This window comes from Pristis pectinata, chromosome 8 (genome assembly GCF_009764475.1).
Source record: "Pristis pectinata isolate sPriPec2 chromosome 8, sPriPec2.1.pri, whole genome shotgun sequence".
NCBI lineage: Eukaryota > Metazoa > Chordata > Chondrichthyes > Rhinopristiformes > Pristidae > Pristis > Pristis pectinata.
The window spans coordinates 27,590,990-27,879,347 of NC_067412.1; the positions used below are offsets into that span (position 1 = coordinate 27,590,990).

Genomic DNA, 288,358 nt, shown 5'->3' on the forward strand with positions numbered 1-288,358 from the left:
CTTTCATTTCCTAAAGGCTAGGTCTCATCTTTTCCCCTAGTCTTATAGTCACAGGCAGCAAGAATAATTCCTTTTTACCTACCCACTTTCACCTCAATATCCTAAACTTCAAACAATCCACAATGATCAAAATTCCAGAGAATCTATCTCCAGTCTGCTGAGTATTTCCAACATTTTCTCCTTTCGATCCAGATTGTGCAGTTAATTGGTATCAATTTTTTTCTAGCCCCAAGACAGATCCTTGCAGAGCATCACTAGCAGGGCACTACTTTGGAAGAATATAACTAATCCATCCCCAAAATATGTTCTAGTTCCATTCTAGATAATGACAACTAAGTTATATTATTGGCTTTTATTTTCGCACTTCACTGTTGAATTTTTAAGGCTGCCTTCCAGAGCTAATCTCCTAAACCACCTAGAACCTACCCAAGTCATCTGAATTCAATCCCTTCCTTAGTTAAGGTAATGTCAGCATGCGAATAATCTCAATTCTTTAAAACTACATGTTAATGAGCCCTTTTTTACACTTTACTCAGAATATTTGACATTCAGGATCATGTGCGTGGATCCCAAAACACAGCCTATATTACTCTAGCCTGTAATTTTCATGAAACTCTAAATGATTATTTGATCTCCCTTTAGCTAAACCACATTGCCTGTTCATTTTGAAGGAGTTGTCAACTAACCCTAAGTATTTTGAACTATAGCATGTTAATTGGTACCCCTCAAGGTATAAACATACCTGAAGTCTTAACTTACTAAATTAATACTGTACTTGACTGTGTGGAAGGTTATCTGTTGCACCTGGGGCTGATTTTCCTAAATCAGCTCAAAACATGCATCTGTTCTGTGATTTCCACCCCCCCCCCCAAATTCTCCTCATGTCCTGATGCATATTACACAAGAAAATAGGAGCAGGAGTAGGCCACCAGGCCCTTCAAACCCACCCCACCATTCAAAATAATCATGGCTGATCTATACTGGTCTCAACTCTTATGTGCCAGTTCCCCATAACCTTCAACTCCTTGATCTTTCAACTATTTGCATATCTCCAGCTTCTAATGATCTGGCCTCCACAATCATCAGGGGCAGAGGATTCTAGAGATTTGCTACACTCTGAGAGAAGAAATGTTTGTGTGCTCAGTTTTAAATGGCAGACTTACTTTGTAGTTCTATCCCCCTGTTTGTGACTCATCCACTAGTGAAAACATCTCAATGTTTACCCTGTTAAGTCCCCTTGGGATAGTGTATGTTTTAATAAGATCACTCTTCATTCATTTAAACTCTAAGGCATACAGACCCAAACAGTCTAGCCTCTTGGTAGGACAACCCTTTCATCCCAGGAATTAACCTGATGAATCACTTTTAGTTTAGGGGATCAAAACTACATGGTATCCCAGGTGTGGCCTCACCAACACACTGTACAACTAATAAAACCTCAATATTCTTAAACTCCAACCCCTTTGCCATAAAGACCAAAATGCTGTTTGCCTTTTGAACTACGTGTTGGACCTGCCTGCAAACTTCTTGTGATTCATGCACTAGAACACTTGGGTCCCTCTGAACTTCACTCAATTTCAGTCCCCAGTTCGATAATTTGCCTTTTGATTCTTCTTACTGAAGTGCATGACCTCACATTTTTCACATTAAATTCACTTTCCAGGATTTTTGCACAATCTATCACTCAATCTATTGGAGGATCACAATGCCCTCATCACAACATGCCCTTCCACTTATTTTTGTATTATCAGCAAACTTGGAGACTACATTTCATTCTCTCCTCCAAGGCCATTAATGTAAATAATTGAGAGCCAAGAACCAACCCCTGGGATATCCACTAATTACATCCCTCCAGCCTGTAAAGGACTTATTTATTCCAATCTGTGTTTTCAATATGACGGCCAGTTTTCAATCCATGCTAAAACACTTCCTCCAATAATTTATGCACCGGCCTCTTGTATAGCACCTAAATACACTGCATCTACATGGTTCCCTCTATCAACTCTCCCTATCACACCCTCAAAGAATTTGAGCAAATATGCAAAATATGATCTACCTTTCATAAAACCATGTTGACTATGTTTCATTATATTCAGCTTTTGTAAATGATTGGTTATTTCCTCTTTGATTATTTGCGCCAGCATCTTACCAACAATAGATCTTAAACTAACTGGCTTATAGTTTTATGATTTCTATCTTTTTTGAGCAAGGGAGTCACATTGACTGTTTTTGAATCTTCTGGATCCATCTTGAAAAACTTGCTTAATTCTAGAACTGCATTTTGGTTGCAGTCCATCATGTCCCAGCAATTTGTCTGCCTTTAGCCCGATGAGTTTTTCTGATATTTTATCCCAAGTTCATCCCTGTTAATTGAGATTAATCCATCTTCTGTCTGAGTGATATTTGCAGTGTCCTCCATGATGAAGATTAATGCAAATTAAATATATCTGCCACTTCATTGTTTCCTACTATCAATTCACTGGCCTCATTCACTAGAGGTTCCACACCTACCTTAGTTATCTTGCATATTCATAGAAACTCTTTGTTTTGATATTGCATGCAAGTTTTCTCTCAAAATCATATTTTTCCCTTCTTATGAGCTTTTAAGTCTTTCGGTGCTGGATCCTTAAAACCTCCCAGTCCTTAGGTGTACCATCAGCCCTTGCCACTTTGTGTGCCCTTTTTAATTTAACATCCTCCTTTGTTAACCACAGATTGTGCCTTTTTGGCATGGAATCTCTCTTTCTAATTGGAATAAATTCCTGCTGAATATTATGGGCCAGCTGTTAGCTTATTTACCCAGTCCATCTTAAATATCACCACCTTCATGCCATTGTAATTGCCCTTATTTAAATAAGTTGAAAACAGTGGTTTTGGTCCTGTGATATTCACCATCAAACTGCATCTGGAATTCTATCATATTGTGGTCACAGCCTCCTAGGGGATCTTTAACCAGAAGATCTCTTTTTCATCCTTTTTCATTACTCATGACTAAACCTAAAGTAGCCTGTTCCTGGATAAGTTGCATAACATATGGTTCTACGAAGCAACCCCTGATACACTCAACAAATTCTTCTATGAAACTCTTGCCAGTTTGGTTTGTCCAATCAATATGTAGGTTAAAATCTCCCATGACAATTGCAATTCCCTTCAAACATGCCCTAGATATCTCCCCATTTATGCTCCGCATTATCAAGAGGTCATGTTTCAGGGCCCTATAGACTACTCCAACCCATGTTTTCTTTTCCCTGCTATTCATGATTTCATATGAGTGAAAATGATTACAGTGGCTGCAATGCAAAATATTGTGGATCTCTGACCCAGGCCATGTGCTTAGAATAACAAAGAAATACTGGGTTTGATATCTGCTCTTAAATAATGAAATCCCATTAGGCTCCCAGAAATTTGTTGGAACCAGCCCAAATTGTCAAATAAGTGAGCCAGTGGTTCACATATGGCCTTCTCTGTGTTCTTGGATAAATGGAATAGGGATGAAAATTGCAATCAGCTTTAGTTGTCTTAATCCGACCTAAGAAAGTTACAGCAATTCTTCCCATTGAAACAACTATCATCTGGACTAGAGATCAACTTCAGTCATAAAGACTGAGGCAAAGTGTCTATTTTGATCCCACCTCCCTGATTTGATCTCAATGCAATATTTAATCAAGTTCTCTCTTCTGAAGTAACTGGAATTTTTTTGTCATAACTACAATTGTCTTTTCTTATTGTACCTTTCTAAAATGCCAAGTACAAACTTCAGTTATCCTTGGCTATTTTTTTTTTGCTTTTATTGCCTTGTGCCTATAAATATGAGTTTGTTATTTTAACAGTCATTTGTTTCATATTTAAGTCTTCTTAGCTTAATTTTTCCGTAAAGCCTGTTTAGCTATTTACAGTATCTGTAAATTGTAGACATTTGTAAGATTTCCTTGTCACTTCATTGATTTAAACATGCATTTTTTGCACTACTGCAAATACTTCAGCCTAGCAACATCTTGATGCACCTTATCTCCGCTGAAAAATAGCACGTATATTTTAAGATTTGTCTATCCAAGTGAAATGGAAAGATGAATCATTGTTACAAGATATTTCCCCATATGGAGATTGGTTATCTAGTTAAATCTCATTTGATGACCATGCTGCACAGTTCTGCTGTCTTTCTAATTTGATTACTGTAATTGGAAATCAAGTTTCAAGGGAGCTTCTGTTTAGGTAAAGACCTTTACATCCCACAAGGCACACCTTAGCTGTTTACCAGTTGTAGCCTAATACAGATACAAAACTGCAGAGATGTTTTTGCTGGAGCAGATGAATCACTTGTGAATAAAAAGCACACATGGGTAAGTCTAAAAGTGCACATCTTGCTGCACTTAGCACATTTTTTTGTCTTGCTTTAGCAGATTTGAAAACCATTATGCTGTTTTTTTTTCCACAGATCACAACCTGAATTATATAGACAAACTACTTAGGAATGCACAGAGCTAAAGAGGCAATTTAGGGCCCTAACAGGCGTCACAGTTCAAATGCTCAACATTCAGTTCACTCCCCATTTGGTTCACTTAAATTTCTCATTTAATGTACACAACTTATCTTAAGATTCCTAATGCTGTCTGTCTCTTTCACTTTTCTGGACAGTCCATTCCAAATCTTCACCACCTTCTGTGTGAAATGGTTCAATAATTCATCTTCTCTTGCCTGAGTTGCTGTCTATGTCCTATTAATATCATTCTCAGAGCCAGGGTGAGTCATTTCTCAGGGTTCAACTTAAGATCTTGAAATGCTTCAATAAAATCCATTCTTGGTCTTCCATTACATGAACAACCTCAGCATCTCTGGTCTTTTAACTCAATTGATTTATTTCCCTTCTCCTTTGGAATAAAAACCATGAAGTAGAAACTGTTTCCATTGGCAGAACAGTTGGTAACCACAAAACATATGATTGAAGGTGATTTTGCCAAAAAAAAAGCAGATGTGGGATGAGAAAAAAAATTACATAGTTATGATCTAGAATGCATTACCTGAAAGAATAATGGGAACAGATTCAGGAATAACTTTTAAAAGTGAACTGGATAAATACTTGAGATGAGATGAAGAACTTTACAGAGCAATGGGAAAAGGCTGGAAAGTGGGACCACTTGTATAGCCTATTCTTGGATTTGGCACAAGCACAATGGCTTAGGAACTCCTTCTGTTTCACATCATTATATGATTTATTGTTATTTTATTCCCAGAAAAAAAATTCATTTCCTTAATATGATGATTTAAGCTGGAGTTGGAATATCCTATGATTTATCGTATTAATATGATACAAACCAAGGTCTTAATTCCTTTATCTATTGTTTCAGCATAACCTGTAGAGGTGATTTTGATAATATGTCCAGCAATTAACCCATTGTGTCAATGTTTTATCGGGAACACAGTCATAATTAACCAAAATCAGGCAGGCATCCATCAGACATCTCTAGGCATCATTAAGTTTCCTGCACCTTACATCTTTGAGCAGCTCCACTGATGATCTTAATGTCCATTCTCTTCCTAAAGCTCCTCATCTTACTCAACTATGCTTCGGAAAGGTCACCTGCTGCACCTTGTGACTGGGAATTCCTCATCCTTCTGGATTTTATATGATGCTGAGAATTAGTCCTTGAACTCGGAAATCTTTCGAGATGTTCTATCCTTGAGCATCAAATGTAGGCAGAGGGCCCCAGAATAATACTTGTACCTTTTTGTTCCTGTGGCTTCTGCTTCCTTGTAATGTTTAAGGTGAGAATATTAACCACATGATTTATATATACAACTTTTTGTTAAAATAACTTCAGACCTGGCCTTTCTGGATAGTGCCAGCCTGAAATCTCACCATGATCAAACATCTGCCCATAATTGTATTTTTTGCTCACTCTTCCCCTGCAATTGACAGATGTTAGAGATGCTATTTTTATAATTAAAACCAGACTTGCTACTGAAACTTCAGAGTAAATGTCTCATAATTTTTGCAAAACATTTTCTATTATATTTTTGGTCTTGCCTCTGAATCCCACCCCCCCCCCCACATAAAAATTAAAAAAATAACGAGCCCATTTGTTCAAAGTTTGAGGGCTTTTTGTAAGATAAATGAGGAGAAACTATTTTCACTGGTTGCTAATTGTAGCTAATCAGAGGATAAGGGTTTAGGATAATTGACAAAAGAACCAGGGAGGATGAGGGTAATATCTGCAAATCGTTATGATTCAGAATGCATGGCCTGAAAGTAAGATGAAGTAGATTCAGTCGTAACTTACAGTAAGGAAATGGATGAAAACTGAAAAGTAACGATTTGCAAGGATTACTGGTAAAGAGAAAGGGAGTAGGAGTAAAGGAATGGATCATTCAAAGTAATGGGAACAGGCATGATGAACAAATGTTCAGGCTGTTTTTTTTAATCGGTTGGTCGGAAAAAGCAATTCATGAAGTTTTGGCAAATTTCATTGCCATTCCCTTCTGTTCACAATTAGTCCTTAATTGCAAGGTGTTAGGGAGAAATCTCACCATTTATTAGCATTCCAAATTCCATAGGTTATAAATGTGCCTAATAGATGTTTGAACCTCAATGTCCGTTATAACTGAACCTTCCAACTACAAAGTTTTGTCATTTCATTATTTTCTATCTTGGCGCCTCATGTTTTTTTTGTAACCACAATTGATCCTATTATTATTACTATGGTTACCACTCATCTCTTCTGTCTTTTGCAGTCCTGTACCATCTCAGAAAAAGGAGCCTTCAATATTTTTGCCAAGTATGAGTGAATTCCAGCCAATCATATGCCCGCAAGGAAAGTTATGCAGAATGTCACTCACTGTAATGTGAAAAAGCCTTTTTTTTAAATTAAATAAATTTGGTGGCAGGTAAGAGATTTTTGAAAATAAAATCCTTGTAAATTTTTTTTGATCCACATGCCTGCAGGGTTGGCTTCTATGATCTAATGTTATTCATTGGGATATTTTCATAAACCATTGCTTCTAGGTATATGTTCTGAACACATGAGCAGACATGCACATAGCTGTCACAATATCTCTTGATTTGCCTGTTTCCATTTCACTGCCGGTTTGGATCCTTGGGAAGTCGTAGCTGTTATAAAAATGCTTGTAGTGTCTATTTTCTCCAAAATATATAACTGATATTTTTCAAGGCATTGTTTTGATAATTTTGTCACCATTCCAAAATGTTTATGTTAATTATGGGTCCATATTGATGTAATCCTATTTGTACAATAGATTTGTTATATATACAAGACTTTAATTCAGTTGTCATTACCTTCTTGGATTTGTTTTTATTTACACCTTCCTTGTAAGCTCCATGTTAAAATGTTATTATGAAGATAATTTAGTCTTTATGTCAGCTGAACCTCAAGTAGGTAGATTCCTTTCCTGATCTTCAAAGGCTTTGCCACAAGCAGCCAATTCTGCAATGAGTCATATTACAGATGATCACCATTTTATTAATTTAAAAAAGGGAAGACTTTGCCTTAATATGCATGCATTGCTATCTTTAATTTATAGTTACAACACACCTAGGTTGTTGGATATAGGCTCCTAATTCTACTTATTCAGGTGAAGCAGCAATGATAGAATATTATTGAACTTTTCAACTAATGCAACCATTGATCTATCAGTAATAAGAGGTGAAATACACAGGAGACCAGGTGGAATACGTGGGGAAAGGAAACAAATTAACAGGTTTTTTTTATGAGACACCATGCAAAATGCAACAAAATGATGGCTCTTTGGTTTAGAAGTAACATTAGATTGGATAGAGAATTGGCTAAAAGATGGAAAATGGAATATGAATGAATGAGTCATCTTTAAGTTGGCAGACTTCTGCTAATGGAGTGCCATAGGGATCAGTATTGGTTCCTCAGCTGTTCACAATTTATATAAATGACATATATGAAAAGTCTGGGAGTAATGTATTCCAGTTTGCTAATGAAACAAAGCAAACTAGGAAATTGAATAGCGAGGAGGAAGCAAAAAATCTGCTGAGGGACTTGGCAAATTTGGCAAGAGGGTGGCAAATGGAGTATAATGTGGGAAAATGTGAGGTTATTTACTTTGAGTTTTGTTCTTCTCACCAATGCTTTTTAATCATTGAGTAAATGTGGTATACAAAGTGATTTGGGTGTGTTGGTTCTTGAGATGCAGAAAGTAATCTGTAGGTACAGCAAGCAATACGAAGGCAAATGTTTTTTTGATTTTCAATGTAAAGTAAGGAAGTCTTACTGAGATACTATAAGGCTCTGGTGCATGCACGTTTGGAGTAAGTGTATAGGACAGCACAGTGGCACAGCTTGTAGAGCTTCTGCCTCAGTTCCAGTGACACGGGTTCAAACTTAACCTTCAATGCTGTCTGTGTGGAGTTTGCACATTCTCCCTGTGACCATGTGGGCATCCTCTGGGAGCTCATGGTTCCTCCTAGATCCCAAAGATATGCAGATTATTGGCCACTGTAAATTGCCTTTAGTGTGCAGATGAGTGGTATAAGCTGGGGAAAATTGATGGGAACGTGGGGAGAATAAAATGGGACTGCTATAGGTGATTGTTTGATAGTTGGTGCAGACTTGGTTTGTGTTATGAACCAGCAACAAAAGAAACACACTTGAGTCATGATTCAGTGTTAAAAACTACTTTATTAATAACTACTTATGATAATAAGAAAAATAAAAGTAAAAATGTTAGAAGTAAAAATGTTAAACCTTGAACATTAACCCCAAAACTAAACTTGTCATGTGTGTGTGGCATAGTCCCAAACTCCAAATCCAGGAATGGTTCTTAAAGTTCAGTTCAGCAAGCCGTAAGGTGAAACATGAACAAAGGCTTCTTCAACAACCACCGTTGTCTGAAGATAAGACATAGATGTAGAGAACATAGAGTAATTACGAAATCCAAATGTTGCACGATGGACCCCAAACGACACCTCAGTGTTTACTCGGTAGTGACTTCCTCACCCTGAAAAGCATCCGAATCGTGGTCGTCCACACATATACCTGTTTTCCTCTACAGGTCAGCAACAAAGTGAACTCCACCAGATTACTCCCAATTTCCATACGTGGATTGTAGTAACAGACAGTTATTGTTTCTTATCCATCGATAGAGAAAACTAGCAGGCTGGTGTCTCTCTCCCTTTTTTCTCTCTCTCTTCTCTGACTGACTTCTTCAATAACATCCTTTATCTTCTGTTAACGTAAGCACGCCCCACACACACACACACACACACACACACACACACACACACACACACACACACACACACACACACACACACACACACACACACACAAACTCTATCTTAAAGGGACATTCACCGAGTCCGTAACATTTGCCAAAGGGCCTTTTTGCATGCTGTGTGACTCTATATTAAACTTTTGTCTGTTTATTTAAGGGGTGACTTACGTAAGATTAGAAAAATGAGAGGTGGTGAAGAAGGCATATGGCACACTTGCATCCATTTGATGGGTCATTCAGTACAAGGGTGGTGGCATTATGTTACAGCTGTACAAGGCACTGATGAGACTGCACCTGGAATATAGTGTGTAATTCTGATCACCATGCTATAAGAAGGATGTGATTAAGCTAGAGAAGGTGTAGAACAGTTTCACAAGGATGCTGGGACTAGAAGGCTTGAGTTATAATGAGAGACGGGAAAGGATGGGACTGTTTTCCGTGGATCAAAGGAGGCTGAGGGGTGACCTTACAGAGGTTTATAACATCATGGAGGGCATAGCTAAGGTGAATGGTCACAGTCCTTTTTTCCCAGGGTAGGGGGAGTCTAAAACTAGAGGGCATAGTTAAAATTGAGAGGAGATAGATTTAAAGGGAATCTGAGGACCAAGTTTTTCACACAGAGGGTGGTGGGTATATGGAATGAGCTGCCAGAGGAAGTGGTAGAGGTGGGTACAATTACAGTCTCTAAAGGACATTTGGACAGGTTCATGGATAGGAATGGTTTAGAGGGATATGGACCCAAATGCAGGTCAATGGAGCTAGCTCAGGAAGACACTTTGGCTGGCGTGGACAAGTTGGGCCTGTGGGCCTGTTTCTGTGCTGTATTATTCTATGACTCTACCTCCTTCGGCATTCCGAGAGCTCTTTTCCCTACAGAATCTAGAACTAAGAGGCACCATGTCAGAATAAGGGTTTTAGGTTTGAACTTTCTTTACGTAGGGGGTTGTTAATCCTTGGAATTCACTTTCTTAAAGGGTAAATAGATTTTTGGACACCCTGGCAGTTGGAATATAGGGATTGAGCAAGAGATTGGACCTGAGGCAGATGATCAGCCCTGATCTCACTGAATGGTCTACTTTCACTTCTATTTCTTATGTTCTTAATTATTCAGGTCAATGGCCTTTCATCAGTACTGGAAAAACTTGAAGACTGAAGAACTAAAATTGGTAATGAGAGCTGACTGATGTGGAAGCATCTGGACAACTGGAATCACAATGATAGCTACTGTAAACCCAAAAATGATTCAGATTTGACTCAAACTTCCCTATAAACTTTTATAGTGTGTACGTAATATATATGGAGGTCTGGGAATAATTACAAGGCAGTAATCTAATTGAAGGGTTGATGTGATGTTCATGAACTGCATGAGGTTTGCACTTATGCTTAATGACATCAATTTAACCCCTTAATTAGATTATAGTCTTATAATCATTCCCAGGTATCCCTTATTTTGAAATTATTTTGCCAGAGAGTTGGGTTTCTGTTGGAAGTGAGTTTTGGACACTGAAAACAGCTGTACTTTAACAAGACCATATGTAAACTGCAGAGGCAGTGTGCGGCCTATTTGATCCATAAATAGTATTTTTCTTGGTTTCAATCCATTAAGTGTTTGAATGTAGGAATTTCATTGCTATAGGTGTCACATGAACTGGGTTCCCATTTACTCCTCTTTACTGAAGATACTGCCTTACGTGCATGAATACCAGTAGTTGCTTTTCTCAATCTTTATGCATTTACAACCTGTTGGAGGGGAAAGACTCATGGTTGAGTCCTCCCTGTTCCAACTCTATCTAGTGTTAGCTCTGGTTCTGTAGTAACACTGTCACTCTGAGTCTATAAAATTGTGGGTTAAAGTCCACTGACCATGTGGTGGAATGGTGACTGTGTTGCTGGACTATCAGAGCATTGCCAGACTCATGAATTTGACTCTCTCGTGACAGCTGAGAAATTCAAATTTAGTAAATAAATCTTCATTTAAAAACATATCTGGCTCTCTAATCACCTTGAGGGAAGGAAATCTGCCATCCTTACCTAGTCTGGCATAAATATAACTCTATACCCACAGCCAAAAGTTTGACCCTTAACTCCCTTCTGAAAAGTCCTATCAAGCCAAAATACAAGAAATAAATGCTGTAGTAGGAACCAAATCAGATGGAGCACACAGCAGAGGCAATTTTGAAGATACTCGCAACCCAATCTTGCACATATTGGGGATGTGCCATAAACTTGTCAAAAAACTGTCATACATAAGAATAATGCCTTTCAGCTAATACCCCAGGTCACAATTGCTTTGTATATCACGTCTCACCAACAAGACAGATCCATCAGAAATTGTATACAGTCATCAAGAAGAGCCCTGAAAGACTTCAGTCATGATTCTAGATGCCATGCAACCTAATAGCATTGTGAAATGTGGACAGGGAAATTACCTCTAGCCGCCCTCTACCAGCTGGAAAATCAGCACTGCCTCATGCTGAAGACCACATGGAGCAAGCGCTGATGGTAGTTAGTAATGTCGTCTGAATCTATGTGACTGTGATGCTGCTGCAAGCAAGTTTTTCATTGTACCTGTACCTCACCATACTTGTACCGATGATAATAAACTCAACTTGACTTAAGAGCAAGAATATCCTCCAGGTGGTGCACCTCAATGGCCACCACTGACCAAATTGCTTGAGTGCTCTAGGACAATGTTGCCACACTGAGTCTGTGGAAGTTGATGAGGGACTATCTATTTAAACTTAAACTTGATTAAGGATGCTGATATTCAATTGAAAATGTTTTGTGTTGAATGCAAATGGTCATGATTAGGTGGGAGAATTGTGCAATTAGATTGATGCGGTGAAGTAATATTCATCTAATAATCTGAGTGGTATTTTCAGATTTCAAACTGTCATCTGGTGGTTGTCCATCTTGAGAACGGTCAAATAGATAAAACAGTGTTTGAAGTATATATACCAATTGAGACCAGGCCTCTTGGGTGTTTTGTGCTTTTTATTCCCTATGTTGATTGGGGGTTCCTCACCCAGCTGACCAGCTTGGTGGTGTAGCTCCCCTCTATTGGAAAAGAGTGCAGACAGGTAATTCATTATAGCAAGAAATTAAAAACCAAAGTGGCAAACAGAAAAAGATAAATTCCAGCCAGGAGGGCAAGTAGAAAAATAAAATAACAATGGAAACTATAAAAGGATCTCTGCAAAAATAAGAATACAGGAACCTAAAAGCCTTTCATCCCTTCATCAGTCCCGATGAAGGATCTCAACCCGGAATGTTGACATTCTATGTCCCTTCATAGATGCTGCGTGACCCACTGAGTTCCTCCAGCTCCTTTGTGTGTTGCTCCAGATTTCCAGTATCTGCAATCTCTTGTCTCCATCTGACCTCTTCATGCCCGCTCTGCCATGGCTGACCTCAGTACATGTTCTTGCATTAACTTCATATTCCTTGATATGAAAAAAAATCTATCAATCACTGTCTTGAATATTCTCAGCGACTGATCCTCCACAGCTCTGTTGGGTTGAGAATTCTAAAAGTTCATTACCCTCTGGGTGAAGACATTACTTCTTCCTCCCTTCATCTTTCCTTTACTCACCTCCTCCACAACCCTCAGCTCCCTTCATTCATGCCTGACTTCCTCAGCATTTTCTCTTCACTCACCCTCTTCTCAGCTTCCCCCTTCACTTAAACCCTCTTTCTCTCACACGTGTTAGCTCACTCCTTCCAATCACCCCCTCAGTTCCTTTCCACATCACTCACCCTCTCCCTCACTGCCCCTCAGCTGCCACCTCCTTCCATTTCAGCTCCCTTCTCTTTCATAAGCCCCTCCCCTTACATTCACCACCTCTTCCTTAGCTTCTTTTATATTCCCCTCTCCATCCCCCTCCACAATCACTTATACCTCTCCCAACCTAACACTCCTTCACCTCCACCTCAGCCTGTCATCCATTCTCTCTCCTATAGAGTGGAGATGGGGCCATTCCCCATTGACCATTGCTCACCCTCTTAAGGACTGGTTCCATTTCTGAACTCCCTCTCTCCTCCATCCCTTATCCCTTTCTCAGCAGCTGTACCACCTGGAGCTTGCAGCATTACTTGAGTTTACCCAGAAAAGCTCAGGAGAACCTTCAGCCCCTCACCTAGGTGTAGATTGTGGTCCCCATTCAGTCAATATTTCAGACTCCTCCATTGCAGTTCTTGGGTACATCCTGTCACACCGGCAGGTCAGATCAGATATATGCATTCAGCAAGGAAGTCCTCTAGGAGCTGTCGAGTTCACATACTTGTGCCTATTCATAATGATAGGTAGCATACTGTCTTCCTTCCTAATTGCTTGCTGTACCTGCATGTTACGTATCTATATGCTTCACTCACAAAAGTTAAAATATTTTTTCTACTGACAATGTTTTGCTTTTATTTCTTTGCAGTTAAAACAGAAACATCCGTTTTGTGTCACCTTGAATAAATTCTCCTCTATTTCTTTAAAATCCGTAATGTGTAAAACATATGGTTTATACAAGACGTAAAAGGAATAAATATTCATGATTTTTCCTTCCCCATTGCTTCCCAGCCCAGGTCCCATAACTTCTGCATCAGGTTTTAAAAAGACAATAATTGCCTTACACATGTCACACTTCTACAAGGCTCACACCATCAAGTTGGATAAACGGGCAATTTAGGCTGACCAGAACAAGATCAATCAGAAACCTCATAAATCTAAATCTGAGAAAGGCAAACATGCTGTTGGGTGGAGGGAGCGGTCACCAAGTTATGCATAAGTGAATAATGGACATGCTGACAACTCAGAATGCATGTAGTTAGAAATTCTGGTTCCTTCAGTATCCTTTCCAACATTTATCCTTCAACCAACAGAATGACCAGTTATTCAGATCTTTGATGTTTGCTGGGCATTAAATGAAAGCATATTGGCTATATTACTGCAATGACATTGTTTGATTGCTTGTTAATTGTGCAGGATATTCTGAGGACAACAAGAAATTATATAAATGTGAGTTTTGGTTTTGGATAAACTATCTTATCACCCATCCTAGCAAGGTATCCCATATTCTAAAAGTGGGGACTTAACAAATTGATTTTATGAAAATGGATTGGAAGGCATTAGAAGTTCATAAATGAACATTTTTAATGACTAATTTATTCTGGAATTTAGGCATTGTCAGAACATGATACAAAACTCAAGAAGTCAAATCCTCTGCTCGTATATAACATAAGGCACTTAGCAGTATTATTGAAAAAAATCAGACCTTAAGCCACATAAGGAGCTGTTAGGACAGATGATTGGAAGCATAGTCAGTGAGGTAGGTTTTAAAGAATGATGAGGAGAGAGAGAAAAACAGATTTGGGGAAGAATATCCAATGCTTTGATCCTAGGCAGCAGGTCATCCGTGGTGCAGCAATTAAAATCTGGGTTCCATAGGTACTGCTATCTGAAGTATAGATACTTATAGGAAGGAGCAAGGCCATAGAGAAGTTTAACCAGAAGGCTGAGAGTACAAAAACTGAGATGGATGTTAGACCAGAAACCAATATAGGTCATCAAATCCAGTGTGGTTTGTTAACTTTTAATGTGATTGATCTTAATCTACATAATGATCTTGAGCATTGGAATTTGTTAATGCAATTTATGCTCAGACATACCTAGTTTTTTTTTGTATTGCTCCCAGAAATTCCCTTTGGGGGAGTCAAGAAACGAGGGCCATAAATATACAGTGGTGACTAACAGGGAATGAAGAAGAAACATCCTTCCTGAGAGAGTACTTAGAATGTGGAATCTAATCCTGCACAAAGCCTTTCCACCATTTACAGGGCACAAGTCAGGAGTGAGATAGAATACCCTGCACTTGACAGGAGGAGTGCATCTCCAATGACACCAGAAGCTTGACATCATGCGGGCCAAAGCAGTCTTGCATGATCTGAGTAGCATCCCATCCACCACCTAAATATTCATTTCCTCCACCACTGGTGCATCATTGTACCCACTACCCACTACCACATGCACTGCAGTTATTTAGCAGAGCTACTGCAACAATGCCTCCCAAACTTCCAACATCTACCACCAAGAAGCACAAGAGAAATAGGTGCACGACTACACAATCACTGCAATTTTCCCTACAAGTTACAGTCATATAACTCCCTTCCCACAGTATTCTAGGAGTATCTTCACAAGAATGAATACAGCAGCTCAAGAAGGAGGAGGCATTGGTGGATCTGTCTCCGGAGAATAAGGCATGTTAAATTCACCCAAGCTTTGGTCGATAGTGGTGTAAATGTGCTGCTACTTCTTTTGTGCTTCTTGGTGGTAGAAGTTGCAAGTTTGGGACATGCTATTAGTGTAGTTCTGATAAGTAATTGTAATGCATGTCAATTGTTTAGGATGTAGTGATTGTAACATCATAAGGTTTAGTTTAGCTATAGAAAAGGAGAAAGAGCAATCCAAATTAAAATAGTTAATTGGAGGAAGTCCAGTTTCAATGGTTTGAGGGTGGACCTGGCCCAGGTAAATTGAAACCAAAAGTTGAAGGCAAAACTGTAATAGAACAATGGGCATTCTTTAAGGAAGAAATGATTCAGATACAGATGAGGCAAATTCCCATGAGGACAAGGGAAGAACAAACAAATCCAGAGCTCCCTGGATGACAAAAGAGATACAGAGGGAAAAAAGACAACAAAATAGGCTGTGTATGCCAATTATTGGGTGGGGAAAACAGGCTGATAACAAAGAATCAGAGGGAAAATGAAACTTAATATCAAAGAGACAAGGGGAGCATGAGGAAAGATTACCTGCCAGCATAAGTGGGAATCCAGAAGTATTCTTTACACATATAAATAGTAAAAAAAAAGCAGTACATGGAAGAGTGTGGCTCATTAAGGACAAATGTAAGAACTTGAGGGCACAGTTAAGGTACAAAATGAATATTTTGCATGCGTCTTCACACCAGGGAATGGGTGCTTGCAAAGTATAGAGTCATAGAGTTGTACAGTACAGAAACGGGCCCTTCGGTACACTATGTCCATGCCAACCTTTTTGTCCGTGTACACTAATTCCATTTCCCAGCATTAGATTTGTATCCTTCTGTGCCTTGCCTATTCAAGTGCCTGTCTAACTGTCTCTTAAATGGAATGATTATATCTGATTCCACCACTCTCTGTCTAAAAGAACTTTCACTTCAAATTGCCTTTAAACTCCTTCGTCTCACTTTAAAACCATGCCCTCTTGTTTTTGATACCCCTACCATGGATTCTACTGTCTATGCTACCCTGACTGTCTACCCTACCCATGCCTCTTATAATTTTACATTTCTCTTTCAGGTTACCCCTCAGCCTCCTTTGCTCCAGGGAAAACAAGCCCAGCCTGTCCAATGAGCTTAAGAGTTCTTCCAACATTATTACATGGCCTCAGCTGGAGTATTGTGTCCAGTTCTGGTTGCCACATTATATGAAGAATGTGAGACATTAGAGAGAGTCCAGAAAAGATTTACGAGATGGTTCCTGGGATTATGGACTACAGTTACAAGGATAGATTGGAGAATGCTGAGGAGAGATTTGACAGAATTACATAAAATGACGAGGGGTCTGGATAGAGAGGAGTGATGGAGGACTAGACATCAGAGGTATAAAACAAAGGGGAAGAGAATTAAGAGTGACATGAGGAAAAGCTTCTTTGTGCAGCGTGAGCTTGGAATCTGGAATGCATTGCTTGCAGGTGTGCTAGAGGTAGGTTCCACTGCGGCATTTAATAGGGAACTGGATAAGTATATCATGAGGAAATGTTTGCCAGGCTATGGAAAGGGAACTGGTGCGTGGAACTAGACTGTTAGTTTGATAGAGAGTTTGCATGGTTATGATGGGCCATATGGTTTCTTTCTGTGCCATATCCATTCTGTAGTTCCAGGATTCAATGAACATGACTCCAGGGGTTCAATGGAAAGAGAGCAAGTTTGAGCAAAAATACTATTATTTGGTCTCCTTATATCTTGGTGAGAAAAGACCTGATAATATTAAAAATCTTATCTCCTATTGCTGGGGCCCTTCTCACAGTGATATTATAAAATATAAAATCATGGCAAAAATGCAAACAGCATCAATAGTCAGTTCTTTAAAGATGAGAATGTAAGCACTATTTAAAGGAAGGAATACAAAATTGAACAACCAGATGTACTTCGGAGGAATAAGTTTGCGACCTAAGACCAGGATTCTTATAACATCCAATAAGGAATGGTGTTGGGCAGTTTAACATCTAGTGAGAGGAACATCCTCTCTTCAATGATACTGGAGCTCAGCATGTGAATGGCAAGTACAAGCCTGAATCATTTATCACTTCAACCGGTATCTTTTTATCTACTTTATCCATACCATCTCAAGAAGTCGGTCTTGAGCTAATTCACATCACTTCACATGATACTGAAAAAAAGTTCCAAGAGCAGTGGATACAGCAAAGGCTGAGGGACCAGATAAAATTTGGCTGTAGTGTTGAAGACTTGCATTCCAGAATTAGCCACATCTCCACCCAACAATACATAGAACTCTATCAGACTGTGTGGGATACTGCCCAAAATGTCCAGTGTAGAAAAACATAGAGAAGCCCCTTTAGTTTACCCTTAATCAACAGTAAATTGATAGACAGTTCTATCAAACAGCACATAACTGAACATTAACTTGCTCACCAATGATCAGCTTAGGTTTCATCAGAGCCAGTCAGTTGCAGACCTCATTAGTTCATGTATGGGGAAAAAAGGACCAAATTCAAAAGACAAGTTGAGAGTGATTGTCATTGACAATAAGCCAGCATTTATTTGATCATGGCATCAAAGAGCCCCAGTGAAACCAAATTTAATGGAAACATGCTGATTGGAGGTGATTACTCTTAGCCCTGGAATAGTGATGCAGAGTTCCTTAGGGCAGTGTTCCAAGGTCTAGCCATCCTCAGCAGCTTCATCAATAACCCTTCCTGTGTCATATCAGAAATGGAGATGTTCAGTGATGATTGCATGGTTTTCAATCCATTCATTACTCCTCAGAAATTGAAGCAGTCCATGCCTGCATGCAGTGATATCTGGGGTAGGAGTAATACATGACAAGTAAGGTTTGTGCCAGATATATGCTATGCTGTAACCATCTCCATCAACTATTTATTCAATGTCATTACTGTGGCCAAATCCCTCACCACTAACATCTTGGGGTCAGAAACATACCTAAATCAGCTGTGTAAATACTGTGACAATAGGAGCAGGTCAGACATTAGGTACCTTGCAGCGTGACTCATCTCCTGATTCCCCAAGGCCTTTCAACCACCTAGGGTGCACAAGTCAGGAGCATGTTGGAAGACTGCTCACTTATCTGGACTAGTACAATGCCAATAATGCTCAAGAAGCTCAACACCATCCCAGACAAAGCAGCTGACTGACTCCAGTCGGAATACTCTAAACATTGACTCTGTCCATGAAGTGAGCACTGCGACAGTGGGTCTCATCTGTAAAATCTACTGCAATTTGCCAAGGGATCTTTGGTAGAACCTCCCAAATCTCTACCATCTAGAAGGACCAGGGTAGTAGTTGCATAGAAATGTCACCAAGAGCAAAGTTCCCTTCCAAGTCATACATATTCCTGACATGAAAGTACATTGTATTTCTTCAATGCCATTGGGTCTAAATGTTGGAATTCCCTGCCATGGGAGATGAACGGCAGCAGTTTAAGGATGGAGTTCAGCAGCATCTGCTCAAGGGGAACAAGGTGTGGACAATAAATTCTGGCCTTGCCAACAACCTCAGCATCCTGTAAATGTAAAACAAAATTATTGTTGTTATTCCCAATGTAATCCCAGTGTAACAGTGTAAAAGGAGAAGTCCCACACATGACACTTATTTTTATTTTGAGCCAATACCTTGAGTGTTTTATCAGAGATGGTCAGCCTGAAATCTAGAGAAACACCATGACAGGAAATCAAAGGAAAGTGTTTACTCAAACACAGAACAAATAAAACCATTTATGCGTAGTGTTAGACTGACAGCTGAGAGAGAATGTAAAAATCACAAATACTCAGAATCTGAAGTGGAAACTGATGGAATTGTTAGCCAAGGCAAGAAAAACAGTGGGATGACCGTTCCTGGTCACGATTCAGATGGAAGCTCTTTGTCTATTCTGGAGAATTGCTTTCTTCCTACAGTCCCTGTCTTTTGTTTTATTTATTGATAGTAAAACTAATTACATAGGAATGTGAAATAACAGAAATTCTTTTCTTAGTTCAGACTGTTGCAGTATAAGACTGCAATGATATACAATAGCACAGTGATTAAATTACTGAACTATTCATCTGAAAATTGGAGTTTGAAACCTACATTGCAGCAGGGAAATTTCAATTCAATTATCTGAATCGAAAATTAATAAGTTAGTATCAGTAACCATGAAACTACCAAAGTGTCATAAAAATTTAACTGATTGACTATAATGTTCTTCAGAGAAGGAAATCTGCCACATTTACCCAGTTTGGTTTATATGCAAGCCGAGAACACAGTAATGTTCTCTTTCTCTTCTTGAGTGGTCTATTGGGATTAAGCACAACTTGTGTCCTCTCCAGTTCTGGGTTTGAGAGATGACTGATAAGGCCCACATGTGATCTATAGATCACACCTACATGTGATCTATAGATGGAGCAGGAGCTGCTTGGTGGGGTAGGGTGGGTGGCTGATAGGGTAGGTGATGTGGTCCTACTGCCATTTTTGCTGGACTTCTGTGAGCTCCTGACAAAGACACTCAAGGTTCTTAGTGCACCTTCTCCATTGGTCATGAGCCAGAGATTCTTACAACTGGTGAGAATGCCTCATTTTTTCAAGGAGGCTTTGAGAACATGCTTGAGGCATTTCCTGTGTTTTCCTGGTATTCTCTTTGTGTGACTGAGCTCAAACTATCATACAATGCGGTTGACTCTTAGTTCCCCACAGAAATAGCTGAACAAGCAATTAGGACTGGGCAATAATGCTGGGCTAGCCAGTGATGTCCACATCCAATGAATGAGTAAATAAAAGAAAAGTGTAGAACATAGAAAAACTACAGCACAATTCAGGCCCTTCGGCCCACAAAGCTGTGCCGAACATGTCCCTACCCTAAAATTACTAGGCTTACCCATAGCCCTCTATTTTACTCAGCTCCATGTACCTATCTAACAGTCTCTTGAAAGACCCTATCGTATCAGCCTCCACCACTGTTTCCGGCAGCCCATTCCACGCACTCACCACTCTCTGAGTAAAAAACTTACCCTTGACATCTCCTCTATATCTGCTCCCCAGCACCTTAAACCTATGTCCTCTTGTGGCCACCATTTCAGCCCCGGGGAAAAGCCTTTGACTATCTACCCTATCAATACCTCTCATCATCTTATACACCTCTATCAGGTCCCCCCTCATCCTCTGTCTTTCCAAGGAGAAAAGGCCGAGTTCCCTCAACCTGCTTTCATAAGGCATGCTCCGCATTCCAGGTAGCATCCTTGTAAATCTCCTCTGCACCCTTTCTATGACTTCCACATCTTTCCTGTAGTGAGGCGACCAGAACTGAGCACAATAATGGCCTTTGTAGCTATTGAGGGGAATAGATTTTGATTTTCATCATAATAAAGGGTTGTTCCACAATAGCTCTTAAAAGAATAATCAAATATAAAAATACATAATGCACATCAATGTGAGAAACTCTGTCTTTCTTCAACATCCTAATAGTTAATAAATGCATTAAAACTTTATCTTCTTATGAATACAATTTTTTTTCTTTTCAATGTGCAACCTTTTAGATAAATTCAGGAAAGAAGCTACAGTTAGTTTCGCATTTTACAAACTCCCACAAAGGTTTAGTGAAGCAAACTGGTATTTATTATCTGTAGCACTTTCCATTTCTATAGTGCTGTTCACTTAAAAAAAAGTGTGAGAACTGGTTCTTTTTCTGTCATAATGCAATAAATGCAAGTTCTTTCATTATAAAGCCACTTTACTCTATTAAGGCTGTTAATAAAACAGGTTTAACTTTGGAAATGCTTTTTGACAAAATTATGCTTTATTACTATTATTTTTATTATTAGCTTCCCATACTAAACTAAAAATGGTGGAACTATCAGTTCTCCATAGGACCATGAATGGAACAACTTTACAAAGAAGGACATCAATCTGTCTGAGCAGTCTTTAGTTAGTTACATCTGCACACTCACAGTAAACCACAAACGAAAATATACATCCCAGCAAGCAATGCACTGCAAGTTACTAGAGAAAAGTTTCTTTGTATCCTTAATTTGGCAAAACATTAGTGGTAGAAAAGGGATATGAATAGTTCAAAAGGAGAATCTAACCCTCAGTAAAATAAATAAAAGCCCTTGGATGTTAAGTCGAACATAAAATTTTATTGCCAAAATATTATTGCTTCCTTTTTTATTTAAAGCACTTTGCAATTGAATACAAGTTTAATAATATGGGGGAATGGTTGAAACTGCATTATATTCAAAAGAATATGAGAAGGAAGGAGAATCAGCTGTTGATTTTGCAAATTGGTTCAAACCAAGTTTAGATCAATAAGGTTCTTCAAGACTGAAGCTCCAGTCAACTCAGCCAGTTCTCTGGGTATTGTAATTAGATTCAGTGCTGCTAGAAGACAACTATTCTCTGCTGCCTGTGGGTGTGTATGCACACATTGGATGCACACATTTGTTTGTGGGTGCTTGCACGTATGTTTATGTGTATGTGTCCATATACACACCATGCATAGATGTGTGCCTGTATGTTCATATACATGTCTGTGTGCATGTGTGTATGAATTCATGTGTGTCTATGTGAGAATGTGTGTATGTTTCTATATGTTTATGTGTATAGTCATGTGTGTCCACTTTTATCTCATGTGCAGATAGAGTCAGCTTGTTTGGATGGAATGGCCTCATGGTTAAGTGATCCTCTGAGTAAAACATGAAAAATATCTACCTAGGCTGGAGGATGGCCAGTACCTACCAAATCAAACATCAGTATCAATCATAAACTTCAAGGAGAGAGGGCAGGAAATTGGGCTACCAGTCATGCTAATAGTGAATGACTAGCTTTAAGATGATGTTTATTTTCTTCAAGATAACATCACCAAAGGACCATCCTCCTGCAGCCAGCAAATCATGGATCCATTCTTCAACTTTAATCTCACTATAAAGTCAGGACAAGATTCACTCCATTGTGGAATGGAATTCAATTTCAGTCATTTGGAGATTTTTGACATGCAGATAACATTTTAATCTTGCATCTTTGAGGGTTTCTTTTGCCATATTTTCCATAGTTTGCATAGACTCCTTTGTCTACATTTAGAATAAAATTTCCCTAAGTATGATGCATAATTGCTCAATCTGGCCAACAGATTCTAACTGTGCAAAATCGGAACTGAAAGAAAATCTGATTTTTTTCTCAAGACTAGATAACTTAATATTCAAAACGTGGCTTTAAATGTAATTAAAACATGAAAGAACATAAGAAATAGGAGCAGGAATGGGCCATTTGGCCCTTTGAGCCTGCTCGCCTACTCATCAACATCTTGGCTCATTTCCTACCTAAATGCTATTTTCCTGCATTATCCCCAAGTCTGTTGATTCCCTTGATATCCAGAAATCTGTTAATCTCTCTCTTGAACATACCCAACCTACAAGCAACCTACTGCAAATAGATCTCATAACCAAATCTACAGCAACATCCTGTAGTAAAAGCAAAATGTTTTGTCCAGAAAAATATAGTAGTGAGTGAACTATAATTGAATCGTATAAATTACATTCCTAAAATCAATCCCAGCCATTTGCAGCAGTGCACTCTCCAAACAAGATGGACAGAGGATTTATCCATTCTCCTCTGTCTTGACCAGGAATGATAGTGTCTGTATGTACAGCCCTCAGACTGTACTGAATAAAATCTCCTATGATACAACTAACACCTCTTGTGTGTGGCTCTGAGAGCCACATGAATTTGCAAAGCTGTGTTTACAGCAAACACAATCAGATTTATTTTAATTGTTGCTTTCACCAATCTTAAACTTAATGAAATCATAACCTTTTATCTCGAGCGTCACACTTCAGCACAAGGGGAAGCAAACAAACACTCCACTTACGTTGAAAATGTAGTGTTTTCTGGTAATGCATACAACATCTGCACCTCACATCAGTCTGTATTTACTGAACTTTGATTGGTTGCTTCTGGCTCGTGTGATCAAAAGAAAATTAACAGGAAGTACAAACAGCCATAATCAGGTTTCTTTTTAAAAAAAATGCAAGTGACTCTGTTGAAGTAAATTCTTAGCTTCAAAGTGGAGAAGTGGAATTTTTATCACCCACATTCTGCACAATCTCTTTTAACATTTTCCAAAACCACAAGCTCAGCTGAACACAATAAAGTGCATTTGGCTTATTGTGCTGAGCATGCTACTGCTGTGTTGGATTATAAATGGGAAAAAAAGTTGTTTACTGTTACAACAGATCCAATCCAATCACAGAGCATGCACCGATTCACCAGATAGGGTAGGCAGCAGTATTAAAGAGGCCAGAGATGAAAACAACTTGTTGGCAACTCCTAAGTGGGTGCTTTCAAATAAATTGCTTTATGTTATGAGCTTTGTTTATATCACAATTACAGTACAGGGACCGGTAGTTTCTGGGTGAACGCGGATGGTGTATCTGTTGGACCAAAAGTTCATGATCACTATGGCAAAATACGTTCCTTACAGGACTTAGTGCTGGCCACAGGTTGCACTCATTGTTATTTGCACATTGGACTGTCCCAGTGATTACCCAGTTTCTCCCTTCCTCTGTTGGCTCTGAATGCATGTGCACATACCCAGGTAGGCATTGTTCAGGTGGTCATACCCCAGGTAGGCATTGTTTGGTGGGCATTGTTCAAATGGTCATACCCCAGGTAGGCATTGATTGGGTGGTCATACCCCAGGTAGGCATTGTTTGGTGAGCATTGTTCAGATGGTCATACCCCAGGTAGGTATTGTTCAAGTGGTCATACCCCAGGTAGGCATTGTTTGGCGGGCATTGATCAGGTGGTCATACTCCAGGTAGGCATTGTTTGGTGGGCATTGATCAGGTGGTCATACCCCAGGTAGGCATTGTTTGGCGGGCATTGTTCAGATGGTCATACCCCAGGTAGACATTGTTCAGGTGGTCATACCTCAGGTAGGCATTGTTCGGTGGGTATTGTTCAGCTGATCATACCCCAGGTGGGCATTGTTCAGATTGTCATACCCCAGGTAGGCATGTTCAGACGGTCATACCCCAGGTAGGCATTGTTCAGGTGGATATTCCCCAGGTAGGTGTTTCTCAGGTGTAATCTTGGACCCTCTGTGCCCACAGACCATTGACTGCAGGGATAATGTCAAGTCTACTCTGAATTCCACTCACTTCGTCACTTTTACTGTCCTTACCTGACCAGGATACCTTTTAATCTGTCCTTGGCAGCCTCAGCAATAACCAGGGACCGAACCAGAAACCTTTTCAAGTTCGAATAGTCCATGATCCCTCCAAGCCACTGAAGTCATCTGTATACACATTTTATTCTTGCATTTCTCAATCTTATTGCCAATTACATGTATATCTGTTTTATAAAGCTCTTATTGCCTTAATTTTAAAATTCTAACCTTGTTTTGAAATAACTTCATGGCTTTGTCCATCATTGCTTTCTCCAGCTCTTCAACACTCTGAGATCTCCACACTCCTTGGGTTTCTTCAGTCCATCACTGGTGGGCATGATTACAGCTGCCTCAGCCCGAGGCTCTGGAATTCCGGTTTCCTCCCATGTTCCAAAGACGTACAGGTTAGGAAGTTGTGGGCATGCTATGTTGGCGCCAGAAGCATGGCTACACTTGTGGGCTACCCCCAGAACATTCTATGCAAAAGATGCATTTCACTGTGTGTTTCGATGTGCATGTGACAGGTAAATGTAAAGCTAAAACAAATGTACACCTAAACATCTCTAACTCAGTGTCCTTCTTTCAGATGAAAATCAAACACTGGAAATCCCCAGTGGATCAGGCAGCATCTGTGCAAAGAGGAACAATGTCAATGTTTCAGGTTAAAGACCCTTCATCAGAGCTGGGAAAGGGAGAAGGCAAGTTGGTTTTAAGTTGAAGAGAGGGTGGGGTCAGGGATGGATAAATCAAAGGGAATATATTTAATGTGAGCCAGATGTTGTCTTTAAGTGAGGTCATCCAGTCGATGGGTTAATGAGGGTGGTTAGGGAAAGAGAATCTAAACAGAGGAACATAAAAGCTGAGAAATGCAGAACTGTAGGAAATACCCAGCAAGTCAGGTGGTACCGATGGAGGGAGAAACATTGAGCTAAATTCGCAGAAGAATCATCTGCAGCAAAACTGGCAAGTTCTAATACCAGTAGAAAGCAAAGTCATTGAATTCAATACTGAAATGTGATGGCTGCAATGCGTACAGACAGATGAAGTGCTGTTCTTCATCTTGTTATAACAGTGCAGGAGGTCACAGACAGATGGGTAAGACTGGGAATGGGACGGAGAATTAAAGTGGTAGGCAACTAGAAGGTTAGAAGTGCCTCTACAGACTGAATGCAGATGCATCACAAAGCACAGTTCCTCAATCTGTGTTTGGTTTCTTCCATGTAGAGGGGACCACATTGTGAGCACTGAAAGCAGCACACTACATTGGAAGGACAGTTTGGATCCTTAGATGGTGGGAAGAGACGAGATTAAAGGACAGGTATTGCATCTCCTAGGGTTGCATGGGAAAGTGCCATGAGGAATGATTGGTGGAGATGGAAGAACAGATCAGGGAGTCGTGAAGGGTATGATCCCTTTGAAATGCTGAAAGTGGACAAGAGGAAAAGATGTATCTGGTGGTGGAATCTCATCGAAGGTGGCATAAATCCCAGAGGATGATCCATTGATGGTATAACTGGCAAAGAGGATTTCATTAAAATTAAGCACTTTCTGTTTTACACATGGAATACATAACCTTGTATTGGTTCATTAGATCTTCTACATTTCTGAAGCAATAGAACAGACCCAAAGAGCATGCAGGAGGCTCCTTCTCCCAAACTCTGGCCATGAGATCAAGGTTCTAATTTAGCTGGGTATTTGACATCAGATCTCAGCCAACAGTTTGTATCCCTTAAGAAATCAAGATGCTGGAACCGGGCCAATACTTTTTTGTTCTTAAATAAAAGATGCACATAAATAATGGCTGTCGCAAAGTAGGTTAAACAATCCAACGAGTTCTTGCTTGTTGGGATGTATTTAACACAGGAATGCAATTGACTATTCTCCTGTACTTGGCTACACTCCTAATTATGAGAAGGAAGAACACAGACAGCTACAGTAGGGCAAATCTATTCTGCCATCAGACCCGGAGTGTTTTTCTAATGATGACTGGAAACTGAGCAGGCCACTCAGCCGCTTGAGCCTACCTTATCATTACTGATCAGTAACCCACTCCCCTCACCTCTCTGGTTCAGTAAGTTTTAATACCCTATCCTAGCAAAAATCTATTCATACCTGTTTTGACATTTTTTAATAGTTTTCTGGGGAAGAGAGTCGTTGGTTTGCCCTTTAGGGTAGGAACTTATGTCCTTAGACACCTACAGTCCTTACCTAGTCTGGGTCCTATGTAGCTCCAGAGCCACAGCAATGTGGTTGGCTCTTAACCTTGACTGAAATAACCTTAACCTTGTCTGAAATAACCTAAAAAGGTACTCAGTTCAAGGAGAAATGAGGGATGGATATAGTTACTCACTGCCGTACTGTCACTGGTTTCTTTTTACAGGTTTCTACATAGTATGGGCGGTACATTACAATGAATTCATAGTTTAGAGAATGGGAAGAATAGAATGAGAATGAAAGAGGATTTCCCACCATGTGAACAAATCAGGGACTTTCCAGAGCCCTTTATTGTGAAATAATGCTTCCTCACATCAATCCTGAACAGCTCTTGATTTATTACACTCCTTAATCTGGAATTTCCCTCCATCTATTCAATTAAATTATTTAGTTATGTTAAATACTTTGGTTATATTGTTTGTTAATCTTCTGCACAATACCTTCCTTGATCATCCAGAATATGGGGTTGTAAACATGAGAAGTCTGTGCTAGGTATTTCGTACTGCTACCATCAGGCAGGAGGTGCAGAAGCCTGAAGTCCCACACCACTGGGTTCAGGAACAGCTACTTCCCTATGACCACCAGGTTCTCAAACTGACCTGCACAACCCCAACCCTACTTCAGCGAGGGAACACTATGGACCACCTCTTGCACAACTATGGACTTGTTTCTGATTGTGGTTTTTTTTTGCACTAATGTGCACAATCTTTTTTTTCTCTTCACTGTCTGGTTTAATTTATGTAGAATTTATGTTTTGTGTATTGTCTGAACCTACATGCCTGTGATGCTGCTGCAAACAAGTTTTTTTGGTGTACCTATACCTCACTGTACTTGTGCACATGGCAATAAACTCAACTTGACTTTCTCTCTTATCTATCCCATCCCCCACAAGTAAAAGAGAGAGTAGATTTGTTGCCACATGCTTTAAGTTCTTCCTTCAGTGGGGAGAGTGGAGGGATCCAGGCCAAACCCTCTCATGCTTGTCCCCACAGTGTGTGAGCAGGAAGGACTGGTCTGGCTACTTTCCACACCCCTGGATAAATCTCTTTAAAGAGGTATTCCATTCAGCTGAAGCCTGAACATGCAGTCCTTTTGTGGGTGTTTGGATTTGGTTGAGTTTGTAGATTGCTTTTAAAATATCTGTTGATCTCTTACATTCCTTTTGAAGGCCGGTTATTATTAACTTAGCAGGGAGTGGGAGAATGAATGAAAATAATTTTGCCCTGGCGCTGAGCTAAGTGTTCCAGACGCTCCCCTCTGATTCTTCCAAAAACCTTCTTACCTCTGTAAAAGACAGCAAACCTCCTTCTACTCGGCCTTTATTATAATAAGGATGAACAGGCATTTGAATGCGTGCTGCAAATAATTTATGATATTTCAGAATGCAACATAATCCAATAAAATAGAATAGTCCTTTTGTTTTTGTAAAGAACTATGGGCCTGCTCTTGGAGCCTTGCCCATAACTCACTAACACTCCTAGAAGAAGAAAACAGATCAGCAACAGGGAGTTTAATGTAGATTGATTAGAGCACTGATTTATCCTCCCAAACCCAACCATAGGGTCTGCTGGTGTACATGGTTACCTCTCATCCTGCCTCAGTTAATCTCTGAGTACGAAGGACAAATTGTTTCAATTCATTTAATCATCAATACTGCCATCACTCATACCTCCAAATCAGAAGTTTGCAGGTTCAAGTGCCACTCCAGAGACCTGAGCTCAAAAATATAGGCTGACATTTCAGTATAGTACTGAGGGAGTGTTGCACTTTTGAGAGCTGCTGTATTTCAGATAGGAGGCTAAGCCACAGGCCAATCATCTCTCAAAGCTGAATGCAAAAGTATAGCCAGGAATTATTCTGAAGTGCAGGGAAGCTACTTGGCTAATTTTCAAGTCTTGATCAACAACACTGAAACAGATTAACTGATCAAGTCACATTATTTTTGTGAAGCATATTCAGGTTGCTGGCCATCCTACTTTCCACCTTTGTCTTCCCTTTAACAATACTTAATTTGTTTAATTTGGCAGGCACGGTAGTGTAGCGGTTAGCGTACTGCTATTACAGCGCCAGTGACCTGGGTTCAATTTCGGCCACTGTCTGTAAGGAGTATGTACGTTCTCCCCGTGTCTGTGTGGGTTTCCTCCGGGTGCTCCAGTTTCCTCCCACATTCCAAAGACATACAGGTTAGGAGCTGTGGGCATGCTATGTTGGTGCCGGAAGCATAGCGACACTTGTGGGCTGCCCCTAGAACACTCTACGCAAAAGATGCATTTCACTGTGTGTTTCGATATAGATGTGACTGATAAAGATATCTTTCAAAGGCCTTTGTGATGCTCTGAGATTGTGAAGCTGTGATATAAACGCTAGTCTTTTTTTTATCTTTCCGCAAAAATGTAACTGTGCTGAAACCTTACTGTACACCTACACTACTCCTTGGTAGCACTCTCACCGACTGGGGGAGAATGGTTCAGGCCCCACTACAGAGACCTGGACACAGACTCGAGGGAACACTCACTCAGTACAAGCTAAAAATCCCTTATTTGAAAAAAGTGAGTGAGTTGTTCCTGTCATCCTGATGAGTTTTTTTTCCCCTCAACCAACATCAGTAAAGAGATTATTTGATCATTTAAGGCTGCTTGTACAAGCTTGCTGTGTGCTGCTTAGCTGCTGTGCATCCTACAATAGTGAACAGGCTAATTTCCTGTGCCCCAAAGTTATGAAATGTGCTTTAAAAATGTAATTTATTTCCTTGGTTCTGTGCAGTCAGTATGTCCAATAACTGAAAGTATATATTCAGATAAGTGCCCTTGCAAAACGATCAGAATAATAGTCCAGCGAGTTCTACAATAACTATCCAAACCTCCCTGTTGGATTACCACCCAGCCCTCAAAGATAAAAATCTGCTCCCATATCTTGTGTGCAATCAGTTATGAAAAGTTGAAAATATCCTGTAATAGGTCACAGTACAAGTGACCTTTTCTCTTTCATTTGGTAAATTTCTATTGCTTCCTCCCCCTCATGAAGTGGAATGGGTGGGAAGAATAATGAATGTTTACATTGACGGATGATGTGTACGCCACCAGAACTCACTGCACTAGAAGGTTCATAGCAGCAAGAGAGAACAGGAGTACCAGCGTGCAGTTCTGTCCTCCTCCTGACTGATGCAGATGAGGGAAACTCAATTTGTCTAGGGTGATAAGGGTGAATTTTTATGGCGAATTGAATGTTAGCCTTCCAGTTCAGACCCTAACACTATTGTGTTTCAGTCACAAGGCCAGCACGTAAAGGATATGACTGGATTGTCAACTCTCCAGGATTGTCCTGGAGTCTCTAAAAGGTAAATATTAATCTCCAATACATTGTGGCAAGCAAACCAGGAGAAAAATTGTTGATGAATTAAAAAGACATGCTTTTGTCATGTCTTTCAGTCCAGATGAAGAGTCTTGACCTGAAACATTGACTGTCCATTTCCCTCCACTAATGCTGCCTGATCCGCTAAGTTCCTTTAGCAGCTTGTTCTATGCTTTTGTCATTGCTGTTTACCAGCTTCATACGAATGTGATGCTGTAAAAATTGGCTATGAGAATGATATCAGCCAAGCAAAAAGAAAGTCTGTTCCATTTGCAAGTAACAAGAGTTGGTTGTGTTGGGTGAGCAATGGTGGGTATGAAGAGACAGGCTCAGTCTAGGTGGGAGATCTTGTACTGAAACCTCCAGGAATACATTCATCCGGAGCTGGTAACCCAAGATGTAGCATATGCCAAACAGGTGAATGGATCCAGCAAAATAGGCAAGGAATATGACAAGGTTTGTCCTGAACTAATCGACCTCTGCTGGAAGATTCTTGTGCAGAATCCCAGCTAAACACAGCACAGAGACATAGGTTCTTACTGCACAAAACTCTGTGTAAGTACTTGGCCCATTAAAGTCTAGACCAGTAGTATCCCCCACAAAGCCAATTTATCTAACCTTTTTTCCCCACTCACTCTCTTACTCTTTTAATATTTTTCAAGTAGAAATTTAATTTTCCTTTAAACTACTGGATTTTCCACAAATATTAATTTATAATTTAAAAAATGTAAAAGCAAATTTTTGCAAGCCTGTCAATTCATTTTGTTGATGTTCATCTCAAATTTATTCCCTCTTGCTACTGTCTCAGTGACCATTGAAAACATTTTATCTCTATTAATTTTGTGCGGCATTTTGTACTCTTGAAAATTTCCAGTAAGTAACCCTTTAACCCTTGCAGCTGGAGTGAAAAGAGCACTGCATTGCAAGTCTCTCTACATAACTGTATCTATTCACTCATGATAACACTGAATTTTCCATCACTTTCGTACTTTCCAAAAGTGGGCTGTCAAAGCAGTGCTCAGTCTTTCAACTGCAGTCTGTTTTGCACAAGTTTGTATTAAAACCAGTGGCTACCATTAGTTTTAATGGTTTTAAATTTGTTTTCACTGCAATCACTAACATTCTGAGGTTTGAACTCAAAGGTCACTCAGTCCTTCTACTCCATTTAAACTCACAGTTTTCTCTCTTTATTTTTATTTCCAAATTGTACTCTCAGAATGATACAGCAGAGAAGGTCATTCAACCCATCATGTTTAAAAGAGCTAGCCAACTAATCTGACGTTCCCTGCTTTTTCTTCAATTCCCAAATGAAAATTGACCTTTTTAGTCATAACCACTCACTGAGTAAATTCACATGTAACCACCAAAGAATAAACTACTAAAGTAGACACAACGCTGTGATATTTCACATTAACAATTTTGTATGAGGAGCATGTTTCATATAGGTATGGATTTCAGGTGAGAATCAGGTTTGACTGTGGCAGTCAGCATTGTCCACAGAATCCTACCTCAGTGTCATGGTTGCCTCTCCACCTCTTCTCCTGAGGACAATAAGAAGCAAACTGTATGTGTGTGGCTGCAGTTTCTCAAGATTCCCAGTCTTTTTGAGTCAATGGTGGAAGTACAGAGTATGGAAGCCTCCATAGAATAATGTGTTGTAGGTGGGGGATGGGGATAGTTGATAGTGTTGGGAGGAACAAAGTAGTCAATGATTTAGTCAGCCTGGACTATACTTGGTCACTTGCAAAGTAGCACTAATTGAGGGCTCAGGAAGCAAGTGGTCCTCACTCTCTCTCAGTTGTGAGGATGGCATAGAGAGGAAGAAGGAAAGACATATTTTATGAAAAGAGGAAGAAACTGATTGTAAAGATAATGTTAGTACTCACTGATAGCATCCATATTTCTGTTCCCTGCCATCCCTGTAACTGGTTTTTCTCAAGTACCCAGCTTTCTCCCAATTTTATTGTGAATTGCAATTTGACTTCAGGCTGGCTCTAGTGATAGGAATGTTGCTGAAGACCTGTTCAGGCTGAACTCCAGGCTGGATCACTCACAGACTAATGTGATTTATGAATTTCATAGTGAAGAAAAAACAGATTGTAAGATTATCTTTGGACATTACACATCCCAACAGGTCAGTGCAGAGTTTTGTTATTTCATATGTAACATGAATTGCAATGAGATTGACTGCCTTAAAACTGAGTCAAATATTTCACTGTGGAATTGAAGCCTATATAGAATGTCATTCTTTATTTTCACTTCCCCAAATAAATGCAGGATAATAATGAGAGGGGGGTGAGTTACCAGGCTGTAATTGAATCTAACAGTTCAGATGACATCATAAACCTTGAGTCATCATGAACCATCAGCCGACCCTACAGAATGAATTACTCACAGACTTGTTATTTGTTACATTAATCCAACGGTTTTAATCTTTATTAGGTTTAGCTGTCTGCTGAGAACCTTCCTGGGGGAAGGGTGTTAGACTCTGATAAAGATGGAGTATTTTCAATGAATAATGTAAAGATGGCTTCAAAAAACAACTCTTGCTGTTTGGATCACCCAACAGGTGCACAGGATGGCAAGAACAACAGAATGTGAAGTCCTTCGACATGAAGCACAATGGATACCATCTGGGTAAAAGGGACTAGCTCTTGCAAAGTTAATGCCTACTGAATGTGTGTATGACCATGAGTGTATCTTTAAGAATTGAATCTACCATGTGGTAAGACACTTGATACATCGTTGTACCAGCCACTGCTGTTGGCTTAGCATTGATGCCTTCAATAAAGTGTTTTGTTTGAGCCTCTACTTCTCTTATCTGCCTTGATAAGTAGCATTAGCGGAAACCTGGAGATACCATACAAGGAACAAGTTTGGGATGTTGTTGCCCGAAGGAAAAGGAGGACCGTAATCAAGTGTGAACTTAACAGAGAACAGGATCCTGTAGGTGAAACAGTAATGATGGCAGGTAGTGAAAATGATGGATATTTTGGTGAGTTTGAGAATTACAATTGGTTTCAACCATTTGCCTTGTACTTGGAATGAGTGGAAATGTTCCTGAGTGTGAGCAAAATATTGCTGAGGTACTGAGGGAGGACACATACAGAGCAATGTACTCATACCCTAGCAGGGAAGGTGAGGTTGGCAGTGGGGCAGAAACATTTAAAATATTGGTGAGTCTACCAGCACCAAAAACCATGCATAGGGCATGGTAAAATCTCTGAAGGAATATCTTAATCCAGCACTTTCAGAGATTTTCAAGACACATGTAAAATACAGGAACTGAAGAAAATGATTGATGAATACATGGTTGAAGACACAGGGCCCCACAAGTAATGAAATCTGATACATGGAGTGGCATTGCACAGATTTGGGTGCTACAAGATTACTGAGCAGCCCCAAACTTTAACGTTCACTGCCGTGGATGTGGTTGAACAGATTATTGAGGCACAATTACGATAAATGGTCGTCTAGTGAAGATGGTAATTGGCATCTGTCCAGATCATTTGTTAATGGGCCATGATGTGTACATGCAGTTGATAAGAGTGACTTTGCTGGTAAACTGCAGTGCCATCATGTGGCTGTACTCTAGGAGGTCTTGCAAATTCTTAAATTTTATATTTTATTTACAGTGTGGTAACAGGCCCTTCCAGCCCAATGAGTCCACGCTACCTATTTTAAACCCAAATTAACCTACCCGTACATCTTTGGAATGTGGGAGGAAACCGGAGCACCTGGAGGAAACCCACGCAAACACGGGAGAATGTACAAACTCCTTACAGACAGCAACGGGAATCGAACCCCGATCGCTGGCGCTGTAATAGCATTGCGCTGACCGCTATGCTATCATGCAGAGTCTGGTACAAAAATTTAAGAGGAAGCCGGAAATGATTGAGGCCAAATTATGCATGATGGCCAATACTGATGGCTATAGGCACTATATTTTGATGGGACGTCAATGTATAGTGTTGGCAATGTACCTGGAACATTTGGCACAAAATGCAAATACTTTCTCACCAATTTGTCCAAGAGCCAAGCCTAATATTGTTCGCCAGAATTGGTTCCCTGTGGCTGTAAATGCAGATGGAAGAGCAGCTAAACAAGTTGAATGAGACTGGGTTGTGAGTGAAGGTCAAACACTCAAATGGCGGTGGTCCCCAAGGCATGCAAAGCTGTGCAATTATCTGGGGAATGCAAAGTTACCTCAGTAGAACTGTCGATGATGAGCAGTGAATTTCCTACATTGACCAATTTACTTGTGGAGTTGTGGGAACTTGATACTGAAAGGTAGTATTTTATATATAAGGAGAAGACTTATAATGTTGCCAAAAAGACCAGTAAGCCCATGTTTGGAAATTTTCAGAATTTGGCAAAGGAACAAGAAATTGATAAGGAAACGAGAGAAGAATTCAAGAGTAATCAAGTGAGAAACATAAAGAAACAGACTGTAAGAATTTCTATAGGTATGTAAAAAGGAAAACATTACTGAAACTTTGTATACAACTTATCCTCATGGTCACCCTGGTTTTACCTGATCACAGACATCCCTCTTCCCCTACCCTCTACTGCAGTTTATCCAGTTCCTTTTCTCATTTCCAGATCTGACAAAGGACCTTTGACCTAAAACATTAACTCTGTTTTTCTTTCCCATGGATTCATCCTGACCTGCTGAATAATTCCAGAATTTTCTGTTTACGTATTATTAAAGATTAGTAAAAGATCCTGTGGGTCCCTTTCAGACTGAGACAGAAGAAAATATATTGTGGAGTAAGGAAATGGTAGAAACATTAAACTGATACTTAGCGTCTATCTCCATGGAAGAAGACAGAAAAACTTCTGGAATTAGTGGAGAATAGCATGTCCAAAGTGAATGAAGAGCTGATAAATGGATGCTGCATTATCATCTCTGCCAGGTACTAGACATAAAAGGGATTCCAGTTCTCTAGCTGGTGAGTGGCCAGTGGTGAATGCCTGATACCCTGACAGTGACCTTAATGCATTCATACTGTGGCTGCCTGTGCCACCAGCTGTATTTGAACCACATTGGGAAACCAAATGTTGACTGCTGGAAGACAACAGCTATCCACTGGCAATGGGTAGGTGCAGCGGACAACTAGGATGATCTGATGTTTTCTTTTGCAAGAGCATTTGAGGAAAGATGTCTTATTACCATTATATATGGCCTTGGTGAGATCACACCTGGAGTATTGTATCTAATTTTGATCCCATTACCTTTTTCATAAAGAAAAGAATATAGAGGGAGGATAGCGAAGATTCACCAAACTGGTCACCATTCACAATCCTTTGATTTGATTTTTAGGGGAAACACAGCTGCTTTCTCTGTTTCTTCAAGTCTTGGATGACCTATTTCCTTCAAGTTTCTGTTATCAACTTGCACTTTCAGCAACTTGCTTCTCAAAAAAAATTGAAAACTCAAGTGTCCAAGGCAAGTCCACCAACAGCACATCCTATAGCAAATTATGGCCCTTTGTAAAACCATGGCACAGAGAAAGAATTAACGTGCATCCCCATATCACCTTTCACAATGTTAGATGATCTGAACAGCATTTCATGACCAATGAAACATTGTTTTACTATAGGAAATATAACAGTCCATTTATACACAGCAAGGTCCCGTAATCCACAATGGATTGAATGATCAGATCAGCTAATCTGTTGCAGTAATATTGGCTGAAGAACAAATATTAGCCTGAACCTTTTAAATCTTTCTGTAAGGGCAGGTGGGACCTGAACGTAGCATAAGATAGCATTTCTCTTTACAAAGCAGTCCCTTATTTCTGCACTGGGGTGTCAACCTCAAATGCATGGTCACGTTTTTGGAGTACACCTGAGCTTCTGACTCAGACTGTTGCCAACTGTGTCACAGGCAGCAATTGTGGGAACTGAAAGTTATGCCACTAGGTGGTTAATGTAAAATAAAATCCTACTTTCTCAGACCCTACTCATTCCCAGTCCTGCTGGAGATGTAAAAATACATTGTTGTAGCTTGTATTGACACCATTCTGGAGCTTTTGTTTCCAACCTGAAATAGTTTGTAATCATCTAAGATTTGTAAAACACATGGCTCTGGGCTGGGCAAAGATTGTAGTGAATGATATTGGGTACAAATTAGGCATCTTTCTGTCTGTTCCCCATTTTGAAGGCTGATATGTGAGATGCAAATAATTTTTAGTTTTGTCTGCTTTAACATGTATTATGTCAATGTGAGAGTGCCACTTATACATTCTTCACCTCTTGAAGGTTGTCTTTTGCTGTCAGATACATGGCAAATCTCAACTGCATTAAACAAATGAGAAGTGCTGCTCGGATCAGGCTACAAAATGGTGACATGAACAAGCTTCCAATCCTTCCTGCTCATTCTACCTGCCAGCTGCATACTGTCATAATAATTATGGATAAACTGCATTGGAGGTTTCAATTACTGTCCCAGCTCTCCATTAGCACAGCTGACAAGTAGCTTTTAAGAAGCACCATGTCTTCAGATACAACAAACGTTCTTTGGCCTTTTCATCCATATTCAGTAAGGTAATCTATTTTCTGTGGGATTTTTTTTAATGCTGATTCAAATGAGGTTGAATGTAGGACTTTTCTGGATACCCCTTCAGCACGGTTGGCAAGTTTAGACCTGTGCTGAGCTTGGCAGTTTCTGATAGTTACTCTCAGATCGGGGCTGGGGGAAAAGGTGGCCAGGATGCCACCTCTGTCCTCCCTCACCCAAGTCTGAGCTCAGATGGTGATGCACCATCCCGAGCTGAACTTGCTCAATGGCACAAATACTTTCTCTTCTTCTTTCCTCTTTGTTCCTACCCTCTCCCCCTATCCTTTAATTCCATGCTGTTAATCAACTCAATCTGGGGATCTGAGCATTTGATCCAGGCTAACACTCATGCCCAACAGTAAAGGAGGGTTTCAGTGTCTGAGATGCTTTCTTTCTAATGAAATGTCAAACCTTGCTCGTTCTGGTGTTCTGGCCAATGTTCAGCCCTCAACTAACATTTGTAAACAGATGTTTGGTTATTGGAATCCATCCAAAATAAACAAGCCAAGCAAACAATCCCCATTTCCAATAGTTTTCCATTGTCTCCTAAGGGCAGAGTTTCATCTTGAGATTCAACTCTAAATCGATGATATTCGTCAATACAAGATCAAGTGGCAATTCGTTATACGTGAACTGGAGCAAGAGGTTATTGACTATTTGGCTTTGGAGGCATCAGTTGTGGGTGCCATTCCAGTAATCCTTACCATCACGAGACTTTCACTACTAACCTCACTACCATGGGATATCTTTGTTGTGCACTTCAGTGCTTTATTTGAAAATTGTGAAGGTGAATCTGAGTCATCAGTAAAGCTTTCAAAAATGCCTCACAGCTTCCCATTCACCAAACGCCACTGTGGTTGCTGACTTACCTTGGGTCCTGATCAACCAACACCTTAAAGTCTTATCCTTCCATTCAAACTCACCCTTCCCTGTCTCTAGTCCCACATATCTCGTGTTTCCCCCTCCTCCCACCCGCACACTGTGTCCCACCATTTTCAGCTATGCTTTCGGTTGTCAAGGCTTCAGTTCTGAACTTCCTCCCTGCACTGCTTCATTTCTCTCCTACCTTAAAGCACTCATTTAAACCTGCACCTCTGGCCAAGCTTCAGTTCAGCTACAGATCCTGGGTGAAATCTACTGTGCCTGATGCCAGCAATACTGAATAAGGAAGAAAGCAAGGTACATCAAAAAATATGGATGGGTCAATGTAAGCCCAGATTCTAGAGGACCAAAGGAACAAGAGCTCCAAAGTTTATATCTGAAGAGAAGCAGATATAAAATGGCTTGCTGCAAAGTCTGAAATAATTACTCTTGCTTTAAGGATGAAAGTAACTTAACTTTTTTACCGTTTGATCATGATGCTAATGTTGTTCATTTAACCCATTTGTACTGATTTGTACGAAGACTGCTGAAGATTCATTTTAGGTAGGATACTATTAATCTCATTGTCCAGTTTAGTAATATTCCACTCCTCTGCCTCACCAGAAGAGATAGAGATCACTGAACTTGTCGACAATTTCCCTTCTTACCAGTGTCTGTGCTGTTCCATAATAGCCTATTTTCATCTCTGTCTTGTAGGCTTCTGTAAAGCAGTATTCTAAACTGCAGGTGCATTCCAGGCTCTCTGGGTTCATGGGTTGTAAAAGACTTTGTTCAACAGCCTATGAATCCACTTCTCTTTTGCTTCTCTTTTCCATTTTACTTTTTGCACTCCATTTATTTCACTTTAGTATGAGTCAACTCACTCGACCGGTAACAAGTTTTAGAAATGTTGCTTTTACATCAAAAGTAACTGGCTGTACTTTCTTGTGAAGTGTTTTGGCTATTGAGGAACACTGAATAAGACTCCTCTGCTTTTCCTCCTATGATGGAGATTGGAACCCTAAATAAAAATTAATTCCACTTTGTTTTCATTGATACTGTGAAGTAAAGACAGCAGATATCCTTCCTCAAAGGGCATTAATGAACCAATTTAGTAGCTTCATAGTTACCTTTACTGATACTAGACGCTACTTCAACAAATATTTCATTTTAAATTTAAATTCCCCACTTGACGAACTTTAGCCCAGGCCTCTGATGTTAGTTGCTAGGATCCAGAATGTTTAATTTAGTGGGAATGGCAATAGGAGTCAAATTAAATTGACTTTGACTGTCTACTGTTGTTACTTCAAACCCTTGATATTGTTAGGGTTATAAATACAATGTAAACCAAAAACAAACCAATGTTTAATACACTTTTGACCTCCCCATCAATTCTTCCCCCCCCCCCCCCCCCGAGGGCGAGATATGGAGATGTCCATGCATATTTGACTGTGGGTATTCGTTATACCCTCAGTAGTAGTTCTGTTTTCACTTTCTCAAGGAAGTTGTAATCTTCGGAGAATGAGTTTGCACAGTGCACCCAACTCCTCCCTAGTAGAAGGGCCATTAACCTGACCTGCATGGGAGTGAAATGACAGAGGGCGCAAGGGGGGAGTGTGGTTGTTGAATGGGAATGCAGTCATTGGAGAAGTCACGCAGGGATTTTAAGAAGACATGAATCGTTATACACTCTGATGCACCCTGAGGAATCGAAAGACCTGACAGAAATGTAAATTATTTTTTTCTTCTATTTTAAGAGGAATGCAGATCTGAGTTTAAATTAATTGCAGTAAAACTATCATTTTGACAAAGGTGGAAGAAATGCACATAGGGTTGGGTACCTTTGACAAACATGGATGTAGGCAGAAAACACATTAACACGTTATAAATGAAGTCACTCTCCTACCTTCAGCTGTCCCCATTCCTAAGTGGAGAAATCCACCAACTGGTTTGGTAACAAGGACCCAGCCCAGCAAAGATTTTCATTCTCTGATTTGAAGATTGATCTGTGGTCAGCACTGACCTTAGGGGAGAGGGTTTTCGGATTTATAAGTGGCCTTCGCAGGCAGAACTGAGGAGAGGAAAGGCCAAGTATAAATCTGCAGTGAAAGGACCGCATTTGAGAGAGGAGAGGATGTTGTTCAACTACTATTTTTCCAATGTCAGTCAGATCTCTGGGTGTGAAAGTATTGTTGATGGTTTCAGACAGAGCTGGCATTGTGATAAATAGCTTTCAGCATCCTCTCTATAAAGGTGCCTTCAGCATCCCTGGTTTTAAGGAGCATCTTCAAAGGAGAAGGGAGAAGCAAAGAAGTTTGGGAAGGAAGTTCCAGAGTGTACTGCTCAGAGAAGGAGCCATGGACAAGGGGCCAGTGTTGAAGAGTTCTCAGAGGGTTGTAAGCAGGAGAAGGTAGCAGAAGTGAGGCTGTGGAGGGATATGAAAACAAATGTGAGAATTTGGAAATTGAGACAGAGGAGGCACAATGTGAAAGCAGCCCAAATCTTGTGGCTCGAGGTGAGAATATAAGCAAAGTAATTGTTTTCCTGGACATTTGAGAGATAATTCTCTAATTGTTGAGCTTCTTTTGAAGAGATAACCATTCAGAAATTTTCCAGAATATTTCAGGGCTTTCAGAATCAGCAAAAGATGCTTTGCCTGCCTCATGTCACTTATCTTGCATTTCTGGGTGCTGTTGTTAGTCATTGACACATATGCAGGTCACGGAGTGGCTGATAGAATTGGCAGGTAAGTACTGGAGAACAACTTGGTTAATGAAAGGAAGAGCTAAAGGTCCATTCCATTTAGATAAATAATAGCAAGCTTCCAACATTTGCCTGTGGTAGATTTATAACTAAGATATATAAGTGATGCAGAACATGTCTAGACAGTCTAAGGTAAATACAGCAACAAACCTTATCTGAAAACTTCCATAAGAAAGAAAGAACAAACTTGCCTTGAAATCCTCTTCTTATATTCTCAGGCAGTCCCTCAAGGTCAAGGATGACTTGCTTTCACTTCACTTCTGTGGGTTCTGAGGTGGCTGAAAAGCCAATGCGGGTCCCGCAGACTCTGCCACAGGTGGCTGGGTGGGAGGTGGGTGGAGAGCACTGTGGGAGGTAGTGCATTTTTTCTGCTATTTCAGCCGGGCTTTCACCTGACAAAGAGACGCAAGGTTCTCAGAGCTTTCTCAGGTGCTCCTTCGCTATTTTGAGCGGCCGTGGGCCAGGAGTACCCAACAGTAAATGAGAAGGTTATATTTTTTCAAGGAGGTTTTGAGAATGTCCTTGAAGTGTCTGCTCTCTCCTCCTGGTAATCCCTTGCTGTGTCACAGCTCAGAATGAAGTTCCTGTTTTGGAGTCTGGCATGGGCTGTGCAATTGATGTGGTCTGCCTATTAGAGCTGACTGCGGGTAATTAGAGCTGGGGATGTCAGCCTGGGCAAGGCCACTGACTTTGGTTCCCTCTCCTGTCAGTGGATTTAATGGGTTTTACAATAATGTTGTCTCTCCAGTGCACTGGGGTACCTGCTGGAGTTCATGTACGGGAGGATGGGGATCACTGCTGCCTGGTAGACCATGAGCTTGGTGGCAGGATTGTGTCTTGACCTTTGCCACAGGCTGTGCTGCCATCCATCCCAAGGCTACAGGATCAGGTCTTTCCTTGGTCTGCCTGCCATTCTGCTTCTCAACTCCAATTACCTGCCTGCCTTCCTTCCATATCCCCTCAATCTCCTGACCCAATGAAAATGTAACAACTTATTCTTAAATAGCTAACAAACTCAGCTTTGCAACTTTGAATCAACCTCCAAACTCAGCGACTTTGTGGGGAGAAAAAATTTCCTCTATATTTGTTGAGGAGCAATCATTACCTGAGTTCCCCAGCCCAGCCTGGCCTGACCCGAGCCGACCTGACCTGCAGCCTGGATCCAATCATAAGCTCCTGACTCCCCAACACAATGAAAGCTTCTTTCCAACTGCCTTATCAAATCCTTTAATCACCTTTAATCATTCAATTAGATCATCTCTTAATCTTTTATACTCAAGAACACAGGCTGAGACTGTGCAACCCTTCCACATAACTTAACCCATTTAACCTTAGTGGCCTTATAGTGAATCTCGCTGCATCCCATCCAAGGATGTGTACCTAACCAGAATCTGGAGATTCAGAATGAGTCTGATTGGGAACATGTGTATTTCTAACATAATTTTTTGAGTTATTTGGTGTTGCAGCTCATTGACTCTGCTCAGCGCAGAGGTGCAGCTGGAAGAGCCGCTGCCTCACAGCACCAGAGATCCGGGTTCAATCCTGACGTCAGGTTCTGCCTGTGTGGAGTCTGCATGTTCTCCATCTGACCGCATCTGATTTCCTCTGGGTGCTCTAGTTTCCTCCCACATCCCAAAGACATGCAGGCTGGTCGGTTAATTGGCTACTGTAAATTGTCCGCAGTGTGTGGGTGAGTGGCAGAATCTGGGAGGAGATGAGTTGATGAGAATAAAAAAATGAGATTAGTGTAAATGAATGGTTGATGGTCAGGACGTACTTGGTGGGCTGAGGACCTGTTCCCCTGCCATATCTCTCTATGACTCTATGATACAGGGCAACATTCCAATTGGCTTCTTAATTACTATTCAAAGGATTTGTAAATGAAGAGTCACCTCAGGTACAAAAAAATCCTTCCTCCAAGAGAATGAGTAAATCTACAATGAAACAACTCACTTATCTGGGGGCAAAGTGTGAATAGCCTGGGCTAGAATGACCAGGATTGTGACATGCCAGACCAGAGAAGTCTTGTCACAGAGAATGAATTGCCAGCCAAAACGGGAGTGTTGAGAAGTGTCTAGTGTTGAGGCAGCCCTCAGCCAAGTGATTCTGGCATCAGGCTGGGATGGAGGTCACGAGGGAGTCAAAGTTCAGGGATTGGGAGTCACAATGGTCTGGGTTAGGGTTAGAGTTAAGAGTTAGGCAGGCAAAGTTTCTGGAGTCTACAAAGGGGAGGTAGGTTGTTGGTAGCCAGTGATTGGTGGATGGGACCAGGGTTTGAGTGTCCGTGATTGAATTTGGACATAAGAGATCCATCATCCTTGACCTAAGGGTTCAGGGGTGAGACTGTATTGGGTCTGTGGACACCAGGGGTCCGGGTTACATGATTAGAAATCACAGTTGATCCTTGAGACGGGTGGGGTTGACTGTTGGAGGGGATGTTGATGAATGAGACTGAGGGTCATTGTTTAGGGAACTGAAAGAGCCACATGACCCTATTTCTTGGCCAGCACATTTATTTGTAGTATATCAACAGCATATGTTGAGGAATGAGTGATGTACTGAATGTTTTACTGCACTCAAAGTGATGTGTGCTCTGGCACATCTGGTTAATTTTACTTAGCTCCTCACCATATGTTTTAAGTTTCTTTGAATAAATTCACTTCAATAAAATGAAAACTGCTGTGAGTGTGGCTACGACGCTTTATTGTTTACTCAATGCTCAGTGTGTGGTGGTGCTGCAGCACTTAAATTACTGGAGAAAAATCCAGAGGCCTGGACTAACAATCCAAAGACTGGGTTCAAATCCTATTGTAATAGCTGCGGATTTTAAATTCAGCTAGGAATCACGACTGGTCATCGGTAATAATGAGTTCAAAATTTAAAAAAAATCCCATCTGGGTGGGTAATTGTCTTCAGGGGAGGAAATATGCCATCCTTACTCAGATCCACAGTACAGTTGCCTCTTGAATGACCAGCAAACTATTGGTTGTACCATTACTGCTACATTGAAACAGGAGTAAAACTAAAGGGACCAAATGTCATTGACCAAGGCAGAGAGATCAGACACAGCAAAATCACTCACAAACAAAGCTCTGAGGACTGGTCACTGCAGAGTTATCCCAATCAATAAGCCAGACTGGGTCATGTTCACAGAATTATATTTACATCTCAATTCCTGGGTACATCCTGTCTCATTGACAGGGCAGACCCACCAGAGGAGACATACAGCTGGGAGGGATTTAATCCTCAACCAAACTCTAGACCTCATGAGGTCTTGTTGCATCAGGTCAAATTGGCTAAGAGAACCTGGGGAAGAATTTGCAAATCTACGGACAAAGGATCAGTGGGCGGAACTAATGAACTGCTCTGGTAATTCATTGGAGCAGGCATGAGGGGTCAATTGACCTCCTTCTGTTCTGGAACCATACTCCACCATTTACCTTCCTCTCGCAACTGATGAACAACACTTGGAAGAAGCACTGAGAGTGACAAGGGTACAGAACGTAATCTGGATGGTGGACTTCAATCCATCGCCAGACGTGGATTGGAAGGAGCTGTTGGGAGCAGCACCAGGCATATCTAAAAATGCAAAGCTGCAGCACAGGACTACATGCATGTTAAGCAATATAAACAGCATGCACTAGAGCTAAGCAACCTCAGAACCAACAAACTCTGCAATACTACCACATTTAGTTCTGGTGATGGAAAATTAATTAGCTAATGAGAAGAACATCCTCATCCTTAACAAGGGTAGGATCCAGAATGAGAGTGTTAAAGAAGATGCTGAAGCACTTGTAACCATGTTCAGCCAGATGTGAGTGATCCAGCAAAAGTTTACAGCCAATTTGATTCCTTCGTGTGAAATCAAGAGCCTGCTGAGAGCACTGGATGCAGCAATGGCTATTGGACAGGACAACATTCCAACTACAGTACTGAAGACTTGCACTCCAGAACTAGCCGCACGTCTTGCCAAATTGTTCCAGTACAGTTACAACACTGGCATTTACCCAACAATACGGAAAATCACATGGGGCATGTCCTTTTCCCAAAAAGCAGCACAAATCCAATCTGGCTAATTACTCCCAAGCAGTTTACTCTCAATCGTCAGTGATGGAAACTGTCATGGACAGTCCTATCAAGTGGCACATAATCATCCATTATCTGCTCACTGATGCCAAGTTTGGGTTTCACCCAAAAACTTAGCTCCAGCACACATCACAGCCTTGGTCCAAACGTGGAAGAGTTAAATTTCATAAATGTGGTGAGAGTGCCAAAGTCAAAGTTGAGTTTATTGTCACATGCACAAGTACATATATGCATAGGTGCAATGAAAACCTTACTTGCAGCAGCATCACAGGCACATAGCATCATATGAGCAGCATTCACAAGAAGAACATAAATTAAACATTAATATAATATTAATGGTAAGACTCTTGGCAGTGTGGAGGATCAGAGGGATCTTGGGGTCCTAGTCCATGGGACGCTCAAAGCAGCTGCATAGGTTGACTCTGTGGTTAAGAAGGCATATGGTGTATTGTCCTTCATCAATCGTGGAATTGAATTTAGGAGCCGAGAGGTAATGTTGCAGCTATATAGGTCCCTGGTCAGACCCCACTTGGAGTACTGTGCTCATTTCTGGACACCTCACTACAGGAAGGATGTGGAAGCCATACAAAGGGTGCAGAGGAGATTTACCAGGATGCTGCCTGGATTGGGGAGCATGCTTTATGAAAACAGGTTGAGGGAACTTGGCCTTTTCTCCTTGGAGCGACAGAGGATGAGGGGGGGCCTGATAGAGGTAGACAAGATGATGAGAGGCATTGATCGTGTGGATAGTCAGAGGCTTTTTCCCAGGGCTGAAATGGTTGCCACAAGAGGACACAGGTTTAAGGTGCTGGGGAGTAGGTATAGAGGAGATATCAGGGGTAAGTTTTTTACTCAGAAAGTGGTGAATGTGAGGAATAGGCTGCCGGCAACGGTGGTAGAGGTGGATATGATAGGGTCTTTTAAGACACTTTTGGATAGGTACATGGAGCTGAGAAAAATAGAGGGCTATGGGTAAGCCTAGTAATTTCTAAGGTAGGGACATATTCAGCACAGCTTTGTGGGCTGAAGAACCTGAATTGTGCTGTAGGTTTTCTATGTTCCTATGTTCCTAAACATAAATTATACATGATTTTTACAAGGAAGAACACAATTAGAAAATAAAGTCCATTTTAGTGCAAAGTGATCAAAGTGGTCATAATATTGCCAAACAGTAGTGATTAGGGTTTTTCAGGTTGGTTCAAGAAATGAGTGGTTGAAGGGAAGCAGTTGGTCTTGAACCTGGTGGTGTGGTACTTCAGGCTTCAGTACCTCTTGCCCGATGGTAGCTGCGAGGAGATGGCATGGGCTGGACGGTGGGGGTCTTTGATGATAGATAATCAAAGAGTCATAGAGAGACACAGCATGGAGACAGCCCTGTTGGCCCACTGAGTCCACAGCGACCATCATGTACCCTAACTCTAAACCTAACCCTAGCCTAAACCATTTTATTCACCCCACATTCCCATCAACTTCCCCACCTCTCCCCTCCCATGATTCTCCCACTCACCTACACACTAGGGGCAATATATAGTGGCCAATTAACCTGCCAACTTGCACGTCTTTAGATGTGGGAGGAAACTGGAGCACCCAGAGAAAACCCGTTAGGTCACAGGCCAAACGTGTAACACGGGTCAGAGTTGAACCCAGGTCAGTGGAGCTGTGAGGCAGCAGCTCTACCAGCTACACCGCTGTTCCACCCAAGAGTTTCACTCAATGTGGTATCAAGGAGACCTGGTTAAATTGAAGTCAATGAGTATCAAGGGGATAATACTCTAATGCTTGGAGTCGTAATTCACACAAAGAAAAAGAGTTTAGGGTTGTTAGAGGTCAATCATCACAGCCACAGGACATCACTGCAGGAGTTCCTCAGGGCAGTGTTCTAGGCCCAATGACTTCCAGCTCTTTTAGCACTGAACTTCTTTCTATCATAAGGTCATATTTGCAGATGTGGGATATTCAATTCCATTTACTGCTCCTCAGTGAATGAAGCAGTCCATGTCCTCATGCAGAAAGACCGAGACAATATTCAAGCATGGGCTGCTGATGAAAGTACCGGGCAATGACCATCTCCAACGAGAGACACTCTAACCACATTCCCTTGACATTCAATGGTATCACCACCATTGAATTCCCGAGCATCAACACTCTGGGTTCATCGCTAACCAGATACACAGCTGGACCAGCTGCATAAATATTGTGGCTGCAGAAGCACGTGAGGCTGGGGATCCTGGTGAATGACTCACCGCTGATCTCCAAAGCCTATAAGGCACAAATCAGTGGTGTGATGGAATAGTCTCTGTTCTCCTGGATGAATGCAGCTCCAACAACACCGTCCAAAGCTAAACAACCCACTTGATTGTCACTGCATCCACCACCCTAATCATTTGTTGCCTGCATTACCAGTGCACAACGGCTGTAGAGTCTGCAACATGCACTGTAGGTACTCACCAGAGTTCCTCTGACATCTCCCAAACCTACAACTTCTGCCACCAAGGCAGACATGGAAATGCCACCACCTGAATGTTCCCCTCCAAGTTACACACCTTCCTCATTCGGAAATATATCGCCATTCCTGTTTCTAATTCCTCAAACTCCCTCCTAACAGTGCTGTGGGATTACCTTCACCATAAGGGATGTGGCAGTTCAAGAAGGTGGCTCCCCACCACCCTCTCATGGGCAATTAGGGATGGGCAGTAAATGCTGACAACATCCAGATCCAGAAAAAGGAATTAAAAAACTGTTTCCCCTGCCTACTTTACACTTAGATGATGAATTGAAGGCTCTCTTCTTCCAATCCTGTCTTCTTTTCCTTCATCCCTTCCTCTAACATGTGGTGATCAGCGGTGCTTTGTCAAATGACCATAACTCAATTGGGAATTTGGAAATTTGATCTGGATTTCAACTATAGGAGGCACCACCTGACAGTCAAGGGTGTGCAGTTTTAATTTGGTCACTGGGTGGCGATCAAGAACAAATTTCCTGCTTTGCTTTCCTTTCGCTAACCCAAGAGAACTAAGGTTTTATTGTAGATTTCTGGCTGCGATGAACTGAGCAAGTATAGAATGTAGCTTGGCTCAATGACATTTTTAACTCTGACAAAATGGGAGGATCCAAATGTTGTCCTATGACGTTTGTGCCTCTGTGCTTACTGACCTGCTTCTCTCCTGCATCAGCAATGCCTCCATTTTCAAATTCTCAGTGTTATGTCCAAATCCCTCTTTGATCTCACTCTCACTGGAAGAAGTTGCTCTATCTCTATAACCTCCTCCAGCCCTTCTACTCTCCATGATTGCTGGAGTCATCCAATTCCAGATGCTGACACATCCTTAGTAATCATCTCTTCACCAGTGGCAGTCATGCCTTTAGCTGCCGAGACCCAAAGATCTGGAATTCCCTCCCTAAACCTTTGCCTCTCTACCTGCTAAGTCTACCTCCTTGACCAAGATTTTGGACCCTGCCCTAACATCCTGCAGTGAATGGAGGATGTGCAAGGGTGAGCCAGGTGATGGCCTTCCTGCTGTGTTTTCACTGTCCAAAGGTTCCCCACTGAAATTCAAGTCAAAGAACACAGAGTGTGTGCTACACACAAAGAACTCAGAGTGTGTGACATTTGGTCTTAGTTCTCTGCATACTGAAAACTGGCGTTTCAAAGGGCCAGTAAATTGCAAACAATGGTAGGGAGGAAAATTTGACTGTTGAGGTTGTAATAGTACAATAAAAGATATAAACTACAAAAAGCTCGGTATACCTTAAACAGATGAACCTATAAACTTGTAAGAATTGATAAATCTCAAACTTCTGATTATTAAAAAAGTTGTTATAAAGGTCACTTCTAATTGTTAATTCATCAAAGCATTCAAAATTATAAGGCAGCAGCCATAATTATAAGACACGGCTGGATTTGAACACCATGCAGTGTGGTATTGTGAGGAATGGAATATATATGGAGAATGACTAAATGTCCCAGCACTCCGGATCTTTTGATGCCTGTAGCACTACTTAGCTTTAGGAGAGTGGAGCATTTCCTGTGCTGGCTGCTGAGAGACAGCAGCTGTTTCCTACCTCTCTGTGGGGGACACTGTGTTGGCTGCAGACTTTTCCAGGTGGGGAGCTTTTCAGTTCTGCTCCAATAGCTAATTCATACCAAGGAAAAGAAACAAGTAACAACCATCCTTTAACAGTCTATATTATTTCCCTTGTGAATACTCCAGGATTTTAAGTGTCTTTTTGAATTTTCACTTTACAAGAATATTAAGACATATGTCCACCTGTACAATGTATGGTCAATTTAAAAAAATCCATAGCACAGAAATTCTTACGCAGTCTCTAAACTTGTAAGATATCAGTATCTGTGCATCTTGCTCTACTTCTGAAATTCAATTCCATTGAGTTCAGCTGTTATATCCTGTCCCTCTGCACATACAACCAAGGACAATTTTCCACCCTTATTTATTAAAAGGATGATGTTTCCAATACATTCATTCTTATGTTTCATTTTGTTATTCAAAACTCAAAAATAACTCACCACACCTAAAAATCTGCCATATAAATAATAGTCTATAATTTACTTGATTTAAGGGCATGGGAGCATAATCGTTATGTTACAGACTAGTATTCCAAAGGATGGGATTAATTATCTTTTTCTCCTTCACCCATTTTTCAGAGCTTGAGTATGACTGGCATGGCCAGCATTTATTGCCCATCCACAACTGACCTTGAATTGGGTGGGTCACTAGGCCTTTTCAGAGCACTTCACAGTTAACCACAAATATACCATGATAGCTGAAGAATTTAAGTTTGTTTGGTTAACTAAATATAAATCAAAAATAAAAATCAATAATGTGCCCATGAAACTGCCATTTTGTTTTAAAAAACCCATCTGGTTCACTAGAAAAGGAAGCAAGTCATCCTTCCCCATTGGTCTGGCAAACAATGTGGCTCCTGTGCCACTGCGATGTGGTTAGACCCACAGTGATATGGCTGACTGTTAACTGACCTCTGAAATAGCCAAACAATGACTCAGTTGGCAATAAATTCTGATGTTGCCATTGACGGCCACATCCTTTGAATGAATAAAAAATAAACTGTGCCTTCAGTTTGTCAGACTTGCTGTTTCATGCTTAGGCATTTACATATTTTTTCATGTCAAGTTGCCAAAGGTGTGAACTGATAACTTCACAGCAAGGAAAGTCAGGCATCTGGGACTAAGCAAACAGGACAAGAAAATATGCACCACCCTCACCAGTTAGATTGAAGTGTTGAGAAATAAGTAGTGCAGGTGAATTTAAGGTCAAGTCATCTAGAACAAGGGAAATAGTGGGAATGAAAGAAATATATGAGAAAAAATCAGAACATAAGAAATAGAAACAGGAGTAGGTCACTTAGCTCCTTGTGCCTGCTCCAACATCCAATAAGGTTCTGGATGATTATTGACCTCAGTACCACTTTCCTGCATTAACCCCTTTTCTCTTGATTCCCTTAATATACAAAACTCTATCAATCTCTGTCTTGAATATAGTCAGCAACTAAGCATCTTGTGCAGAGAATTCCAAAGATTTACCATCCTCTAGGTGAAGATGTTTATTCTTCTCTCAGTCGTGTCTGGCCAACAACCTATTTTGAGAAGGTGACCCCTGGTTCCAGACAACCCAGAGAGGGGAAATGCCATCCTGCTTCTTGTCTGCCAGGCCACCTAAGAATTTTGTGCACTTTGGTAAGGTCACCTCTCATTCTTCGAAACTCAAGAGGGTATAGGCCCAGTCTGCTTACTTAATCCCTTCTTATAAGAAAACCCACCTATCCCAGAAATCAACCTGGAAAACATTTGTTGGTCTCCATTTATTGTAAGAATATCCTTCCTTAGGTAGGGAGACTGCACCTGTTTGCAATATTCCAGTTACCATCCCACAAGTGTCTTATGTAAATTGCAGTAAGATGTCTTTATCTTAAAGCTAAATTCTGTTGCTATAGCAAACATATGCAAAGAGAGACTACAGCACAGAAACAGGCCTTTCAACCCACCGAGTCCACACCAACCATCAACCACTCATTTCCACTAATCCAACATTAATGCTATTTTTTATTCTCCCATATCCTGATCATTTCGCTTTCTACAACTACTAACTTATTGTTAACTTATAGTGATTTGTGTACAAGGATATCCAAGTCCGTCTGAACACCAAGCCTTTTCAATCTCTCACATTAAAAAAATTCCGCCTTTCTGTTTTTTTCTACTAAAGTGGATGACTTCATATTTTCCCACATTTTATTCTTTCAGCCATATCCTTGTCTATTCATTTGGTTTGTCTATCTTGCCATAAAGCCTCTCTGCATCCTCCTCGCAACTTACACTGATAGCCAACATTCTATCATCAGCAGATTTGGATACATGACACTTGATTCAAATCATTGATATAGATTGTGAAAGGCTGGATCACAAGCTCTAACCTCCCCTACCCTACTATTCACAGCTTTCCAAACCCGAAAATGACCTGCTTATTTGTTTTCTGTTTGTTAACCGATCCTCTGTCTACACCAGTATATTACCCCCAATCTCATGTGCTCTCATTTTGTCCAAGAATCTTTTGTGTAGCACTTTTTCATCTAAAAATCCAAATATACCATATCCACTGTCTACACCGATCGATTCTTACAACCTCTAAAATCTCTAACATGTTTGTCAAACATGATTTCCTTCTCATAAATCAGTGCTGACTATGGCCAATCCTGTAATCATTTTCTAAATGCTGTGTCACCATTTCCCTCATAATGGACTCCAGCATTTTGTCTACCACTATCAGGCTATCTGATCTGTGCTTCCCTGTCTTCTCTCTCCAGATAAGATAGAAACATTAAAATGTTTCATTTTGAACATTTCTTTTCTAGAATGGTTCAACCACAAGACTAGGTCTGGAAAGAAATATTTTTTGCCATTTTGTTTGCTATATTTTTATCGGGATATCTGAATGAGGCGTGCCGCACACTGCTCCTCTCAACCTCTTCCTCAGCCGTGCATGAGAGCTGTGACACATGAAAATGTCTGAACCTTAAAAGTCTACTCATTCTCAATCTGGTGTGAACACTAGAATAGGGCGGCACGGTGGCGCAACCAGTAGAACAGCTGTATCACAGTGCCAGAGACCCAGGTTCAATCCTGACCTCTGGTGCTGACTGTGTGGGCTTTGCATGGGTGTGGGTTTCCTCTGGACATTCTGGTTTCATCCCAAGCACGTGTGGGTTGGTGGGTTAATTGGCCATTCGCGTGTAGAGGAACGGTAGAATCTGGGGGGTGGGGGGGGAAGTTGATGTGAACGTGGGGGGAATAAAAAAATTAGATTAACGAAGGATTAGTATGAATGGATGGTTGATGGTCAGTGCGGAGTCAATGGGCTGAAGGGCCTAGTTCCGTGCTGTAAATCTCTATGATTCTACGACAGGAACAGGAGGAAGTCTTCAGCCATTTCAACCTGCTCCACCTTTTAATTAAGTTCTGGATGATCATTATCATAACTGCATCTACCCACTTGGATCACATAACTCTCTGTACTCTCACCCAGTGAAAATATATTAAACTCAACCTTGAATGTTTTAATTATCTCCAGCCTCAGCAGCTATTTTCAGGAGAGCTGCATATTTCCAGCACACCACCCCGTATGTGTGGAAGTGCTTGCTGACATCACTGTGACCAAGCCTAGTTGTGATTTTAAAATGATACCCCTTTGTTCTGGATTCCTCTCTACCAGAGGAAATTGCTTCTCTTGATTTGTACTGTCAACACCTTTAATCATCACAAACTTCCCTATCAGATCACCCCATAATCTTCTATACATGAGGGAACACAAGTCTAGACTATGCAATCTGTCCTCATAATTCCTCATAATTTAACCCTGTTAGCTCAAGAAGAAAGGTTCTGGTTCAACATGTTTTTTCTGCAGGAGTGGTTTGCTTTCTTGTCAGGGCTGAATAACTCAGGTGGTGGATCTATTCAGACACGCTCCTTAAAACAGCAACAGGCAATATGATTGACTCTTGCCATAACTTGCTCAAACTGCAAATCATTGAAGGAATGAACCTTTGTTCATATTCTTCAGTACATACAGAGTCATGTCAGCTTTAATTAACCCCTTCCCTTCACCAGAAAAACAAAGTTCTATTGATGAGTAGAGTGGCCCAAGGCTTTATGATGCTGTAGCTTATTTAGGTAAATAATATGCATCAGCAAAACAACCCTTATTGAAGGCAGTCAGCTTCCAAGGAACAGCAGTGGCTACTACAACAATGTATGGAAAGTCATAATGTATGGTACTCCCAGTTCTTAAAGGTACACTAATCCTTTTCTATTCTGCAATGAGAATGGCATTTACTCTCAATGGCTCTCACAGTACAGGAGAACCCCCCTTGACAATCGTACCCGTGCCACTTCTTAGTAAGAATTACCCAGTTAGCCAAACTCATCTACTTCTTCCTTGGTGTCCAGCAAATTCTACTTCCTGAGGTATTTGTCCAATTCTATTTTAACAGTTACTGTTAAATCTGTTTCACTCAGTCTTTCAGGTTGTACATTGCAGATCATAACAGCCTGACAAATAAAGAAAACAGAAATTCAGCACGTTCCTTCAGAAATTTGACTGGGCAGTCCTTGGAGTTGCATTTGTGTCCCTGGCGGGATCTACAAACCTGACATGAGATGTTGCAGAGGGAATTAGCCAAAGTGATCCTGGGGTCGCCTCGCTGGGGGGTCCTTGAACAACAGTATTTTCATTGTGCATAGCTGGATTGGAACCACACCAAGGTCTATCCCATTACTGATGAATCTCAGGGGTCTTTTCTCCTTCGTAGGACTGACGACCCTGGCCCTAACAAACCATTCTCCTCTTTAATTGCCTCTGGCAGTGACTTCCGATTGAACCCCTAGTCCCAAACTCTCTGACTTCCCAATTCCACAATCACTATCACCCTTATAACGCCTGGTTCAAGACTCCTCAACCAGCGAAAAAATCCTCCCTGTGTCCAACCCATTGAGAATTTTGTAATCTAAATAAGTTCCCTCCCCAAAATACATGTTTAATTTGTGTGTTTCAGATTATATATGTTGTGTGGACTGTGCCACTTCTGTTACTGTGGTCCTGGGTGCAGTTTTTCACTGGGAGGGGGCAGAGAAGCCCCGCACAGTGCGGTACAGCAAAGGATGTGGCTGGCTGCGCTTCCTTGTCCTCTGGCTTATCAAAGCTGTCAGTGAAGTGGAACGGTGGAACGTTTGCTGTTCAGACTACTTGAAAGGGCTTGTCACTATTAAAACTAAGCAATATTAAAAAGTTAGAATTATTAGAAAAAAACTCAAAACAAATACATTCAAACCTAGTGACAAATGAAATAAAAAGACAAAGCGTCTATGACCTTAAAAGTTAACTGTTTCTCCTTCCACATATGCTGACTGGCTGAGTGTTTCTGGCATTTTCTGTGTTTATTGTATTAAACACAAAGATCTATTTATTCTTCTGGCCTCAACCATTTAGTCCCTTTCATTTCCATGGGACCACTGCAGATGCAGCAGTTCTCACCTGATGTAGACACAGCAGCCAGGTTACCTGAAAATCTGCCCATGTCTGTGTTGTCACAGACTTATCCTTCGTTGGACTCTGAGGTGAGTTTTCCAGGCAGCCCATGGGACCAGGATTCTGGCTCGGCTGAGGAAGGGTATTCTTCTGCTCAGGAAAGCACTTTTAGGCTGGCAGGTTCAAGTCCCACTCTAGACTGACATTTCACTGCAGTGCCAAAAGACTGCTACACAAGAGGTGCCGTTTTTCAGGTGAGATGTAAACTGGGGTCCTATCATTTCAGATAAATGGTCTCCAGGTCCAATTAGAATAGGGCAGGGAAAGAGTCTCTGGTGGAATCCTATACTTATTGCTCAAACAGCATCAATAAAACCAATCATAGTCAGATTGTTGATGATGGAGCTTGCCATATGAAAATTAGTTGTCCTGGATCCTCTGTTAACCTCATGGCTACATATCAAGGAAACTTTATTGGATTCAAAGAACTTGTTCAACTTGTTCAAAGAACTCAAAGAAGCAATGTTCAAGGTTGTGATAGGTGCCATGGAAATGCAACTTATAAATAGTTAATTTTAACCAACATTTGTTAAGCAAACAATTGTTCCACACCAAATCTCATTCAAAATAAATCCTTAAGAATCATATTGCAGGCTTGGACTTTATTTATAAAATATTACAGATATGTGGCATATTTTGCATATATTATTAAGCTATAAAACAATTAAGGTGTCTGCTTGATGTGATAAATCAGTAAAGTGTATCTTGACAGATTTATGAGCACCACCTGGCCCCAATTTGTGACAAGAATTTTCACTGCTTGCAGGTATAGACTATTTTATATAACTCAATGTTTAAAGGGAAAGTAATGGTGACTGTCTCTCCCAGTAGCTCAATTGAACAATGCAAAAGGAAATGCAGGAATACCTGGCTAATGTTTATGAGAAGAGAGAATGGCAGCCGTGGAGATGAAGGAGATCCACTAAGTTAAAAGAAGGATTTCGTTATCATTTTGTGCTTGTTTCCCAAAGGCAGATAAAGAGCGAGGCAGTGAGAAAGAGGGAGACTGGGAGGGACTGGGCATGTGGTTATGGGGAGTGGTGATGTTTGGGGAGCGAGGGAAGAACAGGGCCAAGGTTTAGTGTTTGGGGTTGAGGAGTCAACCAAACGGGAGGCTGGGAGAGATCAGCAATTGGGCTGCCAGTCACTTTAGCAAGGAGTGGCCACAATCAGCAAAAGAATGTCAAGTGCTTCCTCGGGGTATCGGGGGACACTCGGGGTGTTCCAGGCCAATGGGGAGCTCATAACTACACCAGCCTGCCAGTGCAGCTGCCCCTGCCTCCATTTTACTTCTCCAAGATGGTTCACATAACTGTCTCAGGACCCATCCAGAAGCAGTGGTCACACAGTGGACTGGACACATCTGTGCAGTTTGGATCCTCAAATCTGCCCTCGACCCTCTTGCCCTTATTGTGGGGGAGAAGGGGGTGGTGGGTGTGATTATATATACCCCACATGTGACCAAATTCTGCAATACATTCCCAACCTCAATTGTTAGCTCCTTTGGTCCAGGGTTCCTGTAAAAAGTTTGTAATTAGCTTTGGTGTCCTTTCATTCTCTAGCAACCCCTGTTGGAATTACACAGGCATAGAAATGGTGAGAACACAATGGGGTTGGTTGGACAGCATTTTTAATCAGAATCAGAATCAGGTTTATTATCACTGACATATGCCATGAAATTTGTTGTTTTGTGGCAGTAGTACAGTGCAAGACATAAAAATTACTCTGTTACAAAAATAAATAAATAGTGCAAAAGAGGAATAATGAGGTAGTGTTCATGGGTTCATGGACGGTTCAGAAATCTGATGGTGGAGGGAAAGAAGCTGTTCCTGAAATTTTGAGTGTGGGTCTTCAGGCTCCTGTACCTCTTACCTGATGGTAGTAATATTGAAGAGGGCATGTTCCAGATGGTGAGGGTCCTTAGTGTAGATACCATCTTCTTGAGGTGCCGCCTCTTAAAGATGTCCTCAGTGGCAGGAAGGGTTGTGCCTGTGATGGAGCTGGCTGAGTCTACAACCCTCTGCAGCCTCTTGCGATCCTGTGCATTGGAACCTCCATACCAGGTAGTGATGCAACCAGTCAGAATGCTCTACATTGTACATCTGTAGAAATTTGCAAGAATCTTTGGTGACATACCAAATCTCCTCAAACTCCTAATGAAGTAGAGCCCCTAGCATGCCTTCTTCCTGATTGCATCAATGTTTTGGGCCCAGGACAGATCCTCCGAGATATTGAAGCCCAGGGACTTGAAGCTGCTCACCCTTTCCACAGCTGATCTCTCAATTTTTAACCCTGGTCCTCTACTGGACCTGGTGAGGCTTAATGTCAACATGGATGTCTGAGCAAAGCTACTTTACTTGAAATATTCTCTTGACAGCCAACAGTCCTGCAGTGGTGGTGGAACTGAAGGGAGCTAAAGAGATGCAAGAATGTAGTGAGGGTTCTGGTTGTGTCTGTAGTGTCTGCAGTGTGTCTGTAGTGTGCAGTGTGACTGTAGTGTGTCGGTAGTGTGTCTGTAGTGTGTCTGTAGTGTGTCTGCAGTCACGTAAAGGTCAAACTGGCCAGTTTTCCATCCTGAAACATCATTGTTAATCCAGCTGAGTTTTTACAATATAATAGTTTCATAGTCACAGTTGCAGATATGAGTGATTAATTTAATTAACTAATTTACAGTCCCTGGCTGCTCTGATGGGATTTGAGCCTTTGTCTCCAGATCATTAGTGCAGCTGTCTGGATAGTGAGTCCAGTAACACAGCCACTACACAACTGTAGCCTTAATGCTAGGAATGTAGTCAGTTGGAGGTCTGTGCAGAAACTTGTGAACCGTGTGCTACCACACTGACTCAGGGCACAACTGTTGCACAACACAAAGTCACAGTCTAGGCATGGCATTTGGCATGAAGATGGCCTTCAATCTCCACAGACAGTGGGTTCAATCCCAGAGCAGGCTGACACCAGATTCCAACAGCTCCATTGGTGAATTTCATCACCACACATGCTGATAACCTCGATGTGTTGGGACCTTCCACCTTGGACCGCTGCCATCATCGTCTCACCCTGAATCTTTAATCAGTGTAAACCACAGAGCAGCAGTGACAGCCGTCAGGGGAAACATTTGTCCCATTGGGTCTCTCCCTATAGGAGCAGGGTGAATCTGACAAGCTATACAGCAGGCTACCAACTGACCACGGTTCCTTCCAAGAATTAGACCCTACTGTGAGCAAAACAAAGGAATAATCATTGGACCATTAAACACAGTTTTATTTATTCATTCATTTTCCAGGATTTGGGCATTGCTGGCAAGACCAGCATTTATTGCCATCTCTAATTGTCCTTGTGAAGGTGGTAGTGAGCCTTTTCCTTGAACCACTGGATTGCGTAAGGTGTTCCAGGGTTGAACTTGCGTGACAATGAAGGACTTCAAATCATGGTGGTGTACGACTTGATGGGGATCCTGTGGTTGGTGGTGCCCCATTTGCCTGCTGCCCTTCTCCTTCTCTGTGGTAGATACAGGTTTGGGAGGTGCTGTTGGACTAGCCTGGGTAAGTGATGGTAGTGCATTTTGTAGATGACACACACTGCAGCCACTTGCACCGGAGGTGAAAGGAATGAATGTTTAGGGTTGTGGATGAGTCACCAATCAAACTGGCTGCTTTGTTCCATTTTACCAGGGCTCCATAATGCCACACTTGGTCAAATGCTGCCTCGATGTCATTGGCTTCCAGTGGTGGTACAGTGGTAAAGATACCAGAGCGATAATCCAGAGGCTTGGACTAACAGTCCCAAATTCTGAGTTCGATTCACACAAGCTGTGGAATCTGAATTCAGTTAGTATCTGGAATTTGAATGACTCGTCTCAGAAATGATAACCACAAAAAGTACTGAATCGTCAATGAAAACCCATCGAGTTCACTAACGTCCTTCAGGGGAATATGTCTCCTTACTTCTCCTGGCTAATATGTGGCCCCAGCCCCATCCTCCCCGATTAGCTCTTACGTGACTTCCAGTCAGTTGTACCATTACAACTATGTTAAAACTGAGAAAAAATAAAAATACAGATCACCTGACTTTGACACAATAAAGTCACCCACACCCCAGTTGACCTTGCAAAGTCCTCTTCATAGACTGGGATCTGTTGTCTAAATGAGAGAGCTGTCACACAGAATAGTTGAGCAACAGCCGAACATAGTTGCACTCTCACAGAATCATACTGACAGACCAGGTGCCAGATTCATTCATCAAAAGCATTGATATCAGGTCCAACATGGGCAAAGAAACCTCTTCCTGATTATCACCACTGTGATACTTTGCCCACATTAGTTCTGATATCACAAAACTTCATGGACCTGGAGTCAATGTTGAAGACTCCCAGTGTTACTCCGTCTTGTCTCCGTCTGTGTATGACTCAGCTGTGGGCCAGGACATACTCAAGGGAGGGATGACCCCACCTCACACTCCTTGGTTCTGGGCAGAGTCCCAGGTCAGAATGTGCAGAGATTGGACTGTGGAGGGGAATGAAGACAGTGTGGAGTAGACACCTGTGACAGGTCTGTCAACCAGATAAGCTCTGGGTTTGGAAGCTGGCGGCATGGTAAGAGTTCCAGCAGACCGTTTATTCAATTTCTTCCTGATCCACTATGCAGGTTAGGGAACTGATGTCCTCTCCTCACAAGGGCACAGTCACCTCACCATACGCTCCAGAAAACCAACCCAGACTCTTCCATCAATTGGCCCTGAGCAGCAGTCTGAAGCCAGCACATCTAGAAGAGCTTTGCGAAGGTCATGAGGACTTTTTTGCTGACTCAGTGAACAGGGGCTGCCTTCTGGTAACTAGAATGCAGCTACATAGGGGGATCCTGCAAAATAGTACCGCACATCACAACCTACATGTAAGGTAGTGAATCCGTGAAAACTCTAGTGTGCATAATTTTACTGAAAAATAATATGATCTTGATCTTCAATTTTTTTTCTGGTTATAAATGATTTTAAGCACACTGGCACTGTAGGGATTCAGGGTAAATGACATACCTTGATCTGCCAAGATAAGTGGCATTGATGTAGCAGCTGCTGGCATTGCTGTAGTACTCAAATGGAAAGGTTGCTAATTGAGTGCTGCCAGCAGTATCTCTATAAGGCAATGGTTGAATAAATGTATCATTAGCTAACTGCTGAAAATAAGCACTCATTGTTGATTTAAGTACACCCTGTGAACTTCAGAAGGTGTCTCAGCAGCCTGCAGTGAGTTCTGAGGCTGTCTGGCTACATCTCCCACATGCAGTAGTGTCTTCTTATGTAGACATAAATACAACTGTGAATGTTCAAAGAAGGTTGTAGGTTCTATCCAAAAGCTCCAATTTACCTCAGAAAGGGAGGAAATGTGCAGTGTGTGACTTGTAACATCACTAAATGTGTGACTGTTACTGGAGCTATGGAATAGAATAGCACACAAAGTGCTTGGTCCAATTTCCTGATGCATGAGAGTTTGCCTGAAGATGTCCACTAGCACGATCCAGCATTGGTTAAAACCCTCTGACACGTGATGAACACACAAATATAGGCTCCAACGATCCAATTTCTAGACAAGCTGGTCATTAAAACTCTGCATAGTGCATTCACCTGAAATTCTCCAGTGGACACCGATATTAGGGATTTTACCAACCTGTTGCTTTGTTTTTAACGGACCCAGGAAGAGTCCGCATCACAACAGTGGGTGACCAATAGCAGGAGTGAGGGAGGTGGGGGTTGGGTTAGTTGGAGGTCATGTGATGATCCCCCATGAAAAACTAGAGTTGACAACCCTGTATCAGGGGCCAGAGAAAGCAGACGAGGACATATTCTTTCCAGCCATACTGGAACAAATCAGATTTACAGGTGGATCTTCAGGCCATCCTTTCTTTTGGAGATTAAAGGATATTGATAGATTTTTGCTTGGGGATTCAAGGAAAATGAAGCAAGGCAGCTAAGGCACGGTTCAGTCATGCTGTCATTGAGATTCTCAAGTTCTCCTCCTGTCCCTGTCTATTTTACCTTGTTTACTGCCTGTATGCTAACTATAGTAAGCCTGCCGCTGTGGGGTTAAAAGGCCATTGACTGATTAACCACCCAATATGAATGTACATGAACACATGAATCGAAAATAGAGTAGGTTAAAGTCCTCTGGATAGTACATTCACCTGAAATTCTCCAGGCTCCAGTTTCAAGCACGCAGTAACCTGCCTTAAACTAAATGGGGTCAAAGAATGCTTGAAAAAAATCTCACTTCAAGCCCTTCTACTCAAGATGTGCAGTGGAAATAAATCGGCCAAGACATGTAGGGTGATTTTCTCTCAAGCTTTTCTTCACAAATAAAACATTTCAAAGATCAAACATACACACATGCACACGCGTACCAAACGTATTTATTTTTATATTCTGTTTATTGATGAATAAAGTATAAAAATCTGAGTTACTAAAATGCTTCAAAAGGAACACTTTGTAAAACTCTGACGTTTCAATAAAAAGTTCCACATGAGTTTTATACACTATCAGTGTTTCCCCCTTTCACACGCAAGATTAAATGTTTATACAAACAGAATCAAAACATGATGCGCCCACCACTGCCCACCCCCCACAGCTCATTTACAAAATGGTTTGATGCTTTTTTTAATTTCCAAAATAATTTTTTTAAACCCCTTTAACTGTTTGTTTTTAAACTGTTTTACACATAACAGGAACACACTGACTGTTGAAGGAAATTCATAAAGCAAGGACTCAGGGCGGACCAGCCTCCTGCCTGCTCATGTCTGTCTATTTTCATGGTAATCAAAATTACAAAAAATCTTTTATCATCCACTAGCAGCTACTTTAGAGAATCCAGTCAGTCAACAGTATTGCACGTTTAGAACTGAGGAGCTTGTTTTCTTTAATAAGGGGTATGTGTGGAAGAGGATAAGCAGAGTTAGGGAACAGGTAGCGATTTCATTGTTACAATCCTCTTTTTCAAAATAAAAATTAGTGGCTCTTTACAAACATTAATACAATCCTCCATTTTATAGCAGGAGCTGATTACAGGAGGGATTTAAAGTGTCATCATTTTAAACTATTTTCTTGAAGTACACTACCCCAGACATTACTGGTGATCATGAGGCTGAAGTTGCATTAGGATAACTCATTCATCACAAAAATGTGTGCAAGTATCATAGGATCTGAATTCAGCTAAAGGTAGTTTGTCTCCTTAACATCAACCAGGTACATCTCCAGTTGAATGTGCCATTGGCAGATCCAGTGGGAAGACCCCACCCCCTGTTCACCTGAGCACTTCTGACCACATCAGTGGGGCACTTCTATCTCCAGTTCTACAGTGCTCTTCAGCCACCTCAGGATGACCCATTTATAGTCACTTATCTCAGGGAATCTGCCCTATGATGTCAATAAATCACAAACTATAGAGTGACTTAAAGTTTAAGAAAAAGACCAGATGAAATTTAAAAACAGACATTCAATATTTGCTGTAAGACCTTTGCAAAATGGTCTTTGAAACTGTGATGCCAGTGTACGAGCAATGACAACTCAAAACACTGAACTTTGTTTTCCCTTAGTATTTCTAGTCGAAAAATGTGATTATTTTTTATAAGATGATGAACTGAGGAGCTCAAATCTAAACTGAGTATTCATTGACTAATGAAGCAGTTACCAGCAAGTGTTATGTATGCTTTGAAACAATCCTCATGGACCCCTCCAGTGACCAATAAAGACTTTAATTAGATACTGGGGCAGGAATTCAACATGGGTGGCATTGTATCTGCTGTCTGTTATATGCCTGGCTCCACAGACAGTGTTTTTGACTTTTTGATGCTGCCCAAGTCAAATTTCTATCACAATTCTTCTTTTGTTTCTTTGCGACTATGGCCGAACAATATTTTTATTAATTATTTCCCCAATTTAAAAATAAACTTTCTCAAAGTCTTTGTTTGATTTTCTACTTTCTATGTTCATTTCATTTATACAATCCCACTTGAGACGCAAAACATTGATGAACTCAAATAAAAAAGAGGGATATGCCACAAAGGAGCTGCAGTGAAATACCAACCCAACAGTGTTAATTAAAATTGTAATTGCAGCTTCTGGGGAATCTAGAGGTTAATTAAAATGCGGTTAAGCATGATGACAATCACACTACACAAACCGGTCGCTATAGTGACAAGTGCGCACTACATTCAGTGAAAATTGTCTGCCTTAAACAATGTGATTGAAAACCTTTCTTGTTCTAGGACCTTTGACACAGTCTGGTCTTCTTTGACAGGTGGGAAGTGCAGAGGCTCAAGTAAACTTTGCCTGTCTGCTGCCTCTTGCCATTGTCACTTTGAACATTTTTGTACATTAAAAGAGCATCACACTAAACTCTTGCTTCAAGGTAGCATCACAACTGAATGTTCAGTTCAAAAAACAATGCATTTTGGGAAGAATTAATTCAGAGAATTCATTGGTAAAATGAAAAGGAATGGTGAAATAATTTGATTTGTTTTAAACAAAGGGCTAAATTGGCTCCTTAAAATGTTTTATTTGTTAAAACAATCTTTGCTGTGAATTCCATTGAAGATCAACTATTTTTTTAATGCACTTAGGAGCCAGAGAAATAAATGGCAATTGCTTTATAGTCAAACTTGAATGACTTTTAAAATGTAACTTCTCAAATACAGTAATTTGTTCAACAGGCATACTTTTGGTGCATTCTATATTTGCTGATATTATTCGATACAAGCTCCTGCAATATTTTGTTTCAGATGTATCTGTTTTAAAAGTTAATTGGCTATGAGCCAAAGATAAATCTCCAAGTGAGGGATCTGATGAATTTTGATTGGTGCTAGGCTTTAATGTTAGCTGGGTCTACTAAGCATGCTCAGTAGCATGGTGCATGGTGGGAAACACATGCCTTAGGCTCCAATAAAATGAAGAGTGTATACTGTCGTTCCACTGACGTGGATTCAAGTGCAAGTGGTTCGCATTTTCTCTGCATAAGAGGCCTTACATGAATCTCTGCAGTTGATACCAATATGGAGTGAACTACAAGTGGCATTCAAAGGTTAGTTGTAATTGACTGTACAACACATATAAGTATCTATGTACACAAAAACAATGTGAAAATCTCCCTCCTCACTCTCGATTGTCGGCAATCGGCTCTCCATAGAAGGCATTCGGCAGTGAATAAGTGCTCTCCATCAACACTATAGTTTTCTTATTTAGTCGCCACCTAGGCAAAATACTGCTCGAGTTCACTGTGAATTTACATTAGTCCATCTAGAAGAGTTCATTGATCTCACAAGCTATAAATAGAGCTTAACCCCCTCCTATCTCTCCGATAGGTCATATTTCACAGTCATTAGAAAAGACTTCAATTGAATATTTGATACATGACATTAGTAGATCATTTTGAAACTGTACATAAAAGTACTTCCCTTGTCCCAACTGAACAAAGTTAGGTTTAAGAGGAAGCGATCTGTGCTGTAGAAAAATACACTAATATAGTATCTCTTCTAAAACTTTTGTTTCTCTTTTATCGACATGCTCGATGCTTGGATGATCCATCTCCAGCCTGACTTGAAATGGAGTTCATTGGCCTTTCTTATGTAAGCATGGTGTCAATCAATGCAGAGTGGCCATTAACATGGCACCCCAGCCACACTGGCCAAAGATGTCCCAGCCCACACAGAGAAATATCATCATCCTGTTCGTTCATATTAAGTGCATAAAACATGCTTTGCCCATGCCTGTGGGGAGTCTGCCTGGTTGTGATTGCAGGTCAGCTAACTTCCTCTGAACCGGTAGGCACTGCTGAAGGCCTGTTTTAGAGAAACAAAAGCTACGGACCAAAAATGAGAAGGCCATTTTAGCCATATTTTTCCTGGCGTAGTTCAATGCTTTGTTCTCTCTATATTTAGACTCTTGTCTTTGAAAGGCCTTGGATCCTGGTTGGCATTTCACCAATGTTTCTAGTCTAGCAAATGATGGGCACACCATCCGTGTTGAAGATCATGCCTGTTGTTGGCTCATAGGTTCCTGCCAAGTGGTACAAGTCCTCACTGTCTTGGTATTTCTTGGTCTTAACCATCTGCTCATACTGGTCAAGGTTGACCACCTGGCACTTGTGGGAGATCGTCTGCACGTCATTTTCATCAATGTGTGAAGACTGGTATAAGGCGCGCTGAAGGGGGGAATAAAGAAAGAACAAGATCATAAAATCTTAAAGCACAGAAGGAGACCATTTAGAACACTGTACCTATGACAGTTTTGAAGGCACAAATGTTGAAATTTCCTTTTCTCTTTCTCCAATCTACAACTGAACTTATTTTCTTCTTAGCTGGTTAAGAACTAGTAAACCCATTGCTCCAGCTCAGACCTATTCTCAGGGCTGTGGATTGTGGATCTTATCCTTCTCCTTACAATGAATCAACACTTGTATATTACGAGAACACAATGACTGTGTGACATTCTGGACCATGCACTGAACATGGTGAAACCATCTGAAATCCTGTCCTGGTTATGGATTTGTATAAACGTGCAAAGGGCTTGTAAAACCTGACCTATTTGCATCTTTCAAAAGATGTAGCAGAAAAATTTCAGAAACGCTACAGTGGGGAAGGAGGCCATGCAGCCCGTTTATTCCAGTCTAGCTGTCCAGGCAAGAGGAATCCAACTGGTCCCACTCCCTCTCCACCCCACTCATTCAAAGTTTCCTCCAGTTCTTTTCTGAGCATGATTGAATCTGCCTTCACTACCTACCCTGGCAGCGGAAACACTTTCATCATGTCACTTTTGTTTTTTATGCCAATCACTCTCATTCTGTGGTTCTTGATCCTTCTGCTGAGGCAAAAGCTTCTCGCTTTCTAACATCGTTCCTAAATAGTGTTACCCAGAACTGGACAAATATTCCAGCTGTGGCTGAACGATGGCCAGGTTCTTCAGGGCTTCATTGTTCTTGTTGTCTACACCTTTGTACATAAAACCCAGATCCTGTAGCTGTTTTTAACCACTTTCTTAAGCCTGCCTTGCCACTTTAAAATGACTTATACACATGTACGCTCAGATGGCTCTGTTCCTGTAGTCCTTTGAGAATTGTGCCCTTAGTTTATGTTGGCTCTCTTCATTCTTACTATAGGGATGTAGCAGTTTGCAATTTCCATGTTAACTTTCATCTGCTACATGTGTGCCCGACTACCAAGTTGTATATTTTCCCGTGAATTACAATCATAGTTTTTCTGTTAAAATAGATGAAATGGTGTCGTTTTGCTTTTCTGATCAAGGGTCAGAACTTAGTGACGACATTAGATCAAAACTACAGCAAAAGATAAATACCCTATGGTGGGGTCCATATCTCCTGAGATATTGGGACTCGAAGCTCACTGTCTCATAGGAGCAGGCACAACGCCCATCATTGAGGACAGGGTCACAACTGAAGACTGCACAGAGTCACAACTAGTAGAGATGCTGCCTCACAACACCAGAGACCCAGGTTCAGTTCTGACCTCTGCTGCTGTTTGTGTGGAGTTTGCACGTTCTCCTTGTGACCACATGAGTTTCCTCCGGATACTCCAATTTCCTCCCACATCTCAAAGAGTGTGTATTGGTAGATTCTTCAGCCATATAAATTATCCCTGGTACAAAGTTGAGTGGAGAATCTGGTGGAGTCGATGGGAATGCGGGGAGAATAAAATGGAATTAGTGTAGGATCAGTATGAGGCCAGCCTCATGTTCATCTGGGGCAGTAAAGGATGCTCTGTTGGCACTGGCACACTTGAGTTGGGGAGGTGGAAATTTGCCGGTAATTCCTGGCATCCTTGGCATTCTGTGACCTGTGCTGGAGCTACATACGTATGTGAATGTGGAGGGAGATGGAAGATCCACACTCAGTGTCAAAGCTCAACTGATGACTAAAAGTTAGTAGCCAATTACATATGATGCAGATGTAAATGGGAATTAGTGGTTTAGCTGGAACCATGCTCAGGGCAAGTACAGGCTGTCAGGAGGGTAAGGAAGGAAAGATAGAGTAGGAGGAAGGAAAGGAGGAGAAGAACTAAGGTTGATAGATCAGTAGACCAATTATACTCAGATGTTAATTATTTAATACATTTTTAGCATGGTTGTCTGTTAAGGTGTTGCAATTAGGAGTGTGATGGCAGAAGGTACAGGTATAAATCCACATGCTCCTAATCATAACCTTGGAGTCATTATATGAGAAGAGGCTCCTGTAAGTTACCACACATGTTCAAACTCTGGAGTCAATGAGTCAGCCAGAAAACAATAAAGACAGGAAATACCTGGGCTTCACTGAAGGGTGTGAATGGGTGAAGACCCAGTTCTAAGACAAGCCAAGAATTGTTTTCCAAGCTCACCTTCCCATCGTTGAGTTTCTTGCCCAGGTTGGTCTCTTCTGGGTGGTAGAACCATTTCACTCGTACCACCATGTTGTTACCCCAGGACTCCCACATACTTTGAATTCTACCAATATACGGCAAGTTGGGACGTCCAGCAGAGAGAAAGACAGCGCAGTCTCCAAGACGAATTATTTCTTTGCCCCTGACAATAGCCTTGTAGAAGAGCTTCTTAGCTTTTCCCTTCATTCCTCTCCTCTGCACAAAGATGAGATATGTTAGTCATTCCCTGCAAATGACTGAAGTGTCACATTGTGATTCAATTGCAAGTTGATGGTGCACTAATGTAAAATTTAAGGCTGACTTAAGTAGCTTCTTTTCTCGTATTCATTAAGATATGGGAATACCACAGGATTGACATTTTTCAAACCTGGCAGTTAAATATTGCAAATACAGATGTAAACATTGCAAGACTGTTCAATAATCTTTCCTCTCCAGCTCTGATGTTTGATGTAAGGTGGTGTTGTAAATTGTACTGGTGAGAGGATTTCCATTAATAAGTACAGAGCATTCTCCATAGAGCAACTTCATAGAATCATAGGAACGTACAGCACACAAATGGGTCCTCTCAGCCACCTCGTCCATACCGACCATGATGCCTATCTACACCAATCTTATTTGGATGCATTAGGTCTGTATCCTTCTACGTCCTTCCTGTCTAAGTACTTATCCAAATGCCTTTTAAATGTTGTAATTGCATCTGAAACTTCTCAAAAGGATCAGACAGCGTGGAAAATACTTTTCAGCAGCAATCACCCAATTCTTTTGCCAGCTGAAGCAACTCAACAGGACCAGCAACATAAATACCAAGGCTACAAGAGCATGTCAGAGTCTGGGTATCCTCTGGTGAGTGACTCATCTCTGACATACCAAGGCATTTCTGCCATGTACAGGGCACAAGTCAGGATTGTGATGAAATACCCTCCACTGAATAAATGCAGTTCCAACTACTCTCAAGAAGCTCAGCATTACCCAGGACAATGCAGCTCACTTGGTTGCCACCCTCTCAACCACCATTCTGTCCGCCACCAGCACACAGCAGCTGCAGTATGTATAATCTACAGAATTCACTGCAATTACTCAACTAGGCTACTGTGATAGCATCTCCCAAACCCACAGCCTTCACCACCAAGAAGGACAAGAACAGCAGGTCCTCTACACCAACACCTGCAGGTTCCCCTCCAAATCCTATTCCATCCTGACTTGGAAATATATTGAGTCCTTCATTATCACTGTGTCTAAATCCCAGAGCTCCCTCCCCAGCTGTGCTGTGGCAGCACCTTCACTAGGAGGACTGCAGTGGTTCAAGAAGGTGGCCCACCACCTCCTTGTCAAGGGCAGTTAAGGCCGGCCTTGCTGGTGATGCCCAGATGACAAAAATGCATTTTAAAAAAATTAGATATTCAGGTTAGAAACAAAAAGAATATTTAAAAAAATCAATTTGTTCACTAAAGTATTTTTGTTAATAATTTTTCCTCCCATATTTACATTAATTTTCCTAGAACCTTGCCATTAATTGGTAAGTAGCCACTGTTAATACTGAGGCTGCCAACCAATATGAAGAAGATGAGGCTGTTCTGGATCAGCGATCTGTATTATCTGTGACAGGATGAGGCTGGTTCCAAGAGAGAGCATAGCTTTTACATCAGACTTCCAAGCTTGGATTACTTATTTCTTTTTACGAGGATTCATTTGAGTGTTAGGGATTTTTTTTATTGCCTACAACTATTTAGTACGGCTTGTCATTTGTGGATTGAAGTTCTGAGCATCATCACCTGAATAAGGACACACTGGGAATGATAGGCTAAGTAAATTACTGAACTATGATCCTGAGACATGGACTAATGATCCAGAAAGAAGAGTTCAAATCCCACCATGGTAGATGGCAGATCTAAATTCATTTGGAGTTAAAGAGACCGAAATCTCACCCTCTTGTGGTGTGCTAAGTCGTTACTGCATGTAGTGCTAATGCCCAGTCAGACTCTCATATGTCCTGAAATTGGCCAAAGAGTCAAGGAAAGCATGAGGATGGTTCACACCAAAAAACGTGCACTAAAACAAGATTCTTCTAATATTTCTCTGGACAGCAATCAGATGACATCAGTCCTTAAAGGGACACTCCATACAGCAGTAACACACATTATGAATGCCATGGAGGAGAGGATGAGAGCTCTCACATTCACTCCAAGGGACATGGCAAGAGGGAAGTTCAAAGGGGTTGGGAGAATAGTTGAGGCCACCATAGGAGAAACTTGGTAGGAGGTCACTCCAATTGCTTCCTCCAGCTATAAGAATCTCCTCCCATAAAAAAAATAAATTTGAGCTGCAAGCTACTAAAAACAGAGAAATATTGGATCAAGGACTCATTCACTGAGTTGTGATCTGGGCAGGCAGTGCTGCAAAGGTGAATGTGAGGGATTAGTACGTGTCACATGGACCCGCTCAGCTTTTTATTGGTGAATACCATTGGTATTAAGGATTGGATGTGGAGCAGGTCACTGCCTGAATTTGGGACCATGATTTATGAAAAGTGTCTACCTCTCAGGGAGCCCCTTATCACCTGTGCAGTCAGTGCATCTTCCTCTACACTGCGGGGAGATAAAGGATCTGCTGGGCTATCTCCTGGGTAACCTTCCTCATTCTCCCGCATCCTGCTGCTCTTCACTCAATGCCTTGTGCCCCTCAGGCTCTGGGTCTGCACACTGGTCCTTCTCCAGCACAAGCAGATGTCTTTGATGGGCTGTGCAGTGTACAAGACACAATGATGAAGTCTCCACGTCCAGTGCACATGCACTGCAGGCAACCTGGACTGGTGCAGGCACTGGAACCATATTTTTTCAGGATACTTTTTTGTGGCTCTTACTGGCCCAGTTGCGGATTATTGTGAGGGACCAGAGAAGCAGACTGTACCCCTTGTCCCACAAGACCTTAAGTGCCCAAACCAATTTTGTTGGTTACATTTTCACCCACAGATGATGGCTAAGGTGATCTAGTCTGGACTGAATTGATTTAGAAGCAATTTTCTCATAAAAATGGACAATGACCTCTGCACTTTCTGGTTTAGGATCAATAATTGTGGCCACAATGCCACTGGATCATCATAAAAGCCCAAGTAATAAAACAGTCTGGTTCACTTAACAGCTCTCCATAGCTGCATGGCTGAGTCTTAACTGCAGACTGAAGTGGTCCTCAAGCTACCAGCAAGTTTTATCAAACCACTTTCAATAAGATGGCTTACCACCACCTTTAAAAGGCAACTAGGGAAATGCTGACCCAAGTCCAGCCCATCTCTACAACTTGAGATACATTCAGATTTAGTGGAAAAAGATCGTTAAAGTATCTTTATGGAGCTTTCAAGGGTTCACACAACGTACTGAAGAGAGATATTTCATGGCCACCTGAGAGGTCAGACAGAGTCCCAAAGACTGACAGTGCAGCATTCCCTCAGCACTGAATTGGAGTGTCACTGCATTTGTGTTCAATTCCCTAAACCCTCAACTCAGAGGTGAAGAGTGGGCTATGATTGAGACTGACAGGAAGAATGTTTTAACATCACCACTAATTTAGTGTTGTTAGGAAGAGAAGTAAATTTTAAAAATTGTAGTCACAATGAAGGTATTTTTGCTTGATAGGACTTGATTCAATTTTAACAGAGTTTTGGTTGTCCATAGGTCAGACCCAAGAGGGGTCACTGAAGAGCTGTCCAGAGTGGGAGCCTCAGCAATTATTTGTGTTGAGTAACCCAAATAGGTGTGGTGAGCACAGCCAATTTAGCCCAGACCAAACATAGGAAAAGGAGGAGGTTACTTAGCCCCAGTACGTGAGCAAATTCCACATTTTGTTCTCCATATCCATTAATGCTTTTTGGCTAAGAAGAATAAATCAATCCTAGATTTACAATTAACAGTTTACACAGGATCAATGTTTGCAGAAGGACAGTTCCTAAGTTCTTCCACCCTCTGCATATGGAAGTGTTTCCTAACTTTACTCCTGAAAGTTCTAATTTTTAGACACGTCCCCCAGTTCTAGATGTCTGAACAAGCAGCAATAATTTCCTCTCTGTTAATTCTATCAATGCCCCTTAGTTAATACTTTGTAAATTTCAGTCAAATCACCCTTTAACTTTGCAAATTCTACACAAATTAATATTGTATTTGCTAATCCTAACTCACAATTTAATTCTAGGAGTCCAGGTAATATTATGATTATTGAAGAATAACAGTGAGATGCACTTCATAAGGCATGGTGTCCAGAGCTGCTGTCTACATAATAATGGCGAGCATTTCATTAGCCATTGTGATCATTTTTTTGTCCCTGTCCATGACATATACATATGGTACACATATTGAGCCTCCAATTTTTTTAGAAATTTTCTTCATTTGGACAGAATTTTGTTTTATCCTTTTTAAGTCAAAAAATATGCCCTCATATTTAAATACATCAAAACCTATCTGCCATGGTTTTGCTTATGCACTTCATATATGTGTAAGGTATTTTAATGCTTCCATTGACACAGTTTACAAAGGCATCTATCTTTGTGTTATCGCGAAACAGAGCTATGTGACTTTTTATGCAATCATCTGGTTGTTTACAAAAACAGTGAATAGCTTCACACCCAACACGGATTCTTGGGGAACCCCACTATTGACATCTTGCCAAATTGAGTCCTTGGCCATTTTCCCTACCTATCTTTTGCTATTCACCAAGCTTCCAATCTGGCCTCAAACTGGCTTCAATTCCATCAACTTCAACATGAGCCAACAGGGCCTTATGAGGAACTTTAATAATGACTTCTGGAAGTCCAGAGAAAAAACATCCACAAACATTGCCTTGTCCACTGCTGTAATCACCACTTCAGACACATTAATCAGGTGTGTCAGTCATGATCTATGACTCTATGCTGGCTCTCTATGATCAACTGCCACTCTTACTTATAGACTCCAGTAATTTACTGAAAGTCAATCAATTAACAGAACTTATAACTAACCTAAGACTGAACCCAGGACTTTCACACTTAGTTTGGAACTTGGTTCAGCACCTGCTCAGCCAATATGGCAACAACTAGTTTTACAATAAGTTTGGCAAAAGTTATCCTGATCCAGGGGTGTTTAAAGAGGTGATGAAAAACAGCAGGGACAATAATCATTAAGCCCATTAATGGTGCAAGTATTTGCATGTTCATTTATGTTTACTGTACCCCTCCAAAAGTGGCCAGGTTTAAATTCTTGTGGGCGCTTCTGGTATCACCCAGAGAGATCCAATTGAAACGTAACAAAATGGCATCTATTAGGAGCCAGTGAACCTTTTACACTTTGGGCCATGAGGCAATTCTGCTCACAGTGTCATCATCCTGAACAATCTATCCAATTAGTCTCACTGTTCTGTTCTTTTCATTAAACCTTGCAGATTTCCCCCTTCAATTATTTATTCAATTTCCTGTTGAATGTACTTCTATCAGCCTTTCCAGCAGATCCTAACAAGTGATTGTGCAAAGAAAACAATCTTCCTTCATCTGCCCTCAAGTTCTTTTGCCTTACATCTGAGACTTAAATTGCATTTTGATCACATGATTTCTGTGACAAATTCAGTTTGCAGACATAGTTAAACCAGTTACAATTTGGAATCAATCTGAATCTAACACCCTACAGCTGTAACACTGTTCTGGACTGGGCTTATAATTGAGGACAGTGCATCTTGGATGCATTGTATCCTGTGCACCGTGCTTCTGCAGGTAGCAGGCCAATCCGGGCTACATATTTTATGCTCTGTACACCAGCTTGATTTTTCTGGCAGCTCCTGCTTCTGGTGCTCTTATCAGACACACACTTGGGAACATTCTCCTGTTATAAGTCTTGTGTGCATTGGCCAAGCATGTAAATTGAGAAAAGAATCCTGACAGACAAGGATAGGATGCTGTCATGGTCCAAGAAACATTGCGAACAATCAATAAGAAAGAGCACTTAAACAAGAATCTACCTGGAAGCTCTCTGTGTGACATTAAAACATTTACTGCTAGAAACACTCAGCAGGTCAGGCAGCATCTGTGAAAAAAGAAACAGTTAACATTTCAGATTGTAGACGCTTCATCAGGACTGGGAAAAAAATAAAAAGGCTTCAAGTTGCAGAGGTGATGGTTTTAATTTGCAACTTAAAGTCACCTTTTTCTCTCTTTCCCAGTTCTGATGGAGGGTCTCCAACCTGAAATGTTAACTTTGCTTCACTTCCCACGGATACTTCCAAATCTGCCGAGTGTTTCTAGCATTTCTGTTTTTATTTCAGATTTCTAACATTGCAGTTTATTTTAATTTTGCAGCCTGCATAAAGTTGGGTCTCCATTAAGTAATGCTGGGACAGACCTTAATCCTCTAATTATGGTTTCTTGTTGCAACAGGTTGCAAAGCCAATACTGTTCACAAGTCTTATACACAATTTTATTTTGCATCAGTTATATCAAAATGAGCAGTGCGTGTTACTTGATGTCATTCTGTATTCGCAGCAGATTCCATGTATAAGTGCACGGTACACACAGAGAATCTGGAGTGATAGTATGAAAGCATACTTCTGATACATTAAATACACAATAGTGTTTAGTGATCTGGCTGCACAACACAGTTTCTAGCCCAATACCTTGTCATCGGGATGAAAGCATGTTACAACACAACCCATTCAATCCTCATAATTTCAAACTTCCTCAAATCCGTAGCATCCTACTCTGCTCCTTGCTATGGATGCATTGCATTTCCACAGCTGTGTCCTCACTACCTGATCTACCCTAGTACACCCAGATACTCCTACAGCTCACACCCAACACAGAGTCTCAGGGGACCTCACTATTAACATCTTCGTACAGCTCAGGCCCCTTCACTACCACAACTATGCAAACTCCAATACACCAAGTATGCTGAAGAAATATAAACACTTCATTAAAATCTGAACCTTGTTAAAACTTTCCAGTTTTTATAATCTCTGCTTTGCCTTCAGCTGGTGGTCCAGGAACTAAATGGGTTATGATTTAAATTTATGTAGATATGAAAAGTATTTACTTGAGTAGGTTTCCCAAACCATTTCCAGAGTTGTCTGGCTGGCAGGAAGGCAGCGATCTTGGGCCGGTTTTCCACCGATGGCAGCCGCTGGCGTTTGGCGAGCTCCTTTGTTGTCGGCAGGTGGATGCCATCTCGCTTCTTGGCTTTACTCTTGCTGTTGCTCTGTTGCTTCTTCTGCTTCTGAGTTTGCTGCTGGGGCGTGCACTGGGGCTGTGGCTCTGGCAATGAACCGGCCTGTTGGCCCGCAGCGACGCTGGGAGCCGGGGTGGACTGGTAGCTGGACTCCTCGTCTGAGCTGCAGGACGAGTCTTCGTCGGTGGTTGAGGAGGAGGAGGATGAGCTCGATGAGGAGGAGGAAGTGGAGGAGGAACTGGAAGATGAGGACTGAGACGATGAGGACACAGGTGACGATGCTCTGGAGCTTGTTGTGCTGCTGTTTCCCTGAACCTCTCCTGTATTGTTCTGGCGATCATCCTCACCATCAGATTCTGGGCTGCTGCTGCTACTGCTGCTGCTGCTGCTTGCACTACTTTCCCCATCTTCCTTCTCTTTGCTTTTCATTTTGGTTATAACATCAGAACTGCTGCCAAATGTCCCACCAGAGTAAGCAGCTCCAATATTTGGCTCCTTCTTGGCAGCCTTCGTTTTTGAGGCTTTCTGCTTGGCATCGCTGCTTGCCGTTGCTGCCGGATAAGGCAGGTTGAGCATGGCTTTGTTGTCCACCTTGCTTGTTAAGTGTTGGTCTTCCATCATCATTGCTTTGGTCTTCTTCGTTTTCGGTGACATCACCCCTTCGTGGTCGAGCTTAATGAGAATCTCAGCTTCTAGCTGTTTCCTCAGTCCCTTCCCAACAGTCCCAAACTCTTGAGGTTCCTCTTCCGCCTTCTTCCCCTTCTTCGTTTTCACTTTAACTCCGGCAGTCTCGGAAGTGATGAATGAGTCTGATGAAGCAGGCAGGTCACCGTATGTTTCTGTGCCGAGAGCATTCCCGAAAACAGGTGGGGGGAAAGCCGAGGGCTGCTGCGTGCCTTGTTTTGGATTGGCCTTTCCTTTGGTCACTTTCTTCTTCTTCTCCCTCATGCCTTTGCGTGAAACTCCACTGGCATTCCTCTTCTGGAGACACTTCCTTGATGGCTTGCCAGCTTGTTTACTCTGCCCCTCTGCACTGCCCTGACTTTCAGTCAGACCGGTAACCTCGGCCTGATCTGAAGCTGAGTCTGCTCCTGAGGGAATAGTAGAAGAGGGAAAAAAATCTCAATTATTACTTTATGTTTTCTTCCTTTATTCCACCCCCCCCCCATGCTTGCCTTCTCAGCTGGACCTAAAGAACCCTGTAGTTGCATATGAAGATAGTCTTGGGGCCAATATTTACCCCCAGTCAACATCACTAAAATATAAATCATCTGTCAATTGGCTATGTGTGAATTGGCGGCCATGTTTTCTATATTATAGCAGTAAGAATATGGTATAACATACGGCTTCCTGGAAACTTCAATAAATACTAAGTAAGCTAAGTTAGGAACAAAGGAACAGAAGCCATTTAAACCCTGCAGTCTGTTGCTCCTTTCAGCTGGACCTTGGGTATATCTGTATCACATCTCCATTTATTTGCGTTGGTCCCTTCACCAAAGTTCTCTCAATCTCACTTTTGATTCCTGGCCCGACAACCTTCCAGATTCACATTACTCCATGACAGGAAATGCTTCCTTACAGTTCTTCCTTTCCAACAGGCATACATATAATATCTCAGCTAATCCATGCATCAAGGGAGGTCTAATTAGTAACCTTCTTACCAGTTTTGCCTTTGGCAGTGGTTTTCCTTCCACGACCTTTGTTTTTTGCCGTGGTGGTGTTGCAGCTCTGAGTGTTGGCCTCCTTGCTCTCCGTGGAATCTTTGCTGGACTTTCTGCTCTGCCGTTTGGTGTTGGGCACCAGCAGGGCAGGCGATGGCTCAGCACCTGTTAAGAAGAAGCCAGTCTCTGAATCAGACACTGACAAACATAGCACTTTTAACATTTGTGCTACTCATGACAGCAAAAGATGCAACGAAAGAAGGAAAATAAAATATTCTGGGGAGTGAGGAGGATCTTTTACGCCACTGCCCTTTAAACCTGAAGGCGGTCACTGGTTTCACCTCTCATAGGAATTCGTTCCCTGAATTCACTGGACACAGTTGCAAAATAATTCATCAATTATAAGGACCCCCACCCCCTCATTAGTCTGGAGTACAGAATGGTTGTAGTCTGGAGTGGTGGTGGTGAAATCACACACAAGGTTTCTTAGTGGCCCCAAAATACAAACACGAATCCAAGAAACAGGAGGGGAGATTGGAAACAGCTCAGCTAGAACAAAATAAATGTACTAAAAAAACCTTTATTTTGTGGTGACTCTTGCTGGCTTGAGTCAGCAGTTCTGAGCATTCAGCAGTTTATATTTTAGTCAGTCTCAGCTTGGTCTCTACACTCTGTCTCCGGACAAACACTGATTCAAGGGTCAGAGTCCTGGCTTGCAAGGATCCCCTCACATTGTGTTTGGGAACTGCCTCTCTGGTCAGACCTGGTGATGGACCCCATTGAATTCAATGGAAGTTCAAGGCAAGCAGATTAGGAGGTAAAGGGAAAGTGGAGTTTTTAAAATTATTTAATAGATAATAATTTTAATTTAACTTTCTTTTGTTTTTATTATTTTGCACTTACTTAAATATTTTGCAAATATTTTAAGTATTTTTTATTATTTACTTCAATTTTAATAGCTTTTAAATGGCTTTGAAAGCCAGAGACATTTACAAAATTGTTTAAATCAATTATAGACTTTGACAATAGACAAAATCCACTCTCATCTTTGCTTTCAGTCATAGCCTTTCAGAGCGTGTTAGGGACAAGGCCTCTGAATGTTTCGCCTGAGCCCCTAAGACCTCACTATCAACTCAAAGGTATACAAGCTGTGTGAAATCAGCCCTCTGTCTCTGGCCCAGATGGCCTTTGTGCGGGCGTGTGGGGACTACAGTTTGTGACACTGGGTGGCAAACATGATCTAGTCCATTGTATCTACTTTTAAAGTAAATGTGCTCTCTTTCAGTTATAATTCTGATGCTGTCTTTTCACATCCAGCCAACGTACTTTGGCCTTCCTATCATTACTCGTCCATTAGGGTCTTCAAACATGAATGGGTGCAGTTTGAACTGAGGCCATCGGATTTACGTACATTGAATCTTATAATCTGGAGGTAGGAGGCGGATGTGAGAAATGGGAATCCGCCCGGTATCCCCGTCATCAAACTCCACTGTAATCAGATCCTCGTCTTCATCAGGGTCTGGACTCCCTAGGGAAAGCAGAAGGGAAGACAGGGTTAGGAGCAAAGTTCTGGGAAGGAATGGAGATCTGGGTTGTGGCTGGAAGGGAATACATAGGCAATTGGATACAGCAGTGTTTGTTAGTGAGCACTTATTGGTAGAAAACAATCTTGAGAAAGTACTTTAACTTATTGGAAGATGGCATACCCCGCAGATAAAACTAAGGCTCTGAGCTCATCATTTGTAGGAAAAAAGTCCATTAGTGATGTACTCGAGCGATGGAGCCTTGAGCATTTCCAGACTAACATGAGTAGTACTGAAGGAGTGCTGTATGATCATTTATTGAGTAAAGTATTAATCTAATGCCACGTCTAACTTTTCAGGTGGATGTAAAAGTTCTCACCTCACTATAGTGAAGGAAGTCAGTGGAGGTACGAACAACCTTTATTCCTCAAACAACATAAAAACATACAATGATCCGGTCATTATCATTTTCCATTTGTAGGATTTTTCTGTGCAGGTACATTTTTACATTATTAGCAGTGACCAGGCGCAGAAAAATTCAGGTACAAACTACAATCTGTGTATGCTACTATATTTGGGGTTAAATGGGAACAATCCAGGTAAGTTTCCAACCCACTGACTCTTTTTCTTTATTGAGATGAAATTCACGGTATAGAAGGAAGCCCACAGTGCCTCTTTGAAAGAACTTTCCAAACCATCCCATCCCTCTGCTGGTTCTCCATAACACCTTGATGGGACATTCCCCCACTTCAGGTCTGCATCTTGGAAAACCTTAAAGTTAATTTCATTGAAGTCAGGAACACACTTAAGAAAAATATAATCAACAATTAGGGAAAGGAAAACATCATTAAATGGAAGCTAGAAAAAAATGAGAAGAAAATATTCTGAATCCTGCGTTGCACATTGGTGGTAGAAAGTTGGGTAGGCCATCTCTGCATTTACACTGAACTTTTGTTGATCGTTCCTTTATCATTCAATCCTGGACTTTAATGAATCCCTGAAACCAGTTCAAAATAAGAACCACATGGAACCAAGGTCAGGTGACAAAGCCTAATGGAATTCCTCAGTTAACTGAAATATTCTCTTAGTTAAATCAAGGAAGCAGCCAATCAATGATTTGAACACCAAACAAAGTGCAGATGCAACAATTAAGAAAATTCTTTCTTTTGCCAATTTTTAACGCTAGGAATTCTAATTTTCTTCTATTGCTCAGAGACCAAAATATATAATTTTTGATTTTACATTTTGGGTTGGTTACAATCTTCCCAATGTGACATTTCACTGTAATGAAAATGAAAACTGATATTGTATTTAATGTGAAAGCTTTGCCCTTAGGCCGCTTTATGGAATCACTCAATACTTCAGGCCCAACACTTGATTTGCTACCAAGCTACTAACGGTATGGACGTTCCTGCCCTGTGTTGAGATAATTGCTCTTCGGAGGGGCAGGATGGACATAATGGCCACTTTATATACCGGGACTCAGTCTTCCTAACTGGGCGAGGGAACAGGCAGTGTTTGTTCTTAATCCTAACTGCTCAAGATACCTTCAGTTGATCGTAACATAGAATGGGGAGGAGAGGTCATCAGGCTCATCTGGTCAAATAGCTCATTAGCATTCAATGCCCAGGCTTATACTGAAGAATGCCAACTTTGAAGAACGCACTTTAAGCTCTGGAATTCCTTCCCCAACTTTGCCACCACTCTCAAACCTTAAAACCTAACTTCTTGGTCACTGATCACAGTATGTGGGGCTTGGGGTCAACTGTTGTTTGATAATTGCTCCTGTGAAGGGCAATAAATAAATTCTAGTTGTTTTGGATGTGACGTTGCTTGGGGAGTTGGTGCCCAGGAAACCCGTCTCCTACATGAGAGATAAAGACTGGGCCAAGCAAAGACCACATAACATGCTGCAGCACTCGAGCCTCTTGCTTGTTAAGAATATCTTAAATAATGGATCTGCTGTAACAGGAAAATGGGAAGTGATAACAGAACACCTGTTTCTGGGTGATATATCCATTTGTGGTCAGTGTTTTTTGCTGCAACGTCTCACTCTAACCCTGGGGATTCAGCATTGCTGCTGATCTCCGGAACTGACAGGTTCTTGAGTCTCAATGAGGAAAGCTAAGAATTTCATCCTTTCCCTCTTGTTTATTAAAACAGCTGTGGGGATAATTCTTCTTAAAGTCAAAGCTTGATTTTGATTTCTGTTCTTTATGGGGATGATTACAGCTGTGGCTGATGCTTAAATGCTCTGCTGTCTAGGATGCCTCTCACCTCTCTCCTGCTGTGATTAGGCAACATTCTGAGAATCCCCAGGCAAAATGGAGTACAAGGTCCTGTAGGGCTTTGTGTACTTTGTATAGACTTGTAAGCTACTTTCAATACGTTCCTACTCCATTCCAAGAGAGAATTTCTTTATGTAGGAAGTGTGCCAAATAGGCTTTTGGCTGGGATACAGAAAGTGAACATAATCTGGCTGGTTCCATTCCATGTAGCCAACTGCAAGCATTGGTTCTGCCACTATAAAGGGAGCTGAGTACAGCAGATTTATGAGAATAATTAGAGAATAGCAGTTATCACAATGTCAATGTGCTGTGTGATAAATTTCTGCATCACATTCAAGAGGAGAGCGATAAATCTGCCTTGAAAGCAAATGGCTCAACACGTTTGAAAAACTTACAAGCTTCGAAGACCTCCCCGTCAGTTTTAGGGATCACTTAACCATTTTCGTTACTGCTTTAAGTGCTAGTTCCTTAATGCTGATTTATTACAATCAATGGGTTGGATCAAAGGTTATAGAGCAACTGGGAAAAAAGAGAAAGGGAAAACCCCCTCAAAAGAGGACCTTTTCTAATATGGGATTGATTATAATACAAATAAAATGATCTGATAGGTTAAGTAAGTGCTGAACACAGTGAGATTAAAGTGAATGCTAATTTTTGTATTCTACAAGAACCTCAATGAATCGAGCCAGCATAATTCAGTATCTCCCCCCAAATGCTCATTTCAATGATTGCATGGGACTGTTTAAAAAAAAAGCAGAGGAATTCTTCCTGGTGTCCTGACCACTGTTTATCCCTCAATGCCACTAAAAATCTCCGAGTTTTTTGGTAATTTATCTTGTTGGTGTTTTTGGGCACAAGTTGACTGGAACATGTCTCACATTACTAGTGACTGCTCTTCAGTAGTACTTCATTGACTGAATTGTGCTTTCGAATGTCCTGAAATAAAGAAAGGCACAATACAGATGTTTGATTCCCATGTCACTTTTGCCTGATAGTCATAACTCCATTTTTCAGCAGGGTCAATTGGTTGTGACCCAGAGCAAGACTAGTATCACCCTTTTCCCTACACAGTTTAGTGACGATGGGATTCACTGAGGATCCTGTGCGTGCCAAGAGTGTCAAACTGAGCCCTGGAAAGGGATTGAATCAAGGATCTACTCTATTGATCTCATATACACATTGGATAAACTCAACAGTTGACAGAGATAAGTCAATAACGGATTTGCCTAACTGGCCAACATTTCATATTCTCCAAGTCACTAAATGATCGGTACCAGAATCCCACTCCCTTCACTTTTCTCTCTGCTTCCATTTCCCTGCTACTGACAACTTGTCATTTCAAACCCCTTCCTAAATCCCTTTGGGAAAAAAATAACATTCCAGCAATTACAGGCATGGAAAATAACCACAATTGCTTTACTATGCCTAAAAAGAAAAATCAATAATGCAGGAAAACTGGAGGAGATTCTGTGACTAGTATACTTCAAGGCAAACCCATTAGAATCCTTAATAGCTGAATCAGCATTAAGCTTTCATTCCTCACGCTTCCTGCATGGTAGGAAGGGTTTGATGTGATTCTGTAGGATATTTTTCATTAATGACAGCCTGACAAGACAGGCCTTCAATATCTACAAGATTTCCTCTGAGTCACAAATTGACAGTGACAGGTACCTCTGACAACGGTTCCTGGGTAGAGACAGCGGTACTGTTGACTCCAATAGGCAGCGATACGGGTACCTTCAGGCAGTAACCTCACAGAGGAGGGTTTAACATCAATGATCTGCTTCAAAAAGATATTAGAAAGAAAACGAGATGCAAAATTAAAGTCAAGTTCGAATTTCAGATTATTTCAGTTCTGACAAATAAGATGCCCTCTTTGGGAGCCAATGACCTTGAGTTTAGCTTACTCAGAATGTAAAAAATTTGCACTTTTGAAGATTGAACAAAACGTATAAAACACCTACTTCCATTCAACAGCTTCAATGTCGGAACCTGCCCCCCCACACGCCCCCAGGTGCTTCACATGAGTGTTACCAAACAAAAAGAAATTGACTGAACGTCATAAGGACATATGGCAGGTCACCAAAAGTTTGAGCAAAGGTAGGTTTAAAACCATTTTAAAAGATGTAACGTGAGGTGGAGAGGTGGAGACATGCAGGGAGAGAAATTCCAGAACTTGGGATCCAGGGAAATGGTTATAGATGGTAGAGAGATGAAATGTTGGGGCAATCAAGAGGGCAGAATTAAGGCTATCTTAGAGGTTTGTAGGACTGGAGGAGAATAGAGAGCAATAAATGGATTTGAAAACAAATTGTGTTTGTGCTTAACTGGGAATTATCGTATGTTTGCAGGTACAGGGGAGGCAGGTGTCCAGGGTAGTGTGCAGATTCCATGTTAAGTGGTTCCTCAATGTACAGGGCTTCTGTGCTGTGGAACTCATTCCATTTATGTTCTGCGACAAATCTCAGAACTGCCTTAGAGGAACAAGCCATGACGATCTACACTTACATAGTTGGTCTTGCACCCACGTCCCCATCCTTACAACACAGCAATGCTATTTCTATGGTGAGTGAAATGAACCCAGTGGTGTTAGCAATGACAATTTACCTTTCCTCTCTGCAAAGTCTTGAGAAATTTCTCCTGAAACAGGAGCACAGACTGCCGTTACAATGCTCAAAAGTATAGATAGTGTTGGAGGCATATTTTAAGTAAAACCACTGTAAACTTCACAAAATAAAATCCAAACAAACCAATACACAATTAAAATGATTTGTGTCAAAATAAACCAAAACCAGTCATAGGGAATATCCATGAAACAAATAATTTTATTGGGTACATGTTTCCAATAGAAAATCTCACTTTTTCTGGGTAGAAAAAAATAACTATTAGTATACTGGGTTGTATAAAGAGGTTCATGGACATTCTCTGATTTCTGTGCATTTAAAAAGTGTTTGCTAAGTTAAGTGTGATCAGGACATCAGGTGCAGCAAGGATCCTCTGCTGTGGTCTGATCGTTGTCTGACCTTCTTCACTCTGAGGATTTTGACTTTGTCTTATAAAACTCAGTATGGAAGAAAAGCTCACACAAAATCACTGCTAACTCTAACAGAGTGCAGAACATGAACAGCACTTAGCAGAGGGATTTTATTGGCATCTAGGAATGGATGACAAGCCACTCACCGCTTCCTGCAGGAGCTGTTCCAATGAATAGATGTGAGGACGGTTTCCCCTCTCTCCCTCGACAACCACACGGTAACTAGAATAGGAATTGATGTATTCAGATAAGGACCAAAAGCACTTCAGAACTTTTACAAGGTCCAAACTTCTACATCTTATTTCATGGTATACACAACATAGCAGCAGGAAGTTATGCATGAAAAAAGAACTGTTGATTACTTAACAATCATTGATGAGGATTTGAAATAAAAGGGGCCGAACTTAAATCAACCTCAAATTTTGTGACTTTAAGAAAATACATCATGAGAAATAGGAGCAGATGTCAGCCACAAGACCAGTTGAGTCTGTTTGGCTTTTCAATAAGATCTGGTCTATCCTGGCCTCAACTTCACTTTCCTGCCTATTGCCCATACTTGATTTCCCTTATGGTTGAAAAATCTACCTCAGCCTTGAATATATTCAATGGCTCCACCTCCATGGCTCCCTGACTTGTGGCCCAATCTCATTATTTCCACCTTGGAAAGGTGGCCCCCTATTTTGAAATTGTGTCTCCTAGTTCTGGATTCCCCCACAAGGGGAAAGAGCCTCATGATCTCAATAGAAGATCAGCTGTCACTCCCACAGCAAAATCAATACAAATTGCTGGTTCTCTTTGTTCAGTAGAGTTATGTATTTTTTGTACAGATAAAATGAAAGACTTTTGGATGATTACTGCACTGCATTCCAAAAGGGGACCTCAGCTTTAATGCAGTCGACTTATGAGCAGAAAAATCAAGAAGCGTAAGAAAGAAATTGAATTTATGGAGAGCCAATCAAAACCACAGGATATCCCAAAGCACATTACAATCAATGTCATATTTTGTGGTGTTATTTAGTATTGCAATATATGATACATAGCAGCTGATTTGTGCATAGCAAGCTCCCATTAATAACAACATGATCATGATCAAATCATTTGTTTCAGTGATATTGATGGAGAGATCAATATTAGTGAAGTTACTTGGTAGAACTCCCAGATCTTTAATGAAATGGTGCCCTGAGATCTTTAATAAATGAGGGAGCAGACAAGACTTCAGTTTAGTGTCTCATCTGAAAGATGGTGCCTCCAATAGTGCTGCAAGTGCTGCACTCCCTTGGTACTGCACTGTGATGATGGTCCAGATTCTGCCCTCAAGTCCTTAGAGTGGGACTTGAACCCACAACCTTCTGACTCAAGAGGTGAGAGAGTTAAGCTTCCACTAAGCCACAGCTGACACCTTAATCTGGGCATCTGGTGCTCTATTGGCAGAGGCTAGCTCAGATTTAATCAGATTTGTTATCCTCATGCCCGTAAGCACAAAATGTGACCTACGTTAAACCTTCTTTGTTAAAATTATCTCTTGAGGTTAAAAGTTAATCATTTAGATTGAAGAGATGAACTATATTTTTTGGAACTACTACAGAGCATCCTTTGCTTATGCTGAGTTCAGGTCTAGTGCACATCAGGCATGTGATTACCGCATGGCCTCATAGTTACCTCAGAATAATGTTGCTTCTGAAACTGGGGAGACACATCACACAGCAAACAGGTGCTCCCAACCTCACCGTGAACTTGATTGATTTAGTTCTTTGCTTGGCTCAGAATTGGGTGTATGGTACATGAAAACTGAGGTGTTTCTCTCAGCAAAAAAAAACTCTATAGGAAAGGGCTTTCATTAGCTTCATTCACTAAGAATAGATGTGGCTTGTGGACGCATCAGGGGCCCCTCACTCACTGCCCTATGGATTACTGAACACTTATAGCTTTGCTGCATCCTTGGCTCAGTCTGTGGATCACTCATCTCAGAGTCAGAGCCACAGTCACGGACCTGAGCTACAACCTGCTCATGGAGTGCTTCACTGCCACAGGTGCCCTTCCTTCAGGTGAGACTTTCGACAGAAAGACGAGAACAGAGGGACATAAAAGATCCCATTTTTCCCCAAGATCCTGGCCATTGTTTATCCCTCAAAAGTAAACTAACGATAAGCAGCAGATCAGGTCATTATCTCATGGCCAGTTAAGGCAGCTGGCTGTGCATAAACTGGTGGGTGCATTTCCTGCAACCATGGCTGCATTGGCCAAGATTGTAAAATTTGATGAAGAAATGTTTCCTTTTTGTCAACTTTTTTTTTGAGTTTTCTATTCCTGTCTCAGTTGAAATGCTTTACTATGCTTATACAAGTTGTGTTCCAATACTATGCTTACAGTAGATCCTCTGGGTGAATCCAGTAGATAATATGTTAACTATGTAAATGAATGTCAGTTACTCCCTAATTCCTCAGAGTACCACAGCAACATTACTTTGAAGCATTCCAACCTTCTTTGTTCAATGCAGTGAGGCTCCTGCTAATGCTAAGCAGTTTGATCTCGACATGGTGAGAACAGAAGTGCTCAGATTGGGCTGTGTCCTGGGGCAGGGAGAAAATCAGACCGACTGCTTGACTCTTCATCACGACATGGTGATTTGTAATGGAAGGTCAAAGATGAAGACATGACTGGAGGACACAAGGTACAGCTTGGAACAGCCTTTTCTGTCAAATGATATTCATATTGGCAATTACTTTGGGAGCAGTAGAACCGGGTGTAGCCACAATGGATTGTACAATTTAGGATGAAACAATTCATTCCTAGCTGTGAATGATAAACTTAATATATAAAGGGCTCTGTTTTCCATTGATATCAATCCTATTTCCACGTCCTAGTTAGATGTCTGAAACAAGTATTTGGTCCTTTGAAGAATCAGAACTTGTAAGCTTAAGGCTTCTTGAAGGGTCACTTTCAAGTAATGAGACCAGAGTGAACAGCATAGGTAATTCACCACAAAATACTGCAGATGCTGGAAACCAGAACAAAAAACAGAGAATGCTGGAAATACTCAGTCAGAATCCGTGGAGAGGGGAACAGTCAATCTTAACTCTGTTGCTCTCTCCAAAAATGACCTGATGAGTATTTCCAGTGTAGGGATTAGGCCTGCTCCACTCAGCATTCTTAGGTGGCCCCATGGCCACTGAAGTAATTATTGTTATCTATTTCTAAAATATATTAACCAAGATTCCTTTCTGCGGATCAGGAATGATCTCCCTCCCACTACTGGCTCTGCAGTTTTCACAACTGCCTGCCCAGCTCCACCCTAACTTTGATCTCTTGGGATTTCCCCAAAGGTCCCAGCTGCTGAGCCAATCCACCCACAATTGTTTGTTCCTGTTGGGTGAGATGCCTGTGGAGGCATCCTATACATTCAGGAAAGGTCTGAGGCTTAATTTCTAGCAGTCCTCAAGCCTTTGCAATGGACAGATGTTCTCTCTGCCTCATCAAATCTGGCTCAGAGCATGTGGATTTTGGCCCCTTTCTGTGGATTATAACTCAGAGGATAAGAACTTGCTCTGGTTGGGAGCCTGCAGTGTGAAGATGTGTTGAGGAGTAACCAGGCTGCAGATTTGCTTGGTTGTGATTTCAGCTGCAGAATTGACACCATATCAGGAGCAGGAGGCTAGTGGGAAAATCACGGGTGACCTGGAGATGGCTGGGATTTCTCTCACTTCTGCTACCTACCACTTCTCTGATGCTCCTTTGCTAGCTGCTTTTTTGTCAAATAGGAAACAGACTGGGTAAGGCAGGTGAAAATCCCTTTGCACACAATTGAACAACATGTACACCAACCCTTCTCATGGAGTCACAGAGTACAGAAACAAACTCTTCAGCCGACCAAGCCTGTCAACTGTCATATATTTCAATTGCACTTGGTCTGTAGCATTCGATGCCTTGTTGATCCAAGAGCTTGCCAAGGTACTCCTTAAATGCTGTGAGAGTCTCTAAGTTTCCCTCAGCCCTTCAGGCAGTGCATTTCAGATTCCATCCATCCTCAGGGTGAAAAAATTCTTCCTCAGATCCCCTCTAAACCTCATACCCTAACCTTAAACCTATGCCCTCTGGTTTTAGAAACCTCTGCTATGGAGAAAACTTACATATCAGGAGAATGGACAGTTTTCACATAGCCAGCATAAAGCAGCTTGTCGTCCATTGGAATCAGCACCCGAAGGCCATCCTTTAGCTCATCCTTGTCAATCACACATGAGCGAGGGGCTGTGGAAAGTGAAGGAAATCTCCTGTTAACCCCTTGATGATGAACCTCTGTATCCAACCCTGATGGAATACAATCCCGTCAGCAGTAACATGTATTTACACAGTGTCATTAACTAAAGGTCACAAGAAGCTTCATGGGGACTTACCACACACAAAATGTAGCATGAACTACACGTGATGACAAAAAACTGGTGGGTGGAGAGAATTAAGAGAGATAGAGGATGAAAATTATCATAAAATCTGCAGAATCTGTAGAATGAGAGATGCTGTCTTATCTGCTGAGAGGTGGAGGGTTTAAGGAGAGCTGAAGTGTGGGGAGACCTCATTGTGTCAGACTTCAGAAAACCACAGAGATAAGGAAGGACAAAGGCTCTGGCAATTTAAGTATAGTTTGGACACTTGCACAAATCCCAATCAGGCCCATATTTAAGGTGTCTTTATCCGGATTCATTTTCCACAGGACTATAATGTCTCTGGCCAGGCTACAAGCAAAATTTTTGTTTCCCATCGAGTGAACCAGACTTAGCATGCATGCATTTAAGAAAAAGTCAGATAGTTCCAGGAAGAAAAGAATAGAAGGAAATGCAAGTAGTATGAAATGAAATAAGGATGGAAGGGGCTCTTGTGGAGCATAAATGCTGGAATGGACCTTAAAGGCAGAATGGTCTGTTTCTCTGCTACAAAATTCTATGCAATCTAAATAAAGAAAATATTTTCTTTATGTAAAAACAAACAGCTGTGGTGTTTATAGAAAAAGGGAATTTTAAACATATAGTCATTGTACCGAAGGACCATGTATTGTCTAGTGAAGCCATTTGTAAATAAAAAATGAGGCCTTTAATGGATTGGCAATAATTCATCCTGTCAGGTAAAATAAAAAGGAAAAAAAGAGAGGACATTTAATATTTTGAGAATGACTAGCCCATTATGTAGTCAATTTCTCTTGCAAAAGACTTGCTTATATCTGTGACTGTACCACATGTCAAAGTGCAGAGAGAATGAAAGATAGCTTGCCCAAGACAGAATGAAGGGTACATGAGGCACTGATGAGATGCACACAACAGAAGGGAAAGCTTGATCACAGAGCCAGGGCACAGAAGGGAGCAAATCATTTCTGAAGAAAAAGTGATCATGCATAAACTACCTAGCTTCTTAATTAGTATTGGCAGAAAAGATACACAAGAGTTATTCTCACTGTCTTACAGAGTAATATCATAGGTCAATAATTCTGCTTTTGCTTTACCGATGACAAAAAAATCATAAAAATCATTATATAATAGGGAATTAATTGGAAGTATATTATTTATAAAAGATCAGAACTTTATGCTTGAAAAATTTCTACATAGCTGAACACAACGCAACCAGAGCTGGGCTTGGGCAGCTCCAGAGACTTACATTATTAGAACTCTACTGTGCCTGATACAGGACCTCAGCAAATACATAATGAAGAAGTTTACCACCGGGACTCAACAAACCTGGTGTTGTGGGCCTTTCAATGAGCATGCTCAGTGGTAGGTTCTCATCTTCAGAGAAGCTGCTGTCTTGATTCTGTTCAAAGTCCTCATCGGCTGCCATGCTCTCCATGAGCTTACTGACAGCACCGCCCTTGGAGCGAGCCTGTTGGGGAGAGAAGGCAGTAAATCAATGCAGAACTAACCATTAACAGAAATAAGAAAGAGCATCAGCTTCTAGGAAGCAACAATGACTTACTACAAACAAATTCTCAAACCTTCCAAAAGTAATAGGTTAAATGCTGGAAGAATATTTCCTAGATTGCAACAATGACCGCAGTTTAGAAGTACTACACAGGCTGCTACAGGCTGTCTAAGAGTTTGAGAAAAATGCTGCGTAAATGCAAATCCTTTCTTTTTTTGTATAGACTGACATGGACATCCATGAAACAACATCGATCGGGGTAGGAATTTGGGAGACCACTGTGGGAAGAGGATTGAAGGTATTAGATTGGTGTGTTTCTCTGCATAAGTAGAGAAACACAGAGGGAAAGGAAGCCCGTTAAAATAGGCTCCTGAAAGGTCCCATGCTAATAAACAGATCTAGAAGGAACTGCGATAGAATGGGTCAGGTGTGCCCTATAAAATATGTAAATGTACAGCTATTATAATTAGGAAACATAATTATTTGGAGGAAGCCTATTATGGAAAGAAAGCAGAAAAGCTGATGTGAAATTGTTTGTTAGGATCAGGTCTTCACTGATTTTCTCTGCATCGTTCAGCACATTGACAGAGCGTGAGGAGCCAATTTTAGTTGTCAAAATATTCTATATTCCAATTAGAACCACAATTTGGTCTATAATTCCACCACTGAACAATGGGGAATACAGGTGCCCCTTCAGTGTCAGCCATGGCTCATTTGGAAGCATTCTTGCTTTTTAATCAGAAGATTGAAGATTCCACAACACCAGTAGTACTTGTGCTTAAAAATCTAGCCGTATACTCCAGTGCAGCACTGAGGGAACACTTCACTGCTGGAGGTGCCATCTTTTGAATAAGATATTAAATCAAGGCCTCATTTCCATCCTCAAGTGGATTTAAGGAATCTTATTGCATGAATCAAGAAGAGTGGCAGAGTTATCCTAAGTGGCCTGGCCTATATTTACCCAACAATCTACATTTTTGACCAAGTGTGCTTGGTCATTGATCATAGTTTGTGGTAATTTGTCATGTGTAAACTGATGCAGTGTTCCTACAGTGATAGTGCTTCAAAAATACTTAATGGATGTTCCAAGCATGTAAAGTGTTTTGGAACATCCTGAAAGGGAGGTGATAGGTACTATATAAACGCCAATCTTTCTTTTCCTCATATCATGTTCTTCCTTGCTGTGGGGTACATTAGCATTGTGTGTAAGTTATTGGATGAGTATCCAGGTGGCTAGATTATTGATTGGGAAGCATGAGTTTGGAATCCTACCATTCAAATTAAGATAATTAAATAAATCTGGAATAAAAAACTAGTATCAATAATAGTGACCACAAAATAAGTAGAGAGTCATAAAAACCAAAATGGTTCACTGATGTCCTTACTAGTGACATTCACCACTAGTGTCACTAATGCAGGAAAGGAAACATTTTACTCCAGACCCAACAGTGTGGTAACTGTCCTGTGAAATGGCCTAGCAGGCCACTCAGATCAAGGGGTGGACAAGTTCTGGCCTCACCAGACAAGCTCACATTCCATGAATGAAAAAAAACCAAAATAGAATAGCAGCTGCCTGGATACTGAACTCCAAGAGAATCATAGAAGGGGAAACTAGATTATCACGAGGGAGAAAGGAATTTATGGGTGTACAGAGTAAGTGAAATAAAGCGGGATGGGAGGAAGCTCTTATTTAGTACAGAACAGTTCCTTTTCTGTAAATTATAAGTAGTACAGGTGCATTTAGTGTTTGTATGTGAAGTTGGACCGCTGCACTCTTGACACTGCCCAACAGTTAATATTTTTAAGTGAACTATATTTCCTGTTTTTTTTGTGCATGTTAAAAATGCTATTGGAGTTTTAAAAGACACACTTACATAGGCAATGCATAGGAGGATACAGACCTAGTGAGGCTAATGAAATTAGTGTAGATGGGGAAAAGGTTTGGCACGGATATGGCGGGTGGAAGGGCCTGTTTCTGTGCTGTACAACTCTATGACTCTACGACAAAAGACGTACAATAGTGTCGCAGTGACGGTTACCTCTTTTTTCCCATCCTTTCCTTTCACTTTGACTTTGCTCTTTTTGCAGGGACTTGTGCTGCGGAGGAGGCCGACCCTGGGTTCAGGCAGGTTACTGGCCATCTGGGCTGAGGCTAAGTCAGGGGACTGTGGCTCTTTACCTTTCTTTCTCTGAAAGTGGGAAATACAGTATTGAATCAATAAACTCAGCCCCTCACCACCCCCAGGTACACTTTAGTTCATGGCTTGTGTCTACTTCCAAGCTCATTCTCCCAGTGAAGTTCGGCACGATAGAAATTATGTTTGGAATGCCTGATGCTATCTTCCAACAAAGCGAGAGCAACCTCTATTTCATGCAAGTGTCTCCAAGCGGTTCAGGACTGGAAGGAATTTGGCTGTGAGGGGCCAGCATGAAGTGTGCCTGGACAGGAACCCACGCTGAGTGTTGACCTAAGGCTCGCTGGTAGGGTCCTCGCTAGGGAGGGATGGTGTGCTTCACTGAAGATGGTTGGGACTCTTCCACCTTCAGGATACACACGAAGAGTTTAAAAACTGCCATCTTTCTATAACTTACTTTTTGCGGGCAGCCATAGGAAACCACTGAAGTATCCTGAGCAAGGTAGGTCCAATGCTTGCTGCACCCATCACTTTGAAATTTTGAAAGAGTCCTTTAACATACATTAGGCCCCAAAGCTAATTATCCAGGTGGTCTATAGTTTGTTTTAGATGTCTACCAGTAAACCCAAAAGGAAGACCCTGATGACTTTAGCAATGCAACCAACAGCTGTGCAGCCAACCTGAAAACTAAGGAGGCACTCTGTGTGCCTGTTGTATGCACACAAATTTTGCACCAGAACATTCAAAATTAAGCCAACATTATGACTTAATTTTCTTTTGAAAGATCACACACTTTTGCCTGTGGAGGGATTGGAAAGCTAAGGAATGGCAATGATAGTCTAGCTTCTGGGAGGAGATTGCCAGAAAAAAAATTGAGGAACTGTTTGAGGCAGATACAATAACAACTTTTAAAGGATAGTTGGACAGGTACATGGATAGGAAAGGTTCAGAAGGATATGGGCCATACGCAGGCAAACAGGGCTAATTTGGACAGGCATCCTGGTTGGCATGGACCAGTTAGGCTGAAGGGCGTGTTTCCGTTCTGTATAACTTTATAAATGAACCACTTTATAGGAGGAATCACTACCTTGTCCTTTGCTTTGGATGCATCCTTCTTTGGGCTCACCGCTGAGCTCTTAACACACCGACTGGTTTTAATAGTGGGGGCAGTGCTCGGAGGGGCAGTCGGTGACAGAACAGCGCAGGCAGAAGCATCATTGAGGAAAATTCTCTCACTCCGCCGTCGGTTCCACAAGTCGTCATCACTGGCTTCAGGGCCAAAGTCAAAAGTGAACTCCCGGGGGGATTTCTGCTTGGCCTTCTTTTCCTTCTTCCCTTTCTCAACCCCCCGCTGCTTGTCCTGACTTTGCTGTTCGCTCATGCTGCTCCCCTGCTCCTGAAGAGATTTCTTTGCTCGTGGCAAAGCAGCTGACTTCTGTTTAATTTTGATGTCACTTTCAGAGTCTGTGTATTCAAATTCTGTGCCTAGATATACAAAAACAAACATTAAGATTAGCAGCTTAAGGATTTTTTTAATGTATTTAAAGAGACCAATAAAACATAAGAGGTTAAAAAATACATGGGGTGAATAATTCAGAATTCTCAATTATATTGAACTTCACATGGCCATGCACCTTTGATGGTCCTATTCACAGACAGGTCCTCCACAGGTTACAAATGCATGACGTATTGAAGGAGGTTGGATTTGCCAGCTGCTGCAGGCAATTTCTGCCGGGTGGGAACGGGGCATTTCCATGTGCCTTCTCTCCCCAACCCCCACTCCTGAGATGCAACAGTCAGGGGCCGTGTTGAGTGGAGCAGAGCTGGGAGCATTGAGGAGACTCACTTGCTCGTTCACTGAGTCAGTGAGGCCGGCTGGCGGCCGCTCTTCCCGTGCCTGCTTGCTCTCCCGTCACAGCTGTTTTTGTGATCCTCTCCACACTCTGTTTTTGTTCATTTCCGAGGTACGAACAGTTCAGATTATGAACGGTTCTCAGGAACGGAACCCTCTCGTAACCTGGGGACTGCCTGTATGCCCATTAGAACAGTATTTCTAATGGGCATACGTGAAATGGAAAGATCAAAATAAAGACTATTGAATGATTCTGCTGTACAAAGGGGAAATGCAATCTTTCAAAAGCTCTGATTCCAGATGGATGAATATATGTTGATGCAATGTTATTGCACTAAGTAATTTCACATTCACATCCATTACATCTAATTTACTGTCGAGGTAAACCACTGACAAGGTACAATTCTGATACAGCACATGACTATCGCCCATTATTTATTAAATATTTTGAGGTTATTGGTGCATTTTATGGAAAGACTACAGCACATTTAAAGTTTCATCTTTTGTGCCTTGCTTCAATCCAGCTATTTTCGCAACAGTCAGATGGTTGGTGTCATGAAGCTCATTTGCACAATTCTACATTGAGGTAAGTTCACAAGCTTCTTCCCTTGCACCCCACAAACAAACTGGACCAAGCAGAGTTTGTATTAAAACTGTTTAACTGAACTGGTTTCCTAAACATTCAGTACACTGTCACATTGATTCAAATCCACATTGAATTTCCAACAGTAAATTACACACAATCCTGCATTAAAAGTGGTAGTGCACATCAGTAATGATACTTACAAGATCTTTGCATATGTATCTCTGCATGAGATCACCATGAATTACAGTACTATCCCCAGGGTCCATAGACCATATTTTAAACTACTCTGAACTTTATTGTTTTGAAAGAAGTCTGAGATGTAACTTGCTTCTGGTATCCACAGGTTGGCTTGTGGGAATTGGGGATTAGGTGAGGCAGGGGATCAGCCATGATCTCATTAAATAATGGTGGAAAGCTCAAGGCAACTGATGGCCTATTCCCGTTTCTATTTCTTATGTGCCACCTTGTTCCTCATGATAATTGTCAAACTGTAATCTCACTTTAACAACCTGCACTGTTATTTAACGTAATATGAAAATTTATAATTGGAGTTGGTTTATTATTATTGTCACTTATACCGAGGTACAGTGAAAAACTCGTCTTGCATACTGATCGTACAGATCAATTCATTACACAGTGCATTGAGGGAGTACAAGGTAAAACAATCCAGAATGCAGAGTAAAGTGTCACAGCTTCAGAGAAAGTGCAGTGCAGGTAGACAATAAGGTGCAAGGTCATAATGAGGTAGATTGTGAAGTCAAGAGTCCATCTTATGGTACTAGGGAACCATTCAATAGTCTTATAACAGAGGGATACAAGCTGTCCTTGAGCCTGGTAGTACGTGCTTTCAGGTTTTTGTATCTTCTGCCTGATGGGAGAGGGGAGAAGAGAGAATGTCCCGGGTGGGTGATTTACTGAGGCAGCGAGAAGTATAGAAATGGAGAGGAGGCTGGTTTCTATAATGCGCTGAGCTGTGTCCACAACTCTCTGCAGTTATTTGCGGTCATGGGCAGAGCAGTTGCCATACCAAGCCGTGATGCATCCAGATAGGATGCTTTCTATGGTGCATCAATAAAAGTTGGTGAATGTCAAGGGAGATGTGCCAAATTTCTTTAGCCTCCTGAGGAAATAGAGTCGCTGGTGAGCTTTCTTGGCTGTGGCGTCCACGTGGTTAAGCCAGGACAGGCTATTGGCGATGTTCACTCCTTGGAACTTGAAGCTCTCAACCCTGTCGACCTCTGCACCGTTGATGCAGACAGGTATATGTGCACTGCCCCTGAAGTCAATGACCAGCTCTTTTGTTTCGCTGACATTGAGGAAAAGGTTGATGTTATGACACCATGTAACTAAGCTCTTTATCTTTTTCCTGTCCTTTGATTCATTGTTATTTGAGATACGGCCCTCTACCGTGGTATCATCTGCAAACTTGTAGATGGAGTTAGAGCAGAATCTGGCCAAGCAGACATGAGCATTAGGGAGTAGAGTAGGGGGCTGAGGACACAGCCTTGTGGGGCACCAGTGTTGAGAATAATCATGCTGGAGGTGTGGCTGCCTATCCTTACTGATTGCGGTCTGTTGGTCAGGAAGTCAAGGATTCAGTTACAGAGGGAGGTGTTGAGTCCCAGGTCATGGAGTTTGGCGATGAGTTTGCTTGGAATTACAGTATTGAAGGCGGAGCTGTAGTCAATAAAAATATTAGTATTTAAATAAATAGGGATTTGGACGGATAATGGGAGTATGTTCCCTTGAGTGGAGGTGTCAAGGACTAGAGATCGCAGGTATAAAATAATGGGGAAGAGAATTAAGAGTGACATGAAGAAAAACATTGTTTAAGCAGTGTGTGGTTGGAATCTGGGATGCATTGCTTATAGATATGGTGAAGGCAGGTGTCACTATGGCTTTCAAGAGGGAATTGCTTGAATAAGTGAAAAAAATGGCAAGGGCATGGAGAAAGAGCTGGGGGATGTGGGTGAAACTAGTGTGTGGCTCTGATAGAGAGCTGGTATGGACACAATGGGACGAATGGCCTCCTGTGCTGCAGCTGTTCTATGGTTCTATGACCTAGCACTGATCAGGATGACCTTGGATTATTGCCCACTTCAGACCTAGTCTGTGTTATGCTCCATTAAAATAAATGACTTCAGATTCAAGCCTATCTGGATGAGGTTACAATTGAGTCTTTTGTCATGATACATGTGGTTGGATCCACCAGTTTCTTATTCAGCTCATTTACACAAGCATTGTACCAGCCAGAAGAATTTATGGCATTTGTTGATAGATTTTGGAGCCTTTCTTCCTCCACTCAATATATCCTCTGCGTTTCAAGTCACGTGTCATTTTGTACAGGAGCCTTGAAGTGCCGTCAGATGTTTTATTCACATAAATTCTGTTTCATTTTTAGTAGCCCCCAAAACTGGAAAATTCTAACATTCAAAAATTAAACTATTTTAGACGGGTTCCTGAGTCAGATAAGGGACAATGCAGGAAGCACTCCGCTTGGTGACAGGTCTGTCAGCAATGCAGGTTGGGGCATTCTTTGTGCCCTACTGTATCAACATCATTTGAACGTCCCTTTGAATACGAAAACACTGACACTACTTATTCCCAATCTGGAAATATGTTGGTGGGAAATCAGTTTCTGCAGAGGACGTTTTGAGAAAGTCACCTCCGTATGAAGTCTGTCTTACTTCAGTGGAGCGTAAAACAAATGAGATCTGAAACAGGCACCAATCTGAAATTGTCTTGATCAGGGCTGAGTATCACTGCAGTTGTTAAAGTGACATTACAACTGAAGATTGACCTTGAGGAACAAGGTGACTTCTGAATCAATTAAACAGCATAATCCATCTGGTCTCCAACATCTACATAGAGGGGATTTTAGACCAAATATCTCAAAATATAGAACTGAAGAAACATCCCTTCAGTTTATTTTTGTTACTTGACTTGAAGGAACCTTTGTTCTTGGTCATACTTACCTTCATTAAAGTAGCCTCTATGGATATTTGACCTTGCTAGAGTAGAAAGGCCATAAATAACAGCTTCCTACCAGCTCTTTGGGCACTCACAAGTGAAGGTCAAGGTCAATTAATTAATCAAACCCATTGCACAAAAGGCTGGTAGATTTACGTGCTGAACTATTATCCCACAATGAAACTCCATGGATAAACAAACGTTCCATTGGCCTTTTATTTTTTGACATGTTCCGGCATTTCATTAGAATAAAACAACAAGGAATCCTTGGAAGCTAAGATTTTTAAAATATGGCTAGACTCACGGGGATATTAGAACCATGGAACACTACAGCACAGAAAAACAGGCCATTCGGCCCTTCTAGTCTGTGCCGAAACGTTATTCGGCTAGTCCCCTTTACCTGTACCCAGTCCATAGCCCTCCAGACCTCTCCCATCCATGTATCTATCCAATTTATTCTTAAAACTCAAGAGTAAGCCCGCATTTACTACATCAGATGGCAGCCCGTTCCATACTCCCACCACTCTTTGAGTGAAGAAGTTCCCCCCAGTGTTCCCCCTAAACCTTTCCCCTTTCACCCTCTCGTACTTATCTCTCTGAATCTAGGTGGAAAGAGCTTACTCACATTAACTCTGTCTATAACCCTCATAATTTTGTAAACCTCTATCAAATTTCCCCTCATTCTTCTGCAATCCAAGGAATAAAGTCCTAACCTGTTCAATCTTTTCCTGTAACTCAACTCCTGAAGACCCGGCAACATTCTAGTAAATCTCTTCTGCACTCTTTCAATCTTACAAATATCCTTCCTATAGTTAGGTGACCAGAACTGCACACAATACTCCAAATTTGGCCTCACCAATGTCTTATAAAACCTCACCATAACATCCCAACTCCTATACTCAATACTTTGATTTATGGATGCCAAGATGCCAAAAGCCTTCTTTACAACCCTGTCTACCTGCGACGCCACTTTCAGGGAATTATGTATCTGACCTCCCAGATCCTTTTGTTTCTCTGCACTCCTCAGTGCCCTACCATTTACCGTGTATGTCCTACCTTGATGTGTCCTTCCAAAAACATTGTTCTGTATTTAAAACAAGTGCTAAGCTTGCACAGCACAAGGAACCTGCAGCTGTTTCTCCCAGTGCCACTGCTGGCCAATTTGCTGTCGCGCTCCATGTACAATACTGCACATTAAACTCCTGTTAACAGTCCAAGGCTGTGCAGTTAAGCAACTGACTGTGTGTTAATTGACCTCACAGTTCCAGCTCTTAAATGGGACCTGACCACCAAGGCACAGCACTCCCAGAGTCACTGAGAGAATTTGAACTGAGCTGGCAAAAGTGGATCCTCATGAGGCAATGGAGTGAGATTCGAAGGTTCAGTGACACTGATCTCAACATTCAGGTGGAAGAGAGGGACGTACTACACACAAGTGTCAGTGGACCACTGTAGTAAGGCACCATCGGGAAATAGTAGCTGGGGAAATAAGTGGGAATGAATCCCAGCAGATATGGGAGCAGTGTAAAAAGAAATTCATGACTAGATTAGTCTGGTAAAGATTTGTGCTGTAACTTTCAAATTCCACCTATAAAACCCAGCATTGTGATACACTCACTACTACTGCAACATCCACATATCTTGGAGCTGGTGTATGCATTCAAATGTAGATGGAGATGTTCCACCATGGACGTCATCCTGTGACCAGGCGTGGAGAGCCAATTTTCATTCTAACTTTAAGAATAAAATTGTCAGAAATTGTCACCTTTCCCCTCAAACAGGTGGGAGACACTTCCAGGCTCAAAGTCTGACAAGGTTTGATGATTGGCTCCCAGAAATAATGGCCTGTATACCATGGAGGCCATAACCAAGGTAGGTTCTAACAGCTGAAGTTATGCAAGCAGTTGATCTTCCCTTTCTGATGCATCCTCCCCACAATGGACAGTACAGTCTGTCTCTGTCCACATCCATGTCCACTGATCACTCCTCTTACTAGTACCCTGTCCTTACCATCCCCATGTCCATTTGCCTTTGTCAAGAGTTTCCATGTGGTCAACCACATTGCCATCCTCCACTGTCCTGAGGAAGAAGGTAAGCCAGGAAGAGGAGGATGATGATGCTCATCACTGTCTTTCTCCTCAAGAGAGCACCATGTCAGACCCTGGCATTGCATTGAACAGGAGAGAACAGGCACTCCATCTCCAGTCTCTCACAGAACTTTCAGTAGAGCCAGGAACTCATCCAGGCAAGTTGGGAAGTGGGGGGCACTTCCATTGTCAGCAAAGACAGAGGTGAAGACCGTCAGAGCTTGTTGATACGAGCCAGGTGCAGATCTGTTATCATGGATCATGCATGGATTAAGGCAGCCTGACTGCACCCATAGAGGTAATACTCTGCAGAAGTATCACAAGAGGAAACCACAAGGATAGATAGTTCATGTTATCATTTTGGAATCTGTAAGTTTCTGTTGCCTTCAAATGCTATTTGTTTTTCTTCATTACAACTTCTGTCACTATGAATTCCAGGCTATCAGCTTTAATGGACAGCACTGTGAAGGAATGCTAGTGACCTCTGTAGGGTGGAACACAGCATGATCTTTTAAAGCAGAAATACAACAGATACTGAAAATCTGAAAAAAACATAGAAAATGCTGGAAACATTTGACCTACTGTGTACTTGCATGGTAATATTATCACCGTGTACGTCAACTTTTTCTCTATACTTAATGTTTGTGTTTGACCTTGGTTGCAAAGGGATAGTTTGGTTGCTACATGTCTAAATCAGCATAATGATCCAGATGATTCCCCTTGCACACCTGCAGAAGGAAACATCAGCAGAGATGTCTTCTGTTGGCACAAGTAAGCTGGTTACAAAGTGGAAGGAAATAACTTTAATGTGACAACTGCGTCACCAGGAGAACATCCTCTGGCATCTCACGCGAAGACATGACAGATTACTCCTGCATTAAAAATGTTATAGTTGCAGGTTTTTCTAGAGCATGGGGACAGTCAGTGCAGCATGGAGGAAACATTAATGACACATGGGCTGTTTGGCCATATCATTGACGTCATCACCACTCAGCAGAGCTTGAGCATCACTTGGTAAGATAGTCTATAGGCAATCGTTGATCATGTGGCACACTAGACCGCAAAGGCATTTGTTGTTAACCCAAAGGCCCTATTAGCATAGATATGAGGTACAGTAACCCATCACAGGTCCAGATGGCTTCAAAAGTGTGATTTCACGTTGTTGCCAGATACAATCTAATGATCTGATTGTTAGTTTGATGATGATGTGGTGACCATTCAACATGACATTGAGTAAGACGAAGTTACAGGTTTTGGAAAGGATGGAGCATAAAGGACATAATGAGGAAACCAAAAAGCTACTGTTTGGAGTACCTCCCAGTTCACTGGCAACGTTGAGTCCCCATAGTAACAGATGCAGGACAGCAAAGTTACAGAAGACTGAATGGGAGTGACATATGGCTATCACAAGCTGCACTGTACCAGGCAGTTTGGCATCTATTAGAAAACAATGTACTTTATGGGCTCGTACAAGGGCTGATTTACACAATGTGAGGGCAGACAGATAGAGACTACAGCCAATGGAGCTCCAAGTGAAGCCCAAAAAATTGGCAAGGAAATTGTTCCATGTTTAGCTTATTAATCCAGTTTTAGGTCTGCTCAATGGTAACTCCAAGCTAAACAGCCTGCTTTCTGATTTTGAGAGGGTGACTGTTTAGGGTGACAGAGACATAGTGTAAAGGTGGGTGTCAGCATTATGGAGATTGTAAACATCTGAAAAGACTCTCTCCAATGTTTGAGAAACCATATCCACCAGGATTCTGACATTAATTTCCAGTTAGTTCCATACTCTTAAGTCACAACTTGGAGTCTTGAGAGGTGCAGACACGACCATTTCCAAAGTCTCTTGATACAGTTTTTGTTCAGTTTGAAAAGGAGTGGCAATACCACTAATCCCTGGAAGAGGCCCCTGTAGAAATCTACTGAGCTTCCCAGAAGTAGCTTTTGTTTCTGTGACTCCACTCCTGTGACCCCTGCAGCCTCAAGTGAAACACTGACTCCCCAGCAGAGTTAGCAGGGGTTGACGACCCATGAAAAAAGCACAGCTGCTTCCTTTGGCTGGCCCATGCAGGACAATATTAGGGGAGTAGGTTCAGAAGGAGTGTGTTGCGTTGGTGTTATCCACACATGCTTGTGTACTACAGTGCAATACATGCATGGAACTGCCAGCTACAATGTCTTGTGCTCGAGAGCACTGCCTCGAACAATGGAATTTTTAGACTATGTTCTTTGCAAGGGGCCATGCCAATCAAAGATCTCGCTCTGGATTAGATCTGGTTATATTATGCTAATCGAAATACAGATTGGAATTATAACTAGAACCTACTTTGCCTTGCACCATCATCACTTTAGACATTTAATTCTCCTGCCTATCATCTCTAGTCCTTTCTTCCCCTCCTCCATTCTCTGCATTTTAATAACTTATTTAATCTCTAACTGATGAAAAGTCATTGATCTGAAATGTTAACACTTCATCCTCCACAGAAACTGCCTCACTCACAAAATGACAAGGAATGATGCTGTGCTATTGAAAATAGACTTAACCCAAAGCAGAACAACACTGCATCCATTTCTGGGCACCTTAGCATCCTATGAGAATTTCAACCTCTGACATTTCAGTGGGATCTTTGTTAACACTAGAATTCTTTTCCTGATGTATAACTGCCCCCAAATGATGTCAACAATATAATCTAACACCCAAAATTTGTCTCCAATGTTATTTTCAACCCTACTGATTTGATAAATAACTGTTCTTATCTACTGTCGGAACAACCAGGATTTTACTGTGTTCCCTGAAATTGAACTATTTGAAGGGGCACAAACTGCATTCTTTGTCTTCAGTGAGACTGGTGACTTTCTGCAACCTCAAATGCAGACTCACAAACTGCTTTATTCAGAGATGTCAGGGCCACAATCTCTCTCAGCCTCCTTTTAAGGATTATTCCAGGTTGCTGCCAGTGTTCTATGTCACAACTCACAGTTTGTTGCTCACTGTTGCATTCAGGTCATTCAAGCTTTATACTCAGGGATAGCTCATCTACTTCACCTTCAGCCCACAGGCAGAATGGACACAGGGGATTTGATGCATCCCCATCGTGCAGACATTGATTGTACTCAATGGTATTATTCTCTATGGAAGCCTCCCTGGGAGTGCCTGGCTGTAGTCCAAGTGGCCCTCCTCAGCTCCCCTGAATGAAGAGCATGCCTCCTCCTGGCTCTAACCTCAGATCTCCTAGGAGCATTCTTGCACTCCCATCCTCATCACATTATCCAATCCTTAAGTAGAAACACTCCCCAGTAGCTTGAAGAGTGCTGCTTGCATTTGCTGAGGTCACAATTGATAATCTATATGCCAGCATTTGCAAAATTCCATGATAGATCAATAGAACTGTGCATACTAAAAATGACACAGTGCAGTGTTACTCAGGGAAACTTGATAACAAATTTCTGGGAACCTTACAACTGAAGATCATCACCTTTATAGAATCATTACAAACAACATTAGGGTGACATACAATGCTGTTTTAATGCAAGTAAACCGTAATAGAGCAATGTTTATGTCTTATACTCACCCATTGCTTTGCAGTAAAAGAGATTTACTTACCCATTAAACTTTGCCTTTCTTCTTTCTTTTTAGCTTTTTGCTTTGCCTCCAGCTGTACAATGGATAATGGTGGCGTCATTATCGGGCTTGGCATGGCACTAGCTGCGAACCTGGCTAGTAAGCCAAGGCCACTCTCATCCAGGACAGGCGAGGAAAGACCATCACTGCAGTCATTCCTATAATCCTCTTCTTCAGAGGTGTAATCTACATTGAAAAAAGTGGGAAGTTACTAGCAGTAAAACAATGAACAATAGAGAGTGGGTTGAAAGTACTGGAGAATGAATCCTATTTGTGGTTTGAGTCTCTTTGTCATCAGTTATGCATCCTTCTTAAGACTGGAGTAGAAATGTTAAAGTACGGACAATTAGACTAAAATTCTTCAGATTTTTGTTATTAAAGAGTAAAACATCCTAATTCCCCATCCAACCCACTCTATGTATGTGATATTTGTACTTAAACATGAATAGTGTATTGACACTTTAAGGTAAAGGCAAGTATAACTATTAAGGATGCTGAGCGGGTGAAAGATTATCCATTCCTCAGTCATAAGCGATACAAACTGGTGATTAGAATGGACAGTTACCTTTCTACCTCAGGAATTCCCATTCATGGAACCACATTAAAATTCATTTGCCTACATGGACCAACATTCTCCACTCCTCCAACCCACATTTCCGACATACAAATTTCACAGTACATAAATATAAAACAGATAAGAAATTAAATAACTTTGTGTGAAGGAATTCCATAATGCAAATCTTATTTAGTCCTTTGACTGTTGGTAGCTATCAGATGGGCACCTTTTAGTCCAAGGATTAAATTTACAGATGTGTTTTACATTCATCTACCATTTCACAGAGACATCAACATTTTCTTTTCTTTGACTTACATTCTATGCATTTTTAAAAAATATTTGCACCACTCGATGAAATTTTACTGGTTAACAGCAATTTTTGGTGGTTTTGCTTTGAAATGTTACAGAAAGTTTAGACCTACTAAACAGTGCAAGATTGGTTAGGGAAAAGTAAAGTTAAGAAAGCCGACTGTTAGCAGCACCTTTATTATTTCAGGAGATATCGAGCAGCGTAAGTATGTTAAGCAAAGAAAGCTTTCTTCTGAGCATGTAGTTCTCAGAAAAACACATCACAGCTTATTGGTAAAAGCAAGCAAGCCTACTGCGCACAAAGGAGGCTGTGTGTAGGCAGACTTCGAACAGTTTTGGGTCTTTTGTTGTCATGGTAACAATTTATATATTTTATCACAACAATATCTTTAATTGCAACAGCAAGAGGGATATTTGCTTCCCCAAAACATTAAAATTTAAATATGCTTGTATAGGTACAACTTAGTAAACAAAAAAAATGACAAGTCAGAGTTCATAGGTCACATGAAAAAAAGTGGTTTTCCTACCTACATAACAAAGTGCAAGCTTCTGCTGCCATGGAAAGTGACCCCACTGCGTGGTGTCTGCCCTACTCCCAGCCAATCACTTTGCTTCTTAGTGCAGCACGAGAGCAATGCAAGATACCGATAGACATTCAAGCATCATGGATAGGGGGTCAAAGGTGAAGGGGTGTCAAGCAGCTGCAAGGAGAAAGCGAGCAATCTAGAAAAGCCAGTTATTGTTTTAGTACTGACATTAGGGGACAGCCATAAAGAACCCTATTACCCAAATATCCCTTAAGGCAATTAGTAACATATTTTGCCCTTTAATAACAATACCAGGCAACCCTTCTCTGACCTTTTGTAGGCAACATTTCAAAAATTTCAAGAAAGCAACTTCACTATCAATGTACCATTGCCAATTATATGAAAACCCAGTGATCCTACTCCTCTCTTGCTTGTGCTGATGAGTTTACAAACATCTTGCTGCATTCAAGCAGAATATGTTAAACTCTAAATCCGTTATGGCCACATTGCTTGATCTCACAGCCCTGAATAAATCCACATGCACATATGGTGGGCTGTTTTCCTCAGACAGACCAGCAGAAATGATCAATTCATTGCCACAGCAAGGACACTGTCTAGTACAGAGTCTATTGATTTGGCTGGTTGTTGTAAGATGTGTTAATGCAACCAGGCATTAATGGATTTTGGCACAGTGTCAGGAGTAGGAATGAAGGAAGACCACTGGATTATTTACAACTGGCATTGCTTCCTTTGTGAAGGTTCAAGAATAGTTCACATCCCAAATATGTTAAAAAATGAATACCCAAAGATTTAGGCTCAGTGAACCTCAGCCATTCTCACAGAACTGTATCATCCAGGAGTAGACAATTTTGTTCAAATGGATGAGCAAAAGATTTAGATTTGATTTGCTTCTTTAAGGAGTATTCTTGTCTTTATTTAATATTCCATTATTTCCAGTTCATTTTGATCTGAATCTAGTCCTGATTTTAGTTCAGAGTGATATTCTGGGTACTGTTATGACGAACACTTAACTAAAAATAATTTGCCCTTTCCTACTACCTTAAACTAGCATTACAAATCGTAACCTTTTGCTCAGCCAAGTTCAAGTGTCTAGCCAACACTGTTGACCACTGCCATTTAAAAAAAAGACAAAATGGCTTCCGGCAATGGGTTCTAGCCTTCTGAAGATTTCATGTGGTTGCTTGCTGTTATGTCTCCACCTAGTCCTAATGCAAGTCCAGTTCTGTGAATTCGGGTATTTGCAGCAACCATGTTGATACAAAAGATGCACCTTGCTCAACAAAATACCCTCCTGTTCCCATTCAATTGGATTTGCCTCATTACACAGAAGGGACTTGCCTCTGAAAACAAAAAAAATGATTCAACAAACTCAGTGTATAAATGAGTTGGAATATCTGCACTCTGGAACAGAATAGAGGCGCAAAATACTGATACAAAGTGGGCAGTGATTAATTTAGATTCACCATTTTTATAAAAAAAAGGGCATTCGCCCCCCCCAATCTCCCTTGGAATGATACTATTTAAACAACAGAGCTTTAAGATATTAATACAGTTTACACATTTATTTCTTTAAATTATCATGTACAGAATTTTTTTGTTCAAAAAAAACAGTACACATAAACTTTCAACCTCTCCAAGCTTATCAGGGGATAAGGTGAATATCAGGCAACTGCTTTCAAACTGTGACATAATTTTACAACTGGTGTGACAGTTGTCTCAAAGTACATCATCGGCCCAACAAAAGAATCAAACTGTCAAATTAAAAAAAATCTATAAGGTCCCATCTTAAGTTAAAAAGTTACATCTTTTTCAGTTTAACTTAAATTTAACATGATTACAGAACTGCTGTTAAATGGCCTTTTATTGTACTGGAAAACCAGTCTGCTACACCAAAGCTTTGAGAATATCTGGGAAACGAGCTCATGAAAGCCCAGTGTCTCTTGGTACTCAGTTACAAAGGACAATGACAATTTAAAACTGGGAATACAGGGATGTACAGTTACTCTGCATATTTAACATATTCTGGCAACATTATACTACACTCAGGCTGTTCGATCCAATGTATACTGAACATAACCAATGATTAAAATTCCACCATGTCACTATTGACTTGAAACTTTCTAAATCCTTCAAATTGGTTAAATATATTAATTAGATCTTTCATAGGGTTTCAACAAATGACATGCTAATAATTGTTCCTATATATGAGTCCCCACCCAATGCTACATAATATTCTGGTTTCCATTGGGGGCGTTTGCTGAGTGCTTCAGTAAATGCAGATGCAGCCTTATTTAATCAGCCCAAGCAGAAAATGCCAATCAACTCCAGAGGAGAATATTCAAGCTCTGATGCTTCCGCATACATCTTTCATTTTGTGGCTTTGGGAAAAGTTTGAACCGATAAAACAGAAAATGAAGAAACAAAAAAAAAGGAATATTGAAATTATTGGATATTCAAGGATGTATTAGAAACTAGAGGAGGCGATACCAGCAAGCTTCTAAGAAATAAAGACAAAGAAAACCAACATTGCTGCATTTCCTACAAACAGCCTGACATGAAAGGGATATCTGAATAATAGAGTGTTCTATTGCAAGTGGGAATGAAGTGAAATGCCCTTTCATCTATTAGAAGGAGACTATATTTAAAAAAAATTAAAAGCAGATGCAAAGCAAGAGAGACAAAGCACGCTCATTTAGTTAAAAAAGAAATTAACATGTTTAATTAAGCTTCAGCACCAAATTGCAGTACAAACATTGGGAAAACACACACACGCACACAAAGTATTCAATTTACAATTCCAGTGGTTCATTGCAGCCTCTCAAGAGGCCAATGCCAAGGAAAAAAAGGACTTAGGAATTAGCCTATTAGATACAGGCTCCAAAAGAGCCAATATTTAATACATCACAGTTAGAAAAGGGCAGCCTACACTGCCAAATTCCAGATGGTCACTACTTTGCACCATCATTTTCTTTCAACACCTGAGGTTTACTTCTATTAACCTTGATTGAATGAGTCCTCCGAACTGTCAGTGAAGGAGGATCCAGCCTCAGCTTCCTCCAGCAGCAAGGCAAAGTGCTTCAGTTTTTTCTTGTCTGTCGCTCGCTGCGATCGCACAGTCCCGGTGGCAGAAGCAAGTCTTTTGGCCTGCTTTGTGCCCAGTGAAGCCTTGCTTTTCTTTGATATTATGCCATAGAGAGCAGGTGCCTTCTGCTTGGAGCCCGATCGCTCAGACATACTTGAGGTGGACTGCAGTGGCCATTCATTCTTTCCCAACTCCTCCTCATCCTCATCCTCTGTGTCAGTATCTGCAGTGGTAAAGGTAGCACTCAGTGTCACCACTTACAGCCTCAGCATACCACAGTATTGTGAAAGAAACATAAATGGTAAGTGACCAGGTTTCCTTAAGTTGCCAAATGCCTGACAATGGGGTTGCAGTGGATAAGATGCCAATGTTCACTATCTAATGAAAAGTCATTGTCTATAATTTGTTGCCTCAATTTTTAAATTCTCAAGCTTGCATTCAAATCTCTCCCTGGCCTCATCCTTCCCAACCTCTGAAACCTCCTCCATCCCTATTACAATCTGCACTGTTATGCTCAAACATTCCTCCCAAAGCTCTCCACGCCTGCTCCTTGTAGGGTACCTTAAAATCCATCTGTTTCACCAAGCTTTTAATCATAAGTGTTTATATTTCCTTTTGTGGCTTGGAGTTCAATTTTGTTTGTTAATATGTTGGGTAAATTGTTTGGGATATTCTGTTTTGAGAAATTTGCAATATAAATGCAACTTGTTGTAATGATGGGCAAGAGATAAGATTAGTAGAATGAATATATTACGATTATTTTTATATGTGCAGTGTAGCTCTGTAAAACTAATCTTGTTTGCTAATACATGGAAGAAAGAATTATATTCAATGCTATTCAAGCAGGTTTTTTTTCCCAGTTAAACCTTCCAATTAGTTTGGACCAATGAAAACCAATAAAACTAATGGGTAATTCACATTTTTTTCCTGTTTGTTTATGCTCCTCTCCAAGTGCAAGTTCATTTCAGAGTAAGGCTCTGATAGTATCATTCTTCCAATAAATCTATCACAAAAATAGCATTCTTCCTCTGTCAACCTGGAAAGTGAGTCTGGCTAAGACCATCCACCGTGGCATGCATCACAATTGCACCCATTCCTGTCCTCACTGTAATGTCCATACACACATAGTTCCTGTTCAGGTCACTAGGGAGAGGCTAGAAGTGGAAGCAGGGATTGATTTGCCCTTTCCTCCTCAGCACAGGGAGACTGAAGCCAACTGTTAGCCTCTCTCCTGCCCCTACAGGCAAGGGACAGGAGGATATCAAGCCTGCCAGCTTGTCTTGCACACTGACCAACACATTTATTTCACAAAAATCACCAGGTCAGAAAGTTCTGCTAAAAATGACAACGATCAGCAATCTAGTGATGACTATTATCTTATTATGTTGTCGCGTTGAGATCGCTGCAAGTAACAGCACAAGTAGATGGACATAATATTCAAGACATCCAAATGCAGTAGCCAAACATTATTAGGATCATTCACAAGATTTGAGCTAATTGCATTGGCTTTTTAAGTTTTAATATCAGTCATTGGACAGCAAAGATTTAAAAAAAACTCCAGTGATTACTCAGACCCACAGAACAAAGTGATCATAGACACTGGCAATGCATTATCTGCTCAGACACAAAGAATGACACAAGCAGCACCCTATGCTTGGGGTGGATTTTCAACTTGCCGATCAGCTGATAGAGAAGCCAATCAACTTTTCGTTCACAAGGATTTCAGAGGAAATGAAAATCATCTAGTCCTTTAAAAGCTGTCTGGTCTGCAACAGTAACTCAACAGCTGGTGCAGCGAGTCTCAAATTGATCCAAGGTTAAAACAGAGTAGGGTAGTTGAGTTGGAAGCTACTTTCTACATCTGGGCAGAATCATACCAAACCTTGGAATGTTAATACTGGCTGCAAAACGGGAAAGTATTTCATTCCCAGTGCTGGCATCCATTAACTTGAAAATTAAACACACACAGAATCACCAAAACCAAATCAGCAATATAATTATTTTAAGGAACTTCCAAAGGCAGTGTCAGTTTCACAGGATGCATTTTGCACTATAAGGCACTCATGATCTAACCTCAGCTGAGACTCTTAAACACAGACTAGTAGGAAGCGAGACTGAGGTCTTCACCTAAATGTGCAGGGTACTTTTTTATACATCAGGGAGGCTTTGAATTTTTTGACTCTGCATTTCCACATGCAGTAATCAAATCTCTTTTTGGATAATAACAGATTTCATTTTGGATCCTTCTAACGTAGGGATAATGTAGGGCATAGAAATCCAAGAAATATACTTCAAGTAATTGGGAAAAATGGAACTTACTGTAGGAGTAACTGCTGACCTCAGATCTCGCTGGAGAATGGGATGCCTTCAGCCTACCCTTGATCTTTGAACTTGACTCCAACTTCCTGCCTTTGGCTGCCATTTTGTTTTTATTTTCTTTGGAAGAGAGCATGCTTGGTGAGCCACCAATGCTTTTATGCAATGTCTTCCTTCCATCCTTTCCCAAAAAGTCTTCATGAGATGCCAAGTGCCTACAGCTGTCTGTCGTGCTGCATTTCTGTTTCCCTGTCGAGCCATCTGCAAACTTAAAGGGTGACTTTAATTTAGTTAGCGAGAGGGTTTGATGCAGCTTGGTTGCCAGTTGATCCTGTTCACTGACCTTCCTCTTCTTCTTGAACTTAATCTGGCCGTGACTCTGTTGGGTTTAAAGTAACAGGAGATCAAAAGTTAATTGATTTCAACATAACTGGCATCCTCAGTAACAGTAGGAGCAAAAAGGTACACTGGAGGAGAACAGGAGGTTGGATTGTCATTCCTACATAATCACTTTGTGGCTGGTGACAATGGAACACCACTCAATGTTCTTGCAAATGACTGGGTTTTGACCTTCTGTGCATTATCATTACTAGTTCTGAGTTTCAAATCTCAGCTGTTTCCTTAATTAGAAAGCTGGGATTGCTCTTCTTAGAACAGAGAATATTGAGGAGATATTTAACAGTGATGTTCTGCATATTAGGGATTTTGTGGAGAGAAAACTTTGATTTCTTCAATATGTTTCAAAGGAATATACAAAGAGATCCAAAACTTACAATGGCTAATGTTTGATGACAGGGTATGTAAAGTCTGATCAAAATATTCTAGAGTCTTCAATAATTTAGATGTGTGGTTATCGATGGATTTAAATTTCCACAGCATTCTCTTCTTTTAGCACTTGGGATCAAAGAGACACACTCTGCACTTGCTAAAAGCTTTGCTCCTGTTGCAATTAAATACCAACTAAGTTAAGGTCAATGGCTTGGCTCAGTTGTCTACACTTCACTCTCTATCAGTTGTTGAAGATACAAATCCAGCCTCACAAACTATAATATGTAACCTAAACTGACATTCCATTACAGCATTGAAGGGGTGCTGCAATGTCAAATGAGACAGTAAATTGAGGTTCTTTCTGTATTCATAAGGAGGTGGAAAAACGACAGTGTAGTAATAATTAAGGAAAGGTAAGTTAGCTTTCTCAGTGATCTCATGACACAATCCTGGCTGACATATTTTGTTTAAACAACCTCATTAAAATACATATCATGTCATTTATTTCATTGTTTTTGTGGAACCTGAGCACGAAGGCTGCTGAATCTCCTACATCAGAACAGTGACTGCACAAAAGGACATCACTGGCTAAAAAGCCCTTTATAGGATATCCTGAGATCTTCGAAGATGCAATGTACACGCAACTTCTTTCCTCATTCAAGAAGTGGGATGTGAAGGTTGTCATTTTTCCTTTGTCACAATTGTGAGATATTCTTATTGGTATTTGGCATTGGCTGGCATAGTGTGCTAGTGTTCATGAAAGAGAGAGAATGTGCTCTTTTTTCACTTGTATATTTATCATCTTTCATAGGATACCTCTTCTGATAGCCAGCAGTCAGAAATTGCATCACATTTCCTTTGAAAACTGCTGATACTTTTTAAAATTTTTCGGAAGAGCACCGAATAATAAAAACATTGCTGAAACATTCTTTCTGTTTGCTATTGGCTGACAAGTCAGAAATGTCAGCTTCAAACTTGCGCTCAGGATTTTCTTATAGGTAACGAAATGAGAAATGATTTCCAAACTACAAACAGTAAGCAGAGGAACTGTGTCAGAGGGAATTTTCATACCTGGAGGAATCTCCTCTCTGCAAACAACATTAGAAAATGAAAATTTTATCAAATTGATTCTTCTGATATAAGCAACCTGACCAATAGCTGCCTTCCAATATGAGAAATACATGCAGGACAATGATAAGGATATGAAGGTAACCATCATTAAAATCTATAACCTCAAATGAGCTATGATATCTGTGCAATCATTTCATTGCTACACGCTGTTTATTTTAAATATTCATCGGTTAGGAGCAGCTCCAAGACAATTTAGGTGTAATATTAACATGGCATTGTGGTGCAAATGACTTTGAAAGTAGAGAATATCACGCGAGTTGTATAATGGGCAACCAATTAGATGACTATTTTAGACCATTGTATAAAGTAAACACAAGTCTATTTGAATTGTAATTTTCTTGACAAAGTTCACCTCATTCAAGCAATGAATAGGAATAATGAATTATGATAAGACCAGTATGTCAACAGGCACAACTTCATACAACATCTTTTCATGGACCCCCATCCCTGATAAGATATTCTTTTAAAAATGGTATTTCTAAAAATGGACGGTTGCAAAAGTGTCTCTGTTTCTTTCCAGACTGCATTCACACCACACACTTCCGTCAAGTCATAATCAAATTAATTGAAGAGTAACTTCAATGACTTTATCATTTCAGAAGTGCTGTTAGCCAAATTGGCTGAACAAAAGGCTGGGATTACTGAACTATTATTGTAAAAAATGGGACACCAAATGAGGCAATAGCTTAACAATGGACCATCAGGTCATCAAAGGACATTCCTGAAGCAGCCTCGCTTCCCATGACTCACCTCATGTGAAAAGCTTGAAGATGCGTCCTGCTCATCCCACATTCGGTTCCTCCTTTTTACTTTCACACTCACACTTTCTGTCTCATCCTCTTCATCCTGGTTCACAGTCCTTGCTTTCTTTTTGGCCCCATCGCCCATCTCCAACTCATCTGACAGCAAGAAACCCTTGCCATGCCTGGTAATCGAAAGGCAGGGGTCAATGCCAGGCCGAGCGGAGACCATCAGGGGGTGAGAAAGAAAAACCTTCCAGAACGGGCACACCATTTAATAACAGGAAGAAACGAAACACGGCTGTGCAGAGAAGGGCGACCTGGTGCCGGCTGGTCCTGAATTCCCTAAGACTCATATTCCGGTAGAGTGCTGGCTTTTTATTTGCTTCCCTGACTTGCTTCTCTGCCCCCACCCCACCAGCCCTCTACCACACCAGAATGATTAGGATTTTTTTTCCAGGAGGTAGTTAGATAGGTGGAAGTGGTTAGGTGTTGGTTGCTGATGCTTTTAGTGGGGGCCAAGTGGATTATATTGCCAGACTACTCAGGCCATTTGGCACTCATTGACTGTTCAGGCAACAATGGCCAATTCGCAGCTAACCAATAATGAACCATTTCTCTCACGCATTAACTTACTTCCCACTCTTGCTGTCACTTCTCCCTCTATCAACATGCGGTGATGGAGCACTTGAGCCATGCTTTCTCTTTCGCGGCCTTCCAGGTCCTCTCCGCGATAAACTCCTACTTTTCTCATCCCGTTTTTCTCTACGGAGATACAATATGGATTATTTTGAATGTGACTTAGTAACTAAGCTGTTTGTAGAGGCAAACTATTACTAAGCCTAGTATTAATTTAGCGAATGAATTGACCCCTACCCCCACTTTACATCACATTACCGACCGGTCCTGTCTCGAAACTTTTCCCGGTTCAAGTTGTCTAGGCTACTGTTATTTTGATACTATTAATTTAGATGTTAATTATTGTTGCTGGAAAGATGGTTTAAGCTGGGAGTATGCCTTTTATTGTTGCTTGACTGTCAGTGTGGTAGCTGTCTTTATTGTGATAGAATCTCTGCAGGCAATGGGAGATTCTCAGGGTTTCAGATTTCTCAGTTAGTTGTGAGGACTTTAGTGAGGTGACAGTAAGGCCACACCAGCTTGGCTGTGATTTGCAAGCTTCTGAATAGGATGTCTTTGACGCTAAGTCACTTACTCAGAGTCCCTCCTCTTCTGGAGCTTGGCCAGTTCCCTTTGTTTCTCCTTATATCGCCTCTGCAGTTCTGCCAGCTTCATCCTGTAATCCAACTCCATAGCATCCATTCCCTCAATGGCAGATTTAATGGAGAACATCTAAATTTGAAAGCATGTAGTTTTAGAGAAAGTCCTGAAAGGTGCCAGCTGGACATAACTGTTTGAAGTGGAATTCATACTTGCAGAACAAGGAATTGGGTCTCACTCTTATTTGGTGTGCTAAATGTGTTTTGTGCATAGTGATAATGTCAATTTGGGGGTCACTGAAAATCTATCACAAAACTGGGACGTTCTTACTTTAAGAAATCACTGTCTTGATTCTCTGCAATTTGGAAGCAGTGGAATCCGAGCTGCATGTTTGCAGACAGGAGCTGGCTCTGCAGCCCACAGCTGCTGTACCAGCTGCACACAGGCTGCGGAGAAGCAGTTCAGTTCTGATAAAGCTCACCCTCCATGACAGTCACGCACACTGCCACGAAGATGCGTTAAAACAGAGGACAGGAGTAAGGGTGGGCGGGGAGAGGGGAAACGGCTCTGCGAACTTCTCATGGAGACCATCACACTGAGCAAAGGAACTATTCTGTGTCACGAGCAGTCGCAAGCCACAACAAGCAACAAGGTCACTGCGTCACCATTGTCCAGCATGGAGGTACGCAATGCAGAGATGCTGCAATCTGAGACAGGGTTGGCTCTAGATTGCAAATCTTTGATGCAATTCCTGTTGGAAGGTCATAATGAGTGCTATGCTTGTTGAGGGGCACAAATGACGACGTAGAAATGATACCTGTGCTGGGGCGGATCGTGACAGGAAATGTCTGGAGCGATTTCTTCATGGGTGGGACTTCAACAGAAAATGAGTGCAAATACTTCAAAACAGGTGAAAAATGAAATACATGTAAAAACAGACACAATCAGGTCAAGTTTCCACATTAATGTCTCCACAGATTAGAAATAAAAATGCTTCAAAAGGAATTTTGAAACTTTTCTCTACATACAAATATTTTACAGGCAGTTAGGGCAAAGGTTCATACTGACATTTACAGTATATGTTCTGTTGCTTAATAATCCAACAGTTTAAACTGAAATTGGAGACCAAGCCTTTCTCCACCAAATAGTAACTATATTATAGTATGTATTGTAAATACTGTTAATAGAACAGCTTATTTTTTGATAGTATAGAACCATGTTTTGTGCCACACAACTGCACATGTAACTTAGACAAAATCCATCTACATTTACCACCAAAGAGAATAAACAGCAAAATGTGAATGCCCTGCATATATTATAAACTAGTATGAAAACATTTAAATAAAAAAAATATATAAACTGTATTCTTGCCTATGAAAGGAGGTGTTAACTGAGGCTCAGTGGAAGAAATATTGAAAGTTATACAGTTCCGGGTTCAAGCTCCACATCAGAAGTGAGCATAAAATTTAGGGTGATGGTTCTTTGCAGCACTGAGGGATTGCTACACTGACCAACAGGCTGCCTTTCTAACATATTAACTCATCTCTATCAAGTTACAGTCTTTGTAGTGCATGAATTGGTTGTGGTATTTCACGTGTCACGTGTGTCTACTCTTAAGCAAAATACTGCATTGGATGAAAGGAGCAATGGGATCTCTTGAGACTGTGAAAATACCATATAAATGCAAAACTTTATCCTTTCTATAATTTCAGAAAGATAATACTGGTTGTGTGTGTTACTTTTACCAAATGGTGGCTCAATTCAGCTTTAGTTAACTCACAGGTTCATCCTTCTTCTGCATCCAGCTGTATCTTTTGTTTGGATTTAGCTCCCGGGGGAGCCTGATAGTCACTGGCCCATTCTTTGCATCTTCAAGAGCGTCAGTTCCAAGTAAAGGCATGGAATCCATCAACAATGCTTGTGTGCTAGCAACAAGAAGGCTTTCTAAGTCCAAGTGGGTCCCTCCTCCTTCTGGGCCTTCAAGGAAGCCAGAAATGGAGACTTAATTTCTTAAAAGCTTTCTTCTTCCTCAGTATTAGACCCAATACATTTTTTTCAAAAAGAAATAACAATACAGTGTATACCATTTATGTGTCATAGTCATAGTATGTTGCCACAATGGTTATGCTACTGAACCAATAATCCAGAAGCCCGGCGAAATAAACCAAAGAATATGTTCAAATTCTGGCATGGCAGCTTGTGAATTTGGATTCAGTTGAAAAACAAATTAAATGAAAGCATTAAATGACCTCCATGAGGTTCTAGATCATTGTAAAAATCCATCTGGTGCACTAAAGTGTTCCAGGAAAGTGAGCCCTGCTATCTTTGTAAGGTTGGTCCCATGCATGAGTTCAGCCCCATACCCATGTGCCAGTGGTCCAACATGCCACTCAGTTCCATGAGGCTTAGGACAACCAGAGACAGGTTCTAAATGTCAACCATGCCAGTGATGCCTGTATCCAAAACCAAATTCTTTCAATCAAAACATCATTCTTTTGTTTCGTTGATCTAAAATAGCACCTGAATTTGAACGTGGTTTCTAGGATAAAATGCAGGAAGATTTTATTTTTGCTTCAATATTCAGGCCAGTCCCTACTCCATCTCTCAGTTCTCCCCCCCGCCATGTCAATCAGTTACAAAGATTGATCTTTGGGCCACTTGAAGTCCCTGGAACTAAACTCCCATCAAGTAATGTTGACATCCCAGATGTTCAGCCTGACAGTGGAATTTGAGTGTTTGACAGCCCATGTAATTGGCACGCATTCACTCCAAGTTTTTGAAGTTTTTCCTGTCTGTTTTAAACAAAAGTTTTAACTGTACACTTGGGAAAACAAACATTCCCAACACCATTCTAGCAGCGTGTGACCAGACATCAAATATCAGAGATTTATTTCAAAGCACATCACCAGCAATCCATTTCATTTAATGTCCTGTCTCTTGATATTGTATTATTAGGAATCAAATCAGTGTGAAAGGAGGCTCAGCCAGAAAGAACTTTTAGGCTAACAGACTCCAAATTATGGAATTATGAAAAGGGAATGCGGGATTAACAGAAATGTGAATGAACAAAAATATGTATTAATTTTCTTCATTCAAAATTGCAATTTCTAGAAGCAAAGTGGAGCTGCTCTCTGTCCATTGAAATTAAACCATTCAATATTTTACAGGCCTTACAATAACCCTTATGTTGGTGATAGAGTCAGAGTATTCTGCTTCTCTGCATTGGTAATTTAACACAATGAAAGGATACTGCAGCGATGCTTTCAAACAAAAAATATAAAATGTTGCAAATCAAAATGGATCCAAACTTTATTGCCTGAGAGTCACGTGAGTCTGCAATTATTTATGTCCACTGTTAAAAAAAAAGTGACATTTCCAATATTGGGAGATTGTAGAAGATTTGGTTCTTAAGGTTGAAGAAAGATTCAACAACTTATAGCTAAACTTTTGTGGTATTGAATAGATAATACATTATTATATAGATATTAGGTATTAGATTATTATTATATAGCTAATAGTCTGTTAGTTGAGAAGTTCTCTCTATCTGAGTCTCCTTTCGCACTGTTTAGATTCCTCATAATACAATATAGATTCCCAAGGGCAATGGAAAAGAAAGCAAAAACAGAGGTTACTTACGTCTATTTATCTCATTTGTTCTGCGCCGTTCCAGTTCAAGTTCAGCAATTTCACTCAGCAAGGCAATACCAATAAGGGAGGAACTGTCAGCCACACTAAAGTCAGAAGGAATTGGGAGAACACTGGACAGGGTAGGCTGGACGGCCATTGAACATGCTTGGGGAAGCTCCACAGCAGCCACCAGAGCATTCATTCCAGCCATAGGGTCATCCAGTTTTATTTCTGGGGTATGATTATCAGGGATCTGAAAACACAGCAACTCCCGCTTCATCTCAAAGTGCTCAAAGTCAGGCTCTGTTGTATTCGAAGGAGTGCCCGGTAACACATCTTCACCAGTGCTCTCAACGTCCACTTTCTCGGTTTTAAAGTAACAATCATCATGCTCTGGCAATTCCTCTGCTTTTGAGTTATCCACTTCAGATTGTGTCATAGTGCTTTGATAGTCACCAAGAGGAGAACTGGCCTGCACTTGTTGCAGCTCTGTCTTGGCCTCCACCTCGGTAGTGCAAGCTATTGTCCGGTAAGGTGACTGGCAGCTTTGGTGGTCCTCCTGGCTCTCCAGAACAGGTGAAGCTTTGGGTTCTGTGGTCAGGTCCGTTGGTTCACTGTCCACATCTCCAGCAAATGATATGGGCTTGTTTTGCAGCTCAATGTGTCGGTCACACCGAGTTTTGTTGTCCTCGAGGTCAATCAAATCTTCACATTGCACTTTGATCTGAATTGGCTCTGCATTTATGCTGGACGGCAAGTCTTCCTGTTCTGTTGGGGAATGCAAGTGTATGGGCTTGACGTCAGGTGAGGATGGAGTAACAGAACAAGGTATGGGCTCGGAGGATTCAGCTGGCAGTGGTACATCTGGTGCCAAACCATCAGCATCAGAGGCAGCAGTAGGCTGCAGGAGGTAGGGGTAATGGCTGCCGAAGGATGTTGGGAGGGACCGATAAGGATATCCTTGAGGAATCTCTATAAAATACAGGAAAAGAAACATCTGAGTTATCTGATAAATAAATTAAATGGTTAACTCAGTTAAAAGTTGGCATGTTTTGTAAAAGATTCTGCATTCCATGTACAAAGCACATTTTACATAAACACACACATAGGTCAACAGTATTCCCTGAAGCTGATTAAACCTTGAAAGTTATCATATGTGGAATTAGTAGCAGAATACTCTCAAGAACCAAGTGACCTTTAGAGAAACATTGATCTTGAACTTATCTCCATTGTTATTTTGTTACATTTGATATGGTAGGTGGAACCAGTCGGCATTAGAACTGGTTTCCGCGAGAACCAATTTTGAAGCCTAGTGCAGCAAAAACAACTTGGGCCATTTTCAAATGGAGGTATTCATGTTGAGACCCAGAAATGAAGGACAGATACAGATGAAATGGACTCTGACCTCACAATCTACCTTGTTGTGACCTTGCACCTTATTGCACTGCACTTTCTCTGTAGCTGTGACACTTTGTACTGTTATTATTTTTACCTGTACTACCTCAATGCACTCTGTACTAACTCAATGTAACTGCACTGTGTAATGAATTGCCCTGTATGATCGGTATGCAAGACAAGTTTTTCACTGTTCCTCGGTACAAGTGACAATAATAGACCAATACCAATACCAATGATGGGACTGGGCAATGTAAATAGACCCACATATAGTCAATATACAATATTCATGTTAAATTTACTAGAGTCCAAGGTAAGTTGGACCACCACCATGCGACTCCAACCCATTCAGATAAAGACCTGGTTTCTGACACATGAACACCATTTATGGGAAGGAAAAAGGCTCAACATTAATGAAAGGACATTATACAGGTCAAAGTGTCTCTGGCCAGAAGATTAGGAACCTGCAGAGACTACACAATATGGGATGCCCTTGATGTTCTCATTTATATCTGTAGATTGAACACTCTGGGTAAGAAATTCCTCATTTCCATTTGACATGACAATTATTTCACAAGATGATAAAAATCACCAGTAAAGCTCAACTTCTTACCAGGAAATAAGGCTTGAAAAGGAGCAGAACCATCTTTCTCCAATCCTTTCTTCTCGGACTCTTCAGATACTTCCACCTTCTGGGGCAGAGCTGGAGTTGGAGGTGGTGACCCATGTGGGGGGCTGGCCGGATGGGAGGCTGGAGACGGTGAAGGGTATGGTCGTGGGGGCAAGGCCTCCCCTATATCAGCTCTTACATCAGACTTCAGTTTTAACCTAGGGGATGAGGTGTGTGATGAAGGGGGTGGGGTACATGTCTTGTGATAGGAGGTGGATGGCACTGGGGAGTGCGATGGGTGCCTCTTCTGTAATATTCCTGAAGAGGAGGCCACAAGCCCAGGTTTGCTTCCCTCAGCGCTCCTCTTGCACACTTTCTCTTCCATCTCATTTCTGTGCTCATTTGCTTTCAGCCTTTCCTGTCGTAAAGATGAAATGCCAGTATGTAGTGAGCACATTTTTTTTGATGATAAATAAAGAATAATAAGGATTATACAAGTGCTTCAAAGGTATATCACCCCCTTTGGATCAGACCTGGCAAATGGACGAAGGATTAGCAACCCAAATTTTGCAGTAACCTAAGTTACAAGAGCTACACCTGCTGCTGTGAACATGCAGATCTTCCTTGGACGATGTGAGTGGCCACCATCAGGCAGGTGGGATAAATGGGCAGAGTAGAGAATACTCCTGTAAAGAAACTACTAAAAACTTGCTTCATGTACTTGCTGCTTCCTTGTTCAGCTCACTCAGTTTATCTCTTGCTTCTCCAATGCCATGGGACATTGTAATCAACATCCAATCTATCCATTCCAACTTCCCCTCTGCCCAGTTAGTCATGGTTACAGAGTCACAGCACGGAAACAGACCCACCAAGTCCATGCTGACCATCAAGCACCCGTTTTGTGTAATCCTAAATGAACCTTCCCCACATTCCCATCAATTACCCCAGATTCTACCACTTACCTGCACAATTGGGGCAATTTATGGTGGCCAATTAACCTGCATGCCTTTGAGATGTGGTAGGAAACTGAAGCATCTGGGTCACAGGGAGCACATGCAGACTCCAAGTTGGCAGTGGGGGGTGGGGGTGGGGCTGGGGGGTGCAGGATTGAAATCGGATCACTGGAACTGCGAGGCAGGCAGCAACACTAGCTGTTCATTCACACCAATGTTTACCATCAGCAATGAGACATTTCACCTTGCCTGGTTGTATGCATAAGACCTGATGTCATATCAGGAACAGGGTAGTGCCCAGTTCTTTTCTCCCCTTGACATCAAAGAATCTGCTAATCTGATTAGCAGGGTGGTGAAAGATGTGAGTGGTTACTGAGCGAACTTACGACGAGCTGTGCGCTGCGCTGGAGCTCCATGGCATGGGCTGCCTGCTGCTGAAGCACGTAGAGCTCATGCTGACGAAGGAGCTGCTGGTGAGACAGTAACTGGAGCTGGTGGGCGTGCTGCAGGGAGCTTCCTGTTGGGGGGTACATCGAAGGCCACAGAGGGGGGGCTCTTTCCATTAACTCAGCTGCAAAAGTACAAAGTAGTCACCATCAGGACAAGACAAAAATCAAAACTGTGCACAATACAGTGTTTACAGTGGCACAAAAGGCAGCAATGAAAGAGCAAACCTATTAAATACCGAAAGGCTTTATATATGGGTAGCCCATTTATTTTCTGCTCCCAGCATATACACATACAGAGACAGACATAGTCTTTCCCCCACCGCACCCCACCCCAAGCACCCACTAAAGCTTCAAGTCAGCCAACATAATTCAGTGAAAAATGTTCCCATTCCAGAAACATGCCCACTCCTCTGCATTGCACTGATATCTCAAGATGTCAGTAATTGATCTCTCTAGCTCAGATGCATGATTATTAATTAAGTCAAAGGGCGAATTGGTTTCCAGGTACATCAACTTAGTCCCACATAAACCCAAGTACTGTCCTTCAACAAGTTGGATAGCCCTTAATTGGCTGAGAGCAACTAGTGGACGGATCTTGATGTTACTTGACTGGCAGTAGACTCAGGAGCTCCTCTCAGGTATGGTGATGGTGTGCACCAATGTGTGAACGGAACAACCACCATTTCCAAAGCATACCCAGTGAACAGGGCTCATGCCAGCTTAAGGTGCTAAGGTCCATCTCCTATCCAATCACGCTGGCACTGAGCACGTGTTCCTGAACCCAGCCTTGAGGTAGCACCTTCCAACAGCAATGCTCTAGGCCTCATCATTTCTTCATGGCTCTAGGTAGCTGATCTGTTTCAAGCTTGGTGGTGAGATCAAAACCCGATAACTGGTGCTATACCCACTTTCCTAATGTTCTGCATGTCCAAGTGTAATACCTCCCATCTTAGGCATGCAGCAAGCTTGCAAACGCTGTGCTGGGTGTAATGACCATTATCCGTGCTCAGCTGTCTTTTTAACATGGAACTTCTCCTTTCCAACTTAGTACATATGGACACAGGTAGGTATGGCCCCTTCTCCAGAATATTTTTCTCTTTAACGTACCAAAGTGCGGTAAATGTTCTGTTGGAATTACAACCAGCTGCCCTGACTGTGGGTCTCTTGCAAACTGGTACGTGGATGGCATAGAGCTGGGTATGCTGGGGGGAAATCCTGGCGGCATTCCCTGGTGTAATGATGGATGACCCAGTCCTGCTCAAAGCAAAAGAAAAAAACTGGATGTGAAGACGGTCCAAAATAATCTAACCTCTTTATACTCACTAAAAGTAAATAACATATAGGTAACACGTATGAAACATAAAATATAACAGAATAAATAACATATACAAAGAATTATTCAGATTTATTCTGAGTTCAATTCACAGCCAATATCAGCCAAAACTAGATGACTTAAACATCTCAAAGGTCAATTGGTAATTCTGCCTTATGATAACCATTGAACTGCACATAGCTATTGTCATCAGTGATCATAATCACCAGCTTTAAAGGATAGATCTCTTCTGAACATTGAATTATTTGGCCTTTGATGTAAAGTGGACTGGAGCACTCTGGAGATGTGTGTGTGTGTGTGTGTGTGTGTGTGTGTGTGTGTGTGTGTGTGTGTGTGTGTGTGTGTGTGTGTGTGTGTGTGTGTGTGTGTGTGTGTGTGTGTGTCCGTCCAGAGTCACTCAGACTGGATGATGCTCTGCATTCAAAAAAAAATCAAACACACCATACAGTCTGGGTGTAAACTTAAAGACTGACAGGACGACAAGGGTTCTGGACTGTAGCAGGCCCCCATGAAACTGACACACACATGCAGCATGCCAAGGGGGGACAGAGTCAGAAGAGTAAAAACCCAAATTTCAATAGCTTTTGGCATGGTCCAAGTTTTTATAATGAGCCTAAATATGTCATTGAAGCCGAGAGATTCCTTTCAACATCTCCGGAAGACACAGCACTATGAAGCTGAAAATAGTTTAATCCAGACTAGTACAAAATTGAACCCATTTCTGGCTGCCTTAATGCTAACAAGGAAATTCAACACCTTTGCAACAGAATTTTTGTTTGCCCAGCACCTATTTTGACATAAAATTCCCCTAAATGATGTCAACAATGTTGCAACATATCAAATCCAGGGATTGCAAATGTAAGAGTTGCTGGTATATCTAATAAGGTATTCAGAAGAAACTCACTAAGTGGTGGGAAGGTAGAGCTTACTAGCACTTGGTGCCTGTACTGAAATGTAGATGTGTTTAAGGGAAAGCTTGAGAAAGAAATAAATAGAGAGAATTGCCAACTGGGCAGGAGAGGCCAGTGTGGAATGTACACATCCGCATGGGCTAATGAGTTCAATGGTCTGTTTCTGTGCTTTAAATTTCCACAATTTGCAAAATTAATGAAAGAATTCCATTTTCAGAGTTGTACTGACCGTAGGGATGTCCTGTCAGCCACATGGAGGGACTCCCTGTGCGAGGAAGCCAGGGATGAGATGCGAGGTGTGAGGTGGGATCGGTAGGCCAGCGCCCAGATCCAGCCAGAGCTGGGCCTCCCATCACCATCAGATTTGAGTTCAGACTACCGCTGCTGCAGCCCGCAGGATGTAACCGGGCAAAATCCGCCAACTCCTTACTCTCTCTGCAGGTGGACAAGAAAATAGCAAATTAGATTCAATCAAAAAAAATCCTTACTTTATAATCTAAATCGTACATTGCACAAAGGAAATCTATGTGCATTTAAAATTTATTCTGAAATAACCTGTATGGAGACTGGTAAATGGGTGCTATTATAGTCCTAATTACTGAATGAATGCGATTGAATAATTTACAACTGAGAAAACTTTTGAATGAGATACGTTGTAAAATTCCTGAGGAAATAAAAATCCATCTGCACCAACAATCTGATGTATTTTACTTATAACCCTGTGCTTTCATTTGGAAAAAAAAGTAAGATGTGCCAATAGGGTAACATTACGCAGCCAAGGAGGGGTGGGGAAGGAGCTGCTTGTAGCCAGCGTGATTTCAATACAGGAGAGGAAATGGTCACTTAAGTCCTTCAGCACATACCACCATTCACTGAGATCATGGCTGGTCTGTGACCAAACTTCATTTGGGAAATCAGCACTGCAAATCTTTTTCTACTGGAATTAAATTTGAGGAATTTGAATACATTTCACAGCCTTCCATTCAAGCGTAATGAAACAAACAGAGGCAACTAAGTGGCTATTTCAAGAAGACTATTTTTCAGTGGTCTGGAAGGAGAGTCAAGTCAAGCGTATTGCCATCTGCAGAAGTACAGTGGGGTACAGGTACAATGTAAAACTTACTTGCAGCAGCATCACTGGCATGTACGTTCAGACAACACACAAAATATAAATTATACAAAAATGATACAAGGGAGTGAAGGGAGAAAATGACTGTGCAAAACAAGACATTAGTGCCAAAAAAAGCACAATCAGAGACACATCCATAGCAGTGCAAGAGGTGGTCCATAATGTTCTGTTGCTGAGGTAGGATTCGGGTTGTGCAGGTCCGATCTCAAGAACCTGATGGTTGTTGGAAAGTAGCTGTTCAGAGAGAGAGTGACAAAGAACCTGAGGGACTATATCCAGATGTCTATAGGCTGGCATGTGCATGTGGGCTTTCGACTTTCCCCGTCACAGAGTAAAAATACGGGTGTGTGTGCCTTTAGTCTTTTTAGGATTTGAGAAAAAAAACTGATGACAATTGATTTGAGGGCTGAAGCAATTTGCTTAACCATTACACATTCACTTGCATGCACTGCTTTATTTTAAATCAAACCTAGATTAAATGTAACAAAGTTTAAGACCAAATTGCAGGACATCAGCATATAGACAACTGCCACGGATGAACATTTACAAGCAGTGGATGTTAAGTTCACGGAAGACTGGGAGAGTGAGAGGATGCGGAGGGACAGATTTCTGCAAGGCTCTGACCTATGCAGTAACTCACAAACTTCCTAAAGTTAAAGCATGAATGGTCAGATTTGTATTTTGCAAACCTTACTGTGTTATCTTATATGTACATGCATGTAGCTATTGTGAGGGAGCTGGGAAAGTGAAGTTTGAAAGCACTTTGTAGGACGAACATCTTAAGCTTTCATCTTTGACTTATCTGTGCAAGCAGAAAGACAGGAAAGCATAAATCACTCAACAGTCTAACAGCTCTGCACCTCGGTGTAAAGCAGTGAATGAGTCCTCCCTCCCTATGCACACACTGAGCCGTGCTAACAAAAAGCAAACAAACAACTTCTGAGGAAATCAGCCAATGCCACCGGTCTCTAGCTGGTTGTTTCAGAAACCTTTCATCCCAGACGAATAAAAGGAGGGCCATAAAAAGATATTTTTATAAAAAACATTCTTTTCTCTCCAAAGACAAATTCCCCACCATTGTTCTGCTTTCATAAGTGAAGGCTAAAAGCTTTTCTGTCACTTATGCGAGGCCAAGCAGGCTGTTTTCTTTCTCTGTAACACCATCAATTGATTTTCGTCAGCCTTGAGGTCAAGCTTGGAACAATATAATCTGCCAAAAAAATTGTGATCATGGCCAGTTACCCCATCCCCAAAACCAAGGTGGATCTAACCATTGTTATATATTGGACATGCTGTGGCAGGAATATTAGAAGTTAAATGCCAGATTCAAGAAGTGTGCATAGGGAAGGTGTAACAGAATTAAACCAAAAATGCCAAGACACGATCCATATGCAAGAGTCCAGCTGGCAGAAACACAGTTCTTTCTGAACAATGCAGGTATCTATTCAAGTGTGCAACAGGGAGTCCAGCCTGAGCTTGCTCTTCTTCAATGGAGTCTTGATGGAACTTGAGCACTCAGACAGGTGGTTGTCCTATTACTTACCCCTGCTACACACACACACACACACACACATACACACACACACACATGCGCACACACACACATGCGCACACACACGCGCACACACACAAAAGCGCAAATACAGGCAGACAGACAGACAGACACACACACACACTTGCAGATGCACATGCATACAGTCGCAGACACATTTACAGGCATACATGCTTGCAGATACAAATGCTTATAGAAGACACTCGAGGATATAGGCACATACTGACAGAGAGAGACACACGCACACACACACACACAAACATGCAGACAAACACTGATAAACACAATTGCAGGTACACGTGTATACATACACAGCCACACATAGATACACATATATGAATAGAAAAACAGGCAGAGGTACACAGGTATGTACACACATGCATTTGCAGATACAACACAGATGCACATGCACTCAGAGCGAATTAGCGGGTGAAGAAGACAGTTTGATTTCCCTGCTACAACAGATTTCTGCTTCATATGAGCCAAGTCGTGAAGTGGCACCAACATTAGCTGAGGACAAACCTCTGACCAACATTTGCTCGAAGTGAGCTTTTACTGGTGGCATAAAGCAGCCTCCTACATTTTGGGAGAACCTTCAAATGTAGAGAGTAAATTTCCAAAATATAGAGGTGCTTCTTCACTTCTACTATTATTTCAACAGAAAAACTCTTGATATTTTACATAAACTTTCATTTGCAATTTCATTTTAAAAAGTATCATTAAACTGTTATGGAAAGTGCACACAGTAATGTGTTGCTAATTGACTACTGAAACATTGTGAAGTGAATTCAATATTAAAATGTCTGCTGAGTTGCTTTCTAATGTTAACACCACAGGGACAGGCATTGTGGTGTCAGAATGCCAGGAGTCCTCAGAGACACCTTAATTGCGGACATATTCAAAAAAAGGAGTTAAATTCAATTGTGGTAACTAAACCCTGCTGACTGCCACAGAGAAAGTGATCACCAGGGTCCTCCTCATCTGCCTCCTCCCAGTGGCAGAAGAGCTGCTCTCCAGATCACAGTGTGGATTCCATCTATCAAAGAGCACATCGGACACATTCTTCTCCATGCAACAACTCCAAGAGAAATATGTGGCCTTGCTTGAACTCTTAATAGCCCCTTACTCTATCAATCAAGAGTCTATCAATCAAGAGGGACTATGATGCATCCTTCGCACATTTGGCCTCCATGGAAATTTGTCTCTGCTTTTGCCTCTGCTACATAACTGCAAGCTGTGATCTTAACTAACAGATCCACTGCTGTCAAGCAAGGCTACATCATTGCCCCACACCTCACCCAGTCATTTTTCTTGTAATGTTGCAGCATGGCTCCAACAAGCTTCTCACTGGATTGAAGATGATCTACAGGGCAAATGGAACTGTTCAACAGTGCCTCTACTCCAGGATCAAGAGGACTCTAACTTCATTTATTGAGCTGCAGTATGTAGATGACACTTGTGTATGTACAAGCTCAGAGGCCAAGCTTCAGGCGATCATTCACTGAACTCTCGAAGAGAAGGGGCCTTATGCTTTATATTCACAAGAGCAAAGTCATTTACCAATCTGCCCCCCACTACACAACCTGCCCTTGTCAATAAAGGTCCACAAGGAGACCCTGAAAAACATGGACTGTTTCCTATATCTCAATGAAGGTAGACATTGATGATGAAATTCAGTATCGCCTTCAGGGCACCAGCACAGTTTCTGACCATTTGAGGAAAAGAGTTTATGAGGATCAAACCCTCAGACTCAGCACAAAGCTCATCATCAACCAAGCAGCAGAGATCACTGCCCTCCTGCACACACCTAAGGCATGGACTACATACAGCAGGAACCTCAAGGCACAAGGGACATATCACCAATGCTATTGCAGTAACATCCTTCAAATCCACTGACAGATTAAGCAAACAACCATTAGTGTCCTCTCTCAGACTTACACCCAAAGCATGGAGGCCCAATACCAAAGGGCAGGCCACGTTAGTTGCGAGCTCAACACTCTGCTCTGAGAAGTCATGGTAAAAAATTAGTTGGTGGACTACAAACGCAGTTCAAGGATATTCTCAAAGCCTCCTTGAAAACATTTAACATTCCCACTGACCCATGACCACTGAAAATGGAGAAGGAGCTTTTAGGGTGGGGCCTTGAGACCGTTCATTGGGAGTCCAATGTAAATAGCGGAAGAATTGCACCACCTGCCCCTCGTGTATCACCAGTTGGCTGGAGCTGATAACTTTATACAGCCATCCTGGGTTAATAAGAGCCTAGAAACTGCACTGCACCATTTTTTTGGTTGGTTAAGCCATCAGTGCTCATTTGGGAGAACCTCACCCATGTTAAGGTCCTCTGAGTAAGTGGGTTTTGGGTTCAGCAGGAACTAGGCTTACATGAATGCAGTACTGTGAGAATACGGATGGGGCATTCAACCAAGGCCTCATTAGCCCTCTCTGGGGCAAAAGATCACTGTGGTATTATTTCAAAGCCCTGATACATATTTATCTCACCAGCACCAATAAGACAGATTACCCAGCTATTGTCATGTTGCTATTTGTGGCACCTTGCTGTCCCATCTCCTACATTACAGCAATGTCTACATTTCCAAAGGTACATGTTGCGTGTAAGGTGCTTTGGGACAGCCAGAGTTATGAAAGGTGCTGTACAAATCTCAGTAAATTCTTTCCAATCCAGTTAGTGATGCCTCCACGTACCCAGAGAAGCAACAAAAGATGTCAGAGAGATTCTCTGCTGTCATTCACCATATATCTACCACACTTAAAAATTAGCCTGCTCGCTTTAATAACACCTGTGGATAATATTCATGAAAATTTTGGAACACACTGCTAATATTCTTATTAAAGCCCAAAATGTCCTTAAAAGGGAACTTAATAGGTTACGGTTGATATACAATGATATTTTTTGGGCAAGTCCCAATCAGTAATCATCTAACAAAAAGGAAAAACCAACTGTTTTGAATCAGGATTATTTAACAACATTAGACACATAAACCAATAAAGGACCTCTTTGTGCTCCACCATCAGCTCTTCCATCTTGGATTCATGCCAGCTTTATGCAATGCAGCTGCACCCATGTCACTCTGTTCAGCTTGACCCTGTCTCATTGACTGGGGTTGGTGGTGCACCAGACACTGTTGTGTCTTGCTGCTGTACCTGGAGTCCTTGTGGGAATAGACTCGTGGGCAGTGAAGTACAATAAAAAGAAAAGATAAAACTAACACATGGCCTTCAGGGAACCAATAGTAAAAAAATGATTCCTCAAGGGTACTGCTTTTAAAGACTGTTTGTCTTGGATTGACTGAACATATATAGTGTGATGGAATTAATATGGACACTTCTCATTTCCCACATTTTTGCATGGAGTGAATGGGACTGATTGTTGTTTTTTATGAAAAGAGTTTGTTCTATATGTGGTTTACACTGAGGTTACTGTTATCCTTGTCTCTGTACAATCCTTACGAGACATTACTTCAACCTCACTAATTGATTATATTTTCCTCTTAAAAAGTTACTTTCTCCTTTTTGTTCTAAGCAGACATGTTATGGCTTTAGTCAATATCCAAATATTATCAGTGCTCTGGCCTTGCACATACAGCAGCTTCCATAGCTTGAGGTCACGCTGAAGCATTTCACAATCAGTGAAGTCCTTTAGAAGTATAATCATTCTGCTCATGTAAGTAAATATGAAAAGCAATTCTGCAGAAGGTAAGATCCCAGAAAGAGCAAAGCAAACAACTGACGATTGACTAGAAATATGTGTATGAAAATCTGTTTCCCAGAGAATACAATGCCACGGGTTGAACCAAATCACTTCAGAACTTCAACTGGGCACTGGAATGTTGAATCCATGAGCATGGACATGCCTCTTGCTGCATTGGACATCATTCTATTGCAAATTAGGTCATGCTGATCCAATATACTTCATACACTGGGCTCTTATAACTCAAGTGGGTTTTTACAGCAATGCTTATTCAGGAGGTGGGCAATTTCAAGGGGGCCTCTCTGACTTGGTCCTGGCCTGGAATTGTGAACAGGACTCAGGCAGGCCCTAATAAAGCTATTTACTTACAGGCTCACATCCACTGTTGTACCAACTGCACTCACCTATTCTCCCCACCCACCCCCTTCACACAAGCACTCAACATCCGATTCCATCATCAATCACCAAAAACCCCACCCTGATGGGCAGCAACTAACCAGCTTAACTACCAATCACGGCTCCTTGAGTCTCCCCCTCCCCAGCATCACCCAACAGCGAAGCCCTGCTACGTGACCAGTCCCGTCCACTGCCAGTTGCAGGGAGCTGACCACCTCCTCCAAGACCCTTCTGATTTGGGACCTTCCTTGTATTCCAGATTTCTATCATGTACTTTGCATTGGAAAAGCCTTTTCTAGAGTAAAGTCAATTCAGTAATGATTAAATTTGTTGAAGTCAGGGGCATGCATGATGCCACAGGAACAAGTGGTATCAAAGCATAGGAACTTAATGGCAACAGAGCTACAGGGTACAAAGGGGTCAGTTTGATGACCAAATAATTTTCTTATGAGAACTGCTACAGGCAAAGGACCTTTAATACATTACTGCCATCATCAAAGACAGGAATCCTACCGGATGGCATTCAGGTGGTGGGCCACATTTTTGATTTTACCAATTGTCAAGCCTGACTCAGTTGCACACATCGAAAATCAAAAAAAAATCTGCAGATGTTGAAAATCTGAAATAAAAACAGAAAATGCTATAAACACTCAGCCAATTAGGCAGCACATGTGGAGAATGAAACAGAGTTATAGTTTTAGGTCAATAACTTTGTCAGAACTCTGATGAAAGGTCATTGACCTGAAGAGTTAATTTTGTTTATCTATCCACACGTGCTGCCTGACCTGCTGAGTTTTCCCAGCATTTTCTGTTTTTATTCCAAATTCACACATGCTGAGCTGATATGGCTAATCCTGTGTTAAAGCCCTGAGGCAGTAAGACACAGCAGTGAGAATGCTTCAGTGGCTCTGGACCACTCACCTCAATAGCTTCTCCTGCTCTCGGGCAATGAGACGCTCCTCCCGATGGCGGTGCCGATCATCGCTCCGCTCTTCATCTGTCCGCCCATGTCCTTCAAGCAAGAAAGAGACCAAATGTCATCTCTCAAAACAACACCATAATCTCAACAACAAAACAGCAATATACTTATGTACCTCCTTTAACACAGCAAAACATCCAAAGGTGCTGCACTGAATTGTCATCAAACAAACCTCTGACTCACATAAAGAGATACTGGGATAGATGATTAAGAAATTGAGTTTAAAGAGCATCTTAAAGGGGGAAAGGGAGATAGAGATGGAGGGGCTTAGGGAGGGAAATCCAAATCTTGAGGACTTGGGAGGTGAAAGCAGCAAAATTCAAGGAGAATTTAGAATTGGAGGAGGAGAAATGGCGAGCAAGGATGGAAGGCGGTAATTAAGGAGACAGCGAGGGATAAGTCCATGGAAGAATGGGAAACGTAGGTGAGAATTTTACAGTCATGGCTCTGCTTAACTGAAACCAATAAAGTCAGTAAGTAAAGGAATGATGGGGAAGGTGGACATAGAGTGAGCTAGGACATGTGCAGCAGGATTTTGGAGGACCTGGGCATTACAGAGGGAGCGTAAGAAGCCAAATATATTCTGGAATGTTTAAGTCCAGGTGTAAAGAAGGGAAGGGAGGAGTGTTTAGGCATCAGGTGAACCTGAGGCAGGGGTGGAGTCAGGTGATGGCACAGAAGTGGAAGGAGGTAGACTTTGTCATGGTGCAGATACATGGCCCAAAGTTCCTCAGTCACGTAATGCACACATTTTTGGCTTATTTAAGTTTGAAGATCTTTAAAAAGTGCTGCCAAAGAGATTGAACTGTTACTCTTCTACTGGCAGATGACATGATAATTTGAAATGGAACTTTGTAAGGTTTTCAAACTAAGAAATGTAGAAATGATCACACCATTACAAAATATCATTGCCTCTGAAAATATTTCCAACTGAAAATGCAACCTCATTTATCCAAGTGAAAAGCTTTAATTCTAAGCATCCAATATTGTTTTAATCATGGCAAATGATAGGACATGCAGGTGGAAAAAATGAAGGAAGAATCCATGAGATATTTGTTTAATAAATTGTAGTAAATGGATATGTTGTAATCTCACAGCACAATTAGTTCAGTCATCACAGGATGAGTACAGCACTCAGTCTTTATGTGCAACTTCCAACAGGGTGGTGCCATTAAAACAATTCTTACTAGTACTCTGTTCCCCGACAACAGAAAGCAGAAGAACCCAGCAGATTTCACTTGAAAATCCTATTAACATCTAATTAATCAACTATTTGACACAGCGTCACTAACAACTTTCAGAGCCTTACCAAGATCCTTTCAAAAGCAGGTTTGCCCAAGAATCACCAAAGGTTTCTTAGCAAATCAATTTTATTTAAGTAAATATGCAGTGAATCAGGGTTAAGTAAACATTGTTCTAAATGTTAAAAGCCCGTGATAAAGAATCACAGCACAGGCACAGCCACATGAATCATCTCTGGTCTATTCCTCGTTTCTCAATGCATTTAATACTCCTGGTTTTCAAGTAAAAGTCTTGGTTGACTTTTGAGAAAGCATCTGCTTCAATGGTGGTATTGACAGAGAATTCCACATTTGTGCCACTTGATTTTACCTCCCTTTTGATTCTTTTGTGACAGACAATCTTAAGCGCTGGCTTCAGAAGCAATCTGCTGCTATATCCTGTAACCCTCCTTCGTGTCAAGGAACTTCGATATAACACCAATACCTCAACCCATCTGTGGCTAAATTCACTTGCACTTCAGCCCCTTACCAAACACAACCAATGACATAACAGGAAACCTTTCATATATGCTGCTGGAATCTCCCTTTACTGCTTTCAAATTCCCACAGAGAATCAATCTGATATCCAACATAGCAAAGAAAAAAATAAAGAAGAGATTTCTCCACACTTCAAAATTGTCATAGTTTCCAACAGTACATTTTTAATTTAACTTGAATCATAAAAATGCATTGCTGATCCCTGCATGAAATAGAGCAAGTCATGGTGTTGGGACAGGCAGGCCCTACAAAGAACATTCATCCTCAGAAAGGAGTATTCAGTGTGCACTGGAAGGTAGTACATTCAGAATTTCCATTACAACCACTACTTATTCTGGACCTGTTCCAGCTATTATGGGTGGGAATTAATATCACAGCCTTGGTGTTTAAGTCATGACACATTAAAATCGACACAAAAGGTTAATATACTGCGATTTTATGCACTGTTGATTCAATTTTAATCATGTCAATTACCAAGGAAAATCAGGGATTTAGATGTCTAGGATCTGGGACTATTGTGTGACTCAGTGAAGAGCAGATGGACAGGAAGACAGATGAAACTTGGAGACTCAGCTTAGGTTGTGTTAAATATGTGATGAAATAACATATGTGCGTTGTATTCAAAATTCCAAAGTTGAAATCAACAGAACTGAATTTCAGAAGCAGTGTGTAATGTTACTGTAACATTCAGGTGTGTCTGAGGATGAGTTTCTACTCCCTCTGTTTGGAGAACCATCCAGGACCATGAATCACTGTACTTAGTTCATCTGATCTTCTTGACTGCTTTCAATTAGTTAAGGGAGCTGGAGGGAAATTTTCCAGAAATCTTTTTTCCCCTTTTGGACCCTGGATCTTTCTGTTTGTTTGCCTCTCCCAGAAGATTGAATTCCTGCAGAGGGTAGTTGTCTGACCATCACGAGTTTGGAGCAGATTTAAATGACCAACTGGTCTCTTCCTGGCCCTCATTTTTATGTGTTTGAATGAATTGCACATAAAACCCTGCCTTGTGAGCATAGCAGTGGGTGAGTCTGGTCTACATTTCATTTGTTTTAGTCATTCCTCATTACATTCCATCTAATGGGAAACCCATCTTTCACTGAAGCACAACCTACTAAGTGTTGCCTTTGAAAGTTCATTTTTTGGGAGGGTTGAGCAGCAAAAAAAAACATTGAGTGAAGTCATAAAGGATGATTCTGTGCATAACTCATTTTTTGCTGATGACGAGAAATGCTTACTGAGCCGCAGTACAAAAACAAAAGGTGTGTTATGGCCATTTTGGAGAAATATGATTTCACGTTATGGTATTTTGGCCAGGGATAAAAGAGTTAAGTTGCACGACTAACAGGGCCCCTTCTACTTCAACTGTATTTATAATGGGATGGAAAAAAAGCCAGAATAGTGTGATTTTATGCAACATTTATTATAATAATTGCTTTTAATTTCCCCCTTCCATTTATTCCTACAGGTGGTTCTGGAATGAGATAATTCTGCCTTATACAGAGAGCTGCTGTTAATATCCATGAATAGAAGACTTGTCTTTAAGAAAAATGAAAAGAGTGTGTACAGGCCCCACACTGGCCATGCTCATGTACAGGCTTAGGCTGTGTCTAGGCAACCCTGCCCTAAATATCAGCATTTCATTCTTACAATACATCAGATTAGTCATCTAAACTGTGCTTTTACCTTTCTGTAAAGCTCAGTAGGTTCAGAGCCTTCTCTTATCACTGGCAGACTAATGTTATTACCAGGCTTTCCATGTGCAAGATAAAACAAAATTAATACTTTTTCTCTCAAGGCTTGTCCTGTGTCGCCTAGCAACAGACTGGAAAACTGGTTAGAATTCCATTCTTGTTTGCAGCTTTTAGTTCTGCTCAGTAAATTACACTTAATGTTAGCTGCCTGTATCCTAGTCATTGAAATGCTTTACAAACAGCTCCCTGTGATGCCACTGCCGACTGTGGACTGTTGGGCCTTGGCAACAGCCAGAGAAACTACTTCATAGACAAAGATTTCCAATGCAGACCACATGATGTCTAGCCAAAAGAATTTCTATACAACGACATGCAAAAGAGAGGGAAGTGTTCTACTTTATTGTCTCCCACTGTGCCACCAATCAATTTTTACATTAAAAACGCATCATATTGTTGATGATAGACAGGACTAGGTCATGTGAGCTGCACACAGAAGTGCTAGGTTGAATGGCATAGCGTTGCTTTATTCTTTGCCTCCTGCATGTAAATAAGAGATTGCCATAGATCAGTTTAAATGGGAAGCTACATTCCAGCCAGCTAGTGAGTTGAAGGTAAACATTGAAAACAAACTTCTGTATGTCTCAACAAGCAATCATCTTACAAAACTACAGCTATGGGAACTTTGAATTTTATAATTACTAACACACCATGGATTATGATTTTATTTCACAAGCTTCCAATAATTGTAAAGAAAATACATCTTTTCTACCTCTTGGTTATAATGAAACTTAACCAATGTATCCAAAACTTTATTTTATACTTTGGGGTGTCCAATGTCAGTCTTAGTTATATAAAATATCTGGTCATTACAAAAGGAAAATTAATATTTCAGTTCAGCAATATTCAGGGCAAACAATTCTGTTTGTTTCAATATTCCATTTTGATTGCCAGTGCCCTCTGTAACAATAAAACTAAAAGCTTTCTGCACATACAGACCATGTTAGTTTAACCTTGCTGACTGTGTGTAGGTACTTCCCCTCTCATTGTTTGAAATTCCACAATTTAATGTTTGCTTCATGCATAGATCTCGAACCAGACGAAGCCCATTATTTTAAAGGTTCCCACTGTGCCCGTGAATAGGCCATTCAGTTCCATCTATTACACTGCTTGCTTATCTGTGTAAATTCCTTTATTTAAAAACATATTCACAACCTGCTAAAAAAACACCGAGACCAAGTTGTACAAGAGAAATTATAAAGCGAGGGACAATGTTATCACCCATGCTTTTTCTAAAAATAATTATTAACCCGAAAGAAACACAAGTCCTTTTTCATAGGAGCACAATAAATAAAAGGAGCTAATAAACTAAAATAATAACATTATTACATTTGTTGACTAAGCCTTTCCATTCCTATGGTACCCAGCGATCTTGGAAAGACTAAAGTGGCAGATGCTGTGTGCTCCTTCTCCAGGGTTTCCCAGCTGCCAACCAGGCCATGGAATAGAGGCAGGCATCTGGGCTGCCATCCCACATGGGGTGAACAATGGCCACATTGGCTAGCTACAGGAACAGACCCATAGGAGGTCCCTAACCTTCACAACTCACAAGAGTCAAGAGCCTTCAAGGACCAGCACTAGAAAACATGGTCCCACCCTGCCAAACATGCCCCAAAACAACATTGGCCATTTCCTTACCTTTTACACTGTTCATGGAAAGTGAGCGATCCCTGTCCATCACACCGGCACCAGGTTTGCCACTGTTGTCCTTCTGGCGGGCCACTGCCACTGCAATCCCCACAGGTGGATGCCTCACTTCCACCTCACCCTGCGCTCCACTGCCCTCTCTCCCGAATGACTTTGCACTCTCGGGCCTCTCCGGGTCTCTCTTGAGTTGTTTGTTCAGCTGCTGAAGCGGCAGGTGCTGTACCTTGGAAACGCTGTGCTGGCTGGAATCGGCCTTCATGTTCCCCAGCCCACCGAACGGGCTCTTCTTGCCACTCCCAACCCGCCCTGCTGTCTCCTTAGCAAAGCTGCCACTGTACTTTATTAAGCTTTGCATGGCTGAAACCTCACTGGGATTTCCCACTACGGCAGATCTTTGAAGGCTGGCTGGGTCCAGGAAAGCCTTCTTTTGTTCCTCCTCAGCTCGACTCACATGGTTATGCTGGGCTGCCAAGGCTGCCATTTGAGTGGTCGCATAGGTTGCCATTTCAAATGGCTTCCACTTTGGCTCTGGAGTGCCAGAGCGCTTCAGCTGGGATTGCTCCAAGTGGAGCCTCGTAACATCTACCCCATTATAAACTTTACAAGAGTCCTTCAAGACAGACCTTTGGAATTTATCCCTCTCTTGGGTTCTGTGATCAACTTCAAAACCTGATCTCACTAAGTCTTTTGATGCGGCATTACTTGTGTGCAAGTCTCGACTCTCTGAAGGACTAAGGCCTGGCTTGTTCAAAAACAGTTCTGAAGTCATGGGCCTCTTTATTGCTAAAGAGTTGGACCTAATGACTGATCCTTCCTCCCTCATGTTTTCTGCCCTTTTGATATCTGCATGCACAGGCAAGTCCTGTGCAAGCATTAACCGGGAAGATTCCACCAGCGTCCTTTCAGAAGAGGCTTGCAAAGTGCCTGCTCTGTCCCCAGAAGTTCTATTGATGTCTTTCTCTTTATTTTTGTCACTTTTGTTGTCTCTGGCCTGAGAAGCTATCTGAATGGGCCCATTTCTGTCCTCATAAAACCCAACTGAAGGCACAAAGGTAGGTGCAATCACTTTATGTTCCTTTCCTGGCTCCCTGGCAGTGGGGTATATTGTGTAGATACTGGAATGAACAGGAAGAGGGGGGAATGTGCTGGAAGGTGGCATCCGGGCTGTTTGAGAAGAATGGGGTGATGGACAGCCACAGGAGACATGCAAAGTGCCAACCGAAGTCACGACTGAGTCACACTTCCGGGTCTTTTCCGTGTGAGCATGCAGCAGAGGCCTCATGTTCTCATCATGTTTCATGGAGTCTTTGGAGCATCTGTCCTGTTCACTGCCCGCAAGCCTTAATGAAGAACTGGAATCACTGTTACAATTACTGAGAGATAAGGTCTGTAGAGGGTTTTTAGACTTTGGTTCTCCATTGCCAGTCCCTCGGTTGGGAGAGTGATTGTTAAGAACTGTGGAGAGATGGTCACCAATCTTGATGGGTTTATCAAGAAGGTGTATCCTCCTATCGTTTTCATTCCGAACGTCTTGTGTGAGGTCCACCACACTCCTAGGCCTGGATTCTTCCCTGGGCTTATCCTTCTCTTTTTTGGCCACATTCACATTTACCTCAGTCCTGTAGATTTTCTCCTTAGAGTCTTTCCCGAGATACCTCTCGGACTCTTTTGCACTTTTGTGAGGGTGACATATTTCTTTCTCTCGTAGAACAGAACCTGGTGTGTGACTGGATGAGGTCCTTGGGATGGTAGTTTGAGGGTTTGCTGTGCCATGAAGGGATGATTGTCCTGCATGGCTGGGGAAATAGTATCCGTCTGTAATAAGAGAGGAATAAATAGAGGTTAATCCAACAGAAACAGCAACAGTTCAGCTGCTACACGTGGGATTGAACCAGAGGATGGTGGAAGTGCTCGATAGATTGGGCCGCACCTGTGGAAAGAGGAGCGGAGTCCTTCAGGTCAACAGCTTTTCATTAATGACTTCTGAAAAACAGCAGTGACCTGAAATGTAACTCAGGTTCTCTCTCCACTGATTCTGACAACAACACCTCCGGTCCCATTGAAGGTATTTACTGGAATGGTTCTGATAATGAGGGCTTTTGGCTACAACAATAGACTGAAGAAGTCAGGGGGTATCTCCTTACAACAAAGGAAGTTGACAGGACACTTGATGGATGCTACATGTCTGTAGGCCTACAAGATCCTGACCAGTTTAGATAGGGTAAATGGAGGAAAGCTATTCCCATCAGTAGATTCAAGGAGCTGGGGCAGAAATTTCAAATTTTGGGCAAAGGGTGGGGATGTGGGGAAAACAGCTTTATGCAGAGAGTAGCCATGATCTGGAACTCACTGCCCGTAAGGATCAATCAGGGGTTTCAAGAGGGAATTGGACAAGTGTTTGAGGGAAATTAATTTAGAGAGTTAGAGTAAATGAAAGGGGAAATAACACTGACTAACACAGACCTGATGGGCTATAGGACCTTCCTTCTATGACCACACACAGCATCTTTTATAGCAGGGAAATATCCACAGCTGTTTCACAAAAGTAATGAGCAAATGAGAATGAAGAGAATACGTTGTGTCCATGGAGTTGGCTGTCTTGTTGAATAAGAACCTAAATGTTAGTCTAACTTATAGACTTCCTCCAGTCTCTGCAAAACCAGTCTAGCCTATGAGATTGAGAGTCCCTTCCACCTTATTCCAATTTAGGAATCTATTAGTCGGACTGATTCATCTCAGAGCCTGCTGAGTACCGCCAGGGTACTTCTTGACCCTTGGCTGAACATTAATGAGTCTCAACCCACAAACTGTGTGTGGTATCAACCCCTAAGAACACACACAACTCTACATTATATTTATCAGTGTTATTTTTAAACAAAATGTTTCAATTTTAAAGATGAATAAGTTCCTGCAAGAGCAAGTAGATTAAAAATTAGCTTCAAAATGATTTGAAATCATTAAGAATTAGACTACCACATCTAAAAACATTTTAAACCATTGGTTATTTGGCATCAATACAGATTGTGTTAATTGTGAAGAATGGTATTCATATTCAGCTGGGCTGTTCAGTAGATTGATGCATTCCTTCTCTACAAAAAAAAATTGGACCAGTTATCAAGGCATGGCATTGATTAATGACCATGGGTGAAGTTCACAGCCCAGCTAATCCCACTCTCCTTGCTGAGGGACATACGAAATACAGGAGGCAGATACAAACTCCAGCCATTAAAACCAGCTCCTGAGTTTGAATGTAATGGAACACAGACAACTGGATTTCCATCTTCCTCCTTGTCGGAAGGCTCACACTTAGTACATGACTGTATCCTGGGATGTGTGTAACAAATGATTAATCAAGGATAACCCATGTCTTTAAGCTGCCTGACCAACACTAAGTCAGTGATGGATGTGGTGCATTTGCTTTCATACCAGCAGTTAGGCTTCCAATAAATCTCCTACCAAATTGGAGTCTTCAGAAAGAGAAGTACAGTCAATTCCAGGAAAGCTCATACTTGATGGAAGTGCATAGATCCACGGAGTGAGTTCCCAATCACTCTTAATAACGTTTGCAGAAATAGTGATCCAAGTGTAAAGGGTAGAAATTGGTGGGCATTGCACTTGTTTATTGGGAGTAATATGGATCACAGGATTCACCAATTCAATGGTCAGACATTCAGCAGCCATTCTGCACAGGTTCAATTTGCATGGGGGCCCCTTTGTTTAGGCATCTGGGCAACACCTGTGCTGGGTTGCATGAAAATGTAAATTAGGGGCTCAACACCTATTAAGTAACACATTTCTACAATTAGTCAGCAATTCCACACACTAGATTCTTCAGATACCAAGAAAAAGTATTTTTTTATTTGAAAATTGTGGGCTCTTTTTTGAAAATCAAAGAAGAAATGTTTCCATGATCCAATACCACCCCCCGGACTACCCAGGCCCCTCCCTTCCCAGCTGAAGGAACTAGAGGGCTGCTTCTGGCATAGAAACAACTCAAAATTGAGATCCACTTTGCTGCTCAGCTGTGTGGCGATATGCAGCAGGCAACCAGAGCTTACTGGCCTAATTTAGTTGGGAGTCCAAGGCCCAATTTTAGTCAGGCCTCAGGCCTACCTGTTCCAATGCAGTCATTGTTTTGTGATCCCAGTTCATGCCTGCAAGCCTGTGCTGTGCAATTCCCTACTTTGTAAAGCTCACATTCTAATAATGCAAAAATACCATTTAGATCCAATTATCTGCTGCTTCAATATGTGTGGTGTATAAATGACATGGTTTTCAGCCTGTCATCTAAGGAGACCTATACAACCTACTCTAATTTTGAATGAAAACAGAAAGTGCTAGAAATCTACATGTCTATGGGAGAGACAAGTTAATCTCAAGGGTGCCAGCGAAATGTTAACCAATCATTCTCTTTCTCTTGCTGACACAGGTGCCTTGTCTTCAGCATTTAACATGTTGATTTTTTTCCCACCTCTGCGGAGAAATATCCAAAATGCGTATTTTGATTCAGCAAAATGGGGGGAGAATTGTGAATGCCAACTAAGATCAAAGGTATTAGCTATGACACCTTTTTAATTTGAAAAGAAAAAAGGAAAGAGAAAATTTTAAGGCAAACACATCAGTAGATGGTATCATCCAGCAGATATTCACTTCGTTCATTGGATCACTTTTTATGAAGTCGGGTTTATGAAATATTCTGAAGCAGAATATCTTAACAGATCTTGGCATGTACTCCCAATGAGAAACAAAATGACTAAATGGCACAAATACACACGGCCCTGTACATATATCATTTGGTAAAGATATCCACATTATCATGACTCTCAACAGAATGAAGTACCTTCAGTAAGGTGCCATTGCTACCTGTGGAGGTAGATCACAACTGACCCACCTTAAACAGGTTTCATTATAAAAGCATTCCAAAAAGTTTTAAAAATAACAAGCAGAACAAGTAAGAACTTTGCAGAGTTTGATTAGCTTTAAATTTGTCCCTGAACTATATAACAAACATCATACAGAATCAAAAGAGGCCATTAGGTCTCCTCCTTTAAGTAGACATAGCAAAATCTGCACTAATGAAATCACTTCTCCAACTTGTTTAATTTCCTGTGGAGATCCAGCTGATCATAGGATTGTCTTCCAAGATGTTGATGCTCTGCTAAATTTCATTGTGACTTCTATTCCCCAAAGTCATTCAGTAGGATCCCATGACATTTGCATTACAATCCATATTAATTGACCCTTACCAATTACATTCCCAATCACCCCCAAAGGACTGGAGCAACAATGTCCCAAGTGATCTACTTAATTATTTTCATACAGACCTAATGTGAACCTGTATGTTCCCCAATTCAATTCAAACCCATTTATATATTAAAATATATTAAAATCCTTCGCAAATGAATTAAGTTAACAGTGTTAAAAGAACAATGTACATGGGTTCATACGTATATAAAAGAACAACGTAACCCATGTACGTTGTTCTTTTATATACCTAGGAATCCTTGCAGGGCAATATCTTTATCCATACATAAAACTTGCTTAAAACTTTTATTCAAGTACTTATGATTAAATAATCTGCTTGCAACAACATACTCCATTATTTGCAACATTTCAAACTTAGACTATATCCTATTCCAATCCTTTTCTATTCAATAGAAGCAAAGTAAGAAATGTTAATGCCAAATGATAAATTATTCATCTCATTTATTTCCTCGATTTGCTACATAAACCAAGGCTTCTTAGACACAAAGTCAGTTCCATAATGTAAAATTTGTAAACTAGGATTATTGTGTTGGGTTTATGAGCTAAGAATGGAAATAGCTATTTCTTAAATCACTAATTAAAAATGTAACCAGATGTGAATACCAACAACTGACATTAAGTGAGAGGCCTGGGTCCATTATTCTGCCATTGCAGAGCAATTCATAAACTGACCACTATCTGATCAAAGTACCAATGGATGAGCTCCCCAATATTAGATTAGCTTGATGTACAAAAGAGACAAACAATGAAATGAGGATATATCAGCAGATAGTAGGCACTGACCTTTCTGAGAGTCGAACAGGCTGTGTTGGCTGAGCTGGGCTAGAATGGGGCTGCCAGTGCTTGGGTGCTCAAGGTGACTGATGGGAATATAAGGAGGATAAAGGCTACTTGGCAAGTGTGAATAACCTGCAAAAGTAAAGAAGAAAATATTACTCATGCATAACATGACATGTATCATTCAAATTTAACAGTAATACATTTCAGTTTCACGTTATGCAAAAAACAGAGTTTATTTTAAGAACAAGATTGGATTCCTGTTTTAAGTTCTGATGCTTTACAAGCTAAGGAAAGAAGTTTATGTTACGGTGCCTTTCACGGCTTCTGAACACTTTAAAATGTTTAACTTCTAACGGAATACTACTGAAGTGCAGTTACTGATACAATGTGGAAAATACGCCAAGCAACCTACAAAGAACTTCCATGAACAGCAAGTGATAATAGCGAGAGAAACTGTTATTAATGAATTTGTGCAGGGGGACAAATGTTAACCAGGATATTGGTCCTGGGGTGGTGGATCCAGTAGTAGCAGTAATTTATCCTCTGTTGTCTGTGACAAAGGTGTGATGCTGAATTCTGCTACTGAAATTTGGTTCTATTCCAGTCAATGAAACTGAATGTTCAATGCATCAATGTCACAGTACATGCTCACTGCATACAACAGAACAAAGTTCTACACTGAATCCCCTATATTCACCTGAGGAAGAAGATGGGCCTTAGGTTTAACAAATGATCCAAATGGCAGCACTTCCAATAGTGCAGCATCTCCTCAGACTGCACTGGAGTGACAGCTTGGATTTTATGCTCAAATTTCAGAAGTGGAACAGTTTGGCAGATTTCTTCAACAATCTGTAATAATTTGTCTTGTAAAAATTAAACTGGTAAAAGGTTTTTTGGCAGGGGGATGGTGGCTGTGGCTTAGTGAGGAACAAGGTAGGTGTATCCACAAAGCAGGCAATTCACAGATTGTATTTTTCCCATGCACATGTTAATCACGTTAACATGAAGCTTTTCAGTAATACTAATTAGGCACTTTGTCAAACCTGCCAATAGAGTGATATCTGCAGTGGAGCCCAGATAATGGAAGCAGGGGTACATGAAGGCCAGAAGTTCAAAGGTTAGGTCCCAAGGCTTAAGTGAGTATTTAGTAAGAGTCAGAGCAAATGTTTAACATCAGCCATTTCCAAAGCACACACGAGACTCAACAGAGACTTTCTTTGATCTCAGTGGAATTACTTGCAGGGGTTTACAAGATCATCTTGTCAGTTCATTGAGGTGTTCAAAATGCCTACACACAAGAAATGGAGCGAGATTTTTTTAAAATTCATTTATCAAGATCCATGGTGAGACCACTGAAGACCTGGATTTACGACCATCCCTCATTCCCCTAAGGAAGTAGTGCTGGTAAGCCATCTACTTGAGCCACTGCAGACCTTCTGCTGATGGTTTTCCCACAGTGCTGTTGGGCTGAGCAATGAAGATAATACATTTTTGAGTCAGGGTTGATGAGTGATTGGAAAGGAATCCCTGGGTGGTGGTGTTCCAGTATGCCTTCCGCCAATGTCCTACTTGGGTTTGGGAAGTGCTGCCAGAGCAGCCTAGGTGAGAAACAGTAGTGCACCATCTTCATTTATTCTTCAAAGATAAATTCAGTGACGGGCTAACAGCACCAGCAAAACTTGTCGTGTTCATTAACATCTCCACACTAAATAAAGCAACGCTCCCACATTTCCAGTTTCTGCCTCACTTTGGCTATACAATCCACCCAGTTCTTGGTGCTGTCCCAGGTCCTCTAAACCAGATCCCCAGAACCTTCAGATGCTTAGACTTGATAGTGAAGGGAACAAACGATCAATCAGGCCAGTTCCCAAAAAACATGGCAAAAAAACATGACTTTTGCTATGAATGTCTCCGGGCCTTGAGGCCAGTTCAGACTGCTCATCAATCAGCAGACCAACACTGCTTATTCAAACTAGGCAGCTACATCCAACCAGCCTTGGTCAGGAAACTGCTGGGCCCTCATGGGTTCCAATTCTAAGATTCAGACTTTCAGAATCACTGGAACTTAACTTTGTAAAACAGGTTTCTGATGTACAGTGCTCAATTCCGGATGTTACACTTTAAGAAAGACATCAAATCTATGGCAAGACTGCTGAAATTTATGAGGATATTTCAAGGGATGATGGACAAGATAAATTGATATAAATCTTCGTAGAATGCAAAGGGCTATAGGTAAATTTAATTGACGTATCCAAAATTATGAACAGTCCTGAAGGATTTAGTAAAATGAAACCACCTCTGCAGGTGAGACAGCAATAGATGATGGAGATTGGAAAAAAACACACTGGAGATGAGAAATTCTTTTACATAATAAACTACTATGACCTGGAATGCACTGCATAAGAGTGTGAAAGCAGATTTAAAAGGAAATTGTAGAAAGGGAAAAAAATGACATAAACATAGGGAAAAAGCATGAGTTTGAGATTAAACTGGACAGCTCTTTCAAGGAAACTGCAATATGATTCCATGAGTTTTTTTTGAGCAAGTTTGTCTGATATTTGTTTCAAAAGTTGGCACACTGTCCCCTGTGAGTTGAATATCTTGGCATTTAATGAATAGCATAAATTAGGTGCATTAACTGATCCAAAACTAAGTTAATAATTAACTCACTGACAAATAGGAATGGGGCAGGGGATATTCATCCAGGGATCATTGCTGACAAATGATTTTCCATACATACCACACTTCATCATCTAAACTGGAGTGTGTGTGTGTGTGTGTGTGTGTGTGTGTGTGTGTGTGTGTGTGTGTGTGTGTGTGTGTGTGTGTGTGTGTGTGTGTGTGTGTGTGTGTGTGTGTGTATATATAAAATTATATATATATATGTATATAAACATTGACTGTGTTTCTCCTTCCACAGATGCTGCCTGACCTGCTGAGTTTTTCCAGCATTTTCTGTTTTTATTTTATATGAAATCACCTAGGAATTTTACCTCACTTGCTTCAAGATTTAACCACTTAACATTGCCTTTATGAAGAGCAGAGTGCCTGAAGCTATCAGACTCTGCTAGCCTGCGTTCCATCTCCAGGCTATGCTCATCTCTCTATACGTCAGGGTGAGGAGATGCATCTGCTCAGAGATGAGACCAGCCTTTGCATATACATTTGGGAGTCAGATTAAATTTAAAAAGAGTAGCTTTTACACTTGTGTTTGTAAAGAAAACTTGGTTTACAAATCAGCATGTGCATATTTTTAAAAGAGATTATAAGGCAGTCAGCAGTCCCATAAAGGTTTCCAAAAAGGAAGACCCATTTCTCTGCAAACATTACCACCAGACTCCAAGTGCAGGTAATAAATCACAGTGCGCCAGATGTTTCAGATCATGCAATAAAATGTCGCATGAATCAGCAGCTCAGGAAGACAAGCTTGAGGTTTAGGATTTCATGAATTATTTTAAATCTTCACTGATTAAATACCAATTTAAGGAGACTTGATCATCTGCGAGAGTGCTTTGCAAATACAGGCAATTTTCTTCTGCTAACGTATCAGGTGAGGTTCAAACAGCACATCACAAATTTTCTCAATGTTTTTTCAGTGGTGGGATAACCTCAAATAGGGCACAAAAATTAACCATTCAGCCCATCATGCCTATGGCAGCTCTTTGAAAGAGCAATAAGATTTCCAATTTCTCTGCTCTTTTGCCTGTAACTATTTCCTTTCAATACATGTACTGCCACATGGCATAACTCAGGTGAACAACATGATGCATCTAAGTGGAAAATGGCTCCTTTGTATGTGTTTAACTCTCTTTTGAAAGTTACTGTTTAATCTGGTTGCTCTAACTCTTCAGGCAATGTATTCTAGATCATGGCTACTTGCCGCAGAAAGAAAACTTATAATTTCTCCTGAATTTCCAGTTAGCAATTCCCATCAGTGGAAAGAGGGAAGTCGGAACTTGTTACTGCTCCACACATTAATTGCGTGACATGGGAGTTTAGGTCTCTGCTCTGTGGAGATCATTCCCATTCTCTGGTTTCCCCATGCAACTGAAAGCCCTCATTCATTCATTCATCATCGTTCAGTGAAAATCCTGAAACTTCTTAAATAACACCAAAAGAGGTCTACTTCAGTATAAATCTGCATCCCGACCCAAATCTAACTACGGCCAATCTGAACCCAATCTGACTCTGAATACTTACATATGTAACCCAACCTTCACTCTAAGTATAGCAATTTCAAACATGCCATTGTTCTGTTTGAGGAAGTACAGAGGATTCATCATAAGAAAATCATCCTGAGCTGGATATAATACTGAACCAAGTCAACATGCAATGGCTTAATTTGGCCTGGCCTGAAATGAATATGGACCCAACCTGACACATACAGTCAGCTGCCGACAGGCCTGGGTCAGATAGCCACACTCTATACTGGAGAACCTTCACCAGTTCGAGAGGAAGCTCACCATAATCCTCTCAAAGGAAATGAGGCAAGGGCAGCAATATCCATATCTCAGAAATGAATGTAAAAAGTAACTCTGCTTCTGCACCATTTCCAAAGTCTGGCTTGAAAATACCACTTTAGCTCTGCTGCCTGACCTCCAAGCCAGAGAAAGACTGCAAAGAGGCCAGGTGAATATGAAATAATCATAAGACTATGGGCAGCAAACAGAGAAATCTGCAGAGTAGAAATTATGAAGTACGCCCATTGGTTCTGATCAAACTCGTTTTTCTCAAAATCTCCACAGTGCTAAACTCGGATAAATGACCTTCCCCTGTTATTTCATTCTACAATGAACTGTTTCTGTTATTTATAAAAATGATTTTATGATCACCTGACCAGACCATGGGCTATTTTTAGCTATGCAAAATTATATGGCCAGGAACCAAGAAAATGTAACACACTGAAAGCCACAGGAGAATCAGTGACATTTTTAATCCAATTTATTTAGAGAAACATATGAAGTATTGCCTGAATGCATTTAGTGCTCATTATTGACAATGAATCAAAGTTCTCTTTTGGAAGTTTATTATACAAGGAGTATAGACTCAGCCAGTGTGCATTTTATTTCTGGTCCTCCTCACTGGTTTGTACCAGCCACGGGTGGTGGTGGTGTCTGCCCTATCCCTCAGTGGTGGCATGCTCTTCAACCATGACTGTTATGCAAACCACGAGTCACTAACAACCCTTCCTGGGTAAATAGGTGGATAGCAATTAGAATCAGGAACACCAGCTGATTTCCTGCTCCACTACCAAAGGGTACTGAATTCAAGTATCACACCCCAAAGAGAGCTGGGATAAATCAATGCAGCTTGAGGTTGAATCTCAATTGGTTGTATACAAATATTTTTGTTCATTATATACATAACATATAGGCAAAGAAATTTTTAAAAAACACAACTTTATTCTGTATTAGCATTAATGACTCTACTTTTAGAAATATTACAATGACGTTTGTTAAAACTTCAGTCAAGTAATTCACTGGGGAGTCCAAATGAATGAAAACATTTAATAGCAGTAGGAAACATCTGAACCTTCTTTGAAAAGGCTGGTTATTCTTTTTCATAATTTTTTGATCATGAACAGGTGCTTTCATTTTATTTAAACCCTGCCTCATGAAGGCCATTATTTACAATGGAAATGCAATCACCTTGGCTGTTGTGGTTGAGAAAGGGGCAAAAATAATGAACAAAAAACACCCTGCTGCTGGCATGGGTTAAAGTAAAATAGGTCACAGGGTATCTTACTTTCCCAGTGTCAAGTGTCACATTGAATAAAAATTCAATGCAGCTCAGGTCTGTCCTCTGGTTATCTGTTTTGCCAAGCTTAAGAACACAATCATTTTTGGTCCCAAGGGTGCAAACTTAAAATCAGGATCAGAACACAATTTCCTACTTCCCCGTGTTTACTTCAGCATGAAGGGCATTTATGTCAACCCCTCTGTGTAGTGTACCATCCATGAAACAACCCCTTCCACAGCCCAGAAAGGATTAGCATTTCAATTTAAACTTCAAGTGGGTGAATAAATCCCAAGGAGAGGAGGTGATGGTCTCCTTGGTCTCTTTCTGTGTCACTCTGAGACACCTTTTAAACCAATTACACACCTACTGCTCCCTCCAGCCCCATCATCACTCTTCTCAGTCAATCTGTGTGTCAGAGGTTGGGTAGGATGGGGGTGAGGATGGGGGTAAGGGTGGGGGTGGGGAGAGTTAAGAAGATAAACTGCTGGAATAAAGTGTAAATGTGAAGTTACCCTCTGGTGACCTTGAAGTAGAGTGTTCTGTTGATAAAGGAGGCATAAATACACTTTAGTTCTTCGTGCTTTTTAAGTCTATTGACTGTCTTCGCTCTAGGCAATCATAAAGTGACGGTCAAGTTGTGTATTGTGGTTGGGAAAGCCTGGTGCCATTTTATAGGTTCAAATTAGTCCTACCAGGAGCGCCACAATCTCATCAAGATATTCAAAGTGAATTCTGATTCCAAAACCACTTGTTTTATTTTCCGCCGTACTCCTCTAATTAAAAGCACAAGGTTCAAAAAGCCACAATGCTGAATATACACCTCAGCTGCTTGCCAGGTTCGAGACCATGTCTTTGATGACATTAGCTTAAAGAATAACATTGGAAAGAGCAAGGTAGGTCATTGCCAGCAATTAGCATTCTAATTTAGTTGACAATCAAACAGTAAACATTAAAAAAACTCAACTATTTCTCAATTAAAGCACTATAGTCTGCACATTTAATTGTCATTATTGTCACTACATTTCAGACAAATTCTTTGGAACTCACTTCCCACAGACTGAGTTGTTTATGAAATTCATTAGTATGTCTGAGAACAAATTTAAAGAAGCAAATAGATAGGGAAGTTCTGGTGGGGCAATTCAGAAAGAAAGGGTATAAAAATAAGATGTTTGAGGTTTAATGGCAGTCAGCACTTCCTCATACAAAGACATGCCAGCGATCTCTCCAGATCAGTTCTAAAACCTCTAGTAATTTGTGAAAATTACCAAATGCTCTGGGGATTTTGGAGTGAACTTCAGGTCATTACAGAGAGACCTTGAAACCACCTCCCCACACTTTTGCCAGCAATGCCCTGAGAAAATATTTGCACCAAGCTGTGCCTGCAGCCTTTGGCCTGCAAGGCCTCAGGAAAGCTGAATTGCCCAGGCATGCACAAGGGAATCAAAAATTTGGAGCTCTCTCCTCTTAAAGACTGTTGGGGCTGGAGAAGGAAAAACTGCAGATGCTAGAAATCTCAAATAAAAACAGAAAATGCAGGTCAGGCAGCATCTGTGGAAAAAGAAACATAATTAAAGTTTCAGGTTAATGACCTTTCACCAGAACTAGGAAAATTTAGAAATCAAAGATGCTTTAAATTGCAGAGAAAGAGGAGGGTTGTAGAGAACAAAAGGAATATCTGTGATAGGTGTTGGTGTCATATAGAAACATAGAAAACCTACAGCACAATTCAGGTCCTTCGGCCCACAATGCTATGCTGAACATGTCCCTACCTTACAAATTACTAGGCTTACCCATAGCCCTCTATTTTTCTAAGCTCCACGTACTATCCAAAAGTCTCTTAAAAGATCCTATCATATCCGCCTCCACTACCATTGCCAGCAGCCCATTCCACGCACTCTCTGAGTAAAAAACTTACCTCTGACATCTCCTCTATACCTACTCCCCAGCACCTTAAACCTGTGTCCTCTTGTGGTAAGCAATTCAGCCCTGGGAAAAAGCCTCTGACTATCCACATGATCAATACCTCTCATCATCTTATACACCTCTATCAGGTCCCCCCTCATCCTCCATCGCTCCAAGGAGAAAAGGCCAAGTTCCCTCAACCTGTTTTCATAAGGCATGCTCCCCAGTCCAGGCAGCATCCTAGTAAATCTCCTCTGCACCCTTTGCATGGCTTCCACATCCTTCTTGTAGTGAGGCGACCAAAACTGAGCACAGTACTCCAAGTGGGGTCTGACCAGGGTCCTATATAGCTGCAACATTACCTCTCGGTTCCTAGTTCCACGATTGATGAAGGACAATACACCATATGCCTTCTTAACCACAGAGTCAACCTGTGCAGCTGCTTTGAGCATCCTATGGACTTGTGCAAAATGAACAATGAGATTAATAGGTTTTTGTTGGGCAAGGGCTTTGATTTTGGAACGAAGGGGATGGAGTTAGGACATAGATCCACTGAGATCTAATTGAAAAGCCTACTCCTTTTCTTAACACTTGACTCTTTGAAGATGCACGTTCATCATTTGGTAACCAAAAGTAGCAAAAAGGAAAAGGTCAGGGTCGTTGGACTGGCTATTGGAGGTAGGATGGGAGGGAGTTGGTCAGCCTTTATTGAACATAGAATTAAAGGGTTGGGTACTGGGGTGGGGGGGGGCGCGGTCAGAGAATTAGTGCTGTTGAGGGATTGGAGAAATCTGAAGTGTGGATCCAGAGTGATTGGGCTTTCAGTGAATGGTGGGGGTGTGGGTTGGTGTGGATGTGGTGAGGAGTGAGAGGGCAGAGATGAAATGTAGATGACCTGGAAGATAGAAGCTAACCATGGTACTTAGTTTATCACTCGCAAAACCTAGTTGTTCTAGGAGTGGACAATGGTGGGTAATCTTTGGAGCAACATGGTCTACAAAAACAGCTTTTACAGAGAATGTTACTTGGTGGACACTGGATACAGAAATCACATCAGAGATGAAAGCTTGATTCATGCCAGGAAGTGCCTGGTCCAGTTTCCATGGCGACATGCACAGATCCTGAAATAGTTGTTGCTAGGGAAAGTACATTTTCAATCACATATCACTTGAGGTGAAAAGTGCAATCCAATTCCTAGGTTTGCATAAGTTCCGTTGTGGAAATCATATTTTTGGATGATCTGGGTGAGATTTATTGAATATATGGATAACTAAGGCAGCCTATAGAGTGGGGGCAAGTGCGGAGAAGGGCAGTGTTGCTCAGTTGATGGCAGATAATGTTTGTGACGGAGAGGATTTGGGTTGGGAGGGAATGGCAACCAGTATGCAAACAATGCCTTTTTTTCCTGGTATCTAACTGGACGAGATGGCAGCTCATTCAGGCTGGTGGATAAATTGACAATATTGGAATTGACAATATGACTTGGATGAGCAAACAATAAACTGCTGGAAGATCTCAGCAGGTCAAGCAGCATATGCGGGGGCAAAGGAACGGTCAATGTTTTGGGTCGAGACCCTGAATCAGGATCCTGTAGAAGTCCCATCCAGTGCTGATTCACCGTCATGACCCAAAACGTCGACCACGCATTTGCCTCCAGTGTTGCTTGACCTGCTGAGTTCTTCTAGCAGTTTACTTTTTGTTCCAGGATCCAGCATCTGCAGTCTCTTGTGTCTCCCTGACTTGGATGAGGCAGCATATTAGTGAAGAAAAGGGGGGAAGCAAGAGTAGGACAATTCCAAAGAGAATGGGATAGGGATTGGAAGAGCCTTGACGGAAAGGTATGATCTTGATAGGTCAGGATGGAACAAATGGTGCCAATGGGAAACTAGGGAGACTTTGGAGAGGGTTAGTGAAACCATTGTATCAAACAATATAAAGAGTTCAAGATAGATGAGGAGGGAGCATGCAGCAGTTTCCTGATTATCATCTCAGCTAGAAAGGGGTCTGATAAAAGGAGGGTGAGGTAGAATTGTTTGACAACATAACTGAACACAAGGCCAACTCTCACTGCCTCAGCTGGCAACTTGGACGAACTATTGGGCAACAGAAGTGGTTGATGAAACTGCGCTTTGGCATGAGTCAGTGCCTTCAGAAAAGTCATAACAGAACAGAAGAAGGAACTGCTATTCTGATGACATCAAATTATATTTTTTCAGTGAAGTTGCATAAATAAAATTTCTGGGGTATTTCTGCCTTAGAGGGTTTTCACTCTGAAATGTGGCTTGCAGTTTTAACGCATTTGTAATAAAATCATGCTGGGTGAACCCTGCTTGGTTTATTTAGCACTGCTTTCAGCTGATATGTAGCTTGAGTGCCAAGCTAATAAAGAGCAAAACCCAATCTCCAGTTCTCTCAGCTGGCACTAAGATCTCCCTGGTTTCCTATAAAATAGGCCCCAAATAGCCAAAAGCAACTGCATGCAAAGCTATAACTGAGCTCACAGTGGCTTATTGGAAACTTAAGAATTTCAAGTTTCCAAAAAACACCTTGTTCAAATGTGTAATTGAGCACAACCCTGAAATCTCTGAGCAATAGCTCAACATAAGTCCCTGGCTAGTCCCAATCGGGTTCACCAAAGGGTTCTTTCAGACACCCTCCTTTTAGAAGTCAAGAGTCAGAAGTTCAGGGTCGATGGAGTTTCTGTCCATCCACATAATTAAGTGGCAATTTATTAAGTCTAAAATTAGTGGTATAAAACATAATTTGTTCTATAAAGTTATTAACAGCAAGCCAACATGAAACTTGTTTCTCAGTTACACCAACATTGTCACAATAAAACCAGTAACCACAATTCCCACTCGCTAGTTAAATGCAATGTGATTTGTAGAAATGAGAATACAATTGTTCAAATGGAAGCCTGCATGTAAGAGTCCTGGCATGAATAGGTTAATCCTGTTTTGGGGAGGGGGGGGAGCAGGGGAACTTCATTAGATGGATAAGTTGGATCTGAACAGAAAAGTGAGATGCTTTCCAATAACCATTTGAACCGCTGCTGAAAATGGATTTATACTGACTCATTATTTGCCAGCCAAACCTTTTTTTTAATCTTAAATAGCCACGTGAGCTCAACAAAATAGAGGAAAAACTGGGCTTGGCTTGAACACAAGAGCTTGCTGGTGATCACAGCTATTATTTTAACCCTTCAATGGCTCTTCTCAACTCCTCCTCCAACAGTATTCCACATTGACCTAATTAGCTGGGTGTAGAGCAGGAGAGTTAATAATGAGATAATTAATGTGATGCTTAATATTGCAATAGGAGACTGGATTCACTTTCTTATTTTGAAAAACTAATGGAACCAGTGGAAGTAAATTTAGTGCCGACTGCAAGAGTAGGATAGGTAAGAAACTCGCAGAGCTCTTAGATGCTATCAGTGTTCCAGCAAACATGAACCCTATTCCTGCAGTAGCACTGTCACTCCCTCTTGGTTGCACCATTGCCAAGCATCTTCTGTGAGGGATTGGTGAAGAAAGAGAATCTATGAAGGAGGGAAATGGAGATGGGGGGGGGGGGGGGGGGGGGGTGGAGGGGAAGAGAATTTTTTGTAGTTTAAATGTGTGCAGTGATTATCATACACAAGACAGTAACAGATAATTCAATCCAACAATTAGTGCTGTTCCACACGCAAGCTTTCTCCCAATCCACTTAGTCCCACTCTGTCAGCAGTACCGGTTTCTTTTTCCCTCGTGTGATATTATTTCCCTTTAAAAGATCTACATGAAGGGAAACTAGACAACCAGCACAACGACTTCATGTCATAGCCAGAAGCATATGCTCATCACCTCCTGGGTAACGAAGCTTCCCCTGAATCCCTTATTGTATTTCCTGGTGACTATCTATACTTATTGCTGCTAATCTTGGACACCCCACAAATGGGCACGTCTTTCATGCTATTACTGGAGCTTTTTTTTGAACAGAAACCATCATCTGCAAGGAGGGACTTGCCTGCTGATTCCACAAAGCTGACCCCACCACCTACAAGACTCAAGTCTGGAGTCTGAAGGCTTTCCAGTTGCGTGGATATGTAAAGTTCCATCAACACTCTCAAGAAGTACAAAACCATCAAGGTCAGAACCATTGATTTGACTGGCATTCCATCTACCAGCATAAGCACTCCCGCCACCAGCGCCCACACCCTCAGTGAGTACAACCTACAGGACACACTGCAGCAAGTTGCCCTAGTCTTTTTGGTATCTCCTTTTAAATTTGTGTCTCCATCACCAAGAAGAACATCAATCAGTTGGTTTGGAAGATTGAAAGAAACGAAGTTGAGTTTTAAATAGATTACAAATGCCAAATTTGAAACTTAAGATCCTGAGCTCTGACCATCTGAAGTGCAGGGAGACAGGCATGTTAGAGAAGACCCTCTCCTGAGTCATTAGTAGACCTGGGCTGGGCACACTGTGTGAGGAGGTCACTCTGTTAACTGCCTGTTTTACTTCAGTGGTGTTTTCTGTGGGTGGGATTGCAAAGAGACCACATAGTGTCACCTGGGTGATTTGGGGTGACCAATGAGCACCATGATTTATAACTTTGCATTTCCTTAGACTTTAAGTTTGTACCAATTCTGCTTTCACAGTTCACAATGCAAGGGCAATCCATTTTCATTCTTTCTGGCAGATTAAAATAGTGGTAAGGTGCAAAGAGGGAAAGAGTAGCTTGGTAGCTTTTGGCCAGGGTGAAGCTCTGGATCAATCAAGGATAAACTTAAGGAGCCAATCCCACAGGAAATCTCTGCTCAGCTGTCCAGGTTTTGCTGAAACGGTTGAGTTCCTGCAGCTGGAAGGCAATCAGTCTGCTCCAGCCTCAACTTCTGAAATGCATTGACTTCCAAAATAACAAGAGGCCAGCCCAAGTGGGGGAACTGATTTGCTGTCGCTAATAATCTCTCCCAGTACACATCCTTATACAACAACATTATATTTCTCCAGCACCTTTAATACAGCAAAATGTCCTAAGATGATTCACAGGAGCATAACAGGGCAAGGAGCTCTGACACTGAGCCAAAGAAACCAGGTGGCTGGGTCACAGAGGGAGCTCCAAACCAGAAATGCCTGAACAAGACAACTATCAACTTGAGGAAATGCATTGCTTCAATTACTGTCCCTGACTTACGTGGAAGAGAACATCCAGTATCCTTTACAACGGCTTTAGAATTCCCTGGTGGATGTAACGTTTGCAGATATAACATGTGCAGGGGAGCGAAGGGGATAGCACAAAAACTGTGAACTTCAGAAGATGGCAAACATTTACTGTTGCCTACACAAGCTGTATTATACAGTGCAGTTCACCGACGAAACCAGCAGCTTCCACTTCTACATGACAACTTCACAAGGATGCAGAGGCACATTTATACAGCAGAATGCACAATATTGCCTGGAGTTCAGGCAGATCTTTGCTAAATCATGGGTTGCCAACTAAAAAGGTTCCCAACTCTAGCTGGCAGCATGACATCCCGTGACCTTTGCCACCAGCCGATCCATCTAGCCCAACAGCCTTCTATGTCATCCCAATATTTTTACAACATAAAGTTCAAAAGAAAAAGAAATTAAAAGTTTTTTTAATACCCTCAAGATGTTTTCTTTTCTTTCCTGGCATTGTAGTGACCAGGAGATTAATTGCGATTTCCAAAGGTCTCCAGGGTAATTCTGGAGGGGCTTGGACATTGTGAAGTGGGCAGTGACCTCTGGTGAAAAAACGAATCTCTTCACAACTATAGAAAAGGGAGCCAAGGTGATGTAAAGGTAAAACCAAGTTAAACCTACATCCAAAGAACTAATTTTTTCTACGAGCATGGATGGAGGAAGGTGGGTGAACACAGTAAGAATTCATAAATAAATTTTCTCTATGCTGTTTGGAAATGCAGGAAATATTCATTCATCACCCCAAATGGAAGTCCCCAACTCCCCTCTCATGCTAACCTGAAGTTACAAAGGCTAATCTCAATTCACTGCTCTGATAAAGTGCCATCCTACTTTTTAACCTTCATCACAGAATCTTAATAGTGCAGAGGCTACAGTACACAGCCTATCCACTATGAAATGGCCCTTTGTAAGAATGATCCAGTTAGTCCCCTTCCCTCACCCTTTCCCCAACACTCTGCCAATTATTTCTTTTTCAAGTGTATATTCAACTCCATTTTGAAGATAACAATTGAATTTGTTGCTTTCATTCAGTGCACTGCAGACCATAGCAACTTGCTGCACAAAAACAACTTCTCCTTCCTCCCCTGGATCTTCCACCTATGGCAATTTTGTTTGTTGTTTTCTGCTAATGAGCTTAAATCAAATAGAAGACACAAGAGACTGCAGATGCTGGAACCTGGAGCAAAAAATAAACTGCTGGGAGAATTCAGCGGGCAAGCAGTGTCTGTGGAGGCAAAGGGATAGTGAACATTTTGGATCGAGACCTTGCATCAGGACTGAGAGTGTAGAGGAAAGATAGCCAGTGAGAGGGAGAGGTGAGACAAAGGTGGACACATAAGAGAGAAAAGGCAGATAGAACCAGGTGGTGGAGGAGAGAAGAAAGGAGACACAGGCTGGGAGGTGGTTAGTGGAACCAGATAAGGGAGGGATGATGGGGAGGTGGAACAGGTGAAGGAATGAATAGGAAATATGTACCATGGGAGAAGAAACCCAGATAGATATAGTTATGTGAGTGAAGGGGGTGAGTCTAGGTTATGACGAGAGGAGGGACAGAACAGGGGAGGGGTCGAATACGGCCTGGTTACTGACATGGCTTGTTTGCTCCATCATTCTTGATTTTGCATACCTCCATGAAATCATCCATCAACCTTCTCTGAGCTATGAGGAAACACTTTCTGTTGTCTCTCCACACAAAACTAATCTAAGGAAGAAAGTGTGGATATGATCCAAGACCTTTCACAACCTGAAGCAAAGTTACAGTTTAGAAGAAAGGAGACTGCAAGGTTTGCTCTTCAATTGGTTACACAGGGCAGAAGCTGCAAACACACAAAATACTTCCTGCCTCCTGAGAGAGACAACGTCATGATTGCTAAACCAACACACGTCACTCTTTGTTTGCCAGGCGATTGGGTAACAGTAGATTATTGTTCATAGGGGAAATAACAAAGTCACAATTGGCTCTGGCCAGTTCCAAAAGCTTTGAGTGAGGGAACTAACGTTCAAGTCCCTCAGATGTTGCTACTTTCTGTTTTCTAGACCATTTTGCCAAAGGCTTTGCAACACACAAAACTGCTGACTCCTAAGCCCTTTGTTCAACTCAACAGCTGACTTAAACCCCAAAAACCAAGTGCAGTTGAGAATTTTTTTTTACCTTCATGAGGGTGTGCCACCCAGAGTTGTGCCATCTGGATATTTGTGGGGTTGGGTCCACGGAAGGAAGGGTCAGAGGGCAAAGGAGCAGGGGTTCCGTGAGGTGCAGTCGAGGTCCCTAGGCCACTGGCGACGAAACCCCCAAGAAAAGGAGTTGAGCCACCGGGGTAGGCATCACCTGATTTGGGGAGAGGGGTGGGAAGGGTAGGGAGAGACAGTACAGTCAGGATCTACTCGATTATGGTCCACAGTATTAACCAATCGACAATGCAAAAAAAAAAACCCTCATACTTGAGTCAATTTTGAATTTAAAACACAATAAAGCAAACAATATAACATTTACTCTTACTGCACATTAATGTAGGGTTAAACCTCCTATCTTTGCAATGCCTTTTCAAAACCACCTTTGGAGCTAATAGATTGGATTAAGTTGGACTTAAAAACAGTGCCTGTTCCAATCCCTGTCCTTAGATCCAAGATCAGTGCCGCAGTTCACATTACACATTAGTCTGTAATTTGACAGTGTTTAATGCAAGGAAATGTTCACGTTTGCAACATAGGGGAGAGCAGGGTTTGTCCAAACCTTCCTAAACACCTTTTTAAGTTCAAAGGAGCCATTGGGTACAGGGTTCAATATACAAGTAAAAACAACCAAAACTACAAACAATTTTCCGCACAGGAATCAAATGAAGCCAACAACAAAGTTTACAAGTGCATTAATCCATAATTATTAAAATGCAAATTTTTTCTCATCTTCTTCACATTCCTAAATGTAAGTGAAGCAAATCCCTTTTCCTTGTTATCTAGTTTTGATTGCACAGTAATCAGTGGCATTTGCTTAGAGTGACTGAATGTTTCAAAATCCACATTTATTAGCCTGACTTCTGAGGTCTTTAATAGTCTTGCAATTCTGCATTTTTCTTTCCAGTGGCAATTACAGACCAATGGCCTTGCCCAGTTCAGATAATATTCTGTGCACTTATTGAAGCTGCAAAGAGAGGAAGATTTCAGGAAGTGGACAGGAGCCACAGCCGTAAAATGGCAGAGCTAGATACTGAATTATGACAGACAATTAACAGTTCATTACTGACACTGCAAATGGTCCAGTTACATTACATCTTAGTAACATGTGGGATACATGGTTCAGCTTTACTGCTGCTAACCCCTCATTGATCAGAGAAAAAGCAAAATGTACAGACGGACCAGCTGCATATTCAAAGAAGCCTTTGCAGAGTAAGGTGCTGTCATCGCAAAGACAAAACATTGCAGACTCAAGACTGACTGAGACCTGAGCACAGAATCTAAGCAACCATCGGGGGTGTCCAATTAGTGATGTCTAATGTGATGTCTATCAGTAAGCCTTTAAGTTGACTTCACCCTGGACAAATTTTACTCTTCAACTGTTAGTACTAAAACATTTAAGCTGGTTATTATCCTGATGCTATATGTGGGATCTTGCTGTGTACAATTTGTCTGCAAACCAACCACAAAATTTCCCATATTAAAGTAGTGACTACAGTGTAAAAATACTCCTCGAATGGTTATAAAGTGTTTTGGGAAGTTTTAGGCCGAAATATAAATACAAGTTCCTTCTTGCCAAATAACATTTGATACAGGAGACAATTTAATCTTTAATATAAATATCACATTCAACATTACAGGTAAGAGATAGGGCAATATCATAGGGTGGGGGTGAACTGACTTGTACAAGGTCAGTAAAGCAGGGAAACCGGTTATTGTGCAAATATGGTCCAAGAAAACTGCTGTGCACAAAATGTCCCAAGTGAATGGAAGGTCACAACCTCACAGCAGGAACTCAGATACAAAAAGGCACTGTTAAAGCCAATGGCACACGGCGTTTCATTTGTAGCCTGGCTGTTACTTGCTGCTTTCAATCCCAGACTCTTTAATAGCAAGCAAATCTGAATTCACTACAAAACTCTTAAGCTTGTGTGTGCATCATGTTTTCTGAAAGGAACCATGAGGCAGACTGCGGCCCTCCTGTGCGATGAATCCAGGTAGAGGCTTTGACTACACAAAAAAGGAAACCAGTTGAATTGCTTGAAATCCTGCATCATCTCATAGAAAGCAAGGTTATGGTTTGGACATATTTAGTAGTTGGGATTGAATGGGCATGTTCATGCTTTTGTTGAAGTATTTCAACTCTGCCACCACCATTCTTATGTTGTTCACAGGCTCAACATAAAGAGCATCATGCTGTGAATATTTGAGATTCCTACACGCTTTCCCATCTCTTTTATCGGTGGTAAATAAAATCCCCTTTTCAATGCAGGAGGACTGCAAACTCTAATAACTGTGCCTGCTTTACTTCAGCAGTTCTCAGAGAAGTCATTTCAGCTCTCCCAGTGGCTTAGTTTGTAAATTCTACTTTGAATCTGGAAATTCTCTATATAAACAGAGCAGCTGAGCTCCGTCAGTGCTGCTTTGGGGCCCAGCTACTAAAGAGGCCTTATTTGGGAGGCACATTTGGTTTGGCATCTATGCCTGGCCAGAGCAGGGATGATCAAGTAAACTCCTCCCTCAATCAGGCCTAGAGGTCGCACAACTCTAAGTGGCTTGGACTGATTTTATGCCCATGATTTGTGGAATATAACTATCCTCTAGTCACTACTACCAGGGGCTGTTAATGCATTTTCAGTCAGGAGATTTCTCACTGTAGTTTGTAGAAACTCATTCTAAATAGTCTCTTTGCTGTAGAACATTGTTTATATAATCTGCTGATTAAATGGACCCTGCTGTAAATGGAGTGTTCCTGCCCAACTTTAACTCAGGTTTTTGGGGGAAACCTGCCCCAGCTTCTCACTTCAACTCCCTACTCAGTGACTGGGGTGCAACCGAGGATGGGACTGACTTGTCCCTTGCAGTTGTACAGTTTGTCTCTGCATGATAACCTCAGCCCACACTTGGGGTAAGGTCGCACTTCTTATAGGGTGCCAGAGGGGCCCTGTAGAATTCTACAGCACTGTAAGTACAGCAAGGGTGCTGTGGTGGGGAGGGGTCATGTAGTTGTGGAGAATAGGAGAGGGAGAGTTACCATTTTTGAATTTGGGGAAGAGGGGGGAGGGGGCTATTTGCATATGTTGATATAAAATTTGCATATCACAATCAGTGTAAGATATTTGCCCTGGTGCCCTGCCTTTTTCTGACCCTCTGTCAACATTGGTACAAGAAAACACACTGCTGTTTGTGGGAAATTCCTGTGCATAAAATAGCTGTGACCACAGCAATTCAACTGTCTTTGGGGCAACTTTGGATCTTCTTAATTGTTGTAAAAAATATATAAATGCAACTTACTTAAATGTAATTTATTTCTTCCATTTAATAGCCAACTGTCATGATGAGATGCTTTCTTGTAACAACAAAATAATATCACACCATTTGTACGGAATGCTGAAATCACATATTTTATCAATTGTTTAGGTAACAACCACAGTTGTCTGCTGTTGTTCAATGAAATCTGATTATCAGAGTCAAATATTAGACCAGTATGACTGTAGCTGTTTATTAATGGGCCGCTGTAGGTAATGTACAAAATGGAACACAAGATATTCAGATTCATTTTGCTTTAACAAGGCAGCAGCAAACAACTCAATGCAAATTTTTCTAATGTTGATAAAGACTTCCAAACAAAAACCTGTATTTAAAGAAAAGCCTCACTGCAAGAAACAAAAGAAATGCTGATGCTGCACTTTTTACATAGCAGTAATAAATACAAACCTCATGTTCCCCCATCCCTTCTCCTCCCAAGCCATCTGCTGAATTCTATTAAAAACTATTGGGTTGAAATACACTGTTGGCTAGTTTGCAGTTCTGTAAAGAACTGCTGGCCAGATGTGGTACACACTTCGGTGTGTCTGGACTTCCACATAGGTACATCTGACTCCTTGTTCCATCACTGGACTGAGCATTGAGTCCAGGTAAATTCCATAGCTTGATGAGGCAAGCGGTTGAATAAACCAAATCTGGCCCTTCAGCTTTATACTAGCCATAGCCATTTGATGCCACCCTTCATTAAAAAGATAAGTTTAAGTAAACTTGTTTAATTTTCCCTAATTTCACTGTACATCTATGTTTTTTAATTAATCAACAAGCTTTAAATAAATTTATTTTTTAAAATGATTTTTTAAAGTTTTATTTAAACCAATTTCAACAGTTTTTAAATTATTCACTCAAAAGTGCAATATGACTGCAGTTCAACGCAACATTTACTGTGAAATACTTAAGATGTTGTGAAAGGTACAACATAAATACAAATTCTTTTTACAATAGGTATTTTCAAAAGCAGACATCACTGAACAACAAAGCCGGAACGTCAGCCTGTATTTTTGAAGATATTGTTCTCTCCTCCAACCAGTATACGTGTACTAATAAACACACACACACACACACACACACACACACACACACACACACACACACACACACACAAAGCAATATAATGGCTATGATGTTGAACCAATAATCCAGTGTGTGAGAGTTCAAATTCTTGCATACCATCCTAAACAACTGTAATACACTAAAGAAATATGGGTGGTGGAGGCCAGTGGGAAGCTGATTATCCAGAAAATTTTCTTTTTAATCTCTAATGGAGTCTGCCTTCCCTACCCAGGGCTGGTCTAAATGTGGCTACAGTCCCACACCATCAACTCTTAACTTCCCTCTGAGTTGGCCTAGCAAGTCACTCAATTGTACCAAAGCTCAGGCCATCAAGGGATGGGCAATCAATACTGCCTTTGTCAGTAATACCTGTGCCTCAAGAATAATTAATTTAAAAATGAACTGTGATCCTGGCATTCAACCTGGCATTCAGTCACAGTAAAAGGCAGTGATAGTCCCCACTCCAGGGTAGGACAGTGGTGTAGTATTAGTGCTGCTGCTGCTGCATGGCTCCAGTGAGCCTGGTTCAATCTGCCCTCAGCTGCTGTCTGCGTGGAGTTTGTACATTCTCCCTATGACTGCATAGGTTTTCCCCCGTGTGTTCTGGTTTCCTCCCACATCCTAAAGACATGCTGGTAGGGTAACTGGCCATAGTAAATTGTCCCCAGAGTAGGCAGGTGGCAGGAGAACCAGGGAAAGTTGATGGGAACATGACAGAGAATAAGTTACAGGGAAGTAAATAGGAGTAATGGGAATGCTCCAGGAGCTGGCAAAGACTCGATGGGCCAAATGCCCTCTTTCTATGTCGTAAGGAAATATGACAACATGGAACTATCATAACCACACCTGAGTGACCAGACGTGACTTGTTCAGGCCCATCCACCCATCAGCTCCTGGGAGGAAGTCACTATCCCAAGCTCACTTGGTGCATTCGAACACACTAAAAATCTCACTGTTCAAACTATCTGAACAACAATACCTTGTTCAACAGTGGGCATTCTAAATTTGGGCCAGCATTAAAGAAGTGTGTGTGATCTTGTAGGTGGAAAGCAGAGCTAACTGTCAGAGGTAGAACAACTAAAAATACAGATACCACTTTAGCTTAACTCCAAAAGTTTAATTTTTCATTTACATTTTTCTCTTAAAATAGAGCTGTAGTGCAACTGGAGACTTCGCACACCTCACAAACAATATAAATTACATCTGGCATGTTAAGTGCACCAGTGTCAATTGCTTAAGACCAAAAATAAAAATGTTTTTTTAAATGTACTTGTGCAACCATTTCTCTAAGGAGAGTAACCTTTGGCAAAACTCTGCTAGTTGTCCCCTTGCAGATATTCTGCAGACAGTTCTGAGTATGACAGAACTGAAAGGAATCCAGTCCCTAATGAGGAAGGAACTTCTTCAGCTTGGTTAACATCTTGAAATAGTGAAGTGTTTATCAACAAAAGGCTGGGGCGAGTTATAAAATGAGAAAAGGGCAGAATAACAGCTGGCCAAAGACATTTTGTTCTCAACTTTATCAACATCCTTGTGGTTTTTATACACCTTCATAAAGGGAACTGGACTGGGATCTGGCTGGGGCGAAAGATCAGGCCTCATAAAGGGCGGGTGGTTCAGCAATCATGTATGCATTATCAATGTGGTCTCCTGAACTGGTTTCAATTGCCTGAGGAGGTCAGAGAGGAATTTGCCAGATTCCCTGCCCTCCCCCATTCCTCATTCCAACCCAGGATTTATCTTTCTGTTTTTCATCACTGTCATGGGACTACTTGACTGTGGGGGAAGGGAGGTGTACGTAGCGTCTGGTCATGTTGCCCAAGGCGTCATCGGTGCAGGGGAAACGATGAACCAGCTGGTGTTTTCCCGCCTATCAATAATATTTATATATGCATAATATGTGGCAAATTCCAAGCATTCTTCCCTTGCCTCCGCTGCCCAACTCCATCAACCCTAACCTTGCCTTATTGTAGAGCTCCAAGTCATCACTGAAGCTTACAAGAGGTTGGATCTTACATTAAATGTCTGGAAGACAATGGTCTTCTAACATCCTATCCCCATTACACATCACTGCCCCGGCTCCCAACAATCAAAATCCATGACAAGACCCTGGAAAACTTGGATCACTTTTCATAACCTAGGAGTGAAGTTTCAGCAAAATGACAAAATGAACCACTCCTCGAGTGTGCCGGCATAGCCATCAGTCAACTAAGGACAAGAGTTTTTAAAAGCCAAGGCCCCAAAGTCAGCACTAGGCTTAAGGTCTACTGAACAGTGGTAATCATAGTCATACAGCATGGAAACAGGTCCTTTGGCCCATCTGGTCCATGCTGACCAAGATTCCCATCTGAGCTGGTCCCATTTGCCCATGTTTGGCCCATATCCCTCTAAACCTTTCCTATCCATGTACCTGTCCAAGTGCCTTTTAAATCCCTCCCCCTTGCAACTTACAGCATGCAATTCAAAGCATGGTATATACCGAAATAGCACCAACGTTGCCTCCATAAAATCCTCAAAATTCATTAAGACAGGTGAACCAATGATGGGGGTCTCTCCCAGGCCAACAACCCCATTTTCAAGGCTCAGATCACACTGATCCAAATTTCAGTGGGTAAGGCCACACTGTCCACATACGAGATTCCCAAAACAATTACTCTACTCAAAGCTCAACCCTGACATTAGAGTTCCAGGCGGGCAAAGAAAACACTTCAAGGACATCCTCAAAATCTCCATAAACAAATATAACATCCTACCAGACACATGGCATCCTTGCCTCAAAATGAAGAGAGTGTCTGAGGAGGCACTGAGCACCTCAGGTCTACAGCAGGAGCACAAGGAGGTCAAATGCAAACAGCAGAAGTAGAACACAACATCCCTAACTACCCAGCCACCTGCCCTATCAAGCACTTCTTGCCCTGTCTGTAGCACAGTCTGTGGATCCTACATAAGACTCATCTAAGAATCCACAATCATTCTTGGTCCCAGAAGTACTAAGAAAAGGAAGCAATAACCCCATGTTCTCTGACTATCTTTTCTAATATCTTGTCTAAGTAGTTCTTGCTCATGTGATGTTTGCACTGTAAGCTTTGGCACTGAGGGGGACAAATATTATAGTCAACCCCATCCCAGCCAGATGTCTACACTTTTGTACTCTTCACCAGGGGTCAGATTTTATTTCCATCTATAACCCAAACTGCCATGTCAAGTGTAATATGCTAGCTGAGACCAGTCAATTCAGGATAAACCAGGAACTACCCAGACATCTCTGAATCAGAGAAGCGTACAGTGCAGGAGGTGATCCATCCTATCTTTCCTGTGTTAGCTCTTTGAAAGAGCTATCCAATTAGTTCCACTCCCCTCACTCATCCACTGACCTTCACATATTTCCATTCAAGTATTTATCCAATTCCCCTTAGAACAATACAATTTAATTTGCTTCTGCTGACCATTCAGGCAGTGTGTTCCAGATCAGAACAGCTCAACAAGTAAAAAATCAACTCCTTTCACCAATCATTTTAAACTTGTGTTGGCAGGTCTTCCAGCAAGAAGAGAGCTTCTCCTTATATATCTTTTTAAAACCCCCTATAATTTTTGAACACCTCTATTAAATCTCCACCTGGCGTTCTCTGTTCTCCAGTGAACGTTCCCAGCATCTCTAGTCTTTCCGTGTAGCTGAAGACCCTGAGGCCTGGCACCATTCAAATAAATTTCCTTTGCAGCCTGTGAATGATGTACTTCTCACACTGTGGTGCAAAGAAATAGACACAACACTCCAGCTGAGGCCTAACCAGTTAGTTGTGGTTACTATGCCTTTTTTTTAATATATAAAACCCAGTGCCTGCAGATTTCTTGGTAATTTAATACCCATTAACCAATGAAATGATCACATTGGAAATTATCTTGATCTAATGAACTGTTTCCATTCTCCATCATTAATGCAGATGGAACAAATGAGCAACTCATTCACAGATACATGAGACACAACCCCACAGATGGGGAGAGCTCTGTGTTTGTACGTAATATCTAGGTGTTTACTACTGTTACCAAAACCACAAAACAAGCCTTTTATAAAAAGCAGCATTTAAGCTAGTTACCAGTTATTGAGGTACATTCCTTGCCTGAGGAAATAAATACATGGGGCGGTGGGGGGGGGGCTGCTGCTGGAAGGAAGAAGAGAGCATTTCCTAATGGCTAATTTTTGCATAACTTCCCGTGCAGAACCTGAGTAATGTGCCTTTCTGCAACTTCCTTTGTCACACCAAATAATGTGCAGAAGCATAATTAAAAACAGAAGATTGCTGGACAAACATAATATGCATGTGCTTACACATACAGTATATTAGTTCCAGTATTTCAATTGTAATAAGCCTCAGGCAAACTTCCACAGGAGTCAGAACAAGATGGGGATGCTTTCAGCTCACTGGACATAGTTTGTATTTCTGGTGTCTATAAACCCCTATTTTCTGTTGTCAGTCGAGAAAAAATTGTGTGCTTAAATGCCTGGGATGAGATTGTGTACTCTCTGGTTGACGAGGGAAAACACATCCAGGTGCTTTACCCCTTGTTGCTTTCCCATGATTTGTGCTGGGAATGAGGAGGTGAGGTCAGGGCTGAGCTGACTTTCTATGCTGACCATTTACTGTAGAGACTGACCACATTGGTGAGACATGAGAGGGCGGCACTGAATGTGGTCCAACAGAAGTTGGTGCCTTTAGGAGAGGAATCAGTATGCTTTGGTTTGCCAATAGATTGGAGGGCCTGGTGAGGTTAGGGGAAGTTTCAGACGTGAAAAGCTGTGGGAAGACCTTTGGTCACGCCCTCACAGAACTGCTCTCTACAGATAGCAAGGTCATGTGGCTTTCAACATACTCGCTACAGGATCACTCCAAGCAGCTATAGCAGATCTCTGCTGTGTCTCCAAGTTTCCTGTTCTCTGCTCCTTTGATGCGGTCACTTGGGCATTGCATCTGCTAAGAACTTTTGATTTTAGTGAGGAACAGGCACAGGGATTGGCTAGCTTCACCAGCTTCCCACAAGGGCAGGAAGACATTGAATGAACTCATGTCCCCCTAAGGGCTCCCAGTGAGAAGTCAGAACTCTTCACCAAGAAAGTTTCACACATTCTGAATGTACAAATGGCTGTGGATCATCAGAATTTCCTTGTGATGAAGACCAATTTTCTGGGCAGCACACATGACACCGTGATCGTCATGGAAACTACACCACCAGTCACTTTCTGTGACCCACTCTCCCTAGAGGATGGATCATCGGGGCAAGGGCTACCTTCTACTCCACTGGCCCTGGCACCAGTGCACCAGCCACAGCAGCTGAGTCCTGCCACAAGTATCAATGCAGTGGTGGAAAACAACAGTGGTGTCCTGAAGATGAGACTTGATTGCCTGCATCAGTCCAGGTACACACTGCAGTACAAGCCAAGCAGAAAGGGAGACTTCATTGTCCTTTGCTGCACAATCTGGCAAACTAAAGACAGCAGGGAGAAGTACAAGGAGATCCCGAGTCTGGGGGACATGAGGCGAAGCTGGAAAAGTAGCAGAAGGATCAACAACCAGGAGGGGGTCCTCACTCAGGACCATGGCAGAAAGCATGTGGGCGTGGCTGTAAGGAATTCCCTGAGAGAGAGATACTTCTCCAATCATCCCCATGAGCACAGACCACCATTAATCAGGTTGGGGAACCCCAAGGACAGATAAAGATCCCTCACATCCTACTTGTCAAGTCCACCTCCACTGAATGTAGCACATCGAAGAATGAGCTCTTGCTGCAATTACTTTAATGGCCTGATGCAAAACCTCTGTATTTCTTGGAGACATAAGAGAATGCAGATGCTGGAACCTGGAGCAACAAACAATCTGCTGGAGGAACCCAGTGGGTCGAGCAGTATTTGTGGGAGGAAAGGAATTGTTGACATTTCGGGTCGAAACCCTGCATCAGGACTTTGTATTTCTTGATGAGTTGCTCTTCACATAAGTAAGTCTGACCTCCAAGTGAAACAGTTGTGAGGAATTCCACTCTGCAGCTGTAAACAGTGCTGTGCAGATGGCCATGGCGTACCTTATGAGAACATGAAATTCCTTTCTGCCTCACTGTAGTGTGCAGGGATCCCATTGGTGGACACCACTGCAGCCAATCCCCAGCTCACAGGCCCACGCTCCTGGCATGTATTTTATTGACCGGGATTTATATGTGCCCTTGAATAAATGCAGGAACTCACTCTCTCTCTCTCTCTTCCCCATACAGCCTCTGACACCTCCTGTTTCAGCCATAAATACATGTTGCTGCTGTATGGATTCCATTGGGAGTGTGCCTTTAAGGACTGATTGCCTTCTCTAGTTGCTGCACAACCTCCAAGAAATGTACCAACTTGAGCAAGCTCCCATCAGAAATCACATGACTCCTATTTTAGTACTTTTTCTTATGGGCATAAACCACCCAAAACGTTTCACGCTGGATTTTGGCCAATTTCATGATGTTCTACAGGAGACCCAATTTAAAATTAGAGTGAAATGCAACAATGCCACAATAATACATGCAAACTAATCTCGAGGTATAATTCTTTGCTGAGACAGTTCACGAGGTCCCAATTCTGTACTCAGATGGAGAAAATGCACAAGAGCATGAAGTGCCCCATGTATCTAGGGCACTGTTCCTCACTCATCCTCCACTACAAGCCATTATTGAGACCTCAAATAAACTGCTTGCCTTCAGAACAACTTGAAAATGAAAGGGACATTATGCATGCATGCACCCTGGGGCCATGGATCTGAGTGTCCAGCTGCTCTACATCAGACATACGTGGCCTGGGCAGCCCACTCTCCACATCTGAACTGTAAATGGTAGGAATGTAAGATGGCAAAGATCTCTGTTTAGAAATGCAAGCTTAAACTGCGACTAAAACTCATGATACAGATGTTAAATGTTCAATGCTACTATATGAACATGGTTTATATCATCCTGTTTAATAACCACAGATCAAAAACTAAAAGTCCTTGTAAATTTTCTCAATCCTAATTCCTTCATATGATCAATTGCTCATGGTTTGAATTAGTATCGCAAACTATGCTTTAAAAAAAGGCTAGATTGAAATTGCTTTAATTAGTTTAAAATGAGGAACATTGAGAAACAGATGGTCTATATTTTCCTCTCCAGTCCTTGCCAACACCAACAAGGAGGCAGAATTGGGATATATTGTTAACAAAGACTGATAAAACCTTGCAGACTTTTATCCGTGACCAATTATTAGTCCAACAACAATAAACAGTGTTTAGATAGAAAGAAAGAAGACCCTGCCTTTGACAAATCACAAGTTTGGAATATGGGATTCTGACCTTTGACACAAATCTAGTAAAAAATATTTTATTTCAAACTCTGTACTGCACAACCTATTTCTTGTCACTAAGGAAAGCAGCATAGGAGATGGTCCTGCAATTAGGTTATATAAAGATCAGGCATACATTCAGAGCATGTAACACTACCCTGGCCATTGTCCACATTTTCCTTACAAACCAGTTTCAAGCCATAATGGCTATGTTACAAAGCTATTGACTAATGTATCGTATCAACAGTAATTCTTGTCCCTGCCATTTGAAGCTTTTTGGTTACGTCACAATCAATGTTGTGAAGCTCCACAATCTGGGCATCCCAACATCTCTTAATGCTCTGTTTTATGCTGTGCTAAGAGCTACCCCAGCACCTGGTTAGGAACAATGAGCAAACGCTGAACTGCTCCCAAGAGCCATATTCTGAGCAGTGTGAGAAAAACAGAAACGCTTTGTTCATCTTGGCACAACAACAAAGACAAAGAGATTTACCTGCAATTGTTACACTAACCAACAGATCCCATTAAACTGGTAGCCCCAATGGATCACAATATATTTATCACAATGTATGAATGCTGAGCTAATTAGTTGCATGGTTGTAGGTATTTTCTATATTTCTTTCACATACATATTAGACAAATGAATGTGATCATTTGTATATGAAAATATACCTTGGTGGCAGCTTTATACAAATCATTGCCATTAAAAAAAGGGAGTGCATTTATTAAGCACTTTGGTGTGTTCATTGGGAACAGCCCAAAGTATTTCACACACAGCACATTATGTGGGCAGGAATTAGTCGACCGAACAGTTTAATCCAAACATATGAAAAAGGAACAGCACTAATGCATTTAAAATCAAACGAAATACACTCTGGCACAACAGGGCTGGTGTTAGTTAAATTCAGGTATAAACTCTGCTGGTATTAAAAGGCCCAAATCTGGAAAAAAAGAACAAGATGTGCTTATTTAAATGCTTTCAAATGACTGCAGCCCAAAATGCCTAGTGAGAGAGAAGTGCCAGGATTACCTGTCCACTGGTAAAATGGGCATGGGTCTGGAATGCCTATCTGCTACCCCTTTAGGTGTGTACCCAACGGATCCCTTCTAACTTGGAGTGGGAGTTGGTTTATTATTGTCACATGTACCAAGATACAGTGAAAGCCTTTGTTTGCTTATCATCCAGATAGATAATTCCATACATATTCTCTCTTTAAAACTCCAGGCACTGACCCTAGTCTGGGCCCCATGGATGCAGTGCAGCACTCCCTCAATTTTGCAACTAGAGTGACATATATTCAGGTCTTTTGAGTTAAACACTGATCTGGAAATACTGACACAGAAGTGTGGGTGCAACCAGCTGAACATGGCCAACAACTTTGCAGCAAAGGACAATGTTGCCAAGCCAAAAGTAATTGAAAAAAATTAAGATTTCACATAGTTTTTGAAGGTTGGGCTTTGAATTGGAACAGCTTCCTAGCTCCTAACAACTACAGCATCTGCAGTTAAGTTTAACTGGAAGCAGACACATTGCTGTTTGGAAATTCTTTTAAGGCCTTTTTTTTTCAGCTGAACCACATGACTGTCACAGGAAGTTGTTGGCCTCAAGGCTTGAGAAAGATGTGTTTTTCCCCCAAAAAAACAAAGTCCAGATGTTTCTGGTTGGGCTAGCATTGTGCAAGGCAGCTGACTGCTGTTGGGAGGGCTGGATTCCTTCAAACACAGGCCGGAAACGCAGGAACCAAAGTGGAAAATGCAGCACCGCATTACTTCCAGACAAACACTCATCGCCTGTTGGCTTTTTTATAATTTAAAAGCTTATTTTTTGCAAATTCTTGGGAGTTGCTCTGAACTTCTATTATGAAATCAATACTTTCACCCTTATTCATCACTGCAGCACAGCTCTCCAAGAACCAAAAGGGGCTCTCTGTGGTTAATGAAAACCATATTTGTTCTGGGGCTAGTTCTCTCTTTCTTTGGCTCCCCTTGAGTGAAATTACAGTCTGCAATGGCCAGCATTGCATGGCACAAGGAGTCAGAAGCCATTTATTCTATTTGAATGCCCTAAACAGGAGAAAACTCAGAGCAGTACAGGATTGATTTCAAAGCATTAATCTGGTTCTATTTATACTAAAGCTGCAATTTTACATATACATTAGATAGCTTAAGAATTTGAGCATACCTGTCAAGTCTTACAGGTTGCCTGTATTCCTATGGTTCGTTTAAACTCTGCAGTCTAATGGTTGAAAAATCTTACAGTATGCCACCTCAGCTACCCACATCCCACCCCGGGGTCAGGTGCTGCTGGGACCCTGAACCAGAGGCAGCTGACCGCCCCATCCCAGCTCCTGCTGACTTAACATCCCATGTTGAACTGAACTATGGGAATAACCACAGAACCTACATGAGCCTGACCTGCTCACATCCAGCGCTACAGGAAACAGGTCTGGACTTCAACTCCTGCTGCTGTAAAGCAGGAGAATGTGATAAGGAGGGAAGGCTGGGGGGTGGGGGGGGTGCGTGGAAGAGGTGGGGAGGTGCAGGGAGTGACCGAGAGGATATATAGAGATGGTGTAGCAAGGGAGAGGAAGAGGGGTAGAGAGATTGAGGGAGGAGAGAGGGATCAGAGGTGAGGAAAAGATCAGAGGAAGGAAAAAGTAAATGCAAAGGGCAGAGGGAAGAGGGAGAGGAAGAGAAAAATGACTAAGAGCAATACCCAACACTTCGACCCCACCCTCTCCTCCCTTCTTTTTATTTACCCTCCCTCTGCTTCATCCTCTTTCTATGCCCCCACACTCTCTCCTTTCTTTTGCACTATACAAAGACATTGGTGTTTCAAAATGCAATTAAAACTGCGATTAACTCGTGATATTTTTGTAACCACACTAATAATTGCATTTTTTAAATTCACACACCAGTCCAAATCATAGTTATTGTTAAAGGTGTTGATAATATTATGTTTACAATATGTTCTAAGGCTAATAATGAACACACCAAAAGGTAAAACTTAATTTCTGCACATTTCAATTAATAAATGTTCTGTATGTTTTGTATTTGTTTGTGTCATACTGAACAGTATTGTTGTATTTGAAATTTGCTTTTTCAGTTACAGACAAATTTCTTAAAAGTTGGAAACTTTTTGAAAGGGTTAAAAACAATTGGTCACAAGGTTGGCTCAAAAATGGGTCGGCAGGTATGCTTGAGCATTGCATTTCACTCTTGTTTACATTCCTGGAGTGTAACTCATCGTAATGGGGTGGTTACTGTACAGACTTGTAGCTTGTGACAAGGCGCCATTGAGCAGGGCCATTTAGAAGAACAATTAGCATTTTCAAAGGTAGAGTTGGCCTGCTAACATTATATGCCCAGTTTAAAATGACATTCATGACAAAATTCAATAGAATGGGCTGATGAGATGAAAAATTTAGCGTTCCAGAAAGCTACATTTTTAATGGAGTGACTGTTCGTTGGGCTAAGGTCAGGACTCTGAGACAGCTGGCTGATGTAATTGGAAAATAGGGGGCATGGGGGCAGAGGGTAAATCAGGGTGGGGTAGGAAGGACAGCGCTGCTTCAGAAAGATTTCATCAAATTTCTCAAAGGGCCTTCTTCGTCTGAACTTACTTTGTGATTGTGAAAGGTTATTGGTTGGAGGGGCTGACAACATTATCCAAGACAATAGGATAGCCAATGTCCACTGAAATCTTTGCTCTAATGCCGAAAATGGTGCAAATGCCTCTCTCCTTAGATAATTTGGCCGAATTCTCCATCACTTCTTCATTGACGATGCATTTTTCACATCGATTTTGTTTAACGTGAGCATGTATTCAGTTTTCAGACTCACTGGGATGCAAAGCATATTTCTGTTCAGTTTCTGACTTTACTGTAGTAGTGTTACTGTTCCTTTTAAAGTTTTTAAAAGTATCTATTCTCAAGGGTTTCTCTCTGGAACTAGTTGGTAATTCAGTTATTATTCAGAATGTAAAACTCAATGGCCAAAATAAACATGGAAACTTTTATGCTTGCAATTCCCATAAAGTGGAGAATAGGATTAAGCTTATTCGTTCTCAGCTCCTACCCCAGCTTATTCTTGGCCCTCCACAGCCTCTACCTCCCAACCTTTGGGGAACTTAATTTGCAAGATTGCACAGTAATCTGCCTGGATTTCATGGCTGCAGGAGTTGTGCAATGAAAGGAAGGTCTGTGTTCTGCAGAAAGTGCCTGGAGACATTGGTGGAGGTGACCAATGGTCAACTGAAAGCAATTACCTGCAGGCAACAGAGGGGTGGGTGATCAGAGTGGCCATCATATCAAACTGTCCAAACTTGCAGCTGTCTTTTTTTTATCTGACAGGTTGTCGTCTTAAAGACTGAAATGGCAACCTGTCTCTGCGTGACAGCTCAACAAGATTTGAAGTGGGGTAAGCTGCTGTGTGAAGGTGACATCATTGGAATTCACTGCCAGTGTCATGCATTAGTATTCCAAACAACAGGCAGCTGAAGGACAGCATCAAATCAATATAATTTTGCTATCCACCTGACAGAACAGCACACATTCATTTCCAAACTGGGAAGAGATTAATCTGACCTGCTGCAAACAATAAAGTTGAGAGTCAAAACTAAAACATTCAGGGTTAGAGTTTGTATATATAAAATACACTTCATAAGCATAAGATTACAGATGCAATGTTTATATGTCGTTTCCATGTTTATGGTGTTGACAGGCTATATTCAAAAAGTACCAGATGACCCAGGGACCAAGGGGCAAAGGAGTTGCATTCTCTATTCTCCAGACTATAATTAAGTGACTGCACCTAATGATTTTCCACACAATCGGTGAGAACATCTGCTAAAGGCAAATCTCAGTTGGACACTTACAATATTAAATGTCACAAAATGCAGCAATTACTAATAACCAAGGGAGAGCTTCTCACAACATTTCAAGAAAGCAGCAAAGATGGCGAACAAAAGTAGGGGAGTAAGTTTGATCTGGTTGGTCAGAAAACTGAAGTGGGAACAAATGGTTTAAATCTAGAGATGAAATAAGACAGATTAGAACACTAAAGCATCAACTAAACTGCTTCAATAATCCACAATCCGATTGTTTGGAAATTCCGATGGTAAGCCAAGTGCTGAATGCCATGCTCTCCCTTACACACCCGGGCTCCAGTTTCCACAGTTCCTTGAAACTCACCTTGTTCTTCTTCCAGTGCTCTGTTTAAACGTGGGGTTCACTGAAAAAAATTATTATTCTACTGTGTAACATGTAATACAAAAGTGAACTAAAAGTGTGTTGGAGTATTAATACGATAACATCCCATAGTCTGGAAAATCTGCTCTTCCAGCACCTTTGAATTCCCAAGTGTGCCTGATTAGCAGAGTTATTCTCAACTACCTTACACTCACAGCTGTTTTAAAGTGAATTCCCTGGTCCGTTTTGAAATGTTGGCAAACCAATCAACGATGCAAGCCTTCACAGCCAAGCCTGACCCTGTCCTCACCTCACAGTCTTAGGCTTGGGTGGTGATCAGGATTGGTAAGCGTGACCAGTTTTAGCTCCTCCCTGTTTCAGGAAGATAGTTTCAGAACTCACCAAAGTGCTAACTCAGCACAAGCCTGACTGGACATTTCCTCATCCTTGGTATCAGTTCCACATTCACTGAGTTGTTCACTTGCTGACGGAGCAACATACATCTTGTAAGCACAGAGTGAAAAGCCCAAAGGGCAGAAATTCTTTCTAAGTTTGATTGAGTTCACACAAAAAAAACATATGTGGTAATGCAAAATGTTCTCTTGGCCTCCTGTGCTTTGCTACGTTGTTTTAAAGAATGGGACACATGACCACAAGCAACTGCATAAATGAATACAAGTATTCCAATTTGCCATCTTTCTACTTGCTCCCTTTTCCAACATCTTTGTGAATAATGCAGCCATTCCCTGCTTGGAAGCCAGACTCAATTATAAAGCACAGTGAGGACAATGTGGCAAATTTAACAATAATTTTTATCCCAAAACACATTTTCCTTAATTATCACACAATGGAACTGCTTCACTTGAGACAATGGGTCGGCTTTATCATTTGCCATTAACTTGACTTAACATGGTTAAATATGGGCAAACTGAGGCTCAGCTCGACTCTACAACTAGGAAGCAAAAACTGTTTTCCCCAATCTGTTTCTTTGCATCGTACTGTAGAATTGTAAGGGAGTTTTTAAGCTCCTTTGCATGCTCTGAGCAAATCAGGTCAATAGAAAGCAGTCACTTTGATTAAAAAAAACTTACTCTTTATAAAGGGGAAATCCATAGCAGTAATGATGTAATGTTAGTCAGCTTTTTGATGTTTGTGCTACTATTCTTATCGCCTGAGGCTTAACTGTGTTTATGCAGTCAGAGCAACTCCATTATATAGATCTGAATGGAACATACTGTGAACCAATGTACTGAGCCTTCTGAGTTAGAATAAAATCAGTGGAAACGTGAAAGAAAGACTTACACTTCTCTAACATCTTGACCTATAGCACTTTAACCAGTAAATTACTGTTCGAAGTGCAGTTACTCTTGTATGAAATGCAACAGCCAGTTTGTGCATAGCAAGCTCCCAACACAACAACATAATAAAGACCAAATAACTGGTCTGTGATAATTCCATTGTGTGCATAATACAAACAGAAATTGCTGGTAACATTCGGCAAGTCAAGGAGGACTGATGCTGCCTGATCTGCTGAGTGTTTCCAGCATCTTCTGGTTTTATTTCAGATTTCTAGTACCTGCAGTTTGTTTTGATTTCCACTGTGTATATTATTTTATTGCTGTCAATTCTGGATTATTTATTTCCTCTAGAAATGAAGTTGGCTGCCAAGAAATCTTTCAAAATTATAACATACCGTCTTTAGATAAGAAGTGTTGCACTGTCAGGGATGCTATCTTTTGGAAGAAAAGTTTAAGAAAGACATCATCTTCCCTATATCAGTGAAGAAGCACTATTTTAAAGAAGAGTAGTGCAAGGTTTTCCTTAGTGTCTTGGCCATGTTTGTCTTAAAATGAGGATGAGCTGGTCTTGTATCTTGTTGGTATTTGTCAGAAATTGCATGCAAATTGGCTGCTTCATTTCCCATATTAGATCTGCGATTCTACTGAAGTATTTCAATAGCTCTAAAGCACTTCGGGACTTCCCGAGATTATGAAAAATGCTATCTATCACCCTCTTTCTCTTTTTTTTCCTATCTTAACCAAAATTATACTGCTTTCTCCTTGACACTGTACATGTGGAGAAACAGAAATTATACCCAGATCTCTGTTCACTTATGTCCAAAATTCAAATTTAATGTTAAGGTGATGTCTGGTTAATGGTTGGTAAGCTGGGGAGTAAACCCAACTTGTAAATAAGACCTCAAAGGTATCCAGGTACCTCTCCATGCCTTCCACATATGCTTGATCCTCTTAAGGTGTCTTGACTTGTGTGCTTCCCAAATAACAAGGACTTACAGCAGCAAAAAGTCATGCTGTTTTCTTTGAGTGTGAAGCAGAAACTATGTGCAAAAACCACATAGTGCACTTCAGAGGAGACAGCTGTGCACAACATAAGGTTGAAATAAATGATGCCTTGAGAAAGTAAAAAGGGCATATTTTGTTGGATTACAACATCATCTGCCTACTTTTGAGTTTAAATACTAATGAAAATTACAGTAATTCCTTGATTTATCAAAGGGATGCATTTCTGGAAAAGTTTCATTCAGCTAAATTTTGTAAATCTTAAAGGACTGGTCAAAATTTCTTTTGGGTATTTTAGTACCATGCATTCCTTTGCCTACAGAATGATACACTCTTTGTCACAGTGAAAAATGGACTTGTAAATTGCAGGCACTTACACCAAAGACTTAAAGGCATTATAACAAAAATTTCTAAATTGAATGTTTATTTGTTGAGGGTTGTCTGTAATGATCTTATGGAAATATTATCCATGCCATAGAAAAAAAGATGAGACTGTACTTTAATAAAAAATCAAAAAGAAATTGTACATTAATTGACAGAGCCATTAAGAAGGCTGCTCACCACAACAACCCACACCCGCCACCCCCTGCAACTGACCATCTCCTCCACTGATTCACATATCATATCAATGCGTTCATGGTAGTCTTTGACCATATGATGGACCTCGAGGATGGCAGAAATGGAGAGGAGAGGGATCCAAGAGCAACATTTCCTGAACTTATCTTTAAGCATGGCTGTCATTCTTTGGAAGTGTAAAGAGGAAATCTATATATCTGCGCATTCTGCATTTGTCGTGGGAAGATAATGTGGTTGCATGCAGTCAGAATGCAAAGTTATGCCAGCACAAGTGTTCACAACTGTTTAATAGACACCACCCATACCAAACAACAGCCAATTCAAAAATACTAACAAACATTGCAATGTTGTGGATTCAGAGACAATCACTCAGTCTGCAATTCTGAAAATGACTTGCATTTATATAGCACCTTTCACAACCAGCAGTGTTGCATACTGCTATACAACCAAATCAGCAAATAATCATAATAAGATGACTTTACACCTCAAACTCAGTAAACATTTACTCAATTCTAATAAATTTGTAGAGAATTATACTTACAGTCTACAGGACAACTCACTAGACTGTGAACAGGAGCAGGAACAGGAACACAGGCTGATTTCCTTTAGTCTCCCTTTTTCACCTACCCCTCACTAATTGCAACAACTCTACCTTAGCCCCAGCAAACACACTTCGGATTCATTTCTCTCATGGAGGGTTCCCCCCTCAGCAATCAGGGAACCTTTTAATTGCAAAGAAAATCCCATTACAAAACTGTGTGATCAGCTGTTAGAATCCACATGACCAGGGAGTGAACAAAAAGCAAAATCAAAAGCAATCATCTTTGGTGCTGATGCTGAAAAAGAGGTCGGAGAGCCTGAGAACACAAACTACATATAACTGAAAGTTTTTGCATATCCACCTTTGAACATTAACATCTCATGTTAAGGTGCAGACCTTGCCCAAAGGCGCACTTAAGAAAATTTAAATAATTGAACACGTATTACGAGTATAAGGCTAAAAATCTAAACCAAAATCCCTTTGTCAGTGAATGTCACAAAATGTCCTTTGACTCAACTGATCTGTGACGATGGTCACAAGCTCCTCCACCTGCTCTGTTCCTAACTCTTTCTATCTGTTTCCATCAATTATCAAATCTTTAAACATTGATGTGATCTCTGCCCATATCACTAACTCTGCAAGGATCTTCTACAAGCCTTTTGTATTTAAAGTTTCTCCTGTCTGGACTCAAGCAGACACTTATGCATATCTTTAAATGCAATCACTGGAAACAAAAGGTTTTTACTCATTTCTTACGTCTTATCTCTTCATTATTTTAAGCATCCTTCTCAAGTCACCTGTGACTGCTTTTAATTCCTTCTTGAGATGTGGAATTTGCTCACAAGCCTAGTATTTATGCTCTTTCTGAGCTGCCCTCGAAAAGGTTGTTGTATCTCACGTTCTCAAGTCTCTGAAGTTCTTGTGGTGAAAGTACTCCAACAGTGTTGTTGTTGGATAGGGAGTTGTAGAATTTAGATCCGGCAATGAAGAAGAAGCTGTGACATATTTCCAAGTCAGGATGGTATGTGATTGACTTGAAATGTGAAGTGGTGACACTCTCAAGCACTCCATTTTTCTCTAAGTGGCTGAGGTTGTTGATTTGGGAGGTGCAGACAAACAAACGGCAAGTTACTATATTTCATCTTCTAGGCTGTATAAACTATGGTAACAATACACTCGTGGTGTAGGGTATAAATGTTTTAAGTTGGCGGGTAGTGGACAGAGAAATGTTCTGTCCCTTCTTGGTGTTGTGGTTCTTGAGCTGCACCCAGTTAGCTAAGTAAAGACTATTCATCCCATTCCTGACCAGCACCTTGCGAGTTGTGGAGACTTTGGAGTGACAGGAGGCTTGCCCCAATAATAGATGTAGAGGAAAAGCTTCCTTTTGCTAAAACTTGGATTCATAAATCCAATTTGGGAGCTCAGGAGAAATGTCTTAATGGACAGTGTGTGGACTCTCTCACACAAAGAATATGACATCATTAGTGATGTTGGAATCTAGTAACATGAGTACAAGAGATAAGGCTAAACATTTTGCAGCCATCCTCTGCCAGAAGTGTCAAGTGGATCAGCCACTTTGGCTTGCTCCAGATCATAAGAAGCCAGGATTCGGTCAACCGAATTCACTTCATATGATAGCTAGAAATGAATGTGCGCAATGAATATAACAAAGGCAATGGACCTCGACAACATCTTGGCAGTTGTGCTAAAGACCTGTGCTCCAGAGCTAAATGCGTTTTTAGCCAAGCTCTTGCAGTGCAGCTGCACACTGGCACCCGCCTGAAAAAGTGAAAAATATTCCTGATCTGTCCTGCCAACAAAAAGCAAAACAAATCCAAACCAGCCAATCAACACCAGCCATCAGTTGTCTCTCAGTCAGAGAGAACATATCATTGACAGTAGATATGCATTAATAATCTGTTCTCCTTTGGCCAATTGGGTTCCACCAGGATCATTTGGCTCGAGACCTCATTACAGTCTTGGTCCAAATATGAATAAAAGAGCAAAATTCCTGCGATGAGTTGAAAGGTACCCCATTTGTTTCTGAGCAAGTGGGGCATCAAGAATCTCTGGTATAATTGAGGCAATATGAATCCAGTGAAATCCAGCCATATCTAGTACTAGGGAAGATGGTTATGGTGGTTTGAGGCCAATCGCCTCAGCTCCGTATATCAAGGGTTCCCTTGGACATCGTTGGTTACCTAGGCTCAACCATCTTCAGTTTTTTTATCAATGGCCTTCCTTCCATCACAAGTCTACTGATGATTGCAAGTTCCATTCTTGAGTTGTGCCAAAGTATAGCAAGGCTTTGAATATTTGCAGACTTGTGCCACACACAATCAACAAATGGTGTGACAACCTCCGCATGACATTCAATGGCTCCACCTTTGTCAAATCAACTACAATGAACATCCTGGAGGTCACCATTGACCAGAAACTTAACTGTACAAGCCATATAAATACAGTGGCTAGAGAAGCAGGTCGGAGGTTATATGTTCTAAGGTGAGTGACTTACCTCCTGACTCACCAAACCCTTTCCATCATCCACCAGGCACAAGTAAGGAGCATGATGGAACATTCTCCACTTGCCCAGATGAGTGCAAAGTCAGCAATACTAAAGAACTATACACCATCTAGGACAAAGCTGCCTGAGCCACTGACATCTTATCTACTGTAGTAGACATTCAATCCCCTCCAAAACTGGTGCAACCACCTACAAAATCCACTGCCACAACTTAAAAGTCCTCAGTAGCATTTCTCAAACCCACCACCTTCATCATTAGGGGACAAGTGCATTATGTGAATAGAAACACCAGCAACTCCTTTCTCCTTTCAAGTCAAAACCTGTCCTGACTTGGAAATATATCCCTGTTCTTTCATCATTGCTGGCTTAAAATCCTGGTATTTTACCATCACAAGGCAGGTAATGCCATTCTCTTGGTCGTTGCAATATTGTTCTAACATTGAAAGTTTCTGATTAACATTGTCTACTTCTGTATATTTAGGCCATGCTTGAACTATATTATGCCATTGCTTCTAAACTTACAGTAAACAAATCATTGGATGAGGCAAATTGTTAACTAAAAGTAAAATGAACATAAATGTGCAGATTTCTAAATAATGCTATTCATTATGAAATAATATTCCAAGGATTGGCATAAAATTTTCTGTGGTCTTGCATCCATCTTTATACACAGAATATCCTACAATGTGCTGACACTGAATATCTAGCAACTAGGCAAGTGTTGCCACCATTAAATTACAGCTTCCAAACAACCTTGAAAGCAAGGACATGTGGTTGTTTATGAGGACAGTTAGTTCAGTGGAAAACTAAGAGAGATTGCAGTTTGAAATATGTCCACAGTCACCTTCATAACAATTACTTATGGCAGGCACCACCTTTGCTTTGAAACTTGAAAAGGAATCAAATACAATTGGGTTCTGTTTCCCAATACCTTGCAAGAACTGACCCAAGGTGAGTCTTTGTCAGAAGTAAATTTTCATTTTGACAAGAATACCAACATTCAAACCCAACACTTCAATAAGGAACAGCATGTATTGGAGGAGCGAGTGCAGACTTGTTACTAAATTGTGCTATATCTGAATGTGCATCATAAATCTGAGTTCTGGATGTTTGTAATACTTGAAAGAAAGACTGGTTACCTTTCTAGTATACTAACCTTGGCTGGGTTTCATTCTAGAACAGCTCTAAGGCAAGACTGCACAGTGATTCTCCTCGTTAAAAATAGGCTAATTTTAACTGGGCTACATGTTTGCTCCTAAAGCCTTTTATGACATCTCAAAATACTTTACAGCCAATGGGAGTGGAGTCACTAGTGTCATGGAGAAAATGTCACAACCAGTTTGAGGGCTCCAAATACTGCAGGCACTCAAGCCCTCACAGACGCCTCCCTGGCAATTTCTTCCACGATTACCACCTCTATTGTCATATGTTTCTCTCCAATTTTTTTTACTCACTTTCAGTCTGATGAACATGGAACCACTCTTCTTGCATGATTCCTTTTGGTATTCCTGGCAGCTTAATTTTAAGGAGGAAGTCAGTTTACTTGTGATTTGTTTGGCAGACAGCTATGCAGCACTCTGCCTAATGACTATGGAAGATATGTGTTCTGCCTTCAAATAATGCTCAAGTGGAGCCTTCAGCTTGAGTGAACAGTGCCAGTCATAATACAGACTAATATGATTGAAAGTAAAGCCAGAAACTAATTTTGGGTGTTACCAAAACACAGCACGAGGGTACCCAAATTTCTCACACAAAAAAATCCTTACCTTATTAAAGGCTTAGAAATATGTGCAAAATTGGTTAAAGCAATGTTAGGGTGATTTACATCCACGCAATTTCTAAGCCAAATTGTCATTCAACAAGCAGCCCAATTGGACTTATTACATCATGTATGATCACATATTACATCATGCTGTGTCTGCATTGAAATTTTTACTATTATTTTTAATCAATTTCAGCAACACAACACCAACTACATCTAGTTCTTGATATTGCAGAATCTGCAAAAAGCCAGATGTGAGCACCCATTAAGTTGGACTAACTAGCAGACTGTCTCTTGTGTACGTGTCATTTTGCTCCTGGTGAGTTCTCCTCTTATATAAAGAAATACACAGATAAATCTGGTTGAAACGTGTCTGGTTTAATTGGTAGAGCAGGAATTCCAACAGCACCCTCTTCACCGTTCACTTCTGTGCCCTGCCCTTACTTGCTCTGCTTCACACTCATGATTAATCAGCTACAGAGCTGTAAATATTGTAATTGCCTTGCCTGAAACTCTGGTGCCTTGTGCGCTGGAGATCAGACACCAGCCAACGAGGTACTTACTGACTCTGGAATCACATCTGTTATAGTTTGGGAAAAGCACCCGAGCCTGCGGGGTTTTTCCGAAAATTAAACTATGCATGGGGGATTTGACTCCTTACACTTCCCCAGTGTCAAACCTTAGAATGGAATGCAGGTTTTAAATCATTCAGAGGCCTACTTCCCAATAATTTCCTTCTCCTTCCTTAAGACTCTTCCTAAAACCCTGCCTTTTGACTATCGCATGTGGTAAAAGTTCCTAACATAGCTCAGCAACAAATTTTATTTACCATTCCTATGGATGATTTTACTACATTAAAGCTGCTAAATAAATGCAAGCTGTCTTTATTGATGAGACATTCCTGGTTGCTGTTTCATCAATGGGCAGGGCTTAAATAAAGAACTTTTTATATCAACGTTCTGCAGTGTGCACCTGGGTATTCCTTTTTTTAAATGCCTTATTGTTAGACATATTTTAAGTAAGCAGAAAACCATGTTGATGCAAAATTTGTATAAAGGAAAAACAGAAAATGTTTCTGCCATGAACTGCACAATTTGACCCTGGCAGTACACTATGCTGATGGGTATTCCACATCCATTCAGAAACAGCAAAGGTCTCCAGTAAGATAACCACCATTGTACTTTGTTCCAAATGGGTGAAGTATCCATGAGCCCGTGATTACTAATGAGAGCTCAGTGGTTCTCTTTGCATCAGTCCAACTCAGTTGTGACTGTAAGCAAGACAGCTGTTGACATGGATCAATGTTTGGAATGCCTCTGTACATAGCAGGCTGATAGGACTGAGACCAGGAAAGCAAGAGCTAAAAAGCACAATTAAAAAAGAGATATTAACCAGTCTGACATCTTCAAATTTGTGTCAAGGGGTATAGGAAAAACAAATACATCTTCCCACAAAGGGGGAATAAATGGAACTGATTCTCAAGACAGACAATTTGGCTCATTTTTGTCCCTGGGGTTCCCACAGGAAACAAGAAGAATGATACGTCTGGCATCTGGAATGGAAACAGATTCTGGAAGAAAAAACCTTTCAAAACTTCATGGCTTTTGCATTGCTTCCTGAGCCTCGTGTCATTAGCTGAGTTTTTTTTCTGGCCCCATATCTTCCCTCAAGCCTTAATTCAATATCTGTGCCTTTCTTTAAACATTTATCAATTTTGATGACGCAAGTCCCAAAACATTCACAACCCTAAATAACATTTCAGCATCACCATAAAACCACGCTCAAGGACACAAAGAAAATTCAAATTCATTCTAAACCACTCCAAATATCAATCAGCTAATCTCGGCATCACAGGGCTCATTAGGAGTACATCTCATCCATTATTGTTACTGTATTAACACTTATGCTGAATTCATGCAGTACAGTGGAACTAAATGAATATATTCTAATGCATAAAACATCTGGATACCAACTTGTACAACATAATAAGGCTGGCAACTGTTTTAATATGTAATTCTGTTTTCAAAGTTTTAATATAATGATTTACAAAATCCTGCTGGGCATCATTAGGCCTGAAATAAAATACCAATATAATGGTTTCCACTCCAGACCCTTAGTCCTGCTATTTTAGATTTCATTATGGGAAGACTTAACGAAACAAAGTAAATTTTAAAAATTGCTTTCATCCTTATATTAATCAAAGAAGCTAACATGTGTTCCATATCTAAGGAGGTCAAATAATTCGCTACATTTATTGTCAGACCTTACAGCTGGTATAATTTCTGGATCCCAGTCTTTTCCCTCTGGATCAGACCCACCTTGGAGATACTCCTGGCTTCCATGGGGCCAGCCACCTGGTGGCTAGGAGGAACATTTGCAAACCACAACAGAACTAAGTATCCTGCATTCAAGTCTTGGGCAGCCCTGGGTTTCATCAAATGGATACTCCATTGCTTATCTACTCCGTATTCGACAGGAAATGGATTCAAACACCATTTTTTGTTTGTTTGTTTTCACACATGTGTGTGTTTCTTTTGGTGGTTAAGGTGATGAAAATCGAAATATAACAAGTATTCTGCAATATCCTGGCTAACAAGTTACAGTGACATATTAATAAACACTTATAATTATATCATGAGCTGTAATTAAAGAAGCATCTTTAGCCTTTATTTTATATTAGCATTTAACCTTTTGACTTTAATGAACAACATATTTTCCATTTGTCATCCAATTAGCAAACTCTAAACCATACTTTACATGGAACTAGAAAAATGAAGAGAAGCAATGGTCTGTCAGAGGGACATCTCAATTAACTGTGTCTTTAATGAAGCAACCTAAAGTATGTCAATATGCTGCTGTGTGCTAGAGCGTTCCAAGGAAGTGGCTCATATATGTTGCGCCTACAAAGCAAGCACCTGATCATGACACTATTTGCAATGGTAAATGCTCTGCACCTCCCCTTACAGTTAGAAGGGTGTGAAGCAGTTCAGTCATACAGTTAACATTCGTGTGCATGGGAAGTGAGTGCCTGTGTACATGCATATGGATAGTCTGTGAGATGGTGAAAATTCTGCGTAGGGTTCCGATGAATTCCTTTATTTAAGACTTTCAACTGCATTTGGCTGGGCAAATTCAGTTCTGATTGTATCACTGGAACTCCAGATGAACAGGCATGTATATTCTATAGATATTAAATATCCAAATTCTTGCAATGACAAGGAGACTGGGATAGCTTTCAGCTAAGAAAATATTATATATAGTCAACAACCTTTGGTTGAAATGGCCACAGTGTCTTCTTCACCCGAGGATTTTATACATGTAAACTGAACAGCTGCAGGAACAGCAGAGTCAATATGAGGAGTAGAAAAGTTACTGTGCCAAGCTGACTGAAAAGCACTGTTCCAGCTTTTTGCCACCATTACTGGTACTGTCAGCTACATCATTGCTCAGGCTGGGAACCTGGTGACATGAAAGGGTGATTATGCTCTTATATATTTATACCACAAACTGCCCCCTGCTTTTTATTTTAATTAACTCCTTTTAGAAGTTGTGAAAATGTCACCACACTTAGCCACAGCTCTCGATATAACAAAATTCGCTTAGAAACTTGATATTTTAAATTTGTATGTGGAATTGTGCATTGACCGAATAAGGTTGTTTTTTAGTGACTTTCACAAATCTAAACTAAAACACTTCATTCTCTCTGCTTTTTTCGGTCAGATTCTGTTGACTGGTATCTGTGACTCACTTGGACTGTTGCGTGGGTACATCCGCCTCCCTTAACCTGCCAGAAAACTTGTGGATCCACAGAAAACTGTGAGAGTATGCTACCATGAATAATGATTCAGATTTAGTGATATCCACTGTTGGGAGCTGGTGCCAATATCCCAGAATCCCACTGTAAAATCATGGAGCCCTAAGCATTTAACTACCATATCCTCTGCCCATCTGTCACTTAAACCCTCATCCATACCCTTACCTCCACACCCAACTATTAGAGCTCTCTCCTGGTCAGGTCTCCATTTTCCACCTACCATAAATTTCCACTCACAAAGTCTTGCTGCCTATATTCTATATCACATCAAGTCCCACACAAACTTCATCTCAATCTGTGATAAATATGTTTTATCTCTGTTCCTAATTGCAAATTTAAAATGAACATCCATGTATTTAAATAATCACATGGCATTGCCTATCCCTTTATCTGTAACTTCCTCTACCTGCAAGCTTTGTAACCTCCCTATGTAACCTTTTCTCCTCTGCAAAACTCTTGCTGATCCCTTTCATTTGCCTCATCATCGATGGCTGTTCCTTCAACTATGCTCTGAGAATACATCTGTAAAGCCTTCCATTTTTCAACAACCTGCTTTGAAATCTTTCTTAAAACTCAAGCCTGTGATGAAACTTTAGAACATCTCCCTTAATCTCTCCTTTCTTGGTTTAACAGCCATTTAGTTTTCTCATATCTTTGTGGGTACCTTGAGATTATTTTCCAAAGTTCAAGGTGCTATGGGAATGCAAGAAATCTCAGATGAGAAAGTGGAGAAATGCCTTAACTGGTGAGATTAAAGTGCGGTTGTCAAAGGTAAGGAAACACACACCACTATGTTCCATTGAATTAAAGCAGATTAACTATTCCACTAACAATTCTTTCCCATCTCTTCACACATGCCTCCTCCCGTGATCTCAACTAATAAGCATAACCTTTTAATGCTTTCTCCCTCACGGACTTATCTAGCCTATTCTTAAATGTTTCAACACTGTACTTATGTTCAGACTTTCAATGTCAATCCCTCCCTTCGTACCCATGCTTGAAGCGTTAATTATTGTACCAGGACCTAGCCATTATCTCCAAAACCCAATATGATGAACTTAATCCCTTGCACCTTCCTCAACAATGCCACTTTACAAATGCCACTCGTGGTTAGCATTACTTTGGCACACTCACTTTGAGGTTTATACTGTGAAAAATCAGGGACCCCTCTATTCAATGCAGGAATTTCTCCAAAAATGGTCCTAGGCAAAAGGCTCTGAAACCACAATCAAATCACCAGGGTGCGTCTGCACACAGCCACTAGTTGAATCCATTTTTAGTGTCTGGGAGCCACAGTCACAAAACCACAAATACCATTTTATAAACAATCTGTTTGATTTCTTTAAGAGCCTGTGGATTATGGTGAGCAACAGGCAATATCAGACAAATATCATTTCTTTAAAAACAAAAACATTTGGCAGAGAGTGGGCAGTGTGCATCTGTCATTACCAGAAAAGGCGTAACCCCTTTTAGACTGGAATTGTTTGCAGTGCAGAATCTATAAAAGATCTCCCACCTTGTCTCTCCAGCCAGCTTTCCCCCACACGCTCCCCACAGTACACTACATGTTTTAAAGGAGCCAGATTGTAGCTTCCACCCATGAGTAGATCAGCAGAAGTTGTTGAGCTGTACGGCCTGAGAAGGTCCCAGCTTTAATCTTTGGTCTACGCTAAAGTGACAGTACCGTGATACAATAGTCTTCAGGACAGATTGGTTGGGCTTCTATCTCCTGATTTTGTAATTCAGGATCCATGAAACTACATTATCAATGAATCATCGTCATCAGAAGAGTCATTGTCATCAGACAAGAGAGCTGAAAATTTGAGTTTTCATAGGCAATCTTCACTGCTTCCAGGAATGTAACTTATTTTATTTTTCATCAATGTTTTTTATATTAAGGCATTGCTACTGCACTGAGCTCCGTATATACTCACTCCTCCTTAGAAAAAGCATTTGTTTGAGGAGCACTGGGGAGAATCTTTAATTGGAGATATGCCAGCCAGAGATGGGACCTTACCGGATGATGTTAATTGCCTGTTCTTCAACAGGCCTAAGTCACAATGCCACATTAAGAGTAACCGCCCCTCATTAAATGACCATTTTCAAAGTCTCCACAGCACTTTGTTTTATGACAAAGGTATTGTTGAAATGATAAAGATGAAGAGTGATAGGGAAATGTTGCGATCTTTTTCATTTGAACCACATTGTTATCCTTGGGCCTGTGTGTCCTTGCAATTCGCTTACATTGGCTCTAGTGCAAGAATCTGGGACCATCCCAGAGACAGATTTCTTCAATTATACATCAGTTATGCTATCCATGTGGCAGTGAAGATGTTTGCTGTGGATGGGAAATGATGTCATCATAATGCTATGCCTCATTATATATCAGAATGGGGAACAATATGGAGCAGAAACTTGGAGCTACATGGATAATAATCATAGACAAGTGATCATATACTGCACACTGGAAAACTTATTTTAGAGGCATTTTGGTTTCAGAGATCCAATATAATCAACCCATACTGAGCAGTACTGAGGACACTGCATTATCATAAGTACCGGTCTATGAACTAAACTTTAAAGTGTTAACCTATCTTGTATTTGGATCCATGTAAAACATTCTGTTCAAAACAAAGTACATTAACAAAATTTAGTCTGTTTAATAATCTTAACATTAAAATCTAAATGCCACTGCAAATATGATAGATTAACTTTCATCTCATGTGCTGGACTCATATTGGCTGTCACATATGCAACAGCAATTTTACTTCAAGACCAATTTGTTAATCTTAAAATACTTTGAGATGTCCTGAGGGAAGTTAAATGTGCAATATAAATGCAAGTTATTTCCTTCGATCTCACCATATTCCAGTAGTGGATCACTACAAGGTAAACGAAAGCACCCAATTATAGCACTGGTATTATACCTTCACCTTTTTGCATTTCATTTTGCATCAAACTGGATCAAATCAGAGTATATCATTCCCTAGGAGTTTACTGAGCCTCCCCAGTTTTCAAACACGGTTATGACTTAAATTATCAAGGCTACAAGCTTTGGAATTTCTTCCTTGATTTCTTCACTTCTCTAACAGTTTAACTTCCTTATTAAAACCTACCATATCTCCCTGTGTGGCTCAGTATCATACTTTGACCCATATGCAACACATTTCAATTGCCTTAGGATGGTTTAAATAGTTAACGGTACAATACAAAAGCATGTTATTCTTGATGATACAAAAGAGCCCAAAATTAAAGTAAATGAAACTTTACAATAGTCCCATTTCCACACTCATGCTGTGGTGCTGCACAGAATGTTTAGGAATAAATTTTTACACTAAGAATTTTGGAGGATTCTCCATTCAGGGTGTACCCTGAAAATAATGTGAAAATCACTAAATTTAAAAGGCAAAATTCTGCAAAGTTCTCCCACCATATGTACAACTTGGGGTAACTTACAGTAGTCAATTAATCTACTAATCAGCTGGGAGGAAACCTGACTTTGAGTCATTTCCACACAGATAGCACTCGAAGTCAGGGTTGAATGTGGGTCACTGGAGCAGCAGCTTTATCTGCTGCACAATTACACCACCTCATTGATACTTTGGGTTCATGAACAATCAGTGACCTTATGCATTAAACCATATGATCTCCAATCTGTGCTAAACCAGCTGATCTCAGCCAATTTTGCGTCTTAGCACTTTTGGAATTTGGAATGCACCAAATGAGGGAACTCTCCAAGGCTACGGAAATCTCTGCTGGGATCATTGCACTGTGAGTGACAGGTGAGGATCCTCCTTTGTACAACAGCCTGCTGATGCCACCACAGTTTACAGGCAATTTTGTTTTTTTTAAAAATAAGGCCAAGCATATTTTAAAGTTGGCTGAAAACTGGCAGAGGAAGAAATCAAAAAAGAGACTGATAATAAAATTGAAAATGCAAAGTAGTTTTAACTAAGTTACACAATGGTTGAACATTGCTGCTTAAAGTCATGTTTTATAAATACATCCTTAAAACAGAAATTTGTTAATGTATATTCTTGAAATCCACAATTTCCTTTGTACCACCAGTTCATGCCCTGCTTTAATTGGAATTCCCTCCCTGAACCTCTTCCTGAAAACTTGATTCTTTTCCTGTCCTAATATTAGGATCAACATCAATTTTTTCCGATAGTTCTCCTAGGAGACATCATTGGGACATTCTGCTATTTGAAAGGTACTATACAGATACCTGGGTTTATGTAAAGTGCCTGGATAATGAGATTTGAGGATACTGACAATCTACTGCTAAGGTTTAAGCTGAAGGTAACAATTCATAATGACAGATTTGTTCTGTATGATTGGGGATAACAAAATTTCAATATATTTTGTTAAGAGTGTCTACTATCCTCTATGTGATTATTGAAAATTTAAAACATCTGACATTCGACGCACCAAACTACTGTCAGCAAACATTTTAAAACTGACATGGTGACATGAAGAAAGTTCCACCCCATGTTGTTTGCATTCTTCAGTCAGGACTTGTCGGAGGGAAGCTGTCCAGAGCACAGGAGCTGACTTGTTAATCCAAAGACATGGGATTCTTGGCAGATTGATCCACTAGCCATGGATGACTGAGTTCTTCAGTTTGTGAAAGTGCATCCCTTTTGTACCCTGATGCCAACAATTCCCTCAGTTTAAAGACAGCAGTTAGTTCTAGTGACCTGGACAAGCCAGTACTTTCCAAACACTGGGGAATTAAAACTAGGAAGAAGCAATTAGAAATAATATTTTAAGCATCTGACAGGAAAAGTCCCTGTACTTACAAGCAAGATATAAGCAATCATATGCATATATCACACAGGTACATTCTAATTTTTGTCCAGAGACCTGAACACAAAATTGAGGTGAGCACTCCAGTGCAGTGCTGAGGGAGCACCATACGGCTGGAAGTGCCACCTCTTGGATGAGACATTAAACCAAGATTTTTTCTGCCATTCGGGTAAAAACTGAAAATGCTAGAAATATCAACAAATCAGGCAGCATGTGTGGAGAAATAAACAGAGTTAATATTTCAGTTCAATGTCTTTTCAGAACCTGATTTGGTAAAAGGTCATCAGCCTGACTAAATCAGTTTTTCTCTCCACAAGTGCTACCTCACCAGCTACATTTTTCCACTCTATGCTCTTTCATCTCCAGTTTGCAACGTCTGCAGTTCTTTGCTTTTGAGCTTGCCTGCCATTCAGTTAGATACAAAGGATACTGTGACTGTATTTTGAAGAAGACAGTAGAGCTATTCTAGGTATCCTGGCCAACATTCAACCTTCAGTCAACATCAGTAGTCAACTGGTTGTTATCACAATGCTGCTGGTGGGAGCTTACAATGAGCAAACTGGCTGTCGTGTTTTCTACATTCCAACAGTGTCCACACTTCAAATGTACTACAGAAATGTAAAAATATCTGGCTCTAGTCTCTTCCTTTCAACATGTAATGAGAAAACATCAGCAGCAGTTTTCTACTAAAAGTCATCTTCAATTTGACCAAGAACTGATCCCCTCTCTCCCTTTAGAATACTCCTGTACTTTGTTGTTAGTGCTGCTTTGATATCCTCAACTTTCGATTGAAATGTTTGGCATGTGCATCTCATTCACTTGAAAGAATTTGTATTGAAACCGTATAATCGGCCAGCATTTAACCTTTTGCCTTTGTCAAGTTTAGATTTCCATGAAAAAAATGTTCTAGGGCGAAAGGTTTAAAAGCATGCCTGCACAAAGCTGGACCTCTGAATCAGTAAATTTGAACAATATGTTGAAACTCTCTCAGGTAATGTTAAAAACAAAAGTTCTTGGGTAGTGTAGCAGCTCCATCCCCTCTGCATTTTTGTTTCAGATTAGCTGAGAATTTGGAGCAAAGGCCTGCTTTTAACTTCTCCACATCAGTCAACTAAATTTATTAAATTACACTGAGTTGACAGCAGAGACAGGCCATTTGGCCCAACCGGTACATTCCAATGTGTGCTCCACACTTGCCTTCTCCCATCATACCTTACCTCTGACCCTACCTTCTATTCCTTTGTCCATCATCTCATTTCCCCTTTACACTTGCTCTGTCCTTTTCTCCCATTCAATCAGATCTGATTTAAATTAGTTTGGAGCCCTCACATTTTGTTACACAATGCGCTAACGAGTTTCTACAAAAATATTGCTCCATGTGGAACCATCATAGTCACTTAGAATACTCAGTATTCTTTGAGTACTAAGCTCTAACTGGAATGCAAGGCAAACATTTCATTATTAGATATCTCAATAATAACCTTTCAAAAATGTTGCCTTATGTCACTAAATAAATCAAAACAGATATGGGCAATTGTTTATATAGTACTTTTCCCTGGACTCTCAGCGCAGTCAGTACAATAACTGAACCTCAGCTGCCTCCTGGTTCATCTGGCTGAGTTAGTTGCAAGGTGAGGATGGGGTAATGGTAATTAGGCTAGTGAGGAGAACACCAATCACCCCCAGTGATCCTCACTGTCATCACACATAGGTGGATGTAGAGTGAGAGCAAGAGCAAGCTGAGTTTGCAGTGGTCAACCTGCCAACATTCATTGTTGGGTTTTCCACACAAAAGGCAGTCACTTAGCCAAATTACAGGAAGGTGAAGGGTATTAGTGCAAGTCTGTGAGCATAGGGATAATAGGTTAATGAGGCTTGATACCCCAGCCAAATTTTCGATGACTCTTTAGATAATAAAGGCATGCGTATCAAAAGTCACATTCATTCTGACTCGCATACTTTGGTGGGAATCTGTTAATTGTACAAATACATAAGAAAAAGGAAAGATATTATAAGCACTAAAACCTCACATTTTGAAAGGCCTAACATTATTGTTAATTTTTTTTTTATTTTAAACTTTGGGGGCCATGGGAAATATACCTTAAACAAGTGCTTCCTCTAAATAGTAGCTGTAATGTTGTTGAATAGTAAAAGTCTAACAAACAAACTCCATAAGGACAAAATATATGTAATTTACAGCCTTTTCTAAATAAATAGTGGTAGGCAGGATGGAGAGACGAGAAGGTAAAAGGAAATCATCTTGTAAAGTTTAATATTGTTGCAGTTCTTAAAACATTCACTATCTTGCATTGTCCAAATTCCAGTTGAAACATAATTTGGTAATTGATGCCATGTTAAAAAGTCAAAGAATCCTTCACTGAGGGGATAAAGGTCACAGCTTTCATTAGAATAACAGATACAGATTTATTAGCTGCGGCTGAATTGCACAATAAATCATCATTACCTCTTGTTAGGACACCAACACCTTTATTCTTTTGGGGTAACTCATAAATCTGTATTAGGGTATGGCAGCCAATTATTTTTGCAATCGAATACTCAATCCATTACTGATTAAATCAAGAATTTTGGCTATTCTAAATATATTGGCAGGTAAACAGACAAAAACAAGTATCAGCGAGCCTCAGCATGCACAGAATTTGGGATTAGGTTGTGTGTGTGAGTATTTTTTTCCATTAGCGTGTGTGTCAATTTCTCAGTTAATAAACTGAAAGGCTATAAATATATTGCAATGTTTGCTGCGCAGCAAAGCTAGCTGGTCTCTGTATATCAACTTAACTACTGAATAAAATACATAGGCACTGTAATACTCTACCCATATCAATTCAAGGACAAAGTGATTAGTTAAGTATCTATTTCTATCATAATGTTCCCCTCTTGCCAATATCCTACATGACACAGTACAGCCTAGCTAAGGCCATACCAAAAGCCCAAACTGATGTCAGTAAATGACTGTTGTTAAGTCATAAAATATCACATTTCAGATTCTGTTCAAAGCCTCAAGTATTATTCCTCTGTAAATGGAGAAGGTATCATTTTAAAACCATTCTGCACATGTGTATTATTTTTAATTTGCATTCTATCTTGAAATGGTCAAATCATGGTATATCACATATACTAAATTTTACACAGCAGAATTTAAGCAGGGCACTGAACATTTTTTTAAAATGTGAGTACAATGAAGCATACCAAAACATGTCAATATAGGTAAAACTAAACACGTCAAAGTCTGCAAAAGATTAAAATCATTAAGGAATATTCTTCCTCTGAATAGCTTTATGCTTGTAGTTCTTTAGAAGAAAATAAATGCAGACATATGCACAGAAACAAACTCATGTACAGGCACATAAATACAGACACACAAACACTTCTATCCTCTAGTTGCTTTATAATGTTTAGCATTAAGACTGACTTGCATAATCTTGTACATGACTGGTGATGAGAAACAGATTCAGCCTCTGCACAATGTAAGGGACCATTCATTGGAGTTAGTGCAGGCATTAAAAACATTATGTATCTGGTGCTGTTGTGCATTATGCAATCTCCCAAGGGTTACAGAAAATCCAAGATGAGGCGATTAAACCTCTGCCAAGAAAAAGATTGCCTTTTAAAGCTATAACATAAGACAAACACCATAAAGGAGCTGAGTCCCTGTCAGGGCTGAAAAGGGACAGAATTCACAATTTAACAAACAAGCAGATAGAACTGATAAATGGTCATACACAAAATGGGCAGCACCAAGAACCATAGCAATTAATGCTCTGCTAGTTTTTTTTTCAAACAATCTCTTGTCAAAACATATCCAAGTAGTCTTCAACAGCTAGCAAATAAAAAGCATTTAAAATCATTTTACATTCCCTCTAAGTTTCCATTTCCTTTTCTAAGAAAAAGTCTTTAGCTCACTTGCCTTTAAATGGAAACAATTTGGAAGATGGTTCCTACAATAAGTGCATACAATTTATTATGGCTTTTTGATTGCGTGAAAGGATTTTTAGGCTGCACTCTTAGTGTTTGAAGACAGCAGATCCTATTTGTACACAGCCTCAACTGCAGCAATAATTTTGCCTTTTAAGCTACTTTCGGGACCATCGAAGTGTCATTTCACACATGTGAGTCATCATTCTGGATTTGTACATATTTCAATATTAATCCCAAGAGAAATGAGATTATCACACCCACAAACATAAAATTGCATGGTGCTAACAACAAAGAAGTTAAATTTTAAGGTCTTAATGATTTTGAAGAAAATGTTCCATTCCACGCACATGTTTTAATGTAAAAAAAACTTTCATTGCAGCGGTATGTTTTTAAATAAAAAGTGCTATATGGAAATACCATTGATTAGAAAATAAAATGAACTCCTTAGGTGCCGAATTCCCTATTACCAGCATTGAAGAAGTTAATGCCTCTGCCGACATGATCACCCAGAAAATATGGGACTTTTATCCGGATTCTCCTTCAAATTTTGCACTTGGCTTACAGCACAAAATCACGTAAAGCCTCACCCGCAGATAAAATCAGACCATTTTTAAAGAACCATTTTATATTTCTTGGTGAGGATAAGAATAGTTTCTTTAGCTTCCAAAGGTTATAAAGTAAAACTATATAAAAAGAGGGACGGGGAAATTAATATAATTTTACTTAAGCAAGTTGATTGTAAGCTGGGCCCTCACGATTCATAATATTGGTTTTGCACAGATTGTCATCCAAGTGATGAAAGGAAAATAGTCAGATCTAATTAGTGAAGTAAATTATTCCAAATATTGCATTTGTCAATACATCTACTCCTAACCAATTACATACAATTATCAATATGTTGAGCTCTTCTCAATATATGTGGCTGTAAAGCCAGTAAGATTTCATTAGATCCTGACCGTTGTTCTTGTAACTGCTAGCTTTCCTAGGCAGTGCTATGTTTATCTTATTTTAGAGGTTTATAATTATATCTTTTGTATCAATTGGACATTGATATAAAATATCTGCTAAAAATGAATCAATTTGCTAACAGGCAAGTTAGGAAGAAATAGCAGAGAAACCATTTTCATTGCCACCTATGACCAAAGAGGTTTTTTTTGGAAACTTTGATTGCTTTTGTGTCATAGGGTGTTAGAGTCATCAGGTGTTAGAGAGATGTCACAGACACTTGGCTGCTGACAGACACACCCCACTAACTGTTAATAAAACACATCAGTCTTCACTTTCAAGCTACCCTCTTCCAGAAAGGTTCCACAGGCCTAAAGGCTTTTGCAGCAATAGCTCCCCAGATACCAATTATACCATTGCCAAGGTAACCTCTAATTTGGGCTGAGAAAGAATATTTAGGGCCTATTGGAGCTGTTGTCTAGACCAAGAGTTTTACCATGATTGTAACATCTATTACTGATAATCTTCTTCAATAATGCTTCAAAATTTGCACTAAGCTTCCAAAGCACCAGCCAAACCCTTAACTCCCGACACCTGGAACAAGGACACCAACAAATTCTTTGTTCCCCTCTAAGACACACACCATCCTGATTTGGAAATTCATGGCCACCTCTTTCTTGCTGCTGGTCAAAATCCTCAAATTCCCTCCCTAAGATCACTGCCTGCAGCACCGTGGGAGTACTGCAGGGACACGCCGCCATCTTCTCAAGGGCAACCAGGAAAGCTAATAAATGCTGTCCTGGCCAGTGATACCCCTATGCTGAAAACCGATTCTTAAACATTCTGATATTTTCTGCACTAATGTGGGGATCAAAGATGAATACATTTTTAATCCAAAACTAAATTTCAAACAATGGCAATAAATCAAGTTATTGTTTAGTGTTTTCAAAATGTAACTATACTGTTAATTGTCCTTATGTTAGGAAGTTTTAATATGCATTGAAAGGAAAGTGGCAGTATCAATCAGGAAGTCAGGCCCAGCCTGACCCTCATCAGCACCTAAACCAAAATGCTGTGAGTGCCCTAGTGGGAGGCCACCTCACGCTGCTTTGAGTTCACACCAGACGCGATTTAATTCCAGCCCAGTAACAATTTGCATCTAAAGATTACCTAAGTGTCCTTTTGGCAATTTCCGTGCTTCCTTCTCAAAGGTAGATATTTGTGCATACTCTCAGCATTATAAAGCAGCCAGGTAGGGCAAAAGGGTTCTGAACACAGACTAATTTATGACCCACCAAACTGCCACCCACTCCTGACCAATTCTGCATACATTCTAAAGTTTGTATGTGCAATAATTGGATGATGTATCTGGGTAACTACATAAATAATATTGGTCTGACCATCCCTTCCCGACAATCTTTACAAATATTGCTAATAATACGGATTTTAAATTAGGAAGCATTCCAGGTTATTGGCAGTTAGCAATGATCAGCTCAACCTCAGCAGAATCTCCAGCACATTAAACCTGAAGACATGCTGCTGATTTTAGGTCAAGCTGTGGAGGTGGCACATTAAAATTAAAAAAAACTCATCCAACATGTCTCCTAATGACTAGCCCAATGATTTATTTTGAAATGACCGCAATGTCCTGAGGAAGGGCATTACCAGGGCTTTCATTAAGTTTGACATGGAATGGGTGAAACTTTCAGACCAATACTGCACTAGTGAAAACGGGCTGAGATAAACAGATAATGCATTGATTCCTAATTAATCTGGGTTGATGGTTAAAATGAGTAGGAATCTATATTAGTGGACCTTGTGCCATGGACCTCATCATTCCCTCTCTGACAAAAATGAACACTCCTTCACTTAAATGACTCACCACATTCAAAGTGGTGAAAGAGGGGAGTCTGTCTCCCCACTCCGAAGCAATACACCAAAGTGTAGCAATTTGCTGATTCCCAGCAAATAAAGGCCCCCCCCCCAAAAAAAAAGGAACCCTCAATACTTCTGCCTTTCCAACTTATGGATTGACATGCATATCAAACAGATTTATGCATTATTCAGTCTTTTCTCCCTCTTATGTAACTCTAGTCAAAGGAGCAGAATTGGTTGCAGAGGTGGGGGGGGGGGCTGTTAAATGGGGCGAACAGAGAGGCTTAAAGAAATTGCAACTAAAGATGTGGGCACAGGGGACTTTGGACTGTAATTAAGTGATGGGCTGTCAGGCTGAAATCTGCCTTGTGTCTCTTTAAAAGCAAGCCCGGACCAAGGGGAGTGCTGCTAGCACTCAGCCAGACTCAGTCACTTCAGTTGATAGCACGAAAGCCTGGAGTAGGCTGCTGAGGAAGTGTGTGTACTGTGGAGACCCCAAGAAAGATTTTACACATTCATTTAATTCCTGCTTGTCATTATTCATTTATGTAAACAAAATTATAAATCTCCACAGCTGGCAAAATGCGTTAAAATATGTATCTAGATTTCCTACAGTCTACATAAATTAGTACAATAAATGTTTCTATCTCCCAACTGATTGGTGTTCTGAGGAGAGACTATTTGTTCCTTATCCCCACACAAGAACTGAGCTATCCCAATAACCCGGAGAAACTGAATGGAAAAGGAGCACTTTGATCATCAATATCATACCTCAAACAAAAGCTGTTCAACAAGGATATAGTGTTCTGACTTTGGAATGTCGAATGCACCCTGTCGGAGACAACTGATGCCAGCAGATTGGAAATGTACGTTTGGAATGATATATTGGAATATCTGCAGAACAACCGCACTGTGGTGTTTTGTGCTCCGGTCTCTCCAATGAGACGTCCCCATCTCTACACACCTCTATCTTTCTTGGTCACCCCACCATCCCCTCCTTTCAACTTTCACAAATACACACATCCCTTTCTTCGTTACCCCTCCCTCTCACCCAGATACATACACCTGACTTCCTCGGCTCCCCATCCACACCATAACTATTCTGCCGTTCTTGGTAAAATTCTCTTGGCCTTGTTGAGTTTCCCAGGCGTTAAACCATAACAACTTTTCTGAAAAGGGAGTATGCCGTTTACTTGTAAAACATTTAAAACAAAAGAGAGCGGGGAACTTGGTCTCTTCCGCCCCTGTAGTCGGTGGCATTGGCTGTGGAAGCCGATGTGGGCGATTATACAACTTGTATGCAGGGCTCTAGAGATGTCGGTTCCCCAGATTAAAATTACAATATCGCCAATTTGATCATTAAAAATTGCTTTTGTGCCCAGACATGCTTCCACATAATCCGTTATGTCTGTAGGGCGAATCTCAGCAACAAGCTTCTTAGTAATGAAGGATCAAATATGAAACTAAACTTGTAATTTTGTTTGCATTTAAATAAACTGTTTAACTAACTGTTCTTATAAATTCAAAGACTGAAGCGTATCGGCCAAAATGTTCATTAACGGGGTGAATCCAACGGGAAAAAAAAGACGCGAACGTCTCGAAGTGGGTGAAAGGTTCGGAGATTAAAAACAATTGCGGATGAGATTTTGAGGCTAAAGTAAGAAAGATATATTAAGAGCAAAAGCAAGTCTGCAAAGACCAAAAGACTATCACTGCAAAACACTTCAGGTAATTACGTATATTGCTTTAAAGTTGTGGGTACCCAATGTCAACGGCACTAAACCACTAAAGTACTGACACCACGCCTCTACTATACTGTTTGCAGTATAGGCAGCCTGTATTAACTTACACACAGCATTACAATGCGAGCCAGTGCTCCACATTTCACTAAAGCACACATTGCCTTTTAAGTCAATGAAAGGATTATTAATATCTGATGAAGTGCAGCAAAGTTTGCCAAGTTTGGATCTGGCACCTCCAAAAATGCAGAGTCTCCCCTCCCCCTTCCCTTCAGTGCTGTATTTAGAACTGAACCTCCTTTTATCGAAGAGAACTTAGTCCTGAGCCGGGAAACAACTTTCAATAATATTGAAACAGGCAAATGCTGGCAAGCCTCACCCTCTGACAAGTAACACTTGCTCTGAGGCACCCCGTTTACCCCAAGCCCCAGCGGAAAGTAATTGGCTGGCTGTGCGAGGAGCTTCACGGTGAAACCAGGCCACGGCACTGGTTGATCAATAACGAAATCGCGAACGGGTCCCGCAAAAAGTCACCCTTGTTTAAAATGGTGGTTGGGGTTTACTTTGGTTTTGAAAAGCACGTGCTCTTTATTATAATTCCGAATAGATAAACAAGGCTTCTGAATAGTGGCGTTCAGCAAGCAATTTTCCAAATGTGGAAAGAAACTCAGCTCACGGTTAATCCCAGCCAAGGACACCTCTTTTTTTCTTTTAAAAGAACCCTATTTGAAGCACTTCTGCTTCGCTCCAGGTCTCCCAACACACAAACGCCATTCATTCCTGTGGGGGCAATCCCTCTGGGTTTGAGAGAATGGATAAATTATATTGCACTTTACTCTTTGCCACCTGGATTCAACATTTTTCATTATTGACGTGGGTCTCCCAGTGTTCTTCCTGTTTGCACTCTACTGATATGAGAGTGTCACACAATCTTATAAATGCACGATTGTGTTTCTACAGAATCTCCACTGTAATTGTGTATAACTATTTAACAAGACTTGACATTCAGTTTCTCTCCTCCTGGCACCTTGTCATAATGGGTAGAACACCACAAAACTTGGCTTATCCACACACCACTAGTAATCCAGAACAGTGAAACATTGTAGTAACAAAAGCGGCAACGAGACTGGGATGGGTGTGACTTCTTCGCCTTATTATTTCATTCAGACTAACAAGAAACCTTCAGAATAGCCGAGTGTATATAAGCGCTTCAATGTGGTAACATTGGTGCTTTACAACAGGATAATCACGTACATGTTTACTCTGATATTGTTGTCGGGACAAATAAATTTGATAGACTTGAAGGAAAACCTTCAACAAGAGGTTAGAGAGGTTTTGGGAGGTGGGGGGAGGATTTCCAGGTCTAGAGGTTGGGCGCATAAGCGGGAATTGACATAGGAAGCTTGTGAACACGAGTAAATCCGCTTGGTTTGTGGTCTCCCCCATTGCGTTGGTGGCCCCGCCGTCCACATAGGTACAAAAATGGACGAATGTTTCTTAATCCAGGATGTGACAGAAAATCCGGCTAATGTGAGGAAGGAATTTCTGAAAACTTCCGGACACAGTGCCCTTGCATGGTTAAGACCTGGCCACTGCTTGTAGGCGCGTAAAAACTTGCCTTGAAACACATTCTACCGTAAAACCCGAGCATCCTCCGAAGCATCCACCCGCGACTTTATGCCAAGGTACAAATAAAGGTGGGGGACCCCCATATGATATTTTCCCTTTATTATTTCCTGTCAGATGTTTATCCGGGAACGCTGCGCTGGCTGCTTAAAAGTCTTCCAAATGAACAGAAATTTTGCAAGTGTTACAGAACTAATGGGTAAGATTCGTCCCGTGCTTCCTTCTCTACTTGTCACCATAGCGCTGACGCTATGTACTGTACTACATAACCAAGCTCTTGTTAATCGCTCCAGGCCACAGATGCTTGAGAAATTACCAGTAATAATTGCCCCCATATTCTTAAGGAAATTAAAGCTAAACCTAATTGTGCTTGCGGGGAATAGCGGTGTTAACCTGGAAAGACTGCATTTGAAAATCGATAAAGCAGCCGCAAATACCTAAGCGCCCAAAACATTTTTTGCTCTAATATTATAAAGCAACTGTATCGCCCAGCCCTCTGGCTCACACTAAAATGTGATACTCAGACGGAGATTGACACAGCTCAGAAGGGGGTCGTTCTCCGAGCTGCTCTTTGAAAAATCCACTCTGCAAAATTGAAAGTTCTGGAAATTTTCCCCAATTCCCCGTTGGAAGTTACTATTGGTTATGCTACCAGCATCCTTTCAGACGCTGCATTCCAGATCAGCACGTCTCTCTTTTGTAAAATGTACAAAAACCGTCCATTTGGAAAGAGGGAATTCAACAGTAAACGCCAATGCAATTGTGGACCCTGGATAAAATAAACACTGAGAGCTTTGTTTTCTCCCCCCAGTAAGCACAAGGATCTCGGAACCCCATCACCACCCTCCACATAACCCTTCTCAAAATATTGACGAGTTTTCAGGCTCTTAAAACCCCAAATTTGGAACCACCTCATCGCTGACTCGAATCCATTTCAACCTGGTGTTGTCTTGCACTGGATTCTGCCTTCATCCCGATTTCTCTATCTTGTGTTGATATAATCAAAAGATAAAACGTGCAGCCGTTTTTTTTAAAATAAAAGGTCCCTTAACACGAATCTGTGAAAGTAATTTGCATTATGGAGCTTCTTGGATTTCTCTGGCACAATGCTTCAAACTTATGGGCAGTGACCTATTTGCTTACTCCACCGTGTAAGTAACCCAGTGCATGGATTGGTCGATGGAAATATCCAGGCCGACACTGACGCGGAACTGACAGAGGCACTCCGCTACAAATTTGGCACGTTGCCAATTATTTTCAATGGTTGTAAACTGCGCTCTGTTTTTCTTAAAAGAAAAAAAAATCTTAATTTATACATTCGGCCTCAGCTTCAAAGCGCTTAACTAATCTGCTGCAATCAATGTACCTGAAATTGCCAGCGAAACTGGCGAATACCAGACACGTCTGAGGCCAAATAATACTTCTGAGAGTCCAACCGCAGTTTATTTAAAATGGAGCAACCCGTCCTCCTTCCTCCCAACTTCTCGCCACATCTAAACAATTTTTGGGAGGAGTGGGTTACAGGCTGCCAAACCATTCAATTCAATCGTCTTGAGAATTGGTCGCACCAACCCATTTGCACCCCCCCCCACCACACACACACACACACACACACACACACACACACACACACACACACACACACACACACACACACACACACACACCCTCAGTGAGATACAGATCCTGCCTGACCTGCCGAGTATTTCCAGCATTTTCTGTTTTAATTATGAGAGATTGAGCGAGCCTCTACGGCTCATGAATCAGTAAGGCAGAGTCGGTTCAAAGTGGGATCATATCTATTTAGTGAGTATGTGTAAATTGGTTAAGTAAAAGTCTAGACTAAACTTTCAGTGGAAGCAAATAAAAGAAATATAAACGTAGAACTGTTTTTCTTAAACGATCTTGAACCATTGTGTGTGTGTGTGTGCGCGCGCGTACGTGTAGGAGTGCCTGTATGTGAAATTATGCGGAAATTGACCTTAAAACGATTGAGAGACTGATATTGTGGTACTGAAAATAAAAAAAGATACTGCTGAAAAGACTGCGGGTCAGGCAGCATCTGTGGCGAGAGAAGCCGTGCCAATGACCTTTCACTACAGCCTTCCACATTAACTCTTTTTTTCTCTTCCCCTGCCCCCTGACCTGCTGTGTCTCCAGTATTTTTGTTTTTATTTTAGAATTCCAATGTCCGCAGTTTTTTTTGTTTGCTTTTGAATTGCAATGCCGAACACCAGGATTGATTTCTGCGGGAGCGAAGGTTGTCTGGTGTTTCAGATTTCTTTTGGTAGCAACACTTGAAACTAGGTTGCTTTTATCCGTTGCTCAACCCCTATCAGTGAGGGGCTGCTTGAATTCTGTCCGCGTCTGGAGACTGGTATCCCTTCTAGATCCTTTCAAACCCCGCTGGCTATTCCCACTCTCTTTCATATTTAGACAGCTCTGTCGGCACATTTCTCATGTAACACGGATAGAATACACAGCATTTGCCATTCGGCCCAACTAGTCCGTGCTGGTGACTCTACTCCAACCAGGCTATTCCCACACTACTTCACCCCGTCAGCTGTTACCTTATATTCTTTTCACCCTCTTGAATACATGTATTTTTTATTGTACTCGTGGGTACAGACAGCACCGTCCTTGAGACTGGAACAGCCCTTGAAATATTTATCTAAAAATGTGTTGGGCAGAAGCTTTGATGTTTATAGAGTTCGGTAACCACAAGAACAGGACTTTGTACCCTATCGGTATGATTTCTGAATACAGAAGAGGTGGGAAGAGGAATGAAACGTATCTCTTCCACTTCCTCGATTAAAAAGCGCCTAACCTGATTATTCTTCAGGGTTAAACCTGCGCCTGGCAACTCCCATTTTTGGAAACGGCTGGGATGTAATTTAGGATCATCTGATTCAGTTATCACACCCAATCCTCCGCCTATGAAACTTTTTTTTATTCTGGGCACTTGATCAGTGAGTGCTAAGTTCAGGCTAGTGATCAGAGACTGGACCACGCTGTCTTGTGTCTCAATAAATCTCAGAGAAAATAGGCGCAGACATTGCTTTCAAGTATGGGCAACGAAAACAAAACTAAATCAGAGCAGGCTAAACGGTGATACTGTTCGCACTAATGTCATGTCTTGGCTCAACCAGGTGGCGAGCAGCTCAGCCTTCTAATATTAAGTCTTGTACCAGATGAGTCATTCAATTCCTCTCTTCTTTCTGCAGACGAAAATCCTGACCCCAAAACCCCAAATTTGCAATGATCTGAAAGAATCCTCCTCCTGGCCGGCAAGGGTTAAAAGAGATCTCTCGGGTTCTTGGCAGTCGGTTCCACTTTGGTCGAAGTAAAGGAGCCACAGAACAGATTTTACTCGGCTCTGGTACCTTCGCGACCAAACGGTACATCCTTAAAATCGCCAGCGGAAGACCCTGCATAAACCTCCCTGTCCCTAATTACGGTGAAATGTATTAAAGGTACAGAGCGGTCTAAAGGGTTTCCACGCAGTCACAGCTCGGATCGCAGTATCGAATTTCCAGTTCGAACCTTTAAATCAGAACTGACGAGAATTTGAGCTTGTTAAAAGGGCACGGAACTAAAAAGAGGAACCGCTGTTTAATTTTTTAAATGCCTCGAGCTCATTACGGAGAAATGAGACACAAAAAAGCATAGCGTCTTTAAACACCGGGGATGATAACGCACACTTCGCTACGCTTTTCTTTTAATATAGTAATGACATGCTAGATACGTTGATTCAGTAATAAATTTAAATGGATTTCTAGTGGTGGTGACTAAGAACATGGTTCAGAGAAGTATGGTACTGGTTAATATTGTACTTTCCAAGGACACTGGCAAGGCCCGGGGGTGAGTGTCCGCTAAAGGCTTCCACCCGCGCGCGATGGCCTTCAGTCGCTGAGTTGTCCTATCCGAAGTTCTAAGTTTTAAAAAGTCGTTTTAAAAATAGAATTCCTGTGGCAATGTTAAGATGCAGCCGGCTTATCATGCCAACACACCTACACATATCCATTCCCAGTCTGCTAGAACGTTTTACATTACATTACCTACCCTTCCAGCTCATAGAAGTTAGTTACACAGATTTTGTTTTTTTTATTTTCTGAGAGCGTAAATATGTCTTACTTTTAAGTATTTCCTTTTTTTCTCCCTTTCTACCTTCTTCATGTGTTTCAAGAGAATCGCCCAAACCATTATGACTCGGAGCTACTTATTCAACTCTAGTGTCGACTAAAATATAGATGACCAAGTATTCTTAATTTTAATGCACAGCCACCTTCCAATGGTAAAGTCGTCTAACTCTTTAACGGAAACTTGAAACCACTCTCCATGATTTAATATTTTAAAACTCATTAAGGTAATGCGGTGGGACATATGGACAGTAAAAACCTACTGCACAGAGTAATTATTAAACTGAAAACTTAAAAGTCAGTCGCATTTAGATGGAATGATTAAAAAATATCTGTCGAAATCCACATTTCCTATAAGACAGTCGTACAATCGGACTAATTTACATTACACATAAAACACTTAATATTAACACTTTGACTGCCAGCTGCATTATCCGGATTTGTTGAGCAACCAATTTAGTCCTTAACTATGTAAACAAGGAGAGAAACTGAGAATCAATAGGGTTTCGGCCTTGCCTACCAACACATAGCATTTCAATTAAAGCCTACCTCCTACATTATCGTGCATTTACCTCACAACTCAGCTGGCCCTAGTAAAGAAAATAGTTAAAGGGTCTTCTTTATAAGTCTCAGTGTCACCCAAGAGCCCGTCAGACGTTTAAATAGCTCGGTAGACCATAATACTCGTATTCCCGCAGCCCCGTTCACCACCGAGGGAAGTCCCAAAGAGCTGGACACCCAATAGATTATCTTTTCAACTGTAATCGTCGTAACGTGGGGGAAAGCTTGACGCACTTAAACCAGGGAATCAAAAATGTTTCAGCGCTGGTTATACGGGTGCTTGAACTAAAGCCCCGTTCCTCCAAAAATACAGCAAACGATGATAAAATCATCAAAGTTGCAGCCAAACTGAACTTTGTGCTTTCTGCAGAATGGGTAAGGGGAGCAGAGTCGCTGATGAGTACATGCAATCGCTGAGAAACCGGGAGAATTATAATATAGGGGGAACTGAAACAATTTTTTAAATGGTCATTTGGGTTTGACAATGAGACAGAACACAGATTCAAAATATCACCAGTTAAACGCCATACAGCAGCGAAGATCTGATTGTGAACAGTTAACGGTCTAAACTTTAGTAAATCTGCTGAAATGAATTAAGGACTGCACTTAAATATTAGCTATAATTCAATCTCTAGGTGGACGTGCCGTTGTTCCTTGGACTTTAGGGAATCGCCAACAGCTTGGAGATCATTTTGCCATGTTATATATACACATAGCTAGACATACTTATACTAATAAATGAATGTAGTTTCACAAATGTCATGTTTGGTGCTTTCTACTCGCTGCTCCACCAATTTTTTTTCACACAAAGGTGCACTTTCAATCTGCGCAATTCTAATCATCCCTAACAAGCGTGAATGTCAGACAATTTGCATGCTTGAGGGAAAAAGTAGTCAGCGAGGCGCAGCTTCCTCGAGAAACATTTACAATTCATTTAACCAGTTGGCATGGACCCTTAACAACACCTTCAATTCCCCCCACCCACACACACACCACCACCACCAGCTTTTATCTCGCAATGTAATGTCGAGATTTCCGCCGGTTTATGTCTGGCGTTTTTTGGAATGTGCCCGATGTATTACTACCAGTCTCCTGGTATAAACTTTCTAAAATAAATAAATCAATTGAGAAATAGCAATCTGGAACATATGTCACAAACTCTAAACGGAATTTCTATCCCTGTAAACCAAGCCCAAAGTTTTTAACTAAAATGTCTTTCTACCGAAGCGATAAAATGCACTAAATAATGTTGTCTGCATTTATTTGTGTTCAATGCTTGTGCATTTACATACCAAAGGGAACCCATTTAGGGAGAATTAGAACTGCGCTTTCAGACAAAGGTGCGAATATTTGTTCGAATTCACCATAAAAATAGTTGTTTGCAGTTTAATCCGATTTGAAATTCCTAGCCATTCAGATTACATTCAATTTTACTGCAACCTCCTCTTTCAGATCATCTACATATTATCTGTCTTCAACCTGGCGATGGGTTCGACCACGTTTTTTCTCCTGCTTTGAACTGCTCTGTATTTTTAGATATTTGGGTACTTAATACGGCAAATTGGCTCGCATTGAATGCACTGAGGGGGACGTCTATCCAAACCAGAATCAAATGCTCAAATGTTACTTCCGAATCATCGTCGAATCCATGTAAATTTAGGTACTAGTACAATGGAGCACGTTTATCGTCTGCAAAGAGGTAAGATTCGAAAATAGAAAACCAAAGTCGTCCCAGGTAAGATATAACGTCAGCCCCGAATGTTCCTAATTAATACCACGCATTGTCTGCCTTCTAAAATGCTGACTTAATCGCATTTCAAAGTTAGAAGTTAGGCGTATAGTTACACACACACACACACACACACACACACGTATATATGCAATCTATATACTCGAGCCTTTTCCATCGGCCTCGCTAAACTTAATTAAAGCCTAGCATGCCAACAATATGACCACAAGTAAGCCAAGGTCCTCTTGGTTAGTGCTAAGCAACAGCAAGCTCCGAGAGAACGGCATTTACTTCATTATATTCTACACAGTTCAGTGTTTCTCGTCTGCCTGTCCTGTGCTGATTCCAAGCACAACAGAAAACAACCCCGACTCACGGGAAGAAAAAAACATTTCGAATGCGCTTAACACTTAATAAAAGGGAAAACTACTTAGGAGCACCTGATTACAGTCAATGAGATCTGGATAGGGGACATTTGACCCTAAGTATTATTATTAAGAACTACATCCATTATGTGCTGGCATAATTTACGTACTAAATTGGTGCATCATTTGACAAAAAAAGGAAGTTTACAGAACTTCTAAGCAAACTTTTTAAATCCTTGCAATCTCCCACACGGTTCCATTCTCTCCCGTCAATGGAAGGGCTCTCATTTACTGGGCAAACCCTCGTGGTTTTGAAAAATCATTGTTTTTCTTAGAAAATACAAAACACAATTCCGTCAGGACTAAGATGTCTCAGACATAACACAGATTCGCCTTTTAAAAGCACTAAAAACAAAAGAATTGTTAGCGGAAGAGAAGGCTCCACTTACCCGAGTGCCCGTGAACCGAAACCGGCGAAGAGAGGTACTTGCCCGGGGGAAGGTGAGACCCGAGCGCAGAGCTAAGGTGGCCGGCTGAGGAAACGATCCGACCGCCTGGCCCGCCGACTCTATGCGCCTCCATGCCCAGCCCGGTGAGCAGAGGAGACGGGACGTGAACTGTTCGGTGATGGCCGAAATCTCTCCCATCCATAATCAGTCAATGCGATTCCTTTCAACTTTGCTTCGGAACTAATCCCTCCTGTTTAAATTCAGGCTACTAGATAGTCCCAAGATTTACAAGCCTATTATCAGGTTTTGTTTGAGCCATTCTGAACGGCATCTGTGCAAGAAGGGGAGAGAAACATTACTTCAATATATTCAGTGCAATTAAAAAATATCAAATCCATCTTTCAGAAGCATTGATCTACATTAACCCAAATTCGTTAGAAAACGTGGCTTTTATTAATTGAAAAAAAAACCGGAGAAAATTACATGTAAGTTTCAAGTTAAACTCAACATATTTCCTCTTTGAGGATAGGCGTCATATTCAGCTTTGGAGCCTTCGCTCTTGAATAGAAATTGTAATTTAAGTATACGTTAGAGCTCGGATCATACAGGTTACAGCTTCTACCGACAGTTCCGTCTTTTTGTAAACAACTGCTCAATCACCTAGTTCAAATTCTGCCTGGCATTTCATTGAGTAATGCTAGCGCAGGACTACCGAATGCCCGGAAAACTAAATGTTGCCTTTAGCACGATTCTTAAGGACAATTATGCCATCGCTACCGCCCATTCGACAGCAGAAACCAGACAAAAAAGGATTTTTAGGTCAGAGTAACCTCCCGAGCTTTAACTCCCGATTACTAAGTATATGGTCACTGTTGGCATATAGTTTTAAAAAAGCTGCCTAGAGTAGCGTTGGCTATGCAAAAAAAACAGCAAACGCATTGCCTCATAACATTATAGATGATTACATTCTGAAGCCATAGCTTTTTCAAACACTTCACAAAATGATCGTCTTTTAAGATGTTTATAAGATAAGTTTAAAACTATATTGTACATATTCAGGCTCAATAATTCAAATAAAATATATAAAATCAGCAATTGAGAAGTGCTGATAGAGTGAAAGCTTCTTTAGAGACAATATTTTGGCTCTATCACCATAGCCCTGATACGTACAGGGGAAGAATTGTTTTAAAAATAACAATTACCCCCATCCCCTTCGTTATCTAATTAAACCATTCCTATTCCTAAATTGCATTCAATACAATCGACCGATTCTTTTATTGTTTTATAATTGTTTTATCATTGTGATTTTTTTGCAGTTTCTAAAATCCCAAGTTCATTCACACCAGTCACTGTTCTCTCCTAAGACGCGATGTTGAAACATGCTGAAACATGCAAATACAGAACGCAAAGGTTCCTAAAACTCATCGGTTAGGCGTGTAAGGCATTCCAAAATATACTGCAAGAGCAGCAGACATTAATAATAACATCTTCAGATAGAATCAAAGGTATTTTCTGTCGAGAACTTTTCGCCACATTTGCCAACCTAATCCTTTAGGAGCTTTGTTTTCGTATCCAGGCTTTGGCCAGTGTTTCATGAAATGGTTTAAATCTTGATTTTAATTAAAAACAGGCATTTGTTCAAAGAGCACAATCAATTGCAATCCCCGTCTCCCGTGGAACAGAAAAAAATAACTAATCCTGTTTTTTTTGGGGGGGGGGGAACTAAAGCTTAATATACGTCTACGTTTGTTTATTTTCACTTATCTTTTTAGCAATAAAATGAAAATGGTTTTTTTTTAAAGCGAGTAGCACTGATCCTCTTAACTTGCTCTTACAAAAGATCCGGTCTAACTTCAGTAGAGAGTTAGACAGTCCACTCGACAGCAGTAAAATATATAAGAAACAATCCCACCTCTATTGCAGTAACGTCTAGTGTTCTGGAGAATCTCACTTCCCAATCCAAACTTGTGCGAATGCGCCCAGAATAAATGTTTTTCACGGTTTGCGCGCGTTCCCATTACTTCACGTCTTACAAGCACGGTTGACTACCCTGTACAATAGTTAGAGTACGTTAGATGCGAAACTTTACTCACGTTTATGGACGATTCAGACAGCTAAGTAGATTTTCCCCAGTTTATTTTAATCCAAGATAGAGGTGAACGCAAATTCTGGAATCGCCATACAGAAAACAAAATACAAAAACCTCTTTCAACTCTAGCCAGTCTTCCAAACTCTCTTTTTGCAATGAAGCACACATTGTTTCACCATCGCCTGCCTCCTGTCAATCACCCCGTGTCAATAACTCTCCGATTGGCTAAAGCAGCTGCCAATCAATCAATGTAAACACGCCTCTGATTGGCCCGGGGCCAACTCACCCTCGCGACGTCCCTGAAAAACCAATTAGAGAGCACAGGAGGTTTCAAGGCGATCCTTTGTACGGCATTGAACGATCACAATGGTACTCAGTATAGTACGGTTTCGAGGTTGCCCATTCTCCCGTGAATGATCAAAATAGTAATAAGAATCTGGCGAGGAGTTTCAAGTTCCCCGTCTACTCAGCCTCGCCGCGTTGTCTCATGTTTTTTTTCAGGCGGTTTCAAGTTCCTCAAGTTCCCTAACACAAGGAAAGGGACTAAAATAGTAATGAGCTCCCCGAGCGCCAGGGGAACAACCGTCTGAATGTTTGGAAGAGCTCATCTGAATATCTCCCAGGCACAATCGCGCCTCGAATGAAAGAAAAGCAACTTCTGAAGGACTCATCAGCGTTGTGTTTGTCTCAAATTGGCGACAGGATCGAGATAGAAAGCGAGAGAGGGAGAGACGCCCAGAGAGGGGGAGGGGAGGGACAATTAATGCGGATTGACTGATGGCAGCAGCAGAATGCAGAAGATTGTGAATGATCAATGGAGCAGTAATGACTGACAGCTTCCTTCCAACTTATTTTCCCCCTTCCTTTCTGTTCTAATGGAAAAACGCTGCTATATTTTAAAATGTAGAAAATCAATGTATTACATCCCATCATGTTGTAATTAAATGCAACGCCTACTCCGTGGATTCTTTGTGTACCAAGGAATCTTAAGACAATTGGTTATATTAAGCACGGCGTGTATTTTTTTTCTTTTTCCTGGTTTTGTTCAGTGTGTGACTCATTGTGTAGTACACTGGGATGCAACAGAAGCTGTAATGTGATTAGGTATGTATAACAATAAATCATCCGGTTAATAACGAGCTGTAGATGTGCATGTGTCTTTGTGTGTTAGTGGTGTTCGTGATTGGATCGACAAACGGGATTGTAATTTATTTTTAAACTTTTCATTTCTGTTCAATAATCGAGATACGGCTGTCTGTCTGATGTTTTAATTGATCTCCTAAATGCGTCATGTGTGTGTAGCTGACAAGTTGAACCGTGGCTGTGTGATTTCATGTTTTAATACATATAAAATAATAATACTCTCGGTCAGTTGGGAGCCATGTTTGAGGAATGGATAATGAAGGACAAACAGCAGCCTGCAAGGTTACCCGGCTATATTTATTGTGCTATATGTTTTCTATACAGCGATTTGGTTGAGAGTTCGACCTTGAGTTGAAGGCTTTTTTTTAATACTTGCTAAACGAAGCCACAGTAAATAGCACTGCTTACGTGACAAACGTTCGGTGGCGAGTTACAGTTTGCTGGCAAATGTATTCTCTGCTTCCCTGGCAGACATTAATAACACGTGGCAGGGCGCTGGAGTTAGAAAGATATGCGGCGATTGCAAAATAGGAAAAAAGCCCATTTTTTCCCCACTTTACACAGTGCAGTCTATTTCTCTCCTTGCAATACCCTACCGATAACTTTCACGTTTATATATAGATCTTTTTAACAGAAAATTACGGCCCTACAGGCAAATCCAAAGTCGTTGCTTGGCAAAGATTACAGATAGCACAAAATTAATAGGGGGTGGAAAGTGCTGGAATCCAGGGTGGCCGCCAGTCGAAATTCATTGACTCTGTTCCCCCTTCCCACCCCACAACCCCAGCACCGAAGAAAAAGCTGTTTGGAGGATTAACGCCATTGAATCAATATTTGGGAAAGCAGCTCAGGCGGCGAGAGCGAGAGCCCCAACTCTCCAGTTTTTACAGCACCTTGAGAGTTTTTACAAAGGGGGAATGCGGATACTTCGCCAAACGAGTTAATGCGATTTTCTCTGCACGCAACTCACCACCGCCTTTCCGTCCACCCATTCCCAAACACACAGTGAATCGCTCTAAAACTGATATGGTTGACCAGAAAGGGGGAGCACAGAGGAATTTAGATTTCAGCCACTCGGTTTCTTCCCCAAGTGTCTCAAACAGACATTTGTGATCAAACTGAAATGGGACGTGCTGCTTCTAACATGTGAAATGTTTAACTTTCGATGTTTAATGCGTAGGGGGAAGTTCTTTGTGAATTGGCTGTAAGCTGTGTATTTTGCACTGCGTCTTGTTCTTTTGAATCATAACTGCTGATTGGAGTGGCCCTCACAGCGTTGTGTGAAGAGGTCGCTCTCTGAAAAAATGTATATTAAGATCCAGAAAAAGGGTGCAGGGTCATCTTGACGATAAGTTTTTATTTCATTTAATCCATGTTCTGCCATGGTTAAAAAGTAATGTAGTTACTGACAGTCAACGTATAGATCATAAGTTAGTTGATGAATTTTTGAACGCCAGCGAAAGATTAGATGTTAGAAAAGGGGCGCCACGGCTTAAGAAAAGATTAAATGGTTGAAGTAGAAAGCATTGGCAACTTTGGCAAACCTTTATCAAATCCGAGGGTGATTTAAAAATAAATACAGTCCGCGGTATTTTCCTTTTTAAGAAGTAAAAGAGTGATTTACTTGAGCAAAGCCAGTGTCCTTGGCGCCAGCAAGTCAGAACACACATAAATAAAAATTAATATGTACCTAAAATTTTCGATTAAGCTGATATAGCCGTGTCACTTCCAAAAGCCCTGTGTAAACAGAGGTAATGATTCCCAAGATATTGCCCACAAGGACTGAACCTCAATCCAATATATTGTACTCATAGAATAGTTGCTTGATTTGATTCGAGTAGTTAATGCCTGCTATAAAACATCATGGAAGAGAAGGGTGTTGATTTAGAGAAGGTAATCTTGATACCGCAGTGTACGTTGTTCTAAAAGGTTAGAAGCACGAAAATGGATGTAATAAAACTTTCAAAGTTGAAAGGCTATTTTAAAGACCGTCACCTGCTTGGCATGCTGCTTTCGGTCCCCGTATGTCAATCAACATAGTTTTTGATAATCTCTCCATCTATAGTATACTCTGTTTTCCCTGCCGATCGTATAGAATAAAACTTGTGAGGCTTTCTGATAGCAATTCTAGAGAAAGGCTTATAATTAGGATCCACGTCGGACAGTGAAATGTCCTGCGCAACTGAGTCGGATTCCCAAAACCATGTTCCCAACACATACATTTCAGTTTTTAAAGCGCGACTGTCATTTTCTTCTGACGAACTTTGTTGGGTTATTAATTAACATGCCCGTTCGGCTTTTGATTTGAGAAGCTGAAAACCGAATTCACGAAGGTAAAAATCTTCCCGAACTTTGCAGCCAGATTGAATCCGGCTGTCTCTTTGTGCGAATGGAGGTTGGGGTGTATGTATTCAGTAACCTTGGGCTGCAATCGATAATGTCTACTTTGTACCGTTTATATTTGCCAGGGTAAACGTAATATTTTCTCCCTATGTGCGACTGTGTGCACGCTCATTGATTTAAATCAGTTAATTTCCCCGGATATTTGCATTGCAAACAGTTCTTCACAAAGCTCGAGATCAGAGGTGCAGTGGCGGCAATAAATCTCGCCGGACTGACCACAGTAAATTATGTCAGGGCGTTGCTCTTTTTTTCAACCCATTTATTTGTCACCGTCCAAATGCTGTACAATCGATCTGAATTAAAACACTGACCGCGTGCTTACATCCCTCAGCATATTTGGGGGAAAAGACGCGATTAGACGAAAGCGAATTATAAACAGAATGGGAGCATTCGTTTGCTACGATAAATCTAACGCTGCGCAATAATAATGTTGTACAATAATTAACAAGGTGCCCGCTACATAATACGCGCCAGTATCAATTCAAGAGCGGACTGCAAAATACACCATTTCTGTTTCACACTCTTGGAAAACTTAATGTCCTGAAACTAAGTCGTGAGTTACAACATGACCACATTGTAAAACACAGCACACGTACCACTGTAACGTTACTTTATGTTACATTGCGATATCAGAAATGGCCTATCTACAGCTCACAGAACAACCGGAGAGAACTGGTTGAAGCTATCTGCAGATAAGGATGCTATTGTGGTTGTCCTTTCACATTCAACTGAAGGGGGAGGGGTTGACAAAACGAGGCGTGTTTTAAACCTTACTTTTAAGTCAATAAAACGAAGCGACGCGTTGAGATAATGAAATGATTCAGCGGTCAACAAATCAGCTTTTGACACAATTCTTTCTGTATCTTGTTTAGACGTTTCTGTGACTTCGGTTACAGCTGAGGTAGGGTGGAACGGTGGGGACAGCTGCGGCTTTAGCGAACTCACCTAAACTTAGGTAAAACGGGAAAAGGCTGCTTCTATTTGTGTGTTTTTATAAACAACAACTATGCTGGCATCATTATAGGATGACAAGGACACTGGCACACATACCTTCAAACATTTCATTGCCTGTTTTAAGCTCTTTAATAAACACGTGCGACAGCTGACTCCCCTTCTGGTGAAAGCACATTATATTTGTTTTACTGGTCAACGGTCAAATAATTGGAAAACAATAACCGCGCATCAGTGACAACAGTAAGAAAAAAGCCCCGAAATACTTAAGGCAAACTGACTGGGTTATAGTTTGTGTTCTCTCAAGTGAGGCCTGGATGTTGACCATATCTGTAATATCCCTCAGTTAAAGTGATGTTCGCAATGCAATTACAAAATAAAGAACATCACAGTTAAACAACCCATTTGTTTCAGGAGGTTTGGTGCTGGGTATAGTGTGCTCACTTTAGTTCCGAGTATTATGGGCTACAATAAATGGAACTTAAGATTTTCTTTTATAAAATAATCTGCAACGAGGAAATAAACTTTACTGGATTGTCATGTAATGCACCACGAATGCCCTTTAACCCTTCAACAATTGGATTTTAGAACTGTCAACAATATTTGATGTAAGTAGGAAATGTCACGTTAAGAAACATTTTCCAGTACAATTACATAGATTTATTCAAAAATTAAAAAGGCAACTCTCAAAGTCCAATATACGTGGCGACGTGTCGAAGGAAATTCTATCTAAAGGAGCCCTAGTGGGGAGAAAAGAACATTTTACGTTAGAACAGCATGATTCTTCAAGCAAACACACTGAAAATCGAAAGAACTTGGATCAATATGTCTCCGCCTTGGAACGGCAGAATAGAAGAGCGTGAAGTCACAGTCATTAGATATGAGGTCTCGACAGCTAACTTATCTACATGAATCACTGTTGTGTTCTTTGGTCTGCCAGTGGAGCCAAATAAGCAGCAAGATAAACAAAATGCACACTGTTTGCTGTTACTATTTCAGCTGAAAACGAGTGGTGCGAGTTTCGCATTAGACCAGGACTGTGATTAGCGATTCCTTGAGTGGAAATATGCCTCACCGGAGAGTACGTGTGGACTGCTTTCACCGCCGTTGTTTTGGCATCGAACATAAACACGCAATTATTTTCATTAACTCCGCCGTAAATCTGGAATTCCAAAATCTCTTTTGTGCAAACAAAAATGGTTGTTTGTGTGTGGGTGTGTGTGTGTGTGCGCGCGTTTAGGGTGGGGGAAGGGGTGGGAGCGGTAGAAATAGGAGGCTGAAGATTAGAGGGGATTTGAGAGCAGGATTTGGAGAACAAAAAAACGTTCCTTTCTGCCACAAGATTCAACTTGGCTGTCCAGAACATGAACTGATAAATATACAAACACGATTCAATGCAATCATACACCTTGATATTCCCGTGTTAGTGTTATCCATTGCGTTAAAGTTAGGGAGCCAGCCAAATCAATCTCAAAGGAGAATTGGCAGATATCCTTCCCAGCTGTTCCAGAAAACGGGATTTCCAAGGCCATTGCCCCATTATCTTTATACCAATCACTGGGGTTTATATAAAGTTTCTTAAACACCTCAGCACAAATTCTACCTATGATTTTCCATGTTGTAAAGCATCTTCTCCAAAACCATTAGACAATGATTGCAAGTTAACTAGACTGTGCGTAGGATTTTAACTACAGACGTTGCAAATATATCGCTGGTTAGCTAAACCTTTTACTAGTGCAATGAGCTATTTTCTACACACAACACTCTCTCCCCTCTTTTATTACACTTCTTTATAAGGTCTTGCGGAACATCATGCAAATAAAACACAAGGAAACGAAAACCCTTTAAAATATACGTTTCTTTCCTAATACGTTCTACCATAAATTTATGTTAAGATCTTTACTGAGGTCCTGTTTGTTCACAGGGACAGTTTGCTTGGTCTCTCTGAGTTGCTCGTCAATTCATTTTGATAAAATGTACTCTAAAATGTCCAAATGCAACCGCACAGCCAAAGAGGTGGCACCGAGTCAATGACGGACGGTGCACATTGATCACACTGGTAAATTCCAGGTCCACATGCGGGCATTATTTTTAGAGCTGGTGCAACATGTCACAAAAACCTCAATTCACTCGGATCTGGTCATTTGCTGCCATTTCAGATTTCAATAGCCCTGGCCAATCGTTAACGGAACTCAACCCCCGTTAACGGAACTCAACCCCAAACGCTCGCCTCTAACTTTACTAATGTGTTAACTTCAGCGATCCCATTCTATCAATTTGCTGACGACCACATTAAACCAAACCGAACAGTTACTGAAAATTCCTGGTGCTCTAAATTGCCCATGTCAGATGGTTTTGAAGGCAGCAGTATTGCTTCTTTTTTCTACAGCACAGTCGCTTTTACTTCTGCACATACACTGTAGTTTCTTTAGGGTCTTCGTCTGCTTTCTGTGTTAGGATAAGGATGAAGTCGCTGTCGGATACACAGAATACCCTTTAATCCCGGGATCATAAATCAGAGCGTCCAACTCGAGAACCGGGAAAGAGAGTTTCACAAACATTTTTTAAAACAGAAATGTTTCAAGGGTGGTGCTTGGTGGCTGCGGAGAAGGGGAAGGAGAGTGAGGTTAGAGAATCTAATCTTGATAAGCGCCCGAGGTTTTCAATAAATCTGATCGTGTGGCGGGGACCTGACTGAGGGCGAGTTTTACCTCACATGCTTCCTCCCTTCATTGGAAATGCGAGCCAACATCTGAAATCGGAAAACAAACAAGCTCTCCTAGAGTCACTGGCTTCCTATAAAAGAACTTCTTGTGAGTTTACAGAGAATGGTGGATAGCGGAGTTTTTTTCAGTGCTTGCCTGTGGTACAAATCCTGACTTAAGTTAGAGGGCTTGTTAGAACATGCAGGCGAAAACCTTAATACCCACTGTAAGTATTTTATATTCACAGTACAGGGTCTCTTCTATGTCTCCTTTTGGATTCAAAGAGGTTCTCTTTGTGTGTTTGTTTCTTTATAACTCACTAACCTGACATACCGGGAACCAACAAACGGTACATTGTCTCCCACGTATTTAAATACCCGCGATCATTTCATACAGCGTAGCATTTTTGTTCTTTTTAAGGTCATTTACATGTGAGCGCTGCAGCTATGGTGCATTCCAGTCAGAGCCACCAGTTGATTCGGAAGCCTGAGAAACTGACGCGAAATTGACAGAGTAGATTGTTGCGAATAACGAGCTTTACGTGTCTGATTTTTCTACATAATCACAATATTTACAGGTAATCCCTGGGCATCCGGATTCTTTGTTCAAATACCACAGTAACCAATGGACTTGAAAATACATAGACAAGTGAATGATCTGATAGAATATATTTCCTATGACATGGGAGGAGAATGCATCTAAGAGAACAGGTCATTACATTAAATAATATATACATTGCGAACGGCAAATACGGTCTTCTGACAATATATTAAGCACTGGACGATGGTTTATACCTTCTAAAGGAAAAGGCTCTTAAAATAGTATTTTAACCTAAAGCTATGTTATGTATAAATTGATAAATAATACAAGGATTTTGAAATGGTCCATCTTGATAAAGTTATAATGTAACAAAAAAATCCAAACGCGAATCCTTGTGTATTTATTATTTTCTCCACGCTGTCTCTGTCTGCGTCGTTTGATTTATTACAGGGGATAAAATGAACTTTGCATGCTGGTACAAAACTGTGCCTCATCTGTTTCCTAATGAGTGTCCGATATCAGCTGCTCCTTGCGAATGAATCATGTGGAAGAAGGAAAAACCGAATGTGGAGGGAATGAGAGGAAAGGACAGAGAGATAACAAGATAGGGGACGATAATCAACCAGCTCTGGGGAATAAATAGTGTGGGAGAATTAAAATGGGAACCAGGAGAGAAAGAAGGACTAATTGAATGGCACAGGGGAAGAGAAGCAAAAGAGTGAATAAATAGAGAAGAGGCGATGTTACAAGACACGGGATCAGTCCAAGTTACATCACTCAACACATGGGAAGCGACTGAAGCAGGAAAGGCGAGTTTATCTGCACCTTCCATCTTTGTTCGCTTTTCCTGTGAGATTCGTTTTAACGCTTTGCCCACTTTTGTAGTCTCAAACCATTCCTTCGCGCTCTTTCTCCTGGTTTTATAAACCTGCTGAATATTGCAAAATTTCCAAGAGAACAAATTCGGCAGTAAAATTGCCGATTATCTGTAAAAAAAATTCGCGAGTGAAGTATAGCAGGGTCTTTATGGAATGGTTCTACCGAACGAGCAAAAAGAACATCTCTGTCTAGTGTGACTACCCCTCCCCCATTGCTGCCTGCAATCCGCATAAACGCATTCTGACATTTAGAATGCCATTCTTTTCTGTGTACTGTATATAGACCGGAGTATGTGATTCCTAACGTATGGATTACCACACGATCTACAGAGCAAATGTAGCCAGCATTTACGACACAGACATTTTCTCAGTAAAACTTTGCTATACTATACTTATTACTTGCTCTCTCCAGCACCAGTACATCAGTCCGGTTACCTGGTGAGGCATTTAATTGTACTTAATATCTACACATACACTGAAGGCCAACATGGTGGTGACATCGATGACCCGAGGTGATCCTCGGTCTTTTGATGTCACGAAAATCGATCTATATTTAAATTAATCCCATAAAAGGAAAATTATAGATGTGAAGAATTCAGGCAACCATACAAAAATGTGGAACGCTTATAAATATTTTTCCCATTTGATTAATTAACAGATTTTTAATAAGCTAATTTCTTCCCCCCGCCCCCACCCCATCTCCATATTGTAAAGGGTTTCAGGAGAAGAAGGCAAACGGTTTCAGTAAATGTAGGCTCATGCCTTGTGTTACAGAGCACGTACGATCACTATTTGGAGCGCCTTTCAGCTGAAAGAATATTCTCTAGAAGAGGAAAAACGCACTTAATAGCAAATGGGTATTCACTTTGTTGGATTGGGTTTATATTACCCTGTGCAGATATCACATAGGAAAATAAAACCACAGTTGTGCGTCTGGTCATTGTTAGGTGTTTAGACTGTTCTAAACGTTGTATTTTGTTTAATGACTTGAGCTCCAGGAAATCTGAAGCTACATTTGCATTTCAGACTAACACTCTCTAAATTTACGTTTCTTCCCCCCCACCCCCAAAAAAGTCAATAACTAATTTATTTAAATAGCAAAGAGCCAAGAGGAAGGAGAGAGAATGGGGCTGAAAGGGAAAAGAAACAATTTCCATTTAGGTGGCTTGCTGCAATTAGTCTCCATTCTCATTTTACCAGTGGCATAAAGTCTTTAGCCCAACCCAGTAATATAGGTATGGAACTGACAGTTCTAAAGTAAGTAACAGAAATTGATGCTGATAATGTTTATGTGAAACATCTAATCTGATTTTAACCCAAAGGTTCTGACGTAAATCGGTTTATTATTTATGGACAGTACTTTCAGCTGAATAACATAGAACGGATAAATGATCAGAATTCATTAGGGATTAATTACGCTCTGAACCATTGGTGACATCAGATTCCAGAGTGATGCATTTAATAGTATTGTCGTTCTGAATGCATATGAATTTTGTTTCGGAATATCAACACTGGCGTGTCAACATCCAGCTCTTTCCGTCCTACAAAATGAAGTGAAATTATGGTAATAAACGAGATGATCTTATCGACGCTAAAAGATTCCCTGTAAATAGTTGAGATTTCTGGTCTTATTAGGACAATCTGTGATGTAATAGGATAGAAAGGTCTTTGCTGACCGTGAGAGCTGAGCGGGATTTTGCCATATTTTCTGAAAGTGCTGACACTGGCGATATAAGAATATCATTAGTGACGATACAATAACGACGTGCCAATACAGAATATACAACAATAAAGCGTTAACATAATTACATAGCAACAAGATACCAATCTTAACTACATGGTATGGAAGTGAACAAGACACCCATCGTTGTTATGCAAAAAGACTGACACAATTTTTCTGGTTGAGAAAAAAATGTAAAGATACACAAAAGGAATAAAATATTAATTTACAATGTTTATCCACAGTACTTTAATAACCAATTGCTGGCAAGAAGACGTACATTTTGAATAATTTAGGAATGTGAAGTCCTAGTACAGATAGAAAATTGATTCATGGAGTGCGCTGGGACTTGGTAAAGATCTAGATCGTCTACCGTTCCTTCAGCTCCGTGTTAAAGAACATTTCTTTCAGACTGTCCCAGAGCGCAAGTCAAACGTAGTGACCCATAATACAGAAGTACAGAGGCGAAGGACAGCAGTCTAGGTTCTCCATTTGACATCACTGGAGAATATTTGACAAGAGTTGAAGGGGAGGAAGAATAATGAACGATCAAAAATTACTGGCAAGTGTACACCGTATGTTTCTCTAACAAGGGTACAATGTAAGGCAAATCGTGTAATACAAATTTGAGTAAGTTTCACAAATCTCTCTCTCTCTCTCTCATTTTTCTAGATTAAAAATACTTTGTGTTAATATTCTTGGATTCTAATTCTTTTATGCAGATTTCGAATTTTGGATCTGATTTTTTTTCAACAATAAGGCCTGAGAACCTTTCGTCACGATCACGTCAACTTGTCAATTTTCTTCCAAACCTTTATTTTTTCCAGCGTTCTATTTACCGACCGTTTTCCATCAGATCGGCTGAATTTAAATACAAGAATTTGGCCTGACATTGACAGCCCACAATTGGAAATGGGCCTATATGTTACCGACCCCTCCCTCTCCCCCCTCCCCCGCCTTTTTGCGCGCACACACACACAAATGTGCTGCTAATGCTAGCATTGTGAATGAATACCTGCACCGTGCCAATTGTCCGCCGTTTGGAAGTTTAAAACACGTCTGTGAATCTTTGTCATTCCCTTTTCAAAGATTGAAAATAAATTTAAATATAAATAGCCCCATTAACAAGCAGTCTGGGAAGTCTACAAAGAGAATAATTCGGGCTGGGTCAAACGGTGCCGGATGCCAACAGTCCTGTCATTATTTCCGGAGGGAGGGAGCGGGGGGGGGGGACAGACCAGTGGAGGGCGGGGGTCACAAGAGTCGTTAGTTTGGTTAATGTGTACCGAGTCAATCGTTTGATTAAAGAAACAAAGGACTGCAGATGTTGCAATCTAGATGAAAAACACGATGATGCTGGAGGAACTCAGCAGGCCAGGCAGCATCCATGGAGAAAAGCAGGCGGTCCGAAACGTTGACCGCCTGCTTTTCTCCATGGATGCTGCCTGGCCTGCTGAGTTCCTCCAGCATCATCGTGTTTTTCAATCGTTCGATTAACACGTTTACCGAGTCAGCAGCTTACAATTCGATCACTGTATGTAAAAATAAAATCATCCGTAATTCTGCCTACGTAATTCAGTCAACATGTACCGAAAATCCAAAAAAAGAAAGCAGATGCCGGAAACCTGAAATAAAAACAGGAAATGCTGGAAACAGCATTTGTGGAAAAAGAGGTAAGATTTCAGGTCGAAGTCAGAATGTGCACAGAGACATTCGGGGAACATATACTAAATCAATGCACCGGTTCACAAGCCGAGAAAGTTTTTCAATGGAAAAAAAAGCAGGAACTGATTTTTTTGGCGTTTTGGGTTTCTCAAACTGCCTGTCCTCTAAAAAAAAACTTTTGAAAGGAGGAAATTATTATTGAGAATTCCCCGCCGCAATAAACTGCACCACACATAACCTTGCAAAGCACGCGATGCTGGGAATGCGGCCGATTACAGCCGACGCTTTGAACGACAGATGTGAAGACTTTATTACAGGCCACGGGATCGAGGTCACCATCGACTTGTAAATACATGCTGCATTCATTTCTTCCCATCCCCCATCCTCTCACCCTCTCCTAAAACTATCTGGCTTTAAAAATTGTGGCGAGTCTAACGAGATGAAGGAAGAAGCGGAGGAGTTTGGGGATTTAATTTCCATTGCAGAATTGCAACGCTCAATCAAGCTTCAGTGAGTTTTGGCCCGATTCCAACCTCTGCTAAACCCAGACAGGGAATGGAGGGGGGTGGTGAAGGCAAAGGATAAACTATCTGAAACAGCCGAAGCGGATCTCACATCTACAAAACGATCTTACACCAAGGTTGTTTTTCAAACGTTGCTCCATTTTAACCAGCCTCCCAACGCTTGCGCGGGCGGTAATGTTACACGAAACACTACACGATACGCACAAAAACTTTTTTTAAAAGCCTCTCTGTGCCCCTCTTAGTCCTCTGAGACTTTTTTTTCTGCAAACCTAAAACCCATTTTGTGTCACGTTGACTGTTGAATTGATCAGGGAGCGGAATGCCCTCCAGGATTCGGCTCCAACAAACGCGCACAATTGGGTTTCTTTCCGGCAGCGTCGAAAGAATGGAGCGCCTGTGGAAACACAGCAACAGTCAGTCTCTCCCCGCGAAACACACACACTGTACTCACTGGGGAACATGCGGTTTAGTTGGAGGCCTATAGAAGGCAGAAAAAGAGATTAAGGTTTAACTGCGAAACACAGTGGCGATTAGAATGGAACAACTGCTCTGTTGCTTTTTTTGTTTGACTTTTCCTACGAAATGCACAAGATCGGAGCAGCGATAACTACGCAGAAATGGAGCTCAAAGCAGACGGTGAGCATGTGGCTGGTGACGACGCTAGGGACTGTTCACCGTCTGAATGCCCATTGCCCCTTGTAGGAGGCCCCGGGCTCTCTGGTGTCGCTCCCAGCCGAATCTGGAGCGCCGCGGCACGAAAATCAATGGAATCGCCAGCCCGTGGTCACATGTCCCTGGGGAGGGCCGGCCCCCCAAATCCACTCACAAAACATTCCTCTTCCCTTCAAACGACCGGCTCGCTCTCTCCCTCTCAATCCGACACTGAACTGATTTGTAATTGACTTCTGGCGCAATTTATTTAGATGCCGAATAACAATAAAGAGGCCTTTAATGACCAATTTTTCCGAATCTCTATTTTAATCTTGCTTTACAAAACACATTTAAACAGCGATAAACTAAATGCCGTTTTTGTACCATTGTCTGATATTGATAGACGTGCAGTTTATGTTGCTAAGAAATGGGATACTCTAGTCAGGAGGAGTTGTATCTGGCCGAAATGAAATGAACTACTTTGTAAATGCCCCATTTGAATCAGACGAGGACTCGTTGGGTCCAACCACACTACACGTCGACTTTTTAAAGCAGAGCCGAGTGCCGCGAATCTATTGTTTCCACATTTAATGTATTGTTATGTGCGATTGGACCAAACTGACTTCAATGAGCGTCTTTATTTTCCGTCACACAACCAGTAAAAATAAGGGAAAACAAACAAGGATAGAAATCGCACGCTGTCACAGACTGGTGACTGGGACCCCTATTGTTTCGCCCAGAACATCTAAAATGAAATGAATTGCAAGCAAACCCCCCTCCCGGTCGACTGCGGCTTTAGGCCCGGTTGCGTTGTAATTCGGAATAATTAGACTCAGTCCCTCTGTCAAACTGTTTCGAATCATTTCGCGGATGAGCTTGTTGCTAAATCAAGACAACAAATCAGAGGGTAAAAAAAATACCGACTGAGGAGACGCTTCTTTGTGTGAAGCTGTTGTCCTTGGATTATTAAAGCTGTCATGTCACCTACGCGTAATCGAGAGGAACAAGTCGAATTAAATGTCCGTGTCCCTCTTCCCCAGACCGTTAATAGCCAAACATTGAGATCTGGAAAGATGGGTGCGTGATGTCTGCGTATCTCATAAATGTTACCCAATTGTTTTAGTCGCGTACTTTTGTTAGCGCAATCTCCTTGCCGTTATATTTCCTCGTGTAAGCTCATTGCTGGTCTGCTGATTTCTAATATATAGAATTGACTTGAAACTGCCATTCCACGCAAAAGTTCTCATTATACGTATTTCATTCTAGTCCCTAAACGCTACAGCAATTCCCAGGGTTTTACTCCTTGCACTGCAATAACGTCTAACATCCAAATATGCACCAACAGTACTCCATTACTCTCTAGTTTGTTAAATTAGCTCAATAAATTAGCATTCTAATCTCAGACTTTTCGATGGATTGTTCGTGTCCAAACAGCTTCATAAGTTATCAACCCATCTACGCGGTTTCGCCTCGAGAACCTAAAATGTTCATTTTTGGTTGCGCAACATTTATTTTTGAAGTGGAAATCACAACGCAGGATTAAATCTGCAGGTGAAAAGACGACTATACTATGAACCGACGCAAATAAAAGAAAAATAGTAATAACTGACCAGTCGGACCCGATTCAATTGTGCGTACTCGCTTTAAGAGGGGGAGACTATTCACTGCAATACGGGGTGTTGTGTGAATGTGCCTGAAACCTCTGTAGCTGTTCACCCCGTCTCAAAGCCCTCCCTCCGGAAAGCAGGGATCAGAAGGGTCGAGGACATGATTTTGCACCGTCATATATCTCTCTTTTATTATTAACCGATTCGAAGATTTATAGATTTCCCGGATTCCTGTTTAGCAAAGGCGCGACTACATTTTAACATCTCGGAAACTCATTTACCGTAACAAAGATCTCGACTTCTTTTGTTTATTGGAGTGAGGAGGAGGGGGAGGGGTGGAGAAAAAAATGGGGGATTGCTTTCATTGTCTACAACCGTCCAAACTGCGGTGGTCAGATTAATTGTGACCTTTTCTTTCTAGCTGGGTTCCAAATATCGTATAAGCAAATTCTTTCAATGTTACCAGCTTGTTGTTTTCCAGCTTGATCGAATCGTTGCAATGGAGAATTTGCTGAGATGTTTCTCAAGGGCATTCTGGAGATTTATCTTTCAATCTCAACGTGAAGACCCGAGCAAGACAGATCAAGCTAATCTCCACCCAACCCTCTCGTACCCTGTTATTTATTTGCAAGAAGGTGAGTAGTCTTTCTTGGGAAATTGGAAGGGCAATTGCGAGAACGTTTTATTTTTCTATTTTAAAAAAAAGTGGAACATGGAGGGAATTTAACCAACTTTAATACGGTTGGAACACGCAATGTATGCATTTTTTTAATAACCCGTCATCTAATCGATCAGCCTGTCCGCATTGAAGATACATGTGGGACTCGTTTTATGTTTTACCTCATCTCGTTCTGCTTTCTACACGCTGTCTCAAACACATTGATAGATAACATTATATTGTCTTTTCCCCATTTTTTTTCAATGCGGTTACGAGACGGACGGGGCGCAAGGCTGCTTTGGAGCTGTAGCCTTGTTCTTCGGTGTCTCCGAACCCTCGATTTCTCCCCACCCCCACCCCGAACAATTTATGGAGCTGCAGATTTAGTGAAGGAAGAAGTCGCCCACAGCTATATATATCTAAAAGCTGATTGACACTGACGTCTGGGGAATTAGGAATAGAGTTGCGTTTGGCATTTTGTTAATCAGCCCGATGGAGCGTACAGACAGATGAGATGAGAGAGGAGGTAGAGGCAAAGCTGTCTGTCCTCCGGGGAGCCTGCGAGGAAAGGTGGGGAAACGTAGATCTAGGGTCCGTCATAAGCTTTCTCTCTCCACACACACACACACACACACACACACACACACACACGAGTCCCATTTAGCCAGCAGTCAGTGGGAACTCAGCATCAAATGAAAGACGAGCCGCGTCGGGATCCGTGCACTGTTTAATCTTGCACAAGAATACGTGGCAAATAAAGTAACTTCGAGGCGCAATACTCTGACTTCCTGAAGGCAAAAGCAGAGGTTCAAAATAAAGAAGAAAATGAGATTCAAAGGTTCAAACTAAAGAAGAAAACGAGATTCTAGTAAACAATTATTAAAACCCTTAAAAATAAAGTTGCTTAACGAAAACACATTTTAATAAAATGAACCCGGCAGGCCTGCTGGATTGTATAAGGGACTCGCTGTGAAGCAGGGCAGTCGCCGATACTTTTACACGTGTACTCAAGACACTTAACAGCTTTTCTCTAATCGAGCAGGCACAACTGCACCAGTTACATCCTGTTCATTCAGATCCAACAAATAAATCTCATGAAATTTTGCTGCTCCACGGTGTGTCCTCATGAAATTTATGTTTGTTTGAATACGGATAATGCTTTCCATTTCTATGACTAATAATTCAGGATTAAAGCCAATGTGTTTCTCTCTCTGTAGGATGCAAACTATCGAGGAAAATACGATGAGATCTGTGGGCTGAAGAATTCATGTTGGCCGAAATAAAACCGAACATTTTTGTAATTTTTTAAAAAGTACAAACTAAAAGGCAGTGAGGAGATGGGTGTTTGAGCCGTAATGGGGCTCGTTACTCCATTGCTTCCACTGACAAACTGAACAAATGAGACTCAGCTCATTAAAAGGTAGGCGCGATGAAAGGACTCTAAGAATGAAAGATCTGTGTGACTATTGTGTGTTTGTGTGGGAGAAGTGGGATGGTATAAAGAAATCGGAAATAAAAGCTAAAAAGAGAACTAAGGTTGTGATCAGTATTCAAACGAGAATTTGATTCATAACATTTATAATATATACTTTTACATAGAGAGTCGGTGTAATTAACAACTTAAGCGAACGTTACATCAAATACAGATTAAAATGAGTTAAGGAATGATGCCACTTCAAATGGAAGATGTAAATAAAACATTTGGTGAGCAAAATATCGGGGCCATTCTTATATCTCTGGGTGTAAAATGGCCAAGTATCTTTACCTCAATAATTCAGCAGGAAATGTGACGGATAATATAACAGATAGCATTCGAATGTTGTTCGCTTGTCGGAAGGCCAATAATATTCCTACTCAGCTCCAGGTCGTGCACAGTTTAATAAATGACACCAATCCTTTTTAAAAAAGAACATTACTGGGTGAGTTTATCCCGGTGTACGGCAATCATTGTTGGCAGTAATAAATTCCCTCAATCATTCAGTGCAGGTACATAATACTTTCCTTTTCCATTCCTCCCCTGTCCTCTCACTCAAATAATCTCTTTAACATCCCCCTTTTACTGTAGCAACCCCCCCCCCCCATCCAAACATATCGTGCAGTGTCTTGCTTTGTGTCCCTCTAGCCATCTTCAATATCCTAAACAATACTGTAACTACCAGCTCGCTGGTTCTTTCATTCGCCTGAAGCAGTCCAGCAACTGCCTGGAATGAAAATGTACATTTAAGCTGCTTCAAATCCTGCTGACATTTCTTGGAGTCAATCCGATTGAAAAGAAAGTACACCATGGATAGTAAAAGTGTTTGAGAAAACATTATTGTAAACGCATCCGTATTAATTGATAGGTTTGTCGCACAATATCTCCATAGTTTATTGCACAGAACTTTTTTGTTAAATGTAAATCTGTATCTATTAAGTCGATAATACCTACGGTAACTGCTCGGTTTTTCATTGGCTATCTATCGCCATCCATGTCTGTGCTCTACTTATTTTTAATGCTATTCGGTTTCTTATTCCCCTATTTCTGTTCCATCAAGTAATTACAGCCTTTTCCCGGCCCGCACTATAATATGTCCAAATTCAGACATGGAGAGTACCCACTCTCCCCCTCTGCATGTGTGTTGTATGCTAAACTCCACTTTCCCGCTGTAATCCTTCCAATCCGCCCTTTTCAACACAAGGTTGATGGTCACCAATTTAAGGAAATATAATGTCTAATTCTGAATGATCCTTTTTAAAATCCAAATAGTAAAAAAAAATATTGCTTTCAGAAAGAGTTACATCAACTTAAAAAAAAGAACCAGTTAAGACTACCAGCTTTTCGAGACAAACATGCCCGGGGGCAGAGGCTGGGCATTAACCCGTCTCCGACTCCGCCGAGGAATGAAATACACACACACAGGCTCTTCCATTACAGCGCTTCTATTGAACCGGGGATTTAGTGTGATTCGACAGCGAACCCTGAAAACGGAAAGTTCGTGGTTTTCACCTTGAAACATCTCCGTTTATCTCAGTAACTGAGCACACAACTTTGCAGCGACGGACAAGATAGAAAAGGATCTCATGCATAGAATAGATGAGAATGACTTCGCCAAAGGTGAATTTGCAGGGAGATAGATGAACACAAATGCTGGCAGTAGTATGATCTTATAAGATCTTAAGGTCAGTAATGTTTAGACACCAAGAAGTAAATAATAAAAATAAATATAATGCGCACAGTGGAATTCAAATGGAGGTTTCTCCTAATACGTTAAGATTTAGGCTAAACTAGCACGTATGCCAAATGGAATAAACGATAGAAATGAATGTATACCCCACAAGATCTATGGATACAAATGTATGGATACAAATATACCGCGACTGGTAAAGGGTGCAAGAGTGATTAAAAGGGAAACGAATAGGCCGTTAAATAATGAACATACTGTGTGAGTGTTGAGGGAGAGAGTGAGAATGAATCATGACAATATCAGCAGTAAATAAAAATGCTGGGGAATTCATCTCTCTAGTTTTCCCATATGTGCGGATAGAAAGTTCAAGGTAAACTTGGAGCCTTTGTTATTGTATTTGACCTTCATTTCATGCAGTCGGCAAGGAGTTGACGCTGACTGCTGTGTTTCTATCGGGTCTACCCGGGCTCCACGAAACAGACCCGAGCCTTTAATGAATGCAGTCCTGTATAATTAAATAATTGACCGCTCCCCGGAGGAGCCCTTCGCCGCATCTGTCCCTCGACTCCACATAGTATCCCAGACAATGCAGACCAGGCAGAGAATCCCTTTTCCTAGCTGGTTGTTTCAAATGCTCTTTGGGAAAACGCCTCACGTGAAATACGGGGAAATTAAACCGTTTAATAAAATATACTTTATTAAAATAAGAAATATTTAAACAGCATTCAGTCTCTTAGATTAATACAAACATTTATCTTTTCAATCATGCTGGTCTAATATTTCCCTTTAACTGTTACTTGAACGTTATACAGGAGGAGGGAGGTGGTCTCAGTAGCCCACACAGCCCAGGGACCAGTTGGCTGATTCTGAATTAAAACCTATTTTGAATACAGAGGAATGAATATATTGCCTATAAAAGACAAACAGGCAGTACACGTGGATCCGTTTGCAGTTGAATATGTTTTGATAGTTTCGTTTACAAAGCAGTATTGACGGCACCTTACAACTGATGGAAAGTCGAAGCTTTTTTTTGGTGAATTCATTGGTAACTTGCACTAACGTCTTAGAGCAAGGATTTACTCTCTTAGGGTGGCAGTGCACGGCTCCAGGGTGTTGAGGTTTTGTGTGCATATTTCTGTATTGCTTTAGACTTTTAAAAATAGAATAAATAAAGATTAGTTTTTTTTCTGTATTTGTCTTATTTTGCTTTCCAATCAATAAATAAACCACGCTCTTTAAACCTGCACCGTCCTCTTTTTGAATGCGATCCACTCAGTTTCAGAACGGTCAGTGATTTTCCAGCAAAGCCAAGTGCCAACAGAAGCAAACAAAACCAGAATAAATCTTTTATAAATATCTGTACTCTCCCTGCTACCAATGTGAAATCCACATACATTGCTCTGTACCTCCCGAAAGTAACCCAATCAAGTAACATAAAGCAGTACATAACTAAGAGTACCGGGTATAGGATGTGAGGATTCCTTCAGACCAATAATAATTCTGTTTGGTCTAGTTCGGTTATTTACAGCCTTGAGAAAGGTTCGCGAAAATATATTTAAAGAACAATGTTATAACAAGAAGATCAATATGAGCTCGGTGTATTTCAAGGAGAATTTGTAGAATTTTTTTGTTTAATTTTGACGTACAAGGAGTTTAATGAACAGCAAAATGTGGGTTTTACACTTAGCATGATTATTCGATAAGCGCCGATTTGAACAGTTAAACTGTAACAGGAATTCTTCGAGATATCTCTTAAGAAATGGGCGATTGATTTCGCATTAAAGTTTGCCTGATTTCTCCCCCCGATGCAACATCGGCAACGCCTACAGGTAGTGGGAATGATTGTGTAGCAGCCGCGCCGCCGGACACCTCCAATGTCACCTGGACTGTTGAAGCGGCCAGTTCCCAGTGAAAATCGAACGGTGCAAGTCATGCCCCAACATAGCCGCAGCCACTGCAGAGGTACTTGTTTGAGATACAAATAAAACAGTGGCCCCGTCAAACGCTCAGAAACTGGCATTCTAATGCGCCATCGCAGTTGACTTGAACGCCTGTTTTTTTGTTTGTTTAATCATATTCACTCCAAGACGTAAGAAAAACGAATCACTTAAGGTTCGGTCCAGAAGGTCTGACTGTAGCGAAATTATCCCACACTTGCTCCATCTCTCCAACCCCCTCCGCCCCCATACACATACACATTATATATATATAATGTGTGTATACACACACACACACAAAGCGCAAAATAATACTCTAGAAAACTAAAATAGCAGGATCGACAGACCCAGTTTTTGCATGGAATAATTCTACTGAGATCATCTGAAAGGGAAGAGGGATTGGGAAAATCAGCCACTGGAGAGGGGGATCTTAAATAAATAACTTTCCTTTTACCAACCATGTCCAAAAACAAAATCACAGGATGGCTCTAGATATGTCACATCATGGGACTCCACTGCAAATTTTCGTAGAAGTAAACTGACCGAGATACTTAATCTGTGTTCAGACCAATGCAATAGCTAAATAACCAGCGACAGCTGGGTCTAACGGAAAGTCCAATGTTGGGAAAATTAGCTCAGTTTCTCTGAGCTGCTAAGTATTCTGAACATTTGCTGATTTTCAGCACCCGCAGTATTTTGCGTTTACTCTGTGCCGAGCTTCGCGGTGACCTTGCCTTGTTTACAGTTTGCTGGTATAAACAAGTGTTACACACGAGACTGAGCTGCCTACTGTTCGCCCATCTCCCCTCCCCGAACCGGACACAGAGTCTCTACTGTGGGTGAAATACAGGGGTCCACATTGGTTTTATTGTTTTTGTTTCGTGAATCGATCAGGGCCGATGGAAAATCCCAAAGCAGAATATCTCCGGCAAGGAAAAAAGAATCAGAAACTGCCTCTAAGTTGAGTTATTCAGTTAAATGTTCATCGTTTACATTACTAATTTAACCTACTGCTCAATATAAGGCAAAACAAACCGGCCCCAAGCCTTCCCCTTGGGGGATAATGGGGCGCAATATGAACTAGTGTGTTAATAAATGGGCCCTTCTGATCCAGCAGGTACAAACACAAAACGTTGCCTCATGGAAGTCTCAAAGTTACTGGCGATCGAGCGAGTGTTCTAGAGGGTCTGTCAGGGGCGCCTCCAAACGAGTTTGAAAATACTGTCCGGATCAAAAATGTTTCAATAAGGTTCTATATTTTGTAACTGATTCCTTCCATGATAACCATAACATATTTGCTATATTGAATTAAACAGTGATGAAATATAAATAGTTAAATGCCTTCCAGACAGCATCTACGAGGCTTCCCTGCCATTTTAGCAAGTCATGATCCGTCCATTGGAGCCGTCTGGCTGGGTGGAGCTGTGGAGGCAACACTTCAGCCTCCGCGGTCTGATGGCCGTTGGCTGAAGCCCCGGGAGATGGCCCCGGTTCATGGTGTACGGTCACAGCTGGAGATCGAGAACTATTGATCCTTAGCTAGGTTTGGCTGGAAGGACGAGTTACTTAAGGAGCATCAAGGTTCACTCCTGGGAGCCATGGATGAGGTAGTCTCCAGCCCTCCTCCCCAGAACACTGGAGAGAGAGGGTGCCGAGGGGTATTCACTAGGATGCTGTCTGGCATGGAGGGTTTCAGTTATGAGGGGAGCCTGGATAGGCTGGGTTTGCGTGCCCTGGAGGCTGAGAAGGACCCGACACAGGTATACAAAATTATGAGGGGCATAGTACGGTATAGAGTAAAAAATTTCCCCTTAGCAGTAGTGTCGAAAACTAGAGGGCATAAGGTTAGGGTAAGAGGTTTAGAAGGGGAATGTGGGACGTGCTACCCGACAGGTGGTGAAGGCAGGTACTCTCACAACATCTAGTAAGTAGCTGGATGAGCACTTATATCACCATGGCACAGAAGGCTATGGGATTAGTACAGACAGGTACTCGATAGACTTCATGGACATGGTGGGCCGGCAGAGCCTCTTTCTGTATTGTATGACCCTCTGACTCCAGCACATGGAGCCAACTCCAATGTCCCACCTGTGAAAGAACACTTTGTAGCAAGTGCTATCTCCAGCAAAGGCACAGGCGCGTTGGATTAAAAAAAAATCAAATAAGTGGTTACGATATTGATCTCTATTTAATCGTTTATCATTATTTCACGCCAGTCATCTGACTCTGAGACGAAAGTCTCATTGCCGGCGCGCACTGATGCCCAGTCCCTACATGGGCCCGGTTCACTTGCCTTAACTTTGAGTGAATGAAACTAATCTTAAAATGACGAGGGGAAGAGCAGGCGGAGGAGCGGGGACATGCTGCAGCTTCAAGAGAGAAAGAAAAACAGTCGGAGAAATCTGAGTCTGTACACTGACGGCTTCACTGAACCTGCTCTGACTCTGATCACCTGAGTAAGTACACACACATGGGTCAGAGGAGTCACGAACAGTTAAAAGATAATAGAGTTCCCGACCTTCTCTTAACTAAAGTGATTGAAGTCCAAGTTAAATCGCCAGTGTGACACTGTCGGCGTGAACACAGTTTAACACCCCAGCCCCCACTCGCACCCAGCCCTCGTCTTTCTAACCACTTTTGGCAACTGCTGTCACCAGAGTTAGGCTATTGCTAATCAGAGTAGCCCCCCACTGCAACCCGAATGAGTTTTCTAAAGCACATAAAATGCACGTTAGAAAAGGTTAGCTTTTTTTTTACATGCACGTTTCAATAAATACTGTATTCTGCTCGAAAACAGGACGAGTGGAAATGATTTAATTGCATTTATGCAAATGAGCAAAGCAGTCAATAAAAGGAGGAAAAAAAGACCCATTCAGCATTTTTTATGCAAGGGCAGTAATGTATAAACAAAATGGTTGTGTTGAACAGGCTGGGGGAGGTGATTGAAGGGGTCCCCTGAGGGATGTGAATGTCATAGGATCTTGCAATATCACTTACGTGAAATTTAATATGAGCCAATACTTCAGCATCCAAATGGGATTTAGCTTATGAAAGCGGGGTCTGTGTACAATACCAGCCAACCCTGTTATGTGCGTGGATGGTTTGATTGCGGTCCTGTCGTAGCTGGAAGGAGGTTTCTATGCACGGAGGGTTATTTAGAATCAGCTGGACCAAATTAACCCATAGTGCATAGAAAGTCATTTGCAGTTAACAGCAAAAAGATATCGCATTGCAATCATACTACATCAGCAAAATTGAATTTCTATAAAGTTCTCACACTGATTATTTTAAAGTTAAATTACACAACTATGAAGGACAGAACTTGAGTCACAATCTTCCTTAAAACTCAGCTTTTTAAAATCCCATACAGGATAAGTTCCACACAAGAAAACTTAGTGAGCATGCTCTTATTAACTGAGAGGATGTTAGGGAGGAAGTCGGACAAAAGGAATAGGGAGAAGTCCAAAAGAGATTTTTAATTTATTTTGAAAGGTTAGGAAAATGAAAGCTATGAAGGAAAACATGAGGAGAAGCACAAGCATCAGAAAAAAATGGATGTCAAACTCTGGAGAGTGAATTGTTAACACATACCAATGAGATGGCAGAGGATTATATCTTGGATGTAGATATTACACCGGGATCGTTCTGTCAGTGTGGGCTGTCGCCTCTTCTAGGTCTGTTTGACAATGAGAAAACAGCAGTTAGTGAGTACTGACCATCCATATATATATATTTGTTGTTTATTCCTCAGTATAGTCACTTCTTCTACATGCCTCCCCTTTTAATTTTCTTTCTGGATTTGTGTTGATTTTATTGATAGACTCATACACCCATATTGTGTTCTTTCTGACTATCTCTTTGGAATCCCTAACTAGCTCTGACACAAGAAGTTGAATGCCCTGACACTACGTATTGTGGCAACCCACCTTCCACGCAGGCGATCTGGCTCCGAAAATGGCGTGCGCGTCAGCAGAGAGGCCAGCCACGAAGTGGCGCTGGGCCTTCTTCTCCACTAGCGAGGGGAGAAAGCCCACGCACGGGAAGAGGTTCTGGTGGTGCACCTCCGATGTCATCGCTGCCCGGAGAGGGCAGGAACTTAACTGTTTAAAAGCCAGCACGGTGAGGTTTGCAAAAAAGCAGTCTCGAGTGCAACCTACCGACTGCGTGTCGTTAGTTCTAGCTCAGTGCGTAGCCCATCACTACATTGGTGACCCCAATGGTCCAAACGGGATTTGGACCGAAGATAATCGACTCTTCATCCGTTCACGCAGTTTTACTAAAACTGCCACCCTTCTGGACGCTGCGACCACGCTTGTGGTTTGACCAAGCAGAGGCCCAGTTCCAGATTCGGCAGATATCTTCTGATTCCACGCGTTACTATTACGTGGTGAGCTCCCTTGACCAGGAGACAGCCGCCCAGGTTGAGGATTTCATACAGTTGCCCCCGGAGGAAGGCAAATATGCAGCATTCAAAGCGCTGCTCATAATGACCTTCGGCCTCTCACGGTGGGAGCGAGGTGCCCGCTTGCTGCACCTCGACGGTTTGGGAGACAGGCCGCTGTCAGCATTAATGAACGAGATGCTGGCCCTGGCTGACAGACACAAGCCCTGCCTTATGTTCGAGCAGGCGTTCCTAGAGCAACTGCCCGAGGACATACATCTGCTACTGGCCGACACAGATTTCAGTGACCCCAGGAAGGTGGCGGCCCGGACAGACGTGCTGTGGAAAGCCAAGAAGGAAAGCGGGGCGTCCATCGGATAGATTACCAAGCCATGTGCCCAACGGCAGGACAGACCAGGCCTGGCAACGGAGTGCACACAACCCAGAGGCAGGAGTGAGGAGGCCAATGCGCAGTGGTGTTTCTACCACCAGCGGTGGGGCACAGAAGCCTGCCGGTGTCGCCCACCCTGAGAATTCCCGGGAAACGCCAAGGCCAGCCGCCGCTAATGGCTACGGTGGCTGACCACCAGGACAGCCTCTTGTACGTCTGGGACAAACAGTCTTGGTCTACACCAGAGCGGAAATCAGCATCTTACCCCTGACAGGGTACGACACCCGCAACAGGGAGCTGGGACCCACCCTGAAGGCCGCAAATGGTAGCGCGATACAAACCTACGGCATCCACACAGTGCAGTTGCAGTTTGGTGCCAGCCAGTTCACGTGGAACTTCACACTGTCCGCCGTGGCCCAACCACTCCTGGGGGTGGACTTCTTGTGAGCTCACAGCCTACTGGTTGACTTGCACGGGAAAAGGCTGGTCCATGCCAAGACTTTCCAGACGTTCTCCTTGGGCGAAGCCAAGTTGCCGGCCCCACACCTGGACTCCATCACGCTGTCGGACAACAAATTCACCAGAATCCTGGCGGACTTCCCATTGGCTCTGGCACCGCAGTTCACGGCAGCCATCCCCAGACACGGAATACAGCACCACATTCCGACCAAGGGACCACCACTCCACGCCCGTGCATGATGGCTTCCCCCAGACAAGCTCCGCCTGGCGAGGGAGGAGTTCAAGAGGATGGAGGAATTGGGGATCGTACGGAGGTCAGACAGTCCATATGCCTCCCCCCTGCACATGGTGCCCAAAGCAGCCGGGGGCTCGAGACCATGCGGTGACTACTGTTGACTGAATGAGGCTACAACCCCAGACCACTACCCCGTGCCGCACGTACACGACTTTGCAGCAAACTTGCACGGGGCAAGCGTCTTTTCCAAAGTGGACTTCGTCCAGGGATACCATCAAATCCCGGTACACTCTGAAGACATCCCCAAGACAGCATTCATTACCCCATTCAGCCTGTTCGAGTTCCTCCGAATGCCGCTTGGTCTGAAGAATGCCGCACAGACGTTCCAGCGGCTAGTGGATTTGGTGGGACACGACCTGGACTTCGCATTCATCTATTTGGACGACATCCTCATAGCTAGCAGAAATTTTCAGGAGCATCTGTCCCACCTCCGCCAGCTCTGCTCCTGCCTGAGTGATTTTGGCCTCACGATCAACCCGGTCAAATGCCAGTTCGGACTCGACACCATCAACTTCCTGGGCCACAGGATTACCAAAGACAGGGCAATGCCCCTGCCTGCCAAGGTAGACGCGATCCGCCACTTCGCCTGGCCCAATATAATCAAAGGCTTGCAGGAGTTCGTGGGTATGGTCAACTTCTACCGCCGTTTCCTCCCCTCAGCAGCCCGTGTCATGCGCCCTTTGTTCACCCTGATGTCGAGTAAAGGCAAGGACATTACTTGGGACAAAGAGGCTGCGGCCGCTTTCGTTCAAGCCAAAGAAGCCTTGGCAGACGCCGCGATGCTGGTGCCCCCCAGAATGGACATTCCAACCACCCTTACAGTGGACACATCCAACATGGCAGTTGGTGGGGTGCTGGACCAACTCATCAGGGGGTGCTGGCAACCCCTGGCGTTCTTCAGCAGGCACTTGAGGCAACCCGAACTCAAGCACAGTGTCTTCGACCGGGAGCTGTTGGCGCTATATCTGGCAATCCGACATTTCAGGTACTTCTTAGAGGGCAGGCCTTTCACCGCATTCACGGACCAAAAACCATTGACCTTCACATTCACGAAGGTGTCCGATCCGTGGTCGGCCCGCCAGCAGCGACATCTGTCCTACATGTCCGAGTACACGACGGACATCCAGCATGTCTCGGGAAAGGACAATGTCATGGCGGACGCACTCTCCAGGCCAGCTATCCAGGCCCTGTCCCAGGGGGTGGACTATATAGTACTGGCGGAGGCGCAGCAGGCAGACGACGAGTTGCCCAGCTACAGGACTGCAGTCTCGGGTTTGCAGCTGCAAGACCTCCTGGTAGGCCCAGGTGGGGGGACCCTCCTGTGCGACATGGCTACCTGCCAACCTCGCCCCATCGTCCCGGCAGCCTGGCGGCAGCGAGTTTTCAACTCCATACACGGCTTGACGGACCCATCTATCAGGACAACCGTCCGGATGGTCTCCAGCAGGTTCGTGTGGCACGGCCTTCACAAACAGGTCAGCGAATGGGCCAAAACGTGCGCTCAGTGTCAAGCAGCCAAGGTGCAGCGGCACACCAAAGCCCCGCCGCAGCAGTTTGAACCCACCCGCCGGAGGTTCAGCCACATTCATGTGGATATCGTGGGGCCCCTGCCAGTGTCGAGGGGAGCACGGTACCTCCTAATTATGGTAGACTGGTTCACGAGATGGCCGGAGGTGGCCCTGCTCACCGACACCACTGCCGATTCCTGCGCCCGAGCGCTGATTGCAACATGGGTAGCACACTTCGGGGTACCGGCCCACATTACCTCCAACAGAGGCGCCCAGTTCACCTCCAGCCTGTGGTTGGCTGTGGCCAGCCTGTTGGGAGCACAGTTACACCACACAACTGCCTACCACCCACAGTCGAATGGACTGGTGGAACGTTTCCACCGTCACTTGAAGTCGGCTCTCATGGCCCGCCTGAAAGGGCCTGACTGGGTGGACGAGCTCCCCTGGGTCCTGCTGGGAATCCGCACAGCACCCAAAGAGGATATGCACACCTCATCGGCTGAGCTGGTGTATGGCGCACCCCTGATCGTCCCAGGGGAGTTCATACCAGCCCCAAGGGGGCAAGAGGAAGAACCCACGGCAGTCCTGGACAGACTACGCGAGAGGCTCAGCAACCTGGCCCCCGTACCAACTTCATGGCACGAACAGATCCCGACCTGCGTACCCAAAGACCTGCAGAACTGTAAGTTTGTATTTGTACGGAGGGGCGCACACTGGACACCGCTACAGCGGCTGTACGAGGGGCCGTTCAAGGTGTTCAGAAACACCGGGTCCACATTCGTTCTAGACATTGGGGGGAAAGAGGAGGTTTTCACAGTGGACCAGATCAAACTGGCCCATGTGGACTTGGCGCAGCCGGTTGAGGTTCAGGCACCGCAGCGCAGAGGCAGACCGCCCAAACAGCGACTGATCCAGTCTGTGGACTTCAGGGGGTGTATCGCCAGTTCTTGGGGGGGGGGGGTGGGGTTATGTGACGACCCACCTTCCACACAGGTGAACTGGCTCCGAAAACGGCGCATGCATCGGCAGAGAGGCCAGCCACAAAATGGTGCTGGGCCGCCTTCTCCATCAGCGAGGGGAGAAAGCTCGCGCGCGGGAAGAGGTTCTGGTGGTGCACCTCCGACTTCATCGCCACCCGGAGAGGGCGGGAACTTAACTGTTTAAAAGCCAGCATGGCGAGATTTGCAAAAAACCAGTCTCAAGTGCAACCTACTGACTTGAGTGTCGTTATTTCTAGCTCAGTGCGTAGCTCATCGCTACAGTATTATGTTTGAGGTACAGCTCGAAAGTGTTGCAGCCAATTCAGCTAAACAAAGTCAAGCAAATGTCTATGACAAAGCTGAGCTAAAGACTTTTAATTACACAAATACAGTACATATAACTGGAGGGATGTCACCATATTGTTTTAAGGTTAAAATGTACAAAGTTTTACGGGCCATAGTTTTAGATTCTTGTCTTGGAAAGAGTTGTCACAGTACCAAACCACAGTGAGACCACCACCTTGTGGAGGTCTCAGTTCTGCCAACCCAGAGAAAAGTAGGCACACATTTGAATTTTGTAGTCCTATTCAGTGAGACTGAGAGAACAGAAAAGGTCTCAGAACAGCAGTAAGGTTATGTGTAAATGCAACTGTGGTGCTTTGAATTAATAAACTGTAAAATAGTAAAACATTTATATTATGTAAAAAAGGAAATGTATTTACAAGGCACCTTACAACCTCAGGACATCACAAAGTAATTTAAATGCATTATGTATTTCTGAAATGTATCATTCACTATTGTAAGAAATACAACAGGCAATTTGAACTCAGCAAGTTCTGTCTAATCGCACTCAGACAAACTATCTCTTCATCCTCTGAAATGAGGATGACTTCCATACAGTTCTGTGGGTTCTGAAGTTACTGATGTGCCACAGATGGGGTAGGAGGTTTGTTGGTAAGCAGTATGGGAGGTGATACACTCTCTCCATCATTTTCACTGAGCTTCCATGTGTCTGTCAAAGAATTAGAACTAGAACATAGAACAGTACAGCACAGTACAGGCCCTTCAGCCCATGATGTTGTGATGACCGATATAAACCTACTCCATGATCAGTTAACCCTTCTCTCCTACATAGCCCATAACCCTCCATTTTTCTTACATCCATGTGCCTATCTAAGAGTCCTTTAAATGTCCTAATTGTACCAGCCCCCAGCAGTGTGTTCCAGGCAACTATCACTCTCTGTATAAAAAACCCACCTCTGACATCTCCCCTAAACTTTCCTCCACTCACCTTAAACAGATGTCCTCTGGTATTCTGAGTTGTCCACTGTCTTCCTGGATGGTTCTTCTCCATTTGGATCAGTTATGGCTGAAGGTTCACATAAGTTGATGAGGAGGTTAAATCTTTTCAAGGAGGCTCTGGGAACATCCTTGGAACAATATCTCCATCCTCTTTGTAATCTACTGGATTATTTATTGTTGCATGGTCAGGCTACTGGGAAAACTCCCTTGCTGCTTTCTGAATGGTGCCACGGGCTCTTATAAAATTAATGTCAACTCTAGTTAATCAAAGAAGGTCTTATTCATGACCTGAAGCCTTGCACCCCTTTGATGAAAGTTGACATAAACAGTTACGCAACTGGAGTCACATTTAGGCAAATCTAGGCCAGGGAGTTAGTGAGCCATTAAGGCCTTTAAAATAGTCCAGCAATCTGAGCAATTTTTAATCCTACTGGTGCCAGCCTTTACTAAAATTGATTTCAAATTTGGAAACTTCTATGGCAGGATTTGAACATCAGATTATAAATTCCAGTTTCTGGATTGTTAATCCAGTAACATCAGCACAGCACTAGTTTGCACCTACACTTCATGGATGATATTGAGTGACAGGAGACCTTGATCTGACATTCCATGTGAAGGATAGCACCTCTGATAAAGCCATACTCCCTCATTACCGCTCTGAAGTGTGAGCCTAAATTACATAGTTAAATCTCTAGAGTGAGGGCTGAATCCATGACCTTCTGACTCAGAGGCAAAAGAACTAGCACTGAGCCAAGGCTGACACTTGATAAGATGCATTATTGTGTAATCAATGAATAGGAAATAGGTTTGAGTTTTGGAATTCTGTGATGTCAAGCCAATTGTCATATAAAATATCAGGGTCGTATATACAGTAATAGATATCTTTCAATGATTCAGATGATGTCATGAAGCTTGAGAGGAAAACTTGAGTGGTTTGTCAATGTTGTTGGAAAACAGATTTGGTTACAGGCTCAAATTCAATCGATTATTTATTATGCAGGGTGGGTATTTTGTATATGTCTAATGTAAAGTATACTGGTTAGGCAGCCCTACTATTTTCAGTTCTGGCATTTACATTGAAACTGTGCAAGGTAAATAAATTGGTGGGCGTGTATTGTGTTGGTAGCTGTCATTTTAAAGTGTGTCTTTAGCGTGGGTGGATAAAGATGGCTTTCCTTTAGTCAACAATTATGTGAAAAAGAGATGCAAGCTCAGTTTTTAAATGTCTTTTGATTTGTTTTTGCTGCCTTTGTCTCCTAGGTTTTCTTTGAACTCCAATGGGCTTTAGCCATCCACTGCTAATGAGGCCAGGCTCTTGACTTTTGGCAGAATATTTCACCAAGAGACATATCAGCCCTGAGACACTCCAGAAACTTGAAAATAAAACCTAGGTTGAGACTCGAGAGAGTGCCATGCTGCTGGATGCACCACCTTTCTGATCATAGAAACTTACATCACAGAACCAGGCTGTTTAACTCATTGTGCCTAGTTCAACTCCACCTCAAGCTTTTACCCAAGTATTTTTTAAAAGTAGTAAGTTTCTGTCTCCCTCAGCCTTTTGGATAGTGTGTTCCACAACCCTATCACTATTTGGTTGAAAAAGCTTTCCTTAATTCCCCTTTAATCCTTTTACCAAGAGTCATAGATCCATAATTCCTAGTTATTACCACTCTGCCAAGGGAAAAATAAATAGTCTTTCTGATTCTCCTTATCTACATCTCCCATAATCTTATACAATTTGACCACTGCTGCCCTTGCTCTCCTCCGTCTCAAAGAAAGCAATTCCAGCCTTGCCTTCCTCTCCTCATAACTAAAAGTCTCTATCCTCAGCAAAGGCCTTTCAAGTCTCTTCTGTGCTGTCCTGGTGCCATCACATCCGTGCAGGTTGGTGGGGGGCTGGGGGGTGGTAGATGGAAAAGATGATTAAAGAGGCATACATGATACCTTTCTTTATTGTCCAAGGTATAGAATACAAGAGCAGGAAGTTATGCTGGAAATGTATAAAACACCAGTTAGTGTATTGTGTTCAGTTCTAGTCATAGGAAGGATGTGATAGCATTAGAGTGCAGAGGAGAATTACTAGGAAGTTGCCTAGGATGGAGAAATTTAATTATGAGGAAAGATTAGCAAGCTGGAGTTGTTTTCTTTGGGACAGATGAGACTCCTCTGTTACACTAAATTTGCCAGTATTCTACAATTTATTATATACTTCCTTGGTTTGTTTGCTCTCCCCAACTGCATTACCTCACACTTTTCCAGACTGAGTTACATTTTCTGCCCATTTTCTAACAGTCTACAGTGCTCCTCCTTCCTAATGACCTTACAGCTAACTTTTGTATCATTTGCAAAGCTCTAAAATACATCCTTTGTTGAGATGTTAAATCACAACCCTGTTTGTTTTTTCAGTTTGACTTAGTTGATCTCATTTTGGTATACCGAGGAAGAGCAGGGAAATTTTCCCTGGCATCCAGGCCAATTTTTATTCCTAATTAAAACACTGCTGTTTATGGGATCTTGCTGTGCACAGGCTGTCACAATGACTGTTGCTTTGGCTTGGGATTTTCTGAGGTTGTGTAAGGATCTGTAGAAATGCAAATCAGTCTTTTATGGGCCAACCCCATAATCCTGGACACCCAACATATTCAGGGTTGAATCCTCTACAACAGAACACATTCAGGAAAAGGAACATTTCCCTGCCCCAGATCTAGAGTTATTTTAGGCCAGTTTTAGCCTCTGTAATAGTTAACCTCATGCAGTCCAGAGCTAGAATGAAACCTGGCCTGGTGAACTTTATGCCAAGTGTAAAATGCATGATAGTGAGTCAGCAACACATTTCACATCTCTTCTGATTTTTACTTCTGTTCACTTCAACGGAAATAATATTCAGGAGAGATGTAGTACAACCATCACACTTTTTCACACTGTCACACAGAATAAAGATCTAACCCCAAAGGGTGTGACAGTCTGATGATTTTTGGTTTATGCAAGGCAAACTAGCAGATGGCAGTCTTGCAGTATGACATTCACAGAAGGGTATTAAAAGGTGTTTGTGACATATTTACTGCAGCATTACAAAGAAATAATCTACAGTTGATTACAAGGAACTTCCATGCCTGCATTTTATCACAATCAGGTTTCACTGTGTTATTTTCACTGATGGCGAAATGGCACCACAGTCGATCGATTAATTTCAAATTTCTAGGCCATCAAGGCAAAGTAGTCAATGGGAATCATGACCAGAACACATACTTTGAAAATTACTCTCTTTAAAAATTATAGCCTCTGAATTGTCCACATAATAATAAAATCTATTACTGCAATCTTTGCCCCCTAAACCCACGATGTTAACATTTGAAAAACCAGTGCTAAATCGCATTGTACAGAAACAGTGGTAATCTACTCGTCTGCTATTTTGGGAGATGAATTAATTTGTGGCAGAAGTCTTAATGCTAGACCCTCTGTTAACTACCAAAGGTTGTCTATACCGTGTTTTACTGAATGTAAATAAAATGTATAATTTAAGTACTGCAGAATCATTTAAAAAATATCAGTTTAGGTAAATTGACTATGGAGAAATTTTGCCAGAAATATTCCTTCTGGTAGAAATGAAAGGCAATAAACATTTAGAAATATGAAAAATGATTTCAGTCTCGCACTCCCCTTGGTTTTAATAGAACATTAACAGATGTGTTATAAAACTATATCCTGTTACCAACGCTCTTAAAGTTCAATAAATACCAAGACTGCAACACAATTAATTATCTTTGAAAGGTTATGAATTCCACATATATTACAATGGGCTTGGAAATGTTTACATGTTCAGGCTTGACCATTTAATCTTTTTCCTCTTTAACAGGTTACACCCAAGTTTATAAGATAGAACAGAAAAGCATGCAGTGGAGAATGAGTGAGAGAGAGGGAAATTCATCCTTCATTGTTGAGAGTACCAAGAATCACACTAGATGAATTTGGTTTCCTCGTTACCTCTTTTTAAAGTGTTGTGAGTAAATTCTCCCAAGATGTTTTGACTCACAGTCTCAAACCTTCTTCAGCCTTTATTTTCGCTGAGTTTGTTGAGAACTGAAAACTCTGAGGCAGCAAGTCAAAATATCCTGAAGGAATTTTCACACACAGGACTTAAGACAGGAATAAGGTGGAAATTTAGTTTGTAATGTTTATGTTTGCATTTTTATGTCTTTTTACATTTTCCTCATAGCCTGTTACTGTTGTTCGTCTCCAGTTTAGATTGCCGCAATCTAAACTGGAGACAAACAACTTGCTTATTTCTTGGCTGATACAAAAGACATGTAATGTGCTGGTGAATTGGGGAGGGACAAGGACGAGGCATCATTGCTATTTCTCCTTGAGTGGTGAAATTGCTTATTGCCACATATTGAAAACCAACAAAACCCCCCGTAACTCCTTGGATGGATTCAAGTATAAGGTATTACCAGGAAGATGTGGTGGACTAGTAATCCAGAGGCCTGAATCCTACTGGGGAATCTAAATTCAATTAATTAAAAATAAAATCTGGAGTAATAAGCTGCGATCAGTGATGGTGACCATAAAACTACCGAGTTGTTGTAAAAACCCATCTGGTTCACTCATGTCCTTTAGGAATAAAAATCTGTATACTTATCCAGTTTGCCTTATTTATGATTCTAGACCCACCTATATGATTGATTCTTCAACTGCCCCTGAAGTAGCTTAGCAAGTCACTCAGTTGAAGGGATACTGGGGAAGGACAATCAGCAGTATCATCCACAGTCTGTGATGACTAATAAAAGGAACAAACCCAATGGATGCAGAAATATAAATTATTTATCTTGGATAAACTATTGTGCTTAGGATAGCAAGAAGTGCTTGTGAGCAGTTCATTTTGTATCTTTTTGGTGCCCACAGTCATCATTCAGTTGCATACAGTACAATTATTGCATGGGCAAGCTTCCTGCAAGCCACTCTCCTGAAATCACCATCAAGACAGTACCAATGTGACATCTGCATTTCCTTTATAAGGTAATGAGATATATTAAAATGAGAAAATTAATTTAGGTTTCTCATTGAAAAAAAATGGGTTAGTTCTGGACTGGATAGAGATTGCCCAAAGTCACTGAAGACACTTATGCAATTAGTTATACTGTTAAAATAGCTTTAAGGCTGGGGTTCATTTGGAATCACTCTTGTCTCTAATTGAGCCAGTGGTGGGTTAAAGTGCACTCCAGCTCCTTCAGTACTTAATTTAGGCTGACACTTTAGTGCAATGCTGAGGGAGTGTTGCAGTGGAGGATGATGCTGCCTTTCAGATGAGATGTTAAACCAGGGTCTAATTTGCTCACTCATATGAGCATAAAATATCTTGTTGGACAGTTAGAAGGAGCAGAGGACATCTCCATGTAAACTGGCAAATACTTATCCCTCAACCAGTGCAACTACAGCAGATTATCTGGCCATCCTGCAGTATGGCGGCACCTGTAAATTGGCCGCCACATTTCCTACATTGCAATGGGGACTGCACTTCAAAGATACTCATTGGCTGTGAAGTTCTTTTTTTTTCTGGGCTTGTAATGTGTTCTTTATGTAGCTTGAATGGTGACTTTACAAACTACCACCTCACTCACAACTGTAGTGTTGTACTTACTTCTAGCTCCAGCTTCCTCTGATACTTAACGACCTCTACATTGCATGTGGGAACACCTGTGAATGTACAGTGACATAAGAGCTCTCAGCGGGTATAATTTGCTTCATCCAGGCGTAGGAGTTACAACTCAGCTAATAGCATCAGTATACTGTTCAGACAGTTGTCTGACATGCACCAATAACTTGGCTGACAGGAGTTCATTTATATTGTGCCAGGTCAAAGAATTTTTCTTGTTTGTTGAAGGTTTGCTCCCATTGCTGGAATATTGCTTGATGGGCAGCAATCAGCCACCAGCACTTCAACCAAGTTGCCATTATCTGAGTGTGGGTTACACAAGCAAATGTACAAGGTCTATTCAGGACTGCAGTAGTTATCACAGCCAAACCATATCCTGATTTTCACTCAGTGTTGATTTGCAATTACTTTTAGCAGGCCTAGCCATCAGGAATAGGAGCCATTCAGATTTTCCTCTCCTCTCACTGCTACCAAACAAGATCAAATTACAGGACAGAACACTGATTGAACCAGAGACCTTATATTCTACTTGGCCCACAGCCAATCGCCACAATATTCCTTGGTTAAGTAATGCTGACAGAAGGGAGAGAATCTATGGGAAATTTGGAAAGTAGAAACATGGGCACAGGAGCAGGCCATTCAAGTTCTTAAGCTTGTTCTACATTATGACTATTCTGTAGCTTAATTCCATGTACCCATCTTAGTTCCTTTTTTGTTTTTACGTGACCTAAACCAAGCAGTTTAAAACTTTTAATTGGCCTGAATATAACCAGAGTTTTGGTGGACAAAGTTCCAAATTTCCACCACCCTATTGAAGAATTACTGCCCAGAACCACCTAGTTTTAACATTTAAAGTTCTGCCACCTTGTTCTGGACTCACCCACCCAAGGACAGAGTTTCCTTCTATCCACACTATCATATCCTTTAATCGTCTTAAATATCCAAACCAGATCATCCTTTAATCTTCTGTAATCAAGGGAAAATAAGTCAAGTCATGGCCAATGCCTTCATCTCAAAGTCATTCGGGAAGCTTGTCATTGTCCTATCTTCATAATGCATTTGACATATTATAAATCACAGCACCTTGTTTAGAGAGCCCATAAAAATGTAAGAGTAATCACTTCAGAGCAAGCCTTAATATTTCAGTAACAACTTACACCAAGCACAATATTTCCAGTGCAAAATTGATAGTGCATTATCAGCATTACAGTCATTGTTACGCGTCTTTCAAATGAAATGTTTAAACATGGATCCTCTTGGGTGGATGTGAAGGATTTCACAATGCATTTCAACACTGTGCTGTCGTGAAAGGCACTATATAAACATAGTTTTGTCTTCTTTCATCTCTGGGCTCTATTGAAACCAGGGTTTGAGAATGAAAAGGAAAGTATGATGGCCTTCATCAATGAAGAAAAATATTTCAACATCAACAAAAGCTTGGAAATATAAATTGTGCCTTTAATGTAGTCAAATAACTAAATGGATTTCACAGGAGTTCTATCAAGCAAGATTTGACACCAGACCACATGAGGAGATGACCCAAGGCTTGATCAGGACACCAGATATTAAGGTGCTGTAAAGAAGGAAAGAAGGGGAGAGAGAAGATTAGAGGTTCAGAGAGGGAACCCCAGAGTTTAGAGGTTGAATTCAGTTCTTGAGTGAGGGAGTGGGAATGCACAAAAGACCAAATCTGGAGGAGCACAGAGAAGTAGAATCATAAAGAATTACAGAGATAAGGAGGATGAGAATTTTTCAAATAAGGTGAAGCTGGACTGTGCTGACTTCCAACTCCACTGGGACTGATGCCGTCTGGTACCTTGCTGAAGCTTTTTGTCTTTGCCTGACATCCACACATGTAAACAAGGCAGAGGTCAGTGAACTTTGATCTCAACCTGATGCTTCTCATATCTAATCCTGGGGGACTAAGACCAATGACAAGGCCCTATTACCAGTTCAGATGAGAGTGGTTTATTCAGCACAGAGCAGGAACTGGACCTGAAATCTCCCTTCTTCCACTAATGTACTCAGCCATCAAGGATCAACATGCCTGATCTCCTAACGGGGAGAGACGAGGGGGATTTTTATTCATGGTCAAGAATGTACTGCCTGAAAGGCTGATGGAAGTAGATTAGGACATTTCAAAAGGGAATTGGATAAATGAAAAGGAAAAAAATTGCAGGGCTATGGGGAAAGGGCAATGGGACTAATTGGATAGCTGTTTCAAAGAGCCAGCACAGGCTTGATGGGCTCCTTTTGTACTCTGTGATTCTCTGAATCTAAGCTGAAGAGCAAGTTCACTTAAAAGCGGTTACAGGAATTGCAGGAACATTACAGGAAGTGGTGGGCCAGTTGTTTCCCGACCATTACTGATCTGGCACCACTTATACCGATGCAGCTTTGGAGCTGGACCATTTGAAACGAACAGCAATAGTCAACAAAGCTGTTGTGTTTATTCCACCAGGATCAAGTTTACAATGTTATGCATGTTACAAATCTGATTTATTCAGTGACTCAGTTCTGATTTGTACCTACAGACAAAGTATAATATGTTGAACATTACCGCAGTGGTTGGTTTATATTATTAACTTTTTTTTAATCATTTCTTCCACTAAGGATAAAAAAAATTCAAAGTGTACGCCTTCCTCTGGCTAAGAGCAGCTGTTGATTGCTGTGGGAAGCTCATTATCAGGCTTTTAAAAGCAAATTGTAATGTCCCACTGCTTGCGGCTGGCTACTCCACACAGCACCCTTCCAGTATCTGGTTCCCAGAGCTGGCTTCCTGTTCATCATTTCTTGTACTTAGCATTAGTCATCATCATTGAAATATTCATCTACATTGTGAATTAATCCGAAGAAACCAAATGGTGTGACAGCATCAAGTGGCAACAAAGGGCTGCTTCTAATGAGCCCTCAGTGGCTGACAGTTAGATAGGGGAGCTAAATACAGAACATGTCCTTAGAAATGTATTCTCACTATGGGTGAAATTATAAAACCAAATTATGACAGTAACTGGACACCAGAGAATGTTCCGTGCTTTATACTGAGGTATTTTCCTGCATAAACGATTATTTATTTTTGATATTTGATTCATTTTCTTGATTTTAATCCCCTTAATTTATATTTCCTAAAAATAATTCTTAGGGGAGTAGGGAACAGTGTCTTATCCATTACCCATACAAAAATATCAATTTGCATTTATATTGTGCCTTTAATGTAGTATCACATCACTGCCCTAGTCTTTGGTTTAATGGCGTGAAAGTGGCCACACTGCTGTTAGGTGGCATGGTCCCAGGTGGCAGTGGGCAGATAGATGATCAAAGGTAAATGCATCATGGTTGGTAGACAAAAACTGGAGGAACTCAGCAGGCCAGGCAGCATCTGCGGAGGAGAGCAGAGGAGATCACAGAGGTGGAGCAGTGAGAGAGGTACTCACGAAGCTCCACAGATGCTGCCTGGCCTGCTGACTTCCTCCAGCTTCATAGTGTTTATTTCATCTAGATTCCAGGATCTGCAGTCCTTTGTTTCTCAATGGTTGGTAGACATCTGTGAGCAAAGGGTGAGCCCAAACCCTTGTTCGAAGGCGTCCATTTCTGATGAATGGCCAATGAAGCATTGGGCCATTGATAAATGGTAGATGAGGGAGCTAGACAAAGGTCCAAGATCCACAACAAGGCATCTCAGTGAGGTTGATGGAAGACAGTATAAAGAAGGAAAGACTTTCTATATTGCCTTTCACAACTCTTTGTTCATCTAATCAAGTGTGCTTGTGGTGTAACAATCTGCTGGAGGAACTCAGCAGGTCAGGCAGCATCTGTGGGTGGAAAGGAATTGTTGACATTTCAGGTTGAAACCCTGCATCAAGACTGTTCTGTACTTGCAGTGTAATCACTGTGAAACTGTAGGAAACACAGCAAGCTCCCATAAATGTCAATATGATAACCTGCAGATAATATGTTTGTGCTTAGTGATGTTACTTGAGAGATACCATTGAGACTTCCTCTGCTTTCCTTCAAAGTAGTACCAGAAAATCTTTCACAGTCCCGTCAGAATAAAGGTGTACCTGCTCTTCCACTAGCAGCACCTCCACAAGTCCACCACTCCCTCAGCCTAAACTGAAACAACCAGGTCACTGCTAGTGGGCAGTTCAAAACTGTCAGCCAGGATTTTGTGCTGGCTTTTATGATTTCCAGTGCAATTTGGTTACATTTAGACAAGGTGGTGAATCAGCCACAGCAATTCTAATACAACATGTTTACAACCAAGTGGCATTCCATGACCTTTGCAAAGGATTTAAAGACCCACACACACAGGAAACCATCCATGCCCCCAGACTGAATTAATCACTGTGGCAAATTGCCGCTAATTGCCCTGTTTACGGGTCTTTAGGAGGCTTTCTTTCAGCTGTAAGGGCACTTTTAACCGCGTTAAACTATTTTTGTTCTTTCCTAAGAAATTGTCCACTGTGCATTATCTGATTTGGCAACCGTGCTGTGTAGTTTTTTTAAAGCAATGTTCAGTCAATTATCATCGCAGGTGGTGAAAAGCTTGTTTGTTTTTGTGATTTTCAGCTATATTAATCAAATCTCATTTGGTCATCACTTAAACCTATCCAGAAATATTTACTGAAGCAAATTAAAAGTAAATTGTGTCTGATTGCGCTGATCGATGAAAGATATCACCTTCGCCAATATGCAAGCCGATTCTAATGGAAAGTAGACTAGAGAAAGACACCTCTTAACTCGTGACGATGTTGAGCTCAATGTGCGCCTGCACTGCCGATTGTGCTCAAAGTGGAAACTCTTGGTCCGAGGAATTCCAGAGTTTTAATTTGTTGGTAAGAGATAATTGGAGACACAGGAGACTGCAGGTGCTGGAATCTGAGCAATAAAAAAATACAAACTGTTGGAGGAACTCAGCGGGTTAGGCAGCATCTGTGAAGGCAGAGGGATGGTCGACGTTTCGGGTCGAGACCCTGCATCAGGAATCGAAATAATTGGAATCTGATTCTGGATCCGAACATTGAACAAAGAAAAAGGAATGCTTAACTCAGTATGCTCGGAACTCAAGGGCACAAGACCGGGAAGTAAGGCGATCAATGATCATTGCAACATCAATAATGAAGAAGTGGAAATGCAGTTTAGTAGATTGCCAGAGGTTTAGTTTAAATTTTCAGTCTCAAAGATTACAAAAGCCCAGTGTGCATCATCTGCAGTTACTGTGCGGCCACTATCAGTCAGCCGCTGGTGATTGTTGCTCGCATTGCAGAATCTTAGATACCACTGTGAAATGTAGAGTTACACGGCAGGTTTTGCATCAGAGCGGTTTGGCGGATCATATCCCTCTGATAAAATGCTGCTTTGTAAACGGGCCATTAATAAATAACCTTCCAACTCATGCATTTGCATTCTGGGATCTCACCCACATACTGTTATGTACAATCCTTTTTACCCAAAATTAAGTATTTCATTTCATAAATTATAGCCAATGTCATTTCAATTAATGCACTGCTGTCATAAACGGTATGAACTTTCTTAACTGCTCAAACTCACACAAATAACTATTATAAAGGATTAGACAGTAGTCTTAGATGATAATTCTTCCTCATTGGTCCTTTGTATAAAATGCATTTCATTTAAGATTGACCAGCAGCAGATAATACTGGACCTTTGAGTGCACTGGTTTGCAACAATTGGTTGTGGACAGTTGGAAAACTTGCAGATTAGAACAATGCAGTTTTTTATTTCAAAAAAAACTTTATTCATAATAAAAAATATACAAAGGAAGAAACAGTGCAAAAACTTTTACATTCATGGTTGTTACATTTGGTGGCGTAAACTTTTTATTTTAAAAAAACAAAACAAACATAGGACCATGCCACTCGTGTGGCCCCCTGGGGTGATACGCCCTTTTTATTATTTGAGGGGCTTCCCCACCCAACTCTGCCCCTCCATGTGCAGTAGCAGAAGGAGCCTATCCTGTGGTCCTTCCCCACAGAGCCTTAGCATTGGCTGCGCTGAGCTTCAGTGCGTCCCTCAGCACGTACTCCTGTAGCCTGAAATGTGCCAGTCTGCAGCATTCCTTTACGGACATCTCGCTGTGCTGGAAGACTAACTAGTTTCAGGCAGACCAAAGGGCCCCTTTCATTGAGCTGATGACCTTCCAGCAGCACTTGATATCTGTCTCGGTGTGTGTCCCTGGGAGCAGCCTGTAGATCAGAGAGTCCTCTGTTATGCAGCTGCTGGGGATGAACTGGGACACAGACCCCTGCATCTGTCTCCACACCCTCTTTGTCACCCACCTCTTTGCAGACTGAGGATTTGCAGTCTCTTCCCCACTGCAACTGATTTGAGGGCAGCGTGCGTTGGGAGTGATGTGTCGTTTGTAAAGGAAGGATCTGACTCTGAGGGCCCCTCTCACTGCCAACCAAGCGTGATCTTGGTGCTTGTTGGTGAGTTCTAGCGATAAGTCTTTCTGCCGGATGGTTTGGACAGTCTGTTCAGGGAACCACCCCACCATATCCATAGAGTCCCTGCCCCACACTATCTGCAGAACATTCCATGCTGACCACTGCCTGATGGACTTTTGGTCAAAGGTGTTTGGAAGAACTCTTCCACAAGGGACAGGTAGTGTGGCAACGTCCAGCTGACTGGGACGCTGCGCAGTAAAGGGGCCAGGCCAATCCTCCGCAACACCAGGGACAGGTAGTACCTCAGCACATGGTGACATTCGGTGCCCATGTACTTTGGGTCCACTCACAGCCTGATGCAGCCACACACGAAGGTGGTCATCAGGATGAGGCCAACGTTGAGTACACTTTTGCCCCCATTCTCTGGGGACTTGTGCATTGCGACCTGTTGGACTCACTCCATCTTGGACCCCCAGATAAACTGGAAGATGACCAGGTGGTTACTGAGACAGAGGAGCGAGGAACAGGCTACACCTGTGCCAAGTACAGCAGCCCTGAGAGCACATCGCACCTGATGACCAAGTACTTCCCAGTTATTGACAGAGAATACCATTTCCACAGACCCAATTTTTATTTTACCTTCCCAATCCACTCCATCCAATTCTTATTACATGCTTCAGCCCCTCTGAACCAGATCCCCAGCACCTTCAAGTGGTCAACCTGATGGTAAAGGCTGGGTCAGTTGCCCAAGAGCATGGCCTCACTCTTCCTGCGGCTGACTCTGGCCCTCAATGCCAACTCAAACTGGTCGCAGATGCTGATCAATCTGTGATTTGACTGTGGATCCAAGTAGAAGACGGTGACATCATCCATGTACAGCATGGTTTTGACTTGAGTGCCTCCACTGCCTGGCAACATCACCCCTATTAGGCTCTCATCCTTCCTGATGGATTCGGCAAAGGGTTCTAATGCAGCACACAAACTGGGCAGGGGAGAGTGGACAACCCTGGCTGACTCCAGAAATGATGGGGAAGCTACCTGTCTCTCACTCATTGATTTGGACTGCACTACAGATTTCTGTACAGAGCAGTTGGATCCAATTTCTGATTCACTCACCAAATCCCATTTTGGAGAGCACATCCAGCATATACATATGTGATATCCTGTCAAAGGCCTTCTCCTGGTCCAAGCTGAGCAGGCAGGCATCCACCCCTCTGCCCTGCATGTAGGCGATGGTATCCTTGAATAGCACAAGACTGTCAGAGACTTTCCTGCCTGGTACAGCACAGGCTTTGATCTGGGTAAATCACCTGTCCCAGAGCGGACTTGACCCAGTTGGCGATGGCCTTGGACAGGATCTTATAATCCACATTCAACAGTGAAATTGGTCTCTAATTCCTGATGTCCTCTCTTTCCCCCTTCTATTTGTTGATGAGGGTAATGATGCCCTTCCTCATGGAGTCTGACATGCTGCCAGCCAGAAGCATCATGTTATACACTTCCAGCAGATCTGGGCCCATCCAGTCCCACAGAGCCGAATACAACTTTGCCAGTAAGTCATCACTTCCGGGAGTTTTATTCATGCCAAGGGAACAGATGGAGACAGTCAACTCCTCCAGGGTCAGTGGCTGATCCAGACTCTCCTGCTTGCTATCGTCTAACACCTCTGTGATAAAGGACAGGAAGTTCTAGGACGCTGTGTTGTCTGTAGCCTTTCTGTCATACAGACCGACGTAGAAGGATCTGCAGATCCTCAGTAGGTCTGTCTGTGAGGACGTTACTGAGCCATCCTCCTCCTTAAGGCTGTGGATCACAGAGCTTCCTCTGTGAACCTTTCGGAAGAAGAAGCGTGAGCACATCTCATCCTACTCCACAGAGTGGACTATAGATCTGAAGATGATCTTTGAGGATTCAGAGGCAAAGAGCGCAGCTTGCTGGCTCTTCACCTCTCGGAGTTCCTCTTTCACATCCACCCCCCTTGACTGCAGAAGGAGAAGTTGCAGCAAGTCTGTCTGGAGTTGGCACAATTCCCTCTGAGGCTGTCTTGCTTTCTGAACACCTTTGAGGATGAAGAACCTCTTGATGCTCTCCTTGATTGCTTCCCACCAGTGAATCGGAGAGTCAAAGAGGGGCTTCATGGTTCTCCAACCTGTGTAATCCCTCTTCAGTTCCTCAATGTTCTCTTGGGTCAGCAGCTTGACATTCAACTTCCACGTCACCCTGCCTGTCTTCTGGTCCTCCTGTAGGTAACAGGAGGCTCAAAGGAGGCAGTGGTCAGGGAAGAACACAAACGTGATATCGGTGGACCTGACCGTGACTGCCTTCAATATGAAGAGGAAGCTTATCTGGGACTGTACTGAGCTGCCCGTTCTGGTCCAGGTGTGTTGTGGCTGTGCTCCGCCTGCAAGGGTGCTGAAGGCATCGTACAGCTTTGCATCTTTAACCGTTTCCGTCAGGAGTCTGGAACTGCTGTCGGCACTGCCGGATTGTCCAGCGGCATCAGTGATGCGGCTGAAGTCATCGGCCAGAACAACTGGTAGGGACATCACCGGCAGCGGTGGGAGCTGCTCAACCACAGCCAGCCGTTCGCTCAACATGGGCGAGGCGTACACATTAATTAGCCAGAGCGGATTGTTATGGTACTTTACCCCAGCCACAAGGAGGTGCCCCTCCTCCACCTCTTTGACTTCAGTGATTGAGAAGTTACCTCCCCACAGCAGAGTACCCAGACTGGATGCACGATTATCATTCCACCACCACCCCCCGACCATATAGACAACCCCTGGGACCACCAACGTGACCACCTCTGATAGTTGTGGAGGTGTGGCAGGCCACACTCCTGTAGAAAGGTCACAACCGCCTTGACCTTGGCAAGGTATTGCGAGGCATTAACACATTGTGCACGGTGGGGGGTGGCACGGTAGTGTAGTGGTTAGTGTAACGGTATTGCAGTGCCAGTGACTCGGGTCCAATTCCAGCCGCTGTCTGTAAGGAGTTTGTATGTTCTCCCCGTGTCTGCGTGGGTTTCCTCTGGGTGCTCTGGTTTCCTCCCACATTCCAAAGGTGTACGGGCTAGGAGCTGTGGGCATGCTATGTTGGCGCCAGAAACGTGGCATCACTTGTGGGCTGCCCCCAGAACATTCTACACAAAAGATGCATTTCACTGTGTATTTCGATGTACATGTGACAAATAAAGAAATCTTATCTTATCTTCACACTGTGAATGTTTAGAGATGCTAGATTTATCTCCATAGTTATTTGGGTTCAGGGATCACAAATACTGCTCATTGTCAATCGGCCTGAGCCCTCATACCCACAGCCTTGGTGAATTGCCTCACTGTTTTTGGGCTCAGGTACTGGGAATGGTCTTCCCCAGGGTGTGGCGATGCTGGTGGTGTCACTGGGGGGAGATCAGTCTGTGTCCCTGTTTCGATCTTGGTCTCTGATTGTTCTGCACCGTCCATCTCTCGGAGCTGGGGTGCGTTGGTTACTGTGCCGCTCCTGGTCTCCTGGAGCTGGGGTGCATTGGATGCTGTGCTGCTCCCGGTCTCCTAGATCTGGGTCCGATGGCCTCTGTGCTGCTCCCAGTCTCCCGGAGCTGGGGGGCAGCAGGCTGAATTTTTCCCTCGCCTGCATTTGTCTGCAGACTCCCCTCTGTTTTAGCACTTTCTCTGCCTGCGATGTCGGTTTTCCAGTTTTACTTCATCCTTCGACGAGGAGAGGTTGCTGGCGTCTGTCTGTTGCATGGCCCTTTTCTTCCCATTACTTTTACTCTCAGAGCCCCATTGTTTCTTGGGTGGAGTCTTCTGAGACCTTCCTTTTCACCACCTTTTCACTTTTCACCCTTCTTGTCCCTCTGCCATCCACTCTTCCATTGACTCCTCCTTTTGGGGAGGGGCCTGGGGGCTTGTGGCTGGGGTTTGGGAGCTCGAGGTGGTTGGCTTTTCCTCGGTCCCGGTCTCAGTCTCTGCTGGGGCCTCTGCACTGGTGGGGGGTGCGCCAGCATTCCTTTGGGGGTTGTCAGTGCCAGCTCCCCCTCGTATTGCCTGTGCGTCAGTACAGGCACATTTTGGGCAGGCCTTGTAGAGATGGCCTGCCTCTCCACACAGGTTGCAACATCTGCTTTCCCTGCAGTCCTTGGTTTAGTGGCCTTCCTGCTTGCAGTTCCAGCAGATGACTGCACTGCATTGGGCCACCACCTGTCCAGACGTGTTGCAGTAATGACACAGTCTGGGTTGTCCTGCATATACCAAGTATCCACGGATCCCTCTGATGGCAAACACTGAGGGAGGGTGGATGATGGCTCCATTTGCATCCACCCTTAGTTTGACCTTCACCTGGCACTTGCTGGTCCAGATCCCAAACAGGTCCTTGATATCCATGCAGCTTCCTGCTCCCTCGACCTAACAAGCCAGGAAGGTGAGGACATCCATAATGGGTACATGTGGGTTATACATGTGCACCATTATCACACGCTCCTTCTGGGTGGGGAGGGTGAAGAGTGGTTGCACCTTCAACAGTGACAGCGGTGCCTTGTTCCTCTTCTCCTGAACGTCCTGTAGCATCTTCTGCCATCCCACCGGGTACTTGAAGGTAACGTCAAAGCACCCATTACCTGGAGGCAGTAGATGTCCTTCAACTCAAACTTGCAGCACTCCAGCAGAACCTTCTTGACGAAGAGGTCCCTGGTGAAGGGGTTCGTCTCACTGAGGTCCTTCACTGCTACCCTGAGAGTGTTTCAGATCCCCTGTCCTCCTCCAGGGGCGCTTGTTGCTGCAGCCATCCTGATGGAGCTGGTCAGTTATAGCAAGTTTAGTTGCTGGAAGGTGTTAGATTGGTTTCCCAATCAGCAGTAGGATCCACCCCTATGTCTGTAGGTTAACCTCTCATCAGGCAGCCACTTGATCGCAAAGAGTCACTATGGTCTTCCTCGTTCTTCAACTTCAACGTTTGAGTTTGCCCGCGAATCCACTTCGTAGATCAGCCTCTGTGATTCCTGTCCTGGGAGAGTGGCAGCAGTAATCACTAACTCTCCTGGGAGAACTGCCTTTCTGATCATGGTCTCTCCCCTGCTAGGTAAGAACAATACAAAGTCTACAGCTACTTTGCTCTCATTTGGTCCATATGGTCTATGTTAGCATTCATGCTTTCATACAAGCCTCCTGCAACTCCCTTTGACCTCGTCTTATCAGCATTAAAAATTTATATAAACACTTCAAAGCAAAATCTGCAAGATGAATTCGTTCTATTTCTTTAAATTCCTGTGGGAGAGGAATCTCAAAACTTTGAACTTCAACAAACAAATAACTGGCTCAAAAAATAATTAAAAGATCAACTGGCCAATGGGGAAAGGCTTGTTCCTGTGTTGAGATGGAGCTGGTCCAACGAGGACCCTATGGATAAATTACACAGCAGCATTAATACAGCTATTAATAGTCTATCCAAAGATAAATTGGATGAATTAAGATCATCCAGACACAGATTGATATGTGTGCTCAAATAGAAGCACAGATCCTCTCTCGTAATTTAAAGCAGAGGATCAGCCATTAGTAGAGCAAATGATGAGATGGTTCCCTTGTCATTAAGTAGACATTAAAATGGAAACCTGCTTGACTTATTTCACAAGAAAATAGTTCTCATGCCTTTTTTTAGTATTTTCCAATTTTTCTTTTCGTAAGCTCTGACTCAAGAGCTGCCATGTAACTATATCTATCACAGCTGGGTTGGGGAATGTGCAATGCTAGCAATGGAGACAAGCGGTTCTCTTTTGTTTTGCATTGCCGAACTACCTCAGTGGCTGTAATGTTTTCCTGGGTATCATAAGGTCATGAAAGGTGCTAGACAAGTCCTTCTCTTTTGCTCTACTCACTATAGTTGTTCAGTGATGCTCCATATTTCCATTTCCCTGTATGCTGGTAGCATTCCGGCATTGAGACCTGCTTGACCATTTCTTATGAGTGAATTTAGGCAGGGAGTGTCTGTGAGTTATTGCTCCTCAGTACAAACCTCATCTACATTGGCATGCTCCAGCCTGAGTCAACAGATAGTGATCAGAAACATGGACTATGGACAACTCTCCCCTTCCCTCACCTGGTGACTGGGACAAATGTTGCAGCTTTTCACCATTCTGAAGTAGCTTGACACATTTACCATAGATTGGGTGTCAAACGTGTGAGCTCCCAGAATGTAGATCTCAGAAACACAAGAGGTAACATATTAACCCAACAAGACATCAGACACCAGAATAGTTGCCTTCAACAGAAAAGCTATTGACAGTGATTCTGTACAGTGCCCTCACATTAAATGGAGGGCATATTCACAATTCCTCATGAACTATAATCTCAGCTGCATTAGTGTGGGAGGCCAAATATCTGCCACAGTGAGGGTCAGCTTGTTTTGCACACAGCCTTACAACAGTTTTGAAGTTGCCTCAGAATTAAAAAGATAAAATGAAATTCTTGGCTCAGTTAGCAGTATTCTTGCTTTTGAATCAGAGGTTGTGCATTCAAATCTCTTCAAGGATCTGTACACAAATTCAAGGCTGGGACTGCAGTACAGTACTGAATGAGCTCTGTGCTATGTGAGGTAGCTTTCTTCAAATGGGATGTTAGGCCAAATTTTACTGATCCAGATTTGCTGTCTGCAATCACCACTTATGGTCTCCCCACATCTGTGCTTTACTATTCTTAATGCAGAGGCCCCACTGTGCTGGGTTGTAATGTCTAAGCTTCCAGCAATGTGGCCTGAGCAGGGGCAGGCCTCCCATGAAGAAATCCTGGCCCAAAAATACCCCTGATGAGCTTTGCCACATGGCAAAGCCCTGCTCCAGTTTTATCAGCTGTGAAGGATTTTTATTAATTATTAAATATCTCTGGCATTCGGAGACACTTAAAATCAATTAAAATGAAGTAAATTATTAAATAAACTTAAAACTTATTAACAATATTAAACAGAAATAATTTAAAAATATCAACCTATTTTCCCTCTGCTTGGTGTACACAATCCCATAATCTTCTTTAAAATCAATAGGCTCTCAGATTCTGTGCAATAAGGAATCTGACAGCGAAGTAATGTATTGACAGATGTGGCATGTGAGGTAACTTCTTTCAAATGGGATGTTAGGCCAAATTCTGTGTGTGGACTTACTGCCACTTAAAAGGTCAATTGCCAATGGTTCTGTTCAGAACTACTGACATTTGCCAGCAATATCCGGCCAAAAGCAAGCCTCTGTTTGTCAACCTAGAATGGTGTATTTTTGTTTTGAACCAATGTTGTGGCTAATATTTATCCCTCAGCCGAAGGGATATTTATCCCTCGATTGAAGTTTCAGTGGGGGACCATTTTGGGAACAGTGACCGTATAAGTTTTCAGACAGTCATGGGTAAGGATAAGACTGGTCCATGGTTGAAAGGCTAATTACAATAGTATTAGGCAGGAGAAAGTAGATTAGGAGTGGCTGTTTACGGGTAAATTCACATCTGACATATGGGAGTCTTTCAAAGGCCAGTTGATTAGAGTTCAGGACCAGCATGTTTCTGCGATGATGAAAGTTAAGGATGGCAATATTCAGGAACCTTGGATGACAAGAGATATTGTAAATTCAGTCAAAAAGAAAAAGGAGGCATATGTAAGGTTTAGGAAGCTGAAATCAGACAAGGCCCTTGAGGAATATAAATGAAGCAGGAAAGAACGTAACCAAGGAATTAGGAGAGTTAAATGGGGCCATGAAATGTCCTTGGCAAATAGGACTAAGGAGAATCCCAAGGCATTTTATACATATTTTAGGAGCAAGAGGGTAGCTAAATAAAGGGTAGGTCCACTCAAGGACAAACAAGGGGCTTTATGCATAAGAGCCAGAGGAAACAGGTGAGGTCCTTAATGAGTACTTTGCATCAGTATTCACCATGGAGAAGGACATGGATGATGGTGAGATTTGTGAGGGGTATATTGATGTTCTAGGGCATGTAAGTATTAAGGAAGAGGAGGTGTTGGGTGTCTTGAAAAACATTTAGGTGGATAAATCCCAAGGCCCTGGACCAGATGAAGGGACTTGACCCAAAATGTCAACTGTCCATTGCCCTCCGTAGATGCTGCCTGACTCACTAAGTTCTTCCAGCTTTTTGTGTGTTGTTCCGGATTCTGCTATCTCTTGTGTCTCAACACTAAAGCAGATGATTGGTGATTATCACAGTGCTTCAGGATTCCTGGTGACTCTCATAGATTAATGCAAAGGATCAGACATATGGTTTGGGGAGGATCCAGATATTTGCCAAATTCATTATTGCAACTTTAGCAGGGAGAAGTCTGCAACATGAGGTTTGCTCAGAGAAGAAAATAGTTGTGTTCATATTCCTGATGCAGGCTAGTATTTTTGACTATAGTGTGGACATTGGCTAGGAGATATGGATTCTCTTTGGCTGTCTTCTCTGATCCTATACCCTATCAATCCTCAATGACTAGGCTCAGATATAAGGAGGCCAGTTAGATGAAGTATCCTGGATTATCCAGATACTGCTATCTTACCTCAGTGAGCATACTGTATAAGGTGTTTGTAATTCTAGGAAGCATGTTATTATCTATGAAAGATGTATAGTGCTAGGTAGTAGGAGTTTATACCATGTGGAATGAATAGGTGGGCTTGCTCTGTTTCTGGGGGAGGATGTTTTCAGATAATTTTGTGGAAGTTTCCTTGATCTTAAAGGGATTGTCAAATCTGTTCATTTAGACAGTGGTGCCCATACCTGCACTCATCATTTAAACGTTTGAAGTTCAGAATAAGAAAGTCAAGTGGGCAAAGTAGGTAAACATTGGAATTGTATCAGACAGTAATGAGGAGACTTTATACACTCCTCCACCAATGAAAAGAGAATGGGAGTACTTTTGAATTGATTATTAGTCTCCTCACTACGCTATTGGTCTTGGAAATCAGACTACCGCCATTTTAAAAGGGACCAAGGCTGGAAAATTAAAGCATAGGTCTGACAAATACTGTCCTTCACTTTTAAAATAAAAATTAGTTTGTGCCTGTGTTCTTCCATAACAACCAGGCCTTTTGCTGCTCCAGGTCCCTTTCCTTGTCCATAACAGTAACTCCAGTGATCCTCACAGGAATAAACTCCCACAACCACTTTTCTCAGGCTCAGAAGCATTTCTTTCTATCCCCAGTTAACTGGCTCTTTGTTACTAAGGCCCTGGGCTCAAAACAGATTGGATCTCCCATTAGCCTTTTAGTCATTGGATGGGCAATTTCAGGGGAAAGGGGAGATACATCCCCAAGAATGAGGCTACTAGATGTGTCTGTGGTAAGGAAAATAATTGTGGGCTTTGGTAAGAAGACCAGTAAATGTGTTAGAAATTAAGAAAAAAGGATGACTTTGTGTTTAAACATCCTTCTGTTCTTCTAAAAATGCCTATATTTTAAATGAAGAAAAATAATGCTGTTTTGCAATATTATGTTTTGTATCTCTATTAATTGCATGAAGTACTCAATTATTTGGGACTTCAGTTTGCTTTCACAGAATGTTAATCAGACTCAGCACTTGAAACTTTAAAGCTGTACGTATTGGTGGTGAATGCACCACTTGGCCAGTCAGGGAGGCCAAAAAGGAGAGGTAAGAAAATAGAAAAGCAAGAACAAAGTATTTTTGTAATATTTCTAGAAATTTACATTAAGGCTTCTAGAAGTGGGAGTTTGGCTCAATGGTGATACTCAAGGGTCTGAGCCAGTAGGTTATGGGTTTAGGCCTCTGGCTTGAAACTTCACAGTGGGCAGGATGTTGAACAAACATTTGACTGAGCCCTGCTGATGTATTCAGGCTGTGAATTTTTCTCATGGCAGCTTAATGAAGAAAGGTATATAATTTGTCCAGTACCAGGCTGACATAATAATATCACCAAAAAATTAACTGTTGTTCGTCAGATTGCTCTTTGTCAGTTCTTGCTGTGTGGATAATTGACTGCTGCACTTATATCTAAAACAACAAAGTTAAAGTAAGTCATTGGCTGTGAAGCACTTCCCATTGTTATGAAGGGCAGTTTATAAATACAAGTCTTTTCTCATCATAAGCTCCTCAACTTGTACCCAAATGGATTCAGATCATGGGGAGAAAATGTACATTCCATAATTGGGCAAATATGGACAATATATGTTTGTTTTAGCAGTTTTGATTAAGTGTTTTTTAATTATAGTGGTGACATTCTGCTTGCTTCAGACTGAAAAAGACAGACTTACCCAAAATACAGAATGCACAGATAGATTGATACAGTTGTGGCATTTTGTGTAGTACCAATTACCAGATGCATAGACATGATGGGAGATGAAGAGGGCAGAATTTCCTCCAGTGGACACTTAAGAATAGAATTATGCATGGAAAAATCAATTTAGTTTTTGCTGCAGTAATATACGCTTTGCTATGAGTTTTGTGATGTTAATTTTGCCACATAATCTCTCTTGATAGAATCTTGCCCCTTATTGAATATTTTCTGATGTGAATTGTATAATCATATTAATATTTTTATACACTATTGCTATGACATAATCACAGGTTCATCACAGCCTAAGAACCAATCCCCTTGACTATAACTGATCTATGATACTCACCAATACCCATCATTCAGTCTTGGCCTAAAAACTGACTCAGAATTAAATTACTTTTGTGTTGGCAAATGAGGGTGTGGGTGGCAAGGGCAGCATTTATTGCCTAAACTTAATTGCACTTGGGAAGGTCAATGGTAGTGGTCAATTGCTACAATACTTCTGGTGAAGCTTGTCTTATGGAGTTTCAGGATTTGGATCTAAAGACTGCAAAGAGCAGCAAGGTATATCCAAAGCAAAACAGTGTGTGACTTAGAAATTAATTTATTCTAGATTGTGACAGAGGTCTAAGGTCGAGAAGGTGGTGTTGAAGAAGCAAGTTGCTGTAGTATATTTTGTTGATGCTTTGCACTGTGGTGGTGATGGAGAGAGCAAATTTTTGAGGTGGTGAATGGGATGTCAATCAAACAAACTGTTTTCATAACTATCACAACCATCATTACCATTAATGTTGAAGCTCCCCTGTGTACCAGAGCTACATAAGCACCATAATCCATCATAGGAATGATGCAGGTTTGCAGTGTCAGTCTGAAGGAGATGAGGATATATTGATTCCAAATAGCTTTTGTGCCATTTCCCGCAGTGGTTTTAAATACTTCCGGTGATGTAAATGCATATAAATGCATAATGTGAGTTGTAGTATTTTATCTAATATACTATTGCTTTATGTTATCATGGGACTATTTGGGGATTAGCAGTGGGAGAGAAAAGGGTTGGTAAGATGCAAAAATTGCAGCTTTGACTCAAACATACCTATTCCTTGCTGGTATTTTGACAAGTTCTCATTGCATTACAAGAACCCTGTGCAATAAATGTTTGTTTAAATTAATATCTGAGTATTTATATGGTGGCACAAGCATCCCCCGTGAATTGTTGAATGTAATAAATTAACTTAATGGCAATCAAAGTTATCTTTAATATTAACTCTAGCAACAGTGGTCAAAGTATGTGCTGCACTTAACTGTTTAAATACTGTATATAATCCAAATGTAGGCTTTTGGATAGTGACTTCAGGTTTTACTAAGTACAAGTCTGTTTATTATCTAGCACATTCCCGACAAAACAGAAGTTATTGCTTAATGAACCATCACACAATTACTCAACTCTTTTGGGAATATGACATCACAGCAGCATGTGTGGGAGCAAACAAATACCCTGTCACAGAATGTGTGAGAACTGTGTTTTAATAAGGGAAGGCATGTCTGTGTGATCCTGGTCACCAATGCAATGTCACAGGTTTTAAAAGGGTCATGTAATGATGAAATGGTTCAGTGCACATATAGCCCTCTCTTCCATGAGTTTTAATCAGGCACGTTACCCAAATCTAGCTAGCAACATGTCAGTTGAGGAAAAAAAATAGCTATTTTGTTACATTTGTTCTCATTGTGATGATCAGTTTTCCAATGTGCTTTGCTATCGGAAAACATCTGCCTGCCTTCAACAGACCAAAGGCACTGTTATCATTAATTTTCTTTATCCATATACCATTCCTGGACCACCTTCATGTGGTATTCAGCTGAGTCTTTGCATTTTGTTTCAGATTTAGATTGGCTTGTTATGGCAAAGACAGTAATAATGTCCCACATACTGTGTCTTAAATCTATTTTTTTGTCCTTGGCTGTTCAAATTAAGATGACATCATTCATAAATTATCAGTGTCACCGATAGCAAGCTTAGCATTTTCTGACCCTTCCCAGTTACTATTGTGAAGATTGTGTTGGGTATGTGTCTTGATCTCAAACTATATCACGTTTAAACTTGGAAAAAATTAGGAGTGGTACTGTTGATCCTTCACTTAAATTTGAGGAAGTTTGGAGTCCATTTATTCAATATTTTCACATGATATATATCCCCTTGTAATAACCTTTCAACTTAGAGGAATGGAGTTGACGACATAATATTGCTCTGTTTCTACTGAGAAATTTTAGTCCAGTTTTTTTTTCCTGTTTGTCTTTTGAATTTTTTTTTTCTTTAGCTTAGTTTGGTTTGATATATTGTTTTGGGGATTTTTTCTCCTTTTATATTTTATAATAAATCTTTTTCTTTTCTTTCTTTTATTATATTCATTCACTAAGAGATTGTTGGATCTACAGATTTTTATTATATACTTTGTTTTTTATGATTACCCATGCCATGATTGTTCTTCCGATCTCTTTGTATTACATGTACAAACATTGATGTTATATATTAATCTGTATTAATTTGAAAACTAATAAAAAGATTGAAAAAGAAAGAGTATGTCTTGAACAGCAGCAGCTGGTTTGATGCTATTCAATGGTGAGTTTTTGGACTTTAATCCAGCAATGATAAGGGAACACTGATATGGTCCATGTCAGGATAACCTAAGAGTTGAAAGGGAAAGGTGTTGCAAGAAACTTGCTGTCCTTGTCCTTTTTGGCATCTAAGCTGTGGACTTGGTATGTTTCAAGCTGGAAGACAAAGCATCCTATAGATAGATTGGGTTTAGAATTATTTTGCCAAGTAGTTACGGTAATGATGGGTGGTCCTTCACCCGATTCCTGATAACATCAGGTTGAGCACCTGTTATCATTTTTGATAGGGATTCATTCATGTTTTCCCCTGAAGTATGAAAACTGAAGTATGATCACCAGGATTAGATCAACAAAACTATCTCAAAGATATCCAAACTTGGACAGTGATGAAAGAATAAACAGTTTTCCTATTGTAATAATCTGGGGGCAGGAGTGGGAGTCAGTTGTATTAGCAAACAAGGTACAGAAAGTCCCTGACTTACAAGCTCCTGACTTATGAACGCCCGTACTTACGAACCGACCTTTGTGGTCTGTTCATAAGCGGGCCTGGCCCCCACTCCTACCATGGCAGCGGTACACCTTCTTTGGCCCAACCCCAGGCCAAGTGCATATGTGCGGCCACAATCCCCGGCCCAAGTGTGCATGTGCGGACACTGTTCCGAGTTACATATAAAATCGGGTTACGATCAGTCTCAAAAACAGAACTCATTCGTAACCCAGGGACTTCCTGTATTTTAAATGTAATATCAAATATTTGTAAATTGATCCAATCAGTACAAAACCTCTTCATATTTCAACCTCTAATATTTGAAACAACATGGGAAAAATATCAGTAAAGATACTAAGCACTTCATTCACTTTCCTCAAGAAACAGATGGGATGAAGCTTATAGTTAGCCAACATCTTCAGGGTAATACCAATCAGCAATACTTCTGGAGGACAAAACATCTTGTGGCTTAGCAGAAACCTTTCATCAAAAGACAACCATGAAAACTCAAGAAAGAGAAAGAATGCCTGACTTATTTTTTTTGGAGGCTTTCAAATGAAAACCATTGAGAAGCTTCTGCCTGATTACAACTCACCCCCACCCCTGCCTCCGCAAATTAAAGGTGCAAAGTGTTCTTTGGTGCTGAAGTTGAGCTGACTAGAATGAACATGAGCTTTGCTTTTTGAGGATCTGCCACTTCAAAACACTGGAAGCATAATAGAATCCAAACCATAGTGGACTGACTATTACTGAGACAAAGTATGAAGCAATTCCAAGGTTTTAGGAAGTTCCTTTATTCGCACCTTTGAATGTGCAGTGTCTGACAAAGACCCAAACTATCCTCTTTCAATGGTTTAAATCTCTCCAGTGCCTTGGAAGAACAGAAGACTCTGTTGGGGGAAAGAAAGCTGAGGTTAAAGAAATAATTATAGCTGTTCATTCACTTCATCCTTGAAAGGTGAAGTGTTGATGACTGCAGCAGACAGTTCTATAGAAAATACTTAAATCCTGACCCTATTGTTCCTTCACTCACACACAAATATACACACACAACCATGTTCTACAGACTACATTTTTATTGGGAACAAGGAAACTTGCCAATGTTATGAAACCCAAGAATAACAACTCAGTATTACATATTATTCATGATGCCTAATCAGCTTGGCTTCACAAAAAAGTTAAAAAAAAAATCCTTACTTTTAAAAAAATTTGTTGATTGATTATTAGAATGAATTGGACTCAAAATGCACTACCGATTGGTACAATTGATAATGCATTGATATCGCATTTAATATACAGTGCTTGTCAGTTTAGGCTTGTATCTACTGTACAATAACAGTTGACAAAAATCCCATGATTCAGTTATCTTATTACAACAGGCATGATATTAATGGTTCCTTGATCCCCAGGCTGGTCCTAGTTCTTGTCAGTTAAAAATGGTTAGGTCCGAGTTACTCACAAAATTGGTGACCACCCACTCTAGATGTATAGATAGGGTAGATTGCAGGAAACACTTCCCTATATCAGAGGTAGATAAAATGAGAGGACATGTTTAGGATAAGGGGCAAGAGATTTAAAGGGATATGAGGGGACCTTCTTAACCCAGAGAGTGGCAAGTACCAGGAATGCAGTGCCTGAGAGAGGATTGAAGTTGGTTCGCTGGCCAGACTTAAGAAATGTCTAGATGAACACTTGAATCACTTAGGCATCTAGGGCTGTAGACCAAGTTTTGGGCGATGGGATTAATATAGAAGGTAGCCCACTGGTCAGTGTGGATGAGTTGGGCCAAATGGCCTATTTCCATACTATACAATTCTATGATCCTATAGCTGTATGTACTGATTCAAGAATTGCCTTTAAACACACCAAGGTTAATGAAGCAGTTTATTGACTAACTGTAGTGGGCTCATGGAAAAACAGGTAGGTTAAACTCTTGGAACTCTATAATAACTTATGGACTAAACTAGAATCAGTGACACAAGTTTACAGGTGGAGACAATCACAAACACATTGAGAAGCTTCACTTACATTGTCAGTGCATTGTCACATGAATTACAACACAGGAAAGAACCATTAAGTCCATTGCTAGATCTGTGACTGGAGTTCTTCAGGCAAAGGTGATTGCTTCTCAGAGTCAATATGGCTGTTACTAAAGATAGAAAAGCATCTTTTTTTTGTACTTTTGATAATATGGAGTAGGAGAAAGAGACCCAAACCATTTGAGTGAAAAAGGAAGGCTAGAAATTTGTAATTGAAACAGAAAAATGTGTGAAACATGCATCAGGTCAGTCAGTAATCTGCAGCAAAGTAGAACAAATTATGACCCTTCAGAAGTGGAATCCTTTATTTGTCAGAAAAATAATCAATCACCCAAGACCTCTCTCTTCCCTTTAAGCACATTTGATAGCTGTTTTTTCTATTTCCAATCTTCTATTTTTATTTCCTCACCCACCTTTACCTACTTTGTCCAAAGCCTCACTGATATATAAACAATTTTTAAATAGATACCCTGACTCCTTGGATTCTAGCTGTTCCTTCTTTTGTGCATGACAAATGTCTGGTGCTTATTGATGGTAATACAATCCTTTAATTCGAAATTGATGCTGCTCAACCCATGATGACTAAAGACACAGTACAAATATAATTTCTTGCATATCTATGTTAAAAGGTATCTGAACAGTTGTTAAAGTGAAGCTGACATCATTTTATTTGTCCTACGTTTGTTGAATCAGTTCATGTGTCAAATATGTTCAGACCTCCCAGCAAGTGAGAGCAGAGTTTACCTGCAGGCAGGCAATATATTTATAGTGAGTTAGTAACCCAATGTGTGAAAGACAGTCCTACTCCTTTATGCCAGCCTTGGGAACCATTCAAATTTAGCTACATAAATGTTTGACAAAAGAAGGATCCATGATATAAAAATTTGAAAAGGAAATTTCCAACATAGCACTTTTGAATGTTGAAGGAAACTGAATAAGTGAATAAAGGAACAAGATGTAGAAAGATATGCTGATAGAGTGAGACGAACTAAGGTGGGAGGTTTGTCCACAGCATTAACACCAGCATAGACCATTTGGATCAAATGACCTGTTTCTGCACTGAAAATGCTGCGTCTTTTATTTCCCTTAACTTTGTTTAAGAAAACAAAACTGTCATTTAGGATTGTAAATGGTTTCAAACACAAGCACTTGCTCTTTCTGGATTAGCACTTGTTGCTTATCCAAATATGTAGCTGCTTCTTCCATTTCATTTAGTGACCCAGTTGAGAAATAAATGCCAACAAACCTTCACACATACTAAATACCTCTATAGCCACCACAAAGCCAAACATTAGCATGTTCCTGCTCATTCCTCAGCTGTTGGCTCCCACCTTGTGTCTTCATTAATGAAACAACAATATCTCTATCAGTCATTGTTACTTATTTGCTTCAATATTAATTGCAAGATTAAATGAATTCCTCTTTTCTCAAGCCAAGGGCATTGTTCAGACCCTAATCAGTCCAGATGAATGGTCTTGATCCGCAACATTGACTGTTTATTTCCCTCTGCAGATGCTGCCTGACCCATTGAGCTTCTCCAGCAGCTCAGTTTTTGCTAATCATCTGTGTCTTTTTCAACACAAAGTCAGTGGTCTTGGGGGTTGCAGCAAATGAAATGCACACAGAACAACTTTTAAGTTGTCTTTTACTTTACCAGTTACCCCATCCCAACAGTCCAGATCTGGCAACATTTTATCAGTGGTATGCTGATCCAGAGACTGGATGTGGTATTTGGAGTAAGATGATCCAACTTAATGTCTCCTAAAACCATTAATTAAAAAGTGGACACAGCATCTATTAAAGAACAACAGTGTTGTCCAACCAGGCAAAATCATTTTATAATTTGAGCTTTGGATCTGTCTTGGAAAAATACTGGATGTCATTCAGAAGCATTTGACAAAAGTGGCAGGGGTAGGTGACACGAAGAAAAAACATTTGATCTGGAATGAAGTGTCTGAAACTACGAAGGAAACAAATTTCAAATACTGTAAGAGAAGAAAAAATGTGGGCTGTAGGGAGATAACAGAAGAGTGGGTCTTCATGGAGCCAGGAGAGGCACATTGGCCATCCTCCTCTTTTGGAGGATTCTGTAATTCCATGAATGGTGGATTTTAAAAAAAAGGATATGTTGTTTATCTGTTTCAGTTCAATAAGTAACCTCTGCATCACATACTGCCCTGACTAGGTCATAAATTGCTTCCTACCTAGTAGCACCATCACAGCATAGACTGCTGTGGTTTAAGATGGCAGGTCACAAGCAGCTTCACAGGGGTAATTAGGAATAGGAATAGGAATAAATGCTGGTCAAGATACTTTCACAAGTAATATAGGATCCCATGCTTCATGAAAACATTTGGGTAATCTTCAAGGGCCTTTTGGCTTTCTTGTCTGAGTCAACCAGTCATTGCCTCAAGTCCAACTTCATGTGTGCACATGTGGGAAATTCCCTGAAGAAATTGGTCTTGTGGGTTGTAGTAAAATGAAACATTTATAGAATTAACTTTCAATTTTACCAATTCTCCACTTTGGTGGGACAAATAGAGTAGCAGAATATTGCTCAGATGGAGAAAGAATACAGCATGCCATGTTCAGAGGATTCTGTTCAGAGAGACCTGGTACATGAAGCACAGGAAGCGGACATTTGGGACAAGAATTAATTAGGAAGACAAGTGGAGTGTTACCCTTTATTTCAAGGGGGATGAAACACAAAAATAGGGAAGTCTTCCTACAACTGCACAGGATGTTGATGAGATTACATTTATTTACGGAAAAGTTCAGCAAAAGTTTATTGGGTTAATAAAAATGGAAAGTGCTCCAAACATGCAGCAGGTCAAGCAGCATCTGTAGAAAGAGAAATGGGGCTTGTGCTACACATTCCTTATATTAGAAGAGAAATTTCACTTCTGAAGTGCTTCACCAGCTGTAGACTCTGTCAGAACAAGTGTGGTCATGAATAGTGCTGCAAGCTTAACAACTCAAAGGAAGCACCACACTGCTAAAAATGCAGCGTCCCCTTCTTACAGCACTGGATTTTTAGAATGCATATGAACACAAGCATCCAAGTGGTGAGCAATAGTATTGAGCCTCCAATTAATTTGGTTTTATCTTGATGAGTGTTCCAAATGTCATCTGTGCACATTTGTCAATTTAGTTGCTATCACTGGATACTTTCACCACTTTGTAATCCAATCTTATGCACTCCACTACTTGTAGAAGCAATGGCTCATCTTGGACAGTTAATGAAACATTTCCTTGAGGACCAATTATATGAAGGTCTCAGATATATAGTAAAGGCCTTAAATCTACATCTCCTGCAGCTGATAATTTGAGATCAAAAGGGTACTCTATATATGTCATCAGTTTTTTTGAAGGTCAGACAAGTTTTAATATTGGAATACTGCAAAACAAAATTCTCATTAACCAGGACAGTGGAACAAATATTAACTTCTGTGTCAAGGAAGTAATTTTGAGAGAGAAAACAAAGAGAAAGGAAACAAAGATGTTACATCATAGATTTCCTATAAGATTTATCATAATCACTTCAGATAGTAATGATACAATTTATTCTGCCATGATACTTTGTTTCAATTTTACATTGTTCTTCAATTTTAAAATGGTCTTATCATTTCTTAAAGGCACTGATGTAGATTTTGACTTTGAGTCATCTTTCACAGGTAGTTGGAGGTAAAAATGAGAAGGGATATAAAATGGCTCCTAATTTCCCATTGCCTATTTTACACCATTGTATAACATCAAGATCTACCTGGGTGACTTGTGGTGCAGCACAGACACTGGAGGTCTGACAAGGCTTTCTTTATGAGTGGGCTTTTGCTGGGAGCCCCAACTGGTCCTGAGATAGCCATGCCTGATCCCACCACACCCAGTCACTGTAAGACTGATCAGATGTGGAAAACGATGTGCAGGGAATTTTGTTGGAATTGTTCCTGTCCCTTTGCTGCAACCTGCAGGAAATATGCAGTTGAGACCACATTTATGCATGTTAACAGGGTTTCTGATTCACTTCCGGCAAAGTTACAATGGGAGACAGGGAACAGGTCCAAGGAAATTCCAGACCCACTTCAGTTTTTCCTACTCTCAGCCCAGAGCCACTGAGATGAAATTCCTGAATACATAGCTGCCCTCAGATAAAGTGACTCAGCACAGATTAATTCTGGTGCTGACCAGATTGGTATGCACATTAGATCGTACAGTGTATTTTCAGTGAGCCACGGGAAAAACCCAGCATGTATGTGAATTCATTGTGTGATGTTAGAGCTTATATATGTAAAGTATTTAAAACCAATATTTATCTTTTAAAAATTGGTAAGAGCAACAGGAAGCACTTCTGTTGCACTGTTAGACCTCAGGGTATCCCAGCGTACTTTACCCCCTGCTAAGTACTTTGGAAGTGTTGTAATGGAGGACGAGATAGGATAGCTAGTCAGAATCTTTTTTTCTCAGAGTCTAGACCTAGAGGACATAGGTTTAAGGTGAGAGGGGAGAAGTTTAAAGGAGATCTGAGGGGTAAGTTTTTCCACACAGAGGTTGGTGAATATCTAGAACGAGATGCCAGAGGAAGTGGTGGATGCAGAAGCAATCACAACATTTAAAAGGAGTTTGGATAGATACTTGGATAGAAAAGACAGAGGGCTATGGGCCTAGTGCAAGCGTAGATAGGCGTCATGGTTGGCATGGATGAGGTGGGCCAAAAGGGTCCTGTTCTATGCTGTACAACTCAGTGATTCTATGATTCAATGTAATACAGAAAATAGGACAGTGAATTTACATAGAGTAGAGACAGACAAGATCCTGTCAGAAATACAGCACATCCAATGATGACAGTCATAACCTCAACCAATTCACAAGTTGGAAAAGCTTGCAGAAGATTACAGGCAGTCCTTGGGTTACATAAGGATTCGGTTCCTGAGACCTGTTCGTAAGCCAATTTCTCCCTAAGTCAGAAATGCCTATTTTCTGTAGCTACCCATATCATATTGTTCTACATGCACTTGCATATAATTCTTTCATTTTATTGAATGATCATCCTAACACTACCCATTTTTAAAATAATGGAATATACATTGTTTCCGGTCATTAATGAAAACCATGTAACATTTTATTATTGTTATTTCTAGCTTGAAAAAGGCTTTAAAAATGTACGGGAAAATTTGTGTGATACTGATCACTACATAACCAGGCAACATTGTAAATGCATGATCACTCAAGCACATCTAGAAACAAACTTTGATTTAAAGGAGAAAATGGACAACTAGCTATATGGCCTTGGACAACCGTAAATAGACACCATGGACAAGGAGCATATCAGCTCTTTCCCCATCCATCAGTAGAATCTTCTGCAGTATGAAATATGGTATTAAAGCCAAAAGAAATACTGATTACAAGATGTTATCACAGATGCACTGATAATTGTTCACAGGTGTGGTGGGCACTATTTTAAAACATGCAAGCATTTGCAAAACCTTTAGATTTGGAATTGGATCAACTGGACTTTTCTAACAATCTAAATTTTGATCTAGTCATACCAAAATGGGGTCTCAACCACTCACTTCAGTTTTCCTATTTAATTCTACTTCTTCTGTGACTGTTAATAAAGTAGTAATCTACTGCTGCAGAGGGGCAAGCTTTCCTATCGTCTGTTAGCCTGGTTCATCTGAGGCCCCTGTTGTGTGAAAAGGCCCCTGTTGTGTGAAAAGGTTCTTTTGGAATCTTAAAGATGGAGGGTTCTGGACACAGGCTTTGGATTTTAAAAGTAGTTTAATCACAAAGGCAAACACAGGGACAGAATGAATGGGAATAGATGCACACTTGCACACACACACACACAGGAGACCATGAACATGAGGGGGAATCGCAACAAGGATGAGATACACACACACACAAACATACAATAAACAAGGTACAGCTTATCAAGGGATAAATACTTCAATGCCTGAATACCTTGACCTAGACAAGCATTGGCTCTAACACTCCCTGGAATCTGACTAAGACGCTCCCAAACCATTTGGTGGTGCACACTCTTACCAGTGGTCTCTACAGTGTGGTTTCACTACTCATGGGGCAGTCGAAAGAGGAAGGGCCAGGGCAGTGCAACACTCTTTTATAGTGCTGGGTGGAGCCTGGCCAGGTGATTTAGACAGGCCAATGGTCAGACAGGTTCAGGAACAAAGGTGGTCTCCAGGGCCAATCCCTATGCCCACACCTGATGGGTGGGTTGGAGCCACACCTTGATTGACAGTGGTGTCACTTCCGCTCTGAGGAGCAATGCTGTCCTGCGACCAGAAGGGTCAGTGTTGCTACTGTCACGTGACAACCATGTGCTCTCCTACTACAGCCCCCCCTCTGTGGAAATCCTTTCACTCCCTTGAAGACACTCTGTAAAACCCACCTCTTTAACAAAACTGTTTGTCACCCATAATTAAATCTTTCTCATGACTGAGCCTTTTTTTTTCAGTTTGTTACCATGGATGCATTTTGATACTGGACTGGTAACATGGAGTTCTGAGTTCAAATCCCGTCTTTGCAAGTTGTAAAGCTGGTGTTAATGAAGCTGGTAATGCATGGGTTAGCACCGGGAAGAATAACCATTCAACTCTTGTGAAGATCCCACTGGCTCACTAATCAGCATTGGGAAGGGGAAGGCACATGGTGTGGCCACCAAATGACTTCAGTCCCAACTTCTGTGAAGGATCCCTTAAACACTGCTTAGGGAAACTTGGATGAGTCAGTCGGGTGGGGGTAGGGGTGGTCAGTGAAAGATAGCTACTTCCCATGTCATAATTCCAATTGGTCTTTAAGATATACCTCCAGGTGCTATGATATGTCCTTATAGTAGTTCATGTGTATTAGCTCATTTGTGGAAAGATAATGGGACCTGTTTGAATACTACTCACCTCGGCAAAGGATGAAGGTCACAACCCTTGTTTGTTCTACCCTCTCTATTCTAAGGATTTTAAAGTCAGCGTTAGGACATCCACCACAAAATAGCCTTGGTCAGTGAGCTTGTCACAAACCAGAGATCAAACCTAGAACATCCTTGACTTGTGTGGCTCTTCTATCAGGAATGTTTCACCACCTTCACAAAGGAAACTAGTGATGGGGAATAAATGCCAGATTTGTCCGTGACACCCAAACCTCAGAATTTGAAAAAGCTTCCAAAGCTTACTTGTTTATTATCACACCATTCGTATCACAGTTCATGATTACTGTTCTAGGATTGTGAAATGTTCAGTGATCTCTTACACTCTCCTTATAAGTCATTATCACAGCTCCTGTGCAATATCATGTCTGAAAACACCACAGCTGTATAGATGTAGCAACACTCATTTAGTTTGCCAGCTCTACATGTAGACCAATGACAAGGTATGGCTCCACACATAGGTGAGATCTTTGAATTAATCATCATGCCTCCTCACTGGTTTAAAATGTTTCTACAGGCACTTTGCAACTGCCTAAGGGATCAGTTCACAGAAACTCTCTCTCCTATCATTTTCTGTTTTTCACTTTTGTTTCAGCTCCTTATTTGCATTCTTTGTATTTCCTTTTTCTCTCATTGGCTGCTATCACATCTCTTCTGGAGAGTGTTGACTTCTTGTTGAAATGTAATAGCCCACACGCCAGCTTTCCTCTGGTGTCTCGCTATTTATTTACCTGTGAATGGCAGCAGGTTGTCTGAGTGAAGAGGGAGGGTGAATCAGCTGATTCTGGTCCTGCCTTTACCAATCAATCACCTTAGCACCCTCCCTGCAGGGACCATTGTACTTTGATTATCAGTGAGAAGCCTTGACTAATTCTCTCTTCCAACAGAGATGCTGAGGATAATTGTAGCACCCAAAGCAACCATCAGGATGTGACTGTTTACCAGAACACTGTCTAATCTGTGGATAAACTGGTAATACAAATAGCACTAATGTATCTAAAGCATGGGATATGGTAATATATTCACCATATGTTTTCAGCAATGCCTGTCAGTCTTGTCTCTGACTCAGAAAGTTGTGGATTCACAGTCGCACTGCAGACACTCGAGCACAATAATCTCGGCCAACACTCCCTTGCAGTCCTGAGGAGGTGTTAAAGCAAGATCCCAGATGCTTCCTCAGATGGACAGAAAAGGTCCCAAGAAAGAACGTCAAAGACAAGCAGAGGAGACATCCCCATTATCCTGGCTGGCATCATTTTTCTATTAAAATCACCAAAACAGATTATCTAGTGACTCCTCTCCTTGCTGTTTGTGGTAACTTGCTGTGCTCTGCCTCCTATTTTATAACAGTGAACTATACTTCAGAAACTACTTCCTTCTCTGTAGCACCTCACCTGGGGTCAGGTAATGTAAGCCTTTCTTTTTGGTTTTATTATATTTGGCTCCATTTTCAGATATTATTAAAATTGCCGTTTGGTATTGGTTGCACATTTCTGCTTGCTTGACACTCCACAATTACCTGTTCTCAGCAGAAAAGAAATTTAAACGACTCTGCAAAGTATTTTTGAAGATTGCTGGTGTAATGTATATTCCTTATGCTAATAAAAGTTTCTCAAAATTGATCTCTGTCGGGCTTTCCTTCTTGTAATTCGAACACAATGAGCTTCCAGATCTTTGCAGAGCTAAGCAAACTGCAACCTTTAAAGTGGGCCTCACAGCACCTCTGAGATTAATTACTGGGAGCAGCATGCTGTTTTAACTGGATCAGTCACTCCTCATTTTCCAGCACAAACATTGCTTTCAATCGAGCAACAAATATAACCTCATCTTAGAACAGTGAGAAAGCTTATATTATTTTCTAGATTTTCATACCCTAAAGTAAATACTGTAAAGCATCATAGTTCAAGGGTCCCAGGTTTGACCCTGACTTTGGCTGGTGTCTGTGTGGAGTTTGCATGTTCTCCCTGTGACTGCACAGGTTTCCTTTGGGTGCTCCAGTTTCTTCCTATATCCCAATGATGTGCTGGTAAATTAATTGGCAACTGCAGATTACCATAGTGTAAGTTAATAGCTAACAGAATGAAAGAGCCGATAGCAATATGTGAGGGAGAGTAAGTTGTAGGAGTACAGGAAAATAAGGAGGGGGGAATGGGACAAATAGGATTGGCTACCCCTGTGAGCTGGTATGGAGCTGATGGGCTGCATGGCCTCATTCTATTTATTGTAAGTATGCGTTTGTGATAAATACTTCAAGAGTCATGGGCCTAGCTCACTTCTGCCAAAACTGCTCACTATTCACAGGCAACCCCAGCTCCTTTTCCTGAGTTCAAACCCTTTTCAACCTCTCCCTTATATCCTTTGCCTCAGATCTAAATAAGTGTGAGGAGTCAGCCTATCCCAATTTGATTGGGAAAATCCTGACCTGCAAAATCCAGTCCTGCTCCCATACTGCAGGACTGTGAAATGGAATCCGGACTACTGTTCCTGGAGTCCCAACAGTCACTTCTCCCCACAGTGGCTCTCTGGAGGTAGCTGCAGCAGGGGTGGGGGCCTGGAGGTGGCAACAGTAGGGTTGGGGGCTCATAGGTGGCATCAGGAGGAGTGAGGTCCGGAGGAGGCAACAGTGGTGTTGAGAGCCTGGAGGTGGCAACAGGGAGAGCAGAAGCCTAGATTTTCAGCAGGAGGACCAGGAAACCCAGAGGGGTCAGCAGTGGGGGCAGTAGGTTCACCAGGATGGGCGAGGACTCAGAACTGGCACCATGGGGAGCAGGGCCCTTGAGGTGACCCCAAGGAGTAGGGGATGAGAGGTGGCAGCAGGGGACATGGGGGCCCAGAGTTGGCAGCAGCAGCAGTAGTGGAGGCCTTGGAAATGGCAGCATGGGTGGGAGGGTACAGAGTGGCACCAGGGTGTGATGTGCTGGACATGGCAACGGCTGTGGGAGTGGGGCCCTGGCATTAAAGGTATCAGCAAGCAGGATCCCAACAGGGGAGTAGAGTGGGAAGTGGGGGGCAGAGTGGGGTAAAATCCCAGTGGGGTAACCAGGGATATGGAAACAGCACCAAGCTGGTGGGAATACTGCAAATGGTCTCAGTCATCTGGTGGATGGGAGGGGAGGGTGGGACTAGAATGCGCAGTATTGCAATTAAACTGAGGAAGCTCTTTTGAGGGAAATTAGGAACATATTACAGTGGATACAGAAAAGCTTTGATGGCTATCTCATTATTTGCTCTAAGACCCTTAAGGACAAGATGTGGGGCTAAAGGACTTGACCACCACTCTCTTTTTGGTCAGGACAGTCTCAACCAATGAAGGTCTAGTCCCAGTCTTGTACTGAATGCCTGTGGCATAGTATTTAATGGGGAATGGGGATGAGGCCAGCAGCTGGCTGGCAGATTAGTTGGGTGGAGGTGTGGGCTACTGAAGGCAGCAATGGACATAGCAGACGTAGTGAGGACAGAGGGCATGGGGATCCCTTATCCTCAGTCTTATTTCCCCTCCCTCTCAGGGAGGACCTCACCCACATTGATAATGAGTGACAGTGCCAGACCAATCACCTGCTGCTTGACTCAAAGGAGCTAATCACTCACCACCAGCATGATGAACCTGGCCATGGGCAATACAAGTACCTGCTTCTACCCTGCCAGCTTTAAACCAATGCTAGTAGAGTTTCAGGAAAATAGCCTTTATTTGCACAAATGAAAGAGAACTTATTGGACTTGCAGTCTGGAGTCATCTTGATCTCTCACAGGGTACTGACAAGATCACTGTGCTGTAAGCCATCACACAGATGTGGTCAAAACAGGTCCCACTCATAAAGTTGCCAGACCACTGTCCCTGATTTTTTTAAAAATGCCGTGTGTTTTGTGAAGGTGGTCATCTCGTTAGGATCTCATGGACTTCTTTGTCACTAAGAATGAAGCAATCCGATCAGCTGCCTCTGCTGCCTTCCTCCCTCCCCTTTGCTCCTCATGTCTTTCCTGGTCCCTTCCTGCCAAAGCTCAAACTCTAGTTTCTATGCTATCTCCCTTCATGGGTGTCTTGTCCATGACACTCACTTTCTCCTCCCTTGATATCGCTGCCACTAAACTGTTTCCCTTTCTGGCTCCCATGTAAGGTCATTTCAATAGTACTTCATTTTCATGTGCTGTTTCATTCAAATCTGCTGCCTGTCTACTCAAAAGAAAACACTTGAAACCCTCTTACAGACCATCACCCCAATTCTCCAATTTCATTCAAAATCCTTGAATAAGCCAACAATTCCAAAATCCCTGTCTACCTTTTCTAGAATTGGCTTGAATATCTCAAATCAAATCAAGACCCTTCCACAGTTTTCTTTAATGCCACCAATGGTTTCCTCTGGAAAAGGTAAGCCAGCCCTCTCATGCTTCTCACCTTGTCTGCAAAGTTCTTTAGTCCGTCTTGCCAAATGTATAATGCTATAACAGTTTTGCCATTTGGTTTTGGAATTGCAACTCAGTCTTGTCTCTTTCACAAGCATGAAATGGGAGCAAAAAGGTGCTATTTAGTGGGGTAATGTTTCATGCTCATTGGGCTCCTGAAGAATGCCCGATGTCATAGTGATTCTGGTGATACTGAAGCATTCCTGGTAGCTGATTTAAACATTCATTACTTTCCTTTTGTATGCTGTTGAAAATCCTTGTGCTTGGTTTAGGGCTTTTCTCCACACTTCATCATACACCAAAATCTGTGTGTTGTCCTTTGACTTTGTGGTCCATCCCTCTCATTAGCCTCCCCCAATGGGATGTACCTACCAGCACCAATACAAAGGAAAGCGGAGAGCTGCTTCAGATAGCCCAGTAAATGTCAGCAGCTGACTGGGATTAGTCAGAGGAGGCTTGAGACCCAACTTCAAAAGAGCCTTTGGTTTCTGATGCACAGCTGCTGGCTGAGAGTGGATCTAAACAAATTTTTGCTACTTCTCCGTTGCACTGTTGCTTACTTGCACAATAAGATGGCCGATATCAATTTGGTAAAATGATTCCAGCGATGTAATCTGCAGCAACTGTTTCCTTGTAACTGCTGAAGATCCACAAAGTTCTGTTGCAGCTATTTTAATTTCATTTTCCTCCAAGTTACTTGGTTGCCAGTAAAACACACTGGTCATCCCAACCACCTGATCAAATTAAATCTGTTGTACTGTTATTACTGCACTCAGCATGTGTCATTTTGACTGCTGACTATTCTAATTACATTTGACTTTCATTATGCAACCGGAAGAGTAAATTATGCAGTACATGCTGTATGTCCTGTCAATAGCTCCAACAGATCAATACTCTAATCAACAAAATATACATCATTAAAAAAATGTCCTCCTTTGTCAATGACTTGCTTGAGGATGCAGATCAGCTGCTGGATGTCACAGAGTGCCTTGTGCATTTGGTCATACTCCATTTGTGAACCCAAATAGTGAAAGGCGTCACTCGATTCCTGCTCTGACCTAAACTTAATATCCAAAATATAAGCACTTTCTGAAAAGAATGTCATGGTACCTACATTTATTAACTTCTTTCAGAAATCTCAGGATGTCTGAGATCAATAAGTGCTGCTCTAATGTAGGAAACACAGCAGCGTGATTTACCTCTCAGCAGGTTCCTAAACAGCACTGTCTACATCATTAGTTCTTAGATGTCGGTAGAAGGATAAATATTTGCCAGGACAATGTTGATAACATCCCTGCTCTTTCAACAATAATGCTGTGGGTTGTTTTATGTCCATATGAGAGGGCAGACAGAGTGTCAGTTTAATATCTTAGTTGAAAGGCAGTCAGCTTCTGAAGTGTCAGCCAAGATTTGACATTAAGCCTTTGGAGGGGATTTGAATCTTCTGACTCTTGGGTAGGAATTGAATAGTATCCAGCATAGAACCTTAGCTTCTCCTGTTTCTGAGTATGGGGCACTAAATGCTATCTCTCAAAGTGTTTTTTTTGCAGAGAATTAAGTATTTTATTCCCTAGAAAATGCACACATTGACAGACAATGCTTCAAATTTGTATGAACTATACATTTCCAGTTGTACATATTACAATTTGTGTTTTCTTAAAATCACGCCAAATAGCTTCTGTCCTCTCATACAATGTGTACAAAGATGTGGTGGGTGTAACATTTTAGACTGGTTCCCTTTCATAGGTCCTTGCGTAGATTGTATCTTGTTTGGTTGCTTTCTGCAGCAAGTACTCCTGGTCTTTGGAGTCTGCTGGTTGGCAACCCTTAGTGGAGATCGTTCCTTCTGCTGGAAGACGAGAAGATTCAGGGATGGCCTTCCTCACCACCATCCAGGCTATAACCTGGTGCCTGTTGGATAGTTTATCAATAATCCAAGTCTTTCTTATAAAGTTAAATAGACTGTTTTCATTTAGAGGATTTTCATAGAAATAATAAATTAAGGCAAAGTTTTACAGCCAATACCTTTGTACATTTCAGCCATACAACAAACAATCTAATTAACTTATGAATGTTTCATATGGGCTCTGTCCACTTATTTCTTGTGTAGAAAGGAGCCTTAGTGAGACCAACAATGAACAATGAACCTTCTCCCTAAATCTCTTGCCTAGGTGGCACTTTATTTGAATAACCTTGCAGAACACAATTTGGATCTTGCAGTGTTCCAGGCTGCAACTCGTGGCCACAGAAAATTTTCTAAGCATATATTTTATTCATAAGAATTGGTAAATATATAATTTAATACATTCACAGGTTGCCATTCATTGCAATATTAGATTTGCCTCAGCATGACATGTTATTTCATTTACATACACACCAACCTACTGTGCAAGGGTTTAATAGCACAAGCTCTAGTTCTTCAGTGTGTATTGGGGGGGGGAGGACTTTTAATTTTTGCCTTTCCCCATTGAGCCTCTGTGGCAACTGCACCCAGTTTCAGTGTGCCTATCAGCACATAGTCCTGGACCTTGGAACATGCCAGTCTGCAACATTCGGCCAAGGACAGCTCCATGCACTGGAAGACCAGAAACTTTCAGCCAGACCAAAGGGTGCCTTTTACCAAATTGAGTGTCTTCCAGCAGAAGTTGCTGCTTGTCTCAGTGCGTGTCCCTGGGAGCAGTGCATCTGTGCAGACATGTTTCATTTTCATTTCCAAATAAAATGGGAGATGGCTTGGATGACTGCTTTATCACAGCAGCAGGGTATGAGCCTCATGCATCAGAGGCAGCAATACTGAGAGCTCCTCCCACCTGATGACTAGCTTCTTTCCCAAAATTGAGCAGGAGTGTATGAATGGCAACCTGAATGTATTGAATTATATACTTACCAATTCTTATGAATAAAATAAATGTTTAGAATATTTTCCATGGTCATGAGTTGCAGTCTGGCACACTGCAAGATCCAGATAGTGCGCTGCAGCCATATTCAAATAAAGTGTCACCCAAGCAAGAGGTCCAGGAGGAAGGTAGTTGTTCATTGCTGCTCTCACTGAAAATTAGCTTCCATCTTCCTAGTTTCTGCTTTGCCTTGTCCATATGCTCCACCCAGTTCTTGGTGAACCAATGAACAGCACGAACAGTGGACTAAGCTTGGAAGCTTCTCGGCTGGAATGGTACAGTTCTACTCTGAGTGATGACCTTAGTGTATTTGGTGACCATGAAACTATCTGTATTCTCATAAATGCCCATTTGGTTCAGTAAAGCACTTGTGTTCTGACAGAGCTGGCCCATGTGTGTTTGTGATCTTATCAATCCACATGAATCTTAACTGACCTAATACATAGCCTGAGAAGTGTCTTATTCAGGACAATACAAAAAAAAGTGAAAAATGCTGGCCTAACCATACTCTGTGCATGAATAAATTAAAAACAAAATTTCATCATCAGGTATGGCTCAGTAATGGGACCTCACCATCATTTTTTAAAATTTATTTGTTCACAGAGTGAGGATGTTACTGCTTAGCCAATCCCTGAACTGATTTCTCTATGCTGAAATGATTGGCTTGCTATATCAGTTCAGAGGGCAGCTCAAAGCCAATCACATTGCTGGATCTGGACACACAAATAGGTCAGGTTGGGTGAAGAAGGCAGATTTCCAAACAGGTTTCTATGTCAATCCGGTAGTTTCCTTTCACTCTTTTACTGAGACTTGAGTCGTAATTAGTTTCTTGAGTTTAAATTCCCTAGCTGCTCTAGTGGATTTGAACTTACAATGGAAGATAAACAGTCCAGGTGTCAAGAAACTGGTTCAGCAACTTAACCATTATACTACAAGTTTAGGTAATTCTGGATCATTCTCTATTATATGCAAATGATTGTGGTTTTCTGGTTGATTTCTTCTGACCTGGAGACACAAAGAAGATCTATATAGGTGGCCATACTCCAAGGTAGGTCCCCCGCAACACTATTTACCAACCAATAAGGCTATATATCTACCTAATTACAGCAATTACACCTCCACACCCTTGCCAGTAATTTCCATTATCTGTAATTGGCAGATATTGAAAGGTGGCTCTAGTATAATAATAAAACAAAAGAAAATCTAATATTTTCTGACAGTGCGCAGTAAAGGTAAGAAGATTTGGCTGACATACCTTCCAGTTCACTCTGAGTGACTGCACCACATTCTATTGCAATATCCACTTCTTTTCTATTGGCTTTTATGGATCATCTATTCATTGACTTTGTTTTTTTTGACATCTTTTTTAATCAATGTCTTTTTACTGAATAATCAAGGCCATGGACTGAGGCCATTAGTCCAACATATTTTTTTCCTGCTGGGCCATGGAACCAATGCTATTGGAGATTGATATAGATCACAGTTCTGAGTGGGAGGTGATCATGGGAGTGTATGGGAGCCCCAAATTATCCCATGGACAGTACTTTCCCAAGCATCTCTATGCAGTGGGGATTTAAGCCTCCTACAGTGCAGCTTGGAAAATCACAAACATGATTCGCATGATTCTTTACTGCAGACTGTGCTGTCAGTGGGCAGGCTCTTCTTGTTGAATTACCAACCTCTCCAAAGTCCACCTACCATCTGGAAGGCTCCACTTATCTTAGCAATACTGAGCCCAGTTGTATCTCTTCTTAGGAATGATATATTGGATAGGAGTGTAGCGCAAGTTCATCAGAATGATTCTGAGTAAAACGGGTAAATTAAGAAGGCAGATTGAATGGATTACATACAACTCAGTAACATACTGTGGGACGTTATCCATGTTATTGATGCCATATTGTTGCATATTGTTGCTTAATCGAAAGAAGGTATGTGTTTAATACTAATTCCCTCCTTTGAATGGGATTAAAATTGAGGTCTTACATTCCTGAGTGGGAAATCCCCTTGTGGACTGAAAATTAAGTGCTAATTCAATTGAGGGGTTAAGATGATATATGAATGAGCAAGGTAAACACTGAGGGAAACTCTTTCCTCAGGTAGTGAAGACCAGGACAACAGCAATAAATTTGAAACAAAAGTTAGGCTGTCTTGGAATGATGTCAGGAAGCTTGCTGTGTGCATAGGATGGGGGAAATATAGAACAAACCCACCAGAAAGTTGTGCTGGGGGTTGATTAAAAAATGTTGAAATGAAATGGAGTGATTTCAGTTTGTCAAATGGATTTAAGATATGCAGCAGCATTGACCTAAGTAAATGGTGAAACATGCTTTAAGGGCATAATGGTTTAGTTTGTTCCCCTGTTGTCCTGTTCCCCTGACGGGTAAAGGGTTCTTCCAGGGCCCTGGCTGTTTTCACTCCTCCCCAGCAAAAGCAGATTATCTGGTCATTCATCTTCTGTTGTTGGACCTTGTTTCATCCAAACTGGCTATTGAGTTTGCCCAGAAAACAACAGTGTCTGCACTTCAACATTAATCCTTCGGCGGTAAAGCACTTTGCAATGTCCTGAGGACATACTGTGTAGATCTGGTAAATTCTTTCTTCCCTGTTTTCTTTTAACAGGAGAGGTTTTTAACTAGCAGTTTCCTTTGCTATTCGACGTGTACAAAAGCAGTTCAAGAATGAAAGGTTTCTAATGCTGTCTTTAGCCAGTGGGTGCACTTAAAGGATAAACTCATTCGAGTTTGGGAACAAGATCCACAACAGACCACCCACCAAGTCGGCTTTAACTTTTACACTCAGGAATGTAAGATTTTATTTTCAATCCCATCAGGTGGGAATCAGTATTAAACATATCAAAATTATAATCTTTTCATTAAGCACCAAGGAGGGAATTAGTATTAAACACATAACCTTCTTTCGATTAAGCAACAATATGCAACGATATGGCATCAATAACATGGATAATGTCCCACAGTATGTTACTGAGTTGTATGTAATCCATTCAATCTGCCTTCTTAATTTACCCATTTTACTCAGAATCATTCTGATATCACATCAATAACTGAGATGTAATTAGACAAAAACTGTGTGTTAAGAGAAAAAGATGGATGTCAGAAAGGGTGACCAACAATTTTTATGGGGGTGATGCTTTAAAAGCGAAGAGAAATGTCCAGTGATTGAGCTGTTTAAGATGGGAATTCCTGAATAATGGTCCTGGGCAACTGAAGGGCTGGTCATTATTAATGGGTGAAGAGATTTAGTTTTAATGATTAATTTTAGTTTTCTTGGTAGGATGAGGACCCATGAGGAAATCTGGGGCCTCCATTAAACCCACGCTTCCTCCATTTCTCTCTTATCACTTCCAACCCTCACACTTGGCCCTCTTATCCCTTCACCATTGTTGACATGCACCAATCCCGCAAGGTCCCAGGATGCAGCATCCTACCCACAATCTGCTGCTCTAACCCATCAATAAAGTAGAGCAGGCTGGTTGGGACTTCTTTGAAAATTATAGTATGACATCTCATTACCCAGAGCACCAAATGAAGTGTGGCAGATCCAGTCAAATAACTGGACTCAAAATAAAGATGACCCAGGCCTTGCAGTGTAGACTCCCAAATGGATCACACCTCACAGTCTAGTCTCAGAATGAAAAACAGAAAAATCTTTAATGTTCTGGGGCTTGTGGAGCCTCCTTTAGTCCAGGAAGGGAAGTAAGGAAAATCAGTCTGTAGAGTACTGAACCATTGGTATGGTAGGTTCAAACTGAATACAGAGAGCACTTCCTGTTCTTAAAAAGTGACAGCAATATAGTCTGCAATCCCATTGAAATGAATGAGCTATTGTTCATAAAGTGGAACACTGTGAGAGATTACTGAGTAGTTCATTATAAACACCACCAGCCCAAATGTCTGTTTAGCTTTAAAGGGAATTTAGTCTTCAACTCAGGATGAAGATTGTGTTCCTTGCCCTTCATCAGTATCCCAAATGGCATTAACAAATAATTTGGAAACAAGAAAGAAAAGTCTTATTAATCAAGCATAAGCCAAATAAAAGTGTGTTTTAATATTATATTTAAACCTTTATTTCCTAAGTCGTCAGAAATAGAGAATGAAAGCCGGCAAGAACAACTGTTGTTAACTACTTTGGTCAGTGTAGAACTAAGGCATACAGACCACTAGGACACAGTCTGATTTATGATCTAGGCTGTGTTCGATATCTTAACCAAAGCAGAGGGAGCACTGCACTGTTGGAGATGCCATCATGTGGAGGAGATATTAAAATGAGGCTTCGCCAGCTCTTTCAGTTGAATGTAAAAGATCCTGTGACACTATTTCAAACAACAGCAAATAAACAATTCCTATTGTTCTTGGCCAATATATATCCCCAAACAAAACCTCAAAGAGTATATTTTTTAATCATTTATCACAAACGTGCTTGTGGAGTTGCTGTGCATAAATGGCCTGCTTTGTTTCCCACATTACACAGTGATTATATTCCAAAAGTACTTCATTGGCTCTAAAGCACTTTGGAACTCCCCGAAGCTGTGAAAAATGAAGTAGAAATATCATTCCATTCACAGCTGTAGCCTCCATTGCAGATGTGTTTGGACTTTGTACTAAGATTTTTGCGGCCTGGCTCTGCCTCTAGGACACCTGTATGTTCAATGGCACCACCCTCTTCTCAGAATTACCATTCCAACATCTGTAAACACCAGGTTTCATGTCTGTAGTGTTGGGTTAGAGAAACAATGTTCCAGGAAGAAGAGAACATGGGAGGAGAGGAGGAAGTGGCAAGGCTCAGCTTCTCACATGCCCAATGTTCTAGGATCAGGAGACAATAGAAAGAAAATAGCACATCACATTTAAACCTTGCTCAGAGTAGTGGATTCACAAAATGAGATAATTACTGGGTGGATTTGTTATAGTGAGAAATCACTTCTTGTAACAAACAAGGATTATGAAGAAACATGCAAGGCAATACCCAAAGCCTCCATATAATATCCTGAAATTATATCCTGTTTTGGGGTGGTTCTGCTGGAGTGAAGTAAGTGTCACCATACTACAGTGATGTTGTCTCTTGGCATCTCTGATAGCTTTATGGAGGTCATATCTCGATTTCTTGCAAAGGTCAGGGTCACCTGATTTGGATGCTGCAGTCCTAGACTTCAGTATGGAGGGTATCTCCCGGTTCATCCATGGTTTCCGGTTTGGGAACATTCTGATTGTCTTCTGTGGTACACAGTCTTCAACACACTTGCTGATAAAGTCCATGATGGTGATGACATACTCATCTAGGCTGGCAGCTGAGTCTTTGAACATGGACCAATCCACTGACTCAAAGCAGTCATGTAGAAGCTTGTCTATTTCATCAGGCCAGTACTGTACGACTTTCTGTACTGGATCCTCTCATTTCAGCTTCTGTTTGTATGCAGGAAGAAGGAGCACAGCCTGGTGGTCTGACTTACCAAAGTGAGGGTGAGAGGCAGCTCGGTAGGCATCCTTGATGGCTGTATATCAATGGTCAAGGGTGTTTGAGCCCCTGGTGGGACAGGAAACATGCTGGTAGTATTTTGGTAACACACTCTTGAAGTTGGCCTAATTGAAGTCATCTGCAATGATGAAGAGGACCTCAGCGTATTCCGTTTCTAGGCTGTTGACCACACAATATAGTTTATTGAGTGCAGGCTTCATGTCCATCTGGGGTGGGATGTAGACTGCCATCAGGACAGCTGAAGCGAACTCCCGTGGCAGGTGGTATGGGCGGCCTGATCATTAGAAATATTTAAAGTGGAGATGGATAAATATTTGAAAGTTCAAGGAATTGAGGGTTATGGGGAGCTGGCTCAGATGAGTAGTTGGGACCAGCATACGTCAGCCATTATCACATTGAATGGTGGGGCAGGCTTGAGGGGGCTGGTAGCCTACTATTGCTCCTATTTTCTTGTGTTCTTGAGGGCCATGGAACAGAAGACACAGTGGCAATGTGGATAAACAGTTGGCTGAGTAACAAGAAACAGAAAGGTTGTTTATGAAACTGGAGTGAAGTGTGCACTGGAGGTCCCATAGGGTTGGTACAAGGATTACCTCTTTCCCTAATAAGTAATCAATGAATAATCTGGACTTAGATGTACAGGGCACAGTTTCCAAACTTACACAAAATTTGGAGGCTTGAAGAACTGTGAATATAATAGTATAGACTCCACAAAGATATAGACAAGTTGTTGCAATGGGTGGAGAGTGGCATATGAAATTTAGTGCTGAGAAATATCAAGTATTACCATTTGGTAGGAAGAAAGAGAAGAGTCAATGCAAAATAGAGGACATATTTCTAACAGTGTATGCGAACAGAGAAATCTGGCGGTATATGTGCATAACTCATTGAAAGTGGTATGGCAGGTTGATAAAGTGGTTAAAAAAGATATTTGGGATCCTGGACTTTATAGACAGAGGCACAGAGTACATGGGCAAGGAAGTTATGAAGATAATGGTTTGGCCACAGCTGGAATATTTTATCTGTTTCCCCATATCATACTTTAGGGGACATGTAAAGGGTTTGGAGAGGGTGCAAGAGAGATTTACCAAAACGATTGCTAGAATGAGGAACTTTGGTTAGGCAGTATAGACTGGAGAAGCTGGGACTATTCTCCTTGGAACAGAGAAGATTGTGAGGAGATCTGAATAAAGTAAATTAAATCCTCAAAGAATATAGATAGAGAAAAACAATCCGCATTGGCAGAGAGGTCAAGAACTAAGGCACACAGAACGAAGGTGATTGGCATAAAAATCAAAAGAGATGTGAGAAAAAGTATTCTTACATAACGAGTGGTTAGGGCCTGGAATACACTGCCAGGGCTAGTAGTGGAGGCACCTGTAGTATCCAAGAGGGAGCTGAATAAGTATGGGGACAGAAAGAATTTATAGGGCTGTAGAAGAGGGCAGGGGAATGGGTCTAGATGGATAGCTTTTATGTAGAGCAATGCTCATCAGAGGCATCCAGGTATGATGTGGTGTCTCTGAAGACTCTCTGTGAGTGGTATCTTCAGAAATAGACATTGATGTGCCTCCTCACCCATGGTTCCTGACTCTTCCTCAGTTGCATACAATAACAATCCTGAGGCCTCTAGTAATGCAGTGTCACCATTGAAAGAACAGCTCAGCAACTAAATGCCTTGGCAAGTACTCCCTAGAAGTTGTAATACATTCTGTGGACTTTGGGAAATGTTTGAATTTCCTGCAGTAAGTTCTGAGGTTGCCCTTTCAGGTCTCCTGGTGTCAGCAGTGTATCCCTTTAAATTATAAGTAAACAATAACATAGCACACTGTGTTCCTAGTTCTCTTGAGGCTGTTCCATGGCAATTGAAGTGTGGGGATTTGAACTCTAATTATGTGGTATGGACTGAAACATACAGAGCATGACAATTGTTGTCATTAGATGTGCATCTGACACTAGGAAAAGATAAAGTGCACTATTGTGGATAGTGATCATGAGTGCCCAGTCCAATTTTGTAGTTGTCAAGATTTCATTCAAAGATGATTTTAAACAATTTATTTTGGGTAAAATTGATTTTTGAATGTATAGCACTGAAAACAACACGAATATGTGATCCCGTTTCTGACCAGTGGGGATGGGGGAATGAGGTGAAATTACGGAGGGGGTTAAAACCATGATGGAGAAATTTATATCAAAAATTTTGTGTTGCACCCTGTGCTGAATTCAGATCCTATTGTTCTGAATTTTAGGTCTAGAAACTATCAATAGCAAGTAAGATTCTGGGTTGGTTCACAGTGACCTGGAAGGTCTCAGATTCAAACATGTGGAGAGTGGAACCACTTGAGTGGCACCCCAGTGCTCCTTTACAGCAAGGAAGGGAAAATTACTTGGGAAACCCCAATCCTAATACTCAAACCTAAAAGTGAATGGATGATGATTAACAGGACATTGTATCTGACACCACAAATTATGGATTGCCACCGAGTAGCAGAGGGCCTCTGAAGCCTCAATATGCTTCAGAATGTAAGAACACTATTCAATCGTCACGCTTATTCCACCATTTAGTAAGCTCACTTTTGCCTGTTTTTCCCTATTTCCCTTGAGACCTTTGATTATATCAATGCCCTTATCCACTCACCATCAATCAACAAGTCATCTCCCCTTTAAGAAGCAGCAAGACTGACCTAACCCTCTGCATCCAACAGCCATCAAATTGAGCAGCTGATGTGATTGGCTGAGAGGAATGCCTCCCGTTATGCCTCCACATTATGCCTTCCGCTGGCTTGTCACCCTCACCAGTTGACACTTCCCCACTACTCCATTCCTCACTCCTCCACAGAATTGATGGGAAGTTAGTGGGGGGGGGGGGGGGGACATCTCTCCCATCAATCCTTCCCCTTCCACCAATCCCTTTCTCAACAGCTTCCACATTACTCCCCCCTCCCCCATTCTTCTGGTCCATTTACCCACTCTCTCCTCTCCCACTGTACTCCCATCTGCTGTCTTTCTCACTGAATTCCTTGTATTCTGACACTCTTCTCTCTTTCACCACCACTGTCCCTCCACTGCCCCCCCCCCCACTAACTTCACCAGCCACTTTCTTCAGTCTTCCTGCCCTGTTCCACACTCCTCCCACACTCCCCCAAAGTGCAGCATAAACAGGAATTGATCACCCATGAGTCAAAGAAAAGAAGAAAATATTTGGATGGGGGATGGATAGAAAATGAAAATACTTTGCACTGGAGCGTGCTTGCTTTAATCGTGTGCCAGAACTGAAAGGATAGATTTGGTGAATTAAAAACAGATACAGGCACACAC

At 41.5% G+C, this 288,358-nt stretch overlaps 1 protein-coding gene and 1 long non-coding RNA gene across 6 annotated transcripts; one reads left to right on the plus strand and one right to left on the minus strand.

Moving 5' to 3' along the window:
- Window positions 1-60,619: 60,619 nt before the first annotated feature.
- Window positions 60,620-209,101, minus strand: tnrc18 (trinucleotide repeat containing 18). 5 transcript variants are annotated; one of them, XM_052020831.1, is made up of 29 exons: window positions 208,002-209,101; window positions 205,909-206,239; window positions 155,297-155,473; window positions 140,303-140,428; window positions 134,246-136,069; window positions 129,024-129,114; window positions 121,543-121,748; window positions 120,177-120,323; window positions 119,007-119,191; window positions 117,671-118,085; window positions 115,672-116,634; window positions 113,816-114,012; window positions 112,031-112,167; window positions 111,454-111,582; window positions 110,828-111,002; window positions 108,182-108,557; window positions 105,780-106,085; window positions 101,350-101,553; window positions 91,338-91,735; window positions 90,155-90,304; window positions 87,935-88,076; window positions 86,342-86,459; window positions 82,361-82,436; window positions 80,852-80,960; window positions 76,781-76,897; window positions 75,370-75,534; window positions 73,577-74,799; window positions 66,495-66,731; window positions 60,620-64,306 (listed from the first exon to the last, which is right to left on the minus strand). In XM_052020831.1, the coding sequence occupies exons 2-29, from the start codon at window positions 206,108-206,110 to the stop codon at window positions 64,100-64,102; spliced, it is 8,802 nt and encodes a 2,933-aa protein (XP_051876791.1). In that variant the 5' UTR covers window positions 206,111-206,239; window positions 208,002-209,101; the 3' UTR covers window positions 60,620-64,099. The 5 variants fall into 5 exon arrangements, with proteins under 5 accessions (XP_051876791.1, XP_051876790.1, XP_051876794.1 ...); XM_052020830.1 differs by having other exon boundaries at window positions 75,370-75,567; XM_052020834.1 differs by lacking the exon at window positions 155,297-155,473 and having other exon boundaries at window positions 75,370-75,567.
- Window positions 209,102-222,900: 13,799 nt separating this feature from the next.
- LOC127573048 (uncharacterized) lies at window positions 222,901-227,813 on the plus strand. Its single transcript, XR_007956745.1, has 3 exons — window positions 222,901-223,419; window positions 224,660-224,862; window positions 227,419-227,813. It is a non-coding gene; the product is annotated as an uncharacterized LOC127573048 (long non-coding RNA).
- Window positions 227,814-288,358: the final 60,545 nt, after the last annotated feature.

What these genes read in the sequence shown, in the direction of transcription:
- tnrc18 (XM_052020830.1), bottom strand. Translation starts at nt 206,110, where the DNA reads ATGGATGGGAGAGATTTCGGCCATCACCGAACAGTTCACGTCCCGTCT. An exon ending in TGAAAGGCCCACAACACCAG is followed by an intron (nt 86,460 to 87,934) that starts GTTTGTTGAGTC and finishes CACTTTCCACAG; the next exon opens with CCCCTCGCTCATGTGTGATT. An exon ending in AGAAACTCAACGATGGGAAG is followed by an intron (nt 64,307 to 66,494) that starts GTGAGCTTGGAA and finishes TCCCCCCTTCAG; the next exon opens with CGCGCCTTATACCAGTCTTC.